This window comes from Lycorma delicatula, chromosome 3 (assembly GCF_047948215.1).
Source record: "Lycorma delicatula isolate Av1 chromosome 3, ASM4794821v1, whole genome shotgun sequence".
NCBI lineage: Eukaryota > Metazoa > Arthropoda > Insecta > Hemiptera > Fulgoridae > Lycorma > Lycorma delicatula.
In genome coordinates this window covers 185,236,457-185,524,814 of record NC_134457.1, presented here as the reverse complement: position 1 = coordinate 185,524,814, position 288,358 = coordinate 185,236,457, and the positions used below count along the sequence as shown (strand labels likewise).

Here is a 288,358-nt window from a genome sequence, read left to right as displayed (position 1 = left end):
TGAAGGGATTTATATTTTGTTATTATGACTAGACTAATCAGGTATCTGTCTAATTATAAAATATCAATAAAATTTTATCTATTCTTGTAAATTAAGTTGTAGTGCAAACTAAGTATTACGGGGTCGTGGGTTCAATGTATTGATTTCATATCTTGAACATTTTATCATTAACATATACTGAAAATTAAGGTCTGGCAAATAGTTGATCATACTATAAGTATGAGTAACCTAAAATTTATAAATTACTAAATTTTTTCTGGTTCTAAATGACTAAGGGAAAAATATTAATCCAAAATTATGGAATCCATCTTTGTAGTCATGGGTGAGTATATCAATTACCTCTGATTTGCAGAAAGATTCTTCCACGATGATTTTGCATTTTTGAATGTATTGAAAAGCTTTAGCTGTTGGGTTACTGTGCAGAGTTCTTGGGTCTCTCTACAGGTAGGGGTCCCATCAGAATTAATTCTAATTAGTAAAATTTATTAATTGCAATAAGATTATATTGGCTTTGTAGGTTCCAGTGTATTCAGTGTGAACCTAGCTAATTCAAACACAGAACCAAGAAAACAAAAAAGGGATGGTGATGAAAAAGAACTATCTCTCTTGAAGTATTAACAGGATTGCAAGACAAATAATCCCAACAAGAAGAAACCTCAGACCTCTAGAATGTACACAAATCTTCCACTCACAAAAATTGTTTTGCTTCACATAACTACTGCTACTATATTAATAACTAATCTACTACTACTGAAAGATAGGTTCAGAACTCTTAAAGAAACAACCTCAACCATTTAGAACTTTTGTGGCATGTAAATGCATCAAACTGAACTACAAACTTTTCAGCCAGATTTCCAAATGGAGATATTATGTGACATGTATGATCAAATTTGAGACAACTTACCTTACATTTATCATGTTAAGAGCTTAAACTTTTAAAACATTTAAGCTTCTTTTCTTTCTGGCTTTCTTGAACTGCCTTGACAGTCAATTTAAATGTACAAGCTTGCAAAGGTGGATGAGTCATTCATCTTCATAAATGTTCTCTTTAGGTGTCTACATGTCATTCTACCGATATTTTCTCACATGAAAAAATAACAAGGTCATCACTGGATATTCTATAAGTATAGTAGTGCAGCCTTGTGAGTGCTAAGAATTTTAATTTTAGTGTTCTCGTCTTTTCGTATGATGATAATATAATTTACTATACAATAAAGACACTGCAAACACAACTAAAAAAACTGTATTTCAAATTTGTTTATTATCTAATGTATGCTACAAAAGATATTTTAATTGGAAAATTCTTCCAATAGCTCATATTATTTAAATTTTGAATTAAAAATGGAAATTTAAATACCTCTCTTAAAATACCATCTTTTTTTGAGAATTTTGAGAAAACAGAGCTGAAATTCATTAAGAATATGACATTAGGAGCAGTATATTAAGGAGTATTATATTAATGTTAACTTTTCTTAATATGTGACTATAAAATATCAGTTCATATTAGAAAGAAAATATGAAAAGATGAATGCCTTCCCTTTTTATGTTTTATGAAAATATAATATCCAATGACAAATGATTTATTTGTCATTGGATATTATATTTTCATTATTTGTTATATTCTGATTATTGAATTTATTAATTGCTTTTTTTTTATCCTTTTTTAACCACACTAGGGCAACCGGTAACCGCCTGTAAGACGTTGCATCGGTTGACCTAATGTGACGCGGCGATGTCTAACCATCCCCCATCAGCAGTGTCCTCCTAGTGGACAAGCACCCATCGGGGTCCCTTCTGGTTTATCGAGACATTGCGACCTCTGCTTCTGGATGCCGCAATGCCCCTCCCCAGAAGAACTACCCTTCCCGTCCCTACCTCTAGTCGAGGTACAAGTATGCCGTCACGCATACCCCCCCGACCATCGCGCGCCCACCCCTCATACCTCGAGGGTCTTTCATGCTTCATCAGTGTGCTCTGACCTGTCCACTCTTGCGTGTGTCCAGGCCAGAGCAACCTCTGCAAGAAAGCTGCCTCCCTGGCCCTGCACGGTTCTGCGCTTCGTCCCCTCTGACTACACTAACTTTTTTTAGCCAGCTTCCCTTTTTTTTTTCCGGATCGCAAGCGCCAACATATATTCATAATAAGTTATTCAAATTAACACACACAATATTGAGTAATGACTCAACAAGACATAATAAATGTACCATGGTACGTCAGCAGCACGTTAACTTTTATCGCAGAAACATGGTCTGTCTTGTCCCCTGCCAGTATGTCATGCAGAGATGCACTACCGTCGCCATGTTTCCACCGCCAATCCTTTTACCCATTGAAGTCCCTTGTATAGGAACATACATAAGACATGTAACACTCATAAAGTACAACGAGGTATAAACATCAAAATTACAAGTTTACATTATAATTACAATAAAATAGATACATCAAGAAATACAATAATTACATGAGAAAAATATTCATCAAGAACGGGTAGACACTGTAGTGAAATGCGACCCTAGTATACCGTGGCCACATTCCAAGATCAGCCAGTCCCATCCCGTGTTCGCCATTCACTGGGTACAAGTTCAAGAATATAAAACATTACAAAGCAAAACAATAATTATGAAAGATTACCAACTACCCTTAGGGTCCTAAACCTAACTGCGCTTGCGTCCGGTCTCCAAGGGGTTTCAGCTCTCCCTGTTATAACATAAATACATTAACATAGCATAGAAATTATTCACTAATAATGAGTCCTTTTAGGTATTAATTGTTTACACTCTCTTAACATCACTTTCTAAGTTATATTTCACATCGAATGATTTAAGCATCATAATAATTCATCTGATTGTACAAATTAATGAGTAGTTTGTATGGGTTTGTTTTGGCTGCTTTCATGAGAAAGTACAAGTTAGTATTTGTTAAGACTCATTTTTCTTTTTCTTCTTATTCATTTGTAAAAGTAAATAAATACAGAAATTGTTTGTTTCTTTTTACTCGTTTATAAAAGTAAATTTATTTATATACAGCTGGCCTATGTTACCAGCTGATATCTAATTGCTTCTTTTTATTTGATATAATGTATCTAGTTTATTGTATTGTTCAGTCTTCATCTGTATTTCATACTGTCATCATGTATATACTCATCGCATAGCATATTTTTTTGTTTTCAGTCATTTGACTGGTTTGATGTAGCTCTTCAAGATTTCCTATCTAGTGTGTTATTTCATTTCAGTACACCCCTACATTCTACATCCCTAATAATTTGTTTTACATATTCCAAATGTTGCCTGCCTGCACAATTTTTCCCATCTGCCTGTCCTTCTAATATCATAGTGACTACTCCAGGGTGCCTTAATATGTGGCCTATAAGTTTGTCTCTTCTTTTAACTATGTTTTCCAAATGCTTCTTTCTTCATCGATTTGCCGCAACACCTCTTCATTTGTCACTTTATCCACCCATCTGATTTTAACATTTTTTTTATAGCGCTACATTTCAAAAGCTTATAATCTTTTCTTCTGGGTACTCCGATCATCCAAGTTTCACTTCCATATAAACCTATGCTCCAAACATAGGGAGCATATTCAACAATGTAATATTGTATAGTGTAAAATTAAAGATTATATTAAATTTTATTTATCATGGCAGAACAATGACTATTATTTATTTTAATTATGAACCAGCGAAATTAGAATATAGAATTAGTACACCTAACTGAGGTATTAAACCAAGGCAGTTATTGATTTGAACACTATCATAAGAAAAAAAAATCCTTATCTCATAATTTTTTATATACAAAAATGTATCATTTTTATTAATCAATGGCTTTTATAAAGTAAAAGAAGAGAAATTTGAAATTGAGGAAGCATTTATTAAAAGTTTTTCCTGTAGTACTTTTATTTAAGAGTTAAAGACATGTACTCTTACAAAAGCGGGAAGAAAGAAGTTTGAGGCTTTTGAGATAGGATGATGGTGAAGAATTCTCAAGATATCTTAGACGGAGTGAAGAATTAAGAAATGCTTAGTAGAGTAGTGAAAAGGAATGTTTTTTGAGCAGAAATGATAAAGTAGAGTGATGTGACTCATCATCTGTTAACAACATTCAAGTCCATGCACCTTTTTGTTGGAGAAGATGGTGGATGGAAACTGTGCATAAAAATACAAAGATAGGAGTTTATGGATGACATCAAAGGAGGTAGAAATGCAGTACGAGCAAAAGATTAATTTTTAGACAAAAGAATCTGAAAGGTCTTTGATATGAGGATGTACTCTTTGAAAGTTAGCATTTTAATTATTGTCTTAAATGTCAAACATTTAGGCTGGAAAAAGTGTCAGGGATTAAATATGCAAAAATGAATAAAATTATTAAAATGTTAGAAAAATCCAATAAAGAAGTTTATATTTCTGTAATATATATTTATCTATAATTATGATTTAATTTTATAGGGAAATTGTAATTTATGTGACTATGTGTATACACAAATTATTACTGTCTCTCTCTCTCTCTCACACGTACACACACCATGTTCATGAACATGTACTCCAATATCATATTATTGCTTTTTATTTTTAATAGGTTTATTTTATTTTTACTTTTTAAAAATGTATGTAGTTGAAGAACATATTTTAAATTATAAATTTCTTTATTCTGTCTTGTGAATCTATTGGTTTGTTTTGCAACAATCTTATTTTATTTTTTTAGTGACATTTTATTTAAAATATTATGTTCATTATTTTAAATAAATTTGGGCCGTATCTCTTATTTTTATGTGTTATTTAAGAAAGCCGTAACCAATTTTTATTTATCTTAATAAGATTTTATTTATGTAAAAAAGAATAAGGTTTCTTTTGGGTAACATTGAAATTAAAACTCCCACAAGAGTGGGCCAAAGATAATAAAGTAGCATTCCAGAGGCGCCTCGGTTCGCCTCGTTGCTTCTAATTAGGGGTAAAGATTTCTACGGGTAATTTACCCCCTCCTGTATCTTATACAGAGGGTAAACCACTGAAGATTGCTCCCCTCAAGTTTCCATAGCAACCCCCCTCCTCCATCCCCCTCTACAGGAATCCATTTTCTCCCTTGGAATTCTCTCCCCGGCCATTTTGTTCATGTATTTTGTCTCTCTCTCTCTCTCTCTCTCTCTCTTACTCTTTCTCACTGCCTCTCTTTCTCTCTTTTCACTACCCCACGTCCTCTACCATGGTCGTGGTTTCCATGAGTCGTGAATTTATAATCGCGTACACATCTGGTCCTTGAAAAAGTTTCCTTAACCTGAGATCTAAAACTTTTCTAGTAAGAAAACAATAAATTTGTTTTTATTTCCATCTTCACTTCGATTATTCTATATAAAAAAAAATTATTTTGTTTTATTAAGCAAGTCTATTATTTTATATATGCTCATAATAAATTGATAATTATTGATGGATCAAATTACAAAAGTTGTAGAATTTAATTATATACTCGTATTCCTACATCTACTAATCGTGCTCGTACATAGACTCACATGGCCACAGGCGCACATAACATATTTATGCTTATACAAATATATCAAGTAGGTATATGAATTTATTATTATATACTTTTTCATCTCTTAAATTAAATTAAATAGCCTAAGTAATATAAAACTTCAATTTAAACATTATTAGAGATGTTATATTTTTACGCAAAAATAATAAGTTAAAAAAAATTATTAACGTGAACGAATCTAAGAGCAATTTCACTGTTATTAATTTAAAATTATCTCGATTTACTGTTAAAGTATTTATTCATTTTGTAACCTAACTTTTTGGGATATAAACGCTTATCATCGAGAACATGCACTTTTTATTCTAGGAAGTTGAAAACGAACCGTTCAATTACGAAAGTTAAGTTAAGTCGTTGCTAATTAGGTCGTTGCTAATTATAATTGTTACTTTGGTATAAATATCAAAATGTTATCAGTCCGCCCTGATTTTTAACTGTATTAGTGGCAACATATGTTATACAACGCCTAAGTATTATAAATGATTTAGTTCACTCTTTAGGGAACGGGTTAGTCCTTTTTCCTCATAAAACAGAAATGACATGATACCAGGTAATCACCCGATGTCAAACAAAAGTGTGTAATGGATATTAACATATACCGCTGACATGTTCTAAATAATCATTACTTATCGACTACGGAATGTATCTTCATTTAATTTGATAAACTTTAAACGGTTTGAAAACTGAAAAAAAATTTGTTGATAATATTAAACAAATAACTTATCTTTGATCGTCTAATTAATACTCAAATTTAGATTTTCATCCTGTTAATATTGAATTTTCAGCTTTTTCTTCCAGTAAGAATGGTTTTATTTAATTTTAACGCTCTTATAGAAACACAATACCAGTATGCTAATTTACCAACTGATTAAAATCGCTAATTTTACATAAAAAATTGAGAATCTAACCTAGGTGGTTTCATAATTATATTTTGTAAATGAATTATATATAGTCGAGATAACACTAATCGTAAGTGGCGCCTGAGGATTTGAAGAGATAAAACAGTTCTTTTTTGTAAACCTGCATATTGCTTTTATTATTTTTCACGGTTGTACATGAATTGGACACAAAAATATAAAAAGGATGAAGTTATCTATTTTTAATTGTACAGAACTATTGTGAAAAGGATTTACTCTCATTCGGATAATTTAAATTTTATTAAAGGTTTGAGTTATTAATTCTAAATTAAACAAATTATTTTATAATACTTTACATTTGAACTGAAATTTTTTAGCAGATTTCAAGGTTTAAAAGAAAACTTAAACGGTTTCGATAGTTTTTGGTAACGTGCTAAATGTCTTCGATGTATCCTTTGTAGAGTGCAAGAATTCATATTGAGATGGAAACCTGAAAATTTGTGTTTTGATATGATAATCTCTGTTATGAAAAATATAATTATAAAATGGAATACATTGCATTCTTCGCAGTAAGAAATAATCTAATGTAAACTATGAAATAAAATGCTTTAGTTTTGCGTGTAAAACAAAAGAATCAGAAAAATATAAATAGTATTACAGTTTTTCTTAATTTATATTTCATTCTTTTGTCTTGGATAGCGTCACTTAAAGCAGTCGATTCATCTGGTTACCATTTATACTGTTTTTTTTTAATTTTGTAAAGAAGTCAAGAAAGAAAAAACAAAGTAGCCTGTTTTTACATTTCTTTCATTCGTAGTTTTTCTATCTTTCTCGGTAAACATTTCATTCCTTAGTTTCCTTAGTAAGTCAGGTACGGAATGTTTTTATTCTTGGAAATTGCTCCATTTTTAAAATAGACTTCGTCTTGTATCACTTAGTCTACAACTATTACTTGTTTCTCAGGAATTTTTAAAAATTTAGGCATGGAATTTTTAGCTCCAATTGATAAAAGGTAACTGCAACCAAATTATACACAGAGTGCAGAGGATATCCACATAATTCATCTATAAATTTTAACAAATCTCATATCTAAGATAAACTGTAACTTTTGCACTATTCTTACACAAAAAGCAAAAACAATGAGCGTGAACACCATCATTACGTAGGCAGTTCTTTCATTATGAAATCGTGTTGTTTGACTGATTATCTACACAGCTGGTAAAAAATAGTAAAAAATTTATGAGCAGAGAAATTAGATCTTGTTTCACCAGTTTCCATTAAATATAAAAATGTAACTTGCGTGTTTACGACCTTTATTTTATGTTTTTGTAATAAAAAACTTTTTTTGTGAATATTTCATAATCTTAGTCCCTTTAATTTAATTTATACCGGATTGTTTATGAATTGGATATTTTCTACAGTTCTTACTTTTCTCTTAATTTGAAATATTGTTTCTAGCTCGGGGTGCTTTTTGGTGATCAGAAGTAAGTATGTTGCCACAGCCAACAGAAATTGATGGTCTTGTATATATACATCTTATAAAGGACTGACTACTTTTTATCGTATTTAGTTTATTTTATTATAGTCATCGTGTGTTTACATTTAGAATTTAAAGCTTTGATCTTACTATTTGATTTTAATAATACAATAAGAAATAAATATTATAAACTGAAAAACACGACTGCCAAGAAAAACCATTGCTCTTTAATATAGGATAACTACTAATACAGGATAATTAAAGAATGTGCGGGTGAAAATTTTGTATATAGTATAATTTTTTCAAAAATTCTTTAAATTAAAATTTAAATATATATATATATATAATATATATATATATACACACATATTTATATAGCCTATGAGACTCCTGGTAACATAGGGATTCCAACTCAATTTAAGGTTTACATAAATATTTATTAACGAAAAAGTAATAATAATAATAAGCCTGTCATAAAATTCTTATTTAAAAGTTTAGAGGAGGAAATTCAAAATACTAAATAAAATAATTACGCACAAAACTTTCAGAAACATAAGCGATCTTATAATCTAGTTTTCTGTAAAGTTTTGCGATTTTATCAACTATTTTAATAGTACTTTCAAACTTAAATTTCTTTCTTGCATTTTTATTTTAACTTTTAATTAAATTTGTTTTTACGTAATTCTTCTTCAAAGAAAAGAAGGGTAAACCGTTCTAATTTGTAATAAACATAAACTCATATAGACTTTAAAAAAATTAAAGTTAGATCATAACAAATTGTAATTATTTATGTATAATTTACTTGTTTTATACTACATTTTAAAACGTATTGATGCAATTTAAAAAAAAATTATGTAACTTTAAACAGATTAAAAAAAATAAGTAATTTTACAATATGTAGTTAGATGAAAGGAAGGTTTATTTTCAAGAGCCGATAGTGCCCTGTTCAAAATGCAAAGCCGGGCTACTTTGCTAAAAAGCTTTCCAGCGTCTTGAGAGCTCCATGTAGGCGCTCACCCGGTCCAGGGTTAATTATGTGAACAGCCCTCATCCATTCAGTTCATATTAGCCTTCTCTTTCATTGAATACTGTACTATAGCAACTCTTGTTCTACACTCTACACATGCTATCCTTGCCTTACCCCTCTTTACCAGACTACTATACATACATACATACACCTAACATTTCATGCTTCTTACTTTAATTGCTGTTAATAATCTCCGTTGAGAATAAATTAAATCCTATAAATTGATTAATATTTGATCACATATAAACACATTTATATAAGAAAAGTAATTATAAATAAAAAATAAAAATTTTGTTTGTGCATCTTATTTATTTATAATAAATTTGCATTTATTTATTCTATTAGTTTATGTGACGCCCAAATGTAAAGTTTTTATAAACCAGTAGAAAGGAAATGATTGATAATTTAAAAAATACGATCTAATTATATAACTTAGTAAAGGAAAATTAATAGATACGGAACATATGAATTAATATGGAAAGTTGCCATTTCCGAGATTTTCAGGTAGAAGAGTTTGACCTTTACGAGCTCTGATAATTTATTAGGAATAATAAATAATGTAACATTTATTAGGTACAGATTACGCCGTATTCTATTTATATATAAAGTAGCATAATTTTCCGGATGATAGTGAAATAAATTGTATTTTCGATTGCTTAAAAGTCAAATAATAACTTCTATTAACAGAAATTTATAAAAGAAAATGCATCAAGGTAAACTTGTTCCGGTCGAAATTTAGCGTCTTCTACTCCGTATATAGAAAATGAAAGATATTATATTTAGAATGAAGCGGCTTTAGTTGTAACCAAAATTAAGGTATTAAAAAAAATATGTGTAAGAGAAGCGTTACTTTCATTAGTATATTTAAAGAAAAGAAGTCGTGCAATCAAGATCGTGTGTCAGATCTACCGAACAGCAGAGGTACAAACTAAAAAAGTATCAAAGAAATTAACAAACAACAATTTATAAATCTCGATGTAGTTCAAAAATCAAATAAAAGTACCCGTGCACCGAATAACTTGAAACAAACAACTATTTCCGAACAAAATACTTTTTTTTTGTGAGGAAAAATATAATTATAAAATATTTTCTATTCTTATCTTCTCTAGCAAAAGAACTGTATGATAAAATATACTGTGTTCTTCTCTAATAGCATTTGTCACTGGTGTTCAAAATAGTTTACACTTTTATATTAATTTTTAAACTGTTAAAGTAAAGTACAATTATTTCTTTATTATGATTTTCTGCAAAATAAAAATAAAGAAATTTATATAAAGTATTTTTCCAACGCTTGAAGCATGATGCCAGGTTGGAAGCCGCAATTTATGAAAGCCGATTACCGAGCTGTAGCAATAAAAAATCGATAAAGGAAGTATCACCGAAAGGACAGGTTTCTGAATGTAATCTTCATTTTATGCAAGTCCATGCGTAAGGTTGGTCTACAAGACCGGCTTACCAAGATCACTTACACGAAGAAACAATGAGTAATGTTAGAATGTCTGAAGCATTTTCTTACTTCTCTTACAAGCTAACTGAAAAAGAATAGTTTAATAAAGTTATAGTGCTTTATGTTCCGTAAAATGAAAATTTAAGTAAATTTTAATTATTTATTTCAATGAGTAAATAAGAAATATTATTGCACTACTACAAAAAAATGTTGTGAGCAACATAAAACCGAACCCATAACGTAACCGCTGCAGAATCGGTAGGTTATGTTGGAATGGAATTTTATAAATGATGTGAATAAATTAAATAAGAAAAACATAAAACGTAATTTAAACGTTGTATTTATTTACCTTATTGTTACAAAAGATGTTCAAATTGACCACCCTTGGCGTCGATGCACTTTTGTGCTCGACTGATCTTATTGAGAGTCTTCTGACGCAAAACGTTGTTGTCAATTGCGTTGTTTTCTCTTGGAATGTTCACCTTAGTTCATGTTCTGCGAATTAACATGGCCGCATAAATGAAACCATTCCTCGTCTGACATGAAATACGACATCGGGTCTATCTGTCCACCAACAATGTTTTCGAGAAGCCAGTTGCAATAATCAAGTCATTTCGGTTTGTTTGTTTCCTTCAGTTGTTGCACAATTGTTACGCGGTACGGTTTCAATTTTAATTCATGAAGAATTTTACGATAAAATATGTATTTAACACCAGATTGTTGGGATAACTTGAGTAGTTTTTTTTTTGGACTGGCAGATTCTTTCAATATCTGATGAACTGACATTCTCCTTTCAATATCGGCAATGGCATGTGGAGTCCTAACGGAAGGTTGTCTATTTCATTTTACATTTGTAATGGAACCTGTTGTACGCCATGTTTTAACTAAATCGTATATGCTACTCTTCGCTGGGATACAGGCATTCGGAAATTTTTCTACCAATCCTTGACGTGATTCTTCAAACGATCCAGGACGAATATAGGCCTCACTATAGCATCCTCTCCTGGATTGAATAAGGCATTTTACCCAAACACAACTGCACTCACAATACTGCACTGCAACAAAACATATATTGCACTGACACATAACCACTTGACAAACGACAGCAACAATCAGTAGTAACATATACACCCACTAGTTACGTTATTTGTGGGAGAGTCTTTCATGTAGTGTTGGGTAGTGGTTTCATTATGGATTCGGTTTTATGTTGCTTACCTTGTATTGCATGTCTGAGAGATACGAAGTTCGAAAGTAAGTAATACGGAGAAGATAAAAAAAACAGCAGAAAGGAGGGATGGGTTTTTATTACCCATTGAAAAATGAACATAGCGTCGATATCAAAAACAGAAATTCATTGAGTCCGTCGCTTAATCGGCGGACTTTTGCGGTACCGTGACTTATTTTTCATTCGAGAGGTTCTAGGTAGGATTTCTGGTTAGGTTTTATAATTTTCACACGATAAAAATTTAATCTAACATCTTAGGGAAATTACAATTAGATTTAAGTAACTCAGTTAAACGTAAGTGAATAAATAAATAGAATTAACCGTTATTGTAGTTTTTTTTTTTCAATCTAGTATATCAGTCTTATTAAGTATATCAAGTATATCAATCTTATTAAGAAAAATACCGTCTTTAATTTTTTTTTTTGAGGTTACGGTCTGAAATTATTTACAACCGAAAATACGGAAAGGCAGGCCAAAAATAAAAGAGGAAATAAGAAGGGACTACTTCCGACGATATTGAACCCGATGCAAGACGAAGAAGATGGCGAGAGTGAAGAAGAGTCTACGAAACCTTACTCACCAATCCTCCTTCTTTCTTTCAACTTATAATTATGACCTATCGTTAGCATACGTGACTTCTTCCGGCGAAGGTAGTTCATTGCTTCCTTCAATAACTGGGGGTCCCAGCAGGCGCATTCCTGCTAGACCGAAAGGCACTAACACCGACAGCCCTTTAGTGGGATTTGCACCGGAAGAAAGACGTAAATCCATTGCTAGTCTCCCAAGTATAACCCAAGTAATGATATTTCAAATTGATCTGTAGGAATCGGAACGCAATCCACAATTCCGTCCATGAAGAAAACAAATGTATAACCGCCATTTAATAAACAAATATGCGTCCGATAATAAGAAAGACCCAGCAGCAAGGAACTATTGAACAGGTTCTGCGATGAATAGAGGAATATATATATATTCCTGCGTTATCCTTGCATTCCGTTCCGTTCCGTATCCTTCATCAACCACTGATGAAGCTGAAAATTGGTTTTGGCCCTACGATCTTCTTTATGTAAAGAAAAATGTTTTAAAAACTTTGCAATTAAATGTAAATATGGGACTATTTTTAGTTCTGGATGTGAAATTAATTTCAATTTTGGACGGGAACAAGTAAATATTGTAAATATAAAATAAAATTCAGTTTTTAAAGACGGTGTACAGAACAAAACAATTTAAAAAGAAAATTAATAGCATATTTTCATTGATATTTAAGATAAAAACGTGTCCGAATATAACTTTAATTTAATCCAACTTTTTCATCTTATAAACTTCACAATATTCTTTAAAACGATATATGTTTTTACAAATATTCTATAGTCTCTGGTATGGGCCAAAATAGCACAGTAACAGATTTATTGATTGTAGGTTAAACAGTTATTTACTTGTAAAGAGTATTAGATATCACATCCGTACTTAAATCACATTATATATGGTACATTAAAATATATATATATAATACTTTATGGCTCCAGGGAATTTGAAAAGTCAAGTAATTTCAAAGACAGGGATGAGCAGGTGATTTTCACCCTTTTTTAAATATTTAACATCCAGTAAATTAAAAAAAAGTATTTTTTATTTCAATAAAGTTCTTGAAAACAGGTCATGACATTTAGCTGAAAGAAATACTGTAAGGTGTTGATAAGAGTTTGCTCTTAATGAACGGTAGGTTATTATTTTGGCTAAGCTGGTAATTTTCATTAGAATAGAGTAATTTGTAAGCGGTAAAAAATTATTATAACGTGAAAAAAAAACTTAAAAGAAAAGAACCGAAAAAATCTATCGCTTAAAAGAAAAACGAAATAGATTATTTTATTTTTTCTTCTTAAATAATAGTGTTTTATTAGGTAATAAAAAAATTAGCTTTTCAGGGTAGCATTTTTGATAAACGTTTGCATAAAATATTACTTAAATTATATGAAATTCTGTTTTTTTTTTAATTTTATTTTTATTAAATCTTGAATGACTTTTAAAGTTTAAGCCGATTAAAAAATAATGTTTTAAATTATTTATTTTTTTATTGCTAACCATTTTTGATTATTTATATACTTTGGAAAAATAGTTATCTCAAAATTACTTGATTCTCATGTATCAACTTTATCTGCAAAATCTTTTGTTTCAGTGAACTAAAAATAATATTAAATATTAAAAATAATAATTTAAGTAATTAAATAAATAAAAATTATCGAAGTAATTCGCAAGTACAATAAATTGTTTACTTGCATTCGTAAGTAAACATTTCTCAAATTCGTTTAAGAATGTTATAGGGACTTATCGTGGGAACTCCTCAAATTTTTTAAGTAGTTATTATTTTTTATAACCTTAATTTACTGTCATATTAATTGTGACGTTTTATTTTTTACAACTTTCAAGCATTTTTATTAAAAATTACGTAGTGTATGAAAAATGACAATCATAAATATGTTTATGATTACCAGCTTTTAGCGCATAGTTTAGTATTTAATTACTCCAATAAATGTATTATTATTTTTTTTAATTTTAAAATAATGAAATTTATGATATAATTTAAATAAATAGAGAACTCTAAAAACTCTAAATTTATTTTATTATGTTGTTATTACAATATTTTGTGTCTACTAACAACATTTTATTTTGACTAATGTTCAAGGATGTTATGAGGTATTGTTCAACTATTTAAAAAAAAATAAAGTTGCAGATTTCAAAATTTTACTTAAAATAAGTCTGCGTAAAACGTTATGCAGTACTTACTGGATTTTTTCAAAAAATACTTCGGCTGTAGCCATTGATTACCTCGTACAGGCCGGTATTTTTCAGTCTGAAATCTGTTACTTTAGATAATAAGATTAATTTGGCTTGTATTTTAATCAAGAGATAATCGGATTACTGAATTAATAGCTAAACTTAGTTATTGTACGGTTTGCGCATTTCTTTCTTAGTAAGTAGCATATAATGAAAATATACGATAAAAGGTTGTTGTATAATGCGGACGTAAAATCTGTGAGAAATATTTAAAAATTTGTAACTTACTTATTTACTAAAGAATAAAATGAAAAGCATTTTTATTTATTTTTAAAGAAAGATCCCCAATTTGAATTTTCTGCGTTTGTACTTCATTACAAAAGACTTATTCAGTATTTCGCATTAAACCTCAATTTCTGGGGGTAAATCCTGCTCCGCATACATTTGCAAGTTTATTGAGATAAAAAGCTGCCCCCGTGCGGGAGAAGTCGCAATAGTAAAATGTGATATTCCATTGTTATGCCCGGGCGGGGTGACAGCGCCACAGTCTCCCTTTGGGTTTACGACCGACCCGGAACTAGCTCTTATTTTATGCTATGTGTTGAAACGAGCTTGCTTAAGCTCTAGGGTAGGGTTGTAAAAATCTCATTTTATTTTATATTATTATCGCCTCATCCCGTTGTCATTCTTTCTATTCGTGGCTTTCCACAATTCTTTTCTGTTTAAAACGAATTTCTCGAGGAAATCTATTAGTTAAATATAGATTCGGGTTTTTAGACGTCTCTGCTACCACAAAACATAAAAATAAAATATCGAATAAAAAAAACACGGGAAGATGTAAAAATATTAACAATCTATTTGTATTTGACAAATAATGTCGTTTGCTAAATTCAACTTATAATTTATATAAGAATTAATTTATGTTTTGTGGACCAATTAAGAAATTTATATATTTTTCAAAGATTAAAAAACGTCATAAATTTACAATTAATGTAGCTTATAAATAAGCTATATTTAATTTATATTTTAATTAAAATTACTACGGAAAACTATAATTTATTAATTCGTAAGATTACAGTATGAAAATGTATGAATTTTTCTTGGAAATTTCAACAGTAGAAGTCAATATTTACCACTGAAATTAAGAAGCTATGGTTTATTATTATGAAATTATTCTTTAGGACGGTTTAAAAATCACGGTAATCTCACGATTTTGTTTGATTCTATAGTAACCGAGAAAAAAATTATTGATGTGTGTGTATTGACAGATTATTTACTTTTACAAAACTGCTGTAATAGTCTACAAGTAAATTAAAAAAAAATTTACATTACTGTTATAATTAGAAAAAAATCTTGTTATATTTACAGCCACTGTAACATTTTTAATGGGATTTTGAAAATGTAAAATTGTATTTGTCATTTTATTGTAATAGGAGTAATATATTTTGTAACGTTTACACTGTAAGCCAATTACGTTTGGGCCGTTTGTTATATTAGATTATTTCTAATAAATTATTTGTTTTAAAAATTCCACAATCTTAATAAAGCTAGTATATTTTTAGTAGAGACTAATCAAATATTTTGGTACTGCAAATTCTTTTCATATTTAGCTTTATTTTCTGACATTTTTTGATCGTTTAAATTTATTAAATTAGTTCTAGATTTATAACTAATTAAATTAGTTTTAGATTTATTTAAATTAGTTCTTTTTTATTGATTTTCGTTTAATTGAATATGTGTCATACCCGATCTATTCTATTTGGGCAAATAAAAATGAACTGTAAAATATTACAATCCTTTACCGGAGTTTTCATTTAAACCCCCTTATTCTTAACAGTTTCCACCAGAGGTGGAAAAAATTGAAAAACGTTCTGGCGGAAGTTGTAAAGTTTCAGGTAATAAAGTGAAGTAACCTTTTACGTCTCCAGAAAGTAAGGTTTTCAATATTAGATTTGATTTGAATGAGTGAATAAAAAAAAAAATTCTAGTTTTTGTACATAGTTAACCTGAAACTTTTAAATGCTCATTCTAGATAGAATTATTTAACAAATATGTCTTAAATATGTAGAAATAATATAGGATACTTTTTTAAAAATATAAATAAGTGGTTATCTGTCAGAATTAAATTTTAATGAGTAGAAGATAAATTAGATTTTAAATAATGCTCTTATTTGAAACAGATTGACCTGCTTTCGCTAATTTTGTTTTTCTGTAAGCCCACCACTATATATGTATTTGTAAAAATTTCAAAAACATATTTTTTATTCATCAGCTATAAATGAAATATTTTCGTAAAAGTTTCATACGAATAGATCAAACGAACATGGATTTGATTTCTAGATCGTGGATACCGGTGTTCTTTGGTGGTTGGGCTTCAATTAATCACACATCTCAGGAATGGTCGAACTGAGAATGTACAAGACTACACTTCATTTACACTCATACATATCATCCTCATTCATCCTCTGAAGAATTATCTAAACGGTAGTTACCGGAGGCTAAACAGGAAAAAGAAAGATCAAACTAACACGCGTAATTATGAAACTGATGTAATTTATGCATTTTCATAGATGAAATTTAGCGAATATTTTATTAATTATTACTACCATAACAATAAATATGTTGTATTTTAATGAAATAATTGAAAATTCGCAGGCTTTTAAAATATATTTCGTTGAGATATTTATCCTGTTTACACCCAAAGACGTAATAGATATCTTAATTTGCTTTATTATTATTATTATTATTATTATTGTTATTGTTATTATTATTATTATTACGTGCTTTTCTTTAACTTACTATCGTTCAATCGTGTTCTCAAATATTACGACCTTAATTAAACTCATTTCCCGACGTCTTACAATGGTGAAACTTTATATAGTGACCTAAGTTGGGTGACAATACACTGTTCCATTGTTAATTTCATGTACTTCTGTATTTAATATATATAATATTTATTTTAAAGTTGTCGGAAATACAAGGGAAAGATACTGAAGAAGGGATCTGAATCGATAGCTGTCAATCCGATTGATTTTCACTGTCGATTCAATATGAGTAAATCAGGTGGCTGTTGAAGAGGATTTTAACATAAATAGTATAAATTTATATTCTAAAACTTATGTACGCTAATCATATATGATTTAATTATAAATAACTGGCATCATTTATATATAGTTTACTTAGCAAAGGAAAGGATTGCTGAGGGGATCTAGACCCCTGCTTGGATTTCTCTTGCATTCTGTTTATGTTGATGTTTTGTTTTATAAATTATGTTTTTATTGTCTTTTGGTTTGTTTATTTTTTTCAGTGTTACTCTGTTGTTATAATTCCGTGTAATATTTTTATGTTTCGTGTTGTGTGTTGAACTCACTTTTACCTTCTACGGGTAGGTAGTTCAAATCCTTTGTTTAGTTAGGTCCTTTCAACCCACCGGGTTGGTCTAGTGGTGAACGCGTCTTCGCAAATCAGCTGATTTGGAAGTCGAGAGTTCCAGCGTTCAAGTCCTAGTAAAGTCAGTTATTTTTACACGGATTTGAATACTAGATCGTGAATACCGGTGTTCTTTGGTGGTTGGGTTTTCAATTAACCACACATCTCAGGAATGGTCGAACTGAGAATGTACAAGACTACACTTCATTTACACTCATACATATCATCCTCATTCATCCTCTGAAGTATTATCTAAACGGTAGTTACCGGAGGCTAAACAGGAAAAAGAAAGAAAGTTAGGTCCTTTCAGTCTTACTTAAGACTCGTTGAGAAGTGTTTTGTTTATAGTTCATTAAATTGTAGTACACCGATGGGAATGTCACTCGTGGCTTTCGCATCGGTGGCATCCTGGCCAAGGTAGACTGGAATATGTCAAAAGCCGAGGTTTTGAAGATGATCTCTGGTAAAGCCCATAAGGCCTCAGAACGGAGGAGGTGGCGAAGGGTGTCTTACACTACGAGGGTCAGGATGGCATCATTTATATAGTAATGGAAACTAATTCTCCAGGTTTTAATATGGAATAAAACTGCATATAGATATTTTTTGTTTGCTAAAGAATTAAAACAACCAAAAATGTTTAAACCTAGTCAGTTTAAATACTTATACAATTAAAGGCAAAATTTACGAAGAGATTTTGTAACTTAAGAGAATTTATTAGATTTGTTTGAAATATGATTTCTAAAAAGTAGAAAATAAAAAAAAATATTTTTTAAAACATGCTTTTTTCTTCAAAAAATAAAATATAAATAAATAAAAAACAAAAATGAACAGTTCGTACTAAAAAATAAAAATTAATGTTTTTTTTAAGGAAATTACTTTAAAAAGAGTTTTTTATAATACATGACTAAAAAGAAAGGCGTGGGTTGGGCGTTCTCATATACGATTTTATAATTAGACAACGTCCGATGCTTTTCTTTTTTGTCATGCATAAAGATAAATTTTTAAAGTAATTTTCTTGAAGGTAATTTAAAAAAAAGTAATTTCCTTGAAAACAAAATTACCTTTTACTTTTTATTACGAATCGTTTTTTTTGTGTTTATTTTTGTGTACGGTATTTCAAAATGTGCGGTGTTTATTGGCTTGTTTCGGAAAGCGGCACCTATTTATTTTTTGTATTTTTCTAGATCTTACGTAAAAATATTCTTGAGGTTAATTCAATATTTTCTATTTTGAGAATTAAAAAAAAAATACTTTAGCTAGAGTTAAGGAATACCCAAAAATTTTTCTTCATAATTAATATGTAACAATTAAGACTTACTTTTTTTTCCTGTTTAGCCTCCGGGAAACACCGTCAGGTATTACTTCAGAGGATGAATGAGGACGATATGTATGAGTGTAGTCAGGTCGACTATTTCTGATATGTGTGGTTAATTGAAACCCAACCACCAAAGAACACCGGTATCCACGATCTATTCAAATCCGTATAAAAGTAACTGCCTTTATTAGGATTCGAAAATTGGAACTCTCGACTTCAAAATAAGCTGATTTGCGAAGACGCGTTCACCACTAGACCAACCAGTGGATTTAAAGAAGGTTTAAAGAATTAAGACTACGTATAAATTACATTACGTATTTTTATTTTTGCTTAAATCCAGTTTAATTCTGTTTTATAATTGTCAAAAACCCATTTAATATCGACGAAAAATGACGCACAAAAAATTTTCACAGTTACATAAGTTAATTTTGGTCGATTATATATTCTACATCAGACTAACTATAGGCTGATCAAAGGCAATTTGGTATGGATTGGTGTGGTTGTGTTTTACATAGATATTTTTGATCTTAGACATTAAACAATTGTTTGTTTTCTTGAAAAGCGATTAGGAATTAAATAGCCTATTGAAAAATCTTTCTTATTTCTAAAGTAATCATAATTCTGTTCTTAGTTTCTAAATAAAAACTTTTTGTTTAATTGAAGTTCTGATGATGCTAAGGCTCATATTTTTTAGTTTACATGAGTTTTTGGTTATATTATGAATTTAATATTCTAAAATGAAATTAAATTTATTTGCGTAACCCAATTCGTATTCGGATTGTGTTTCTGAAACTTACAGATAAATGCTCGGTTAAATAATGTGATAATAAAGCAGTATTATTACGTTAATAGTTGAATTGAAATAATGATATCTTTAAATATCTAAGAACATCTTCAAATCTCTAGATTTAAAATACAATTGGATCGTGCAACTTTACTTTTTAAATGGATCTAACACTCTATTAAAGCCTTTTTCCCGCTCAGTCTATATATCCAGTACTAAAGGTTGTATTAGAAGTAGTGCCAGTATATTCTCTAGTAATCTTCTCTAGTTATATGATAACATCTTTTGGGGTTCTACGTTCTGCTTCCAGTATTTTCTTGAGAAAGGTTAAAAAAGTAAAAAAAAAGAAACGGTAATTTTATTACATCCTTCCATTTTTTAACCTATATTCTTTTCTTTAAACAAACCGTCTCTATTGCAGGTATAAAAAATATTTCATCGTCTTATTTTTATTTATGCTGTGAAATTTACGGATAGAGTAAATATTTTTCTATAAACTATTTTGGACAATGCAGTTAAGAAAGAATATCAGAGCTTAAAATAATTTTATATTAAAATAATATTATGTATGTTTTTAGGATAGGTTTGAGCTAAGGAAATTATTAATAAGAGCCAGATTGTTTTTTCTTCATTCGCTGTTATAAAAAAACACACACGGTTGAGGTTGATACCTTGAAACGAATAAAAAACAATTTAAAGATAAACTGCATAAAATTGGATTGTACTTTTTTTTTATTGAAAACACTTTTTTTATACATTCTAGAGCAGCGGTTTTCAAATTGTGATACCTGTACCCTACGGTAGAATTTATAATATGTTTTTTTATGCTAGTAGTACACCAGAGGAAGAAAAAAAAACAACAATTAATTAAAGATAATGGTTTTAAAATTAAGATAGATTTAGTCGGACAATTTGAAAGTATGGATGTAATTAGGCAGAAATCAAAACAGGCTCAACGAAGAATAGCTTTTATGCAAAAGAGAAGTAGAAAATGCGATTCTAAGATTTAGAAAAAGTTCTTAGGAATATTTGTGTGAAAGGTAGTATTACTTTATAGTAGCAAAACAGACAGTTTTTTTACGCTTATTTATCGTAAAGAAAAAGAACGAGATATTTGAAGTATGGTGTTACAGAAGGGCTTTGAAATATGGTGTTAAAATTGCAGAGAAGGAAATCTTATAGCAGAATCTTGCAAAGAGAAGAACTACATCGGAAAGCCCTTAATTGAGGCTCAATTAGTTCGGTAAAAGAGGTGTGTAGATAGTAAAAATTACAAACAAAGGTTGGTTAATATAAATAAAAAAAAATATGACGTACACATAGAATGTTGGATTTTATATAAAAGTTAAAAGATTAGTACAAAACTGAAAACGATGAAAAGTAGCATTAAACCGATTAAAGAAAGAAGAGTTTTAAACAATTAAAAGGTTTCATAAAATTCTATTGATTACTTACTCCAACTAAAAGGAAAACAGGTTAAAATATTGTTAAATATTTTAGAAAGAGTGTAAATGTATTTGGAGATCTAAATACTGCAGGGAAATTAGCTTTAGAGATTAGGCGTATTGGAAAACTTTTGACTGTAGAGATGGAAACACTTCTTGTAAAATCACCGCCCAGTAGTTTAATTATAACTAAACAAAAAGAGATTGTTGATTTATCATGAAGTTGAAATGAAAATTAAGTTCATACACTTCAATTCGGCTGAATTTTGACCAGGATATCTTCAGAACACCGGGTGTTACATAATACACTTTAAAATTCCTGCTGCCCTCACAATATTATTTTGTGAGAGTATATATTTTTAGTGAAATTAATAATTAAATATATTCTTAGAAATAAAATGCCTTCAGAACCAAATCTTCGACTTAATACTAAGTCGTAACGTAACAGATTAAGAAAAATATGAAAATGTATTCAAGAACTATCTTCTCGATTAATTAAATTCTTGATAAATTAAAGGGATAGGAAAAATTTTTAATCAAATATTTCTAAATATTAGTATTTTAAATTAATTAAGTAGATTTATTTTTCTTTACAATGGTTAATTTAATTATAAATACAGGCCCTGATAAACAGTAGTGTATATGAACACAAATATATTTCTACACGTAAATATTCCACTGATAGATAAAATAATGTTTTCAGATATAAGGCGTTTACTCTAAGCTTTGTGATACGGATTTACTCGCTATTTTTCCTCTTATAAACGAAAAAAAAGTTATCGCTTTAATTAGGTAACTAATATTTATTATTATTCCTGTTGATTGTAAGCAAAGGAAAAATAGCCTATATTTGGGTGGTAGGTCGGTGTAATTCCACCGGACAACCATAATTCACCTGTTATATGTTATACAAATGAACAGGTAGAGGCTTATATAATTAAGTAACACGTATTTTATAATTATAGATGCACGTAATGAATTATTCAATATGTATTTGTTTCATGATTATTATGTTTTCGAATAAAGCCTAGTTTAATTAACGATAGGGATATTAATCCGTGTTCCTAATAATATAGCGTCCAATAATTACAAATTCAAAGCGATGTCATTGAGTCAGTTTTAATTAAACTTTAGTTTATATTTTAATATTAAGTTTCAAAGTATGAATATTTTCAGTTAATTACTGTATTATATTAAAAAGAAGTTAATAATCAAGAACTACTACTACTTTGTTATACGTTAAATCGGATAGATTTCATAATATGGATTTATATGTTTATTGTTTTTACTTCCTTGTACGAAGTAAAGGAAGTACTGTGATCGGGAAAAATTTCGGTTTTCAGATTTCAACGGAAATATCCATTTTGGTCATCTCTGAATCCATTTTTACTAGTTTCGGCATGACATCTGTACGTACTTATGTATGTATGTGCGTTTGTATCTCGCATAACTTAAATCGAAACGAAATAACTTAAAAAACGATCAGCCGTAATATGTTTAAATTTTAGATTTAGAACTATTGTAACATCTAGTTGTGCATCTCCCCTTTTGATTGCAATCGACTGAACCAAAAGTGTCCAAAAACACCAAAAGCCAAAAATCCAAAACAGTTTGGATTTTGGACTTTTTGTTAACTGCAGTAATAAGCCCTCATTGAGAGCTTTTAAACGAAATAATATTAGTGGTACTTATTTTTATTGGTTCCACAGTTATAGCTAAATAAAATCTTAATTAAAAAAAAAAAAATTTGCATGTTACAAGGGAAGCACATCAGTTCGAATCAGACTTCATCTCCTTTTCTTTTTTTTAAATTTTTTTTACCTTTTTTAAAAAGATTTGTTAATAATAATTATTGTAATAATTATTGTATTGCCCGTGATTGTAAAAAAAAGTTTTACAATAAATAATTGTGCAATAATAACAATAAAAAAAAAATTGAAAAAAATCAGAAGTTATTAGTGAAATAAAATATTATATACTTTTAAAAATGTATATATGTAATTTAATAGGCATTATTACATATGTATCTATATAATAGATTTGGTGACACATCTGATAATTTAATATTAATTGAAAATTATAATTTATAATCGAATTATTTTTGGATTTTCTAGTTTAATTTCTGTTTAATTTTACCTAGATTAAAATTAACTATAGAGTGACTGAAAAATAGACCCTCACAAGAACAACATATAGACCGAGGTATACATGTCTGATCTTTGATAAATTGCAAAAAATTCTTATCTTTTAGTTCATTGCTTCTCTTATATTGTCGGACAGTATTCTCCCTAAGTCGGAGTTGATACTCATTTCATTTGTTTTTTGTTGCCCATCATTTAATCGCTCCTTGGTTTGATATAATTCTTCCCGTCTTAATTTGTATATACGTTCTCTTTGTTTTCAAGTTTTCTCTTTTTTTATATTCATCATCCTCTCTTAATCGTTTTATTCTTTCCTTGGTTTTACGGTTTCTTCCTCTTTATATTTATCATCTTCTCTTAATCTTTTTATTCTCTCTTTGCAACATTTTTTCCCTTTTTTCATTTACCTTTTTTTAATTTAAATACATTGATTAATAATCATTAACCTTAGACTGTAAAAAAAAACTTTTACGATGAATAATAATTGAATAATAACAAAAAAAGAAAAAATATCAGAAGTTTTTAATGAAATAAAATTTTATGTACTTTTCATTTTAAAAAAATGTGTAAATGTAATTTAATAGGCGTACAAGGAAGTCATCTGTTGTCCATATCAGATTTTTTGATATTAATTTAAATTTAAAATTTCTATGTATGGTAAGTAAACAAATTATTGTAACACCGTGAGATAATTTTAATTGATATAAGATCAGATTCAAAATTTGGTTGAATTTTAAATTATGGAAGTATTTTAATGGATATAAAATTGAATATTGATTGGTTCATTTTTGAGATGCTGATCTCGTTTCCACGGTACTCATTATTGCATGAAACTTTTTGTATTTTATTAAACTCGTTGTAAACTAAAACGCCGTAGAATTTAGCTGATATCACTCAAATGATATTAGATATATGCATGAAGAAATTCTTGTTAGAAATATTTAACGTGTTCACGATTCTTATAATGAGTTAAAGCAATAGGTATTTGTCGATAGAAAAGGTACATTAATTTTATTCTTTTATCATATCTTTACCGGAACTTCGTATGACTGTAAAATATGTAAGCCACCTCGATGACAATTGTTTTATCTGACATGTTCGGTCCCTTCGATGAACGGACTGGAAGTGTTAATTGTAAAGTTAAACACGTATTGTGATTCGATGGGGTTAGTTCGCCAATTTTATGGAATGAAAAAACCGACACGATACCATTTCATTTCTGATTTTTCTTGTTGAGAACGATTATATGGATTTTAGGAGTGATTTATATCACATGATAATTCGCCTACAATTTTTCTGGTAATGACATCTAACATATCTTTGAAAAAATTCGACGATTTCGGCCATAATAAAGTTTACCCTTACTTGATATATTGTTTTAAATAACGATTTAACGTTTTTCTGGAACATACTTGAAACTGAAAAACAGATTCGTCTAGCTGAATTACGTTTAATTTGTACTCTTAACTTTTATTGTCATACACTTTTTAAAAAATATTTATTTCTGATATAAACTAAGACCGTACAATTTTTTTTGATGTTATATTCTAGAAAAATCTTTACAATTAGCTGACCCTCAAATATCGTCTAAGAAATCAATCCATAAAAATTCTCACTGTTATGAATTTTCCAAAATATTTTTAATGCATTTAATCAAATGTACTTTGGAGTCACGAATTTACAAATAAATTAATTACTTCCGTAAATATCTTTAAATTTAACATCAGAATCTCAAAAAAATTAACTATCAATTCGTTATCATAAAATAATTAATTTGATTAGTATACATTTACTTCAATTTCTGCTAACTTAGAAAAAAAATGGTAGACATTCGTATTATTCTGCTGTTTTTCAGTATATATTAACTTAAATAAAATTTAGATCATTAAGAAAAAATAAACTCAGAAAATTCATTCTTTAAAGTGAAATATTTATATAACTCAGAACTCTGATAATGATCAAAATAAAATTTTAAATAAATAGTTTGATATTTAACGAAAGCTAACATTTAATGATACATAATTAATGACATTTTCTGGTAAGAATTCGTTTAAAAACGGATTCTTTCATTACAAAAAAATAAAATTGATTTTATTTAGTAAATCATGTTTAGTAATTAAAAAAAAGATTGTTCTTAATAATTTAAAACGAAGTCGCTTTAAATATTTAAAGCCACTCGTGAAACCTTCCTATCCGGTTTTTGTATAAATAAATATAACATTTTTAATTATAGCAATCTGTCAAAAAAGTTGTAATTGCAAGAAACGGTTGATTAAAAGTAAAAACAATTGTGGAATGTTGTGTTTACATGGTACAATAAGTTGCTAGGTCTCTGACTGTGAGTTGAATCCGAGGGGAATTGCAAAAGTTAGTTCTGTTGAGTACTCACTCCCCTTCTGCGAAAAGCCACTGCCTTCGTGATTTATACGAAAGATTCTGAACGTAGTAGAGTTCAAGTAGCAAAAACATCTTCTTCATGCCCCATAAATATCGTCTCTCCCCCACCGGTCTACACTCACCCCCGCTCTTGTTATTTCTGAGGGAATTATGGGGTATTAGAAGGAAAAATCGGCCCACCATTTTCTTTTCTCTTTACATAGAAATGAAAACTGCCCTCCGAGCATTACAGTTCTTTAATTCATCTTCTTTCAGTTCTGTTGTTTTTTTTTCTCCTTAATAGTTGCTTAAAAGTAAAATTCCAAGGAAGATTTTATTTTCTTTTAAAACTTTCAAACACTTAAGTAAATATTAATTTAATTTAAATTTACATCATACTATTTTTAATTGACTTCTTAAAACATTTATTTAAATTTATTAACCTAATATACTCTAATTTAGTTTTTTATTTTTCTATATATTAATAATAAAAACCTAATCATTAAAAAACATACTATATCAAAATAGTTTGGTAATCACTTCAAGATATTTACTTTATCACCATTAAACCAAGGATTATCCATTCATGAATTATGTATTATTATTACTATATTAAGATAAATTATATTAACTTACTTCTTAAAAAATCTGATATAGACCCCATTTCTTCCTTTTATGCCCATTAAATTATATACACATATTTTTTTCCTTAATGAAAAGTACATAATATTTTTTCTGATTCAAAGCGATGTGCTCTGATCTTCAAAGGAGAAGTCCTTTGAAGATCGAAATGTTTCATTAATGAAAATTTTATTTGGTTATAACTCTGGAACCGATGAAAATAAATACCACTTATGATATATCGTTGAAAACTTCTCGATGAAGGCTTATAACTGCAGTTAAGAAAAAGTAAAAAATCCAAATTGTTTGAGCTTTTTTGGACATTTAGGGTCCAGTAGATTGCAATAAAAAAGGGAGGTGCACAACTAGATGTTACAACAGTTCTAAATCCAAAATTTCAACATCATATAGCTAATCGTTTTTGAGTTATGCGATATACATACATTCGTCACGCCGAAACTAGTCAAAATGGATTCAGGAATGGTCGAAATGAATATTTCCATTGAAATATGGAAACCGAAATTTTTCGCGATTACAATACTTCCTTGTCCTCGTACAAGGAGGTAAAATAGAAACAAACATTGAGGAAAATATTTTAAGCAAAGTTAGTTGACTGGAAAATCTGTTAGTTAAATATCGCTATGTAACACGTGTTCTTACATTTTTACTCAATTAGAATACTTAAGAATAAGATTAAAAATAATTTTTTAACAGTTTTAAAAACAAGGAGGAGGTTCTTGATCCATATTTATGATTTTTTAAATATATGTTCAAATCTTATCCTTCATTAAATGGACCGGCTTGATCATTCGTTTGATCCGTTGAGAGGAAACTCCTCTGTTGATTTAATCGAAAGTTATTTCTAAATAATTTGAATGACATTATTTGACTTACCTATTTGACTTATCTTTTTTACTTATCTATGTAGATGATTTGTAGATATTTTAATTATTGCTTCATAATAATTAAGTTGTTATAGTGTAATGATACATTGCGTCGTATCGTTCTGATATTCTAGATAGGTTCACATGAAAATTCAAGAAAATTAATGGAAAAACGTAGGATGAAACACTAATACATACATAACGTTCTGGGTTACCTAAGTTCATACTCGGTAGTAGTCTTTTTATGACGTTTTACCCATTTCTTTTCTTATTTTCATCGAGGTCTACCCAGAAATACCAAAATAGCTTAGGTTTCTCGACTTTTAGTTTCCTGCAAACTCCTTTTTTACATAGGGTACTTTCTTTTTTCAGCCTTTAGACGATTTCTTTTTAATTTAGACGATGATAAATAGAATGTAAATAAAAATAATCTTAAAAAAAAACTGGGAAAAACACGTTATGAATTATAAGAATGACGCTTCAATTTTTTACAAAACTTTTAAAAATTAAATTTGCAACTTTTTTTAAAAACCGTTAAAAATACCAATAGTTTTAGTTCGTAAATAAATAAACTCGTACTTCGTATGACTAATTACATTACAACATTATCAATCCGGCTATGCAATTTGTCTTTGATTGGAATTCAGTCTCTAGTAGCGAATTTAAATAAATAAAATAATATTACTAATCAATTTTATTATCTACAGTAGGGGAAAACCCTGCAAAAAGATTTACTTTAAAAATTAAAAAAAAGTGTATTTGAGTTAATTTCCTTTCTTGGGATTTTATTTTGAACCGAATTCTGAGCTAATTAGTAACAAAATGTTGGATAATATTTCACTTAACATCCACTTTTCAGATTTTGGAACTGCGCTTCTTTTAACATTATTTATAAATGTTATTTTCTTTTTAAGTGTGAGTTTTCCCAAAACTTTTAAGTCTTTAATGTATTTTATGTAAGCCATCGCTCGTACCGGAAATTATGTAGAACTTTTGAATCTTTCATCTGACATCCGATTAAAAAATCAAAGTTACTGTAATGGCTATAGAATTGTGCACAGTTTTGGTTAATAGTTTCGAATTTAACAACAGGTAGAATATTTATGAGCGGATAATGTATAATAATAAGATTGATATTATTATAAACAGAATATTATCATAACACGTAAAATTGAAATGACAGGAAGTAACAACTAATATCATTCGGGTTGCAGATTACAAATTTACAAAAATATATAGAACCATATTATGGTTGTATACAACAGAACATGATAAATAATATAGTGTAAGAATCTGATTTGAAAGAAACTCGCCAAATAAAACGTATCTATTTGTCTATACATCTCTTTAGTGGTCTCAAAGCTTTACATACCGTTTTATAATTCTATTCGAGATATCAAATCGACTTTTTTTTTTGTCTTCAGTCATTTGACTGGTTTGATGCAGCTCTCCAAGATTCCCTATCTAGTGCTAGTCGTTTCATTTCAGTATACCCTCTACATCCTACATTCCTAACAATTTGTTTTACATATTCCAAACGTGGCCTGCCTACACAATTTTTTCCTTCTACCTGTCCTTCCAATATTAAAGCGACTATTCCAGAATGCCTTAGTATGTGGGCTATAAGTCTGTCTCTTCTTTTAACTATATTTTTCCAAATGCTTCTTTCTTCATCTATTTGCCACAATACCTCTTCATTTGTCACTTTATCCACCCATCTGATTTTTAACATTCTCCTATAGCACCGCATTTCAGAAGCTTCTAATCTTTTCTTCTCAGATACTCCGATCGTCCAAGTTTCACTTCCATATAAAGCGACACTCCAAACATACACTTTCAAAAATCTTTTCCTGACATTTAAATTAATTTTTGATGTAAACAAATTATATTTCTTACTGAAGGCTCGTTTAGCTTGTGCTATTCGGCCTTTTATATCGCTCCTGCTTCGTCCACCTTTAGTAATTCTTCCTCCCAAATAACAAAATTCTTCTACCTCCATAATCTTTTCTCCTCCTATTATCACATTCAGTGGTTCATCTTTGTTATTTCTACTACATTTCATTACTTTTGTTTTGTTCTTGTTTATTTTCATGCGATAGTTCTTGCGTAGGACTTCATCTATGCCGTTCATTGTTTCTTCTAAATCCTTTTTACTCTCGGCTAGAATTACTATATCATCAGCAAATTGTAGCATCTTTATCTTTTCACCTTGTACTGTTACTCCAAATCTAAATTGTTCTTTAACATCATTAACTGTTAGTTCCAAGTAAAGATTAAAAAGTAACGGAGGTAGGGAACATCCTTGTCGGACTCCCTTTCTTATTACGGCTTCTTTCTTATGTTCTTCAATTGTTACTGTTGCTGTTTGGTTCGTGTACATGTTAGCAATTGTTCTTCTATCTCTGTATCAAATCGATTATCAGAATTAATAATTGTAAATATTAGCTTAATGAAAATATAATCCACTTAAGTATTATTATTAATTTTTTTGTTGTTGACTATATTACTTGTTTTATATTTCTTTCTACAGAACTCTAAATAGTTCAAATTGTGGTTGCAAATCAATCCTCAAAGGTTTTAAAAATTAACTGATCAAAAGTAAGAAGATTATTTCATTTTTTTGATAAATATGAAATCGAGAAGTCCGTCATAAATTGTTCTTTAACAGAAAGGAAACGAAAGAAACCTCTGTCATAAAGTAAAAAATTTCTTCAGTTTAAAATCTGGTTAAATAAAATTCATTGTTTAAAAAAAAAATTTTAAGTAGAATTTTCAGTATTTAAGTAAAATTTAATTCTAAATTCAGGAAGTAATTTTTTAGTGAATTGTCAATTTGAGGTACTTGAATCATTATTCAAGTACCTCAAATTATATATACTTATATATAGTCGGTATTACTTATATATGGTCTGAATAATATAATTATAGTGTTATGTTAAAACGAAAGTTTTGGCTCTAAAAAGTATAATTTTTAAACAAGGACTTTGTTTATGGAAGATAATTCTGCATATTTTTTGAGTAGTTCAATTTCATTTACATGCATCTTAAACAACTATTAAAAAATGATTGAAATAGAATTTTTTGGTGAAGTTGATTTCGACCGTTTGACCATTTTACTCTTGAAACTAAATTATCTCTTTTTAATTAAAAATTCTAAAAAAACGGGTGATAAAAAGAGTTTAACCTTTTCAGTTTTATAACTTTTTAATAAAAAGTCTGATGTGGACACCACATTACTTCCTTGTACGGCTATTAAATTACATTACACATTTTTTTAAGATGAAAAGTACATAAAATTTTTATTTCACTAATAACGTCTGATTTTTTTAATATATATACTTTTTGTTATTGAATTATTATTTTTTGTAATTTTTTTTACTATCAGAGGTTAATAATTATTAATAAATCAAATTTATTTAAATTAAAAAAAAAAGTTAAAAAAAGTAAATATAGTCGGATTCGAACCGAAGTGTCTTCCCCTTGTAAGATCCAAATATTTTATTAATTAAATTTTTGTTTGGCTATAACTCTGAAACCAATGAAAATAAGCACCACTTCTGATATATAGTTGAAAAGCTCTCAATTAGGGCTTATTACTGCAGTTAAGAAAAAATCCAAAATTCAAATTTTTGGATTTCGTTTTTGAGTTATGAATCGTTTTTGAGGTAAGCGAGATATATACGTACGTACAGATGTGACGCCGAAAATAGTCAGGAAAATGTATTCAGGGATGGTCAAAATGGATATTTCCGTTGTAATTTGGAAACCGACATTTTTTCGCGATTAGAATACTTCCTTTACTTTGTACAAGAAAGTAAAAAGACGTTTGTTACCCGTAAAAATCTCTTTTTATTTTTATATTTTTTAAAATTGAAATTTATCATAATAATTATTTGTTAATAACTAGAAAAAAATTGTTATCGTTCAATTTTATATGAAACTATTAAAACGCGAAAAAGAATTAATTTACATTAGATCAAAGCTTAATTTGAAAAAGATAAATATTTTTATTAAGATTTTAAGAAAACATTATTTTATGGATACAACTAAGTTTTAAAAGATTTCGGTACAACAGATTGTTTAATGTAACAATTTTGATAACAGTTTAGTATAATTAAATAGACCAGTAAAACGTTCACTGTACTGATGTCTCAGTTTTTGTATGACACATGTTCATAAGTACGATAGTCCGAGTGATGTGTTCCGTACACGGGCAAGGTTAGAGTAACTGACGGTATGCCTATTTAGAGACGTCGAAACAAACCGAATATTGGCGAAGAATTCCGATTACATCCATTACACTTCTAGTGACAGCAACGTACTTTTTAAATAGTTGTTTGTGTGTGTACCATGTTAAACATACAGATGTTAGTTATGAAACGTTTCAGCAACGATTAGCTTTGTAATAAGTAAGTATACTTCAATAATTTTTGTTCGAGTAGAATAATAATATTTATTTGTTATTTATAATAATTAATTACTATAAAAATAACATTTATGTATTATGCTTTTAAATTCTATTATAATAGAAATATATTTAAAGATACCAGAAATAATGAATATTTTTTATAGAATTATCAGATTTAATATAAAGCAAATAATTATACGGGACAAAATTTTCATTGATTGTTCAACTTACTTGCTGTGTAAAAAATGAAGTAAGGTTATTTCAAGAAAGTCAGGTATAAGCTACAGTGTAATCTCCAGTGGCAAACAAAATGCTACTGTAGGAAGTAAAATGTAATTAATTGTTAAATATCTTCTGAAAGTATAACTTCAAAGCAATTTGAAAGCTAGTTAGTTGCTAACAATTGCTATTATTTTAAAAAAGGTTTATCATCCCTACTCATAACGAGTTATGTAAAAGTAAACTGCTTGTTATTTATCTGTTGTTATGTTTGTACGTTCGTTGTCATAAAGAACATAATCCTTGTCTGTGATGCTTCTCTGAATAGTTTTTGTCAGATAATACAAACATTATTTTTAAATATATTGATTCTCCTGTAACTATTTTAAAGAGGTATTGGAATGGGAATTAATCTCTTTTATACAAAAATAACGTATTTTTGGATTTTTGTTAGGTTTCCTTAATGTTTTTTGAGGGAGTAATGATTTTGATTATGAATATAATCAGTTAATTAACTGATTTTGTTCATTTAGAACATACTCAGTTCTTAATGTTACCGTCTTCTTTTCATTCTTTGTTTTTTGATTAGGCGTACTGTAAAAGATGCCTCCTGTGAAAATATTCTCTCTTTACTCTTTACTTTTTGTTATTTATTCGTATTGCAAATGCTCTAAATTTTAATTTTAAAGAATTACAAAAATGTACAAGAATTTTTTCGTAATATTTATGGTTTTAATTTCGTCCATTAAATTCGCCAGTTCTACAGTTGTGTATTGAAAATTATGTTTTTGTTTATTTAAATGTTTAATTTCAATAGATTATAAAATTCGAATGGAATTCATTAGAGTACACTACTGAACTCTATTAGATGGTTTCTAAAGAGAAACCATCTAATAGCCTTTCTCTTGATAATTACTTTTAATTACTTAAAAACTTTTCTTATTTATTTAATATAATAAAAAAATCAGTCTTTTATTTTGATTAGGTACATTTCATAAGAAAGCTACCTATTGTAATGGGTACCATGATTCGACTTCTAGAAAATTTCGTCATATCTTTGCGTTTTACATCCTCCAGACCCCAAAACCATCGTCAGTTCAAAAGTTTATATATATGTATTTCACTTTTTGTGGGCACGATAACTGTCGTAATTTTGCGCCAATCACTTTCAGATTGATATAGAAAATATAACGGCCAAAAATCTCGGTAGCGTTCGTTAATGGGCAAAATCAGACCATGGGGATGGAAATGGGGTGGCTTTTTCGAAAAAACAAAATATTACTATAACTTTCTTATTAAGTAAAATATCGAATTGGTTTAAATTTCCTACTATTCTTTGGGTAAGAGCCTAAAACTTATCTAAGTAAAATTTTTGATATCACCAACTATTGGCCCAGGGAGTGGAAAAATGGGATTTCCACTCCTGGAATTTTAAGAAGATGGGGCTTGTCGTATGCTAAACATGTGAAAATTTTTTCACGTGCAACCATTGTCATGTTGAGTAAATTTGAAGTGTTTCTAACTTTAAGGTAAAAATCTTTTTTATCCCCTACTTAGCACCGGTGAAATCTACCGGTCATATTTTAAAAATATAAATCTTTTGAATTTAAAAAATTTTTTTTTTGTTTATCTAATCTTTTAATATTATTAAAAGTTTTTAATAATAAAGAAATTTTTTTTAGTCTCTACCATTTAACATAAGATAAGATTTTTTGATTGTCAAAAAAAAACTTTCTTGAAAGGTGATTTTGGAAGTGGGAGCAGAAAAAAATACTGATTTCTTGAAAATTTTGTATCTTTTTTTTAGTTTATTTAGATAGGCTGGTGTAATGATAATTTTAAAATAAAACTTTATCATAAATTACCCCCACTCTAAAAAAAAATCTTAGATAAGGTTTTTCATGTTTCATTATTTTTCCAGTATATAAAAATAAATAACCAATGGTGGGAAAGTATTACAACTTTATTGTAAGCTTTTTTCAATGGTTAGTTGAAAGTTAAAATCTCTTAATTTTTATAAAGAAAGAATTTTTTGATTCAATTTTTGTTTTTATTCCATTCATTTGATCCTGTTTTTTTATACGAACTGTTGAAGCCCCCAATTCGAAAATTTTAAAACGGAACTGCAGTGCTTACATATTTTTTTATTTTTGTATTACTCACTTACTTATCTTTATTTATTTTATTTATTTTTATGTTGTTTCATTCCTATTATTACGAAGAAAAAAAACAATCTTATTTTAGCGAAATAATCTTTTTTTATAATTTTTTCTGTTTCAAAATATAAATTTTTGTAGAGCTGTAGATAAACATGAGGCTCGAGTATAATTGATAAGTACATTAGAAAAAAGTTAATTGCAAGTGGAAACAGCGTTTTTATTCATAATTTCTAGATTGTAATTTTTATATTTGCTGTGCTTTTCTTCAGGTAGATAAAAAGTATAGTCTTAAAGGTAAGACCTAAATGCAAGTTTAATGTTTTTTCGTTATTTTACGAAAGAAATGATATTTCTCATATTACCTAATTTTTCTATTTTACATTTGCCCCAAATAATTTTTTAATATGTGTTGTGTGATCACAAATTGGAAACTTGTTCCGTATTTATTAGTTTCAAATGCTTTTGTATTTACATATTTTGTTTTATAAAACATTTATATAATTTTAACACAAGTAGTCGTCACTGTATTCTGTATTTCAGACAAACAAGTTTTTAACACGCTGAAAAGTAAATTAAAAAAAAAACATATATTTATTTGAACTTACATATTTTTAAATTTATATGCAAGTATTACCATTTACCAGATGAACAGTTTCCTATAATAATTCTTTTATCTTATACAGTAAGTTTTCCTGTTATTTCAGTAAAATTTTTACCAGCAATAATGTAAATGTTTTTTGAAACAATAAATACAGCGACCCTGTACGATGTATAAAAAATTTCAAGATTTTTTCATTTTCGACATCATTATTTAATATTAGTTTATGACTGGATAATAATAATTATAAAAACAGCCTAAAGTGTTTTCTGATATTCCACGTATTTTAACGCTAATCTTCAAGAGAATATGTTAGAAAATAAAAAGTAAAAAATTAATATATATTTGTCAATTTTAGATGGTCTTAACTTCGTTCATTAATATTACTTAATAACATTTCTCATCATACATTTACTTATTATTAAGACGTTAGTTTCACGAAATTTGTGAGCTGAATTTTTCAGAAGGATTTCGTCGTTTCTTTGCAGATTTACCAGTATTTAAAAAAAATAAAAATAAAACTAATAGTTTAAATTAAATAGAATAATGAAAATATTAAAATTATAAAGGTTTTCATCTAAAACACATAAAAAAAATTTTTTTCAGCAATCTAAATAATTATAGTTCTATATGAGTATATATAAAATCCTCATGATATTTCGTAAAAAAAATTTTATACCTTTTTCTGGTTAAATTTTAAGTGAAGTCAAAATTTGTTTGAACTATTATTACCAATTCTATAGCGATAAGTTCTCCAAGATTTTATTTTTTAATCTTGTAAGATCAACATTACTTTCATTGATGAAAAAATACGATTTATTATTTTTTTATTCTATTTATTTTTTAAAAAATAGTTTAAAAGCAATAATAATTTCTGAGCAAGTATGACTTTATAGACCGCCCTACTTTGCGGATTAAAATTGCATTCGATAATTTGCCTACTACATAAAGTTTCTTTTTCCTTTCAGTATAAGACATTTTTATTAATTCTACATGAAACTCTATGGACAATTCCATCTACAACTCTATACAAAAAATGAAATCAAAACATATCCGTCAAGTATTTTTTCTTGAATTATTTAATAATGTTTATAATGAACACTGTTTACGAATAGAATCACGATTTTTCAAAACAGAATTTTGTCTCCGAATTTATTTTCAAAATTATTGATCATTTCTTTTTTTTTACAAAAAAGAATATTTTTTTTTTATTTATTAATAAATTTATTAATTTTTATGTATTTTTGCTCAAAAATAACCGAGTTGAAGAGGCTGCTGTTTTTTAATTGATTTTCTTGAATTTTGTTCTGAAATCATTATGAATATCTTATGACTTCAAACTATCTATCATTACGCTATAAAAATCTAATTCTAAGGAATTTTACAAAAAAAAAAAAAATAAATAAATAAAAATATTCAAATGCTTTACATAGAGTGCAGTTTTTCATTTAAAAAAATTTCTTCTTTAAAAAAAGTTATCCGGAGAAACTTACAGCCAGGCAAACAAAGGAACTTTCTGTCAAAATAAATAAATAATAAACGAAATAGGTATGTTTGGAGAAAAATAAGGCTTCTTATACATAAAAAAACATTACAAGATTAATGAACAAAAATATGTTAAACAAAAATGAATGAAGAAAAATGAAGATAAATATTAAAAAAAACCGACTGCCAAAAACATTGCTCTTTAATATAGGATAATTACAATTTTTTAAGGTAACAATTTTGTGTATAGTATAATTTTTTTTTTTAACTTTTAAAATTTACTTTTATATATATATATATATATATATATATATATATACATATATATATATGTATATGCATAGTATCTGTATTCTTGTATAATATATAAAGCTTATGAAATTCTCGGTAACGTAAGGATTCTAACGCGGAGTCATATATCTAAGTCGGTTCAGCCGTTGAACTGCTACGGTGGAACAAAAATACATACATATACTCGTACATTACACTCTATTTTGGGGAGTTGTGTAAAAATAACTTACAAATCGAACTGAGTTTTCCTCCTTTCGTGTAAAGGAAAAAATTTTCCTACCTTAGTTTAAATAAGTAAAAAGTAAAAGTTTTCTTATAATTTCTTGTTACAGCATATATTCTTTGCTTTTAATGACAGGATGTTTCAAAGAAGGGTTTAAGGTATAAAACTTCAACTATCTATTATATACACATATTGTGATTTGTTGTTTGTTTTTAAATTATGATTTTATTATTTTTCTTATAAAAAATAAAAGACAGTATTCTTGTAAAAGGAACCTGAACAAAGTAATGCAAGAAGAGTCAATAAACCTAGTAAACTTTGCTATGTTGTAGCTTTTAAATTGCGTAATGATCATAGCAGAAGTGTGAAAAAACAAATATTTGCTCTAAATTTGGAAGAAATTTCAGGAATATAAGTTTTGTGAGTTCTTATTTTGAGTGTATCACGTGTTATTCAAAAGTAAAAGTACATAAAAAATTATATTTACTGTTCTACTTCATAATAAACCGAAAAAAGTTTTACTACAAAAAGTATCATAAACTAATTTATGATTTAAGTACGTTAAACTTTAGATATTTTTAAATCTATTATTTTTTGTGATCTCCAACATCTGTTGTAATAACTATGCTTATTTGAAATGTAACATATTAGACATATTAAATTATTGTTTAATTGAATAGATTCATTTTAAAAATAGATCATTAAAATGGTTTTATATAAAAATACGAATATTAAAATCAGGATTTAAAGTCCAGAGTAGCTGGACTAACTCAGATTACTGGCTTTAAAATTACCGATCAGTGTAGACAAGTTCACGAGAAATCATCTACTAGGTTAGAAAATTTGATCAGTCCGAGCCAGATTAAAAAAAAATTGGAAATCCTATATTTTAAGAAATTTGTTATAGTCTAAAATTAAAAAAATTAGTGTTCCTTCTCACACGTCCTACCACATACGTTAGCGTGGAGACGTTTGCAAAAAGATTCGTGCATAATAATTTAATTTCATTATCATAATAATTATTTATTTATTACAAAAGTTAAATACGTAAAACTTTAAAAAATGGCTTTACAGAAATCTCCTTTTTGTACATTAAGTCACAATAGATAAATGTCCAGAAGCACTCATTAAGAAATACCATTGAGAAAACTCATGCATAATAATTTAGATTCAGTATTTATGCTTAATTTTCGCGGGTAAAAAATAAAAAAATTAAATTGGAGAAAGAAAATTAGTTTAAATACTATTGAACTTTGAACTGGGATTTTAAATTCTAGAGACTATGGTGTTAAAGTAGTTTAATTAATTGTTTCGGGTCAAATCTTCCATTCCATTTTAATAAATGGATTAACCAAATTGTACATGACTTTTAAAATTTTTATTTTATTTATTTACTTTTTTATCAGTTTGTAAAAATATTTTGACCAAATGATTATTATATTTATCAAACAATTTAAAAATATAAAATCGCCATTAATGAATTTTCTTTATATTTTAAATGAATAGTGTTATATTTGGTACAGCAATACCCATGTCAATTTTACGGAAATCTGGAATTGCTTTTATCTGTACTTGAATACCTATTAATATTACTTTTTGATTGTAGGGGTTTAATTTATACAATTGTGTAAAGAATAATTCGGTTTAAGTTTGTTTATAACCACATATGTCATCGTTCAGACATCGGCCTGCTGTTATAAAATTTCAATTTTGCCTTTTACATTGCGCTTTATCGTAGTTCTCTTTTTTCTTAAATGGAATTAAATAAAAAATTAATTTTTTTTTTAAGTTGTAATTGGCGTGACAATGGTCTCTGTTGAAACTTAAGTTATAAATCTATTTTTGTAGCACGGTGACGTGGCCCAATGTTCAATTATTAAAACCTTCAATCAACGGCACAGCTTCATATTCGAATCTGTTTATTAAAAATTTAGCATTTTCTTTTTTGATAAACGCATAGCTTAAATTTTACCTTATAAGTAAACTTTTATGCAGAAAAATGAAGCTGTAGCTTAATTTTAGACTTTTAAGGGCACAAGTGTATTTTTTAAGACTATTTATATACAAATTCAATTATGTAATATAAATTAAATTTGGTTTAGTGTAATGAACAGTAAATGTAATGTGTTTACTGTAAATTAATGTGTACATTGTAATAAATATATATGAAGTGTAAAACTCGATCCAAATATGGTATACAATATTGGTGTGTGTGTGTGTGTGTGTGTGTGTGTGTGTGTGTGTGTGTGTAAGAAATCTAAAAAACAAATTAAATAAATAAAATCCAACATATAATTATTAAAAATCTTTTCGTTTGAATAATACCATTAAAAGTAAATGCTGCTTTTGTCTTCATAACTAAAAAAAACCTAATCAGAAAATATTTTGTTTCTTTTGTTTTTTCATAGCAAGAAAAAGAAACAAATATTTTACAAATATTTGTTGCTCTTGCAAAATAAGGTTATTTATTCTTTGTTATTTTATTAAAGAAAACTAATGTTATTTTACTGTTTAGTTAAGTACGAGTGTTTGGTTATACCAAAGATCTAAATTTTATGTTTTATGTATGAAACAGAATAACAACTGCAGTCGGTGGTTTAAGGTGAAATTTTAACATAAATTAAGTTGTATTTCACTTTTGATGTTTATTTTATGCAAATTTAAATCCTATACATAAATGGTCTATAGTCTTACGTTGAAGACAACATTTACATTTTCTCTTTGTTTAACTTATTTACTGTAAGCTTGGAATTCATACATATATATGAAAACTTGTATTCTTAGTACGAAGGATTATTATTTCCAGACTAAATAAATTATGTAATTATACAAAATATTATTAAATATAAAACAACATTTTTGCGTATAGCCTATATATATACTCCTGCTCGTCTTTAAATTATAATTACTTTTATAAAATAAATAATATCATACTACAATCTGGTTAATGAATGATGACATATGAGTTGTCATTACTATCTTATAACCAAGATTGTGGCTTCGAACTCCAGACATATTTTTATATAGACCTTTAGTTATTGGATAGTTAATAAAGATTAATTTAAAAAAAAAAAATATATATATATATATACGAGGTGTGTGAGAAAAGTAATGAGACTGACTTTTTACCTACCAAAGTTTTTATTTTTTTCAAACAACAATATTATCCCCTTCAAAGTAGTTCCCCTGGGCAGCTATACACCGGTGAAGTCGTTGTTCCACTCCTGGTAGCAGCGCTGGAAGGCTTCAAATGGTAGGGCTTTTAACCGGTCGGTCACAGTCTTTTGAATGTTCTCCAGAGTTCCAAAATTACGTCCTTTTAAGACACGTTTCTATTTCGGGAAAAGGAAAAAGTCACAAGGATTCAAATCAGGTGAATAGGGGGGTTGAGAAACCGTAGGAATGCGATTTCAGGTAAAAAATTCCCTTATGGAAATGACCGTGTGACACGGGGCATTATCACGATGAAGGATCCACTTGTCTGCAATGTCTGGTCTCACGCGAATCACTTTTTTCCTGAGCCTTTCAAGTACACCTTTGTAAAACACTTGGTTGACAGTCTGTCCTGCAGGAACAAATTCTTTCTGCACGATACCCCTACTGTCAAAAAAGCAAATCAGTATGGTTTTGATCTTTGTTTGTTCATTTGACATTTTTTTGGCCGAGGAGATGACAGAGTGTGCCACTCTTCGCTTTGCCGCTTTGTTTCAGGATCGTACTCAAATATCCAAAATTCATCACCTGTGATCACACAATTGAAGAATTCTTGGTCATTATCAATCCGTTCAAGAAGATCAACGCACACATTTCTTCGATTGTCCTTCTGTTCCGTTGTGAGGTTTTCCGGCACCGATTTCGCACAAACCTTTCGCATGTCCAAATCGTCTGTCAAAATTTGAGCACGGTGAAAGTGTTTAAATTTAACTGTTCATTCATCATCCTTATTATTAAACGACTGTCTGATCTCACAAGAACCCTCACACGCTCAACGTTTTCGTCAGATTTTGAAGTTGAAGGTCTTCCTGAGCGAGGTTGATCTTCAACGTGTTCTCGGCCTTCCAAAAATGATTTGTGCCAGCGGAAACTTGTGCTTTTGATAAGCAATGTTCCCCGTAGGCCTGTTTCAACTTTTCAAAGGTCACACTCGCGGATTCCACAAGTTTAACACAAAACTTGATCGCACAACGTTGCTATAAATTCCGATGCTCCATTTTCGTAACACACAACAAAAATACAACTTCATTGATGGCGCTGTCAAAAATAATGTGTTGGCTGAACGGAGTTGAAACTCGTATAGCACGTGGAAGGGATGAACAAACCGGTCTAGCGCAAACCGGTAGACACAGCGTTGCCAGATCGCTCGCAGTGTTACCAATCTCATTTCTTTTCTCACACACCTCGTGTATATATATATATATATATATATATACCAGGTATATATATAAAATATCTTGCGAAGTTCTGCTTAAGAAGACTGACTTTTCGTAAATTAATTGGTTTTAAGATTTTAATATTTCTTTAATTTGGTTTAATATTGCTAACAATAGATACCGGAGATAAATAAACGTTAACGTTTCAACTTTCAGAATCATAACGAGTCACGCTTCTAACTTGCCCCCTTAAATCTTTTCGAACTTAAATTGAATGTAACTCAAGAAACTCAACGAATCTTCATCAAATTTTTACATGCACAAATTCAGATACACCACTACAGTATATCTAAATTTCACAGCGTAATAAAAAAATAATTAATTAAATTAATTAATATATTATATTATTTAAGTAATTAATTCATTTAATAAATTTTATTAATTAATTTCACACCATAATTAATTATAAGTTACTAGCTGTACCCCCCACGCTTCGCTGTGGCACATTATGGTTGCATGGATGAGAAATGAGAAACAAAACAACGCATACGTTCTATAGAAGTTTAATTTTGCAATACTTGTGTATATACAATATTTTTTTGTTTTTCCACTGTCTGCGTAGATATAAAGGCTATCTGGTTTGCCGACTCGGGAACACGCACATACAGTTGTCCATGTGAGAAGCAATCCGCATCTAAATCTAAACCACACAATTCTAAAGATTGACCTTGAGCTTTATTGATTGTGATTGCAAATGCCAATCGAATTGGGAATTGCAATCTTTTAAATTGAAATGGTGTATCGGTCGGGATCATGGGTATTCGAGGAATGAGGACATCTTCACCTTTGAAAGGCCCCGTTAAAATCTTTTTCTTCCACTACGTTATTCATCAATTTCTTAACTGCAAATCGCGTGCCGTTGCAGAGTTTTGGCTGATTAATATTCCGCAACAGGATAATTGGCACACCTATTTTCAATTTTAATATGTGTGGTGGCATCCCTGGCAGATCAAGTGAGTCTAAAAATTCTGTTGGATAATTAACTACTTCATCTGTTTCCACAACGGTGTCTATCGACTTATATGTAATTTCCTCACTTTGAATGCTGGATTGAATAATATTATTAAGTTGATAGACATTTTTATTCTTTGCGGGAAGGATAGCTCGTTCACTGAGCCAATCGTGATTTCTATGCTTAATTTGAATATCAGGAAATACTTTTTCGATCAGTTCTTCTTTCGATGCTACTAAATTACAAAAATTATCAGGAAATGATATTCGTCTAGACGTCTCATCGACTGGCAGCTGTCCGTTTCCAATGTCCTGTAACTGTCGTGAGAATACCTCAGCTGATGGATCATTCTGCAACTGGACACGCATATTCGTAGTCAACTGCAATGTACGTACGTGTCGCCACAGTGTTGAATATTTCAGGCAAGAATTTATTTCGTCTGCTGGTGTCGATCGAGAAATTACAGGCAATGCTTGCCTAAAATCTCCCGCGAGCAATATCAAAGCATTCCCGAATGGTTTAACGTTTCCACGCAAATCTAGTAACGATCGATCAAGACCTTTAAGCGATTTTTTATGAAGCAAGAGCTAAGGCTATGTCATTTTTTGATCGAACCGTTGCTAGAATCAATCTAATTAGGAATATTTTCCCAGTTCCTCCTGGTGCATCCAAGAAGAAGGTTCCCACAACTCCGTCATTTATCATTTGCATTATGCGATCATAAATGCTTTTCTGTTCACGCGTTAATTTGGGAATGGTTGATTGGACATATGACTCAAGATCACCAATGTTGTAACTCTGTTCACGGCGTAAATCCACACCAAATGAAGCAATCGCAGCTCGGATGGGTGCTGGCATTCCCAATTGACTAAGAACTTTATTTGCATTAGCTAAGCACTTGTCTTCAATATTTATCAATGCTTCGTAGTAAATGCCTTCTGTAAATTCAGACAAAAGTGAATATTTAACCTAACAAAGGATTTTTTGGTCATTCTGTAGGGATATTATTTTCTGTGTATTTGGTTATTTCGACTTTTTTTGTTTGCGTAGTCTTAAATCTATCTGGGCTATAAGAAAGTTGGGTGTTTTAATTTATTTACTGTAAGTCATCCTTCTTGGTGGCTTTTCTTTTTGTTTTTGTGTTTTTTTTGTTTTTTTTTTAATAAAAGACAGATGTTTTAGCTGTTAAATATAGTTCAAAGAAATTTGTTACTTAATCAGTTGTGATTTTGTTTACATTGGCAACGGCCATACGGGCACTTTATGATTGGTCGTTGTGTTTGACAGCGGCCATCTTGCATTGATCTGATTGGTTTTCCTTTGTTTACATTCCCATCTGATTTATTAGCCTCTTATTTATTAAAAAACTGTACAAATTAAAAATAGATAGATAGATTTATTAAAAATAGATGAAAAAAAATCTTTAATGCGGGTTATATATCGTGCTAAAAATTTTTTTTATCCTGTTTTAAAAAAAAATAAAATACAGATGTTTTAGCTGTTAAATATAATTCAAAGAAATTTGGTCGTTGTGTTTGACAGCGGCCATCTTGCATTGATCTGATTGGCTTTCCTTTGTTTACATTTCCAAATTAAAAATGTACAAATTAAAAATAGATAGATAGATTTATTAAAAATAGATGAAAACAATATTTGATGCGGGTTATATATCGTGCTAAAATTTGAGCTCAATCGGTGCAGAACATTTTGAGTTTTTGAAGCGTACACAAACGAACTTAACATTTTGATATATGTAGATATCCTACTCTACTAAATGGCATGTGTGTGTGTGTGTGTGTCCTGCTTAGCTTAGCACCGGAATGTACCGATCATTAGCGGAAAATCCCGATTCCTTAGTATATATGTCTCGTGGTGGTCAGATGTATAGTTGTTAAATAATAAATAAGATCGGTCAAGTATGGTCAAAGTCCTGTATGTGTTCGATTGAAAATAAATCGATTAACGAAGTGAGTTACTTGGTCGATTCCTTTTTGCTATGGGGATCCCATTTTAATACGACATATAGTGATTTTAGCCTACAACGAATTCTACAGGATGAATTTAGAGATACGAAACATTATTAAAAATTCTATATAAAAATAAATTGTGATATATTTTATCACATCTCTTTCGTTGATATCTAATATATAAAATATTTGCAAAAAACATTAGTCAACATGAATATGTTAAGACATACAGCATTTTGTAGAAAATGTCTTATATTGAAATATAAAAGAAATTTCATGTAGAAGGAAAATGATCGAACGAAGATTTAAGCTTTTCATAATGTGTTTTGATTTTATGCTTTACATAGAGTTGAGTATAGAATTGTCCATGTTTTAAGTTCCACGTAGATAAAGTCATAGTTGCTCTTAAACAATCTGTTTTGTAAAAAAGAATGATCACTAATTTATGTACGTGTATAATAAATTTGATATGGGCACCACATGACTTCCTTGTACGCCCATTAAATTACATCTAAACATTTTTTGCTGCATTTCATTTAAACTTATTCCGTTTGAAAGTGAGACAAGATCCTCCAAATCTTTAATAAAGTGGACAGTTACACAATTGCTGAAACTAGAGAACGTGTATGTAAATTAGATCAAAAGAATTAAATGAAACCAAATAGTGATCAAATGATTGGGAACAAAAAAAAAACAAATAAATGAAATGATGATCAACTTCGACTTAGGGAAAATATTGCCCGACAATAACAGAGGAGTAATGAACTAGAAGATTAGAATTTTTTTGCAATTTATTAAAGATCGGGCATGTAAGCCTCAGTGTACATGTTGTTGTGAGGATCTATTTTTCAGTCACTTTGTAGTTAACTCTTTAATGTAGATAAAATTAAACAGAAATTCCAGAATAATTAAATAAAATTAAACTAGAAAATAAAAAAACAATACAATTCTAAATTATAATTTTCAATTAATATTAAATAATCAGACGTCACCAAATCTGTTTCAGATACACATGTGTAATAGTGTCTGTTAAATTACATATACACATTTTTATAAGTACATAAAATTTTATTTCACTAATAACTCTTGATTTTTTTCATATTTTTTTATTTTTATTGTTATTACTGAATTATTAGTTCTTGTAATTTTTTTTATAATCACGGGTTAAAAATTATGAATAAATCAATATATTTAAGTAAAAAAAAAAGTAAAAAATAAATTAAAAAAAGGAGGAAGTCTGATTCGAACCGATGTGCCTTTCCCTTGTAGAAGAAGCAAATATTTAATGTATTAAAATTTTATTTGGCTATACGTTTGGAACTAATGAAAATACGTACTACTTATGATATATCGTTGAAAACCTCTCAATGAGGGTTTATTACCGCATTTAAGAAAAAGCGCAAAATCTTTTTTTTTTTTTGATTTTGGGTCTTTTTTGGACACTTTTGGTTCAGTCGATTGTAATCCAAAGGGGAGGTGCACAACTAGAAGAACAACAGTTCTAAATCCAAAATTTCAACTACGTAGGCTAATCGTTTTTGAGTTATGCGAGATACGTACATATGTACAGACGTCACAAAACTAGTCAAAATGGATTCAGGGTGGTTCAAATGGATACTTCCGCTGAAATTTGAAAACCGAAATTTTTCGCAATCACAATACTCCTTTACTTCGTACAAGGAAGTAAAAAGGAGTCGATTTCTTTCAAGTGCAAGATTTACGACCCTATAGGTATACAAAAAAATCTAATTCGGCAAAACGTTTCCATTTATTGCAAGGGTGGTATTTATGTTTTTCTTTTATACTATTGATTGTCTCTGGTTGTACAGTTTTTCGGACATTGTCTTATTCCGAAATTCAGTTATATCTACGAGACGACATGACCAATTTAAAAAATTCAAACAGCGTATTTTTTACTATGTTGAATGCTAACGTTTGCATTAAAAAGATGTACGCTGGATCTTTTGGTTATCTGGTTATTCGGTTATTCGTTATTTTTCCGAAATTTACTTATATCTCCGGAATGGTCCACTAATTTTATAAATCCAAACAGAGTATTTGTTAGCAGTATAAGAGCTAAAGTTTTATACAAAATATGTACTCTCGATGGTCCGATTGTCCGGTCATTCTCTTATTCCGAAATTCAAATATATTCCGGAACGATACGACCAATTTTAAGAATTCAAATAGCGTATTTGATAGTAGTACAAGGGATAAAGTTAAAATTATGAAATATAAATAAGAGATCGAAATGAGTAATTAAAATACCGGATAAACAAATGTAAAAATCTTTTAATTACAGTAATTTTTCGTAGTTTGCAGTTCATGTGAGGCGCGCTAAAATGAATCGTATCGTAAAAAATTTTCAAGATTATAAAAAAAATACACATTTGGCTGTACCTCATGGTTGTGTGGAAAACATTTACAATTATTTTGTAAAATTTTAGTGAGTTTTATAAGTAAAGTTAAAGTTATGTATATTTACACAATTACGATAAATAGATATGTTTTCAAAAACTGAATTTCCTTTTACGCCCCAAAGAATAGAACGAAGCGATGCTCGGCTGAACAGATATATATATATATATATATAAATTAGCATCCCCGACGTGGCTTCGCCCGCGTTATATAATTACTTGCGCTAACAATCGGGATGGTTGCTCGCTTCGCTTGTCTTTCTCGTTTAGCCAGGAGGCTTTGCTCCCTGGACCCCTTTAAACTCATGCTTGTGAAAAAAAAAAAGATAAATAAAAATTAGAGCCCGTTCAACTGATAAAAGTTCTCGGTGTATTTTAGTAACGTAATTCCGTCAAAACAATAGTTTGGTCAGTACAGGACCCATTAATTGGTTTTTAGATTTCCCGCGGCTTCGCTCACAAAATACATGGTAATAAGGAATGATCCAATAGCGGTAGCAGAAAATGTAAAATCAATTTTATTTTTTCACTCCTTATAACATTAAAATTCAAAAAACCTGAAAATTGTTTTTAAATATTTATCTGAAGAGTATTTGCAAGTCCAAGTCGAGTGTTTCCCCAGAAATGGGGAAAATTGCAATCGTAATTCGAAATGTTTTTACCTTTCTTCATCCCTTTCAAAGCCAGATTTCAAAAATCTAGGAATTGAGTTTTAGATATTTATATGAACATTACACACCCCCAAAAATCAAGTTGATATCTTCATTTTTTACAAAGAAATTAAACAAAAAATAAAATTTATTGTTACTCATTTTAACTCTTTAAATTCATAATTTCTAAAAATCTAGAAATTCATTTTTAGATATTCACATGAAGATTGAACGAATAATAATTCGTTCAAAATAACTTTTTATTTTCTTATAATGCTTATATTGCTAATAGAATTTTTTTACAGTTTTGACTTCTTTAATCTATTTTTTCTGTCTTATAAATATACTCGTACAAGATAAGGTTAAAAATGTATTTTGCCCGGTTCTTAGCGTTACCCGACAAACACCACTAAGAGGTGACCGTACTTCGTTTCTTATTTTTAAATAAATCTTTTAATTACTTTTATTGTATGTTTTTTAATCAAGTTACCGGAGGCAGGTGCAGCCAGTTGCGTCGTATATACAGAAACAATGACAGTATTGGTTGAGCCGCCGTGCCGTACACTTAAAGAATAGAAATTCAAAAAACCTGAAAATGGTTTTTAGATATTTAACTGTAGAATATTTGCAAGTCTCAATCTAGTGAATATCTCGTTTAGTAGAGTTGGAAATAGGGAAAATTTTCAATCATTATTCAAATTTCTTTTTACCATTCTTCACCCCTTTCAAGATCGAATTTCAAAAAACCTACAAATTAATTTTTAGATATTCACATGAAGATTACACATCCAAAAACCAAGTTGAAATCTTCATTTAAAATCGAAATTCCAAAAAATCATTTCTTAGTGTGCACTACACCGTAAAAAGAATACGTATAAAAATGTTCATCAATTTATCTTTAGTACTTTTTGCTGAGCGTTGATGAATCAGTCAGTCAGTCAGAACAAGTTGCTTTAAAGGTACAGATATACATATATTTATATATAAGGATACCTATATAAGGTAACCTTATATAAGGAAAACCATTTAAGTGAATGGTATTTTCGTTTCATGAGACCGAAAGTAAACCGTACGACATTACTACGTAAAGTCGGTGAAAAACCTACTCTTTTCTATCGTTTAAAGAGCAAGAAATATCGTTTAAATCTATCGTTTAAATTTATAGAAAAACGAGAGGAATGTTTTTTACGCCCCTTTCTTGTGCATGCAATATGATTCGTTTATCTTATACGTATACACTATGATACAAATTTTTTTTTGTTTACCGTATTAATATTTTAGGTAGTTCCGATGATTATTTGGGCCATAGTGGTCCTTAAAAAGATGTAACTTCCATATTTATTTATAATACTGAAATGATTTTTTTTTACAGTGGTAAACAGTTAAACATTTTTTTAAATTTGTTAAAATTAAAAAAAGTAAAACTGGAAATCTAGAAAATTTTAAAAGGATTTTAAAAATTGTTCATATAATTTTGAAAAGATCTTTTCATGAGAAAAATAAAGTACTCTTCGCGCTGCCCGTTATTAAAAACAGTCTTAAGACAATATCTTTAGAAACAATAAATACTTTTCTTCTACAATTGCATTAGCTTATTATTTCATTATTAGGTAGCCCAATGTCGAAAATTAAAACTTACATTTTTAAGTGAAATATAATTTTACTTTTTTAAAAACTGAGTCCGTAATAATAATAATACAGTAGAACTAATATAATTTATTATAAATTTATGTAAATATTAGTATAATGATTGGTTCAAAATATCTTTTTATTTTCTTATAATACTTATATTGCTAATAGAAATTTTTTACAATTTTTACTTCTTTAATTCATTTTTTCTGAAATTCAGAACCGAACAATGAAAAGTTTACAGGAACTACTGAATTCATAATTAAAAAACTATAACAATTAATAATAAATTATTATCTCTTTTTATTTCAGTTAATTTTTATTTCGCTACTGTATGAAGTAGTGTAAAATTATAGAAGATAATTAAATCGATTAAATATTTTACGGATATTAAATTTTTAATTATTTTTATACAAATCCATTATCTTAATAAAATATATGTGAAAAGTTGTGCTAAACAGAAATGGTAAGAGCCAAGCAAAATAGAATTTTACATTCTTTGCACGAGAGAGCGGAAGCCGGAAATAAAATTATTAGACTCGTATAAGATAAAGAGCAGTTAATTTATTTTTATATTAATTTAATTATACACTTTTGTATATTTATTTTATTCCATTTATTATAAACGACTCTTTAATAATAAGAATTCTCGTTAGTTTAGTCAGGTTTCTTGCAGCAAATAATAAAATAGAAGGGGTTTGTTTTAATGTTTAAAGAGATCGTTTCATTCCTTTTTTCTTTTTCTTTTCTAAAAAATTAATACTGGCCTGGAAAGAGCGAGAGTAACTCGGTGAGGGGTGGGGAGGGGAACGTGTATATAAAGGAGTTCAAGGGCCTGACAGGGGATTCTGGGGTAAGTCAGTTTAAGTCCCTGGCTTTACCGCTCCAGTCATTTGATCCGTTTAAGAAAATTTGCGCTCACACAAAAGGATTGGAGAGGGATTTTAAGGGTTAAGTGCCCGTCTTATGGGGCGGTTATATAAGGCGGGATGTTTAAGTTTGGAAAACCGTGAAGAGAGAAAGGAAAAGCAGTTCCTTTTCCGGAGTGTCGTGTGCAAATAACCTGGATTATTTCAAATCGATTGTATTTTCAGTTATTATCTACATCACAGTTATCGTATAACCCTATTATTTTACATTTCGTTTAATATTTTTTAAACAAATTTTCTTTAAGTTTCTGAAAGACCGTACGCTCTAAACAATGACAATTTTATAATTCATGTTTATTAATTGTTTAGCATAATTATCTAATTTAAAAAAAAAATTAATTAAAAACACTTCCTTTATTTTACAGGTACTTTATAGACTATTTCTTTTTTTAACTATTACTATTACTAATACAATTCCAACAATAAAATCTAGGATTTAATTGTAAGTTTTAGAAAATTATGTGGTTATAAAATTTAGAAAAAAAATCTACTGAAGGGTAAGAGTTTTTGTGTATACAGTGATTAAGATTTGTTGTTATTGTCTTTCTACTCAGACATTATTTCATAAGATATTCTTCTAAGAGTAAGCCTTTTGAAGAAGAGGTCAATAAGATACTATTTGAATCGGATTTGAAATATGTGTGTAGGTGTATACCTATGGTTTTGTAACAATTTCTTTAAAATAAGGAAATAAATACGGTTTAGAGATTAGGTTGTCAGAGCTTATTTTGTAAGAATAAACAGCATGATAATACATATATATAAATTTAATGAATTTTAACAATGAAGCGTATAGAAACTTTGTTATTCTTATTTTTTATAATAAGTAGTAAATTTAGTAGAGACCCTTTGTCGGATATTTTTCACGTACAAGTGGTCAATTAAAAAAAAATGATTAAAATCAAATTTTAAAATGTAACTTTGTTTTTGTTTGACAATTTTAGTACTTTACGTAAAAGTTATAGATCTTTTGTTGACTTAAAAGATCCAGTAATTTATATTATATAAATTCATTAAATTAAATAAGTACATTAAAACATTATTACTATTTATTTGTTATCAGTTCTCGTACTTTTAATTTTTATTATAAATTTGTGATCTAAAAATAACTTCTAAAAGAGAAGAAATTAATAAAAAAAAAACAAAATGAAATATTTTATTAAAAGATAAAATTTCTTTTAAAATTATTTAAAATTAACATAGGTTAGATTGCATCAAACACGCCTTTTCTTTTAACCAGGGTGCTGCAACCATTAACTTCGCAAAGATCAAAAGAAGAGTATAGGGCTGTACAACATAAAATAAACAAACTCAGTCTTCCAATCATGTGTTAAACCAATATTCATTATTTTCAGTTACCTTGTAGTCCAGGCGATATCTCTTTTAAAATGGGCATATTTGGATTTTTTATACATGATCGTTAATTTTCACTTTAATGTCTCCGGAATATCATCGGAAATGATTATTTCGTTATGCGCTAACTGAAAAAAAGTGTGCTTAAATTTTTATAAAACAAAACGTAAAAAATCGCAAAAATATCCATTTTTCCTATTTCCCTAGATAATTCGATAACTGTTCATTTTAGTGAAAAGATTGAAAGAGAGAAAAGTTTTGTAATAAAATTTTACATACAATATCATCGATTGCAAATCCAAAAATATATTATTACTGATGCAAAAATAGCAATTACTGTCAAAAAAAGAAAAAGATGATTTTATGGGAATTTTTTTCGAGTATGATATTATATATAGGACCTTCAGATTTTGCCTCAACAAACTTTCTGATATGATAAAGCAACACGCTAAATTTCAACAAAATCGGTCAGACAGTTTTTGCGCAATAATCTTGCAATCCAAATTTTAAAAAAAATGCGATTTTTTTAAATTGTGTAGTGTGAAATAAAGTCTTTAGATACTTGAAAATTTAGTCACATATAAAAAGCACTCAAACTTTCAATTGTACTTTTTAAAGGCTTAAATCGTTAAAATTAAATTTTTTTAGTTTATTGTATTGCTATAAAAATATAAACATACTCTATGTGTATATAAACTTGTGTAAATGAATAGTTTAGTTGATAATGTAATTAATAATTATCAGCCATTTATTTTTTGTCTTTATAGTCATTTTATCAGTTTATACAACTAGTAAACTATTTTATTAGGTATGTATAGTTTGTAAAAAAAAAAAAAACTGTTATAATGAATTAGTAATATCAGTCTTTGGTTTTAATTACGAATTATTACGTATTAGTAATATTATAATTAAGTAATTTAATTAATCATTTATATTACATCGTGTAAATATAAAATGATCACTTAACGATTCGTTCGTTAAGATTTTAAATAAATTGTGTAGCGTATTTTAAAATGTAAAATCCTCTGAGTAATTTTAAAATTGGTTCATTTATATGCAATATTATTTGGAAGCAAACAGAAGTACCAGTAGGCGACCGTGTTGATTTGTTGTCAGAAACGGAATTATAGAAAAGGGTTCGATTGAATTTTAATTGCTTGAATACAAGCGGAACGCCGATTTGATTGGTTTCCAATAAAGCGAATGACTACTGAAAGGGACCTTTTTTATTTTTTTAGCAACAGGTATTCAGGCAATCTGATATTATTCTAGACCGATGACATTATGGGAATGTAAAAAAGTAATTTGTTTTTATAAGAGATTAAAAAAAAAAACAATAACCATTAATCCACGTATACGATTTCAATTACATCTTGGGTGGAAAGTAAATTTTTTATATCAATTAAGTAATCTCTTTCTACTTGAGTCTATTACCATTAATTTGAAAAAAAATCAGTAAAAATTAATATTTATTATTCTCTTAGTAACATTGTTGTGCATGTACAGTAAATGTTTATCGGTTAGATTCCTTATTTTTATATAAGCCTCCTTCATCTTTCTAATTATATAATGGAATGAATCTGGATTAAGTAATAGCTATCAAGATTATTTTATTACATTTTATTCTTTATTTTAGTTTTATTTCTGATGATTTTATTTCGCCTTTATATTCTGATGAGTTTGATGAACAAATATATATATCGAGTCCAGCGGATTTTTTATTTTGTTTATATGAATATAACTACCGAAAAATGTTTCATTTAAATAAAATCAATTCCCTTGAAGTAAATTTTGGCAGAATAGGCGTACGCCAAAATTAAAGGTTACTACTACTGCTACAACACTGATCACGAAAACATTTTATCAGTAAGAAGATATCTTATGAAGTGCATGATTAAAAAAATTGAGTTTTATATCTTGATAAGATTTGTTATTTTCTTCAAAATTCTAGTATATGTAATTTATTAATTTATTAATTATTATTAATAATAATATAATATATTATATTATATATCAATATTATATATTATTATTAATATATTATTTTATTATTTATTAATTTATATATGTAATTTATTTGTTAAAGAAAATCTCTATAACTTATGGAAAAAAACGTGTCCAGAGTTTTTTTCCTATTTTTACCATTAATTAATTTTCAGCGTCCCATAATTTCGTTTACAAATAATAAAAAACAATTTTTTTTTCAAAAACATGCTTTTCAATATCTAAATATCATACTAAAAAGTAAAAAATAATATTTTTAAAAGTAAAGGACTACTGAAAAATTACGTTTAGTGTATGAAATAATTCAATTCAGTTCGATAAAAAGAAGGATCGAATCAATGGATTACCCAGTTAATATAAATAGAAGATAATTTTGTTTTCAACAAAGTAATATATGTAAAGTAGTCGTCTATTTTCGCAAGAACACAATGAAAACCACGAGACGCGACCTCAGTTCTATTTTGTACCTTAACTTTAGTTCATCTAAAGAGATTTACTAGATATTGTATATCGAAGCTATAATTTCCATTTTGCATAAAAATATCATATTTAAAGAATTTACGTAGATATTGAATAGGAAAGCGCGCCCAATGCTTTTCATTAGTGGTAATCCATTGTTTGGATCGTTTTTTTCCTCGAATTGAATTGAATTATTTCATATCCTAAACATAATTTTTCAGTAGTTCTTTAGTTTTGAAAATATAACTTTTTACTTTTTAGTACAATGTTTAGATATAGGAAAGCATGTTTTTGAAAACTTTTTTTAATTTTTTTTTTATTCACAGTTAATTTCAATTACATACTTAAATACCAACTAATTAATCACATTGTGCTAACAACTGCTCTCTAAAATTGACACTGGTCTTATGAATATATAAATGTAAAATGCATAGGTATTATATACATAAATGCATTATGGTTGCATAAAACTGCGATTGTCACTGGCGTTTGGTTTTTTTTTTAAAAAAAACATGTTTTAACAATTTTATTTTAATTTTTAATTAATTAAATTTAAATCTTACATATTAAATAATTATAATGTTTTTAGTATAATTTAGTATAACTGTTATAGACTCTATTTAAACTGAATATAAATAACTGTTATATAATCTATGAAAAAAAAGTTAATATTATTAATATACCGAAATATACCGAAACCGCGGATCGAAGGTGAGTTAAAGAAAAGCATGTAATTAATGTTCTTAAATCTGTGTTCTATAAGTAATTTGAAACATTTTCGGGGAAACAGATTTAATATGTATAAGTCAATTTTTTTTCCATCAAGTAGTTCATATAATTTAACTTAAAACAGAAGGTTTATTTTTATGATGTACACTTTTTTTTTATATCGGACATGTTTATTCAATAAATGTAACAATAAGTCTGAAACTAATCGAAATAAAAAAATTATTTAGTGTGTCCTGTGCATTTAACTGAGACCCTTATAATATCAAGGTTATATCTATTCATTCACCACATATAACTCTATAAGCTTTATGCGCCATACTTGATTGTGTATGAAAAAAAAGCAATCTGAGATTGAAATTTGAACCAAAAAGCTTTGGGATTAAAGGATGAAATGATATCATTCCATAAAAGTTAACAAAAGTTCAATTGAGTAGTACAGAAATAATTTTTTTGCTTTATTTATTTAATAAAGTTGCGAATAGATTTTTATTTATAGATTTACTCGACAATAACATAACGTTGACAGACAGTCTAGTTAATTTTCTTTTCATTTCTCTATATTTATATTTTTCTCAGAATATATTAAAAGAAAATAATATTCTTTTATTCTAGTCCACTTTAAATTACATTAATATTGACTGAAATCTAGGTTGAAGTAACCGCAACACATATTCATGTACAAGCGAATTATAGTGATATCTATTGTTTAAATTACATGAATTAATTGGTAACGAAGGTACTATTATATTAAGGATTTTAAGTCGTTGATACTAGTCCATTTGCTTCATTGAACTGACCGACTGCTGTATGATTTCCCATTAAATGAATTTCAAATTCAAATCTCTGGAGACTTGCTCCGAGCGGACCTTTGTTTCAAAGGACTCACAGGACAGTAAAGCATTACACTAATTGCTGTCTATTATACGTTCAAAATTATTACCGATATTCAAATTAAAATCCTCTCCAAATGAACTGTTAAAATATTTTTTAAAAAATGTTAATTTATTTGTACGAATATTTTTATACGTTTTAAATAAAATCTTTGTAGACTTATAATTCTCACAGACTGAGAAATTAAGCTCGGGTTAAGCTGTAATCTTAGCGTAATTGATGTCCATAACAATAATTTATTTTGTATAAATAACTGTTATCGCGGAAATACTTAAACTATTATTTTCCTAACGTGTATATTGCAATCTACTCAAATAATGAACAATAACTAACCCCTCCGGCCCAATGAGATGAGGAGGATATGTATGACATGTAACTGAGACGTAGTCTTATCCAGACTCAGGCCGACCATTCCTGAGACTTGTGGTTAATTGAACCCCAACCATTAAATTACACAGGTATCCACTCACCGTCTAGTATTCAAATCCGTAAAAAAGTGACTAGCTTTTATTAGTATTTGAACCTCAGAACTTTCGACTTCGAAAATCAGCTGTTTAAAATTGATCTGCGACGACGAGTTAATCACTAGACTAGCGTGGGGAGTTATTTAAACTAAAATATTTTAAAAAGTTTAATATATATATATATATGTAATAGCAATATATATATATCTAGTGATATATATATATATATATATATATATATATACATACGTAAACAAGACATTGCAAAAGTAGAAAAAAGGAGTAAGAAAAAATAGGGTGACTTAATCCGGAAAAGTAGATTATAGTTTTATGGACATTTGTGCAGAATGAACAACCAAAGATTGACAAAATAAATATTTAATTTCTACGTAAACAGAGCCATAAAGACGAACTGGTTTAAAGAAAGAGAAACACATCTAAAACCATTAAACATTTTTTAATGATCTGTCTTAGACAGAGATAAATAATTTAGGAAAATGATTCAAGAACCTAAGTTTGCAGAAAGGAAGAAAAAGAAGGATATAAACCTGAATAGATGGACGGAAGAAAGGCGACGACAACAACAGAACAAAAGAATGAAAACCTTTTGGGAAAAGAAAAAGAAGTCAAAACTACGTAAACTTAATCCGTAGTGGTCGAAACGAAACGAAAAGATGATATACTTTATAGAATTCTCAAAAAGTTAGCTCTAAAAATGATGTGATAAATTTAATTTGTGAAAGTACAGATAACTTACCTGGTGTAACTAACCTATAAAATAGTGCTCATACCGATGAGCATAAATAATAATGAATACATAGTAAATTCGCTTCGAGTAAATTCTTAGGTTATTTTAAGTTTGAATCAATTATTTTATGAATATATCAAAGTTTAATAATTAATTTTCATTCGTAAAATTCATTAATTAAAAAAAGTATATTAATAAATTCTATTATTATTTTTTCTAATTAGATGAACAACAATAATTGTGGAGATCATATACTCATTTAACAAAATTTAAAACCGTGAAAAGGTAAATTTATTTATCTGTTTATTTATTCTTTCAATTATTTAAGGGTGTATGTTCCGAGGGGGTTGTTGGTATAGGATGAAGGGACTAATGAAGGGTCTGGACGTACTCCCTAATCCCCCAAACAGATGAGTGTCTTATTTTGCGCCGCCGCATCGTTACAGACATTCATTACCTCTACTCTACTCTCTCGTCATTTATGCCAACTAATGTCCCTCCACATAGACATACAATTATTTTAATTGCTCTACTGGCATTAACCCAAAATATTTATAACCTTTTTTTCTTTTCTTATGATCTGTAACGACCATAAAATTTATTGGCACCATTACTTTTTTATTTGAACCGCTTTTTGAGGAAATAAAATACACAACATAATACTTGTCAGTTATTTGTTTTCTTTATTATAGTTATAGAACGTATTATCAAAAATAAAGAGTAATTAAACGTTATAAAATTTGTACTGTAAAATAATGCTTTGATAAATTTTCCAGTTCTTGATGATCGATGTTTTATACTTTGACTAACATTACGATTTATCTCTGCAACGACGTGATCCATCACGGACAAAGATTTAATAATTATAATAAAGAACTATGCCCAGGGGTTATCGAAATAAATTCTAAATAAGAAATCGCTTAAACATTTTTACAAATATTTCTCTTTAGATCTTTAAGTAATTTCCTTTTCTTTTTGGAAACGGTTTTTGTGTTTTTTAAAACGCTTTCTTGTTTTACAATTTAACGATGTAGTAGCATAACTATATTAATTTTTATTTTATATACTTGTAAAATGCGTAATATCTTAACATCTTGCAGAGTTCATGCTGATATTATAAATGTAATTATTTCCCAGATTAGTTGCATAGCCTTTTATTATTCGTTGTAAATTTTGGATGTTTTAGCATAAATCAATGTTAGCCTGTACCACTATACGATAGTATGAATTTTTTGATTTTAAAAATATAAAAATAAACAATAGACAATATCCTACTTGCATTTTCATTTTATATTTTCATTGGTTATTTCGCATAATTTTATTTAGTTGAGTTTTACTCCAGAACTCTTAAATCTTTTATGTTAGTAAAGTTGGTAATAGAAATTAATTAAAAGTAAGCGTTTTTCTATTATAAACAAAAAAAACAATAAATTTCTAAAGGTAACTACAGTTTCACGTTGTCTTCTCATATATTCATTATATATATATATTATATATTCTATTATATATCTAGACAAAGAGAGTTTTTGTTTGTTCGGGATAAACAGCAAAACTACTCGATCAATCGCAACCAAATTTTTATTCATCTTTCTCAACATAACTGAAAAGGATTTTAGATATGTTTCTTCTCGAAAATAAATATATATATAGTATAAACTTATATATGTAGTGGTGGAGATTTGCTCGTTGAAGCAGAAACTTTAATGTATTGAATTAGTGAACTGTGAATCTCTATTACTGTGTGTGTGTGTGTGAGAGAGTGCGTGTGTGCGTGTGTGTGTGTGTGTGTGTGTGTGAGAGAGAGAGAGGTAGATAGAGAGAGTGAGTGCGCGCGCGCGCGCGCGTGTTTGTGTGTTGGGTTTGAACTGAATGATTTGAATGGATAACATTTCAAACATTACAAAAATAATAGAATTAAATTTACGTTAAATAGATTCTACATCTATCGTATAAATAAGAAGAGAGTTTTTGTTTGTTCGGGATAAACAATAAAACTACTCGATCAATTGTAACCAAATTTTTTTTACCCGTGTTTCTTGGCATAACTGAGAAGAGTTTTAGATATATTTCATCTCCAAAAAAATCTCAAAAGAACCAATTGATCGACTGCTTTCAAATTTTTAGGATACATTTTTATTATACCATGGAAGATTTTAAGCTACAGACCGAGATCCTAGCTCCCTTGAAAATTAAAATATGAAAAATATTCATTATTACTTCACCTCCAAGAAGGGTGAAGTTGTTAGGGTGAAGATATTCATTAAGGAAAAAAAGATTAATCCTTTCACTTCATTATTATATTTCTACTTCCATAGCAAAGAAATAAGTTATACATTTTTCGTCATCAAAGGTGTGTTTACTTTAGTTACTACTATTATTCTGTATTTAATAATTCAATTTCTTTTTCAGGTTTCTATAAAACCTGAATATTTTAATTGTTATTTATCAGTATTGTTCTCACAGTCATGAGGATAACGAACAGTGTGGGGTTAAGGAAGCGGAGCTCTCTGAGTAGACTGGAATGGCGACCGAAGCGAGCTCTACGGGTGTCCAAGGGGCTGTCCCCCTGCAACATGGGAATGGCAAAGGAAGCGAGCTCCGCGGCCCCGATGAGCTCTTGAGTAGGCTTCAGGGTTCGCCTGGACCGATCTGGGCCCTCAGGGTTCCCAGCTTCTGGCTAGACGGGCCAGCTAGTATGTATATATATATATATATATATATAAAACTTTTTTTTATCACAGTTATTTTATTTTCTTAATGTGCAAAATAAAATAAAAACATATTTTGTGTAATCTATTTAGGACTTTGCCACTGTTGGAGCGCCGGAAAAGCCAAATTACGAGGTATCCAGGAATTTTGGGGAAAAGTTTCAGTGAATATGTAATCTTGACTGAGAACGAGAGTTCCTTTTAAGAAAATTTTTATGTAGGTTTTTTCGTGAAGGAAGTAGTTTTAAACGCTTCTTTTAAAAATCGATAATTATAACAAATTAGATTATATAACAACAAATTAAGTTATTTTTTTAAATGGGTAATAAATGAAAATAATGATTTATAAAGCAGATATTTAAAAAAGTAAATTTAATTATAAATAATTTATCGTTAGATTCAATAATTTTAATATTTAAAACTTACCTCATTAATTATTCATCCATCGATTCAATAATAATTATAAAAAATGACAGCCAATTAAAGCAAGACGTCTGTATACAATTTGTGATATATTACTATGATTACCCTGAAAAATATTAATGAGGATATTAAAAAGATATAAAAATACTTTAAAATTAAAAATAAAAATTTTTTTAAAGAAAACATTTCCTGGAAAACATCTCTCAAACTGAACCTTATAACTGAAGATACAAACTCATATTTTGGGAACCATTCTTGCAAATTTTGTTCTTCTATATTCCGTTTGCATTTGAATAATAATGAAACCGTTTTATGAATGGAATGAAAAATGTAAATATATTTCTTATGTATGACCAAATCTTGTCCTTTTTCTACCAGACCGAATTCTATCATTCCTTTTTTTTTTAGTAGTAATTTTTTTGTTGTGGGTTTTTTCTAGGAATCCAGAGATCTTTTAATCAAAATTATTATTATAAAAGATTTGAACATATTTTTGCCATGATTATGGGAATGGCAAAGGAAGCGAGCTCCGCGGCCCCGATGAGCTCTTGAGTAGGCTTCAGGGTTCGCCTGGGCCGATCTGGGCCCTCAGGGTTCCCAGCTTCTGGCTAGACTTCTGGCTTGAACTGTTAAAAGTAATGAAATTCAGCTTTATGTCATTTGATAATCCACCTCTCTTACCAAAACATTCAAGGAAAGTAGTTGGACATTTCATGGCGAATAAATGATATATTCTTGCATTCCAACGGAGCATTGACTCCAAAGTAATTTTGTTACTCGTTTTAATTATAATTATTTATGTATTAAATATATTTGATTTTGAACATAAATTATGTTTCTTACATAAGTTAAATAAATTTCTTACATAAGTTAATATATATATATAAATTTTTTTTTTTGTTAAATTTTATTAATCTATTATTTAAAGTAATCTCGTTTGCATTAAAATAGATAAATTTAGTTAGAACTTCATTGTAAAAATAACACAATATTCAATTTTGTACTGATTGTATGTACAAACCTTTCTTGTTCTAATGATATAAGAGAAATGGAAATTAGAGCATGTTAAATTACGTTTTGCTTTCAAACATAGCCGTTGTTTAGGCATTTGCCGTTTCTCAACTCATTAAGTACAAACGACACAAGATATCTCTGAACAGGCTGTCGGACGGTCTCGAGATCGTATAAAATATGTTTATTAATTTTATAATTCACTTAAAACACTTAATAATATGTAGAAAATATTTGTTTATTCGGTTTGAATCTAATTTCAAATTTCATTTATCGGTTTAAAAGCATACATTTTTTATTTATTCAAAAATTATATTTAGTAGTTTTTATCTCTTGTAAACAGAAGAGGAGACTGGTTAGCAAATATTATTTATAATGATTATTATCTTGTACATTAATCTGAACCGGAGAAACATACTTTTGCATTTAAATATAAGTCAATTGATTTTCATTTTCATATTGTACGTCCTTTCGTTGGAATGAATTCAAATTTTATGAAAAAGTTTTACATTCTTAACGCTCGAAAAAATGAAAATTTTGAATTTTTTTGGTATCCTAATAAAAATCTCGTAGGAAATGAAATTTTAACATTTTTACTTTTATTTGAATTTTAAGATTTTATTCAGTCCTTAGGAATTCATAGTTTGAATATCGATTTTTTTTCAATTAACCACACATCTCAGGAATGGTCGACCTCTCTCTTTTTTTCTGTTTAGCCTCCGGAACCACCATAAGGTATTACTTTAGAGGATGAATGAGGATGATATGTATGAATGTAAATGAAGTGTAGTCTTGTTCAGTCTCAGGTCGACCATTCCTGAGATGTGCGGCTAATTGTGTGTGGTTAAACCCTTTCACCAAAGAACTCTCCACGATCTAGTATTCAGATCCGTATAAAAGTAACTGTTTTTACTAGGATTTGAACCTTAGCACTCTCAACTTCAAAATCAACTGATTTGCGATGATGAGTTAACCATTAGACCAACCTGTTGGGTTAGGAACAGTTGTCCTGAGGCTGTAAAAGATTACTCCTCATTTACACTCATACATATCATCCTCTGAAGTAATACCTTTTGGTGGTTCCGGAAGCTAAACAAAAAAAGAAAAAATTGAATATCGAGTTTCATTTCATATTTCTTTTTTGCTTAATGAATTAATTCATCACAGAAGCTGACAGAAAAGCTCGTACGTGGGATCACGGAAATAGAATTTTTTAGTATATGAAAGGTAAAATGCCACACATGACCGGAAATCGAACCCGGGTCCGTGGATTGATAGGCCGAGACGCTACCAGTCCACCACAGAGAACGGATTTATTTGAATCTAATTGTCTGATTCTAATTTATTTCAAAAATATTTTTAAAATCTTTATAAAACTTTTACGATACAATAAAGAAAGTGAAACGTTTTTTCTTGCTTTTTTTTTTTTCATTACTCACTTAAGGGTGAGAAAATGTCATTATATTATCGTTATACATTAAATCAGAACCGATTACAAAATATGCGGATGATGGATAAAGCTTAATTATTCGATCAATAAGTTTATTTTATTATTTAAGCGAGACTAAATGAAAAATCAATTTTTGTCTCTATATAATGCCAACTAGTAACAAATTCAGCTGAAGAAATAGCTGAGATTGCTGCGATTTCAGTAAGGTAAATTACTACTTCAAATTAAAATAGATTTGTTCTTAACATTTTCATATTGTCATTCACGTGTAATTCTGTACACTGAAAACGAACGTATCGAGATAATTGGCTTATATTGAAATTAAAAGATCTAATGTGGACACCACATTACTTCTTCGTAGGCCTATTAAATTACATATATACATTTTTGCTGCACTTCATTTGAAATTGAGATACGATCCACCAATTCTTTAATAAAGTGGACAGTTACACAATTGCATTGTGGTGGACACCACATTGCATCACATTTTTTGTGGTGTCCGTACCAGCATTTCATATTAGTTTATATATTAATTTTGTTCCATTTCGCTGAAGTAATTATGTGGTATAAGTGAGAACGTTTTAGGTCTGTAACCATGCACGCATCGGTTCGAATCTGACTTCATATACATATATTTTTTTTAGCTTTTTTAATTTAAATATATTGATTTATTAATAATTATTAACCACTGTAAAAAATGTTGAATTAAAATGAAAGGTACTTACTTACTAACCAACGCCCACTCTTGGCTGTTAAGCCATTTTGTGACGCGCTGACCAGTGTAGACGGGCTTCTGTGTAAACGGGACCTTCATCATCCCTCTGCGAGTGATCCAAAGCTCGTCAGGTCCCCAGATGGTCTGCGTCCATAGTTTTGTGGCCGCAGAGTTGGCATGCTGGAGAGTTCAGAACCCGTATCCGATGTAGGTGCGAGGCCAGATATTAATGTCAGGGTTTTAATCTAAATGGATCAACGCTGACTGCTCGAGGGAGGCTATAACTTATAGGGCCATGTATGACAAGGTTCTCCAATTTCTTGCCTGATGGTGTTTCTTTACGGTTTTCGCCAATCCATTTATTGACTACAGAGTTTATTTGCGCTTTGGCTGAGTCAAAAGAAGGAGTATTGGGATAGCTGAGACAAAGATGTTCCCAGCTTTGCCATTTATCAGCCACTTCATTACCATATATGTTAAAATGGCTGGGAACCTTGGAATTTTAACTGCCAGCCTTGATATCCCAGTTCGTTCCTGCGCTCCAAAGTTCTTGTGCAGTCAGTTATAGTGTTACATGACGTTCCGGATGGCTGCTTGCGAATCGACATAGAAGCATTTCGTGTGGAAAGGATTTCAAGTTAGGCTGCTTGAATCGCGGTGATCTCTCCGTCATAATTGCGCTCTGTGGAGTGGCGACTTCAAGATGCCCCTGGAAATGGTGGCAGTAGTACGCAGCTCCTTTTATCCTGTTCCCGGTATTGATGATCCGTCTGTATAAATGTGTAAGCATTCCTATTCCGCATAATCTTCATGAATGGTTTAGAGCGCAGCCTGTTTTAATTTCACATCATAAGAGGCGTGTTTTGGCAATAGATGATTTAGATGATTAGATTAGATCATAACTTAAAATATTTTAAGTTATATATGGCTTGAGGCAAGTGGTCAAAAGAATCTTAATAGGTTTCAAGTGATGTTACGTCTACAGGTGTCAGGATGTACTTTTTATATAGGTTCTTATATGCAGTGAATGGTGCAATTTGGGTTTGGAGTTTGCTTGTTGCTTGCTGGTAACTGTCCCACTGTTGCTTATACTCTCTTCTTGAACGTTCCCCGAAGTGCAATGCACTTCTTTCACGGTGGACATGGAGAGACTTCATTTGTGTCTGAGCCTCCATAGTTGCCACCGGGGTTGATTTAGCATCACCGGTTATTAGTCTCAGAACAGTGCTCTGGACAAGGTTCATCTTATATGCAGTTGTAGAGCCGGCAGTGACTGTCACCTCACTTCCGTATTCCAGAACTGGTCTAATATATGTTTTATACGTTGTCATTAACACTTCGTGGTTAGCTCCCCATTTCGCGGCAGTGAGTTTTTTCAGTAGACGAGTCCTTTTCACTGCTCTTCCCACGCATTGTTCGACATGTGGTTTCCAGGTGAGTCGTCGGTGCAGGATAACTCCCTAGTATTTAGAAATGTTGCTGTCTTTTAGTGCTTGATTATATGACAGAGTTATTGCCGGTACTTTTGTGAAAATCGTGAACAGTTGGAATGTAGTTTTTATGATATTAACAGTCATAGCGTTACGTGTTGACCAGATTTCAAGATTCAGCAATGCCTTATTGAGGCATTCTTCCAATGCATTTACGTTACTACTAGTTGTGCAGATGAGGAGATCATCTGCGTACAGGAGGGCTTCGACTTCCTTCTTGTAGTTCTCTGAATGCGTCTATGATGTCATAGATCATAATGTTGAATAGTGTATAACTCAGAACAGCACCCTGTGCTAGGCCTTCCTTTTGAGTGCGAAATTTGGAAGTACTGTGGTTGTGGCGCACTCAGATTAATTTTTGGCAAAGAAAAGACTTGATCCATTTGAATATGCGTTCAGAAATATTGCACATGGCCAGATTGTGAATGAGTATGCGTTTCCAGACGGTATTATTTGCTGCTTTTAGGTTGACTAAAACTGCTAGTGTAGACATCTTTCTGTGGTATCCATCTTGTTGTGTGTAGTAAACAACATGGTCCATAGGGCTTCGATTTCTGCGGAAGCCAGCTTGAGTATTGTGTACGATTCCATATGTTTCGATAAACTGGTTTAGACGGTTGACAACCATCTTCTCTGCCACTGCAAAACAAGAGCTTGTTAGGGATGTAGGCCTGTAGCTTTCAGCTAGACTGGCGTCTTTACCAGCTTTTAATACGGGGATAATTCCTGCCTTTCGCCAATGCTGCGGAACATGACTCTGCTATGTTAAGTTTATAGTGCCGAGTAGGGTTTCCTTAGCTTTTCCTCAAAATGGGTCAATAGTTCTGGAAATATTCTTTCAGATCCCGCTGTTTTGTTTGGCTTGGTTAGGGACAAAGCATTGTCCAATTCCTGGATGGTAATATCAGCTTCAAAAGGTTTCATGGCTTTCCTATCGTGACATAAACTCTTTGGATGCTTCAGAAGTGTTTTTGCCACAAATCTGTCTCCTTTTACATGGCTAATATTGGTGTAATGCTTACATAAAGCATTAGCAACACCTCTGGGATCACTGTAGGATTTCATGCCACTTTGTAATGGTTTTTGTACTTTCAGAATACTACATTATTTAGACGTGATATTTATCGATGCGCTTTTATTCCGTCTTTTCGATAGTCTAGCGTGAATAAGAAGCTCCTAAAAGCAGAACGCTTGGCACTTATTATTACTTTCTGTAGTCTCGATTGGTCTCTTCTAAGGGTTATAAGTTCCTCTCTGGTCTTGGTTCTTTCCGCTTTACGGCGGCTTTTGTCTCGTGTTTTCTTAAGATCAGTAAACCTGGAAGTCCAAAAAGGATTGAATTTCTTTGACCCCGGTCAAAAAGTTTGACCCCGGGGAATACACCCACCAGCACATCAGAGGATGGCTGAGTTTAAAGCCACAATGGTTATTTCAGCAGAGGCTGCGATCGCAGAGTCCTGAAGCACAGAGTCTGTAAGCTTTATATATTTATTCTAGTGTGCTTTTTAAAGTTCCAATGTGGGGCTCGATTTTCAATGTATGGCACTTTTATCGTGGAAATCGTGACTAGAAGCGCTCTGTGACCACATCCATCAGCATTGTCGAGCAACAGGGCCTTGGTTTTTTCAGACAAGCGTAGATGATAACAATCAAATCAGGTCGTGGTAGTTGTCCTGAATATGAGAGGACGGTAGGTAGTCTATCCACAACATCCAGAAGGTCATCTCTTCATGGCACTTTTCGGATGGCATCAGTGTTGAGTAAACCCATCTTGGAAAAGAGCCGTTGAACTCTCCAACAAAATGTAAAGTACATAAAATTTTATTTCACAAATAATTTCTGATTTTTTTTCAATCAGAGGTTAATAATTATTAATAAATCAATGTATTTAAATAAAAAAAAAAAAAAAAAAATGATGGTCGCATTTGAACCGATGTGCCTTCCCCTTGTAAGATTTAAATATTTCATTAATTAAAATTTTATTTGTCTATAACTCTGGAACCAATGAAAATAAGTACCACTTATGTTATATCGTTGAAAAGCTCTCAATGAGGGCTTATTACTGTAGTTAAGAAAAAGTCCAAAATCCAATTTTTTCTGGATTTTGACTTTTTTGGACACTTTTGGTCTAGTCGATTGCAATCAAAAGGGAAGGTGAATAACTAGATGTTACAACAGTCCTAAATCAAAAATTCAATATTCTGCGGCTAATCGTTTTTGAGTAATTCGAGCCGAGATGCATACGTGCAAACGAACAGACTTTACGCCGAAACTAATCAAATTGGATTTGACATTCAGGGATGGTAAAAACGGATATTTCCGTTGAAATCTGGAAAACTAAATTTTTCGCGATAACAATATTTTCTTTACTTCGTACAAGGTAGTAAAACATACTTAAGAAAATAGTTCTTTCATTAATTTAATATATAACCTAAATAAAATATGAATCTAAAATCTTTTTTAGCAATTATTTACAATCGGAAATTTATTTTTATAGCTATCTATTGCTGTGCATATAATAGCTTTATATATACCTAACTACAGTTAGGTTTGGTTAGGAAAAATTACGTTAATAGAAACAGCCAACCGTAAGTATGAATTCATAGGTAAACCACCTTCATTAATCAAAGAGTTGAATATTTCTGATCAATTGTATTAAACAAATTTCGAAATGTTATAATAATTAATTTTTTAACCAATTCACTTTACTAGTTGGAATTCAGAAAATTTATATCAATCATAATACGAAGTTAAGATGGAATATCGTACTATGGAACAGTGATGATATCATATTCCAACAGTTTAGTAGAACGCGCAGTATTGAATGGTATTACCGTAATATCCCAACCAGTAAAGATAAAGATGACCTCCGATTGATATAAAAGACCTAGCCTTTTTTTTTATTTCTAACAAGGAAATCTACATGTAGGGATTTAGAAAACCAACTTATTTTCACCAAGTACAATACGGTATTACTTTTACATCTACTTAAACAGTATCTCGAAAAGGATGAATATAATTTTACAAACTTTATTACGCTTGTAAATAAAAAATTCTAAATTTTTACATTGCCGTTCACCAGTTTAATTTTAGTTTCTATCATGAGAAAAAGTAACGAAGTGGATTTATATTTTTCTAAGATATAAACCATCAGATGATATTTCCAAAAGCTTTAAATTTAATATAATTACTGTTTATAATATTCTAAGTATACACTTATCAGAAATTTAGTTATTAAAACGGGTTTTATTTTTCCCTTTTTCATTTTCCCCACTTTTTCACTTTCCACTTTTTCTATTTGGCCTCTGGCAAATCTTTTAAATCGAGGACCGTCGCTAGCGCTCCCTCTGGCAAGTACGACAACTAATAGAAAGGCGGCGACGCCTTTTCTATAATCTTTAAAGTACCGTCTAGCGTCTTTCGACACCTTCGGATCCATTTTATTAAATAAATAAGAATGATTTTGGATATATGATTTGTGTTTAAGAATTCTGAATAAAAATGTAATTCAGAATTACATTTATGCGCAAAACGGTTTATGCGCAGAACGGTTTTTCGATTAAAATTCTTGCTTTTTTTAATTGAAGTGCATCAAATCCCACAGTAAGTATGAAAATATTCAAACTTCATGGATACCGGTGTTCTTTGGTGTTTGGGTTTCAATTAACCAAACACATCAAGGAAATTGTCGACCTGATACTGTCCAAGGCTACACTTCATTTCCATTTATACATATCATCCTCATTTATCCTCTGAAGTAATACCTTACGGTGGTTTCAGGGGCTAAACAGAAAAAGAGAGAGACTTCAGAAGTAGTCCAATCGAAATCAACTGGTTCTGATCGGTGAAGAACGACTCAACCAATTTTCATCAAATTTTAACATGCATATCTAAATTTCAATGAAACTGATGTAGTAGTTTGGAGATCTTTGAGCCTCAAAATTTTATATGTAAACATATACATATATATATATATGTGTGTGTGTGTATATAAAAACACATCCCGGCAACTATTTCTCATGATTTATATCGAACACTATTCACGCATTGATTCTATTTTCCACGATAGTAGATTCCATTTTTGGAACCTGGAAACATTTATAACAATCTACAAGGGTTATTTTTTTTTCAAGGTTCGATCGTAAGCGAGGTGGATTTAGTAAGAGTTTTGAACTAGAAAGTTTATTAAATATTGTGTACTCGTTGCAGAAACAGCCAACGTTTTAAGTATTTACTTTTTATGTATTGACGGGGATAATATACACAGTTTGAATAGCTAATCGGGCGTACTTTGCATGTAATAAATTAATATGCAAGTATTAATAGTATTAATGGTATTTTTTCGTCTAAAGAATATTTGCATGTTTTTTTCTGTTGTAGTTTATCCAGCACGACTTTAATTACATACTTGAACGAGATTTCATGAGTTAGTTTAACTGAATGAAACTTATACGAGTTGAAAAGTTAAAACATTAATATTACTATTTATTTGTTACAAACATTATATGATACTGCGTATCGATTTTAAGTTAATTATTAATGAATTTTGTTGTTGCATTCTATTATAATTTAAAAATTCAGTTTATAGTTTATTCAGTGTAACCCCGCTATAACGCGGTTATCGGCGGACATACGTGACACCCGCTTTATTGGTTAACCGCGTTATTTCCAGAAGTAAATTTTAAAACACAAGGGGATCAATTAAAAAAATAGACAAAAAACCAAGCAATAATGGTTTAATAGAAAAAGCTAATACAATGTAATGTGTACTTACATAGAAACAAGTTAAATGCGGAAGATACGATATTTTCTCGAGGACAGGTTATAATCCGCGTTATACCCGTGTCCGCGGTATATCGAGTCACGTTATAGCGGGGTTGTATTGTATTAAGTATCAAGATCTACTTATTTTCACTAAATTATTTTATCTCTAGTCGACGAAACGTTCCATTTATGAAATCGACGAGGAGAGATTTCCATTTATGAATGTTTCGGATTAGGACAACGTCAAATTTTAGTTCCCGTTACAAAGTTTACTTCCGGAATGTATTAACAAATCTTTACTTTGTTTTAAAATGATTTTCAGTTTATTAAAATCTATATAAAAAATTCTTCTTCTGTTACAATAAATAATGCGAAATTCATTTTTTTTCTAATGTTTTCATTTTTGTTATTCGTCTGATCATAAAGAAACTTCTTGATGCTTTAAACCAGAGTTGTGTACGGGGTATAAGGTTTTTGTTCAAATTTTATCCATATTATTATTTTATTAAATATAAATGAGAATAAATGCCTAAAATGTATTTCTTGTCAAAATGGGTGGCCAACTGTTAATAATTTCAAGAGATATAGCTGATTTTATTGAGATTCGAATCATGTGAATTGATACATCGAGTACGTATACTCTTAATATTATAATAAAATGAGTTACATCGATGACAAGAAATCCTGTAAAAAATTAAAACTCCAAATCCAGACAAGCTAGAATTGAAGTGAATAAAGGAATTGAAGATCCAAAAGCCTTCTTTGCATTAGATTTGTGTAGAAGCTAAAGATTATTTGAAGTAAAATTCAATGTTAATAAGTACTTACGATAATATTTTTTTTTTTGTATATACAGAATGTAGATAGCTACTACAAAAAAGTTTTTTTGTTCTCGCTACGAAAGACTAAGTAGCGCTCATCTTACTACAAACCATATATAGTGAAAATTACACTGATTAATGATTTTAAACTAGGATAAATACTTATGATTAATAATAAACCACGTTCATTAGACCAATAAAATTACTAAATACAGAGAATGTTCAACTAAAAGAGGTCACATCACTCAGTAGTTTATACTAAATGCATATTTTGTTACAAATGCATATATTGGGGTTAGGTGGGTAAAATAATGTTGAAATAAGACTGAAGGTGTTGATACGACTGGAACTAGAGTGAAGAAGTCTCTTTAATGCCTGCACGTTTGAGTATTGCCTTCTGTTCGAGCATTGGCCATTTGAACAAGGTTGCGTAATCGTGTGTTGTCGTTTGTTGAAATGCAGTTAACTGTTGAAGAACGTATATTCATGATTGAAACTTATTTAGAGACGAGATTTCATGTTGTCGGTGAAAGTTTAGGGAGAAAATTGAAAAGGAAGCGCCAATGAAAAGTGTTATTCAAAAGTTAACTGAAAACTTTCGTAAAACAGGTTTGGTGTTACACCAGAATTGTGCCCGACACAGGCCAGTTTTAACGAAACAGGTCTTACAGGACATTAAAGCGGCAGTTAAAAATCTCCTCATAAATCTTAGAAACTAAGCCGGAAAAAAAAACATTTCACTAGGTTCAGCCCACACTGCAGTGAGGTGAATGCTTAAATGTTATCCTTATCGAATGTAGGTTTTCCATGAGCTAACTAATGGTGATTATGCTAAAAGAGTTTACTGCTGTCAATGGTTCAGGAACTTCATTAGAGGCAACATTGGCCTTACTGCAAGAGGATGAGCGAGACTGCTGGTTGCAACAGAACAGCGCCACTTGTCATATAGCTCGCTTTACTGTGAGGATACCACAGGATTTTTTTGGTAGAAGAATCATTTCTTAAGTATTGTGACCACCAAAATCTCCTGATCTGACTAGTTTATATTTCTTTCTGTAGGGTTACTTAAAAGAAATTGTTTATACAGAAGCAGTCCACATATCCTGTAAGAATTAAAGACAAACATTATCAATGCAATCCAGGGAATAGACAGGGTACAGCTAATAAAAAGAGCCAGGAACATAGTCAAACGTTTTGACAAATGCATAAAAGTGAATGGGTATAATTTTCTCCGCCTTCTGTAAATTATTATGTAAGTGTTTGCCAATAAACTAATATTTATAGATAAAACCAAGTGATGGGACCTCTTTTAGGTTAAACACTCTGTATTTCTGACCAATTAGAATTACCAAAATTCCAATCAATCCCAATACCGAATTACTAATCCCACAAAATAATACATTGAACAAATCGCAGTACATTAAAATTAGATCAATAATAATACATAAATGTGTTGGCGAATTACAAAATTGGACGGTGTTGATACAAAATCCCAACCAATCACAAAAAGTTTTATTGTAATCATAACAAAGCATAGATACAGCCATTAAAAATAAAGAAAATTTTCACCAATGGCAATGTGGAATTTTTTTTTATCTTCACTAAAATATTTCTTTGATTGGTTGAATATAATTTTGAAAATTTCAGAGATTTGAAACCTCTTGCTTTTTCTTTTGCCCAGTATAATATACATTTAAACCAGGTGATAAGTTAAAGAGAAAGTTTATTGGTAATAAACCAGAAGATGATTCTCTGTGATAAATCTAAAGTTAAAAAAGTTAAAATTTGATTTCTTTAGAGGATACGTTAGTTATAGAGTAAGAGAAACCTGTTTTAAAGTATACAATTTTTTATCCGGACTACGATTTCCACTATTTTTCTTTAGTTTTCCATAACCGTTAACGATTATTTAAAAAAATGTTGTGTACTTTCTATATGAATATTTCCTACAACACATATTTGCCACATTCTGTTTCTCCTCAATAATTTATCTCCATACGACTTATAAATCTTTATCGCTTATTCGAAACTGAAATTGATTGCTCTGCTAGGTCATAAGGGTAAAAGAAATTGTAACGTCTCTATTATTCTCATCTTGATGAATTCGTTTTTCCGTTCTTATAGTTAAGTCAGGCCTATAATTGCAAGAAATTAATGAGAATTTTTACTTAATACCTTTTCAACAGAGCACAAAAACTAAACTCCTTGTTTTGTTAAACAAGTAAAAAACTAAGTGTATCAAAATTTTCGTGAATCATCCTTAAGACGGGTGATTCACTCGGTATCTGATATAAAACTCGCGCGCGCGCCCACACACACACACACACACACACACACCCCTTGAGATTTGTTAAAAAGGATAATGCTCTTGAGAGATTATTTAACATTCATGAACAATCATAACAAATTTCCTACGGAACCTCAACTTGCATAGTATGTCCCTTCAGTCAATGTACATTACACTTGTAAAGCTTAAAAAAATTGTTTAGCTTTTCTATTGTGTTTTACTTCCTTGTACAAAGTAAAGGAAGTATTGTGATCGCGAAAAATTTCTGTTTCCAGATTTCAACGGAAATATCCATTTTGACCATCTCTGAACTTATTTTTACTAGTTCGGCGTGACATTTGTACGTACGTACGTATGTGCGTATGTATCTCGCATAACTTTAAAACGATAAACCGTAGAATGTGAAGATTTTGGATTTAGAACTGTTGTAACATGTAGTTGTGAATCGACTTTTGATTGAAATCGACTGAACCAAAAGTCTCCAAAAAAGCCCAAATTCCAAAAGAAATTGGATTTTGGACTTTTTCTTAACTAGAGTAATAAGCCATCACTGAGTGCTTTTCAACGATGTACCATAAGTGGTATTTATTTTCATTCGTTCCAGAATTATAGCCAAATGAAATTTTAATTAATGAAATATTTGGATCTTATAAGGGGAAGGCACATCGGTCGAATCAAACTTCATTTCCCTTTTTTACGTTTTTTTTTAATTTAAATATATTGATTTATTAACAATTATTAACCTCTGATTGTAAAAAAAAATTTACGATAAATAATAATTCAATAATAACGATAAAAAGATGTGAAAAAATATCAGAAGTTGTATATGTAAATTTAATAGGCGTTCAAGAAAATAATGTGGTGTCCACATTACATTTTTATTAAATAAATCAAACAACGTGAAATTATTTTTACTGGGTAATTAATTAATGTTTAATATTTATACTACCTTCGAAGTGTTTCTAATTTAATGAAGCATTAAAAATAGGTTTATACAAATCTTCTCCTGTAACTTGCTAGTTAGTAACTGCTTCTCATTCAAGAAGCAGTATTATTAAACGTATTTTCGTTACCTACATTTATAAAATTATGCTGAATTAAATATATAAATAATAAATCAAATAAAGAATTACTATAGCAGAAATAATTATTAAAGCTCTAAAAATAAATAATAATTTTACAGTTTCAAGAACTGATCGTTTTCAATTTTTTTTTTTTTTTTTTTTTAATAAAAGAACGAACATTATTATTGAAGGAAATGGAAGTGAGGTTTGAAAAATGTCATTACTTTAATTCAGCCAATTTGAGCTTTGTTTAAAAAAGGAATGGAATAGAATTTATGAAGTAACGCTGAGTGGTAGGTAAGCCTTTTTAAACTTTGTTACCATAGAAACGTAGAGGCGGAATGCACTCGTTTTATCACCTTTCAAAATCATGTTCTTCTCTACCTGAAATAAAAAAAATAAAATATATCATTATGTTGGAGAGTCCATTAAGGTTTTTTTTTTAATTCTTGGGTATACTTCTTTTATCTGTTCGTTCCTTTAAAAATTTTCTTTCTTTCTGTTAATATTGGACTTGTTATTCAGCATAGCTGAAATACTATATTTGGTAAAACGAAATAAGAAATTTGATTTTAGAAACACTTACTTGGTGTATGTTTCTGGTAGACATTAAAAACATTTTAAAATGTCAAGTATTAAATTTTTATTTTTATTTTAGTTCTCTTACCACGTTTTAAAACATTTATTTGCATATATCGTTAATTTACTGTCCAAATTTCACATCAGCGATTTTTTGACCCTTAGCAGATGACACAGTTTTGAACGTAGAAAAATTCCAATTTGGATGAAAATATTCCTGTTGGAATATAAATATTCCTATTTGGAACATATTTTGTAAAGTTGTTTGTTAGATCAATTTCAACTTTCTTTGTGCAAGGATCTTGAATGATTTGAACAAGATTTTTGCCTTTGTTTCTAAGATCGATAAAAATAAAAAGGAAATAAAAAATAATCTAAAAGAAACTTTAGTATAAGAGAAATTTTTCTGTAGTTGTGTGAAAGAAACAGAAAAATAAAGAGTACGTTTTAAGCATGGATTTACTAAAATTGTAACTTACTATGTAGTCTGTAATACACAGAATATTGGCGGTTAATTGTAATTATTACCAGATCATAGGTATCTAGTCCGTTTCGCTAATACATCAATCTTTCTATTTTAAAGCAAAAGTTTTAAGTCTCTGATAAATTCCATTTCCTATTAATCATCTATAATTATAATTCTCTTCTTTTGTCTCATTTTATCATCTTCTAATGATCCTTCTACCACTGTTTTAATTATCTCTCATGATGTGTCAAAATCAAATCTGTTTTCCCATGTTTATTTACTCTTATTAAACTTCTATTACTCATTACGTTTCTCACTAATGTTCAATCCTTTAGGCTGTGTGTTCCAGTAATTTCCTCTAATCTCCTCGTAAGTCTTAATTTCAAATGCTTCCAGCCTTTGTTTGTCTTTTTTCCTTGATCTGCGTACTTCTTATCAGTATAGATGAACATTCTAATCTTCACTGTCGTCTTATAAGATGTTTCTACTAAATGTAGAAACTTAGCATTCCTATTTTTACTTCTCTTTCAAATCCAATTTTAACCTGGTATCTGTTTGACTTGTTCACAATTTGTTCTGTTGTTCTAGACATTCATTGGCTTCTTCGCTCCTATTCACATTACTTCTGTTTTCTTAACATTCATCTTTGTACTGTGTTCTGTTATTCAATTTATTTTAATTTCGAAAATATCTGTCCAATGTCCTGTCCTTCATCTCCTAAAAGGAGATGAAAAAAAAGAATAAAATGAAGATTAGATTGGAAATAGGCAACACTTCGCCTTCTCCTTCTAGGTTAAATTACTAATTATGTGCTTCCTATACTTTTATAGCTGTTCTCTGATTTAGATATAATCTATTAGATAATCTATATTTTCGTTTTAATTTTTAATATTTTTATAGCTTATTCCATTTGATACTGTCAAATGCTTTTTCTATTTTTATAACATGTATACTTTTTCCTTCATCTCTTTCTATACATATATCTCTTACAACTAATTTTTATCAGCCGATTTCACCCTTTTGTGAATCAATATTGTTCTTCAAAACCCACCGGCTTAGTTTAGATTGGTTGAACTCATTGTCGCAAAATCAGCTGATTTTCAAATTCAAGAGTTCTAACGTTCAAATCCTTGTACAGGCAGTCTCTTTTATATGGATTGAATGGTAAACTGTGGAAACTGGTGTTCTTTGGTGGTTAGGATTCAATTAACCACACATCTCAGAAATAGCGACCTGAGTCTGCGCAAGACTACATACACTTCATTTAAATTTAATACATATCATCCTTTTCTCATTGGGGTGGAGGGGGTTGCTTATTGTTCACTATTTGAACAGATTGCAACATGCACATTAGGAAAAATATATATATATTGTTCGGCTATGATTTCCTTAATATTCTTTTTACCTACTATTCTGGTTAGAATTCACAAAAAAAATCTTAAAATAAAAAATTAAATTTATCCTGCGATTTTGTCAGTACTGTGTCATGCTGTTTCAGGTTTAGAATCATGATCACCTTAAGAAAATCTTTCTAGCCTCATCACGCTATATTATTAGCTTATCTTATCACACAGCTTTTCCATTTTTTCATATTTTTCATTGCTTATATAACTTCTGATTTTAAAATTGCTGGTGTTATTAACCGTCTTCCCTGTTATTGTGATCTTCTACAGAGAGATCACGTTACTAGCAATAACACTGGTATTGTTCTTCCATCTTTTAATATCTCCTTCTTGTGTAATACTTTATTATCTTTACTGTAATATCTAGAATATCTGTACTCTTATACCACTTATTCCATGTGACTGATTTTATTTATTTTTTTAATATTATAGTTCAGGCCATTCATTTTTTGTAAATCTTTTATGTTTGAGTGTTTTTGTTTTTAAGTTACCTCTCCTTTGCTTTTCATATTACTCTTCTTAATTTATCTTTTTCTGTAGAGTCTTCTACCTTCTTTATCCTTCCTGTTCTTATATTTTTCTGTCTTTAAGTTTATCAGTCATCATTATGTAATCTAAGTTTCTTTATTATTCTATCCTTAATGAAGCCAACTGCTTTTTCTGTTGCATCTTCCATCTTCACCCAAATTTTATTTGCAGTATTGCTGATGTATTTCTTTCCTTCATTACTTGAAGTAATTTTCCCTTGCTATCTTTTTCACAATGTTTTTTTTATTCATATGTCTTCTAAATCATATTTCTAATTAATTGTGTATTGCAGAATTAATTATGAAATATTATTCCTATAATAGTTCAGATATACGGACAACTCTTTCTATCTTTTGTTAATTTTCACATATGGTCTTCTTCTATGATTCTTTTTTGGGATGAATGTTTTACTTTCCTTACAAGATTGAATGAGCCTTTTTCCCTAACTCATTACTATTTATTATTTCATTTCCCCTGCTTATTTGATTTTGTATATAAATCATATTGATTTATAACAAAAAAGGATATGTTAATTTATTGCTTTTTATTATTTATAACAGCCTAATGTCTCTATCACATTCAAAAAATATATAAAAGATACTGTGGCTGATTTCTCTAAAAATAATTAATTAGGTTCACTGTAAATCCCTATGGTGAATAGTATAATTGCTCTTTAAAGATTGAATATCTTTGATTCTGTGAGATAGGCATGCTGATATGCAAAATTATAATTGGATCAGCGAAGAATGCAATAAAAAACTACTTCAATGCTCACTTTCCCTAATAAGGCTGATATGAGGCCTCGTTACTCTTGAAAATATTATCTCAGTTTGAGCATAACTTATGATATTTATAATGCCATCTGTAAGCGTTATGTTGGTGGCACTTCACATGCATACAGGTATTACAAAATAATTTTAGACATAGAATTTGTCATCTTACTTTTAGTTTATTTTATAACGGGGACTTTACACTATTTTAATACTATTTACATTATTTTAATCGATTAAACCAGTAAACATTAATATGAAATTAAATTAATTAAATGTAACAGTTTCTGTTTTACTTCAATATAAATGGTCTTACATTGTTACATTTATTGCTATCCGTTACTTTTTTAATTTTACTTTTTCATTTATCTAGTTCTGTTTTACACTTGTTATTTCAAAATATTCTCTACCGCCTACATTCTGATTCCCCCATTTATGTTTATCCACAATTGTGTATTCTAATCTTTGTATGCGGTTACAAATTTAGTCAATACTTCCTTCTGAACCTAAATTAACTGAACTTGGTTGTGTCATATCTGGTTCTGATACCTAGTATTGCTTTACAAAATTCTGCCTCAACTTGTCTTTTTTCAATTTGTTTTGAAAATTAATTAAATAGTGTAGTTTGTTATATTTTTTTCTAAACTAGATAATTAAAAATAATTTATTAAAAAGATTTGTATTATCTGTTGTTTTTACATCATTCATGTTTCATGGACGTAAAATATTACACTCCTTACATTGAATTTAGTTTATTTTTCCTCTTTCTTTAATTTAAAGATGTTTTATGGAGGGTTTACTGATTCAAAACTTAAATAAATGGAGTGAGGAATTTATGATCACTGATGATTTACTTATATTTTTACTAAATTAACATTTTTAATTTAAATTCATACATGTGACACCCTTAATTTAATATTCTTCATTGCTTGTGTTAAAAAAAAATTCAGTTTCTTTATTGATAGCAACTTGATTCTATCAGTTCTTGAATCTGAAACTGATAGAGTCAAGTTTCTATTAATTCAATTCAAGTGAAATGGGATGATTTATATAATAGGATGAATTGTTTGTAAATGACCAAAGAGTAATCTTTTCAAAATTTATCCAGGATTCTTGGGAATTTGTGTTTTGAGAATCAGTTAATAGAATATTATACTATTAAAAAAAAAAACAAAAAACTTTCAAAACATTTCTCATTTAAATGTTTTTCAATGTGAAGTGTTTTTAATTTTTTTGTTTTAATTTCTGTGAACTGGATAAGTGAAGTTTTCTGTTATATTCTGGACTTAAAATAATCAATTTTGGTGATGATCAATAGACTAATGTGAGTTGTGTGAACCTGTAATGCATGAATAGCCACGATTTAGAGGGACTAACTCATAAGTCTCACCTGTTAGAGAGTTGTTGACATAAACATCCTGTTGGTTTAAAGGCACTATCTAGGTAGTATTCGTACTGAACTGAGTTAACCACATATCTGAAAATCTGTTTAAGAATAGCTAGGAATTAACTAGAGTGATATTCTATTTGAACATCATTTTCAACTTTTGTATTGTTTGGCTATTTATATTTTGTTTACTCTTGAGGTACATAGATCTGATTCTTAAAATACAACTCGGTTATCAATGTAATAAATTCTTTATCTGAAAACTAAATTTGAATGAATGAAAATTTTAAAACCTTATACTTTTTTCAATTTTATTTTGAGAGTAAAATGAGAATTTATTTTTTTTCGAAATGCTATTTATCTGTAATAATAACTGGTAGGATCTTTTCCTTTGTTGTGTTTATCATTGACTGAACTTTCTGTTAACAAGCTGAAAAATATTTTGAGATAATGAAAAAGAATTTACTTAGTTATATCAAATAAATACTACATGGAGTTACTCTAGTTAATTCTTACAGAATTAATTTAGATTAAAATTATCATTATTAGATATTGTACCTTCCAATTAATTAAAATAAACATAACTTAAACTTAAAAATTAATAAAAAATAATTGAATTCGTAATAGCTAATAAATTTATTACAAAAATTTTCGGTACTTACGTATTAACGCCACCGCAGCTACAGCTTTATTTAAAAACAAAGTAGCCAATCGAATTTCGGTGGAAAATGAAGTCTCTTTATTAATTTTAATAAATGGTTATTTATATTTATTTATTTTATAAATATAATTTAACCAAACTTAACCTACGCTCGCTTTGCTCGCTAACTTTGGTGACTAATTAACACCGTAATTTTTTGAGTATTTATTTAATAAATCAGTAATTATTGCAATTATTTATTATTTAAATAATCAAAACACTCCTGTTAATTAGTCAAGGTTAGCGAGCGAAGCGAGCGTAGGTTAAGTTTGGTTAATTATATATATAAAATAAATAAATATAAATAACCATTTATTAAAATTAATAAAGAGACTGTTTTGAATCTATGTTAAACTCTATATCGGCCCATTTTCCACCGAAATCCGATTGACTACTTTGTTTTTAAATAAAGCTGTAGCTGCGGTGGCGTTAATACGTAAGTACCAAATTTTCATAGATTAACATTTAGCTGTTTGAATTGTAAGTAAATTCAAACAGCTACTAAGTAAATTTAATATTTACTGAGTAACCTAACCGATTCATATTTTAATTCAAACAGCTGGAATACAGATCGTAATTGAATAATACTAGAATGATATCCTGAACATACGTAATTTCATACGAATTATTTTAGTTCAATAAAAAAAAGAAAGTTGCACTCATCTTGAAAGGACCTAGACTTTTTTAGTATGAAGATAAGTTAATTTTAAGCCAAAAATTAATAAACATGTTTATATTAATTGTTTGCGTTAATAAGAGCTTTTGAAGACTTTATTAACTGTGAAAATTTTATTATTTAAGAATTTTATAAACAATTATAATTCGAACATAACAAAACTGTAACCCCCGTTTATAGTTACTTAATTTTTGGTTAAGCATTTATGTAAAAATGCTGATTTAATCACACCGAAATTTTCTTTTAAAATGGATACGTAATTCCATGAAAAATTAAGTTTGCATATTTTAGTTTACCTTAGTCTTAATGTCGACAGCGTCACTGAACATTCCTTATAATAATTGATCGGCGATTATATTTACGAATTTATTCATTTGTTTGGTTGAATAATTTTTATCGACTTTCCGAAGAAAAGTATGGTATTACTTTCGGTCGCACTGTGGGTTTGGAGATGAAAATGATTTTCTTTACGTTTTGAAATATAAGGATTACGAAAATACCATTCATATATAAAATTTTTTTGGTCGAAAATCTCTATAATACCATTCATATATAAATTTTGTGGCTCAAAAATCTCTAAAACTGCTGGATCAAAATTTCATTGGAATGCGCATGAAAATTTGATGAATATTGGCTGAATCATTCTTGAGTTATGCTCAATTGGTTAAATATTTTTTAATTTTGTGGTTAAAAAATCTCCAAAACTACTATATCGATTTCATTTGATATGCTGTAGTAGTGTAACTGAAGCTGTGCATTTGAAATTTGATGAAGATGATCGAGTCGTTCTTGAGTGACGTTCAGTTTAAGGTTGACGACAGAAAATAAAACTTCAATTTGAGGTTACGTTGACATTGTAGTGGTGTTTTTTCATACGCACTTATGTAGCGAGTTAGTTACAGCGGTGAGCGAGTTGAAACTTAATACTTGTATGTAAGGTCTACTCGTTAATCAAACGTATGTTGTGCGTTGAACCCGCACTGCTTACGTTAAAATACTCTACAATGACATCGGTATGAACTAATGAGGAATTTAACTGCAACTCGCGTTGCAAATTTACTACATTTAGTCTGGGCTTTGCCTTCTCTGTCAGCAGCTAACCGAGAATCACGCACTTTAGCTGTTTCAGAGGAAAGAGATACTTTCATTCTTTTAGCAGACTTTTAATAATGAAAAAAATCGGCTAAAATCAAATCTTTCATGAATGTGAAAATTTGGTGAAGATTGTTTGTGTCGTTTATGAAAATCAGTGCGTTTCTCAGTGCGACATATTGAGGGCGTCGGAAAATGCGCATTACTACACAAGAATTTTTGTTTTATTTTAGTCTAAGAAATAACTTTTAATCAGCTATTATTAAATGGTCTGAATTTTTAATTTTGAGCACGAAATTAATGAAAACTTGAGCCCTCAGTAAAACAGCTATATTTATTCCAGAGATAAGACGTCTATATTTCTTGTATCATATTTATTAATATTAACATAATGTGTTTACAAAAGGATAACAAAAAAAAATCGGATCTGTAACTGTTGACATACTCATATTACAAAACTGTGAGTACACTAGCATAACGTTTTGAATTATTACCAAAAATAGTAAAATAGAATATTTACAGGACAACTTCATTGTTTATAATTTTTCTTAATCCAGCGAGTTAGATTAAACCTTTAATCTAAAAAAAAAATTAAGGGATCAACTCTTTGATTTGTAAAGGATAGCTTTGTTAATTTGAATACATATGTGTTTTATATATGTCGATTGCAAAACTAGATTAGCAAAACTTTTCAAAACAATTTTTTCAACTAATACTTACATCTCTGCTTGTTACATCTTAGATGTAACTTCATTTATACCCATTTTTAAATGTTTTTATGCTTTAATTTAAAAATATATTTACAGTCGCCTCCACTTTTTACCAACATTTTTGTTTAAAAACGTACATGTTTATTTTAATTCAAACAATTTACAAATTACTTTCTTATTTTTAAAGACTATTTTTTTTTTTATTCTCTGAACAATTTTATTAATTTTTAATTACATATATGTTTATAATAAAATAACTAGGGTCGTCTCTGCGCGTGCGTCACGCGAAAACTACTGGATAAATTTAATAAAAGTTTGCTGATTTATACATAAGTGTCTTGGTCATTGTCTCCAATTAGAATTATTACGATATTCCTAGTGGTGGTTGATATCAAAGATATTGATTAAAAAAAGTTTAGATCTATATAGCTTTAAATATTTAAATATTTTATCATATGATTATTCGTACTTTTTTAAATATATACTTTTATGATTATATACTTTTAAATATTTTGATTGTTTTCTTTTGTTTATTTTGGCTTTCGATACTGGATTGTTAAAAATTAAAAAAATATACCTTCAAGAAAGAGAAGTAACTTTTTTCTAAAAAGAATAATTTTTTTCCTAAAGTCTGCTAAACGAATTAAAGTATCTCGGTCCTTTGAAACAGCGAAAGTGCATGATTCTCGGTTAGTTGCTGTCAGTAAAAGCTACTCCCAGACTCGAGATGCAGTAAGTTTGCTACGCGAGTCGCAGTTAAATTCCTCACGAGTTAATACTGATGTCATTGTAGATCTACCGTGGTCACGTAATAATAGAAGTGGTTTTAGCTGTAATGTACAGATTAAGTACGCCGATCATGGACATATTGGCGCCATTATAAAAGTGAGCTCATATTGTCATGTTCAGAAATGGAAAGGAAACCAAAAGGGATATGTCGTGCGTCAGGAAATGTTCGTATACCTCCAATTCAAGAACCACCGAAGCACTGCTGAATGGAGACCATCCTAAATCCAGAGATTTTCTAAATAATATGAGACCCAAAAACAGCACCTTTCAAATGACTTCGTTTGGAGATTTTATCTGTATTATTCTCACAACTATGAGGATAACAAACACAGCGGGGGTCAGCCGGTTTGGGGGCACAGCACTGACTGGCTAGTGAATAAATATTTTAACGTAATCAATCAAATTCATAAAACAATTAATATATTTTTCTTAGAAAGAAAGTATTCTACAAAACAGGTGATTTAATTCAGAATTTCATTACTTCGGAAAGGTTTTCCTTTTCAGCATCTGTTAATAAACAAGATTTTATATAATAATACGATATATATATAATATTATTATTATTTACTAAGTTATTTTTGGTTTAAATAAAATATTTTTAATGTTATCATAAAATTTTATGCGTAAATTATTACTAATATGCTTTAAATTTAAGTTAGATAATGCAATGTTGAATAAAAATAATGTAAGTTTTAGTTGTCTGAATAAAAATATGAATTGAATTTAGGAATATTGATGAAATGAGAATATTCGAAACCGGGGTAAAAGAAGATATTACGGTATAATAAATAATAATACAGTATAGTAAAATGTTCACCAGTAACTGGTTGTATCCCGTTGCGTAATGGGATTGCAAATCGAGGAAGAATTCGATATAAAGTCCCTCCTCAGATATGGGTTCTCTGTTATTTATGTTGAAAAAAGAACAGAAGAGTGAGACGTCTTGAAGAACATTAGCGGAGAAGGAGAGATCAGCATAACGCATTACAGATCTAGAGAATCTGGATTCACTCGAGAGGCGATCCGTTTCCATTATGATAATAGGTTTTACCCTGCTCGTCCATTCCCCTTTCATAGCGCACCTGACTGTCCGATACTATATTTCAAATCTTATATTCGTAGAAAATTTTAATACTACAAACTTTAAAAATGTAATGTTTGTTTAATAACTTGCTGTTATACATAGGAATTTTTAAAGACAATCTTATCAGATATTTTATCAGGGCTATTCTATCTACTTATTTACATTCTCAATATTTTTTTAGTAGTTATATGTAAAGACTATTTTTTTAAATATTGCAAAGAAAGACTACAGTATTTTAAACGACACTACAATTTTGTCAAACATTTAAAAAAAATTATTATTCTAAATATTTTCTCTAACGCGTGAAAGAAATGTACACTGTATTATTTTTCAACAAAAGCGGATAGGTATCTTTATGCTTTATATCTAATCTGTACTAGTCTTTTTCATGGTCTACGTAAAGCAACACAGGTGCATTCACGTTACTTCCTCTTCAAGAATCCTTCCCTTCCTTTTCCCTTCCTCTTCGTAACACTGAATCCCATAAGTAGTCCTTGTGGTAAACAGAATGTCATCACTTATAAGACTGAATGATACTCGCATTTTGATGGCAAAAAGAAACCATTTCGCTTTTTATTTTTATTTTAGCTAAGCATAATATAATTTTTATTCATGAGGAAGACAGTTCCTTTCTAGGGACTAATTTAGTCTTATTTCATTTTACTTATTAGGCTGTACCTAACATATAACCTAACTATTTAGTAATATTTCCTATATTTAACATTTTTACCATCTTTATTTTTTTTAAATCTACTGATTTCATTATTATTGCGTATAATTATTAAAGATATATAGATTACTGAGATAATTTAAAGTATTTAAAGGGTAAAATACAATTGTATTATCGCGTTTAGCGGTTCGACCAGGATATTGAGAGATTCACAAGGGTAAATTTTCTTACAAATACTATTGATTACTCTAAAGACAAACAAAATAAACAATAAAATTTTAACAACAACAATGATAATAGGTATATATAACATACACAGTAGTAAAATAAGAAAGAACAAGATTTGTTTAATGATATTTTAATTATAAAAACCAGAATACAGTCTAAATTACTAAAAACGTTATAATGACCACTAGAATCTGATATTACATTAACAAGATAACGCTAGAACAGTCTAAAGTTCATACGATTCACTTTCTGCAAGGATTATTACTTTTACTGTTTACAGAACTATCTTACACTTTATGAACGAGTAAATACTGTCATTTTTACTACTGTTTACCAATTACTCACAAACAATTTTCTGTATTTACCCACTGTTCACGATGGAATATTCGTAACGTACTCTTCACTCGTTACCATACGCTTATTGTTATCGCTGTCACTGCTCCGGTTTGCGAAACTTTTCTGTTATCACGACTACGCCAAACACGCAGAACAACTGACTCTCTCCGCTGGTTTCTGGTAGTATTTATATCCCTGGCCTGCAGAACCAGTACCCGTCTCATCCCTTTAATTGTTGAAGCGTAATAATTTTCATCGTTCACGCTCTTACACGTTTTTCTATAAATTATTATTCCGGCCCGGTAACCCTTCTGGTCGAACAAAAGCTTTTGGAGGAGCCATTGCCTGTATTACGAAGAACAAATTGTTAAACGGCCTGTTACTTCGAGAAAAGAATCCCTTTTAGTTCCTTCTGGATTCTTCTTTTCATTATTATTTTCTCTTCTTTCTTCTTAATTGGAAGAAATCCTCAACCCTAATCGATTATACTGTTCCTTTAAAATATCATACTAGTTTTATTTTCTTAACTAATATTCTAAATCAGTTTTATGAAATCTGATTTTCAATAATAAAATTATACCGTTCTACAGAAAAAGAGGACGAAAACATTAATAAAATAAATTTACATCAAGTTTGTATTAATCTGAAGAAAAAAATCTAGCAGATTATAAATTACAGCTTGAAATATGACATTTTTTAATATCGTTTACCTATAGGGTTGCCCAAAGCATTGGGCAATGCAAAGCACGATGCCCTACCAAATCGAAAAAATACTCGAGGTAGAATACTTTACTTCTATTATAAAACTACTTACTTTACTAATTACTTTACTTCTTTTCCATATTTATTATAAATTTAATACATACTTTAGGACGGAATAATGTGTCTATTTAAATAGTTTTGCGTTTTGTTTTACCGAATTAAAAGCTGTACTCCAGTAGCAATAACTCATTTTATTCTCTTAAATTAATCATGAAATTTTTCTTTACATACAACTTACAAATTATTATATCGACAGTAGTTTCTGAAAACGCCGTTTTGGATCGATACTTTTAATATTTTTGACTGTTGGTGAATAACCTTCGCATAAACGAGATATTAGGTAAAAATTACCATGGTAAGTCAATCGTAATCAGACAATACTAATACGTCATGGATATCTTGAGATTTTTTTGCAAAATCAGTGCCAGCTGGTTACTTGAAAATAAATTTCCTCCAATAAAAAAACAGCATAAAATTAATCTGACTGTATATATTAGGCGATTGATTACTTTTTATAATATTCATAAAAAATTTTACGCTTAAGGATATAATTTTATCATTCAACTCAATTTATATGTAAATAGGATAATATTAAAAAACCTATTTTGAGTTAGATTTTATTAGTTTTTGAAGTTAGAAGTCTTAGTCTTTGAAGAATAAATATTTCAGGTTTGACAATGTTTTTTAGAAATTTAAAACCACATCATTACATTTTTATTTTATTTTATTTTATAATTTTTTTTAGTTTAAATCCTAATTTTATAAACATCAAAAATTTAATTATCATTTTAAAAGTTTTCTTAACTCGATTAAGAATACAACGTATATCATATTTTTACTATGTACCTTACATAATGTGCCTTTTATCTTGAAGAATCTAATCCTTGTCACAAAAATCTAATTAAGAATGTAATTTTAAACAGATCAGTTTAAAGATGTTAAGTGAAAATTTACATTCATGCATGATTTTATGTATGAAAGCTTTAGAGATGGACGATGATCTACCTCCAGTGAAGAATATATTTCTGGAGTCTTAGCTCACCTCTCTTAAAACAGCAAAGACTCAGTTTCTTTTTTTCTCAATAAAGTAATTTCACTGATACAGGAAATCATTATAATCGATTCAGTTGTCTTTTTTTTAATATCTTCGTTTGTTAAATATAATTCGAAAGTTGACAGTTCCAAATAAACTTGTTAACTAGAAAGTTGGCTTCTCGACAACTTCGGTTATTTATTAATGGAAGCTTCGTGTTGACGGAGATGGAATAGAGTTTGATTAAAGTAAAAAATAATGGAGTTGAACACGCTTTGCATTGTTAATTGCAATCTATCTATAACTCATCGTCGGTTGTTATAATACCTGTAGGACGTACCAGATTTTACTAAGTTACTTAACGTTAAAGAGGTTAAGTTTACTTAAAAAAAAGTTTTCGTAATAGATAAATTATTTTTCTAATATATCTTAAGAAGTTATTTCTAAGATATCAGGGTATTGATCTATGGTGAATAAAACGTTGAGTTTTTAAATACATTTTAGCAGTCTGAATTTTTGTTCAATACACTGCGTAAAGAAATCACTTCCGCTGCATCAGGAAACTCTTCTTAATTAAAATAGGTGATTCGATTTTTTTTTAGTTTTCAAATTACCACAAAACAATTGCTGTTTTTATACAACGAGTATTTTTTTATGTTCATATTAACTACTTTCTGTCGATTTTAAAAAGCAAGAATTTAATATTGAAGGCTTTCTTACCTTTTCCAATCCTTTTAATTCAATTATCTGATTTCCTGAACTGTGAATCGGATTATTTTATGAAGCATAAAGTTATTTTTCAAATTATCAAACTGTTTGTTTTTTTTTTTTGTTTTGTCGTCCTCTTTTTTCCGTGATCTACTTTGAGTAATCAAAAAATTTACGAATGTACTATTTCTGTAAAGGACATACTCACTGGACATACATATTCACTGGAAACTTTTCCATTATCAATTACAGATATATTTCACAATTTTAACACCTAATCCCTAATAAAGTTGTTTATTGGTTAAACATTAACTAGTAAGTGATATAATTTTGAAATTTATGAATAAATCATTACGTTAACTTCACTGGATCATTATTAATACGAACAGAATATGTTTACAATATGAAATGTATACAATATAAATATTTAAAATATGTTTTTTTTAATTTTGTTATTTATTTTTTAATGTAGAATTTTTTTCTGATTTAATATATTCTATAACTTCAGCTAAATTTTATTTATTATATTAGTATTTATAAATACATAATGATCCCTGAGACTGTAGTTACCTTTAAGTGTAATTATGGGATTAGAAAAAATAACATTTCTACAGAGAGTAACGAGCCTGATAGCTTGGCTGCGTAGCTATACAGAATGTTTTAAAACTAGAAAATTTGACTTTCAAGAAGGCAAACGCGATTACAATAGTTGGGTGAACTATTGTGTACATTTTCCACTATTTGTTGAAGCTTTACACTCAGTAATAACACTCTTAACTACCCTTCTCCATGACCAAAATTTGAAACTAGTGTTGTTAGCTATTCCGCTTGCTTCTCGCCTAATAATTGATTGTTCGTCAGCTGTACCGCGCCCACAAGTTGATTGTTTTCTGGGTTGATGCCACTTTAATTTTTGAGCCTAGCGATACTGATAATGTAAGATCAAATAGTGATTTTATCGATCAATTAAGTTTATTTCGTCAATTGACAATAAAACATCCTGTTCTGAGAGATTTAAGTGCAATTTGACAACAATAGAAAGCATCTACAGGTAGATTTATTGATCTAGATAAGGAGTAACTGTTGCTGAAGTCATTCATTAAAACTGATGTTGACTGTCGAACTGACTTTCATTTAGAAGTTCCAGTTTTAATTTTTTTTTACCATCTCATATTTCTTCCGATGAATAAAAAAAATGCTGATATAAAATTTAAACAACTGATTTTGAATGAGTACGATGTTCAGGCAAAGAAAATGAATCAGAATTTAATAATTTTGACGCTTTGAATACAAAATGGGAATTCAAATGAGTAATTTAAAGTAAAAAAGATGTAGAAGGAAATCTATGAATTCCAAAATGATAATTTTGAAAATTATTACAGAAATAAGGAACTATAATCGAATGTTTTTGAAAAAAAAAATTAAATTTTACCAGGAGCTATCTGACTTTACTTTAGGTGGAATGAACGGTCAGTGTTATGTTAGTAACGCAGTGAAATTTATTAATAATGGATGTAGTCTTGCTGACCAAACTACCATACTAGTTAAAGAAAAATAGAAATGAATTAATTAACTGTAAGCAATTGTGTCTTTAACGTCAAAAAATTAAATTATTAAACAATAACACTTTCTTTTCACTGCAAAAAATAACACAAAATAGTCTATTACTGCCGTAAATGAAGTAAAGTTATTTATATTAAACCACGTAGAAAATTCTTGGTGCAGGATGAACTAGGATAGGTTACCATTTAAATGTAAGTTCATAGAAAATTAAATACAATTTTATTTAAGGTTGAGAATTTTGCGGTTCGATCACTGTTATTTGAGTTTATTATGGTAATTTCTTGCCAATATTGTGGATTAGGTTATAAACTAATTTTTGTGGGAAAAACTCCTGGTGCGCAATAACATCTTATACTAAAAAAAGCTTTTAGAATCAATTTAAGAGTAATTTAGTCATAAGAAATTTTTAGATATTTGTTAGGTTTAAAAATTAATATATGTACTTATAAAATCTTCAATGTTAAAACTTTCAAAGGGAAATAAAAAAAAGCTGGCTGTGATTTGTCTTTATAAATCTAACGAGTTTTTAATCGGTTTCACTGGGGGTCATCCATGAACCCGAGTTAATTTAATTTTACGGTTTTTTTTATACTCAAATAAATCATATTTTGCAAATTACTGTACTGGATTGTATAGTAATTTACAATTTACTGATTGTATTTAACCATTATTAAAAAATCATTAAATAGAAAAATTCTTTTATTCTATTAATAAAAGAATTTAATTAATTTCTCTTATCATTTAATTATTATAAGACTTATAATTTGTAAATATCCTCTGTTATGTGAAAAATAGAAATCAAGAATAGTTACTATTATCGGTCCGATTTTATTAAACAACGAAATCGGGCCGGGAAGAGTTTTGTAAAAATCTTTCTATTTTTTGCTTATTATATCGAACGCTTAAACGTTGTTTATTATCTATTATTGTATATCTATTTTCTATAACATACATTTAACATGTATTTATTTTTAAACAAAATTCTAAATTAAAAACATATTTTGATAATAGAAATGTAGTGTCTTACCTTTTTTGATATCAATATCATTCTGATAAAAACAATTTTATTTATATTACAGAAATTTTTGTTTTTGTAGGAGACGAAATGATATCTGCAAGACTCTTACCGTACGGTTTACAATTTCCTTGTATAATTTTTTTTTTATGTCATTGTGTTTTGTTAGATTATTCTTTTATTTTTTTTATGAATTATTGATTGTTATCTTATGGATTTATTATTAAAATATATTGCCTTTCTAGAACAAACAAATGTATATTTTTTTAATTTCTCGGCAAATTTTTTTTTTTTTTTGTTGATATTCATATCATTCACTTCATACCATATTTTTAATTTTTTAATAAAACTAGTATGATGACCTTCTCGAATAGAAGATCCATGAGTGTATTGCATTTATTACATTGTGAGTGTAACCCTCGATTTTTATCATATCCGTGGACACACTTTTTATATTATTATTAAATGAACTTTTTTTTTATTTCTCCATCTATTAGTTCAAATCGTTCTAATGGTAGAATAAAAATTTTACCAATAGAATTTATTTCCGTTTTATGTGACAAATCTTTGTTACCATATTTTAAAACACTTTCCTACTGTTCGTGTTTTTTGTGTTTTATTAGCAGCTACAATCTCTTGTAAACTAATAATTTTATTTTTATTTTTTTAATGAAGTAATGGAAATTCAAAAAAATTGTTTCATCTTCAGTACTTTCATTTATAAGAGCATTACTATTAAAACAAGCTGTAATATATCTTCTTTAAATTTTATTATTTCAAGTGCATTATCAAGTTTTTGTACGCTACCTAGCAGTATAAAGTACTGGTACCTAGCGGCGCGATTAGTAAACCAACCTTTTTGAGGAAAAAGTGACATTCCATTCGCGCGGTTCATCAAATGGAAGAAAAAAACGTTGTCTAACAAAATTCGAGGTATTTTTTGAAAGTATTTTTTATTATAAAACTAATTCAACTGGAATATAATGTTTTCATGATTATTTTTTCCCATTTTCATTTTACTTTTAGGTTAGGTCATGTTTAGAACAGTAAATATAGTTCGTTGACTTCGCTGTGCCGTCCAATTCTGCGGACTCTTACGGCGAAGTTCTTACGAACTCATTAATTTATAATAACAATTGAAAAAAAATCTGCGTCTGGTGTGATGTTCTAAATAGAATTGTAAGCAGAAATTTATAGTAATACGCGTACATATCATATATATTTATATATTCAATATATGCTGAGCGGATATAACAGTTCTTTTATGAGTTTTTGAAAAATAATATTTTCAAATCGTGTATATATTCACTTATTAGTAATTGAATTAAAAATAGCTAATAATCTCTATTGTCGTAGAAGAGGCACAAAATTGTCAGACCGCATTATTTTTGCGATACCCAACAATTTTAATTACATTTCAGCTGTTTATTAACCGATTTAAGTGAAGTATCATTATTTTTGTTCACAATACAGTTGAATCAAAGTTTAAGAAAATATTTACTAAAACTAATTCAATAAAATTAATATTTACGGAGAAATTAATGGTTAAACATTTTTAATGGACACTATTTTGTAATTTTCAAACTTATTTCTTTTATAGAAGATGAAAAAAATCCGAAACTGAGTTTTAGATTTACCTGAAAAGTATTTGCAAGCCCAAATCGAGTGAATATCTCGTTGAGTGTAGGCGAAAAATTGGGAAAATTTACAATCATTGTTCGAAATCTTTTTACCTTTCTTTACCCCTTTCAAGGTCGAGTTTAAAACACTTGGAAATTGGTTTTTAGTTATTCACATGAAGATTACATACGAAAAAAATAAAAATAATATATCATTTTTTACCAAAAAATTAAAAAATATACCGGGTTTAAAAAAAATTTCAAAAATCTAATTTAACCCTTTAAACTCGAGATTTCAAAAAGTCTTTTCTTGGCGTGTACTTACACCGTAAGAAAAACATGTATACAAATTTCCATTAATTTATCTTTAGTCCTAGTTGGGAGTTGATTACGAATCACTCACGACATGTTCCTTTATATATATATATATATATATATATATATATACATAAAGACTGTACTACGTTAATCGTCATAAATTTTTTATATCATCATTTCCATTACACGGTCAGGTCGTAGACCTGTCCCGGCATTTCAGCGTTTTCTCGGTTCTCCTTTCTCTCTTCTACTTAACGTAACTTAAGAGTCTGTTTGGGAATTCTTGATTCCACCATCCTTCCTACATGTCCCTTCTATCGATCTCAACAATTTATTATTACATCAATTATGGAAGAAATATTGAAGTCTCTTCAAACATCCTTACAAGGTATTCTATTCTTTCTTACGCCTTTAAGGCTCCTTAAGAAATTCATTTCGGTGGCCTGTGTAGAGCTTAATTTATTTATCTGAGACATCCAAGTCTCAGAGCCGTATAAGAGAACAGGTACAGCGAGGTCTTATATAACTTTAACGTAGTTTCTTTTAGCATTTTTCTTTAAATGTTTGTTTAAAATTTCACGAATATTTTTAAGTTTATTAGTTTATTGTTAGTGTCTTCATCCTTAACAAAGGAGAGAATACATCCCAAATAGTTAAAAGAATTTATCTATTTAAGAGGTCAGTGTTATTAAACATAATCTTCGATCTTACTGGTCAGCTCCTTTGAACATCATAGTTTTTGTCTTCTCAAAAGAGATTTTAAAGCGATAATCATCAGGAAACTTGGATAATTTAAAGTGCTATACTTCAATTAACCTTCGTTTTCACTTAGGATGACCATTTGTTTCAGCAAATAATAAATGATTTAAATAATAGTTATTAGCAAATTTTATACCGAATAGTACTTGTCATTTCTTTACAATAATTAAATGTTTCAAATATAAATTAAATAAAAAGCATGTGAACACTCTTGTCTTAAACTTAAATTAGTATGTAAAAATTTCATATATCATATATATATATATATATATGTGTGTGTGTGTGTGTGTGTGTGTGTGTGTGTGTGTGTGTTGTGTCGAAAGGTTTTAGTTGATTTATTTTTATTAAGTTACCGTTGCAGTCTGGTTGACCAGAGGTTCTACACTTTTCACATGTATTTATATTTAGTATTATTTACGTTTTTTTGCAAAAAATTATTTGATCATATGCAGGAATAATTCAGTAAATATATGCACGTTTAGGAATTAGCATCAATATATTTTATATGAGCTTATACCTTTATTTAATTAAATAACACGTATTATAAACATACATGATGGAACAATATTATAACCAAAATAAAAGTTATAGCTTACGTATTTCGATTTTTCATGCCCATTAACAAAAACGAAAATAACATGACCAAAATACTAACAAATAATTAATTTATAATTAAGCTAAATTTAACTTTTATCAAATATTTATTACTAATCCGGTATATTTTCATTAAATCTCGATATCAATCAAATAATGACAGATTACGGAAGGATATTACGTGTATTAAATGAAAAATAAAACGAAGAATATGCGGGATAACGTATTAATCTGATTGAATATTCACTAACAGTAGTGGGGAGGGGATTTGTTTGTTTTGTGAGTAGTAACAGTGAACTGTTATTTTTAATCAGTGTCTGCTGTAAATAATAATTATTCGGATCATTATGCTATGTAATCCCGTAACGTTACATACATATATACGTTCAGCGTAATAATGAAGTCGCTCACTGTATTTATTTGAAGCCAATTTAACACCCTGTTATAGGTATGTGACGTCATCGCAATGCTTTTGTCATGTAAAGCCAGCCGCTAGCCAACTTTGGAGATTATATTAGGGTGACCGCGGCCCTGTACAGTCATCTACATTTACTGTAGACCTAACTTGTACAATTATTATCCTGTTTATCGTGTTAAGTAATAAATTACACTTAAAATACGATAATTTCTGTCTTTAATTTCATTATCGTGAAACGATAAAAAATATTAAGTAAATTAATAAAATTAAGACGTTGAAAATTTACGGTAAAATTTTCGTAGAAAAAACCAATGAACTTATTTCTCTTTTTAATTTATATTTCGTACTTCTGTTTACCAAAAATTGTAGTTACAGACTTTAAAAATTATTAAAATAAAGAAAAAACTTCAAGATATTTAACATACAAGCGGTTGGAATTTTTTCATTGCATTAATCCTCAGTTCCTAAACTAGAATGTACTTGGTTTTATGTACTATTAAACAGTATATAACGGTAATTATTTTTAGAATATTGTAAGAGAGTAAATGTACATTTATTCCTTTGTACTGTAATATTAACATTTGAAGGTAACTACAATAGAATCTTTTGAATATTGTTCTTGAGGTTAATAAAAAATCTGTTAAAAATTAAAAAAACACGACTGCCAAAAAAAAAAACTAAAAAAAGTAGTGTCCGGCCAGTGCAGATCATTACACGACAGTTTAATGTAGAAGTGCGAGGTTCCTAAATTTCGGGCCATTGCCATTAGTGAGGCCTTTATGCCAATATGACTTACTTGATCGAACATACTGCCCGTCAAAAAATAATATGATTTTTTAAACATATATACATATTTGTACAGTTATGATACTCCCGGTAACGTAAGGATTTCAACGTGGGATCATACATCTAAATCGGTTCAGCCGTTGATCTGCTACGGTGGAACAAACATACATAAATACACTCTAAATACATTACACTCCTTTGTTGGGAAGTCGTGTAAAAATTAAAATTTAGACAAATCTATAGAATAAATATTTTTGTCGATCTATAGAAATCAATGTACTTCATTATTAAAGGGAAATTATTTTACTGGACCATTTTAATCCAGATCTGATAAACGATTTCAGACATGAAAATATTTATGTGAACAAAAAAGGTTTTATAGAATATAATAAAAAAAATAATCACATCAGCTCATTAAGTCTTTCATAAATGTAATCTACTTATCTCTTTTATGGGTTAAATTTCTAATGAGGGCAAAAATGAAATAAACGGTTACTTTGCCGTTTATTTAATTCCATTGGCCTATTTAATGATCCTTTTTTGTATGCCTTATGAGAGCGGAATAAATTAAACGAAATTATTTTACTGATTTAACACTTTTCCACCTATAAACCAAAAAAGTTAAGTATGTGATACGCGTATAAATTTTTTGTGAAGAAGATTCTATTCTCTACAATCAACTCTTCATATTTCGTACAAGTTTTGTAAAAGTTTGAGCAAAACTGTTTAAAAAGTGAAATTTTATTCATTATCATTTAATTCGCTAAATAAAATAAATATTATTAATTTACATCATTTTATGGAAATATTCTTTTACTTTCTAAAATTTATTTTTATAAAACAAAATAATCTACGGAGAGTTTCTGGAAGTTTCTATTATAAAAAAATAATGGTTTTATGTGCAATCTTACATATTAAATGAAAAGAACAATTAATTATGGAACTATATTAGTAATACTTTCTTACAAAATCCTTGTAATGTCAAAAAATTTGAATCCGAAAACGCTTTTTTTAAGTTGAAAATAGAACAAAAAAAATTCTAAAAATCTTAGAATACGAATGATTCTTTACGTTCATATGGAGTAAGTATATATGTGTGGCCTCTATTTTGCTTATTCTCAGAAAAAATTGTAAAGACTTGAAATTTTAGGATGACTCGTGTGTGTAGAACATTGGTGTCATTAAATTATTAAAAAAAAATGATCTGTAGGGTCGGGTGATACGAATATAAGAATTGAAATGAAACCTAATTTTTTTTTATTATATTTTAGTTTAATAATTAATTTATTAATGTAGGTTGTATGAATGGTAAAGTGATGTTTTAATAAATACTGTATTTTAAAAAGTGTATTGCGGGTAACGGATTTTAGTCACGAATAACGTTTCCATAAAAATTTGGTAAAATGACTTCCATTTATGAGACACTGAAAACATTAAATTTTAAGAGTATCTTTTCATACATATTTATCCCCTCTTCAGTAAACGTAATAATTGAAGAAAAAAAGTAATTCTTCTCTAAAATTTCAAATGTTACATGAATTTAAACCAATGTTAATTTTAATTAATTCTATTCCGATTTAATAATTAATCATTAACGTACAATACATTTAGACAAATCTGGGAGATTTTTGCCAATCGCTGTCGTTTTTTTTAACAGTATTTTTCAATTTTCCATGTAATATTCCATGTAAAACTACTATTAATTTGCGTAATAATGTCTGTAGAGTTTTAATATAGAGTTATTTGACATATAGAGCAAAGGTATGGGTGAAATATTTTAATATCCGTAACTAGAAAACAAAGCATTTGTAGACTTACGCGTACATGAAATTTAGTTTCATTATTTTAATGAAAGGAATACGCCTATAAAATTTGGCTAAACCTTCTGAAACATTCAGAATATATAAATGTGTATAAAATAAATTTTTCACTTAATATTTTATTTTTTCTCCACATTTATTGCTTTCTCAAAAGTCTTTGCTTCATCAGACGTGTATGTGGAATTTTAGGTAAAAAAAACACTGTTTAAAAAAAAAAGTAAATATGGTATGTGTAAATGTAATAGGTATGTGTAAAATATGTATATGTTACGGTAAATTTGATTAATCTGGTGCATAATCACTGGTTAATATGTATAATCGCCTTCAACGTTGGAGAATTTTATAAATATATAATAATTTATTAAATGCATCGGTCATTTTACATATTCTTCATTTTAACATATTTTACATATTAAAATAACTCGACTATAAGCAGTAATTATGGAATCTATTATTTAAATAAAAATTACTGTTAATTAGTTGAGGTTAGCAAGCGAAGCGAGCGTAGATTAGGTTGATTCCGTATACTGTGAATCGTACGTATATCCTAGCTTTTTTTTTGTTGTAATTATGGATTATATCCAGATTAATAAAATTTACCGTAACATATACACCAGTTACTGATATATAAAATAAAATATTCTTCTGATATTACAATCTAAAGCAGATAATAGAACTATTCGATATGGTATTATAATTTGAACGTATATTTTTAAATCTAAATTTGAATAATTTAAACTAAATGTACTAATCCCTAAAATAATCATTATTTTGAAATTTTACTTGTTTATCAGTAGATATGTTCTGATAAAGTAGAGATTGCTGCAAAAAAGCTAATCAAAGAGGAAAAAAAAAAAAAAGTAATCGGTGGAAAACAATTTTTTATAAATTGTATTCTTCTACTGGATAAAAATTGCTGGACAGTTTGTATAATTAATTTAATAAAATAATTTTATTATTTTTATAAAACACTGTTTCCTGCAACATGAAAATAATATAAAAGTAATAAATATATATGTTTATTACTTACTGCAAAGTTCTTTTTGGCAAAGTGGTAGCGTGTCTGTCATTTATCTAGAAGTTTCTGGGGTCGAATCCCAGCAGTGCACTTTCTCACACGTTAAAAATGTTCATTCTTCATTCCTGTAGTAGGTCGTTGTCAGGGAGGGGATCCAGCCGTAAAAACAACCCTTGATAAAAATTGGGAAAAATGGACTTTGGAAAAAAAGAAAATTATTCTTTACCCAGATTTAACTATGGACTTTCTTAGCACTTTCGATGACGTTCAGATGATCTTAATGAAGTATAATATTTTTATTAAATTTAATATGATTTGCATTTATCCAAAAGATTTAATTTTATCTGATATGTTTTAAGTTTGAAGATGACTATGATGATTAGCCATCGAAAGAGTTAAGCAGTTTCATAAATAAATCTGCTTAAATAACGGATAAATTTTTAATTTAATACAATTAGATTTATTGAATTATATTTCAGTAACAGAACGAGATTACCATATTAAATAATTTTCTTATTTTTTATGAACTTTATTATCCTCATGTGAAGTGCTTTGACAATGACTGTTGTTTCAACAGGCTAAAAAAATCAAAAGTTTCAAATAATCAGTGATAATGAGCAAAGTTTCATAGTTTATTTTTGAGATCTTTTCTTTTTTTATACTTAACTATAGTCAGCTAATAAAAGAATGATTTTATGGGATATCTTAGTGGAAAGGGGATGGATATACTATCACCACTGAATATTAGGGTTATATCAGTAGTGTTGGTAAAAGGGAGGAGACACACACACCATAAATCTAGTTCTCGGTTGAACATGCTGATACAATAACTAAACTGAACCCCTTAGTACTCTTTATGATTCTAACCAAATGAAACATATTGCGGTAGGAGATGTGGGAATATGAATAAATGAATTTATTTATTACTTTTGTTAGTTATTGCTTTGATAAGCTTTCAATATTAGGGTATGATATGATATTAACATCTAAACTACAAAGACAGAAAAATGAATTTTTACCAAACATATTTTTGTGTTTAGTAAACACAAAAACATTATTGATGTATTTATATGTTTTACGCTCTTTCTCATATGCCAGAGAGAATATTGTTCCCTTAAATATTTGTTGCTATTTAATTTAATTTGTATTTATATGCTGTAACTTCAGTAGGAACTGATTTATTTTTCAAACAAGTTAAAAAACATTTAAATATCTTAATTAAATTGTTAGCGCTGGACCATGCAATGGATCTTTTGCAGGCGTACTATTTTGGTCACCAATCTATCTTTTATTCTTTTAGGATGTTTTAAAAAGTAGATGAAAAAATTAAATAATTTGACTTATTTCTTTACCAAAATATTTCAGTTTAGATAACAAACTCTCTTCTGACGACTCTAGAAATTCCCTTTTTTGGAATCGTAAGAGTTTTTATCAATAAAAAGGTTTACGTACCTTTGAGAATCTATGGTTATCTACGAAGATATAAGAAAAGGAACGAGTAAATGAGATAGAGCAGTTTTTTCAGTGTTTTTTAATGCATTAACTGGTTGTGTTATGTGAATTAAATAACAGAAACATCAATGCATACTAGACCTCAAGTCCTGTTCCGTTTAAACAGTAAAACATTACAGTAATATTATTCAAGGAAATATACCTCCATTAATCTTCTCTTTTAATTGATAATCATGACGTATACTTTTAATATCGATAATAATTACGTAACTAGACTTTTACAAAGCATTTTTTAACAACAATGGGTATCCTGTATCTTCGATTTTTTTCCTATTGAATTCTCCACTTTGTATTTAAAGTATTGTACTCGGTACAATACTCAATTGGTACTCGGTAACAATTTCATCGGTAGATTATTAGTTTTGTAAGTTACGAGTGATAACTTATAATGAAATATCTCATAAAGAAGTGATATCTATTCTTGAGATATCATTTGCAAAAACAGTCTTGGAACTTCAATGTATTTCCATTGTAAAATTGAATTTTTTGAGTAAATAGAATTGCCACGCGAGTAAACGTTGTTTATAACATACAAACAGAATTATTGGAGGGGGGTTCAATATCGAGAAACCAATATTGTTTTTCCTAATCAAAACTATTAAACCTCCTCCTGTATGATGAGGCATGCGTTATCTTCTGCGTCACTCTGATACAATTCAACAAAGGTAAAGCCGGACAAAATATCCGGAGTCTTCTATAATATCATACAAATCATTCACTCTATATTAATTTACATTTCTTTTGTACAAAGTTGTAATTTTTGTAAGTATTTTTGATTATTTTTAGTCTAATTGAGGTTAAAGAGTTTTATCCTTTTCAATTGAAAAACCCCTTAACTCAGATCGAGCAGAACATAGTTTGTTTCATTAATTTTGTAAATGATTTTATTCGATTTGGATTTTTTACTTCAGTTTAAGCCATAATTTTTTTTCTTGTTTTTAAAAAAACATGATTGCATTCTAGAAACGGTTATGTTTAGCCATTTAGACGTTTTATATATATTTCCAAATACTTCATTATTCTGTTTACTTCCTTATACGAAGTAAAGGAGGTATTGTGCTCGTGAAAAATTTCAGTTTCCAGATTTCAACAGAAATATCCATTCTGACCATCCCTGAATCCATTTTGAATAGTTTCGGCGTGATGTTTGTAAGTATGTATCTCGCATAACTCAATAACGATTAGCCGTAGGATGTTGAAATTTTGGATTTCGGGCTGTTGTAACATCTAGTTGTGCACCTTCCCTTTTGATTGCAATCGACTGGACCAAAAGTGTCCAAAAATCCAAAAAAGTTTGGATTCTGGAAGTTTTCTTAACTGCAGTAATAAGCCCTCATTGAGAGCTTTTGAACAATATGTCATAAATGGTACTTATTTTCACTGGTTCCAGAGTTATAACCAAATAAAATTTTAATTAATGAAATATTTGGATCTTAGGGAAAGGCACACCGGTTCGAATCAGACTTCATTTCCTTCTTTTTTTTTTTGTTTAACTTTTTTTTAGTTTAAATATATAGATTTATTAGTAATTATTAACCTTTCATTGTGAACAAATTTTTACGATGAATAATAATTCAATAATAACAATAACAAAAAAAAAGAAAAAAAATCAGAAGTTTTTAATGAGATTAATTTTATGTAATTTTCATTTTAAAAAAAGTGAAAATGTTACTGCGTACAAGAAACTCATGTTGTGTCCACATCAGATTCTTCTTGTGATAATATGCTTACTTACAATAATAATAATAATAATAGTAATAATAATAATACACTGTTTTTTATAATGAATCAGATGAGTTAGATAGATTTTAATCGTAAAAAAAAATTTCAAGCCTGACCAGGATTTGAATGCAGATCTTTACTGTTGAAGATACTACTCTGTCGTGAAAATATGAAGTTATCCAAAGTTAATTATTTGTTTTAACGCCTAGAAAAGTTTAGTTAGCAGTTCTAAAGATTATTCAATTTATTGATTATAATTATTGAATATGAAAAATTCGTTGGTTTGCGCTTCTCAGATGCTTCCATCTGAGAAGTGCAGACCAACGATTTCGACTGAAATATAAAATTCCTATTCTGTGGACAATATCTACATTTATATTTAATAATAAATATTCTGTCATTCATACTGTGAAATTTCTAGCTGTTTTTTTTTTCAATGACAAATTCTAATGGAAAGATCAAATTGGTTACGTTCGCAACAAAATCAAATCAAAATGTTTTGCTTTGAAGCGTCTTCATAAAATATTAATTTGCCATATTTAGTAAATATATTATGCCTACTCATGTTTCCATTTTAAATATACTATTATCTCTCGTACTCCCTCAAAAATTTGGAACAAGTTTTGAGATATACAAATAGGCTGCACAGAAAATTTGATTTCTATTAATATGAAACGTTTCCGAAAATTAAAAAAAAAAAAAGTTATTCTAATTAAATTTTTTATGCTGCTATTTTACTTAACAAAAGTATTTACCATTCAAAGAAAATAAAATAATTCACTTCTCTCAAATGGGGAAAACTTTTTGTGTAACTCAGCACAATACTTTAGCGTAAAAGAAAGGACCTTATTATTCCTTCATTGTAATATTTAAACAAATTTGCAACCTATTTAAAGGACTTCTCCGAAATTTATTAAATAATTTCTTTTACAGAAACTTTATTACTCTGTCGAATAATTTACCGCCTTGGTTCAATACTTCGGTTAGGTTTAATTATTCTAAATAGTTTATTATTCGCTAGTTCATTTAAATAAATAAATATTTTTATTTCGTTTCTAATATAAATTATTTTTACTATAATCTTTGAACTTGTAATTCATATGTATGACATTTTTATATCAATTAATTACACAATCGTAACAAACACAAATTGTCTCTTTGGAGGATGGAACTAGACTAAAATATTCTAGTGCGAAGCCAGCTTTTATAGTGTGGATGGAGCCGAGTGAGCCGCCAGAGCTGTGTGACTCGTACTGAGGTGAATGCAGCTGTCCGAAGGACTTTTTAAAAATGAAAAGTTCTTCTTTAAATAATATTTAAATTTCTTCATCTAAAAAGGAGTCCCAAAAAAAGGAACATTTATAAAGCGTATTTAGAAATTTAAATAACTCAAATAAATAACCTCTCTTTTTCTGTTTAGCTTCCGGAACCACCGTCAGGTATTACTTCAGAGGATGAATGAGGATATATGAATGTAATCTTGTACAGTCTCAGGTCGACCATTCCTGATATGTGTGGTTAATTAAAACTCAACCACCAAAGAACACCGGAATCCACGATCTAGTATTCAAATCCATATAAAAACCTTTACTAGGATTTAAACCTTAGAACTCACGACTTCGAAATCAGCTGATTTGGGAAGACGCGTTAACCACTAGACCAACTCGGTGGATTCCATCAAGTATGGCTAGAAGGATTTAACTATACTTTAACACGGCTCAGGTTAATTTCAGATTTTACTCGTTTTGTATGAGATCTGGAAAAAATATTCTTCAGAAGGGCCTTCCACGTCTTCTTTAGCACACATTGATTTTGCTGTATAAAAATTTTTAAATTGCGAAAATGTAAAATTTTTCGTGATGTACAGGCTGAAATAGAGGGAGGAAATAAATATATATACGTATACATAAGTAAATCATAAACACGAAAGTTTTGCATAATATTTTTTTGAAAATTTCTCATACATAATTTTTCTGACTATTACCTTTTGTTTCACTTTATAATAATGTTCAATTCTTAGTTTTTATAAAATTATATTTTATTAAGAACTAAAGGAAATTCAGGAAAAGTTAAAAAAATTAAAATAATTAATTACACAATTACTAAACAATAAAGAAATCACTTTTAAACATAATTTATTGAAATCAATAAATACAATATTCAGTCATTTCAATTTACATATTTATTTACATATTAAAAAAGTTTATAACGTAAATACAATAATTCTTTGTCCTTTTAAAATTTTATTTGAAATTTTTTTAAAAATATTAAAATCGATCAAAATATAAATTTATTTTATAAATTTTAATTAGTCTCCTTTAAAAGTTCATTACTTTTTAAAAATAGTTTTTCTTTTTACGTAACTGAAAAAAAAAGTATAATTCTACAAAATCATATTAATTTACATTAAACGTCATTATTATCCATATAATTTTTATGGTACAAATATAAAAACTACTTTTTTACAACACCCCCACCGTTTTTTTTTAGATTTGAATCATTATTTAATTACCATTAATTATTTAATAGATAAATTATTAATAATTATTTATTTTAAATTACAAGATAATTACGAGTATAATTTAATTTCTTTAGCTTCAACATATTTAGAGTAGTAATCTCACGAAAAAAATTAAATTCTTTTTGCTGACTACGACATTTTTGTTTGTTACTCATTTATGTAAATTATTCGTACATTTATGTATATAAATGCTTGTACAGTATCAAACAACGGTAAATATTAAAAAATTCTTAATGAAATTTTCCATTAATAGTGAAGTTTATATTCATGCTATCTTCTGAAATATTTAAACTCTTATTAGAATCAACATTTTTTTATCAAAACGCTTAGATAAAATAGTAGTTAAATTTATTCCCCTAATACAGGCAATCATTACTATTATATTAAATTAATATAATTTCTTCTATATTTATTTCATAAATTAATGTTTTTTAAGCAGCCAGTCTGAGGTTAATTCAATTCCTTTATTTTAATTTAAAATTCTTTAGCCAAAGAATATTAATTGTAATTAAAAATAAATTTACTGTTAGGATTTTGATTTGTCGAAATCTGGAACAAACAGAATACGTCATCTTAAATACCTTAGAGGTAGGCTGCTTACTTTGTAATGTTTGCACTACCATTATTTAATATTTTATTAGTTTAAAAATTACTTATCTTATGAAATAAAAAAAGATATATATATTTTTTCTATATAACGAAAAACTTTTATATTATTTTAATTTACCTAATTAAAAACATAATTTTCCCTCTCTTATCTGTTTGCATTTTCTTTTACTCTAGTTAAACAATTGGCGGTTTTATAATTATTTTATGATTTGATGTCGTTTCCGAAATGATAATAATTTTTATGACATAACTATTTTTATAGTTATGTCATAACTAAGTTATATATAGACAAAGTTGTAGTCCAATATATTTTTGTAAATTAACTTTATTAATTGTTAATCAGATATATTTGTCAGTTTGATTTTATTATAGGTTATTTGTAATTATTATCCACCAATAAACAGATACACCTTTCCTTCTGTTTACGTGTGTAGTGAAATGAAATTAACTATCATTAGTACTTCGCTAGTCTTTTACTCTGCTAATAATTACATCAGTTAACGATGCAATGTTACAACGTTCCATTGTACTCGATTGTACCAAATTTAAAAAAAAAACAATACGAATTCTTTACTGCTTCATTGTGATATATATATGGAAAAAATATCCCTTAGAATTGACAATAAAATAATTTTCGGGTGCGAAATATAAGTAGAGGCATGGGACACTCGTGTTTATACTTAGGCTTACATTTATAATTATGTTTAATCTATTTTAAAAGAATCGTTGTGGGTAAATTCATAAAATTTACTTATTATTTTATTGTTTTCCAGCAAAAAATCTAACAGCAAGTCATTTCATTCTTTGTAGAAGTCTCAGTTTTTTTTTTTTCATTTTTGTTATATTTACGCCCATCACTAAATGTTTCACACTTCTCATTCAAATAGGCATCTCATTCATCATAAAATAAAAGTATTTCAAGAAAAAGATCAGCATATATTAATAAAAACAGTCTGTCAGTGACTACGAATAACTCATTCATATTTTTTCACTTCGGTAATTACAAACCTGTATATGTAATAATTGAACTTTTGATTTATCTATTTGTTTTTAATTTCTTCCAAGTTTTTTTGTGATTATAATATTGGATACTGTGATGTAGTATGACTGTTAGGTAAGTAATTAAAAAGGTAGATTACAAAATTTGATTTAAATAATAAACGAGTTCAAAAATTAAACTTTTCTTGATGAACATTTATGAAATTTTAGATTTTTGTTTGAATATATTAGCGTAATATGTTTGCTGATGATTTTGAAAGTTAATAATTCTTTTCATCATAAGGTAAAGAACGAAGTATGGAATATTATTTTATTCTTCGATCAATTTTGGTTTAATCTTTGATATTTAATTTCATTACTGAAAATGTTATTAAAAAATACCGAAGAAAACCTAAAGAAAAGTAAAATTTTTTTGATTACTTTTAACCTAACAAGAACTTTCAATCTTGTAAAAACGTCAAAAACTTAGAAAACCTGTCCTTAACTATTCAGTAATCTTTCCATATTGTCCTCGGTAAACTTGAAAGTTTCTGGAAGAATGGTTTTTTTGTTTATACACCAACATTAACTAAGAAGAACGGTTATTAAAAATAATAGCTAAAAACGTTGATTGATTGTTTTGATTAACTGATTAAGAAAATGGGTTTATTAGCGATAAACAGTCATCATTTTATCATGGATGAAGTGATACTTGAAACTAAAAATGAGATTAAATATTATTTCTCAGTCCAGGCGATTTCATTAATGTCACTCTAGGCGAGTTCACTAATTACTCCATGAAAATAATTCTTCGAGATTTTGACTTTTAAGCAAGTCGGCAACTAATAACTGCAATATGGAAAAAATACTGTGCTAATACTTGTAAAATCAGATGAAAGAACTATTTTTGCGTTACAAAGCGTATTAATGCGGCGTACATCAAAGGACCTGTTTATAATGCTTTCTCTGCCGGTTTGGTAAAATATCAAACTGCCTTAAAGATCTCCGATTACTTTATTTGGATTTATAAGGTTCCTTTTACGAATGAAACATTAATTTTTTAAAGAATTTCTAATTATTAATATTTATCAGATAAGCCTAACCTTTATGCATACTTTTTCATCGTGTACCTAAGCATCGTTTACTAATAATTATTAGTTTAAATCAGCTAAATTATAATTACACTGAATTAAATAAAACTTTTACGTCCTTGAAGTTTTCGATTAACGTATTGAAAACTGTTTATTTTCAACACAGATTTCATTTTTTTTTTTTTTAATAATTAATTCACCATATAAGCTTAAAGCTTGTGCATAGAAATATGAAATGGAAATTATGTACAGTATGAAAATGCTATATCTGACCGGGATTCGAACCCGAGAACCCCGGATGAAAGGCCGAGACGCTACCACTCCGCCACAGAGATCTACATTTGCATATTAGCTTCAAAGATTGACTGTTATTATTAAATATTACTACTTTACGCATTAATACGAATTATAAGCTCTCTTTTTATAATCTGATTTTCTTAAATTTTTTCACTTTTGTCTAGTCTTTCAACAAATGCTGGAACAATTATGTTTTTTTTTAATCTTGGAATGTCCACCTACTATTATTTAATCTTTATAATATATCGATACATTGTGATTTGAATAAAATACTTATTTATGACTTGTTATAGTACTTTACTCTCAGCTGTACTTAATATTGAACTTATTTTAAAATAATGTTTTTTTCAATTATCACTTAGATCTGATCATAACAATTGTTATTTTTTTATCATTATACACATTTTCTTATTCATCCTATTAGAATGAATAAATTGGTTATTTTTATTGTTTAATAACCTGTTATTATTGAAATAAATTATTAAAGTGTAAAATAACCTAAACTGGGCAAGAAAAATCGTTTTTAGACGTTAAAAGAAGGCATGCTTTTTCAATTTTTTTTTAACGTTTTACATGGACTTAAGTTAAAAGATAGTAAAAAATCAGTTACTTTTATTTAATTCTTTCAGTCTTTTGAAGAAAAAGTTTAGTTATTAAATGAAAACATATCAGATTATAGAAAAGTAATCAGCAAAAATGTAAGAATAATCTGGTGTGTTACTTTAATATGAACCAAATTATTAACCTTTAAATTCATTGGCTAAGATATATATAATAAGTTTAAAGTATTTCTTTCCTCGAACAAAGATGGTAATAATTGCTGAGCAATGAGCAATGAGTTATTCTTTGTAAGGTTGTTGATATAGTGTATATGTTTAATAGCCAAACATTTTATTAAACTACAATATTATTTAACTTTGTTCTGGGAAATTGAACTACCTGTATGATATTTTTACTTCTGCATAAAAATATTTTTCTTAATCGTATTTATTCATATTCTTATAAAGTTTTCTTTTGTGCTGTAAAGCTACTAGTGATTATGTATCCCGAATTTTATTTCAACATTTCGACCGATATTGTCGAAAGATAAAAAGTATTACTTTTGACAAACCTTTTATCTACTTTTTTAGAAGACAACCCCTATTGAAGCGATCAGGGTTTTTTCTGGTATTAAACACTTAAATAGTAGAATTTGAAATATTTTTTTAGAGTACGGTAATCGTCTCTTCTCTTATTATAATTACGAATCGTTAGGCAATTAAAAAAGAAAATTCCCGATATATTTTTTTTTCATACAGACATGCTAACCGTTAAAATATTTAAAAATATTAAATAAATAAATAAACTGAAGAGTTGTGTAAAAATTTAAATAAAATATTTTTGAATATTGTTCTTTTTTTATTTTAATTTTGAAGGACATTTATTAAAAAAAAAATTATCAAAAGCACTAGTAAACACAACACCATATTTAATTTTATATTACAATTTTCTGTTTTTTACAACAATAAATTAATTAAAGACAATTAATTACAGTCATATAATAATAATAATAACCTTATTATTTGAAATTCAATGTACATTACTGTTACACACTAATTAAAATGTTTAAATTACTAAATATTATAATTATATTACATACCACAGTAGGATTGCAAATGTGTAAACGATGAAGTATTATCACAAAGGTGAATTTTTAATTTAATTAAGGAACACGTATAAATTATTTTAATATTAATTCGTTCATTTAAAAGAACATAATACAATAAATTATTATTACAGTTCTTTATTGTTTCTTTTTTTCAGGAATTCTTACAGAGTACATCTCAGGTACTTAAAAATATTGCTCATTTACATAAATATTTCGTAACTAATATATTTACAGAATGTCTTTTCAAATAACTAAATCACTTTTCACTTTCTCTATTTATAAGTCTCTTCATTGTCATAACTTATACCGATTCATTTAGCCAGTAATCTATTAGACTATTTCATCGTGTATGTATTAGTTTTATTCAATTTAAGTATTAATAATATTTTCACTTAAACCTTTAATTATTTCTTTTTAAACGGTTTGATAAAAACAGTAGTGTTTCATTTGTTAATTACAGATCCATGTAGTTCCCCAGACATTTTCTAACTAAATTAAAAATTGATTTATGCAATGAAATAACTATTAATAACTACAACAATAATAATAATAGAATCATAGAATAATACAAATTAATAATGACAAAAGTATTTTCTATTAATAAATAAATAAATTTGTATGATTCCAGATATTATTAATTCATCGTGTTTGTTTAATATATTACTAGTCTTCATTAATTTGTAGAAAAAAATTGTACAAATGAAATTAAAATAGTTTATTTTATAATTTATTGTCTTATATCTCTAGTATTACACGAGATATTAAAATTAAAAAAATAATAATTTAATTACGATTTCGTTTTTATGTGTTATATAAGTCATGAATTATTCTATATATATATATTTTAATATATGGTAGTTTTAACTAAATTTCTTTCATAGCGTTAAAGAAAATATTTTTTTAAAGAAAAAACTATCAATCATTAAAGAAAATTCTATTTTAAGTTGAAAATATAAAAAAACTGATTTCTTTGTTTGTCTTAAATTCTTTCTTTGCTTTATTTTTATTTTTTTGTGCTTCTGATAAATCAATACCAAACATTACAAGTTTTTTAATCTCATTCCGTCATTATCTTTTGATGTAGGGAATAAATTTAATATTTTTTAATGATTTAAGACGATAAAATTAATTTAATTTATAAATATAATATTATTTTAAATGAAATTATTTGTATTTTAAAATTCTAAAATGTTTTGAAATTATTGGCTCTTGAAGTTATTTAGATTAACTCCGCTGTTTCATATTCAAAGTAAACTGAAATTAATAGCTTTATTTTAAAGATATTCATGAATTTTGGTGTTTCCACTTCTCATAATAATTTAATTTAAAAAAATGTATATCATCAATTGGTCCAAACTAGCCTACCGGGCTGATGTAGTGGTTAACTCGTCGTCGCAAAGCAGTTGTTTAACAACTGATTTTTGAAGACGAAAGTTCAGAGGTTCAAATCCTTGTAAAATTTAGTTTCGTTTTACGGATTTCAGTACAAGACAGTGTATATCGGTGTTTCAGGAATGGTCGGTCTGAGTTTATACAAGACTACACCTCATTTACATGTGATATATATGTCATTCTCATCTCATCATCTCATTGGGTCACGGTGGGGGGGGGGGGTTGCTTATTGTTCACTAGTTGAACAGATTGCAACATACGCGTACACATTAGAAAAGAATTTGCTCTAAACCATAAATAAAATTATTGTTTAAAACCATCGCTTTGATTCATTATTTATTTATAGTTTTAAAAAAGGATCGTGCTTTCCAAATTACTCAAAGTAATTTTAGTTTTTCTCTTTAGGACGTGATCCGATTAAAGTTTTGCTGGGAGAAATGAAACGAAGTATTTTTAACAACATTGCCCGTAATATTGTTCTTAGAAAGGAAAGGCTGTATTCAAAACTTGATAACTTTTAAAAACTTTTCATCCTTAATCATGAGAAAAAAATATTTACAATGAAAGAAAGGATTGTAATTTGATTGTTGCACGTATTTATTTAAATTTTGATCTGACGTTTTTGAGATATCATTTAAATATTAGCTTCTAATATTAAACCTTTGGCTGTAAAATTTCGGTTAAAATTTAAATACCTTTGAAGAAAAATAAAAGTCTTAATAAAAAAAAAGTTAAGTTAAATAAAAGTTTTAAGAAAATAAGATTAAGTATTAACTTCGGTTAAGAAAATTTAATATTGTTTATTGAGGACTTGTTCTCGTGCAGTTTGATCGACAGAACATTTACTGATTCAAGAAAGAAATCCTGACGCAGTAACATTAGGGCGACACCTGGTATAGCCGTTGGCATTTTATTTATATTTGTATGCAGAGATTTTGATTTTAGTAGGAAAATTAGTTTTTTATTTAAAAGAAAAAAAAATTCTATATACTATTTATTATCTACAGAAAAAAAAAAAATGAAAATGAGTTTTTGTAAATTAAAATTAAAAATATTTTTAAATATCCCATAATATAAATTATCAAGGCTTTCTACCGGAAAGATTTTGGTACTTATGGATAAATTATAATCTCTGAACTGCTTTAATTTTTTTCCGTTTTTGTTCATTATTACGAACTACATCTTAGCTATTTATAATTAAAAATTTAATCAATTTATAACAAAAGTTTATTTTTTTATTTAATAAAATGATTTTTCTTAATCTAAGCTGTTATTTTATAGACAAGCAGCAATTTGTTCTTCTACGGAATAGATTATTGGGGAAAATATTTGATTTCCAACTGTTAGTGAACAAAATTATTCATTTGTCATTGGTAAATTAATATAAAAACGGACGATCCGTGTTAGAGCTAATGGAGTACTTTCAAAGGTCTTCAAAATTTAAAACGGAGTCCCACAGGGATCTGTCCTAAGTGTAATACTCTTCTTGGTGGCTATTATTGGGGTGGCTGATGTGTTCACTCTGCTAGTTAAGAAATGCATCTTCGCCGATGGTATCACTATCAACTGCAGAGGTAAGGAAATTGGAACTACTAGGGAAATAATGCAGAATTCCTTGAACTCTGTGCACAGATGAGCACAATGTACTGATTTCAAAGTGTCGGTAACCACATGTAAATTTATTGTTTTCTCTAGACAACGAGTCGGATTCAAAGACATGGTGAGATTGCATTTAGGTGACGACGAGATAAAGGGAACAAAAGAGATTAGGCTTCTTGGTGTAACTTTTGATGAGAAACTGACCTTTTTGAGCCACATTAAGTACACCAAGGCTGAATGTCTAAGGAGAATGAATGTTCTTAAACTCATTTCATCTTGCAACTGGAATGCGGATAAATCCATCATCCTGAACACGTACGGAGCATTGTTCAAGCTAGAATACGGGTTTGTTTTATATGACTGCAAAAGAGATAACTAAGGGCATACTTCCCTTGCATAGCACTTACATTTTCGCCGCATTTCAGTAGGGGCGTTCGCCACTTCGCCTACACCAAGCTTTCCGGTGGAAGCCGATGAACTCCCATTCCATTACAGGAGGAAATACCAGACTATCAAACATGACCAGGCACACTCGCACTTCACTACTTGAAGGAAGGACGTTCTTACCGCAGTCTTTCAGCCTCCGGCTGCTTCGCTACCTCCAAGAACTAGATCTCCCTGCCCCAAAGATCCTTGGAAAAGAAATAGGATGCGGTACCCCTTGGTTACGCGCCAATAGTATACTTACAATCTGGAAGTCGTAAACGGGATCCACATTTCCAGTCTGCTAGATACCAATTTAACAAAATAGCTAAATACAATGGGTACACTCTCATCTATACAGACGAACTCAATCTCGGCCGATAGATGTAGCTGTTCTATTGTACTCCCTGACACCGAGATATTATATAAGCTTAATACCTGTTCTTCTGCGTTCTTTTGCGAGGCTTATGCAATTTACTCCGCCTTAAAAGTTATCGAACCCATAGCGATGACAGCTTTCTAGTATTACCGACTCTAGGAGTGTACTTGAAAGCATGAGCTGCAAGCGTTCTGAATCCATCGTCCACATTATTCATGATATCCTTTCATGGATGAATAAGACTGTGGTATTGGTATGGGTCTCTGGTCATTGCGGCATCCTCGGGAACGAACGGGCTGATGAGGCTGCCAAGAGAGCGGCAATAAATGGCCTCCGAGTACAATTGACATGTGAGAGAGACTTCATGAGATCTGTTCGTGTAAAATTGCGAGCTTACTGGAATAAGTTCTGGGTGCTGAGTCCTCCCACGTATTATATAACATCTGAGAGAACGTTCTCGAGAAACCTCTTTCCCCAAGCAACAGAAGAGACGGAGGCATCTTAACTCGGCTAAGGATTGGATATACCAGGCTTACTCACGGCTCTCTACTTGGTTCTCCTCAGCAGATCTGTGAGGCGTGCAAGGACAAACGGTCCGTGTACCATCTGCTCTTTGATTGTCCGATCTTTGGAACCATCCGACAAAACTTAGACCTGGATTCAGATATGAAATCTCTACTAAACCGGAAAGAAGGTATAAAACGTCTGTTGCGGTTCCTCTCCTACAATGGAATGAAGAATATAATTTAATGGTTTTTGTCTGATTTACGTATTTTAGTTTGTGTTTGTTGTTACTTGTTTTTGTTTATTCTTTATTGTTTACTTTTATTATTTATGATCATATAGTGATCTTTTGATCGCTAATGACTGTAATTGTTGATGCGACTGTAAATAAAAGCATTTAAAAAAAGGTAATATTCATAAGACTATTCGTAGTTTTGATTGAGTAAAAAAATCAATCTTTCCTCAATAATTTATATTTCATTATTCGTTTTTCATTTATATCTAAACATTAACTAAACAAATAAAATAATATTAAAATAATTTTTTTATTTTGTATGAAATGAACTTGTAAAATCGTATTTAAAACATCATATATTATTCTAAACAATCCTTTCTTTCTTACTTCTTTAAGGACAGCAACATAAACTAATCAAGTTAGATTCGTGCCTTAGAAATATGATAATAATAGGAAATTTCGTAGGCCTACGTATATTATATGTGTACTCATTTAGGGTAAATATATATTCGTACTGGTACTTGTTGCATCTGCATTACGGAATTTATTTGCTGATACAAACAACGATAGGATTATTTTATAAAAAATATTACTACACGTTTAGCTTATCAGTAAACGGTGCGAACCGTACCAATATTTGTAACATGTTGGTGTATACAACACCAACGTAATTCATATGCAATAACGGATGCAACTTACAGGAGTTCTATTTAATAAATTTTCCTAATAGTTTTTTATAAATTGATGAACAAGTAAATACACAAAACGTCCAATAATGAGGTTCTTGTAGTGAATATTTTAACAGTGGCTAACAATAATATGAAGAAATCAATGGTTTAAAAAGTATTTAGAATTATTTTTAGAAGATACATTCATTAACTTTCTCTTAAGCATTTGATTCTTTAAATATAATTCTCAATTCATGTTTAAACCTTTTAAAAATTTGATGCTTTTTAAAAATGTTAATACTTCATTTAATACAATATATCTTTAGATAAAAAGCTCAGACCGTTTTTTAGAAATAAAAACTGTAGGTATTCATTTTTAACGGGTTTGGGGAGGCGTTTTTCTTTGAAGTATATTGTTTGATTGCTTTCGTAAGTTGAATGTGTAATTGCTGATTTTATGACATTTACGTCAGCTATTAATTGATTATATGATTGATTGATTGATGGTGGCAAGCTGTTTATGATAATACATAGGATCTTAATGAAAGGTCTTTCGCACCAACGTGTCTCAACTTACTTTGGCGCTTTTCTTTCAATTTTCACTTTCTCGAAATCATTTCATATTTTGCTAATGTGCATTGTCCTTTAGATCAAAAACATTATTATGTCTGTTATTAATTTTTTGAAATTTTGTAACTAGCTGTTTCGAAATCAGCGGTACCATACACTCGCCACTAATCGAAAAGAACGGCAGATCTTTCCTTAATGTTGTTTTTGATGGCATCTGATACTGTTACAGGAATTTATCGGTAATAATTTTCTAGAAAAACAGTTTTTTCTGTTTATAAAATTCTATCTAATATTTGTTGTTATGAAAGTAATACTTAATAAACATGATTTCGCCAACTTCCATTATAAAAAAAATTGTCATTATTTTTTTTTAGAAAGCTATTGCAGTTATGGATGTCTTATATAGTTATTCGAACCGGTTTTTATACGATTGATCAACCAATATCATGAAAACAACTGGGATTATTTGGACACAAATAACTTATGCAAGCGCAATCATACAATATTCTTTGAGGAAAATAGAGCAACCACTCGTTAATATTTAAGAACAAAAATTTAAAATTCATAAATATTAAGAAAAATAAAAAATTATACAAAAACAGTATAAATTTTTTAATTCGTAAAATTTATAAGGGTTGTTTTATTTAATTTTTTAGTATGTTTTAGGAACAATATTAAGATACATTAAACACACATTAATTTTCTTTTCTTTATTTTTATGTTTTTTTTTAATACTCGTTCTATGTAGAGAAAATGTGTCACGCCTCTTAAATCAGCTTCCGTGTTCGATTTAAACTAATTTAATTTATATCATTGCACTAATTTTAACAATATAATTAATTAATTTGTTTTATTATTTCTGATCTCTGACTAAGTAGTGATTTAAGGAAATAAAACTTTTTTATCTCCCGTATCTTTTCAATTTAGTTTATTTTTAACTTGTATTAAATAACTGATCGGATATTTTTGACGTAATCCCTTAGGAGGGACGGATTCGTAGAACTTATCGATAACATTAAGAATTTAGTTACAAGATTAATTACTCGTATTCATTTACTATATCGATCACTGAATCAAGAAGTTTTGTCCGTAACATATTTCACTGTTTATGTCTCAGAATTCTTGGCTATCGAGACACTTTACTTCCATCTTAACATCTTCGCCGATATTTCTATCTTCTTCATCTTCCGTCTTGATGGCCTGCTGTAGTCTCTTATCGTTCTCTTCCTTGAAATCTATTAAATCTTCGACGGTGTACCTGCCACCGCCAATTCTCTCGTCGCGTCAGATCGCCCCTCGGTCGCTTCCACCGCCTCCACCACCGGCAGTCGCATATTGACAAGCCGATAGACCCGATGAGGTAGCGGATCGACTGGAGGTGGTGACAGGGGAATACGAAAATCCGGATGAATGTTGTTTAGCCTTTAGTCTTAAGCTAGCGATGCTGGAGGTCATCACGTTACAAGGTTCTGTTGCGCTGCGATGATGGTACATCGAATACGGCGTCGTCGGTGGAGCGTAAGGACAGGCTGCGGGTGCGGTCGGGGCGGTGGTCGCTCCTGGTAACATAGTACCTGCTCCCGTCGTCATAGAGGCTGCTACCGAGGTAGCGGAGGCGTTGAAACAATTCACTGAACTTTGGTGATGATTTACCGTGCTCAAAGGGTTTACAGACCAAGGAAACGTTTTGCTACTTAAAGGGCTTGGAACTTTAGACGCCCAGTTATTGTACGATGAATAGGCCGAACTGTATAAGGAATCGGTATCCGTGAAAGGTTGCATTAATCCGTTGAATTGAGTGCTGAATCCGTTTTTAAAATCAGCTGCGGCTGCCGCTGCTGCATTCATGGCATTTCTTTCACGTTTTCTCCATTTGGCTCTTCTATTCTTGAACCAGACCTAAGAAAAGACGTAAAATTACAATAAAACATTGCACTAACAAAATGATATTACATTAAAAAATAATAAATTGCAAACAATTAATAAAAAATAGACAATATTAAATAATATTCCAAATTTTTGCAAGTAATCCGTTTTATCATTTATATATTTGTTTTTAATAATAACTGAAAGAGAAAGGGAAAAGAGGTATGAAATTTTTTAGATAGTAAAGGAAGGAAAAATCTAGTTGACTCGTGCACTGAGACAAAGTAAATCTAAAAAAATTTCTTTTGGCTTCCCGGATGGCGGAGGTATATTTCATCGGGGCAAAATAGGGGTAGGCGAACTCGGATTGTACGAGCTTGTATCAAACATTTCTTTCTATGTTTTACGGACACTACGTTTTCTCATTAGACTACAAGCTATTGCTAAATTTATTAAGATTTCCTTATGATTTTTCCTGAACTGCTTGACTGCTTATTTGAGGATTAGTGGGAGATTCTAGGTTTGTCTCTTTGTATTGATAAAAAAAGACAATGTTTTCAGAATTTTTTATTTAAAAACAGGTATAAATGTAGTAACAACTTAATGTTGAGATGACTTTTCACGTTCGCGTTGAATTACATTTATATATATATATATATATATATATATATATATATATATATATATATGTAAATATAAACTTTTCAACTGACGGTGATTTTTGGGATAGTCTTAAGAAATAATTTTTTGCAGATTCCAACCTCCAATGGGATAATTTTCACTTCCTTGTACGAAGTAAAGAAAGTATTTTGGTCGCGAAAGTTTGGTTTTCAGATTTCCCCGGAAATATCCATTTTGACAAACCCTGAATCCATTTTAACTAGTTTCGGCGTGACGTCTATACGTCTATACTCAAAAATGATTAACCGTAGGATGTTGAAATTTCTGATTTAGGACTGTTGTAACATCTAGTTGTGCACCTTCCCTTTTGATTGCAATCGACTGAACCAAAAGTATCCAAAAAAACCCAAAATCCAAAACAATCTGGATTTTGGACTTTTTCTTAACTGCAATGATAAACCTTCACTGAGAGCTTTTCAACGATTTATCATAAGTGGTAATTATTTTCATTGGTTCCAGAGTTATAGCCAAATGAAATTTTAATTAATGAAATACTTGGAACTTACAAAGGGAAGGCACATCATCATCATCAAGGAGAATCAAACTTCATCTTTTTTTTCACTTTTTTTTGTAATTTAAATATAAATACTTATTAATAATTATTAACCTCTGATTGAAAAAAAATAATTTTTATGATAAATAATAATTCATAACAACAATAAAAAAAATATATGAAAAAAAATCAGAAATTATTAATGAAATAAAATTTTATGTACTTTTCATTAAAAAAAAAAAAAAAATGTGTAAATGCAATAAGATAGGCGTACAAGGAAGTCAAGTGGTGCTCACATCAGATTTTTTTTAAAATGAAATTAGGGTTTGAAATTATCAATTTCTTTTTAGCCTAACAATCAAAGATGGATGCAAAATTATGTAATTATTATTAACTAGTTAATAGTAGTAAGTACTAGTCCATGTTATAACTACTAGTAAACTAGTACTAATAACTTATTAACTATATACTTATGTAATAAGGACTAGTCCTTATTACATATTACTACTATCAATGATGCCACTACAACGCTATTAACCAACAGTATTAAACACCGAATTCCCGAAACTTAAACTAAAAAGTTGATTTTAGTGTTTTATTTTTATTTCTTTATTTTTTTATAAGATTACATGCATCGAATGCTATGGTCATTTAACTCTAATGGAAATTTGTAGCATATGAAAATGCCATTCCTGACCGGGATTCGTACCCGGGACCTCAGAATAAAAGGCCGAGACGCTACTACTCCGCCGCGGGGATCGGCTAGTTTTTTATTAATCTAAAAATTGTTATGATAGTTTTGTAAAGTATTAATGCAGGACTTTTCCGTAATGGGGTTTTCTCGGTGTGATTGTAAATGTTTTACCATTATTAATTCCGTAGTTTGAGTAATATCAGATGTGTGAATTAATGTTTTGAAATCCAGGAGTATTTTATCCCTAAATAAAATCAAAAGAAAAAAAAAATCGCATAGTACTTTTATTCATGAAATCAATTGTTTCGATGCGACAACTTAACATAGTAGACAAACAATATTATCTAATACGGAGCGAAAGTTCCTGAACTGTAGAGCTGACGTTGATTCAAGTCTTTTTTATATGTCTGTAAGCGCCGTATATTTTCCAGACTAGTCTTTAAACCTGTTCGATGTTCAGTCGGAATGGAGTAAGTGTGCGTGAATGGTACCATGATGGAGCGAGTGGTAGCAAAGAAGAGTCGGTAGATTGATTGGTGGTGCACAGTAGTAGGACACTTCTGCGCACCATTACCTGCGCAACTCTCTCGTTCTCTCTAACTCTCTCACAAGTGCTTTGTTTTCTCCTCTTTATCATCCCAGTTCTATTCTCCTATCCGTTTGATCACCCCCACTTATCATCGTTCAAATCTTCTGAAATACTGTACTACTAACAAAGAAATCACTTTTTGCAATTTAAAGATTTCTTTTTTTTAAAGTCGTTTAAACCGATTACTTCAAATTAAACACAATAAATTATATCTTAATTTAAAAATAACAGAGGCTTCACTAATAAACTAGGGTTTTCCATCCATTATTTATATAAAATTCTAGTGGTATCTGTGAGTCTGTTACTTTTTTACGCAAAAATTACTCGATCGATTGAGCTGAAATTTAGCAAGATCTTAGTTTTTGTGTGTAGAAAGAACATAGAACTATTGTTACGAAATGTTTTACCGTTTCTAGATGGTGGCCATTTTATTGGCTTGCGGTAACAACCGGATTATATTCCTTGTCATTGTTCAATTTTGCTATGACCAAACCGTTGGTCAAATCAAATTCAGAGACCGATTGCAGTATTTAAAATTAATTTTTTATAAAAAAGACTATTTGATATATTCAATACCTCTTTCGTTTATCGAGAAAGTAGCTTTAATTATTATTTATCAAAAGTATTATCACATGCAAGTTCTGACCAGCTAGTTAATTATAAGGAAATTTTGTTCTTCGATTCTGTCCATGTTTAAGAATTATAGTTTCTGATTAAATATTGTGGTTTTGTTGCTTTATCGGAAAATTTAATTTTATTCTTTGTCAGTTACTAAAAAAACAAATAGAATTTTGCTAATTCTCGGCAAAAACCAAAGTATAAAGCTTATTGTAATTTTCAAACCGGAATACGATAAGGGTTTTTGGATACATCCAATCGTTAACAACGTTTTCATTAATTATTTTTCATTCCGTATTCACATTCACGTAGGATTAGTTAACGTTTTAATTTTTAAGTGAAAATAATATGTTGATCTGCATGATGATGCGTGATAATACTTTTTTTAAATATTAACAACTTGTTTATACAGAAATTGTACTTCCTTTGTATTATTTTCCACTAAAAGGGAGTAAGTTAGTTCCTAGTAGAAGTAACTTCCAGGTAATTTTGAAAGCTATTTATTTGTTTTAATTTGATAATAAATGTTTTATGTTTCCTACAACCATTTACTGTATTATTATATAGTTCTTTAAGAGGTAATAATTTTTTAACCAAAATTATAGTTTTAACAGGTAAAATATACAGGATTAAAAATAATTTATCATTAAATTATATACAAAATTTATCTACTAAATGATTATCTGATTTTCCATTTTTCCAATTCCTTAAACGTGAGGATGTACTCTATTGAATCCCGTCACTTATGATAATATACATTCTCATCACAGAGTATTATTTCAGTTAGAATATATTATTATTCCATTTTTAGTTGGTTTTATCCAAAGTTTTGTCAACATGTTAATGGTGGTTTTAGATATACTTCGACATTATACCTGCCCTTGAATTTGAAACTGAGTACAACAGCAAATAGTTGTTGTACTATGCTGCTGGTGAATTATTAACCTATAAATTATTAAAATTACATAAAAGATTCTTGTTGTGTAAGCTTTTTATTTTTTTAAATTAACAAAATACGATTTTTCTTTTTCGTTTATTTAACTTTTGTTAGTAATTTCTTTTTTTTTTGAATGAACCTTAAATTTTATGTAATCATTATATTTTTTTCTTACTATTAATATTTATTTTTTGACCATTATGCTATTAAAATAATGTTTCCACTTATTTACAAAAATGTGAAAATTGTGCTAATTATACTAATTTGTTGCAAAAGGAATTAAAATATTGTGTTAACAATAATATGAAAAATAAGATAAAATGACTCATAATCAACAACCCTTAAAATAAAATGATAATTTTTTTCATCAGTACTCTTAATTGTTATCTAAAATACGTAGGATATGTTTTGAACTAAAAGCAATATATGTCTTAAGTTCAATATTTTATTTAGAATAAAAATTATATTTATTTAGGCTAATATTACTAGTCATAGTGGATGTACATACTGCGATTGACCGGGTTAAATTTTAATACTTTTACATAGTGATAGATATGATGAAACTGATAAGAATATTTTTACGGATTTACTTGTATAAAAAATAATCTTTTATTAAATATGTTTCACTTCATTTATATGTCATACATATCATCCTCAACTCATTAAGCCGGTGGAGCGGGGTGGCTTATTTTTTACTAGTTGAACAAATCACGATATACTCATTAGGGAAAAATTGTGTTTGTAGAAAAATACTAAAATTAACTAACTAAAAACTAATAAAGTTTTCGGGTAAAAATATGACGAAAATTAAAAGTATCCTATTTATTACATTTCAATTCTTCTAATAATTTTGGTAATCTATCTTTAAGGTAATCCAGAATATAAAACTCTTGAAGACTAACACGGTAACAGTGATGTAAGTTTTCAAGTTATTTCTTTCCCGGGTATGCAGCTACACAATATTATTTATAAGGAAAAGTATACTAATCGGGTCGCATTTTCAAGAGATATTGAAAAGAGATTTTCAAGAGATATTGAAGTTTTACAAATCTTGATATTAGTGACTTTATCCAAAAAAAAAAAAATTAGCATTACAAATTTCGAAAGAATGTATATATTACCGTGAAAGACCGATATCTGGAAAATTTCGATATTCTCCGGTGAATGTCGACACATACCAAATAAATCTGTGAATGACCGGAATATTTGCTTATTCAGACTTTCACCGGTATATGTCGACAAATACAGATAAGTTCTGGTGGAGGTCGAAACGTTATCTAGAAATTAAAAAAAAAAAAAAAAAATCACCCAGTGCCAATCTCTAAGGTAAGTAGATAACAAGAAACCCTGGTAAAAAAAAGGAAGTTTAAATTTAAGCCAAACATAACCTACGCTCGCTTCACTAATATTGTCTAATTAAGTTAAATATACACCATTGGGAGCGATTATTCAAATTCACCGGAATCATAAAAAATTTAATCAAATTTTCAAAATTTTATAATTTTAAAATGTCATTCAGGATATACAGAATAAGTTGTTAACTGCACGGATGAACTATAACGATACAAATGAATAGACACATGGTTTACCCTTGTTCAATATTTTTATAAAAATATTTTTATCCAACTTTCACCATCAGTGCATGCTGAATTCGGTGAATTTGATTAATCGCCTCCAATGTTTGAAAATAACATGAATAATTAGTATATTTAATGTTAATTAGACGAGGTTAGCGAGGGAAGCGAGAATAGATTATTTTTGGCTTAAATTTAAACTTTATTTTTTTTACGAAGGTTTTTCGTAATCTATTTATCTTAGAGATTAGTATTGGGTTTTTTTTTAGATTTCTAGTTATCGTTTCGACACCCACCAGAGCTTATCTGTGTTTTTTGACATAAGAGTATACCGGCAAAGGTCCGAATAAGAAATTATTTCGATATTTCACTAACGTATTTGGTTTGTGTCGACATTGATCGGAGAATATTGACATTCTCTAATTTCGGTCTTTAACGGTGACATACGCGTACGTATATACATTCTATTTGATACATCCAGTATTATATTATATATCCATATTACATGAACTGATATGATACAATGATTTCTGTTTATGAAACTCTAATGCTGTTTAATTTTTGTCACAGTTGATCAAAATTCAAGGGGAAATGAACCTTATGGGTCACGTGTATCAAAATATTCTGAAAGTATAGTTAAATTTATTCACACAATTTATTGCATCCAAACTTCATAAAGGGATAAGGGGAAAATAATCATCTTTTCTTATTTGTCGTTGCTGGACTCAAGGTCACAATCTTGTATTAATTATATAATTCCATTAATTTAATATGTAAATTTGGTGATATATTTGGAATCGATTATCTTATTTTAATGAAATTTTGTTTGATATTTCTGAATTTGCTCATTGCTGTCATTTAATTTTGGTTAAAATTGGTTTTGTGCTTGGGGAGGAGTTGTGATACGGCGATCATGGGTCTTGTATCTCATAATTTTATTCAAAAAATGATTTTTTTTTTACATAATTCTTTACTTGGATGGTTTTATACTTTAATGATGACTCAATTTTCCTTCTAGTAGTATATCGAGGACAATCCTTGGCTAGCTAGCACTGCAATTTTCTTTGAAATTACTATAGAAAGTCTTAAGATATTTCTGGGCACATACTTAGATAACTTGCATTAGTGTGAACTGAAATATACAAGTGCTTAACACAAAAACAATCATGAAATCAGACTTTGAAGTTCTCTGTTTATTCTATCGTTATGTGCCTATTTGGTAATTAAAAAATTGTGATTTGTCGGTTCAGAAGGGAAATGGGATAATGAGTCTTAGAAGATTTTTTTTGTAGGTTTCGAATACAATAACCGTTGAGGTTTTCCAGAATTAAAGTGTGCTTTGTTGAAAAAGTAGAAATTCACAGATTTCAAATTTAACAGTTCACGAACAACTCTGTTTATATTATAGCCAGATTGGTTCTTTTAGAGTTAGGAAAATTAAAAAAATATTTTTTAAGATCTGTTGATTTTTGTTTGGATATTTATTACACTTTGTATTCTTAACAACAAATCGTGCAGTAAAAAACTCATTTTTAAAACTTTTGATATCATCTTTCATTTCTCACCCGTTTAGTTATGTGAATCTTGTGAATGATTGCTATTCTACTAGGGTGTGACGTGGTGTGTGCGGTGAACGTAATAGTCAGTAGCTGGTTGATAGGGGAATGGGCAACGATGCGTTTAATTGCCGGAGATGAAGACAGACGACCTTCCCTTCTAATGTACATCTTCCCCTAGTACAACAACATTCACACACGCGCAAGCGTCACTATCTGTATTTTCACGCTGAATTTCTTTTTAAGTAGACTATACACACAGTCATTAAGTTCTCTACTTCATAAATATAAACTTGACATTTAATGTTTATTTTATTTAACTTCATTTGTTTATCGGATTACTCGTGTTTCTTTTATTAACGCTTTTTAAACAAACAAATTTTACGATACGCAAAGTATAAATCAGTATTCAATTCCTTTCATAAAACCTTTTAAACAAATTGGATTTTTAAAATTGATAACTAAACTTCTGAAAATAGATTAAAAAACTAGTCTTTATAACACATTAGATACCTACTAATCTCTTTTTATTTGCTTTATATCAGTTAATATTATTTATGAGGCTGTGTATTAATACGATCGTATTATGAGCGGTGGTTCAGCAGTAATTCTGTCACTATCCAATCTCGTAAGTTACATTTTGCTTTGCTAAAAATTCTGTTAAGAATAGAAAAGTTCCAAAGGTAGCTAAAATATTTATTTTTTTTTTAGAACTGCTCGTTATATATTTAAAATTAACTTGTTTGAGTAGCTATTATTAAATGTAATATTATAAATAATTGGTCTAACTTGTATGTAGACAATTAAATAATTTTCATTGTAACAGTAATTATGTTATATATTCCTAGAATTGTTATATTCAGTAACATAAGGGTTACTTTCCAGTTAGTTTTAATTTCGCTAATAATTATTGAAAAAAATATTTGTAAAATTGATTTTGGTTCTTAAGAAACGCTGTATCTTAATAAAACAAGATTAAAAAATACATGTTTTCTAAATGCGTGTTGCATATGACCTAGTTATAAATTATGTCCCGAGTGGTGGAGGTCCCGGGTTCGAATCCCGGTCAGGCATGGCATTTTCACACACGCTAAAAATCATTCATCTCATCCACTGAAGCAATGTGTAATGGTGGTTCCGGAAGTTAAACAAAAAAAAAATGTATTAAGTAATAAGTAATTTGACTTATTATAATGCCTTATTTTATACTATAATTCATAATTACGAACATTACACTACTATATCTGCCTCATGTTGAGAATTTTGAAGACTCAAAACTACGAATTATTTCATTTTATCGGTATGATATGAGCTGGGTAAGGATAAAAATTATTATTGTTCATTTTGTAGGAGTTTTTGCACATCATTAAATTTTATTCCAGGGTTTTTAAATTTGTTTAGTGGTAGTATTCGTGGTAATTAATTTAACCATTATCAACGATTAAATTCAAATTTTTTTGTGCCAGGGTTTCTCCTTGTTAAAAAAATCTGATGTTCACAGCATGACTTCCATGTACGCCTATTAAATTTCATTTACACATTTTTTTTTTTTAATGAAAAATACATAAAGTTTTATTTCATTAAAAACTTATCATATTTTTTTCTTTTTTTTTGTTATTATTGAATTATTATTCATCGTAAAATTTTACTTTTTAATACTTATTAATAAAGTAATATATTTAAATTAAAAAAAAAGTTAAAAAAAGGAGAAGTCTGATTCGAATCGATGTGCCTTCACCTAAGATCCAAATATTTCATTAAGTAGAATTTTATTTGGCTGTAACTCTGGAACCAATGAAAATAATTAACATTTATGATATATCATTGAAAAGCTTTCAATGAAAGCTTATTATTGCAATTAAGAAAAAGCTGGGGATTTTGGGCTTTTTTGGGCACTTTTGGTTCATTCAATTGCAATCAAAAGAGGAGGTGCACAACTAGATGTTACAACAGTCTTAAATCCAAAATTTCAACATCCTACGGTTAATCGTTTTTGAGTTATGCATGACGTCTGTACATACATACATATGTATGTACAGACGTCATGCCGAAACTAGTCAAAATGTATGCAGGGATGGTCAAAATGGATATTTCCGTTGAGATCTGGAAACCGAAATTTTTCGCGATTAAAATACCTCCTTTACTTCGTACAAGAAAGAAAGAAAAATGCCTGATGTTGATTTTATGTAGATAATTAATGAAGGAGTTGTAATGACAGCATGTTTAAGTTAAGCTGGGGTTCAATCAAACCATTTTTTTAAAGTAGTTAGTAAATAATAAAATACAAAAATAATTTACAGGAATAATTAATAAAACTAAACAGCCTGTGAAGACGCAGCGGGTTGAAAGTTATCAAAAGAAAATAAAGAACACCATTGGAAAGGAAATTCCATAAAATACTGTTGTGGTTTAAAAGAAAACTTATTTTAAGAAAAAGGCCTAATTCAAAGAAGCCGGTGTACCAAACACTTATTATAATAATATATCAAAGAGAAACTGTCAAAAATATTTACAAATAGTTAAACTGGGTGCGCATTACGATTGATAAATTGTTCTCATCAAATTTATTTCTTTAATAATGATTGAGATTGTTTAATATTCGAAATGCGTATCTAATCACCAAGTTTTATAAGCCGTGCTTGAGCGTTTCTATTTGCTGTTTTATTAAATTCATATATATTGTAAACTTTTCTTCTTCTAGTACTTGAAATTTTTACTACATTACTGGAAATAATTCTGTAACTCTTACTCGTTTATATAATATTATAGCTTGTTATGTATTATAGTTTTTTTTTATATTTTCTTTTTGGATTAAAATTTACTGTCTGGTTGATTCGTGTGATATTACGGAAATCTCAGACACCTAGTACAGCTTTGTTATTTCGAGACCTTTAGAGAGATGGACCCCTTTTACGTGAAATGAATGTACCTACAATTCGTTATATCTCTTGATACACTGATAAGGTCGTGTTGGTTATTAGGTTGTAACGTACAATTGCTAACCGGGAGACCGGATGTAGGAACTGTTAGCTTTAAAATAAAGCTGGTTCGACCAGACCTCAAAATTTGTAGCATTTACTGAAAATTACTAATTATTATTCGAGATAGATTTAAAATTTGTCATCCATCGCAATGTATCAAAATGAAAATGTCTTATTTAGTTGATCTCAGTTGAACTTTTGGCTCTGGGTTAATAAGTTAAGCTAAGTAAACTTACTTACGGGTCTATTCTTAAGTGTGCTTTGCGAGTTTATATCAGTGATTCCAATCAGTTCATAAAAGTTCAAACGCTACTACTAGAATCCTTTTTTTATCCTTAAAACTAATTTAATGAAGAAAATTGAAGTAGGTATTCCTGCTACTAAATCTAGCAAAAAAGTCCCATTAATGGTATTTTTTTTTTCAAAATTGTATTATTTATAATAGAAAGGATAAGGAAGTATGCATATATTTCATAATAAAAAAATACAAAAGAGAATAAACCTCCAGTGGTTTTATTAATATTAATAAAATATTAAATATTAATATTAATTTTTTAATTATTAATAAATATTGTCGTGTTCCAAAATTCGAACGTAAATAAGACATTTTAAACCAGTTTGAAATCCAAATAACGAAATCTTTTCTAATTTTTATGATTAATTGGAAAGACAAAATGTTTTAATAAAAATCATTATAATAAAAACAGATTAATATTTTCATGCAGCGTTATTAAACCTAACATCTATAACATCTATCCTATAACATCTTTTTGATTAACTCTACTAATTCAAAATTTTCCGAAAAATGATCTTCATGATTAAAATAGAAAGAAATAACTACACTACATTATTACTAAAAAAAAAAAAAATCCAAGAGTAAAAGTAAAAGAAAAAAGTTATAAAAAAACGTAAATCTATAATTAGATGTACATTTAATCTTTACGTAATCATCATTTGTAAATATACCTTTTTTGTACGTAGAAAACCATCATCATCATCTTTCACTAAAGGCTATCTATACCTTGTCGATTTAGCCACTCGCTTCGCTTCTCTCTTCAAGTCATTATATGAACCAAGGCCCATCTCTTCTTTAAATTATTGATGATGGTTGCTCTAGGTCTACCTCTAGATTTTTTACCCAAAACCTTGCCCTCAAATATATTCATCAAGAACTAGTCATATCGTAGTACATGTCCTATTAATTTCGCTCTTCTTCTTAGTATAACATTTAGCAAGTACCTCCTCTCACTCACTTCTGCTAACACTTTATCATTTCTTTTCCTATTCACCCAGCTTGTTCTTGTTATTCTCTTCCAAATTCACATTTCCATTATTTCCATTCTTCTTCTTTCTGCTTCCCCAAGCATCCATGTTTCACATCCATAAGTTAGAACACTCCAGACACAAGTTTAAGCGAACTGTTTCCTTATTTGCGTACTCAAATGATTAGATATACCTATAAAGGAATTAATTAAAATATATTTATAATAAAAAAATTAAACAGAAAAAATATAAAGAAAGAGCTACCCTTTACAGGTTCGAAATAAATTTGAAAACAAAAAATATTGAAAATAATTTGAGTAACAAATTATAATAGAAAACTATAGTTTTTTAATAATTTTCCCTGTTACTTGTGTGCTTGAAATGTTTATTTCTTTTGATGAGAATTGGATTTAGAAAAAAATAAAAATATTACTCTTCCACAATTTTTCTGTTATAAACAAATTAAATTAAAAATATAACTAACAGTAGGGAGTTACTCCTTACCACTGGACAGTATGCAATATTTAATAACAATTTAGGTATTTTTCAATATACCGGCCCCCATAGAGCGACTGGTAGCATCTCTGCCTTTCATTCGGAGGTCCCGGGTTGAATACCGGTCAGGCATGGCATTTTCACAGGCTACAAAATTGCCATTTCATCTCATCCTCTGAATCAATACCTAACAATTGTCCCGGAGGTTAAATAAGATTTAAGTAGGTTAAGTAAGATTTATTTTCAATAAAAAAATACGTGGGCTGTATTTGATTGTACGTAAATTTAATTTAAAAAAATTAAAAAAATACTTGTTACGCACAAAGTTTAATTAGATATTATAGAATAAGTTATATGTTTTTCATCACTATTATATTCTTAAAATAATTTGTGAATTTGTTTTGTTATTAGCAACGTAAGTACTACATACAATTCAATTTACTAGCTGTTGAATAGAAGTTAGCGACAGATAATTTTAATATTAATAAGTTTTACATTTAAATCTCTGAAATTAGACCGAATATAATAAATACTGGATTTATTTACGAGTTAGGATTTAGTGTTGTAATGTTATCAATTCAGAGTTTAGTATTCCTTATTTAACAAATAAGTGTTTCATTTGAATAAGCTCTTTCTGTTCACCTTTTTGTATCAGTTGTCCATTTATTATAATTACTACTCTTCTCTTATTAATTCAGAATTTAATTTTCAATTATTTAAAAACATACACAATGGAATATTTTTTCAAGTACAACAGGAGTCGATTGTGTTTCGATTAACCTAATTCTGATTAAACTATACTTTACGGCATGTTTTTTTTTTTAATAACTTAAAATTTCGGTCCATTTTCCATTTTATCGTAAATATGTGGGATATGAAAATAATATTGAAAACGAAATGGATAAAGATAGAATGAAATGAACCAACTTTTAAAATATGTGATGAAATTGTTAAAATCGTTGCAATAAAAGGTAACGTGAAAGCCTCCGAAGTGATGAAGATGAAATAACAAATTAAAACGATAAGCTATGATGAAGGGATTGCTCTACTGACTACCCGAGTGAACAATATTGTTTGGTTTAATCAAAATCAACCAATTATTGAAAATAAATTAAATGAATAAATATTTCAATATAAATAAACTAAATTCTTTATTTTAATGTAATGGTAGAAGTAGAATGCTAAAGCCGTATCCAGTGATTTTATAAAATATGAAAAATTCAGTTCAAATAACACAGTAAAAAATATTTTTTATGTTAACATTTTTATAATACTACTGTTGTAGAAGTTTAGATGAATTCTTTTGTAAATTCCGTTATAAGAAAGGTTTATAATATGGTTATAACTTAAGACCAAGGCCTGACTTAAGATCATTTACTCCTTCCATTATCTGAGCTAATAATAATATTCTCAATTAAATTGTTTTAAACCGAAATATGCGGTGTAGATTTCTTTTGAACCTTGTTAAAGTCAAAAATGAAGGTAACCTAAAAGAGGATGACATCCGTTTCCAAATGGGTGTCATCGTCTTTGGCTTAAAAAGATTTTATAATTTAAAATTGCTCTGCATGTATATAATATAATTGTAGAGATACTTTTAATTCGTTTTCTATTTCCATTTTTTTTAAATAATAAAAAATAATTTTCATATTATAGTTTATTATCTAACTTGAAACTTACTTAATATCCGTATGTTCAAAACCGAAATAAGTAAGTACATTCTATATGCATTTAATCCTTATTATTTATATTAATTAAAACTACGATTAAAGTAAATAACAATTAAATTTTACAAAATGTATTTATTATAAATATATAAAATTTGATATTATGCCTCTATACACCGCTACCTAAAACAATATCATTTCTTATAATTCTTTCAAAATATTGAACGAGTTTTAAGACAAAAATTCTGTTATATCATTCTTTGGCAAAAGTTAATATGAATCATATTTACAAATCTGCTTTCCTTAAAAGAAATGAAAAAGTAGTTTATTATTAAAAGATAATTTCTACAATAATAATTAATAAAAAATTTCCTTGAATGTGATGATATTATTTTTGTCTCGGTCTTTAATATTTATTTAGTATCTTCAAATTTTTGCTTTAATATGATTTCGTATATTCATTATTTTTAATTATTAAAGTGGACTTTAAACTTTTTTTTGAAGCTAATAAACTGTCACATATCAACATTTCAGGCTCAATGAAAAGAGAATATTTATCGGCTCTATATGGGCCGCCTCAGTCTTGTTTTCTGCAGGCGCTGTCTGTATAATGAGCATCATTACTCTCAAAGAGAGTAACTTTGAACAGTGTTGTCTGTATCTTAGACGATTCACGTACAATGTAGTCATAAGAAAATAGTCTGAGACAAATAGTGTAAAGAAAAAAATTAAACTGTCAAAAAATTTTGCTCTGTTTTATTTTACTGTATTGCTTTTGAAATATAACCGTTTATATAGATCTGTATGACTGATAACTTGAAACTGATTGGTACGAGGAGAAAAAATCTGTTAGAATTGTCCAAAAAATGTTGTTATTAATTTAAATAAATGTAATGTATGTGTAAATTTATAAGTAAATACTTAAAGAGTAATTAACACAATTACTTTTAGTAATATTTACACAATGAAACGTAATTTAAATTTGTATTAAACATATACACTCACGCCTAAGTACATATACATAACAAACACAGAAATTGTAATGTAACTGATCGCACAGTTATGGTTTATTCATTAGTGGATATCTGTTGTTGGACTAGTGCAGCAGTATATACCAACGTGTATATCAAAAAGCAAATCAGAGAATGGCATGAGATGTCAGCATCGGTAGGAAGGGTCATCTATCTCCCACTGCGGCGGTCTGCTTCATAATATCAACTAACCTCCAGCTTCCCCCATACTACACCGTTAAAATCCCCACACACACACACCCTTCACTCACCACCCTATGTAATCCTATTGACTTGTCCAGACTCTTATTGCTCCCTTTATGCATTCAAGATTATCTTTACCCTCAAAGCAGATAACGTCACATTTAATCATAATATCTGCTTGTTTTTCTGTTAATTTCCTTTTGAAACATTATAATAATATAATTATTACAAATATTAAGCATTAAGGCTGTTAAATTATTCAGTTTGTATATATTAATTTATTTATGTACGCTAACACAAAGATTAAAAAAAAGGGTAACTAAATAAAAATAAAAAATTGTGATTTTAAAAATTTATTATATGAATCTGATAAATATATTTACAAATGGTATTTGAAAGGTTTTATTAACTGTGATAAAATAGATATCGGCTGAATTACTGTTAAATATAGATTGTATACTAATTTATTTACCCGTACCAAAAGTTTCCGTTCTGTAGAAAAAAAAAAAATTGGATTTTATAGTAAAACTATTTTAACTTAACATTGTATGTCAGGTTGATGTAGATGATTATTCGCTAAATTTCTGATACAGGAGTAGTTAAAAGACTAGCAAATCAATTACATTTTAACTCTTAACTGCTCTTCGGCATCGTCTTAGATTACTATTCCTTTTTTGGATATAATTAAAAGTACATCCTGATCTGGAAATTTGTTGATGTAACAAGTTCATTTATTACACGATCAATGACTGTAGTTCTCTGTAAGTAACAGACTAAGAAAACTGCATCAGATATCTGAAGACTTCCAGAATATAATTTTAAATAATCAGTCAATCATTCGTAAGACTGAATTTATAACTATATTATTACGCATTTTTATTATACTGTTTAAAAATGTTTAATTCTAATATATTCATTATTTTTTAAGTTTCTGGTTTTGACAATTAAGGATTTCAATTCTACTTTTTAAAATTATTTATTTTTTTCTTATAAAAATCCTAAATTTCCTTTCATTTTGTAACTAGCAGATCCAGTAATGCTTCGCTATTGCTAAATTTGAGTATGTATTAAATGAACACAATTGAAAGTTTGATAAAACATTAAAAAACTTTTAAAGAACATTACGAAACTTCACAAAATTTAATCTTTTACTTTATAAAAGTCAGAATGTAAATAAATCTGTCAAAATAGCACTACCTGTCGGATTTAATTCAAACTACTCTCTAAACACAGTAGTTGGTTCAAAATACCCCACACTTTCTTTTTACTGGTCAGATCGAGAATTTTAGTAGCTTTAAACCTTCTCCGGACAACGCGGACCATTTTTAAAAAATCCGCGCGTAAATCGGTCCAGTTGTACACACATACGAATATTGCCTTTTTTTATATATAAATAGAAGAAAGTTTGCTTGTATATCTGTATGTTTCGTAAATATCTCGATACCGGCGCTACCTACCAGGTATAGTTTTTGCAATTTTTTTTTCTTTTCACGCAATTAATATATATTCTGAATATGAACCAAATCGGTCCATAAATACAATTTTTCTAAATATCTCACTCAACCCCAGACCAACCTATCGGGTCCATTTTTCGTAAAATATTTATTTTCACGTAACTAATATATATATTGAATATGAGCCAAATTGGACCATAAATGCAATTTTTCCATATATCTCAACTCCAGCACCTTCTAGCGGTCCATTTTTTGCTGATATATTTCCTTCCATGTAAGTAACACATATTCTGAATATGAACCAAATCGGGCCATAAATACAATTTTCCGAAATATCTCGACCCATGCGTCACCTAGCGGGTCCATTTTTTTGCAATAATTTTTTTTTTTCACGTAACTAATATATATTCTGATAATGAGCCAAATTTGATCATAAATACGATAGTTTCGAAGTCCCTCGAGTCCAGCGCTACCTAGCGGCTCCAAACTAATTCTGAAATGTAATACAGGTAATGTAAAATGACCTGTATATTCACTAGATATTATATAAATTTATTTATTATTTTTTTTCAGTTACACAAACTAACCGAATAAACCATCTAAATATTAGAAAGAAATAACAAATTACAAAAAAAAAAATACATTTTAAGTAAGATTAAGTATAATTTGATCTTTATCAAAGAAGTATTCTGTAGAAGCAAGTTGTCTGGAGCCTATATCGAATAAAGTATGTGAATGAACAATTTTCTAAGAAAATTATAGAGCGATGATATAAGGTACTGTCATCTGATTCTTCTCTGTTAACATGATCATGAATTTGCTACCCAAGATGCCCCTCCAGCTGGATGCCTCTACTCTCACTGTAAGTTTAGTTGGATATCACACAAATCTTAGATGAACGAAATTTTTCATTAACGGAACGTTAACCTCGTCATTGGTGACCTTTAAATCTGCAGTAAAAGAAATTTTCTCATATAAATTTAAGTTAGGTTATGCAAAATCGTTTATCAGTTCTGAGGTAAAGATGTCTTCTGAGGGCTGTAAGAGAGAAGGATGCCCAATTTCTAAAGAGTGCCTGAAATACTCATTTGGGTGGGGTTATTTGTTTTGCTTTTCGTTCATTCTTTGAGTGAATTGTCCCTTTATCACCATTCACGCTTTCCCCTGATACTTTTTTCATCAATGGTTTACCGCTGTATTTTGTAAGGTATACGTTATATCTGTATGATGTGGGAACATCTTTGAGTTTGAGTTATTGTTTCCTGAATACATGTCGGGTTTAATGGAGGTGGCTCTACTGTAAAAAAATTCCAACTTGAAACTCAAGTGCTTATCTTGTAAACTCGGAACTTCTAATATAGTGTTTCCTAATTCAGTACAATACCTTTTGATATAAGTTTTGTTTTTTTAGCTGGTTTTTCTATTAAATCTGTTTAATTACTCTAGATTTTGGATTAAAAAGATAAAAACAATAGAAAACCTAGTATTTAATTTTAAATACTAAAAATGAGAATCGAACCTTTGGTTTTTTCTGTCTATTATGATTATAATTTATTTTTAAATTGATATATAAATTGAAAACCCCTTATCTATGTAAATAAAAAAGTAATATTAGGCGGATGCATTTACCAATAATAAACCTAAAATTATAAAATAAAATAAAAATAATTTCGATTCGTAAAGATACAGTTTAAATCGTTATATATAATTTATGATAAATTAAAAATGGAATATTCGTAAATTATGCTGGTTGAATAATACTGAGAAAAGTTATTTTCCTGGGATAAAAATATTACATGTAACAAAAGTGCGAAGGATTAAATAAATTGAAATTGAGTAGAAAAAGCGTTGTCAGTGAGTATCATATTTTTGTAATTGATATAAAAATAATATAAAATCAGAAAAGAATCCCTCTGAAAACAAAAATCTCGCTAAGCTAAAATAAAAATGTGGTTTGCCAGCGATAGCAGTATACAGTTATAGCTGTTCCCAGTAACGTTTATGTTTATATGAATATAAAATATGCGGTAACCTTTATTTTAGAGTCGGATACAACAGAAAATATTCATTCGTTGGTTTGTTCATTTCATTCAATCAATCATAGAGACATTAGATTTAAAACCGAGAACACATGAAATGATAAATTGACGATGTATAATCCCAGCCATTGATTGGTTAGGTAGGATAGCAAAATCGTGTTAATCCTTCAACCCGTAATGCCATACATAATTACACATGCAAAACTGGACTTTTTCTGTTTAAATAATCAACATATCCTAGGTTAAGCCCGCAGGCCGCCGTGACTGTCAGTTGTAATATTACCCGTACGCTACTGGAATTATTAATACAAGTGGAATTCACATTAGTTTCGCCATGTCCGTGCCATGTTGTAATTAGGTACATAATCTCTCTTTCCAGCACATCTTTGTGCGGGTGAGAGAGTAAACATATATCAGCCTGTCATGAAATTTGTTGATAAACACTAATATTATTATACTTTTTATTATAGCTTAAGTATAATGTAACTACAATTTTATCATAAAACTATATAAAAATATATCTGTACATTATTAGAACGCTACACGTACTTGCATATTGTAATATTTATTTATTAATAAATAAATAAATAAATTTATATATATATAGTTACGAAAGTACTCACTTTCGTAGAATTCTGAAATTTGGCAGACCATGGCTCAAATACATGGTACGACAAAAATAAATATTATATTTTTTATAACTTTTGGTGGCATGAAATTAAGTATTTACAAAAATCCAAAATTATTTAAAGTTGACGAAACTTCTATAAAATTATATCTTGTTTTTCTTTCTTTTTCTTTTACCCTTTTCTTGCATACTAGCCTACAAAAATGATATTTCTAGAATGCTACCTTTTCTTTAATTTCTTTTTATAAAAAAAGAAGAAAATTATCGCATTCATATAAAAGTACACTCAAGAGGGTAAAAAAAAAGTTACCTGAAATGATAACATTATGATAACATCCGAGATCAACGTTGGGTATTGCTTCAGAGAATGAGGTGAAGTAGCAATTTTGTAACGCTTGAGAAAAGCCATATCTGACTTGGATTCGAACCCGAGACCCTTAGGATAAAAGCTCGAGACGCTATCACTCGCGCCACGGAGGCCGGCTAACTTTATATTACTACACCTGCTTCTTTCTGTTAAACGCTTCCTCAACTATTACTATTATTCTTGTTTTAATTTAATTTTCTCTCTTTTGTCGTTTACTATCTTTACTTTTTTTAACATCTTTATTTTTTCCTTATTTTGTACAAACATACATGGGCTTATCGTCTCCTACCATTCTTTCTTCTAACATTTATTTTCACTTCATATTCTGAATAAATAATCATAAAATACCTTATCTATTAAACAGCTATTACCGTCATATTGAATTGAGGAATTCTAGCCTACATATGCATATTGTATGAAAGATAAAGGAAAATTAAAATTATCTTTCAAGTGAGGATCCAATACTTTCTTATGGCTGTCATCCTTGCATCTGAAGATAAATTGTACTGTTAGAATTACGTTCTCTGAAATTAATGATGTTCACTGTATAAACAGTTTCTGTATAGTGGAAGTGTATACTGCAGGCCTAAATATCACCTAATTTAATAATATAGGCTTTAATACCTGCATTTTGATAAGTTTGATACGTTGATGCGTAACATCATGTTTAATACAATAAAGAAGATAACGAACGTGAAATTACTTTAATTCATACTTTGCCTAATTGACAGTGAAGAGGCTCCAGGACAGCGAAGAGGAGGGTACTGTCCAGTGTATACTCTTCAGTAGTGCTCTATGGGTGTCTGTTTGGGTTGGTGTTCTTAATAGCGCACGCAACAGAAGGAGGTTTTTGAGCCAACAACGACGGCTCAATCTGTGTGTTATCGCAGGGTACCGCACGATAGGTACTTAAACGGCGTCAGTCATAGTTGATGTGCCACGGATTGATCTGCAGGCCAGGATGAAACATTCTATTGCTTCGGGGAGTGTGTGTCTGTCGATGAGATGTTCAGAGCTTGAAAGGACTGGTGGAATGCGGAGGAGACTGGACGGTGGACACACCGGCTCATCAGTGACGTCAGAAGCTGGGTAAAGCGGAAGTACAGTGATACTAATTACCGAGCTCACCCAGTTTCTATCAGGGCACGGATGCTTTCAAGATTACCTGTACCGAATGAGTAGGAGTACCACGAGCTGCTGCTATGATTGTGGGGAGCAGGATTTGGCAGAATACGTAGTGTTTTCATGCACGAGGTGGAGAGATTTGAGGGCTGCCATGATGAGCCACGGCGCAGATAATGTGGATAATGTCATAAGTGTGATGTTGGGTGACAAAGGCGCTTGGACGAGAGTAACGACTGCGGTGTCAGCCATAATTAGAAACAAGGCAGCAGAGGAGAGGGCAGACTGGAAGTCTGCAGTTGATCTGAGGCGGAGAGACCGATGCCGGACGGCTATGGGCGGTCAGCTTTAGGGGGTGGACGGCGAGGGCTCCTCGGAGTGGTCGTTCGCCGATGATCCCCTGGGGACGTTGCTCTGGCTATTCTAATTCGGTGACAAGTGTGCCCGGGTGATTGCGCAGGGACTGTGTACATACCATGTGGATTAGATCTGTCCTCTGCGTGACTAGAAGGGAAGGTTTTTAGCGGGTGAGTGCCCCGCACTTGCCGTCAGAGCGGGCCTGGCGGCAGCTGGCAGAGCCTTTTCCTCCTCCTATGGAAAAAAAAACTTCGCCTAATAAGTTTGTCTAAATTTTCTTCTTCAGAAAAGTTAAGTCGTTTTGATAGCGACTTGTGGCTCACATCAGATTTTTTACAGTATTTATGGCTATGGTTCCTGAAATAATTACATTTTTTTGTAAAAATTGATTTTCTGACTTTCTTTTTCATTTCTTATCATTTTTTCGTTTTTTTTAAATTCTTTTCCCGCTTGTTTTTAATGAGAAAAAGAAAAGGTTTTTATAATGAGTACATATGAGATTACTTTTGAAATTTTCCTCATTAAAGTCATAATTTCTTTTTATAGCCTTCTGTTTCCGATGAAAAAGAACATGAGATATTTTCCTTTAATTGACTGTAGAAAAAAAGACTCAATTATGCCTACCAGTTTGCTCTTTTTATCACTATTTAGAATTATGTTTGATCGCAAGTGATGTAAAAAAAAACTTCTTAATCTCTCATCTTTTACATTATAAAATAGTAAAGTAATTTTTTTAATCTATCCGGATTTATCTCGGTAAGACAGATAATATGCTGTTTATTGTTTTTTCCTTCAATTAATTATAAGATGTTTAACTGATACTAAGAAGAATAGAACTCAATAGCAAATAAAGGATTTATTTCTATGGGATGTAGTACACACACTGCAAAATCAGGAGAAATATTTTGAATTAAAAATAAACTTATTAAAAAAACATTTTCTTATCTTTTTCTTCCAGTTATTAATTAGAATTGCAACATTTTATCAGCGAAAAAATAAAGCAATGGAAAATTTAAAAAAAGATAACATTTCGTATAACGTAAACAAAACCCCCTCTCCGTTTTAGAGAAAAGATAAAGTAAAACACTCTTATATATAAATAAATATCATTTATTTTAAAGATATTATAAATTAGTTCCTTTTTTGATATGGTTAAGTAGACAAAACAATTAGAAAAGCACAGGATCAGAAAGCAATTAATTTAATTGCATTTTGTTTAACGAGTACAATTGCACTTCAGGCATTTTTATACCTAAATGTAAATGAAAATTTGAATAAATTTAGAATTAAATTCAAAAAAAGAACAATCGGTGAAGTCTTAATAAATAAAATTAAAAAATTTATTTAGCAGTTAATAACGATGTTTATTTCTACGATCTCTGTTTATTTCTACGATTTCTAAGTTGTTTATAATTTATTAAATTACTACATATTAATCTATTTGAATATATTTTTTATAAAATTATTTATTTCTAAACAGAGAGTATTTTTTATGAGAACTTATTTCTATAGATACGCATAAACAATAAAATTTTTGACCTCAGTTAACCTACACTTAGTTCTCCTTGAATAACGACCCAAAAAAGATTTAATCACCTTCAGATGGAGTTTTACGTAGGTTATATTGATAGATTCTCTTTTTATCTGTATTCGCTGTTTTTCCTTATTTCCCTTTTATTTCTTTCCTTTTCAGGTTGGGGTTTATAAATAAATAAATAATCTGAGAACCAAACTGAGAATTTGTTTTTAAATGGCTGCTGATAAAAAGCTCAACTTGAGATTTAAATGTTTACTGTGTAAAATCGGATGTCATAATTCCTCTCGTTTTATACATATTTTGATCATAGTTTGATAGATATTCTCAAATAGTATGTTCCTGATCCCAAATTCAAATTATAGGTATATTATCGTTTAAAATATTTCAATAATACAGATGCAGGAGATAATAAATTTAATTTTTTTGCTCTTGTGCTCGAACTTTATTCTTAGAAGTCCAGTTAAATCACTAGACTTCTAAGAATAAAGTTCGAACACTTAAGTATAAACTCTGAACTTAATTAATATATTAATTCACTGTAATAAAATGTATTAAATACAGATGTCTAATATGTTAAAAGAATTGGGCAGAAACCTAATTCCAGTTCATGTGGGCGTTCTACTGGAAAGATCGGGTTAATGGTTTTTTTTTTTTTTTTATTCTCGAAATGTCCCACAAATACGTCATGAAACGTTATCGGACCTCAAAAATATCCTCATTTATACCTTAATTAAGGAACTCTTTGAGGTTATTACTCACAGAAAAATTACTTTGAAATTCCGTCGATGCTTGATAACATACCCACCAGCAATTCCGAGCAGAATAAAAAAAAAAATCAGCCCGATCTGTCCCGTAGAACTTCTGGACAGACTGGAAATAAGTTTTGAGCACCAAGTTTTTTGTACTGGAAATAAGTTTTTAGTATAGCACTGGAAATCATTTTTTAGTATATTGGTTGAAATATATAATATTACTTTTTAATAATAACGCTGTAGAGAAGTTAAGGCCTCAAGTAAATTTTATAAAATAAATTTGTCTTTTTAAACGCGTATTATTTCCGTTACTCTTATTTATTTATTTTATTTTAGCAGTTAAGTTTCAAGTAAAAGATTAATCGTTTAACTTATAAAAAATGCCAATCCTGATCCCAAAACCTTTCGCACCTAAGGCAGAGATGATATCACGTCTCTAAACTTGCGTAATTATAGAATGAGTAGAGCAGTTGATTAAATATAATATTAATAAATCAAAATTTTCTATTGATCTTTTGAGCAAACTGAACTAAATTTTGGAATGAAGTATATTTTTCTAGTAATATAAGTTGTATAATCTTATTTGATGAAAATGATGAATTACAAAAAAAATAAATACAATTAGTCTTTAAAACAATAATGTTTAACAAATTAAAACAATAACAATATTTTAGCTTTTTTTCCATTAGAATATTTTGATTATTAGCAGATTTTTTGGACCATGTCCTTTTACGTCTCCTCTATTCTCAGCTAAACTTTTAAGAATCTTTCTTTTTCTGCTTAGCTTCCGGAGCACCGAAAGGTATTACTTCAGAGGATGAATGAGGGTGATATGTATGAATCTAAATGAAGTGTAGTCTTGTACAGCTTCAGGTCGACCATTCCTGAGATGTGTGGTTAATTGAAACCCAACCACCAAAGAACACCGGTATCCACGATCTAGCATTCAAATCCGTATATAAGTATACCAGTTCATGTAGAGGATTACTTTTATGAGGATTACTTTATGAGGATTACTTTTAAGAACCTGATAGCACCCATTTCCTTTTAGATCGTCTATAATTTTTACTCGGTACTATTTAATCAATCCTTCTCTCAGAAAGGTTCCAGCCACTTAGGTTTTTCATTTCAAATTGTTTCGATTAATCGTCAATCGTGTTAACTCTTATTATTTCTTCATTTCTCATTTTGTCTATTTAATCTTCTCCGATCACTTCCATACTCATATTTTAAATTCTTCCAACCTCTTTTTCTCTTTATATCTTTAATCTAGATTGAAGTAAACCGTGTATTTATTTATTTTATTTTTAGGCATTTTATAGTTAAAAATAGGCTACATCAACTGCAGATAAGACTGATAAGTCTTATTACTCCTTAAATAGTACCAGTGTAATTGAATTTCTGCTACCAGGTGTACTTCCTTAACAACGGTGACTTTGTCCACTTTTTATCAGTAATTCACTATGTAATAAGGTATTTTATTCAAATTAATCAAAATATCCAATTATAATGAAGCCGAATAAAAGGGGTAATAGGAATATAAAATAGTAAAAAAAACTTCATATACGTTTCGAGTTATTCTTCGGTTAGTTATGGTGTTGAGTAATTATACGTCGTGAAATTTCCAGCAGAATTTATTAAAAAGTAACCACAAATTGTACATTCGTTTCGCTTTAGAACTTGGTACAGACCTTATCAGTAAAAAAAATTCCATTGTTAATATTGTGAATTGATCGCAATCTTTTTTAAGATTCAGTTGTGATTAGTAGCTGTTATAACGAAAATTCTTCTTATAAAAGTCACGAACAATTTTCATTAATTTTTAATTATAATTATAAAACTATGTACTGTCTTTACAGGATTTTCTGTGACAAAAAATTTCTACATTTTTTGAGAACCTTATTACAAATAAAAATAGAATGGCTTCCATATAAAACTGTCTTTGGAAATTAATAAAAAAAAAGCACTAAGTGACGAATAAAAATTTTACATACATTTTTAAATTAATTTTATGGTAATGTTTTATTGAAATTATCGGATGATAAGATTATACTTTTAGGAAAACAAACAAACAATGGAATGATGTTAATGGATAATTTTTCATATTCCTCCTATAAAATTTATTTTCATAATTGATATTCGTAATGATTGGCGGCAAAAAAAAATTAATACAGTATAAAAATCAATCGAGTTTCATGAGATAAAGGCAACCTTTTTCCTTCGTGACGAATATTAAAATATTCCTATTTTAGCATAGAATACTAAAACACTAATGTTTAGGCCTAATCCAGTTTTAAATTTGTTTTTTTGACATATATCAAGTAATCTTAATATTTTTGCACCCAAAGATTATATATCTGCTTGCCGCAAAGACCAAACTTCTTTGAGGTTAGGAAACAATATCCTATGTTTTATGATTTATAATAAAGACATTTTTGAAGAAGCACAAGTATTATTAATTTTATTAAACAGATCTATTTCAAAAATTCATTCATATTATTTACAAATGTTTATGATTACACTAAATAAATAATTATGTAAATAAATAAATTTTTATGTATCATGCTACCAAAATCATGTATTTGTACTTAGTTAAATATTGTATTTTTACTTAGTTCTTTTATTAATCATCCTATTAAAATGATATGAACTCGCGAGTAGCGCTCAAGGTTTCTTTTGCTATCTTTTCTTTTTTCTATTTAGTTTCCGGTATTTACCTTTCAGATAATACTTCAGAGGATGAATGAGGATGTTATGTATAAGTGTAAATGAAGTACAGTCAGTCTCAGTTCGACCATTCCTGAAATATATGGTTAATTGAAACCCAACCACCAAAGAATACCGCTATCCACGATTTAGTATTCAAATCCGTGTAAAAATAACTGAGTTTACTAGAACTTGAACACTGGAACTCTCGACTTCCAAATTATCTGATTTGGGAAGACGCGTTCACCACTAGACCAACCCGGTGGGTTTTCTTTTGCTATCTGCGTCAAGGATAAATATGTTGAATAAAATTTTATATGTAATTTTCAATTGACAATAAATAAATATTATTATTAATTATTGGGTTTACTTTAGCAATCGATTAATAATCATTGTAACTTTGGCACAATTTGCTTAACGTTTAAGTAATTTTTGTAAATTTAGAAGCTGTAAGATTTCTTTCTTTTTATATAATTTTTTTAAAGTTTGAGGTTAGTACTGTGTAATTAAATTAGTACAGGTTTTTATTTATTAATTTTTAACCAAAAATTGCAGATTTAGTAAAATGCGTCGCTAAAATGCGGATGATTCTTAAAAATTCTCTTAGTGCGGATAGAAAATTCTCGTTTGTGCGCGCTCGTATATACGTGTATAGATATACAAGCGCGCACACCTGTACATATATATATATTAATATAGAATTTGAATCCTTTAAACAAACGAGAAAGACATTTAAGAATTTATAGGACATGATTCTTTTGAGAATGAAATGAAGATAAATAGATTCATGACGTAATGGAGAATAACTGTGTATGTATAGTTTTAAACGTGAAACACGCGCGAACGAATAACTGTATAACGACATAAGAGTATGCACAAGCGTGTATGATATATACACGTTATTCGCTATACTACACATGAGATTGTGGGAACTATAGAAAGGATGGAATAACCAATATACGCAATTTGATAAAGAGAGGAAGAGTATGAAGACTGAGTATATGAGTGCGTGTGTTCGTGTGAGACAACAGTGTATGTGTATTTATATGTATGTGCCTGTATTTTTGTTTGTGTGTGTTTGATTTGGGGTGAACCTGGACTGTATGCAACGCAACAGATCAATAGCGGCACTGTACAGTCTCTCCACCGGATATCGAGTGCAACTGACGGTTTCCTGTCCAACACCTGATACTAAAATATTTCTTAAATCTTCCCTTTCTAAGAGTAATTCATTATAAAAAAAAATTCAATGAAATTGTAAACTGTACGGTAAAAGTCTCGCAGATATCATTTTTACCGCTCAAAAAACAAAAATTTCTGTAATATAAATAAAACTGTTTAAACGATACTGATATAAAAAAAAGTAAGACACTACATTTCTATTATCAAAATTTGTTATTAATTTAGAATTTTCTTAAAAAAATATATATATGTTAAATATATGTAATAGATAATAAACAATGTTTAAACATTCCATATAATAAGCAAAAAATAAATAAAAATTTGTTACAAAACTCTTACCGGCTCGATTTCATTTATTAAACAACGAATAATCGTAAGAATTTTATTATTATTTCTGTAAATGTGATAAGTATTACTTATAAATGAAATCGAGCCGGTAAGAGTTTTGTAACAAATTTTTCTTTTTTTACTTATATGGAACGTTTAAACTTGTTTATTATCTGTTATATATATTTAACAAATATTTATTTTTTAAAAAAATTCTAAATTAATAACAGATTTTGATAACAGAAATGTAGTGCCTTACTTTTTTTGATAACAGTATCGTTTTGTTAAAAAGTTTTATTTATATTACAGAAATTTTTGTTTTTTGAGCGGGATAAATGATATCTGCGAGACTCTTACCGTTCGGTTTCCAATTTCATTGTAATTTTCTTGGATATCACTGCGTTTTGTTAGATTATTTTTTTTATGAATTACTGATTGTTATCTTATGGTTTTTATTATTAAAATTCACTGCCATATTTTTCCTTTCATAATAAAACTAGTATTATGACCTTTACGAATCGAAAATCCACGATGTAATATTGCACTTGTTACTTTGTAAGTATAACCCTCGATTTTTATCGTTAAATTCGATTTTACCAATTGATGTTTTATTTATTCCTTTTTTAATAAAACTAGAATAATCTCTTGTAAACTAATACTTCCATTTGTTTTTAAAGAAGTGATGGAAATTAAAAAAATTGTTTCATCTTCAGTACTTTCATTTGCATAACAGCATTTACTACTAAAACAAACTGTAGTATATATATTTTTTTAATTTTATTATTTTTAGTACAAGTTTTCGACGTATTTTTTGAGAGTATTCTTTATTATAAATCCAACTGAACTGAAAAATAATGTTTTCACGCTTATGTTCTTTTAGATAATTTTTCAAGAGAGAAATAATTTTCACCTTTTAATCTAATATTTAACGGGAAGTAAATGACGTATTTCTTATGTAGCGAATTAAGAGGTGAAATTTATTAAATAATATTACATGTACATAATTTTTTAACAGAAATTATTAAAAGTAGACCATTGTTTCTGAATTATTTTTTAACAGCCATGAAAAAAGGAAGAAGTTTTCAGTTCAGCCCATACCACGTTTTTTTTTTTTTTTTTTTTTTTAATATATGTTCAAGCTTCCCTTTTACCAATAGAGTAATTTTGATTCAACTTTTATCTGTTGTTGTTTTTTTTTTAGAGGAATTTTAAGTGCTAATTTGTTGTAAGTTATTTGAAGTTAACTGAAAGTTTTACGAAACAAAAATTTAATTTCTTACATAGAAAAATAGAGAATATTTTTAATCCCTTGTCTTCATCATTGTTTACAATTATATTGGTTATATGGTTTGATGTCATTCCAATATCCAGAGTACTTTCATACGATAATTCGAAAAAAGCTTAAAACCTGATAAAAAAAAATAATACGTATTCCGCTGTTGCAAATAAACTGCAACAGGCATTTTTTTAACTTCGTTTTTTTTATAATTTACGTTTTATTGTTATTATTTCATTTTTCTGCATTTACTTTTTATTTTTAATTGGACTAAGATTTTCATGAATGGTGTTTCTTCAAGCGCATTTTTAAAGCACTACTAAATATTTAAAATAAAATTTTAAAAGCGTTGAAGTAGTATAAAAAAATAAATAAATAAAATTAACTTCAAGAAGTAAAAAATATTCAATTTTTTAAATTACGAGTTTTTTAAGGGTAGAAAAATAAGGGTTAGTTGGCTGTTGGTTTCTTTTAATATCAATTCAATTTTATAAAGTAAAAATTTAATAAAGAACAGGAAAGTATTTTTATTTTTCATGACCTTTATTGGTTTTCACTTTCTTGTACGAAGTAAAGGAAGTATTGAAATCGCGAAAAATGTTGGTTTTCAGATTTTAACGGAAATATCCATTTTGACTAGTTTCGGCGTGACGTCTCTTCGTACGTATGTACCTCATATAACTCAAAAACGATTAGCCGTAGAATGTTGAAACTTTGGATTTAGGACTGTTGTAACATCTAATTGTGCCCTCCCCTTTTGATTGCAATCCACTGGACCAAATATCCAAAAAAAACCAAAATCCAAATTTTTTGGATAATGGACATTTTCTTAACTGCGGTAATGAGCCCTCATTTAGAGCTTTTCGAGGATGTATCATAAGCGACACTTATTTTCATTGATTCCAGAGTTACAGCCAAATAAAATTTTTGTTTATGAAATATTTGGATCTTATAAAGGGAAGGCACATCGGTTTAAATCTGACGTCATCTCCTTTTTTTATTTAACATTTTTTTTTTAAATTTAAAATATTGATTTATTCATAATTATTAACCTCTAATTATAAAAATAAATTACCATAAATAATAATTCAATAATAACAATAAAAGAAACAAAATAAAAAATATCAGAAGTTCTTAAAGAAATAAAATTTTATGTACTTTTCATTAAAAAAAATAATAAACGTGTATATATTATTAATAGGCGTACAAAGAAGTCATGTAGTGTCCACTTCAGATTTTTTAAATTGCTTATTAAGTTACAGTTCAACTTACTCTTTCATATAATTTTTGTAGTATAATTATTAATTGTATAATTTAAAAAAATCTACTTTTATAATTACGTTTGTAAATATTCCGGTTAAGGTAATATATACATTATTCTTGACGAACTACTAAAAGGTTAATATCCTGATGCTATCCTTTATGCGAATCAGTATCTGTTACGTAATAGAATTTTAAATATTGGTTTAATAAAATTAGCAATTATTTTTCAGGATGATTTCTGTTATTTACTAATTGTTTTATAAAAATAAAAATTCTGTTAACGAAATGACTTTTTAATATTAATCTCTGCTTTTTATAGTTCGATTGAATACAGGCGTATTTTTAATATCGATATTTTTTGTATATTCTAAGAATTAAGCGGAATTAATTATTTTATCGATGTAATGTATATGTGTTTTTACTGGATATAAAGGATGATAAAGTAGCCGCGTAATATTATTAAAAGACCGAGCGGTAACGTTGTTTCTGTTCGGAACGGAAAGCAGGTATATGCTAATTAACTTGGATTTCTACGGGAATGGATATTCCAATTTCGAACTGCAATTGGCCGGCTTGATGAATAGCTGAAGCGATGAGCCCGTGTGCGTGCTATCAACTCTGGATTGCACAAAGGACGCTAATCTAGCCGGCGTCAAAACATTAATTCCCACAGTGACAATGAAAAAACTTGATTTAATGCTCTTGATTAAACGGCGACCTACGGACAAAGGGATTGAATTGTATCGGGATATTATACCGGGCTTAAGCTGTAATTAAACAAAACCGCAATATTGGAAATATCGGTAGCCCTCGAGGGTCCCGCTTTACAACGTGACAATTGCCAGTTTTTCATCCCGAATTTTCCATAATCGTTAGTTGTCATCGGTCTCTATTGTTTATTAACGCCAAGAGATTATCTGCTTTTATTATTTTGATTTGAGGTTTGAGTTTTTTTTATTTTTCTCCCACCTGTAATCCTTATTTAATCCCTATTCGTTTGTCATATTTTTTTTTTAAATCGAGTGATACATTTACTTTAGATTCGTTTCAAAATATTTTACATTTGAAAAAAGTTTCTCGTTGTTTCAACGAACTGTAATCCAAAATTATGAATTGAAAAAATTCACATATCAAGCAGTTTACAAAAGTTGATTTCATCAAAATATATATTACTCGTTATTTTGTTGATATGGATGTTGTTCGTTGTTTATTTTTATTTCATGTTCATTTCTTCTTATCAGAGCGACGAATCGTATAAATTTATTTTTAAACGTATAAATATTTTTTTTATGGTTACGTGGAAAACCTCGTTTAAATATTTAATACCTTTGTTTTTTCTCTTTGAAAAAAACGTAGTGAGAAATAACGTTTATTTTACGCATGTATTTTCTTTTTAAGACCGATTAAATAACAATAAATTCGTTTTTATTTTATTCTTGATTTACGTCAATATATATTTTAAAAACTACTTTTGACATAATTGATTTTTTATTTTGAAAATAATTTCTGATAATATTAATGTCCACCATAGATGTAAATACTTATGTTCATCTCTTTTATTTAAATATTAAAAATTTAGAACTTTTTCTCAAAATCTATTGCGGTTTATTTATTTAATTTACGAGGTAAGATTTTAAACAACTTCTTTTACAAAAGTTAATATTTCTCTAGTCGCCATGAAAAATATAGGTAAAATGTTTTAAATAATACTTTCCGCGTATATAATATATTAGACTTTAAATTTGTTTTTTATAAACAGTATTTTTTAAGGGTTCTAAAGAAAACAAAATAATATTAACAAAGTGAATTATCAGGGAAATATTTTATTTTTACTTCGTTGTACGAAGTAAAGGAAATATTGTGATCGCGAAAAATTTCGGTTTTCAGATTTCAACGGAATTATCCATTTTGTCCATCCCTGAATGTATTTTGACTAGTTTCAGTGTGACGTCTGTACTTAAGTATGTGCGTATGTATCTCGCGTAACTCAAAAACGATTAGACGTAGGATGTTGAAATTTTTGATATAGGTGTTGTAACATCTAGTTGTGCACCTCCCTGATTGCAATCGACTGAACCGAAAGTTTCCAAAAAAAGCCCAAAATCCAAAAAAATTTGGACATTTTCTTAACTGCAGTAATAAGCCCTAATCGTGAAATTTTCAATGACAAATCATAAGTGGTATTTATTTTCGTTGGTTCCAGAGTTATAACCAAATAAAATTTTAATTAATGAAATATTTGGATCTTACAAGGGGAAAACACATTGGTGTATGTACGTACCAAAGTGTATTAACATAGAAATATTTTGTTTTTTTAATCAAATATATCCAATCTCTTGCTCTTTATAAAAAATTCTTTCATTTTTTCCAAATGAAAAAAATGAAAAAATTTCAGCTTTACTTATTGTATAACAAAAATATGACACATTTGATGTGAAATTTTATAAAATAAATACTGATGATGATCGAAATTTATATAATTTTAAAACTAAATTTTAATTCAATTTAAAAAAAAATATTATTGTTTTATCAAAAAATTAGAAATTATTAATTTTCTATTAGTATTAAGTGTTTTAAGAGTCGTAAATAACAGGTAATCAGTTGTATAATTATCACAAAATTACATTAATTGGTATTGAAAAAAAATTTTTTTGCGTGGGTACCCACCACAAGCTGGATAGAAAAATTCAGGCGGCGTAGATGAGGTTTTTACCTAGTGTATTTGGTTGCAGACGGAAGGATAGGATCAGGAATGAAAATACGATGTGATATAAGGGGATACGAAGATAGCTTTCAATACAACATTTATACTACAAAATAAAACAAACTAGGCAAAAGTGGTGCAACCGTTTGAGGAGTATAATGCGAGAGAGAATACCAGCAGCTACCTTAGCTTATTAACCTGTGGAAAGAAGAGATGTTGGGAGACCGAAGAAACGATGGGTACCGAAACAGGTGTAGAAACCTAATCTCTGTAATGTAGCGGAAGAAGAAGGAGAAGAAGAAAAATATTGTTACCTTCTGAATAATAAATTTAAATTTCTATTATAGTCATTGTATCTTTTCCAACTAGTTTTTATTTGTTTATCTTTCTCATAAATACAGATTATTAAATATGTTTTGTCAAGAAAGTCAACAGTTTGTAACGATAGGGATTTCGATTTTTGTTGAACTACTCAATAAATAACTGTTTAATATCCTGCATATTCATGGTGTTATTTGACATTGAACTTATCATGAGATTGGATAAATTTGTTTTATATTTTACAAATCGCACAGTACACATATTATTTTCACCATTCGTCCTATCATAGCTTGTAATATATTCTCACAAATAATATGTAAGAATATGTGATGTTACATAACACAATTAATGAAGTTTTGTGGCATTATTCACTATTTAAGACTATATAGAATATTTATATAATAAAAGTTTTTATAAATTTAATGTACATACATTAATTATAATCTGAAGTAATATTTTACGAATTAAAACACGGGATAATATGTAGACGATCTACATATCTATCTTGGGGTAGACGATCTCATTTGCCCTTGACGAATAAATTGCTGTATAAGGTTTTCCTGAAACTAGTTTGTAGATACGGTATACAAGTATCGGAGATTACTTGTAATAGTTACGTTGAAAGCATCAAAAGGTTTCAAAACAAGGTACTCAGGATTGTATCAGGGGCTCCATGGTTCGCTGGAAACGATGAGTTGTACGGGTATCTTGGGTGCCACGTGTTCGTGAGGAGATATGGAGAACCAGTAGGGACTAAATATCAAAGTTGGACAAGCATGTGAATCATCAGGCGCTGAATTTACTTGACATTGTTGAGAAAGTAAGACGATTGAGTGGGCTAAATATACTACTGGACCTCGCTGATTTTTGAGGGCATGGATGGTCTCTGAAGTGCGTGACTCGTGATTATGCAGTGATTATCATGTTAAAGATAGTTTAAAATTTAAGTTTCTATACTAATTTTATCTGTCTTTATCTGATTTTAATATTTGTGACTTTACTTGGATGACTTTAATGTTTTGTGACTCTATTATTATCTTCTTTTATGTGCCTTTATTCTTTATTATCGTTTATCTTTGTTTTTGCTGACTAATTGCTTCGTTTGTGACATGAGAGAGATACATATTATAAATATTGTATTTGAGATGGGCTAGATTTCGATGGTCCCCTGACAGATTATTCTTATCCAAAAATTTTACTTAAGGTCGCAATCCTTTTGGCGACCGATTGTAAAAAAATAAATTGCTCAAAAAAAAAAATATATATTTAAAAAAATTTTTAATTTATATATATCGTTATATTTCTCTACATCTAAACATCTAATTATATTTCTCTAACTAAACCTACATCTTTCATATAACTTAACATTTATTGTATAACCGATTTAATCGTAATTTAACGTCTATCTTTTAATAGGTCACAAGTATAATAACGTAGAATTACGAGGAAAAGAGTTGTTTTAATATCTCTGTTTCATTCGTAGCTTGTAACGGTAGTTTTAAAAATAAAATTTTCAGATATTACAGTGTATAAAATTAAAATCTAGTTAACCCTCAGCTCAGTGTTTTAGTTCATAAAAAGTTATTTCGGATTAATATTGGAATATTCGAATAAAATTCATTAATAAAACAGTATAATAATATATTTAATGCTTCTGTTACTACTGGATAGTTAGATAATTTTAGTGCGAAATAGAAGCTTATTATATTTCATGATTTACTGGATAATCAGTTTAAAATAATAAACAAACTGTAGTACGCTATTTCTAATTTTGTTACTGAAGAAATTGGTATGTCATAATTTTGTTTAACGTAATTCCATATTATAGACTTTATAATTGCTAAATTATTTTTATTGTAATTATGATAAGTAAAGTGTTAAGAAAATAATTTAACACAACATAATTCAATAATGTAATTTAAGAAAATTAATATTTAGTGTTAATCGGTTTTTTATTAATCATTTAAATATTGATAATCTATTAATAGTTAAGACGACATAATAAGCGGTCAAGATTGTAAAATGTAATGATAAAAGAATAGTAGTAACAGTACGGATACGATGTAGATATTTCGCTCTTTTTCCGACCGAAGTGTCTTGGGCGGATTGCACTTGAAGTGAGTTATGATGAGTTTTTAGAAAGGAGGGAACGGTGTACTGAGGAGTGAGGTGTCTGCTATTTATTTCGGCACAGCTGCTCTTCCTAATCCACACCCGACACTGTAGATTTATGCAACAGCACGCTAGGCAGCAGCATCTCTCTCGTCTCTTCATCTTCTGTCTTTTAGTGTTTTCCTGCCTGCACATCTTCACACGATCCCTTCGTCTACGTCAACTTACTCCATATGAAATTTTAGTCTAAGAACAATGAATTCAGTTTTTTTTCTTTATTTTCAGTTAGTCTTACTTCAACAACAAAATCCAAGTTTTTTTTTTAATACAGTATGTAAATTTCATTACAAACAAATTACCGTATGTAATCGCACAACTTTATTCATAGCGTCTTTACCGTTCATAATTATAAACCTATAAGTGTAAATAAATACGCTGCATTATTGTTTAACAAATATAAAATTACATAGAATCGAAAGTTAAAATACAAAACATGTTTAAGAAAAAGGTGTAGTGAATAATTTTTATAATACTAAAAAATTGATGGCTAACAGAGAACGAATTAACTTACATTGAATCGATCCTCGCTATTTTAAAATATTCATGGTGAAATTGAAAAACATTCATTCATTTTTCACCACTAATCGCTTTTAAAAAAATACTGCGAAACGATTAATTTTTGAAATTTTTCGAAAAAATTATAGTTGCTCATAAGATCTTATTTTCTCATTTTTTCGCTTTTATTTACCTACATATTTAAAAAAAATCTACTTTACAGTATTCTCAGATAGAATTAATATTTCGTTTTATTCTACGTTTTTAAATTAACGTTAATACCGTTAAGTACTCAAAAGTAAGATTAAATCAGATTTTTTGTTTGCATGATTATTTATAAAAATGTATAATTCATACCTCTAAATGGTTTAAATATTTTTATGTATATCATTTAATGCATTTAAAAAAAAAAATTAAGTTCCTAATCTTTTATATTGTGTTAACGAATATATAATTTTTTTGACGATTACTTCACCACATAAGCTCGAAGCTTATTCGTGGTGATATGAAATCGAAATTTTATAGCGTATGAAAAATGCTATGTCTAATCGGAATTATAAACCAGAACCTTCTCAGTTGAAAAGTTGAGATGACATCACTCCGTCCTGAAGACCGACAATTTAAATTAATCTTCTTGTAATTGTTATTTATGTATATATATACTAGCAGACCCGGCAATGCTTCGCTATTGCTAGATTTGAGTATATATATATAGATTAAATGAACACAATTGAAAGGTAGATAAAACATTAACAAAATGAACATTACAGAACTTCAAATAATTAACGTTTCCCTTTTTCCCTTTTACCCTTTCTCCCTTTTTCCTATTTTCATTTTTATCATATTACCTTTCTCCCATTTTCCTCTCCCTTTTCCTTTCCTTTCCCCTTATTTTATTTTCCCCCTTCCTCTTTCCCCCATTTCCCCTTTGATTGTTTCTCTTTACCCTTTCAATTTCTTTTCCCGTTTTTCCTTTTTTCCCTTTTTCTTTTTTCCATTTTCCGCTTCTTCCCTTTTTCCCCGCGAGTAAATTGGTCCAGTAGTTTTTTAGCCTGTAAGGGACACACATACCGAAAATATTGAAATGGAATCGTAAAATATTTATATAGCGTGTGTTGCTTTTACGTTCAACAGATAGCGCTGTTTTTTTTTTAAAAAAAGCATGATTTACCTATCACAGATGGAACATTTACGTAGATTAATAGTAAGTATATAAATACACGCGCGTATTCGAATGCAATGTGTCAAAATTTCAAAGCAATCGGGGAAGAACTTTTGGAGGTTTAAAATTTTGAACAAACGAACATTTACATTTATATATGTAATATGCATGTTTTTATACATGTAATATAGATGTATTTACGGGTTTACAGCAGAGACACTACGTCTGAATTGTTTTAGAAAATGATTTAAAGTACATTTTAAATTAAAAACATCTTTCAATACAACCTTTCTGATTTTTTATTTTAGAGATATAATTTCGTTTTATTTTCTAACTTAGAATTCACAGTTAACTTTAACTAGACTAACTCGCTATAAAATATAACATTTTAAACACAAAATTTTAATTAAAAAATATGATAATAAAAAATATTCTTCAATCGTAATTTTTATAAAATTTATGCTTGAAATTAGTATTACTCTTTTAGTTATTTAGCTTTTAAGTCAAATTTTACACAGTTACTTTTGCTTATTTTCAGTTTAATTTATTAAATAAAAGATATATATATATATATATATATATATATATATATATATGAAATTAAAAATACAACAAATTAAAAATATATAAATATATTATTAGGAATTTTATTTGTTAACAAATTAAAATATTTATATGTTATATGAAGTGATTTAACACATGCGATAACAGATGTTTAGCTCTTGATGGGTACGGTCGGGTTTTTCTTGCCCCGTGTATTTGCTGTTGTTTTGCGTTTCTTCTTTACAATTTTGTAGTCTTTTCGTTTTGTTGTGTTCTTTTTAATTGTTTTATTCCGTTTTACTGAGTTTTTTGTTTTGTTACAGTTTGTTTTGTTTACGTTAACCTATATTTGGTTACGCGTAATTTACTCGTTTTTCGTATTTTTTAGTTACGTCTAGTTTTGTTATATTACATTAATTAACGTTTACGCTGTAAACTTTCTGTTTTGTCGTTTGTTTTAAATTAAATAACGTGTTTTAAATTTTTCTTTTGTGTTTGGCCGACGGTTGCCAAGGTCTGTTTCGTTACCATAGCCACCGTCGGATCTTTTTGTTTGTATCGACTTAGGAATTTTTTTGGTGTTTGGAATAAAGAAATTTTTTTTGAATTTTTTCTCGTCATATTTCGCATACTGGGGGGAGGGGTCAAAGGATTCGGATACGTCTCCCAGTGATGATGGGCGTCCCTCCCGTGATGGTTTTCCATCCGGAGTTCGTTCGTCCTTGGGGACGAGGGGCCGTCATAAGACGGAAACTGTGATAGTGCAGGAGGCTCCCCCTGGTAGCAGCGGGACTGAAGAATATCAGCGTATGGAGGCGTCCCGTTTGGAGTCTAGTCGTAGGGAGAGGAAGATAAGATTAGATGATGAAATGGGAGGTGAACCATCGGAGAAGCGGAGGCTGCGGCTTTCCCCATTTGTGCTGAAGAGAAGAAAAAGCCGAAGGCTAGTTGTAGGAGCTTCTTGTCCTACGGGGAAGAAGTTTCTGATCAAAAGAGACGCGGTTTGTCAGAGGTAGCGTCCAAAATGGAAGAAGGAGAGGCAGAGAAATTGAGGGAAACTGATAACGAAGAAAGAAGCTTTCAACGACGAGCGAGATGAATAGCTTTAATACAAAAGTTCTACTTAAATACGTGAGGGAGATGAGTACGCTTATCAGACAGAATGAGAACATAAACACGGAGATCAAAGAGTGTTCCCTGTGAATAAACGGGCTCGCTCGAATGGTTGAAATGTTTAAGGACGTTTGAGATGAGATTGGTACAGAGCCTCAGGCGAAGCAGCCCAATCGGCCAGAAATGATGTAGGAAGCTGCACAGTCGCGAGTGAGATCTGAGCGGGCTATGCTGCGTCTATAGGTGGCCACTCAGATTCCGGGTGGGAGTCTGACTCAGATGCCTAATGGAGAACGTGATCAGAGCGACTTACTTTAGGCCATTGGGGAAGGGGTCTCTAATGAGACTTTTTTGACTAGTTTAACGGAATTGGCCGAAAAAGGAATTTTTTACCTCTACTCTGGTGACAGATCCTGGGGAAATTGGTGAGGCCTGTCAGGCGTGGCTACTGGACTTAGTGGTGGGTGTTAGCTACTCTCAACATTCTCCAACCGTTCTTCGGGCACCTTGGGATGGGAAAATGGTTGGTGAAGGTGGTCTACAGGAACAAGTGCTTGTCGATAAGTGAAGCACTACTGTTTTATGAAATGATGCGGTTGAAGTTGGGCGGACTACTTACGTTATTGTCGTTGACTCTGCCAAGAGGGAAGACAGGATAGTTCACTGCCTTATGAAAGCCATTCCTGATGTGGTGATGATGAGGTGAGTTTTTGCGGACCTGCTGTACGGGTCGACAGCTACTTCTGCCGGTTGGTGCAATATTTTGGCAGAAGGAGTGGCTGTAAATTCCAGGTGTTCCTTGACGACAGGGCATCGGGTGAGCAGCTACTTAAGAGTACGAAGCTGGTGTAGCCGAATGGTGTAAGGCGACAGTGGGCCACGTGGAGGTGCTTAAGGGTCGTCTTCCACCGAAGATGCCGGTGAGGCCGCCTACAGTGACCGTTGTCGTGAAAGCAGGAGGTCCGCATAGGACCTCCTGCAAACAGTGAAGGACAACGTATCGCCGGGTAAGTTTGGTATCCTCGGTCCGTCAGGGTTAGGAGGAAGACCTCTCCTTCGAGTTCGGGCCGAGGGGGACGATGCTGAGCAGCTCTGAAGGGAGATTGCGGAGAAAGTAGATGTTACAACGGTTTCGGGAAGTAGACGGATCCATGTACTTCTTAAGGATGTGGATGCCTTAACTACAGAAGAAGAATTCATGAGAGAGCTTCGTAGTGTTGCCAGTGACTCCGTTACAGATTGATGTGCTTTCGATGAGACTTTCCTTCGGGGCCATTCAGGTGGTGACGCTAGCTTTGCCACCCATCCTGGCGGATAGATTGCTACACGACGGCCGGGTGCGAGTTGGGTGGGCTACAGAGTAATGCGCCGGTCACTGGAAGAACGGTGCTTCTGTTTTTGGGATACGGGGCACCGGGCGAAGTAGTGTGGTGGCCCTGACAGGACTGACCAATGTTTAAACTGCGGGGAGGTTGGCCATGTCAAGATGAGTATCACGAAGGAAACCCGCTGCACTTGCTGCAAAACCTCTGGCCATGCTTTGGGGGGGCCGAGTTTGCAGAGATGTACACTGGAAGTAAAGTGTTCTGGCCGTGGAGCATAGAATTTTAGTGGCTCCGGCGCGGGATAACTTCATCCAGGAGGGGTGGGATGCTCCGGCGTCTCTTCACCAATGAGTGGACGGGGAATCCTGGCGGAGCCGTGGGGAGTAATAAGACCGCAGTCCCGGTAAGGGATCCCTCTGGGGGTTCCTCACTAGAAGTCCCGTCGGGATTCCCAGATTTGAGGCTTGGTGATTAATCGAAAGACTAGGTACCGGCTACCTGGGTGGGACCTTGAGTTCTGCCAACGTAGTTTGAGGCGATGGCACCCCTGGAGCTGTATTTATGCTTAATTGCAGGTTCAGCTCTGGGGAGTGGGGTAAAAAGAAAAAAAATCTCTGCAATATTCTAAACTGTTATTTATTTTTCAAAAACAATAATAATTATATCTTATATACAAAGCCGAAAGTCAGTCTGACTGTCTGTCTGTCTGTTTCTATGTTCTCGCATCACACGAGAATCAACTTAACGATGCTTTAAAATTTACAGGATACGTTCGTGTTATGCCAGCATAGCTTTCAAGCCACAGATTGAGGTCCTAGCCCTTTTGGGGTTGAGGTTTTCAATTAAAGATATTCATTAAAAAAAAGAAGTTATCTTTTTACTTCACTGTTATATTTATGTCTCTACGGCAACATAAATGTTGTGAAGTTTTCCTTGTCAAAGATGTGTACTTTAGTTACCATAGTTATTACTATTCTGTCTTTGGTAATTTAGTTTCTTTTTCAGGTTTATATAAAACCTGAACCTATAACCTAATTGTATTTTAGAGCCTGAATAATTTAATTGTTATTTAATATTTTAATTGTATTTATTTGTGTGCGTATGCGTGTGTTTCACGCACGCGTTTGCACGCGCGCACATAATCTAAAATATACCGGTGTGAAACTTAAAAAGAAATAATAAAATTAATATGAATTAAAGTTAAGAAAACAAAGAAGGTTGTACCATGTTTTTTTTGTATTTTTCTGTTTAGCCTCCGGAACACCATCAGGTATTGCTTCAGAGAATGAATGAGAATGATATGTACGAGTGTAGTCTTGTACAGTCTCAGGTCGACCTTCTACGAGGTGTGTGGTTAATTGGAACCCGACCACCAAAGACCACTGGTATCCACCATCTAGTATTCAAATCCGTAGAAAAGCCTTTACTAGGATTTGAACCTTAGAACCTCGACTTCGAAATCAGTGATTTGCAAAGACCCGTTCACCACTAGACCAACCAGGTAAGTTAGGGATATACCTTGGATAGATAAAAATAAGCATACTAAGGTGAAGTAATAATGATTTCAAATATTTTTTCTTGGAAAAATTCGTTGTTACTGGTGTCGAATTTCAAACTAAAAACTGTAAGGTATGTGCATCTTTTAGCCCCGTGATATATTTAATATACTAATTTATCAATCGTATTAATCTGTTATTAATAAGACCCACGGCTTTCCTGACGTTAAGCAGGCTATAAACAATTTTTTAATTTCTAAAATTTTAAATGGAAATATTGATATGTATTAAGTAAAAATAATTAATACCTTACACAGTATGTCTTTATGAAGATATTTTATTATTATTCTTACGCATTATAGAAGTACTAAGAAAAATTTGGAAACAATTCATCAAATCTAATAACCTTTTAAGAAACCGTTATAATTTTTAATGATTATAAATTTCTTCAAGCCTTCTAAACAAAATTTCTTTTAGTTAAATTTATTGAATTATTACAGAGTAAAGAGTTGTTTATTTTCACATTAATAATTGTCAAAAGAACTTACATGTTATTTGAAATAACTTGACTTAATACATTATGCAATTATCAACTCATTTGTGATGTATTTCTGTTTGACCAATTATTAATGAGTTTTTGTGACGGATAAAAAAAGCATAAATTCACAGGATAAGTTTATACACACTAGTAGATTATTACTGGTGATTTGTGATTGACAGATTATCCCCAAGAAGAACGTGGAGATCAGTCAATGAAAGTTTAAATTTATTAATGGTCAGATCGGTAACGACCTCTTTTTATGTAATAGATAACTAAGAAAGTAGTTTAGACGTTCATTCCTCGGGGTATTTGTGTTTGTGAAGACATTTTATTATTATTGTTACGCAGGTAAAAAAAATTTGGAAACAATTCGTCAAATGTTATAAAGCTTAATCTCATAATGCTTGTATGAGATAAGATTTTTTTATGGTTTTTACTTCCTTGTACGAAGTAAAGGAAGTATTGTGATCGCGAAAAATTTCATTTTCCAGATTTCAACGGAAATATCCATTTTTATCATCCCTGAATCCATTTTGACCAGTTTTGGCGTGACGTCTGTACATACGTATGTATGTAGGTACATACATTTTTCGGTTTTGATTTATGTGAGATACGTAGTGATGTATCTCACATAAATCAAAAACGATTAGCTGTAGGATGTTGAGATTTTGGATTTAGGACTGTCGTAACATCCAGTTGTGCACCTCCCCTTTTGATTACAATTGACTGAACCAAAAGACTCCAAAAACGTCCAAAATTAAAAAAAAAAATGGAGTTTGGACATTTTCTTAACTGCAGTTTTATAAGCTCTCATTTTCAACGATATATCATAAGTAGTACTTATTTTTATTAGTTGTAGAGTAATAGATAAATAAAATTTTAATTAATGAAATATTTGGTCTTACAATGGGAAGGCATATTGGTTCGAATCGGTCTTCATCTCCTTTTTTATTTTTTAACTTTTTTTTTAATTTAAATATATTGCTTTATTAATAATTATTGACCTCTCATTGTAAAAAATTTACGATAAATAATAATTCAATTAAAAAAAAAATAGAAAAAATATCAGAAGTTTTTAATGAAATAAAATATTATGTACTTTTAATTTTTAAAATATGTGTAAATGTAATTTAATAGGCGTACAAGGAAGTTATGTTATCCACAACAGATTTTTTTGAAATTATTTATACTCCAAACGGTTAAAAACATGCGAATTTCATGCTTCATTATTTCAATAAAATTTTTCCCCTAAACAAATGGAATTTAGTTACGTCATAACATAAAATTTATCATCTTCCTCGTCAAATTTCAGATTATTTTTTATTATACATTTAATAATTCTTATAAATTTAATGTTTCATAATATCGTTATACTGTAACAGGGTAACGTTTAAAAGCATCGTATTACGCAAGTATCACATCGAACGTTTTATTACAATTTTATAACAGAAATGAAATGAAAAATATTACTATCTATTAATTTGCGCTTGATTGAAAATTAAAGTGTCCGTAACCAAACTATTAAATTTATTAATGAAAATTTCTGAAAAAGAAATTTATTTAAAATATTCGTTTTAATGGCTGTCAGTAACACAAAATTAGTGTACTCAAGTAAAGTCATTGTTTAATGAAAAAAATATTAGATTTTGTTTTTAAAGTTTACTTTTTGAAAGGATTTTTATCATTATTTGTGTGTTGTTCGGTGTGTACTTCCTTCTTCCTTCCACATAAACAAACTTCAAAATTTGGACAATATTTTTAAATTTTCTCTATTTCTTCAAAAATTGATTTTAATTTTAAGGATGTTTTACCTTAGAATTTTTTTATTGCAAATATTTAAAAAAAAAACTGTTTCGCCATATTTGGGACTTGAAATCAAATTTTATATAAATGTCTACCATTGTTGAAATCAGGAATGAAATGATTTGAAATTTGATGAAGCTAAGATTTTATAACTTATTGTACGTGGGCTATATATTTTTTGGTAATGTATTATCGAATTTTGTTACACTTTAAAAGATTCATATACAAAAAAAATTAGCGTAAAAATGTTTTGTGCGTTTTGTACCTTGCTCCCGAAAGCGGACAAGAGAAGAGAGAGGGTATATTTTCATAAGAATCTTATTAAATTTGTGAATCAATTTCTTGATTTTTAATTAAATCAAGAGGATTTTGGGTAAATTGAATTGTACGACAAAATTTTCGTTTTAGCAATCAACATTTTTTTTTTGTTGGTATGAGGTTTGGTGTTTAAAGATTCGATAAAATAATGATCTGAGTGCATAGTCCAATTGAAGTTAGATACAGGAAGAGTTTTTGTGTGAGAGGAAGGCACAGAAATCGCGATTCCGCAAATCGGTTAATTTGGTAGTTGAGAGTTGTAAATTAAGATAGGTGGTAGTGGTTGGAAGAGGCCAAACGAAGGCGATTGTGTAAATACACTGATGGAAATATCTGCCGAGGCATTTGCATCGGTGGTATCCTCACAGAGGTCAAACTGATGACTGTATTGTGTTATCAAATTTAGAGGGTCACAAGACGACCTCCGGTAAAGCCTATCAGGGTTAGGAATGCAAAGTTGACGGGAGTTTATTTCTCCCTACTTATCGCAGAACCTGGACAGAGTCCCTTGCTGCTGGATCATTCTAATCGGGCTTGAGTTAGGAATGGAGGAGGTGAAGTGGCAACTGGGAACGTCACAAGGCGGGTGTTTTGCCCTACGGGGATCAGGATGCGTTTAATTAAAAATGTAGAAAAAACGTTTCATGTCTTTTTCTTCTATGTGCTCTTAATAAAATAACTTACAAAAAACCGGATTTTAATTTATTCCTAAGTATATAGTTTAAATTGTATAAAAAGTTGTTTTTTTTTTCTTTTCTTTTAATTATAGTTTCTAAAATCAAATGTTTTCTTTAGCTGAAATTTAATTGATGCCTTTACCTCCTGTAATTTATTCAATTAAAAACCGAAGTAACACGGAATAGTTATTGATGTCAAGAGCTATTTTAAAAACACAAAAACAAAAAAAAATTAAGGAATTTGTTTATTTTTTATTATATAATTTAGCGTAATATGAATAATACTTTATTGGTTTAAATATTACATTAAATTTGTTTCGATGAATAGTTTTATCGTAATGTTTTAGTTTGCTAAAATTTGTATAACACTTTTACTCAAATTTTTAGTTTTATTTTAAATCATCTTCATCGATGTAGTCAACGTAACATACTCAAAAAAAAAAAAACAAGGAGGTAATGATACACTACTTACAAAAAAATCTGTAAAATAAGATCACACTGCTTGGCATTATAAAAATAATACGAGTTTTGAATTAGGTAGTCTATCCTTTTAGTGCTAGAAATATGTTTTAATTATCGTACATAAAATAAAAATGTAGATTCCATTTCATTGTTACCTAGATATGAATACATTTTTATGAATTGTTTTTACCGGTAAACAATATAACTACTTATCGTATTTTTCCTGTTTATTTTCTCTTTCGGTTTGAAGTGTTGTTTCTATCTCGGTTTTTTCTGACATATTTATTTTGTATAGTTGAACAAGGAACAAGAAGTCTTGTACATTTTTACAATTCAAGAGGTACAAGTGTATACATATATATTTAGTAGTTTACAAGCAAACGTCCGTTATCGCAGTGTCAACGAGCTGTTTGAGTCAATAAGGGCCGCTATCAGCTCAGTCACAAAACATGATAACACAACATAGGTGTGACAATCATTTTGTTAGTTGACTGACTGAGAACTGTACACTTTATATATAGGCCCTGTTAAAATAACGTTTCAAAAATAATGCGTTAAAACTCTTTCAGAACTTTAGAAAATACAGTACTATTTAATTAATTAATTTATTTTTTTTTTTAGAGGTAAGGGAATATTTAACTTTATAGTTAATTTTATTATATCCCTCTTCTCGTGCGCATTGTTATCGGACATTGCAAATATTTTGTACATTTTAATTTAGTGGCTCAAACGCGAAATAATCGTTTGGCTAAATAATTCATTTTATATATGCATATATCAAATTTCGAAGTTCACATATCACATTAGGATAATCTTATCCTAATTTTTGTATTACGCACCTGACTATAGTAAAGATAGATCATTCTACTAATTTTTTTTTTTAAGGTATATAGCAACTTTTTTCAGTAACCAAAAATCACAAAAGTTAATTTTTAAAAATATTAAATCTTGTAATGAGAACAAATCTCTACTTGACATATTCAAATCAGAAACTATGAAAAGATAAAATAAATTTAACATGATCCGGTTGTCCGAATTCAATATCTTATAAAATTTAGTTTATAACTGTTCAAAAAAAAAACTCAAAATTGTTGTCCTTTTATTTTTTACATTGGAATACGGTATTATCATTATTATCTGGTGTTCTGCCTGGCGGCAGGTCTCTTACACCATCGCTTTCTGCATCTATTTCTGTTCCAACGGTTCTTCCTCGATCTCTCATAGTTTCCAATATTCACTTCATCTATTAACATCCTTTTTTCTCGTTTCCCTTCTACTTCTTCTGACCCTTCCAATATAGTTGTGAAGATTTCACTTCTCGTAACCACATGTCCTAACCAGGTTCCTATTCTTGTTTAAACTTCCCGCATAATTGCTCTTTTCTTCTTTAATTCTGTTACTTTCTCATTCTTCACTTTATCCGTCCATTTTATTTTCTCCATCCTTTTTCATATTCACCTCTCAAAAGTTTCAATCCAGTTCCATACTTTTTCCTTTCGTCCGTGCTTCACTTTCATACAATAGGATACTTCATACATATCATTTGGCTAACCTCTTCCTTAACTCTAACTCAATACAGACTTTTACTACGTAGTAATTTCTTCTTATTATTAAAGAAGGCTTCCTTTAACATCGCTATTCTTCCTTTTATTTCCATTGCGTTTTTTCAGTCCTCTGCTATCATAGTCCCATAATTATGCTATTTTTTTATTTTTTTTGTATTCCTCCTTCACTTGTCCTTACCATTAAATTCTTTTCTTTTTTTTTCCATTACTTTTTTCTGTTTTTCCTGTATTTATTTTCATTCCAGACTCTTTCGTTCCTAAATGAAATGTTGTTAACAACCTCTGAAGTGTGTGTGTGTGTGTACTATCAGCTAGACTTAACATATCATCAGCAAACCATATGGGTCTTATTTTTCATCCTCTTACATTTACTTCTTCTTCTCTTTCTTATAATTTATTCCTTATCATATCTTCAATGTAAATGTTGAACAATGTTAGTGAGAGGCATAATCTTCGTCGAATACATCGACCATGATCCACCCAGATGGAATTATATTTGGTAAACATTAGAACCGATCAGAAAGCTTAAGCGTTTTTTAATTATTCCAAAATATTTCCATGTAATAGTATTTTTATTCTAATAAAGAACCTTAACTGAAAATGTTGTGATTCTTCGGAAAATGGAAAGTTAATATTTTAATAACAATGAAAATTATTTTTCAACAACTTCAAGGTAATCATATCACAAACGTCTCCGATTCACATAAAAGATTGTATTATTACTCTTGCATAATTATATCTTTTATTTTACTCAAAGGAATTTTCTACCACACCTTGAATAGAATACCCAAACTATATAAATTTTTAATGTAAAGATGTCGTCCAAATTAACATACCAACATTAAAATAACTATAAATTCTAAACTGTTCCTTATTCGGCAATGAAATCCCAGAATAATTTTGTAAAGTATAATCTACGTACCTAAATATGTGATGTAAAAAGTTCAATGATGATGTACGGTTCAATCAATTGAACCGTACTTATCATACTAAACGTTATTTACATTTATAAAATCTATTCAAGTAAAAATCTATGGTTTTTTGTCTACATATATCAACTATTCGTACTTTGGTAACACAGCACGCAGGTTATACCTTCTAAAATGTGGTCTCCAGGATGACACGTAAAAAATGAAAACCGCTATTACGGTTAGATGATTTAAGTAAACAACATTTTCCAGATACTTGTTCCAAAAAGTACGAAATTGTGGTATGTTATATTATTTCTGTAGTGTATAAATTAGACGAAATTTTAAGAATTCCATCGCAGGAAGAAGACCGTCGTCTAGATCCGTGCAACTTTTTCTAAATCAACTTTCCATATGGTTGTTCAATTTCTTCATTTATAGTAATAGTACTAATAATGCATATTTAACTTTGTCTAATTATAGGTTATTTGAATACATTATGATTCATACCGGTTAAAATAATAAATCGATGAAAATTATTATTGATTAATAAATACTTTCTTATATTATAATTTTAAGGTGTTATTTAATTTTATAACTTATACATTTATTGCATTCTTTTGTAAAGGGTTCCTCGTTTAGCCTATACTCTAAATTGCTTAAAAAAAGGTTTAATTATTAACCCTGATGTTATATTAATTTATTATAAAAATCACATGAACTATTCAAATTCATATTTTTTTTCTTTTGTTTAGTATATATATTTTTTTTTGATAAGTAACGAATACATAAAAAAATGTTTGAAATATTTTTACGAGTATTATTTGTAACTTACCTTACTAAAAAATACTGAATTAAACTTTATATAAATAAATAAAATAAAATTTTAATTTTGTTAAGTTATAAAGGGAAACTTATACTATGCTTACCCTAACTCTTGCTTCCGTGAGATTGGTCCACATCGCTATCTCTTCTCGAGTACTCATATCAGGATATCTATTCCTCGCAAACGTTGCTTCTAATTCTTGCAGCTGCTGCGACGTAAAATGCGTCCTTTGACGTCTTTGTCTCTTATTATTTTTATTATTTTTTTCTTTATTTATCCCTGTACCGTTATCTTCACCTTCTACTCCTTCGCTTTTTATTCCTCCGATCGGTTCCACTGCCAGAACTCTTCCTGAAACATAATGTTTGTTTTACAGGTAATTGTATCGTTTAGTAAAAAAAAATGTAAGCGGATCTCAGCGCTAACATTAAAAATTAAAACAATTTTTTTTATTAATTATATATTCTTGTACATCAGGTCATATAAATATAAATGATAAGTTACTTTAAAAGTAACACGTTTATTTTTTTACGATAAGGATCGGTTATATGTCGAATAAATACATACATTACTTTAAGAGGAAAGTTAATTGCGATTGATACCTAAGGTTTTATATACGAGTCATAAATTACAAGTAAGACTGATAGTTAATGGAAAGCGACAAATTAATGTGAAATAATGTATTATTACCTATTTATTAGGGGACGGGAAGAGAACTATTAGCAACATGTTTTTTTGAAGAAAGTTATTTCTAAACATTCATGTTCTTGGTATGTTTTTATAAACATAGAAAATAATGGATAATTTACCTATAGATATATGTATGCTGCTATAAAGGTTTTTTCTGCTTTCTTCGGAGTTCGGAGAGCAGTTCACTCCGATTGGCGGCTTAATTTCAGAACCATGCATATTCTGCGTAACGGTGTATGCGAAGCTATAATGCTGTATGCTGCTTCTGTCTGGGCTCATCGAATGAGATACAAATGTTATAAGAATACTTTGTTGAAAGCTCAGCGTCTCCTATTTTTGTCTGTGATTGGTACCTTTAGGACTGTTTCTCGAGAGGTGGTTCTTGTATATCTGCTATTAAGCCTATTGTAACTGGGCGCCAATTATACTGTGTTGTTAAGAAGGTAACTTACGTACAGGCGCATAAAAGAAACAGACGATCAAGGTTTCTATTCATGGCAGATTAGGTGGACTGAATCGTCTGACGGCCGTTACACGCGTGGTAGTTTTCCTATGTGAGAAGTATGGAGTAGTCAGGTGGATTTCCTCCAGTCGGTATATTACACCGTTTCTTTCTGGACATAATGTTTTTCGAGATAGGTTGGCCAGATCTAGAACTTTATTAATTCAGGTTTGTGTTCGGAGTGTAGGGCCATTGATGATTTGCGCAATGTCTTATATATATATATATATATATATATATATCTGCCTCAGCAATGAAGCTACGAAGTTGAACGTACCAAAGTAGGTAATATCGAGCCCCGGTTAGCTGAGATATTCGCTGCTAGGATGAGAATGGATGTAAGGAGAACTCTGTGGTGGGAACTGCGGTGCGGGAAGGTATAGACATTGACCTCGCTCCCGAAAGCGGAACAGAGCAGAGAGAAATATGTTTTTATTAGAGGCTTATTTAATTTGTGAATATGTTTCTTGATTTTTAAATATATCAAGAGGGGTTTGAGTAAATTGAATTGTAGGACAAAATTTTAGTTTTTACAAACATTACTTGTTAAGTTGGTATGAGGCTAGTGTTTTTGGTGTTTAGATTCGATAAAATAATGATCTGAGTGCACAGTCCAATTAAAGTTAGATAGAAGAGTTTTTGTGTGAAACCTTCGGTGTTAGAGGAAGGCGCGGGGATCGTGGTTCCACGAATCGGTTAATTTTATAGGTGAGAGTTGTAAGTTATGTTAGGTAGGTGGTCAGTTGGAACAGACCATACGAAGGCGATAGATAGTAAGGTGTATAAATACACTGATGGAAATTTCTGCCGAGGCGTTTGCATCGGTGGCATCTTACCAGAGGCCAGACTGATGATTGTGTTGTGATGTCAGTTTAGATAATCTACAAGACGACTTCTGTTAAGGCCATCAATGCTAGGAACGGACGGGGTGGTGTGGCTACCGTGATCATCACAAGGGTAGGGTGTCTTCCTCTAAAGGGTTCAGGATGTAGAAATCGTCCTGGGAGCATTTCTTTTTTTTTGAAAAATGATTTTAACCCTTTTTTGATTTTACTCGGTTTTATCTAAATGTAAGTAAAAAATTATTTATAGAAAGTTAAAAAAAAAAACCTATGATAGTAATTTCATAAATGTTTTTGATAAAAGATATCGAAACATTGATCAGCTTTTGATATTAATTATTAATTTATTTTTTTAGTTTTCTTTTTTTCCTGTGATCTCATTTAAAATAATTTAAAATAAATGAAACTATGTGCCAATATGCAACAATATAAAGGAATCTATTTATATTTAATTTTATTAAATTTATCTACTGAAACAAAGACTGCACTTCATAATGAAATACCGATGTAAGACCGGCAGAATAACTCGTTTTACACCCAGTAGAACAGAGGTTGGTTAGACTGTGTTTTATTAATTCTTTAAATATTAAACAAATTCGATTGTATTTAGTGTAAATAATTATAACTAAATTTTATATCTAATATAATTCTTATGTAAAAATTTTATGACCTTCAGTATTCGATGTATAATATAAGTAAACCGGGCATGTTTAATAAAATTCTACTTTGTATTAATTATGAATTTAATACGTCAGCCTATCTAAAATTTTAAGTATTGATTTGTTTGCCACGGTTTCATAAAATCAATAATGTGCCAATTAAATTTACCCTGGAAATATACATCCCTATTTACATAGAAATATCACTTTAATATAAATAATTGTGAGGTCAAAAATAAATTATAATTAAATTGTGTATTTGTTTATTCAGAATTACATTGAAAAACATTATTCATACAAAAAAGTAAAAACTTTTTTCTAGTTTAATAGAATTTTCAACCTTAATCAATAGGTTGAAATAAATTACAATTGAATCATACATCTTTCAAATTTTTATATACCTTATTGTTTATTTTTGTTTAGGAATGTAATTTGTGAATTAAATTTTTTATATGAAAAGTGAAACGGAATGAAAAGAAGAGGATCAAAAATACAATCATCTTTTGGGGTATGGTGAAATAACAATGTATACTCTGACTATGAAAAACGTGCACAAAATCGCTTTGCGTTTCCGTGCTTATCCGCTGTTTCTTTTTTTAAAGGAAAACTAAAAAAAAAAAAATAAAAACAATATGCCAGGATGCACTTAAGAAAAAGGGAGCATGTTTGATTCTCATCTCTCAGATTGAGAATATAAAACAAGGATTTTCTTTTCCCTCTTATTCTTCAATTACAAAATTTCAGGCTTCTTATTTCTCTTCAAATATAAGTTTTAAGTAACTCCGCTTCTATAGAATATTTTTATTTTGTATAGTCACGTGTAAAAGAAGTGGATTAAATAAATATATTTTATAAAACCTTTTGAAGATTATACTACTGTATTGGAAAAATATATCAATATTTTTTTTTCTTTCATAATAGTCCAATCATTGTGATAAATTTATTATGTAAGACAAAATAATGTAAAATATCTGCATATGTAGTTCACTGTAAGTAAAGTATTGCTTAGAAAAATAATACCACGAAGAAATTATGTATTAGAATATATAACCAAACAAAGAAACTAAATATTTTCGAATGAACTAAAAAAAATAAAAATATATTAACTATAAGCATTGGTAAAACAAACAAAATATATGTAATAAAAAAAAAGTGAATTAAATGTAAGAAAAGAGTATGTTATTACTTCGCTATAAAAAAAAAAAATAGTAAATGGTGTCTCGGCGATTCATCCGGGGGTCCCAAGTTCGTATTCCCCAAAGCAAGGCATTTTTCATACGCTACAGCATTCCATTTCCATATTCCCACGTACAAGCTCTTTTGTAAAATTCTATGATAAATTCATCAAGCAAAGAAAAAACTAATTTTAATTTGCTATGGTTTTTTTGCTATGGTTTAACTTGTCAATATCATTAAATGATTTCTTTGAAATATTTGAATTAAAAATTCCTTAATCCCCGTATCAAGCATAGTTACATAATAAAACAAAGCAAGTCAAGGTCAACGTAATGGTTACGTTAATTTGAGAACCAACCAAAGTTTTTCAACGAATTTGTAATATAGATATTTTTTATTTAGTGCTCTAAGTAAATTTGTCTCATCTTGTTTGACTAATTTGTCAATTCAAGAAATACAATTAAAATTTTAGTATTTTACGATTTAAATATTTACGTTGAATAAACATAAAAATTTACGTTCATTAAATTTCCAAATTAAGCCTAAAAATTTGATTTTTTAGGCAAAACGTATTTTCTAATACTAAACATTTTAGCGGAAAATAAGGGAAAATAATCCCTTATTTTCTTTAGAGAAGGTAGAATGTTACTAATAAAATGCTTGTTCAGAATTTTTTTTTTAAATTAACAGTAAACTTTTGGCTGTTTATAATTTGATATTTTTTACTCTTTAAATTGCCAAGAATGTTTTGTGCTAGTAATATCAAATGATCCATAATTTAAAAAAAATTTAAACCGTGTTAAGAGAAAAATTGGCAAAAATTTAGTTAAGAAGAAATTCGTTAGAAATTAACTTTTCATTTTACTCTAAATGATAAAAATTACAATAGCCAATTAATTCCTACAATATAAAAACTCGGGTATATTATTACAGCTCCATTACCTCTATAGTTATAAAGTAATTCACGAAGAATACAACTTTCAAAACATGTTCTACTGCAAAAAATAAAGAAAGCTCGTGTAAACTTTGGAGCGGAAATGCTTCGTTAGCAAACGTCGTCTGGCGAAAGATTTCGCTCTGACTTCTGCGTTTTGTGTAAAATTAAGCAGACTATAATTCTTGAGATCCAAGTTAAGGGATAATTTAATGGTTTTATATGAAATGTGACCTGAACAAAACTATATTTTTAGTAGTTTTCGAGAAATCTAGGGTGAAAGACAAAAGACTGGGGTCGAAAAACACGCTATTTTACGTGTGGCGTAAAATAGTTTTCTTAAATGGGTAAAAAGCAAATAAAACTTTTTAGAGAATTTGATTCTGAGTAAAATCGTATAAATAAAATCCACAGAAACAAAATTCAAAGAAACTAAATACGTAAGAATGTCGAAGTTTTATATGAAATATTTCATGCGAATTTATAAAAAAAATAATTTTTAATTAGCTTTAAAGATATCTAATTATTTGTTTTAAGTTTTATGGTTTATTTTTCTAAAATATATAATTATTTTATTTTGTTATATTGAACATTTGTTTAATAGTTAGTTAAAATTTTGTTACGTTTTGTTTTTAATAAACTTCAAAATTCTAAGTTTGTATTTAGTTTCAGTGGTCTGTATTTATACCATTTCAAGAATTTTTTTCAATTTCTCAGGTCAGATTTCATATTGTACATTTAAATTTACTCCTTATTTTGGATCCCAAGAGTTACGGTCTGGCTTAATTTTACTGAAGGTGCAGAAATCAGGGCGAAATCTGTCGCTATCTGATACTAGTTAATGAAGCTTTTATGAACTATATTATTTATTTTCATCAAAAGAACATGTCTGATAGTTTGTTACATTATTCATGAATCACTTGTATATATTTATTTATTTTTGTAAGTTATGATGTAAGTTACAATTTATCAATTAAATTATTTTGTGTATTTATTCATGTAATATTTTATTATCAAATACATTAAAAATCATGGAAATTGCAATTTTTTTCAGTCTTTCCTACTAACTATACTTTTGAACGTCGTTATTTTTTAAGGAATTTTCATAGATAAATTAATATATGTTTTCACATATTTTAAATATATATATTATTTATAATCACATCAACAATTAAAGTTATTAGCGACTCATCAATATCTGTGTGAATGTATCGGTATAAGTGTATTCTTGAATAGACTCAGGCTGACCATTCCTGAGACGTGTGGTTAATTGAAACCCAACCACCAAAGAATCCGAAATCCACGATCTATTATTCAAATCCGAATAAAAGCAACTACCTTTACTAGGATTCGAACGTTAAAACTCTCGATTTCAAAAATCTGTTGATTTACGATAAAATGTTTTACCACTAGACCAGACCAACCCACCGGGTCTTTAAATATTTGGTTTATTTTTTTATACGAGGCTCGACTGATATATTTTCCACACTAGCATGCTACATGGAGACAAAAGGTACTATCAAGTTGGGCGTGGCAGCACATGGTAGCTAAAATTCCCCTCTACAAACCTGCGATAATGCGTTGAAATCCGTTTACCAGTTTGTTTCCAGTAGCAGTTAAAATGGAGTCGAGAACGGAGAATATGTAAACACGATTAAAACAACGCGCACTGAACGAATTTTTAACAGCAGAAAATGTGAAGCCTACGAATATTTTTCATCGTTTAAAAGCGGTTTAGGGTAGTGAATTGGTTTTTTTTTGCATTTCTCCCGCCACCACCCCATTCGGTCGCCCTAAAGCATAATACCGAATGTCTATGCCACATACAGCTACTAAGCCACAAAACAGTTTAGCGACCAGTGTCATAAATAGCTCCTAGAGCTTACCTAACAGCGTGAGCGGACTAAGCGCGGTGCCATCCACCACCGGCTTATGTGTCCCAACCACTCACTTGTCATATATTTACTAAAATGTGTAGGCACACCCCGTCAACCACTAAAAATATATATGACATCCATAATAAAATTATTTCGTCTAAGCAGCAATTCGATGCCACGCCTAGGTCACTGAATGCCAGCAAGTACCTTTCTACCATATTAAAGTGCTTGGAGCCTTAATTGGCTTGTGGTCAGCCATATATCTCTAGATATGCTATGCTTCCCACAGCAGTGCGGTAGGAGTCTTTGTCTTAAGTAAACTACTGATGTCGGTTGAACATAGCAACCGCATCATGGAACTCCCACACGTCCAACAATGCGGCTCTCGTCGCATTGACTTGCTTGTGAGTGACCAATTTTCCCATTGACCTCTAAGTTCCAGGGCGGCCAGGTCTCTGGCTCCCCCAAGAGCAGGGCAGTCAAACATCAGCTGTTCATTTGACTGGACCTCCACACAGACGCACAGCTCATCACCTGCCAGGCGGAACCGAAACATATATTGTTTCAAATTAACATGGCTGGTGACCACTTGGGCATTGCCGTTGCCCTTAAAAACGAACTCGAGGCATACCATCCACCCAGATCCCGTAAAAACTTGTACAGGGATCTTCCCTTAGTCGTGGTGTTCCATTCCAGCGGCCATACTTCCATTGCGAGGCTCTGCAGTCTCTTCCGCAGGAGGGATATGGGCAACTAAACGAAATTTAGATTCGGTGCATTGTGATCACCATTCCGTTCCGGTACTGGCCCAGCCCGAAACCGAATCCCAAATACCTCGGCCTCCTGGCCTCTTTGCAAATCCCAACATGGCTGCCCGAACTTTCACCACTAAATCGATTGGGAGAGCCTTTCCTAATATTACGGTAATGAAACTGTTGACAGGAGTATTGTGAACAGGTGGGCATTGAAATTTCGCTAATGTGAAGATAGCAAAGTGACAATTGAAAACGCACATCGCAGCGGACGACAAGTTTCTGTGACTGACGAGAATCATCGAAAGGAGGCGGACGATTTGTTTCAAAGTGGCCGGCGAATCACCCAACAACGCATCGCTATTCGGTTAGGCATATCTAAAGAACTAGTAGGCCATATTATTGAGCAATTGGGTTACCGTAAAATCTGTGCATGATGGGTACTGCGCAAATTCTCTGATGGCTCTCCGCAAGCAAGTTTGAGCCTATTCTGCATCCATTTGGCTTCGTGCTACTTCCATTTCTTCTCTCATTTCAAGAGGGATTTCAAAGGTAATCGTTGCATTACCGACGATGAGGTGAAGGAAGCTGTTGCCACTTGGATCCGAATAAAACCGCCAGAAGTTTTCACTGATGGAACGCAAAATGTTTCACAGGTTGGGGAAAGTATATCAGAGTAAACGGGGATTATATTGAAAAATAAATACTACATTTTGTAGCTAACGTATTGTATTTTATTTACTTTTTATTTCATTCCCATATCTCTATTCATTCCCGTGCTACGCATATATGTACAAAATTTATCAGCCGAGCCTCATATATGAAAACCGCTATTATTGTCGATCGAATTAATAAACTTCGGAGATCTTTACGTTAACATGATAAAATTGACTTTTGTAAAAACTACTTTCAATTGAAAACATTTAATAAACTTTCTCATTGAATTGTAACAATTTACGTTGGATTGTTATCTTTTTATAAACTAATAATTTAAAATACTTCATATCAACGTAAGTTTTAAAAATATATACCTTTTTTCTAAAAAGATTTAACGAATTATTTAATAATTAAATTCTTCTTTGATTTACCCATTTATTAAAGCAATTTAATTAAGAATTTTTCCGCGAAACCAGGAAAAGAGGATCGAAGAGAAAAATGTACATATATTTACAGTCAATTAAATAATAAAAGATTAAACAATGAAGGAAAACTGATCATCTTTCTATACTAGAGATTAAGTGATAATAAAAAGTGAGCAATCTTTTATAGGATACTCCTCCTTAACTGACAATTTAATTTCGTTTAGCTTACAAAATTTGTTATTTATTCACTTGTTTACTTAGTGTTTTTTTTTAATAAAATTTTTATCTGTTTTCGTATTAATAAACTTAATTAACAAACAAACATTTTATCATATTCTAATATAAAAAATATTTGCATATAAATTAATTGATTACAATATTGATATGAATCATCATTTATAATTAATCAAATATTGATACATCTAATCAAGTTTTCCAATGAAAAATCTCAATCATTTATTTTAATCTATAATATATTTCATTTAATGAGGTTATTCGATAGCAAAATGAATAACATATAGTTTTTGCTAAAAATAGTTTTTGTATAAAACTATTGTAGTTTTTTGTTAAAAATAAATATTTATTTTCCTTGTAATTTAATAATTGAACAACATATGCATGTATTATGTGTGAATTAAATAATTTATGGTATAAGTTTTGGGTACCACCCAAAAGTAAAATTTATTAAAATAAATATAAATTATATTAATAGAATAATTTTCAAATTCTTATGCCTAACCAGATCAAAAATGTCTGTAATTAATTTTTGGTATTGTATCTCAAATATTTTGCTTAGCTCTTTCCTTATCTTTTAAAGTATTAAATATTATTGAAAATGAATATAATTCCTTTTCATTAATTAAACCTACTCGGATATTTCTTTTTCAATTTACAAAATATTTTTATCTCATTTATCGCCCCAATAAACGACGATTTATTACGATAAATGAATAACTATTTAATTGTTACTCGCATCTACTAATAATTGTGGACGAGTGATTATTCATAAACTTTTGATGAATTGCAGTTAATTGGGGATTCAATATTTAGTGTAAAAAAAGAATTTCTTAGGATTTTCGATAACTTTTACTGATTATAGGGAATTAACAAACAAGATCACTCTCACTCTCTCTCTCTCTCTCTTTCTGTTTAGCCTCCGGAACCACAGTAAGGTATTACTTCAGAGGATGAATGAGGATGATATGTATGAATGTAATGAAGTGTAGTCATGAACAGTCTCAGGTTTTCTTTTTTTATATAGAGGTAGAGGAACCGCATTTACGGGAGCCTTGTAAGTTTCGGGCTAGCTAACAGGTCCGCTTATGCAAATCGCTTATGTTGTTAGTTTCAGGTTGACCATTCATGAAATGTGTGTTTAATTGAAATCCAACCACCAAAGAACACCGGTATCCGCTATCTAGTATTCAAATTTGTGTAAAAGTAATTGCCTTTACTAGGATTTGAACCTTAGAACTCTTGACTTCGAAATCAGCTGATTTGCGATAACGAGTTCACACTAGACTAACCCAGTGGGTTAACAAACAAGACCTGGCTTATTTTAAGAGAAACATATATTAATGCAGGTCTAACATTAATAGAATTTTATATTACTATGAACTATTACACAATAATCGTATAGCGATTAAAATACTGTTTACCGTAATACATTATTTTAATATATTCTACTTCGAATTTAATTTTTGCACAAAATAATGAGATGTTTTCAAAAATATTTTTTAAGATATTCATTTGGGGGGGGGGGCAGGACGATTTTTTTTATCTTACTTATTGCATCTCTTCTATAAATGAACACATTTATTAAATTATCCTTTCCTCTTTCCTCCCTCTCAACTCTCTCTCTCTCTCACTCTCTCTTTATCTACATATCTATCTGTCTTCATCTAAAAGTACAAATATATCCACAAAACACGATCGGTTAGATACATTCTCACATCCAGATGTTCTTGGATTCTTAATAGACAGTAGACTCAGTAGAGTATCGATAAGAGAGGTAACTACAGATATGTCAGATTAAAATGTCAGAAGGTAGTTTAAAAAGAGTATAATTGAAGAGGCATGATAGAATGTTTTATGATGTTCCGACATTTAACTGATCGATCATTGTCATGACAGTGGTCTTCGATTCATTGTCGGTTCCTTTGCAGATAAACCGGAACTTCACACGTATAATTAAATGTTGACACGTTTACTCAAGCGGTTTTAAACATAGATAAAAACTCATCAATGTCTATACGTTGCTTTTATAAAAATAAAATATATTTTTTTATTCACAGGTAATAATTTCATTTATTGTTCTACATACGTAATTGGCTTATTTTTGAAGTACTGTTTTATTATCGCGATAACTATTATCTTCTTTTTTTAACTAAATGTGAATTGGATTATTGTGAAATAATTGAAAAATTATTGCTTTACCATGATGTACTTAATTATATTATGTGATAACAAATCACAGTTATACTCGTATGAAGGCTTATTATTCTATCAAATCGCATTCCTTAATTAAATGTGACCTCCTTCAGTTAACTTAATTAACTTCAATTTTATTATTTGGATTTTTTTTTATAAAAAAACATTTTGTCATTATCGACTTTTAACACAAAACTTGAAAAAATAAAAAACTTTGCAAAAAACAATAAAAGTAATAAGAGATATTCATTTTTAAACATTAATTAAAAAAAATTAGTAAACCACATATATATTTTTTTAATATACCAGTGATTAATATGAAAGAAAATTGTAACTGTACTAGTAGTAGTAGTGAACTAATACTTAATTTTGGGGAAAATATAACCGGTTAGTTTACATAAAATTAACCCACCAGGTTGGTCTAGTGGTGAACGCGTCTTCGCAAATCAGCTGATTTGAAAGTCGAGAGTTCCAGCGTTCAAGTCCTAGTAAAGGCCTTTACTACTCTTATACAGATTTGAATACTAGATCGTGGATACCGGTATTCTTTGGTGGTTGGGTTTCAATTAACCACTTATCTCAGAAATGGTCGACCTGAGACTGTACAATACTTACACTTACTCATACATATTACTTACTCATACAAATCATCCTCAATTATCCTCTGAAGTAAAACCTGACTGTAATTCCCGGAGGGTAAACAGGAAAAAATTACGTTTACATAAAATTAAACTGAAACAAAAATTGTGAAAAAAGTAACAAATGATTGTTTTAATTTCAAGGATCTTATTGTAATTTTTGATGAGTCGATTAGGTGTACAAAATTGAAAAAAAATTGCGTTTATGCTTAAATCATAAATTTTACCTTAAGTATAAAATATATCACTTAAATTTTGTGCCATAAATCAAAAGAATATAAAAATTATTTATACGTTTTCTTTAGCTACTTTTTCAACTTTTTTTTATTGTTTGTTTTTATTGTTTGCATCAACAATAAGAATCATTAGCGACTTAAATAAAACTAAGTGTTCATACGTAATTAGCCAATAAATACCAAAAACTCGTTATCAAATATCGAAACAGGAACATGACTACTAAACTATTTTCATTATGCACACAGAACTCCGTAAGGGTTTCACATAAGGAAAACCGCTAAATTGAGTTTTTCATCCCACTATCAAAGTGAAACCGCAACAGTCTTTTGACACATTTCTTTCGGTTGAACAAACTCTTCACATGTGAACGCAGGTTTAATTGACGACGAATACTCTCGAACGTTGAGCAATCTAAGAGTAAGTGATTCACGAACCGTTTAACATGCCACGCTTCACAGTTTTATTGAAAATAGCCAAACAGATGGACGTTTAGCTTTGCCTGTCTAATCCTCAGCCGCGTTAGGATGACTTGGTTTCTTCGTTGTTTGGTGAAAGCTTTCTCAAAACATTCTCCCGGATGCCACGTAAGGTCGTGAAAGAACTCAGTAGCCCGAACTTAATCCATTGAGTAGTTTGACACGGACTGCTTTCATGAAGTCGTTATCGCACGTCAATTCCAATCGGAGGAGATTTATTGCCGCTTTCTTGGCTGCCTCATAAGCTTGTTCGTTCCGGAGGATGCCGCAACGACGCGGGATCCATACGAATACCATCTTCTTTATGACACCCTTTCTTTATGACACTCTTAGTACCTTTTCTGACACCCATATTGAAACAGAAACATGACCACTAGATAACCCTATGATCCACTAGACCCACAAGACCCACTAGATGATCCTATGACTCTTTATGGAACCCTTTATGATAAATTTCATGAATTTATGATAAATTTGAACGATAAGCTCAGTTCGTCTGCCTTTAAGCAGTTTCAGATTTTGTTTGTTGAAATTTTCAAAGTTGAAGCTTATGATTCTCTGTGGTTGGTGAGGGATGTGTAAAAAATAATAGAAATTTTGGGAGAAGATAAAATTCTCCCTTTCACAAAACTAACTCAATTTGCAATGTTAAATGACAGACACAGTAGAAATATCTTCGTTAATTTTTTACAAACTATTTTTTATGAATAAATTAAGGCATTGAGAAAAAGCCTGTAAAATGAGAATTTCTTATTATGGTTGAAACTTTCTAAAACGTTAAACTAAATCGATACGTCTTATTTTTTATACATTGTACTCAACTGAGACGGTTGTTAATTATGCTGGGAATGAGTAATACTGGAAAAACTAATTTAAGAAAAAAAAACATATTTTTTTAAAAATTTCTGGAAGCATTTGTTTAGAAACTGAAGAGATTTTTTAATTGAAATAGTAAAATTTATAAAACTGATAGACTATTTATTAATATCGCACACAGAAGGAATATTTTCTCATATTATCTGATAAAGTATAATTTGCTTATAACTTTAATCAAGATTACTATCTCTAATCCTTATAAACATATATTTTATTTTTACTTATTTGGATCTGATTTACTTATTTATACCCTGTCCCTATAGACAGGGTATAAATAAGTCGATTAGATCTGACCATGAAATTGAGTCAACTAACTCGGTAAAGTTTTTTATTTCGTATTCTCAGAATTCAAAACAAATAAAATTAAATATACCTTTGACAGAAATTTTTTTAAATTTCCAAAGGCAATTCCTTATTTCATCTTGCGGGGATAATTTTTTTTTATAGCTTGTGCTTTATGGATGCATATAAATAAAACATTTCACGGGTTAAGGATTATATATAATAAAATTTGAAACAACTTTTTATAAAATTTTTTTTTTAATTTAAATTGTATTTTATTTAACTAAGCCTTCCGTTTTTGGATAACTGATAAGATATAGAGTTCCATCAGCAACACCTGATAATTCTGATTGTTACAAATAGGAAAGAATATTCACATGGATATTCACAAACAAGCAATCACAAACAATGCAGATATGAAAGAAGAATGGATGTTTGTGGCATTTAATATTAGTATCTGATGAATAATTATAATATTTTCTAATTTAATAAATGCATTAATCAATTCTTATAAATACAGACAATTTCTATTATATAAAGCTACTTTTAAGATAGGTTATTTTAAAGTTAATATGCTTTAATACGTAGAGCACACGTTACTTTAATATTATCTTGTCCTTCACGTAAAATCCACAATAAAATTATCTCAAAATATTAAAGTATTTAATTGTATTATTATAAATTAGCCTATTTATAACAAGTAATGAATTAAATTGCTTTATTTTCGATTTAAATTTATTTATTTTATTCCCATAACCAAAATTAATTCAGAAAATATAATAAATACAGTGTCTTTATTTAACCGTTCATTAATAAGACCAGTTAATTATATATTTTTTTTAACTAATCACTTTATAACGTTAAGTTATATAACTATGTTATAACCAAATAACAGTAATTCATGGAATGTGGCCCCGTATTAAAAGACTTACTATAAGCATTCTTAAATATTGATATTTGTTATTAATAAAAGTCTACGGGCCACGCAATTTGTGTTTGTTTTTCTTAATATGTGATTATGTATTTAGCCATCCTTCTGTTGTTTAAATATAATGACACGTGTATGGATAGATTATTTAATAACTATTACTTTTCTTCACAACTGTTATACAGGTCGAAGGCTACAAACACGTTTGATATTTTACATATTTTATGTACCACATCTTAACTTTGATGTTTTAGTACGTAATTAAAATTGTTTATTAGTGAAGTTATTTTGAATGTAAGATGTGTCTTTTTATTTTTTACTATTATTTCATTTTATTAAGTAATGTGGTAAAATGAAAATATTAAAATAAGTAAGTGAATTATAACAAATATCATTGTGGATTCAACATATTTTCTCGGTCAGTAATTATTTTCCTAAAAATTATAATTGGGTAATATAATTTTATTCTAATAAAGTGAAAAAAAAAGGACCAAAGATAAATAGTATTTCTTACAACGCTATTCTGATTTAACTATCGAAATTAATTCTTTTTTATTTAAAATTAGGCAAACAAAAAATATAATTTTTATTTTTTAAAGAAATCTCTATAACCTATTTTAAATGAATTTGAACATAATAAATAACATGATAACTATGTTGTGCGTTATTTATTCATAATTTAATTACACTTGCATTCTAATTAATATATAAGCTAGACAGTAAAACTTTAAAGGATAAGAATCCTGCTTTATTGGTTTGAATTTTTACTATAGATATTTTACGTTTTTGATTTGAAGGTGGAAAATTATGTTTATCACGTAAAGCGTATACATCTACCGTATCAAATTTTATTATAACATTATTATTATTATTATTTTTTTTTTTATGAAAGAGAGGGCATCAACAGCTAGGGTTATTAGCCCGGAGGAAATTGTAGATATGAAAAGATGCCATACCTGATCGGGATTCGAACGCGGGACCTCCGCACGAAATGTCGATACGCTACCTATTCAGTCACGGAGGTTGGCATTATTATTATTATTACTATTATTGTTGTTATTAGGTACAAAAAGGGTAGATTATAAAATCTAAAAATTAGCAAATGTTTAAAATATTTGATGTTCTCTTATATAAAGAATTTTGATAAAAATATATTATTCATAATTTAAATTACAAATATTTGAACTATTATTACTCTTGTTATTTATTTAATTAGATAAAACGATTCGATTAATTAATTTCTTTTCGATATAGTGAAAGTGTAATAAGTTGTAATCTAGTAAATACATGAGCTATGCTTTTGATCATAGAAAAGTAAAGTTTAGTTTTAAACGCCTTATTTGTATTTTAATTAAGTTGAGGTATTAAAGGAATTGAAAGTAAACAATCTTTTATAGCTAAATGTGGATAAATTATATAAACTAAACATTTTTCCCAAATTGTTTTTCTTGCATTTATAGTACGGGAAATTTTCTAAAACTGTTACTTAAAAATATTTCTCCTGAGTAAATACAGGCACATAGCTAGGATGTTTTTTCGGAGGGGGGTAAGGGGATTAATGATGATGATGATGATGATGGTGATTAAATAATAATAATAATAATGAAAATCATATTGAAACGGTTTTTTTTCATTATTGCACTTGAAAAATACAAAACATATGCTTACATTTAATACATTATTTACTACGCAAATAAGAATCATAATGTTAGTATATATATATATACGAGGTGTGATCAAAAAATACGGTGAATGAATTTTTATACCGGCAACTGCCGGCGCTGCATCCATATGCTGTAATTTGTCCAATAGCGTGATCAACTGAGACAGGTAGGGACAAGTTGTAACACGTTCGAGCTTGCCAGTCAGCTGCCAGAGCCGTTAGAGTGAGGTTGTGTTTATCGTGTCTGTCGCGCAACATGGTTTTTGAACAACGCATTAACATTAAGTTTTGTTTTAAGTTGCAAAAGAGTGCCAAAGAAGCTCATGAAATGTTAGAATCGGTGTACAGCGATAATGTGGTAACTTTGAAGACTGTGTACAAGTGGTATGACCGATTTAAAAACGGAAATGAGTCTGTTGAAGACGAGCAGCGTGCGGGACGTCCAGTAACCTCAAAAACAGTTGAAAACGTGCAAAAAGTGGAAACAATGGTTCGTTCAAACAGGCGAATGACTATTCGAGAGCTATCGGAAGATCTTAACATGTCGTACGGATCCGTTCAAAGCATTTTAACTAACGAATTGCAAATGAGACGAGTGAGTGCAAAATTTGTTCCCAGACTTTTGAGTGATGAACAGAAGGGAAATCGTGTGCCAGTTTGCACGGAGTTGAAGGGTCGTCTTCATGCAGATCCGAAATTCATGGCCAAAATTGTAACTGGAGATGAAAGTCGGGTCTATGGCTATGACCGTGAGACCAAAATGCAGAGTTCCCAATGGAAAACCTGTTCATCTCCTCGCCCTAAAAAGGCACGTCAGTCAAAATCCAACATCAAGTTCATGCTCGTTGTTTTTTTCGATAGTGAGGAGATAGTGCGATCAGAGTTCGTTCCAAGGGGAACAACTGTAAACTCTGAATTTCATAAGGGTGTACTGCAACGTTTGCGAAACGAAGTACGAAGAAAGCGACCAGAAAAATGGACCAATGGCTTCCTTCTTCACCACGACAACGCGCCGTGTCACACCTCGCTTCTCATTCGCGTGTTTTTGGCCGAAAAAAGTGTTTCTGTCTGTCCACATCCGCCATACTCAACGGATTTAGCACCATGCGACTTTTGGCTCTTCGCAAAAATTAAAACTGTGCTTAAAGGAAAACGTTTTGACACCATTGCTGACATTGAGAGGGCCACGACCGAGCAGCTGAAAGCCCTTCCGAAAGACGCCTTCCAGAAATGCCTCCAGTCATGGAGTCAACGTTGGGATAAGTGCATTGCTAGCCAAGGACAGTACTTTAAAGGAGATTAAATCGATTTCTATGAAACCTTATTACTTTTTTTTAATAAAAAATTATACACCGTATTTTTTGATCACACCTCGTATATATATATATATTTTTTCATAATCCACACTTATACTTCACACTCATACATTTACATTCCAACAAAAGTTATGAATTATTGGAAAGCTAGTCATCGATTTTTCTTTCTCGCCGTAGTATCTAAAACTTCATCAAGAATAAGAGTAATATCTCTGTGCACTGGCAAAGAAACTAACGTACTTTACCTTCCATCCCCCGACTTGTTACACGCAATCGTTTTGAGACTCTTCATTGTGAAGAATAAGCGTTCATTAGTACATGTTTTTACCGGAAGAGTCACTAAAATTTGCAAGAGATAATGGATATTCAGCAAATATTCTTTATTGCAGTGATTCAATACTTCAATCACATTTAGATCGCATTTTAAATTTGATAACTTTATCTCCTCGCACCAAATAAAATGCTTAGCTTGGAAGACAGATTCAGATCATTTATTATCATCATACAAGTAATACATAGCTAAAATATTTCGTTCATCCACTTTTCCAAGATAGTTGAACCTGGCAAAAGAAATTGAAAACTTTTTGGAGATTCTTGGAATGCCGTCTAGCTACCTATGCATGTGTTTGAAACGCGATAAGCAAGTGTTGTATTTCTGGTTTGCGGGAAATCCTCAGTAATAAATTATTTTTATTATTATTGCGTCAGAGAGAGCGCGGAACTCACACCACGTCGAGTAACGGCGTTCTCTTGCAGGGCCGAGTAACGGCGGTTTAAGGAATATCGGAGGGGATTAATAAGCAGGGAAATGATTATATACCGATTTATCTCAAATTTTGTGAAATAATTTTGAGGTAGGAGCTGAAGCCCTCATCGCCCGACAATTTCGGCGGAGTATAGTCGCCTGGGCCACATATTCACTACGTACGTGAAATACTTAAGTAAATTCATACATTTCCAATATTATAAAATTTATAGCTATTTCCAATTTCATTAAATTTGTTAATATTTCTTTTCTAACCTAATTAATATTGCTATTTTCAAGACTACTAATTTTTATAATTCTGATTACTCCTAATCCTATTTATATTGAAATATTACCGTAATTATTTGATAGAACTTCGTTAACTAAGGTGTAACCAATTTTACATCGGTAATCAGCAGTCGTGCGTTAAACAGCTTTGAAACTGTCTGGAACGGCACCGTAACTTTTATTAACTTAAATATTTTTCTGATATTGTATTAAAAGTTCTTACTTCTAGCTCGGATTATAATTAAAATTATTTTCACATCCGCATCGAAAAGATGCAAAAAGATGAATTGCAAATTTAAATAACGATAAGACTTTTAAAGGGAAGATTTTTAACAATAACTCAATACCACAACTTATAATAAGTATTTATTCTTTAAATTACGAATGAATTAAGAATAAACAAAAGATGAATGCGACATAAATTATAGTTTACAAACTAAAACAAAGTACGGAAATTAATTTATACAGGAAACTAAATCTTTTTAATACACGCATAGAAGTCAGAATGTCTCTTTGTAAAAATTTGTACAAAATGAATTTAAAAATAAGATGAATGAAGCGGTATTCATAATAAAATTAGAAATATAATTCAATAATATTTTCAGGAGATGTTATAACAACAAAAATTACAGAATTCAACGTAAATACTTATTTACTTAATAAAAAATAACATGGTAATAAATAAATAATTACATATTCCATACTCTAGTCGGCACAAAATAATATTGTAACAAGACCGGTATAACAGACCTGAGTAACGGATATCTGGCAATTAAGAAGAAAGTAGTAGAAATTATAATAATGGGAGGGATTCAGAATGGGGCTAAAAGAGACCCCTTTAGTAAAGGTAACATGTCCGTTTTACAATCGTCATTAGTAATACTGCCCACTGACACATCTAAACAAATGTTGTTTCATGAGAAGAGTAGATCCAGGTTAGAAATGCATAGGAATGAAAGGGCTCGGTCGATTGTTCTCACGCTCAACTGGGTCCTGAAAATAAAGAAGATTCCCGGGAGTATAAATATTCCGGAGAAGACCAGTTGACAATCGTCTGCGAGATGTGAGTCTGCAAGCAGAGTTCTGACAGATGTTAATCTAAGCGAGACGTTATAATCGCCTGTGGAGAGGCTGCAGAACCTCACGATGGAAGTATGACAGCTGGAATGGGACACCACGGCTAAGGAAAGAGCCCTGTACAAGTTTATACGGGATCTGGAGGGATGGTATGCCTAGACTTCGTTTTAAGGGCAACGGGTGCCCAGGTGCTCCCTGGGAAAATTGGCCACTCACATGTGGCGAGAACCGCACTGTCGGACCGTGTGGGAGTTCCTAGTTGCGGTTGCTTTGTTCAACCGGTATCCACAGTTTGCTTAAGAGAAATACTCTTACTGCATTGCCATGGAAAGCTAACCCTGAATATGGCTGATCACCAGTCAATTATTATAGCTCCAAGCGCTATAAAATGAGGTACTTGCTGGCATTCAGCAACCTAGGCGTGGCATCGAATTGCTGCTTAGACGAAATAATTTTATTATGATGTAATTTATATTTTTAGTAGTTAACGGGTTGCGCCTGCCCATTTTAGCAAATATATGACAAGTGAGCGATTGGGAAACGTAAGCCAATGGTGTATGGCACGGCGCTTAGTCCGCTCACGCTGTTAGTTAAGCTCTATGAGCTATGTTAGGATACTGGTCTCTAAACTGTTCGAGGCTCAGTTGCCGTTTGTGGCACAGACATTCAGTCTTATGCTTTAGGGCGACCGAAGGGGTGGTGGCGGGAGAATTGCCAAACAAAAAGAAATAAAAAAGAGAGACGTTATGAAGTCAGTCTGCAGACTGCGGCGAGGAGAGTCTGCGAGAGAGTACTACGATATAGGAGTTATTTTGCGAATAGGTCAGTGAAGAAGCTAAATCCTAGTGAATTAAGTTCAACGCGAATACAAGTAATTCCAGTACATAAAAACAAGAAATGGTTCGGTGAGTTACTGTTATACTATAAGTGGAAGAAGTAATGTACTAAATTTCATTCATAAATTATTAGGGTACTTTTATTTGTGAAAAGCAATGAAAGAACTATTTGCAGTGAAAGAAATTGATATTTGTCTTATCTATTGTATTATTGTTGTAAATACAAGACTAGCGGTCATGCTAATGCCTTTTGTCAGTGGGACCGAATTGTATTTAACTACCTGTAAATAAATCCTGACGATTACTTCAAATTATGTTTTGTATGTAATCGCTGTTATTATTATTCACATTTATTATTATATTATTTTGTTTATTATATTATTTATTATTGTGGTTGTGATTTCTATTTTTTATTATTTGTTTTATTACCGTCTTTTACTATTATTGTTGTTGTTATTCTTGATTTGTCTTGTTTTACTTGTTTTTAAACCAATAAATTGTAAATATATAAATATTTTCAATTGTTAAACTCTCAATATCCTGATCGAGCCACGAACACGCACAATATATTACGGCAAGAATGGTTATTATATTATGCTACGCTATCTTATAGTATGACACGTTTTTCACCAAAGGTATGTTTAATTATCATACATTAATGCAATGAATTTATGCATCAATAGAAGTGTATGTTTAATACAGATGTATTAGTATAGTTAGTATAGTATTAGTATATAATGGTACAGTCGTCACGGTTTAAATAAAGGAACTGCTCTGCAACTTGCGTACATAGGTGAGGGAACCGTAGTAATAAGAAAAAATGAAAGAAAACTTGTTAATGATAAAATTAACTTAAAAGATTTGTTAATAATAATAAATAAAATAATTAACAAAATAAATAAGAATTCCAGAAGCGTTAATAAAAATTATTTGAGTATATAAATAAAAACACAGAATACTCTCTTATTTTAATACGCGTTCATTTATCTTGCTCTGTGCACTGTGTCAAAAGGCGGGATGGTCAGAACTGAAGCAGTGGTTCCGGCGGCTAAACAGAAAAAGAAAAAAGAAGGAAGAGTGCCAGTCAGCAGTGCAAGAAAATTAACAGCCAATGTGAAGATTAGTTATATGTGGACATCTGTCAACTAGTGTCCGTGAATCACTGCTCTTAGATTTATGCAAATATGTGTTGAGTCGGCGTGACCGGACAGAACAACTTGACAAAACAGAACACTGAAAAAAACAGAGAAGTAAAGAAACGGAACTATTAAAAAATAGAACAAGGAAAAAATAGAACATACCATATTTGTATTTTTCTAATTTCAATTGATTAAAGAAAATACAGTATTTATTTTTTGACTATTAAAGGGAATAATTAGAGAAATAATACTTATTCTTATAATATAATTATAATTAAATTCTATAATGAAATTTATTTAGGATTCCTGACACAAAATATGCGTTTAAATAAAGTAAAGAACATATAAGTAATATTGTATTATGTATTTATCATTAAAGTAAAGAAACTTATTTATTAATTTTGTATTTAATAATTAATATTTATCCCTTAATGGCAGAATAGGGAAGAAGAAATATCCATTATTATTTTTATTTTGTCATTTTAGTTCGTTTATGTATAAATACCAAATTAATGGTCCGATGTCTTAAAATATAATCAGTAGTATCATTTCACTGAATCTGATAAAGTTATTCTATAAAAAACAATATTTCCATTAACTATATAATTTAACTTTCTACTGAATCAAAAAATAAAATATCGAACAGTGACTTTCATAATTTTTACTAAGGATTTAATAAATGAACGATTATTATTATAAATTTATTATTATTTTTTTGATAAACCAATGTTATATTTACTGAACATTTTTGCTACTTACTGGACCTATTTGCTGAATTTTTTCTGATAATTCCTGACCTCTTGATGGTTATTTTTCATTTGTGTTTTTATAATAACGCGAAGGTTTAACCTAAATTATACAAATCTGAAGATTTTCTTAACAAAGTCGTGAAACTTCATTAAATAACATAAATAAATAAACGTGAGTTTTAATTATACAGAATTGTTAATAGAATTCGTCAGTATAAAAATTGTAAAATACCGTAAGTAGATTTTTGTTGGCCAGACTTATTGCTGAAAACTTTCGATGTTACTACACCTTTATTCGGATATTACTTAATCACTTTGTTCATATTACTTAATCACTTTGTTCATTATCAACCGATTTGAATAAATATGGGTTTTAATTATGCAGAATTGTTGATAGAATACGATGGTACAAAAATTGTGAAAATTCCATAAGTAGATTTTCTTTGGCTGGACTTATTGCTGACAGTTTTCTATGTTACGAAGACGAAATGAAAAATTAAAAATCCAAATTGAGAATCTGTGATGTGATTACGTGTAGTTTTTTCATTTCTTGGAAAAGCACATTAAAATCCGTGTAATGACTTCGTGGAATTATTAATCGGTAATCTTTGTAATAGGATTTTAAGAAAGTTACCTGTATTTTATTGTATTATTTTTTTCAAAAAAACCAATCAAATATTTTAAAGTGGGCTTTAGTGCTTAATAGTGTTTAATTTTTTTTAATTTTACTTACAATAAGTTTTTTCAACCTATAACATTCTATAACAATTTTTTTTATGATTGTAGGTAAAAGTGTTTAAATTTCTAAATTGATTTTAAATTCATAATATAGTGTTTTTGGAATTATAAGCAAACATTCTATTTGTATTTATACTGAAACCAAAGTGTTTTATCCTCCCATTACTTAAACAGTAGGTATGATTAAACAATGAAATTAATAATAAACATTTTGTTTCTTCCCCTATTCTGCGATTATGGCATAAAAATAAATGACTAAATACAAATTAATTAAATAAAATACTTTATTTTTTATTATTTTCATTCGTTATTTTATTTAAATACATGCTTTATGTCAGGAATTCTAAACAACTTTCATTGCAAAATTTAATTATAATTATATTACATGAATAAGTATTTCTCTAATTATTCCCATCAACAGTAAAAAAACAAATACTGTATTTTCTTTAATTAATTGAAATTAAACGAATGTAAATATGATTTGTTCTGTTTTTCCTTGTTCCATTATTTCATAATTCTGTTTCTTTACTGTTTTGTTCTTTCATTGTTCTTTTTTTCAGTTTTCTGTTTTGTCAAGTTCTGATCTGTCATAGAACCGTTGAATTGGTTATTCAATTTGCGGCATCATTATATTTCAGAAGAAAACCATCTTTTATTTTTTTCTGTTTAGCCTCCAGAACCACCGTAAGATAAATGAGAATGAATGAGGATGATATGTATGAATGTAAATGAAGTGTAGTCTTGAACAATCTCAGGTCCATCATTCCTGAGATGTGTGGTTAATTGAAACCCACCCACCAAAGAACACCGGTATCCACGATCTAGTATTCAAATCCGTACAAAAGTAACTAACTGCCTTTACCAGGATTTGAACCTTAGAACTCTCGACATCGAGGTCAGCTGATTTGCGATGACGAGTTCACCGCTAGATCAGCTTGGTGGGCTAGAAGAACTCCATCTATGATTGTATACAATTGTGTGGAATTACGTAATCATTTATTAAATGTTTAAAAATGATAAATTAACATATTTCCCTGGGATTCTGTCCGAGAAGTTTCATAATAATATAATGTCTAATTGTGACGGTATTTTTTTTTTAGTTTAACTCTTGATTTAATTAGAAAGTTAAATTATTTTTCTTTTTTTAGTTCATCTTTAAATATATTTGTGTTGGATAATTTTTTGAAAACAATTTATACTTCAATAATTACCAAACAGTGAAATTTCGGTACTTTTTTACTTTTGTACAAAGTAAAGGAAGTATTGTGATCGCGAAAAATTTCGGTTTCCAGATTTCAACGGAAATATCCATTTTGACCATCCCTGAATCCATTTTGACTAGTTTCAGCGTGACATCTGTACGTACGTGTGTACGTACGTATGTATCTCGCATAACTCAAAAATGATTAGCCGTAGGATGTTGAAATTTTGGATTTAGGACTGTTGTAACATCTAGTTGTACACCTCCCCTTTTGATTGCAATGACATGAACCAAAAGTGTCTAAAAAAGCCCAAAATTCAAAAGAATTTGGATTTTTTACTTTCTCTTAATTGTAGTAATAAGCTCATCGAGAACTTTTCGACGATATATCATAAGGGATACTTATTATCATTGGTTTCAGAGAGTTATAGCCAAATGAAATTTTAATTAATGAAATATTTGGATCTTATAAGGGGAAGGCACATCGGTTCGAATCAGACTCATCTTTTTTTTTAACTTTTTTTTAAATTTAAATGCATTGATTTATTAATAATTAATTATTAACCTCTGACTGTAAAAAAAAAATTACCATAAATAATTATTCAATAATAACAATAAAAAAATTAAAAAACGAAGTTATCAATGAAATAGAATTTTATGTACTTTTCATAAAAAAAAAAATAAAATAAAAAAAAAATGTGTATATGTAATTTAATAGGCGTACAAGGAAGCCTAGAATAGTGTCCACTCAGATAATTTTGTACGCTGTGGTGTTGTATCAAGTTATTCAGCTCGGTCATCGGCTCCGTTGTCTGGTTCTATAGATTTTTTGGTTATTTTCTCAAGAATAAATTTTTACTTATGCTTAAAAAAATTAACAACTAAAGGTTGGTGATTAGTAAACGATTAGTTATTATTATAATCACTGGTTCTCAAAATTGCGTAAATATTTTTATAGAAAATTAAAAAATTATTAAATTCCTAAGTTTAGAAAATAAAATATCTTATTGTCTATAATATTTATTAAGTAGGTTAAAAATATAAATAACGTACAATTGTAAATACAACATTTTTAAAACTTAAAATGAGATTTTATTTTTACATTTTAACATATTTTTTAATAATGTTTAATCTTTAAACATCTATTGAAAGCCTGTGTGAATAAAATATTAATTGTAAATAATATAACTTCATTCAAAACCTGTAACTGTATTTACATTAACAATATGCGCAAAAACGTAAGTAGCAGTCAAATAGAAGTAAATAATAGAGAATACTGTTTTTCTCCGACTAATTTTGTGTACGAACATTGTGTAGTCGTTATGTTGTACATTTGTATGTTTATTATCGTACAATTTATCTGGAGGGTTCGCTTGTTGACAAGAAGGGGAATAAGACGAGATTGGTTATCTAATCGGTAGTGTGAGTGTTAAAACGTCTCCCAGACAGAATTTACAAGAACGTTGAAACGAGTGCACCATAATGATATTTATTTTTGAAATAGTAAATCTGATACTTTATGGTCTGAGTTAATTTCGTTTCTGAAAAAATTAAATAGAAAAAATAAAATAAAATTTTAATTCACAGTGCCGACTATTGATTTCGAAACCGCTGGAACCTGTTACTTCCATTTAATCATCAATAAATATCGCACTAATTCAATAACATGGAAATTGTAATACATATTTTTTTTTAAACTCTTTCTTTAGGCAGCTCTCGAAAATCCTGGAGGAAAAGCGATTTGTTGTATCCTCCATATTTGAACTAGTCGATTCAAAATCGTTAGTCATTAATGTACTTATCCCATTCTGAATACGGATAACTCGATGTCCTTAATAATTTGGGACGTTATGGATCAGTGTTAGAAATGTTGTCCTTTATTACGGCTTAAATACTTATTGCTTTATATTTAATATTTAGTGCTTTAATACTGTTTTTATTAAAATTTGTTGCGTCCTTGAAATTTGTGTGTTTTGACCTACTCAGGGGATTTAGTTCGTATCCTATTGGACTATATAAGATCAACCTACCAACACATTTTAAGTAAATAATACACATATAAAAGGGGGCGTTTCTGTGAAGCATAATCTCATTGAATAACTTTAAATACTATTTTTACACTACGTACATATAAATAAAAAAAAAAAATTTACATGCTTTTCTTCGGAAAAAGTGAAAACAAAAAAATTCGTACTAAAAAGTATATTCACTCAAAAAAAAATTTAAAACAATTTAAATTAAACACTAAATTTGGTACTTTTCGTTCCTCCCCCTTAAAAGGTTTGCAAGTTTTTCACATGGAAATAACTCAAAATATCAGGAAATATTGTATTAATAATAACCAGATAGGATAAATAACCCGATAACTCACTAACATGTTTTATACCGATCATTTTAAACATTCTCCATATTAGCATAATTTGTTAATATGGAGAATATTGTGGACACAACATGACTTCTTTTTTTATTGATTCTGTAATAGTTCTGGTATTAGGTAATGCTTTTGATAAATTTGTTTTTAAGAAAAGTACTTTAAAAAAAGAATTTCAATTTATGCATGACTAAAAAGAAAAGCGTGGGGAACGCTCTCACATACAATTTAAAATTAGACTTTATTATTAGAGCGTGCCTCACGCTTTTCTTTTTAGTCATCTATTGAAAGCTTTAAACTTTTTAAAAGATTTTATTTAACTTCTTTAGGAATAATCAAATCTTGTAACTGCTATATCTTTTGATCTATCGTATGAAAATCAATGAAATTTGGTACACGTATTTAACTTTGATGTGTAAAAATAAATATTTTTACTTTTTTTTAGTCTTAAAAAAATACAAAAAAAATTACAAAAATATGTTTGATTACATATAAAAATTATTTAAAAAAAAATTTTTATTTAACTAATATTAATATTAACATTATTAAAAAAGGAAACAAATCAGAAAAACGCTCTAAAAAGTAAAAAATAATAATTAAATAAAATTGAGAATTTTAAACAAAAAAAATATAATATATTAACAAATATAAAAAATGTACTGAAAAGTAAAAAAAATATATATAAATATCTAATAAAAAATAAATAAATGTAATAATTATTAAATTTTAAAATTAAAAGTAATGAAAATATTTAGTTAAATAAAAGCGTGGCACAGTTTTTATAACAATGTTTTCGAATAAGTGTTTATAGACATTTGCTTTATTTTAAAATATATTTTTTGTTTAATGAGGTTATTTAGTATATGTATATGCTTTATTTATCTGTAATAAAATAACTCAAGTTTTTATTCTTTGATGGTTCAAATTTGCATCAAGATGACCTTTAAGGGTAAATAAGATTAAAAATAAAAATTAAATTTAGAAATCTTGCACAACGTTATTACTTTTTGACGGTAATCTGAAAAATTATTAATTATTATCATAATAATTGTTATCATAATAATTGTTATCGTAATTATGAATTCATTAAATGAAAATTCATAATTAATTAAAATGAAACATTTACCGGAAAGAGTGCGTTCAATTTGGCTTAGATTACAAGCAGAATTCGAAGAAGAACTTCATCTATGTGAGAACACGAACAAAGAAACCGAGAGGGTGCATTTTCCCAGATTATTACTTGTAGTTAGTCAGTCTCAACTGGAGAGGTTCCAGCAGACCTTTCCTCCTCCTCGCGTCGTTATTGAAAATGAAAATAAAGATTAATTGTAAAAATAAATGTTGTGTTGTTTTAAATAAATTATAAAAACTGCACCACGCTTTTATTTAACTAAATATTTTCATTACTTTTAATTTTAAAATTTAATCATTATTACGTTTATTTATTTTTTATTTATTGGTAATTTATTAGATATTTATATAATTTATTTTTTACTTTTCAATGCATTTTTATATTTGTTAATATATTATATATATTTTTAAATTCTCAATTTGATTCAATTCTTATTTTTTACTTTTTAGAGGGGTTTTCTAATTTGTTTCTTTTTTTTATTAATGTTAATATTAATATTAGTTAAATAAAAGCTTTTTTAGAAAATAATTTTTTATATGTAATCAAATATATTTTTGAATTTTTTTTTGTTTTTTTTTGTATATTTTTTTAAAGTAATTTTCTTGAAAACAAAATTATTTTTTACTTTTTAGTACGAATTGTTTTTTTCTTTTGATTGTTTCTGTTATTCATTCATTTACTTTTTTTGAAGGAAAGAATGTTTAAAAAAAAGTTTTGTAGATTTTTTCCTATTTTCTACTTTTTATTCATAATTAAATGAAATTATTACCAAATTTTGCAAGTAGTATATTTTCCATTTTTTATTCCTCCAAAGAACTAAGTTGTTTGAAGTTATATTTGGACAGATTAAATTATCTTCATAAAGTGTTTATTTTACCACTATATATATATATATTTTTTTATTTTTATTTAATTGTATATGTATTTAAACTGACTAGTAGTTTTGCCTTGGTTATTTTAATCCTTTGGTAAAAAAGAAATAGTTATATGCAATTTTGTTCTACATTAAATCCTAGAAAATTAGTTTATTATTATAAGTGATACCATTCCAACCCCGTAGGGGGGAAGATACCCGCCTTGTGACGCTTCCGGTTGCCATACCAAACCCCTGTTCCTAGCCCTGATGGGCTTTAACGGGAGTATATCAGTTATTTATAACTAAATCAGAGGATTACCATACATAAATTCTATAAAGTAAATTCAAACTAGTTATATTCACTTCAACAGCCATCTGATCTACTGATACTGAATCGACAGTCAAAATTAATCCGATCGATAGTTGCAACTTTATCGATTAAGCTACCTTCCTCAAGATGTACCCCTTTTTCTCCTACCACTTAAATATAAATGTTCTATTCATAAAACACAGAAAAATATGAAATTAGCAATGAAATGTTGTATTGTCACCCCTTTTATATCGCTGTGTAAAATTTCACCACGAAATGAATTTAATTACGGTTGCAAGATTTGAAGACACGGTTGAACCATTGTAAGTTAAAGAAAAGAATGTAAAAATTATATAAATAATAATATTTTTAAATTTATCGATTTTATCAAGTGTCAGATTTTTCTCTATTGTCACAACCTGCATAGAATTAGGTACGTAACTTTTTACAACATGGGAAGATCAAATATCTTAAAATATAAGCAATGCAAATAAAAAATAAATAAAAAAAACTACGCTTCAGTTTATAGTATTACTATATTTTACGTTAGTATGTATTTTAGTGAAAAGTGAAAATTTAATCTACCTCAAATTTAAATAAAACATAATTTTCTGAGTAAAATTATTTCGAAATTCACAATTGTTTCATAACAACAAAATGAATCATTTAGTTTTATGAAGTCATGTTAATTTAAACAATTACATATCATTTAATTTTACTACTTACCACAATTACTGGTATAAACTAGTTAACCGATACACTTAATATTATTGTAATGAAAATAAACTTTTTTTCAACTTCGATTGCCTTAAAGTATATTTAAAAGAAATATGCTCATTAAAAAGTATCACAAACGGAACGAAATAATAATATTTCATAAAAATTATATTAGCTCGTTTTCACAAATTTGATCGTCAACTGTTTATTAGTCAGAATGTATGTTATTTGGTCCGGAATAGAGTCTCGGAGACGTTTATAGGCAATAAGATTAGAGTGCACATTGAAGTAAGCTAATGAGGGAATATGATTGCGAGTGTTTGGTGGTTGGTGATGCCGTAATCCACGGCTTTGCGGGACTTAGTCGGGCTTACTCGCTCGCCTCTCCAACCTAAATATCCTCACCTGCCTAGTTTCCTCTCCACTCCTATTCATCTTTCTCTGAGTTATCCCTCAACGTACTTCACTACCTTTCTACACATCATTCACTTCATTATATCTGTAAATTTATCGTTTTATTTTCTTTTATGTTTTATATTACAAGAATGCGATCATTTTATTCAGATTAGATCGATTCCTAAATTTATAAAGCGGTAAGAACTGCAGTTTACTTAAATTCTGAATTTAAGATACATACACTTATATGAAGAGATACATAATTAATACTGTTAAGGAAGCCTTATCTGTAGCATAAGTGTTTACCGTGAATATGTTTAATGCTATATAAACAGTAAGATGATTTAGATACATATCATGATTTTTGTATTATATATTTCTAGAACTATATATTCCACCCCGTTCATGATCAAGAAGTCTATCTATTTATCGTATTTATTTTTAAAATTTCAGAAAAAATTTTCAATTTTCCAGTGTAATTCTCAAAAAAAAACAATTTTTACGATTTTTTACGCATACCTACAACCGAAATTAAAACGGTTTTTCTATTCTTAAATCCTTCAACGCGCATTTATCTTGTACTGGACCATTCATAAGGGGATGGTTTTATCAGTCATTAGGAGAGGTATGCTATTCTCCACCCCCTTAATCTCTATTACCATTTGAACTAAACCTGGATGGAAGTGAATACAAAGAATGAACATTTTTACTAAAAATAGTTATTCTTAAAATAACCGTATAAGTGATTTACATTATTTAATCTAAGTTTTCACTTTCTATTTCTATAACAAGGTAGAAATACTTTTTTTTTTGTAATTTCTGTATTTGTAGTTAATAAAAAAATTTTATTGTTTTAACTATTATATATTTTGATTTGGCTTCATGTTATCACCATATATGCTTGAAGCTTGGGCGTGGGTCATAGAAATGGAATTTTTGCAGCGTGTGAAATATGTCATGCCTGACCGGGTTCCGAATCCGGTCAGGCACATCCGGGATCTCCGGATGAAAGACGCTACCACTCGGCCACGGAGATTGGTGAAGTGACGGATATATTATATTAGTTATTATTATTAGGGTGATTCAAAGAAACGGGAAATTTAAAAAATTAAATAACGTTAACGATTTTTTTTTAGAAAATTAATTTTATTTCATGTAATCGTACAAATGTTGCCATTTTAGGATACATACATTTTAGTTTATTTTTTAAAGATGACATCTTGCAGGTGACCTCCAGGTCACCGTTTCGTGAAATGACACGTTGTCCAAACAATCGGCGTACAGCTGCCATCGATATTCGTGCAGTATGTGACGTTGCTCCATCTTGTTGAAACCAGACTGTGTTAAGAATTGGTGGAAATCTCTTTTGTTGTTTCACAACAAAGGTTTCAAGCACGGCTAAGTAACGAGCCGACGTCACTGTAATCGCATGACCGTTGTCATCCTCAAAAAAATTAGAGCCTATAATACCGTAAGATGACATAGCACACCACACGGTCACTTTCTGGCTGTGCAACGGACGCTGGTGTAGCTGGGTAGGATTTTCTTGTGCCCAGTATCTGAAATTTTGCTTGTTAACAAATCCACTGAGCTGGAAATGCGCTTCGTCTGACATCCACAGTTCGTGAACAAACTCTTCGTTATCATTTATCTTCTGAAACATTACATTACAGAATTGTGCTCGCACAACTGCATCGTTCGGTTTCAGTTCCTGGACGATCTGCAGCTTGTATGGATGGAATTGCAAATCCTTCACTAACATTCTTCGAACACTTGAACTATGCAATCGTAAAGATGCTGAGAGACGACGGATTGACCGATGTGGACTTCGTGTGGCAGCATCTTGTAAAGCTTGAATATTCTGTGGTGTACGGACGGTTCGCTCACGGCCTAGAAGTTTCTTTTTCATTGGCGAACCAGTTTCCTCAAAATTAGATATCCATGTTTTAATTGCATGTGCTGATGGAACATGGTCGTGCCGTCCCAGATTAAAATGACGGCGAAATTCTCTACGCGCTTCCTCCACACTGTCATTGTTTTTGTAAAACGCTTTGATAGCAAATGCACGTTGCGCACCACTCCAAGGATCCATGACAACTAAATGGCAGGTTAGGTTAGAGAGGCTGGCTCCACTTATCAAGTGGTACCAATCGCCCACGGCTACCAACACAACTTTCAAAATTTCCCATTTCTTTGAATCACTCTGTGTATATAATTATAATTAATTATATATATTATTACATATATATATTATAAATAATACATAAATATATAGCAATTATTACCACCAATTATTAAAATTTATATATATTTATAATAAATAAGTGGATTTTGTAAACCTATTACTCTTTCATGCAAAAACTACTGGATCGATTGTGCTAAAATTTTGTATGAACATAGTTTTTATACCTGGAAATAAAATATGACTATTGCCGTTACGAAATATTTCCCGTTTCAAAAAGGTGGCCGTTTTAATTACCTGCGGAAATAACCAGATTATGTTCCTTGTCGACATTTAACCTAATTATGGCTAAACCATTAATTAAATCGAATTTAGAAACCACTTGTAGTATTTAAAATTAAATTTTCTAAAAAACTACTCTTTAACTTTTTTAATATCTCTTTTAGTTATCGAGAAAAGTAGATTTAAATCTGCGACAGTATACGGCATGCATTCCTTTAGATTTGTCCTCCACTTTCAAGGGTTTGCAGTTTCCACTTAAAGTTGTTTTTCAATGACAATAAATAAATCACCAAAGGAGACGCTTCAAGTGGTTTCCACTTGGAGTCAACGTTTTTCGTTTAGGCAACTGTATATGGCTTGCACTAGAATTTTATTAGGAACAATTTATATGTGTAGACTTCAAAGAGAAAAGCTGCAAACATTGTTACAAGTCCTTTCTTTAAATTGCTTTATTCACAAAGTGTTAAAAAAACACAAAGAGCATAAAAAACAAAAAAAATTAGAAACGAAGCACAATTCCTCCTCGTGGTGTTTGTCGGGTACCACTAAGAACCACACAAAATACTTTTCTACCCATCCTTCATGCAGGTAACCAGCTATAATTATAATTTTTAGATGGAGGTCGACTTTTCTGAAACCCTCATGCTTCAGAATGTTTGGAGTCCTGTGCTGGACAAGCTGTTGTTATGAAGAAATTACAATACACTGATAGTTTTATAAATTGAATAGGCTTAAATTGTTATTTATCAGTATTATTTTCACAAGCATGAGGATAATGAACACAGTTGAGGTTCAATGGGCAGAAACCCTCGCTAGACGGGAAGGGCAAGTGAAGCGAGCTCTGACATTCAAATATAAATATAAAGGGGTGTCAGAGTTTTTAATGATTCACGAGTGTTTTCTCTTTTCAGTTTTATTTAACCCAATCTAGCTAGTTGTTTTAAAAAATTTCATTCTTTTACTACTCATCTAAAACATTTTTGTATGTAAAATAATTTTTGATATTACCTTACCAAAAAACTTAATTTTCATCTTTTTTTTAACATCACATACCAGAAACACCAATTTTTTCGTTTTTTTCCTCTTTTTTTTATTATTATTCATACTTCGTTTCCATAAAGCAATACATTCTTACAAAAATAATGTTTTAAAATTTTTAATGCATACTTATTCACCGCATGAAAGTTCCATGTGCCGATCTATAATTTTATTTCCTAAATAACAGAACTTCGTTACTTCTGGTGTATGATATTCCATATCTTAACTTTTAATTCTCCATTGTCTTATGTCGTATGACGTGGACGTCAAATCTATTAGGTAGATTTCATAAGAAAGCTACCTATTGTAATGGGTACCATGATTCGACTTCCGCAAAATTTCGATATATCTTCGCGTTTCACATTCCCCAGACCCCAAATCATACCTCTCTTAATAGGCACAGTATCGAATCGGTTTAAAGTGGTAGTTAGTCCTCTAAAGATTACCTATAACTGTCTGAAACAATTTTTGATACGAGCAACTCTTACGACAAGGGATGACCAAAATGTTGCTGAAATTGTAAGAAGACTGGGCTTGTATGCTGAACATGTGAAACTTTTTTCACATGCAACCATTGTCGTATTGAGTTAATTTGAAGTTTTTCTTAACTTTAAGGTTGAAATCTTTTTTATCCCCTCCTTAGCACTGGTGAAATCTAACTCCGCCTTCCAGCGTACCGAAAGTTATTTTTTTACTTGTAGTTTTACATTTTACATGCTAATTATGAGCACTGAATACATAGAAAATAGCCATTCAGTTTTATTGGCTAAAAATGAATTCTCTGCTTTAGATAATGCATTTTAATTTTCAAGGCCTTTAATATATTAAAGGAGGGTATAGCCGGCCTCCGTGGCACAAGTGGTAGAGTCTCGACCTATCATCCAGAGGTCCCGGATTTGAATCCCGTTCAGGCGTGGAATTTTTCACACGTTTCAAGACTGCCATTTCATCTCATCCTCTGAAACAATACCTAACGGTGATACAGGGAGGTAAAAAAAAAAAAATGACTTTTATTATATTTTATAATTAATTCATAAGAGTTGTATAACAAAAATATTGGTTTAAAACAACACGGTTCTGTGTTAGCAAATCAGAACAGGTTATTAATTATAATTTAAAAAATCTGTTATGAAATACACTCCGTTATGAAAAGATGTATTTGGGTTTGTTAGTCAATGCATACCACAGACACAGATCGGTACCGAGTAAGCATTACAATTTTGATTTTAATTTTGAAATACATTTTTGATAAAAAATGAAATTAAACGTGTTTGTGGAACGATTACTATATTTAGAAAAATTTTATAAATTCAGCTTAATAATAGTACATGGTAAACTACTAGATTATAGTTTCATATGATGTTAATTTTTATTACTTAAGTAAAGAACTGGCTAGTAAGTAGTAAGCTATATATAGTTCTTCTATATATTTCCACTGCTACCTAATATTGTTTAACAAATGGTAGCATTATCGAGGTTAAACTAGTTTTTTAACTTAAGCGTCACAGTAATGGAGTTTAAGAAAGATTTTATAAGAAAAATTTGGTCAATTTTTTAAAACGTTTCTCTCATTATGCTTTAATAAAAATTATTATTTTGCTCAGGCTTAGGCTGAATATACCTGAACTTCAAACAGAAGCGTTATTTTGATCCAACAACCGAAACACGTTTGTTTTCTTCATCGTTGGATAGACATGTTGGTTATGTACTAGTATGTATTTATAGCTTTTGCTGTTAAAACTAACACAACAAAAATACAATATGGAAACTTGTGAATTCTGATTAGTAGGACTATTCCTTATCGTCTCGTCCAAAGTAAATCCAACAGTACACATTTAGGACAAATTGCTTGTTCGGCAATTAAAAAAGAAAATTACTATGTTTATTCAGATTAATTGGTTAATTTCTATTAAATCTAAATTTCATATACTATGCTTAGTTTATGAATTTAATTTATAAATAACTTGCATATTCTGACGATCTTTTTTGAGAAATGTTTTGTTAAATAAAATAATGGAAAAAATAATTAGTTATCTCGTAACTCGTTCTTTTATTAAATATTAAATGGTTGGTGATGTGATTTATTTTAGAAAAGTAATTGACCTTGTATAGCTATTTAATCTTTAAATTATTTCATCCAGAACTGCTCATTTCAAAACAAATTGCAAAATTAGAAATCCCTAATTTTTTATTTATATATAAGTAATTTACTGTAAAAAAAAAAAAATAATTCATGGTTGGGAATTATTTGTATTTGTATATCTATACTTCTTAGATAATATTTTCTAAGACATATATACACAGCACAGTAATACTTGCTGAATTTAGCTACATTTTTGAGCGGTTTTTATTGTTTTTTTTTTTTTGTAAATAAAAAAAACTCTAATATCAAGTAACCTAAAGGTTTTTTAAACAGTTATCTAAATTTTAAAACTTTAAAAAGTGTACGGCTCAAAGATCTGCATTTTTTAGATTTTATAACGAGAGAAGTCAGAATACAAAAAAAAAAGAACTGATATCTTTTAAGTCGAAATTTTTATTGAGAATTGAGAAATAAGTGATTACAACAATTTATGAAACATTTTATCATAATATATATATATAATTTTCTTTTTTTAATAATGGTATTCCGTTGAATTATTTTACAACTGGATAATAAAGTGTTTTTTAAAAGAATGATTTTTATAAATTTTTTTTATGTGGGGACTAACCTTTGCGGTCGCGGTTCCTGTTTCTGACAGAAGGGAAGCCAAGCTGTGTGTGCTCTGTGGACATGGAATGATGAGTGTTGTCTCTGAAGTCCCCAGTCTCTGCCCACACTGAAAACAACCCCACCACCTTGTATGTAGCACATTTTATTAAAAAAAGAATTAATTTAAAACACACTAACCAATGAATTTTTATAACGAGTATAATTTATTCAAAAGAAAATACACATTTTAATAATAACTTATATATATTAGCTTAGCAATGAAGCATGCACTAACATTATAATCATAGCAGGAATATTTTAAAAAAAAATTAATTTATGGATTAATTTCTTTATGAAGAATTACACAACTTTGACTGTATTACAAAATATGAAGCATCATTATTCATTTGGAATACACAATGTTTAATTTATTAAATATTTATTCTACGTATGTTGAAAATGTTCGATAATTATTAAGTTGAATTTTTTAGGGCAATTTTAATTTCCTTTTAGGGATTACAAGATGATCTCTTGAGCAATTCTGGATAAAAGAATTAAAATTAAACGTTTATTATTAAAAGATAAAAATGATTGAGCTGTTCACTTTAAAATCAAGAAACTATGGAAGTGTTTAGCCGTCGTCGTATACCTTAACCCTTTATAAGTCTTTGGTAAGCATATTTACCATTGACACTAAGGTCGATTTTTGCCGGCCGAGTCAATTTTCTACAACGATGTTGGCACGTTCACCGTTATGAACGTTCTCTGAGCAGTATAGTTACCACTTTTTGAATTTAGCGGTCGGCGGCCATTTTCATCTTATGTTGAAATTGATGTGGTAGGTAATTTATTCGTGTTTGTTCTTGCCTCTGTTTTGCACGTGTTTACTGTATTGCTTCAGAAAATCAAAACTTTTACAAAAATTATTATCATTGATGTTGTTTCAAATTAAAGGTAAGAAATTTTATGAATTTTTTATTATGTATGTATATTATAGCTGTATTGACTGTACTTTTTCACTATCTAAATTGTAAATTTCGTTTGTTTGTTTTCGAGGTTATAAAACCCGCATAGTTTTGCACATTTTTGTTTCTATTGAAAAACTATTTTTATCAATCATTTGAATTATATTAGGTGTACCTGATCAATTTAAATATATACTTTTTTAGAATATCTCACTTTTCAATTTAAAATTTTCGGCAAAATGTTGTATAGAGTAATAATGCACTGTTGTATTTGAGGTTATGCATGTTTTATGAACAGAATACTTTCTCATAAAATTCATGTTTTATATTAAAAACTGTATACTCTTTAATATTACTTTTTTAATTTCTTATAAAAGCAAGACCTTTGAGATAGAATTTACATAATACTGTAAGTAAGTGTTACTTCATTTTATTTTTATTTTACATATTTTGTGACAGTCTCTAATTAAATATTGACATGTTTGTCTGTTGTAGAATGAGTTGTTTTATGTCAGATGATATTGCTGCAGAACTGGAGACAATTACCAATGAAATGGCAGAAGAATCAGATCTGGAAGGGAATGAAGATGCCGATGATGAACTTTAAATTAACTTTTCAGAGATTTCCACACATGAAGAAGAAGGAAATACACCAAAAGAATTTCAGGATGTAACAGAGGCAAATGTATACAGGTACAAGTATCTGAAATCCTTTGTAATGATTAAAGTTTTAATAAGGTGAGTGAGGATATAATTTATCAGATAGTTGTAATTATTCATGGACCAAACAAGGACCAATTCCAATACAGTTTGCAAATACCAACTTTTTACTGAAATTTTGGTCTGCCAAGTAATGTACAAGTTGACATAAATAGTCCAATGCAGGTTCTTCATTAATTTTGTTTTCTTTTTTTGATCATCTGTTGGTGCAATCAAACTTGTATGCACAGTAAAATCATGTTGTGTTAGATTTGACAACTAATAATCTAAAAGTATTTTTTGGAATGTTATTCATAGCGGGTTTCAACTCTTTGCTTAGTATGAGGCTATATTGGAGCCAAGATAAAAATTTTTATGAAGAAAGAATTGCTAGGGTAATGTCTTTGAAATGATTTCAAAAAATACTGAGGTGTTTACATCTAAATGACAATACTCAGATGCCTAAAAAGGGCCAGCCAAATTTTGATAGTTTGTACAAATTAAGACCTCTGTTGGATCATACCTATAAAGTTTTCAAGCAAACGGTTCATCCTTCTCCATATTTGTCTGTCAATCAGTCAATGGTCAGCTTCAAAGGAACAAGTTCACTGAAACAGTTTATGCCCATGAAACCAATAAAAATAGGTTTTAAGGTAAGGTTAATTGCATACGCAGTAACACGGTTTTGTTTGGGTTTGTCTGTTTATGAAGGTGAAAGTACAGTGAAGTCATTAGGTGAATGTGTTGTTGAAAAACTAACCGTTGCATTTCAAGGGCTGGGGTACTGTTTATTTTTTTATGTATTTTTTTGTCAAACATTGCAGTGATGAACAGACTACTAAAAAAGAATTTATTTGTTTGTGCTACTGTCGGACGGTGTAGAAAATATTTTTCAAACAAATTAGTAGCTGACTAGGACTTAAGAATTGGCAAGAGTGATGCATTTATGGCAGGTTATGTAGGATTGCCAAGTGGAAAGACAGAGGTAAAAAATGCCTTTCTGTAATTAGCTCAATGCCCAATATCCTAGATAAAACTACAATTTTAAGAACTAATAAACAGGGAAAAGGGGAGCTAGTAACTTGCCCAACATTTGTGAAAGATTATAATAATTACGTGATTGGAGTTGATAGATTTGATCAACTTCACTCACAATACAACACCGCTTAGAAATCAAAAAGTTGGTGGTGGCTGACAGTTTTTTTACTATTGTATTGATTCCGTTATTGTAAATAGTCATATAGTTTATTAACATATACTAAAAACTTTACATCCACATACAAAACCTGTAAGGGGGTAATAAGTAAATGTTGGTTGTGATCAACCTAGTGCTATTTCGAGCGGTCCTCAAAAGTGGAGCTGTAGTGGGAGACTAGAGGTTATACTCAGCTCCTGACAGACCAGACCTGAGGTCCTCTGGGACTTAGTTTATGCTGGCTGCACTCCAATCGCTTAAATTAACGATATTCGTTTGCGGGTGACTGAATTTTGCAGATTGATATGCTGTTGTGGCATACTTGATGCATCTACGCACTAGGGTGTAGTTTAGGGCTTAATGGTGACAGGCGCAGGGTCTTCGATCTTCCGCAAGTAGGCTTTTAGCTTAGTTCCTGAGAGCAACGTGGTAGCTTTAGTTGTCAGATGTTTTCTTCAGAAGGCAGAACTCAAATACTATCTCTCGGGGTGAATTTACTGATGTAGGTGTCCCTTGAGGCATCTTAACGTGGCCCGGGTGAACACTGTGGAATGTGATCAGTTTGAGGGCAAGAAGATGTCCTCCGTTAAAGCCATTGTTGTCAAGGAACGGAGGGGGTGGTGTAGCGACCTGACATGTTAAGAGGCAGGATCTTCTCCCCTCGGGGGGGTGGGGGGGAATTGAGATACAAAACCTTTGCCCTAACTAAAATTCAGATCCATTTTCGTATCAGAAATGAATGTTTCCTACTGTGGTAAAATAAGAAAGGTCCAGCAACACATGCTGGCAAAGCCAAAAAAACAAAATCGTCCATATTGGCGATGCACAATGGAAAATGCTTCTCATCTGGCAAATATGAGGATCATCTTCCTGCCAAAGGACCAACTTTTAGGAGATGTGCTAACTACAGTAGTATCAAACATAAAAAACGTTCAACTATATCTATTCAGTGTGATGTTACTTGTTGTATTGAACACTTTATGCCATTCTACAGAACAAAATTAAAGCTAAAACATTTTATTACAATCCGATCTTTAGTTTTATTTCAGTATTATTTTATTATGTAATTTTTTTTAATAGCTTTATGAAAAAGAGACTGTATCAACTCGTGTTTTTAGAATCATAGTTTTTTGTATGGATGGTTTTTTCAGTTTAGTTTACAGATCCTTTGAACTGAGTTTTGAAAGATAAAATGTGTTTTGTTGTATTTGTATCTTTTAGCATGTAGTTTTTTAGTACGTTACAAGATATTGTATTGAAATTTATCTGTATTGATAAATTAATTGTATTCATATGTATTTGTTATTATACCTAAAATTATTGTAAATAATTTCTAAGTGTGATTTTGCATTTTATATTGAACATTTTATTCCACTTTACAGAAGAACCTGAAGGATACATATTTCATTACAGTGTTGGCAATGTGATTTTATATTAATTTTTTATTTTAATTTAGTTTAAAAATTAATTTAGTTTATTTAAAAAAAGGGGCATCTGAACAAATTTTTTCAGGAAAATAATATTTTTGTAAGTATACTGTTTCAGTTGAAAAAAAATAACAATTTCATATCTGTAACCAATTTTTAAACTGTAAAATTTATTTTTCTTTTATTAAATATTTTTTACATAGTGATGTTATTATCTTGATGTATGGTGCACTTTTAAAATTATCTTTTTGATTTATCTTTTTTTATTATGCCTACATTTATTTACAATAATTATAAATTGATTATCTAATAAGGTTTACCGTAACTATACTGTAGATGAATATTATTTCTTTAAATACTATAACCACTTATTTTTGTGCCTATTAAAGTTCTGGAAATGCATTAAGAACATCATTTAAGTAACCGATAGTTTATATTGTTTAAAAAAAGTAGTAAGTATCTTTACCAGTGGCCAATATATGATTTTCATTACTATTAATGTTCTTTGCTAAATATACTTATGAGGGCCTAAATTAAAAACCAACAAAATATTTTTAAATTGCTCAGGAACATTCGTCAAATCCTGGGAATAATAAGGAGGTTTTCGACCGAGTCTTTTTATATCTTAGAGTATTGGTATTTACATACCTTTTAATAGTGGTATTTTTTTTTTTTTTTTTTTTTTTTTTTTTTTTTTTTTTTACTGTTATGTGTTTGATTTTAAATTATATTTTCTTGTGTTATCCGAGAAGGAGCCTTTTACAGTCCTCTCAGATTCGTTTAAATTTATTTCAATTTTATTTTGTTTTTATATATATAAAAATTACAAAAAAAAAAAATATATATATATATATATATATATATATATAGGGTGATTTTTTTTAGTCCTGTTACCCAATTGTTAATGTCTGGTAATTTTTCTAAGAGAGGGAAATTTTGTTTTGTGACACGAAGTTGGTAGCGCTAGTCAACCGGTATAGATACAGCAGTGTGAGTTGATTCTTGAGCTGTGTAAACCTTTGTACAGTTTCCGGTCGTGTTACGAACAGAATGTCTTTTACCATAGAACAACGAGTTTTCATTCTTGAACAACTGCTACGAAATCGTACGCGAGTGTAAAAGAATCATTTCAAATTAAATTTGTTGGTGTTCCTCCGGCAGAAAAAATGTCAATTTCTAGGCTAGGAAACCGATTTCGAGAGACAGGTAGTGTTTGCAACAGAAAACGTAGTAGTCGCCCAACTCGCTTGACAGATGACGTTTTAGAGAATGTGAAAACAAGATTGCTCAATTCTCCACGGAAAAGTTTACGAAAATTTTCCACACAAGTCGGTTTGTCATATTCGAGTGTTCAGAAAGCCGCTAAAAAATTGAAACTGTATCCGTATCGCGTACGAATAGTCCAAGAGCTTCAGCCTCCATATTTAAACAAGCGATTGCAATATTGCCGTTGGATTAGGTCTCTCGTAAACGTTACCGGAATCGAATTTTTAAACACAGTGTTCTTTAGTGATGGAGCTTGGATCCATCTCGATGGTTATGTGAACAGTCAAAACAGTCGAATTTGGGCGGTTGAAATTCCTAACGCTTTACAAGACTAATTTTTGCATCCTGAAAAAATTGGTGTGTGGTGTGCGATATCTCGTCATCGTATAGTCGGACCCATATTCTTCGAACAGACAGTAAATGGTGAAATATACAGCAATATTATGCGCCAATTTGTGTCCCTCCTGGAACCTCAAGAACGGTATTTCTGGTTTCAGCAAGACGGCGCTACATGCCACACGTCTCGGGAAACCTTGGATTTTCTGCAAGAGTTTTTTGATGATCGAATAATAAGCAAGGGCTTATGGCCTCCAAGGTCCCCATACCTCACATCTCCTGACTACTTTTTGTGGGGCTGTATTAAGTCCGAGGCCTTTAAAAACAATCCTCACACTATTGATGAACTTAAAGTCAATATTACAGACTTAATCACGAATATTTCCAATGCATCTCTTAAAAAGGTTTCTGCTAATATGTTGAAAAGAGTCCGTGCTTGTATAACCGAAAGGGGTGGGCATTTGAGCATATTCTTGAACAATTATATAAGTAATAGCTTTTTATTAAATCTCTTTTGTAAGTAACAAATACATTTTTTTATTCCACCTAAATTTCCCTTTCTTAAGTTACATTTAAAATTAGGTAACAGGGCTAAAAACTCACTCTGTATAATGGTTTTTATTTTTTTTTTTAGTTTTCTATCTGTTATAGTGGTATTAGTTTTAAGCTTATTAGTTTTTTTTAATGATATTTTATCTGTTATTAAGTTAAGTTTTAGCCTTTTAATATTTTACGTTTTTAACCTAGGTTTAGTTTGTTTTTTTATATTTTCATTTTTTCGTCTTCCGTTATCCAAGTTGCTCGGGGGGAGGGGGGTTGAGGGGACCCTTTAGACCCTTATTGGACTTCGTTAAATTATTTTTAGTTTTAGTTTGATTTTACATTTTTAATTTTACGCTTATTTCTAATTTTAGTTTTAAGTCTGTGATATTAGTTGTAAGTTTTTGTCTAATTTTGAAGGTTTTAGTTTTTAGCTATTTATTTATTTTTTCTTCAATAAAATCTTATATCTGGGCGATAATGGCAAGGCGTTTTTCGCCCACAAAAAAAAAAATTGATGAAAAAGTGCTTAACCAGGAAAGTTTATCACGAAATTCTTCCGGGATTTACAAAACCTATTTTACTTGTGAAAATAATGGAATGGAAAAAGTTCATATAAACATAGTTCTAAAATGCTTTTTTGTTTGCGAGTTACAGCTAGCGAAAGATTTCGTTCGGATTTCAGCTACCTCGGTAAAATGAGGTCGTACTGAAATTTTTAGGACATAATTTAAGGAACAGTAATTTCGTATTGTTTTTGACCTGAAAAATCCAATAAATTAGGTTCCAAAATCGTTACTGCAGTAGTTTTGAAAAATTTGAGGTGAAAACCAATAAATTAAGACTAAAAAATACTTTTTTTTTATGTTTGACGTACAATAATTTTGTTAAACGGGTAACAAACACATAAAGAACTTATCTTTTTTTAAAGATAAGTTCACTATCATAAAGAAAATTTAGAAAAATTCGAATTTTATTTAGAAACAGTGCACTGTTACATTTCTTAGAAAAGTACTTGTAAACAAAAACCAAATTTTTTTTGGGGACGCGAAAAATTGGTAAAAACAAAATTTACCGTTAAAAATTGCAGTAAAAAATTTTTAAAAAACTTGAAATTACACAATTGTAAAATAAAAATTGTTTATTAATTATTAATTTTTTTTATTAATGACAGAAATGCAATAAATTATTTGAAAAATTATTATTTCAAAGTTACCAATAAAATAACAGCTGATCAACAGTGTGCAATACTATATTAGTATTTACATCATTCTATAAACTACATAAGTATACCGGATACTTTGTACTGTATTGTCATTACCAAAGGTTTTTGTGAATTTTAGTTTGAACGTGATCGGTTTGCCATTGAAGTAATACCGTACTTATCTACAAAAGAGGAATATGCTGATGTGGTATTCATTTTGAGTGTGTATAATGGTAATATACAGTTGCTGTAGCAGAATATGAAATAAGTTTTCCGAATCGCATGATTCTACATCCCAAAAAAATTAGCGCAACTTTTCACTTCGCTTGGAGTTCTGCAACAGGTGGAATACAAATCGACAACTTTACAAGTTTGTTTTTTTTTACCGACAAGGCAAATTTCACTCGAGATGGCGTCAACAGCTTACGCAATGATTGTACATGGGCAGAAGTAAATCCTCATGAAACGGTGGAGACAATTTTCAACACCGATTTAGCGTCAATGTATGGTGCGACCTTCTCAGTAATCAGCTTTTTGAACCGTTCATATTACCTGGCCAGTTAAATGGTGAAGAGGCCTGGTTGCAGTTTCTTCAAGATGAATATATTTCTCTAGCACTGAGACGCCAAGTTTTTATTTCCAACATGATGGCGCGCCTCCCAACTTCTCTTTTGCCGTTTCCACTCGCTTAAACAATTTCCCTGAGAAATGGATCGTGGAGGTCTACATCCTTGGCTCCAAGATCGTCTGATCTAACACCTTTAGATTTTTGCATCTGGGGATGGTGAAAATAATTTTATACAAAACAAAAATACATTTTCGTGAGGAATTAATTGTCCGCATTATGGAAACGCCTGAGCAACTTAAGGACAGCTGTGAAAAACTAAAAACAGTACAAACAAAAGCAGTACAGAAGTGTCCAAGAAATGTGTTGAAACTAGCGGGTTTATGTTTTAACATTTATTATAAACTGGTACGTGTATTAAATGCACTTTGGTCTAGTGTACTCTTTGTAAATAAAATTAAATTTTTTTCTGAATTTTCTTCGTTTTATTCAACTTATCTTACACGATTTTGTCCAAAATTAAATTTCCAACAAGTTTTGTTTAAAAGTTTTACGTGTTTATTACCCATCAAACATAAAAAACAGGATTTTTTACTCGTTTACGATTCTGGAACTTATTTTATTAAATTTTTCAAGTCAAAAAACATAAAATATTACTAATTCTGCTCCTTAAATTACGTCCTAAAAATTTCAGTTCGTATTCATTTCACCAGAGTAGCATCCTAGCGAAATTTTTCACTAACCGTAACTTGCAAACAAGCATTTTAGGACTTGTGTTTATATGGATTTTTCACACTATTTTTACGAGTAGAATAGGTTCTAAACTTCCCGAAAGAATTTCGTGATGTACTGTGTATACAGTTTGAAAATTATGTACACAGTGTACACGATACCATATTACCATACATATACGAGGGTAAGTCAATTATTATCCGCAATTAGTTATATTTTTGTTTATGTTGGTAGTGTGGTGTTGCGTAGATGACGCATGCATTGCTGGTTTAATTGCTGTTACGTCTGTGCAGGTTTGATGCTCCTAGGTTAGTTCCATTATCGCTGCCCTCCCGTTAACCATGGTTGCTCCGCTTTCTGTTTGCACCAAAGAGGAGCAACGTTCAGCGATCCGTTTTTTGTGGTTGGAAGGTGTATCAGGGGCCGAAATTCATCGATGACTTTCAGTATAGTACAGGAACAGTGTGTTGCCGCAACGGAGTGTTTACGAAGGGATTGAAAAATTCAAAAATGGTCGTACAAGTGTTACGCATGACGAAGCAGCCGGATGACTGTTACCGCCACAATTGAGGAAAACATTAAGCGTGCATGTGACATGGTTTTCTTAGACCGACGAGAACTATCGATGAAGTGGCACATCGTCTGCAAATTAGTCACGGTTCTGACTACGAAATCATCCACAACAGACTTGGGTTTCATAGTCGCATAAACAAACGCGCTTGGACATCTGCCAGAAACCTTTGGATCGCTATGGTAACGAACAGGACATCTTCTTAGACATAATCATCACTGGTGACGAAACACGGATCCGTCATTACGAGCCGGAGAGTAAACGAAAGAGTATGGAATGGAAACATTAAAATTCGCCCTGAAAAAAAATGTTCAAGGCCCAACCGTCCGCAGGAAAACTGAGGCTTACGGCTTTTTGGGACTCACAAGGCTCGGTACTGGAACATTATGAGGAAAGGGGCACGTCAATAAAAGTACGCGTTACAGTGAGATGCTTACTGCCAAGCTGAAGCCTGCGATTTGAAGCAAACGCCGAGGACTGCTGTCGAAAGTTGTTGTGTTGTTGCACGACAATGCCCGTCCACATACTGCTGCCCGCACTGCTGAAACGCTCCAGAAACTCAACTTTGAAGTACCGGCTCGTCCTCCGTATAGTCCTGATCTTGTTGCTTCTGACTACCACTTTTTGGTCCACTCAAAGAGGCATTAAGGGGCCGTCGATTTACCTCGGACAAAACAGTGTAAGAAGCGGTGCATTCCTGGCTCGCAGCTCAACTGAAAACCTTCTTTTATGAGGGCATCAGGAAGCTTGTGCAACGATGGGTCAAGTGCGTTGAAATGCAAGGGGACTATGTTAAAAAATGATGTACATGTTTCCTATTTGTATTGCGATAAAATTTATAACTACATTGCGGATAATTATTGACTTACCCCTCGTACATATGTATGTAAATACCGTACATATATCATATTAAATTAATATAAAAGAATGATATACTGTCTGTTCTAAATTTGGTAGATTCATGCTAGAAAGTTTTGCATAAATCGTTGAAATTTTAGTGGCTTTAAATTTTACATTTAAGAATGCTATTTGTTTTTACATGTTGTGCTTCAATGAATGTTCTAACGTGTTAGTCAATCCTTGAATTAAAATAAGTCCATCCTGTGCATACTTTTACAATCTATTATACTTTTTTTGAGCCGAATCTGATCCGGGAAAACCCAGATGACGGGTCAAAATTGAAAAAAAGTCAAAAAAAATTTTCATAAGATAAAAAATGTGTAAACTTTTTCAACTTTTAGATGCTGTGTATTTTTTTAAATTTGATTGTAAATAAATAAAACAATTATTATTTCTGTGTATTTTATTGGCACAAATAAATAAAAATATAAATAATAATTTAATAATCTTAAGAATGTAAGGTATGAAAATTATATTTCAAGTGACGAGTTTGTTTTCTAAACAATTGTTCTGGTGTTAAAATATGTTAAGTCTGTCTAAACAGAAAACTATGATTATTTCGTTTGAAATTTTCAATTATATTAATATAAAATTTTCGGAATTCATTTTTTTTTTAACACAAAATAATAAATACGATTTTAACATCTTACACGTTTATATTCATTTATGATAGTTTTTATTTTCTAGATGTAATACAAAAGAATTCAAAAATCTTTGACCGAATTTAACGTTACACTTAGTATTTATTCTAACCATCATCCGTTAAATAGTTAACAAACAAATGAACTGATAATATGTATCAGTTAAAAATAAAAAATTTAACCATGATTTAAAAAAAAAAAAGTTAAACGCTAGTTTTAAACATTAATCCTTCTTTAATACGTGATATAAAAGCTACTTGCACAAATATTATGAGAATTTTGACTGTAAATACCTTATAATCTCTTTTTAACGTTAATTTATGATTGTGTATTTTAAAGTAAAACAAAACTATGTTAATACTGAACAAACATTTATAAATTTTGTTTTATGTATTATCACAACTATAATTTATACCTAGTTTAAGTTTATTTAAAATAACGGTATAAGAAGATTAGTTACTGTATTATTTCATATTAGCCGTTACGTTAATACGAGCATTATTACTCTGTTTCATACAGACACTTCAATCATATTTACTGTTAAAACAAATTTTTGGGTCTACCTTTAAGAAAGTATTTCCAAAGAAGTGAGAAATAGAACTCGGCTCAGAAAAGCATTAAACATTTCATTTTTTAAAATCTTTTTTAACTGCATTAATTTATGTTTATTTAATAGTTTTGCTATTAAAAAAGGTTACTATTAATTACAAGTTTTCCTGGTTATTAGGAAGAAGGTCCGTGTACAAGGCGTTTTTAAAGCTAATATGGGCATACGGAATACAAGTTTGGGATTCGGCAAGCAATAGTAATATCGACGTCATCCAAAGGTTCCAGAACAAAGTACTGAGGAACATTGCCGAGGCATCAAGGTTTGCAAAAACCAAGGAGATTCACGATTGCCTACGGATGCCATCTATTCGTGCAGAAATCCAGCTAATTTCAAAATACGTCCTTAGCTTAACGCGCGCGAAAACAATCTGGCTGTTAACCTTTTAGATAGTAGTGAAGATGTGAGATGACAAAACCGGCTGCATGTATTAAATCTAGAGGTTGTTGTTCGTTGAATATCATCTTTTTGATATTAAATTATTTATATGTGACCAGTGTTAATTTGTTATATGTTTTCTTTTTTTCTCACGTATGACTTCTGACAATTTTTTTATATTCAATTGCTTGTTCTGTTTTGTTATTTTATTCGTTACATTTACGAGTGTTATTGTACTATACTGTGTTTATTGCCTTGGAAGTATCACTGGATATCTCCCTTTCACGTCATTATTACACTATACAATTTACTTATAGTTTCATTGTTCAGGAAACTAATTGTAAATGAATCGATACACAAAAAAAAAGAATTTTATTTGTTTGGTCTACGTGTATCAAATAATTATCCGAAGATAAAAGATTGAATTTAAAACAAATTAAATCGAGATACCGTTTTCCTTTTCATTTTTTACACACAACTATTATTTATTAAGTAGCAAGAGAATTTATATGTAACAGCATGCAGTATCGGAGGCGTGTAACTGAGTTGCCGCATGCCAACTAGGTCAGTAAGATAGATTTTGTCAACTAGATGTTAGGTATAGAAACTAGATCAATAAATATTGATAAAATAAATTATATATGTTGCATTAGGTATGGTGTATTGTAAAACCTAACGAAAGCTACAATTACTAATATTCTGTAATTAGTTTCAACCATTTTCAGATAATTATTTCACGATCCAATTATACCAGTTACTGTTAGATGTTTGTAAAGTGTACTGTTTATAAGTGTGTAAATTGCCAAATATGTATGCGAAGTAGATCAACCACTGTACCGATTTTGAATTATATTTTTTCTTTCAAAAGTCCCTTAATCCCGAAATGATTTCTCGTGCCTACATTAGAAACTCTGAATTAAGTCTACATTTAAATATTTTGCGTTTTCTTCCTTCATACGAATCCACCTTAAAGTGGCACTTAAAATTAAAAAATTAACTTTAAATTAAATTTAAGTTAAAATTAACTTAAATCCATTTATTCTTGCAAAACCTTTTTATGAAACTTTTTAAAATTTCCTTAGGATGCTCCGGTTTTTTTTATGTTTGAAAATTCTTCATTTTTAAATTTAATAGTGGATGTGAATGAGGCTAAATTAATTAATGATGATAGAAAAAACTTTTTAACGAATGTCTAATTCAGCTTTACCATACACTGATTTTCTATTTTGTAAGTTATTAGTCTTATCTGCTTTATTTTTTGTTCCTTTTTGTATTATATTTAATTACAAATTTACAAACCAGTTTTATTTTTTATTATACATTTTTTCTTCGATATTCTATAATTTTATTATCTTTTAAGTAAAAATGTCTAATTAGAAAAACATTTATTAAAAACTGAATTGAGATTCTGTTTTATTCTTTATTTTTTAATATAAGTAATCTTAATAAGTTAGTCAGAAAATGTGTGTAAAATAGTTAGCAGTGGTCTGAGAATCCTGTAGGTTTGCTAATACAGACCAATAAATATCTATAAGATTAATCATATATGTTGTAGTCAACATAGCAATATTGTAAAACCTAGCGAAAGCCCGATCAGTTATATTCTATAATTTTCCATTAATTATCAGAGCAGTGCCATTAATTATCCCAGTAACTGGAATAAATTAGTGAATCGGACATTCACGTTAAGCTAAAATTTTATGAAAATTTAAATTTCAGTTTTGTCGAAAGGTTTTATTTATCAGATCACTTTAAATGTAATTATTTTTCTGACTTTAAATAATTAGTAATAGTTAATGTAGGGCTTATATAATGAAACATTTCGAATAATAATAGCTGAATTTGTAACTCACCATTTTGGTCTAATGATGAATGGTTAATATTTTCAACATTTTATAAGGTTTTTTTTAGATTAAGCAACTTCATTTTTATTTCAACCCAAATTATGTAAATTACAGTAATCACTTGTAATGACTATTTTATATATGGACTTAGAATATGAATATGAACCATAATATTTTTTAGACAGATTAGAAAATTCTAGAAACTTTTTTTTATGAAATCGTTCATTTATTATTACGCTACGAAGAATATAATGTTACGCTAATTATTCTATATAATTTTAAAATTTTAGGGATCAGCCGACCTTGTGTTTCACGTCCTTGCAGGAGAGGAAGTCATATTCTGTCTTTCTTGTCTTATCTACTCCTTTTTTCACCTGTTATCTATAATAGTGGAACGTAACTGAAAAACATTGTTATTTTAGGTATCTTTTCTCGGGAGACATAAAAGGAAAAGAGGATTTTGTTTAATTGATAGAGCCTTCCAATATAGAAAAAAATGTTTAAGAAGCATGGAGAGTACAATAAAATTAGAGTTGCGAAGAAAACACAACGAATGTGCCGTTGACTTGCGTTAGGATAGAAAACAGAAGGAACATTTATGTTGTTAAATATTAATAATATCTCACTGATCTCCGTGGCGGAGTGGTAGCGTCTCGGCCTTTCATTCGGTGGTCCGGGATTTGAATCTCGGTCAGGCATGGCATTTTTCACACGCTACAAAATTCATTTATTATCTAGTTGCTGTAAGAGGGCGTATAACGTCACAAGGTGGGTGTCTTCCCCCTACGGGGTTGGGATGTAAGAGGTCGTAAGCCTGTTGTTACTTTGTAAATAAATAAATAAATATCTTATTAATAAATAGAAATAACGAATGATTACTTTTATTTATAAATGTTCTGAACTAATTACAACAAAATGGTTCCAAAATATTTTTAGAATGTTTCAAGGCGTACCAGGCTGGAAGCATAAGGAAATAAAATAAGAATTAAATTTCAGTAAATAAAATCACATTTAAAAAATCGATTTCATTAAATTATCTTAGTTAAACATAATTTCAATCCTGTTTTTTTTTTTTTTTTTTTTAGTAATTATATATATATTCTAGCAGTAGATGCCTCATTATAAATATTCCTTATATTAAATAATAATTAACATTAAATAATTATTATTTTAAACTATTCTATTATTTTTCTTAAGTTTTTTCCATTTAGCCAAGTCATTCCGTATGCTTTAGCTTATCTACGAATAGAAAGCAGAGTATTTTCTCAACAATGGCAACTTTCCAAAAGTTAGTCAGATGTAGCCTGTATTAGCTTTATATTCATCCCTCTTAAGCATTGTAAGTAAAAAGTTATTTTAAATTAGAAAATTATTTGAAGATATTAATTAAATGTCATGTTTTATAATAATTGCCATTAAACAAAAATTTCTGTACCAGGAAAATGTAGCATAGTAAGTTAGACATAACTGCCTCGTTTTATAGCCCACACTAAGTATGAGGCATATGTGGGAGACTGTCATAGTAACTTTTAATTCTCCCAACAGGAAAAACCATTATTTATTTCTTCGTAAGATATTTTTGAGGGCAACCAAATCTGTAACCTTTGAATTAAAAAGCCTACTCCCAATAATTACACCACACACTCTTAAATGATACATCATTATATGGTGTTTCAGTTTTTTGACATATTTTTACGAAAATCGTAAGTTTTTTTTTAACCATGTTAGATTTGGAAAATTTATATATAGCTGGCTTTTAAGTTAACTGGTCGGGATCAGTTCCCGGTAAGGGTTTGGAATTTTTCATCTCTCATTTCACCCACTCATCCTTCTCGTTAAAATAAGTATATAACCAATGTGAATTCCTTATATTAAAATAGAATTATATTTCAGTTTCACAACCTATTGGGAAGAAATGCCAAGGGATATGCGTATGATTTCCAATAATTTGTATAATAATTGAAATTTGTGACTAAGTAATATGTTTGTATTCTGTTTCTAGCTGAGACGAATATAGGATATTTCTTGCGTGAGAACGCTTTTACTGGTTTTAAATACCGATTTTGAAGTTGAGAGTGATACGGTTCAAATCCTAGTAAAGGCATTTACTTTTATACGGATTTGAATACTGGACTGTGGATACTGGTGTTCTTGGTGATTGTTTTTCAATTAAGCACACATCTTAGGAATGGTCGACCTAAGACTGTACGAGACTACACTTCATTTACATTCATACTTATCCTTATTCATCCTTTGAAGTAATGCCTTACGGTGGTAAAAATACTTAGGTGAAATAAAATAAAAATACTAAGGTGTTATTATTATTAATATTATTAAATAACATATTATATGTGTAGGAGTAATATATATATATATATATATATATACAGCAATTTCTTGATTATTTCGAGTTAAAGGAAGTATGATACGTTGCAGCATATTTAGTAAGAAGAAAATTAGAATGAAATGTGATCTGGTTTGTTTTCAAGTGCGCTTAATGTATTTGCGTAAAAATTTGAATAATTATCTAAGCACGTCTAAGTATGTCTTTAAATGTTTTTGCTTTTTTGTAATAATTTTTAATTATGCATCCCCTTCCCTTGAATTAGATAATGTTCTTGCATATCCGAATGAAAATTTTCGGAAAAAGCTAATAATGAGGCGATTCTCGTTAAGATTAAAATTTTACAACTAAGAAGCCGTAGAAAGTTTGTCATTATTTTTAAAATTTGTTAACTGTTAACTATTTAAGAAGAATAGTTTTAAAATATTTTGGAAATTTAAATGTTTTTGGATTAAAAATACGATATTAATCTTTAAGGATATTTGGTAAATTTTACATTTTTTCCGTTACTTTTAGATTTCTTCCCCATGTCATAACCCATTATTCCCGGTAATCGAAGTGGCCTAATTTGTATTATTCCTCATGACAAAAAAATCATGAATAAAAAACGTAAAATTAAATAATTGTGAAAAAACTAGATTTTTTCTTCAGCTGAAACAAAAACTAGACTATAAACCAATTAAATTGGTTTATAGTCATTATAAGCAAGTCATTTCCGCTGGTTTTGTTTGATTTATTTTGGAGCTTATGTTTGTTTTTGTTGGAGCTTATTTAAAAAGGCAGCCGAACAAAACGTTATAGCAGTACTTTTTGGAAGAAAAGAATATATATAAACGCATATTGACGATAATTCTGATTTAAAGACGGTTTCAAGAAGGATAAACATCTAGCCGTAGAATTCCTGTCATATCTTTTCTTAAAAAAGTTTAAAAAATATATGAAAAATTATTTCAAAAAACAAAGTAAATCCTCCTAAAGAGAGACAATTGGGTATAATATCAAAAAGGGGTTGAAAAACTGAAGTTGATGATTTGGGGCATAGAAAAATAATTTAAAACAGTTTCTTGAAATGTAACAAGCATATTTTTTTTTTAATTATATTTTTATTGTAGTTATTAGAAATATCTACAGATATGGTGTTATCATTGTATTATAAAGAACAGTACTGAATCTTTGTTCGATTCAGTACTGTTCTTTATAATTAATAATGAAAGATTTTTCTTTAAATTAATAAAAGCGTTTTTTTTAGAATATAAAATTGAATATAACAAAAAAAAACATTTCATTATCGTTTGTGATAAATAATTTTTATAACGGTTGCATGACAAAAATTAAAAAGAATACAATAAAAAAATAAATTGCGCCAATTATATAATGTTATCATATTATTTTATACTACAAGAAGAAATCATAGAAGCAAATGAACACACTGAATACACGTGGATGACATAAACTTGTTAGCAAGCGAAGTTCAAATATTAACACAGGCTTATCAGAATTAAACAAAGGCAGGTGAAAATTTTATATAATTGTTTTACTGCTGTCGCAGTTGTTCAAACCGTCTGTCCCACGGTACTAATGTATCTAACTCGCTACTGAGATGTCACGGACGTAAATTAATACACTATATCTCATATTTTATGAATTAAATTAGGTGTACCATGACTTTTTTTAAATAATACATCAATTTTTGTTTCCATAACAAGTGTTATTTTTTTTTGCAAAAAAAAAAAAATTAATTACCTACACAAATTTCTTTTAAAGCTTTTTAAATTAATAATAATTATTTTGTATTTTTCCGTGTATCTAGACAGCAATAGTTCACACATGACAATCATGGTCTGTTATCATTCAAAAGATTTAGTTATATTTATTTTATTTAATTATGAATTTCTTTTATCAATAAATATATATAAATAAATAATAATGTATTAAATAATCATTATTATGCATAGAATATTTTCATGAGTAATTAAGTATCATCCATCATTAAGTAACAGTATTTAGGTGTCGACCTGTACTTATTTACTACAGGAAATAAAATTGTTATGAAAATAAATAACAATATAATGTTTTTTATTATTTTCTTAAGCAGTTAAATCTTGAGAAATTTAATATAGAATTATGTAATTAAATTATAATATTATTTCTTTATCAGTTACAAATACATTATGAGTAATATAATTTTAATTCCTTAATCTAAAAATATTTGTCCTGAAAAAACCTTTTTTTATCCTTCCCAAAAAAATCTTGAAATATTTTGGAGAGTGTTGTAAATTTATATCTTAGCAATTGTTATTTCCAGATTTTTGTTTGTTATAAATCGTTCGAGAACAAACGGAGATATTAGGAATTTAATAATTTACTGTACTATATAAACAAAACTTTTAGTTTTGAGACGGGTTAGTTGTGACTTATGAATAATTTCATTCAGAACCTGAATTCGAACCTAATAAAAAATTAGAGAGTAAAAAATTGTAGCCTAATTTTTCATGGAAATTTTCATTCGATACCAAGACTTCGTAAATTTAATTTGTCTATTCTTTCAGTCGTTCTTCTCTGTTTGCTACCCCTTATAGGACATTTTTCCCAAAAGTTATGCGGTAGGTTGTCAGTTTCTTTTCAATTCAGAAATTTTATTACTAGTAACTAAGTATTCCTGGGTTCACACTGTTTTCTAATAGTTACATATTTTTTTACATAAATCTTAACAGTCCTAGAAAGTTATACTTCATCAAGAATTATGGGATGCGGTCATTTCCTTTTTCATAATGGTAATTATATGATTAATTACAAAATCTACATAATATTCTGACTATATATAAGAAAAAATTAAATAATTTGTATTATTGACTTTAAATAACTTATAAAATGAAATAAATTATAAAATGACGTTTAGGAAAATTCCCAGTTTTAATAAAATTGATTATAAATTTTTTTTTTATAAAATTTTTTTTTTTTTTTGGCTTCAGTCATTTGACTGGTTTGATGCAGCTCTCCAAGATTCCCTATCTAGTGCTAGTCATAAAAATTTTTATGAAACGATTTATAAAAAAAATTTTTTTTATAAAAATTTATAAAATGAAAATTTAAATTTTCCGGATGTTAATGTTCTTATGTGTGTTCGGTGTTTGCCTCTAAATCACCTTACATCTCCAGAACCACTAGATCGATTTTGACCAAACTTGGTCAGATTATTTCCAGTCCTATAAATGGAGCATTGATGCCATTAAATATTATACTAAAAAGGTCAAGGAGGTGAGGTGTAGAGCAAGGTTATCCTCAGTATCTCGAGATTTCGTCAAATTAAGATCATATTTTTTTAGGCACATTTGTTAACAATTAAAAAATAACAATATTTGCAGAAAAAGTTTTGCAAAATCGCATCCCCTCCCCAAAAAATGTTCCAGCTACTGCTATGTTGTGACGTCACAGGTGAGAAGTAGAATTAAATTTATGAACAATATTTAAAGTGTAAAAAGTAACACAGGACTGGTTAGGTCTTGAACTCGATCGGCCGGTCTACTTGGTACCGTGCGTTAAGCCTCGCGGCTACACAAATCCGCCGACCGTACAAGAGAAATCTGTTCTTTGTAAGTTGTGAAATTACTTTAGTTTAGTTAGTGCTGACCATCGCCATTAAATACGGTATGCGCGCGCTTTAGTTAGAATCATTGAATTAAATAAACAAAAAATAGTATTTATTTAAGTAAAATAATAAATATTTTAAATTAAGTTCTCTTTGTAAACCCTGCATCAGAAACAGCCCACAGTTGTAGGACTTTGTTGTAGTTTCTTAATAGTAAATCAAATTTTCTATTTAATAAAAATTTGTTTTTTAGAGTTTTTTAAAATTTGTTTTTGAGTTAATAAAAAGAAAACAAATTTTACAGGTTTTTATAACAAAAATATGTTTTTATTATTAAATGAATTAATTAAATAGTATGTTGATCTACCCTAAATATTTAGGATGGTAGTTTACAAATTAGTTTAAATCCTATATTTTAGTAATAATTTTCATTACATATCCGTTTTCCCTTAATTAAAGGTGCTTTTTCTCTATGTATGGAAGGAATGACAAACGCAAAACTAATGAGAGATGTCACATTAATTAATAAAATAATAAATTTGATAACGTTAACTATATCAGTAAAATTAATAATAATAAATGTAAATTGATCTGTTCTTTTTAAAAATAAAAATAATAATTCGTCTCTTTATTAAAAAAAAAAAAGAAAGAAAAAATTCTAATTAAATTATCATGTTGAGCAATGTTTACAATCCAGTTTTACGATCTGACTATTTAATAAATTATTGAGTTTACTATCTTATCAATATGAACGATAAATGAAATACAGTTACCTTAAAAACATAATTTAATTTTTAATTATGAAATGTTTGTACATGAATTTTAATAAAAACAGCGTAGGCAACAAAATGTTACTAGTATTTCAATACTTGTACAAATATGTCATAAAGTTTATGTCGGATAATTTATTATATTTTTAATTACAAAAATTAATGTTAAATTTATTTATAGAATTGTCGTGTAAATGTTAATACGATATTAAATACAAAAACGTAATAATTTTTTTTTTTTAAATAGTAAAATGGTTTCCATGTCAGTATGTACCACTGTACACTTAATGAGAAACATTTTATTTCATGGTAAAAGTAAAAATTAGATTTTCGTAATGAAAATCATAAAAAATATGTATGCAAGCACATTTTAAGAAATTCTTTAAAACACGTCTTAATAAACTAGTATTAAAAAGCGCACTAAAAACATAAGTACCTTTTCAATCTTCAGTTGTAACTTTCTTTTCATTCTTGTTCGAATTTTTTCTACTCGACTTTAAATTAAGGTTTGGAAAATCGTTACTACTATATGTCTTTTGCGCTAACTGTATAAATGTAAAATTAAAAAAAAATTGAAAACATTTTTTCCACTTTTTAATCTTTTTTTTTATTTTTAAATACCCGTATTTTGAACAATAACGTACCCTTATAAAAAACCATTTACGATAGACTAAAATGCCGATAAACGTGCCAGTAGTTAAAAATACTGGAAAAATTATAGAGGAATAACGCAAAGCGACAACTATCGAGCGCGTTCTAAGGTTAACTGGAATGCGGGACATTTCTTTACTTTTGCCTTCAATTTATACTTGTAAAATGTAAAGTTTTTGATCGATTTAAAATCTATATGTTATAATTAGAAAGCCTATTTTCTTTAAGCTGGCGTAAAAATATTTAAAAAATAAGTCATCGGTTTATAAAGTTTACCAATTTAATTATCTGGAAAAAAGGGTTTTCCTCTACAAAATAAAAATAATGTATCACAAACACTATTTATATATTCTCCTAACTGGAAATGATTTTCTTTTTTGAAAAAAAAAATGTTTTTTAAGATAAATTTTTACCTAAATTAATAAAGATAAATTTTATTTGTAAGTAATCTATAAAGACGCAGTTAAGAATATTTTTTGTCGTTTGGGTCTAGGATTAGTTTTATCCTTTGCCATTCTGGAGAAATTTTGATAATTTCTACTTACGTAAAAATATGTTGTAGTAATCTACTTATTAAAGTAAAATTAATTTTAAAAAAATATAAATTTTCTACATAACTTCAAGTAATACTTACTGTTTATATTTTACATAATTAATTGCCGGTAGGGAAATACGAATATAAAATAAATCAACAAAAGATTTTTTATACAATATTTTTACAGATTTACATAGTTTATCAAAATATAATTCCTTCAAAATTTACAAAGCTAAATTAATAAAATAAATACACTGTTTTCCAATTACAATGTAAAATATAGCTTCCAATTAAAATGAAAGGTATATATTATGAATGTAACTTTCCATATTTCAATTTCCAAATTTCTCTTTCAGTTGTCGTAATTTACTTTCCATTAAAATGAAAACCTAACTTAAATTCAAAATTATGTATAATGTTTAGCGTATTGTAATCTTTCTTTTACAATAACAGCTATAAAAATAAAATTTCAGACAAATAATCTTAAGTTTTATTTGTTCTGATTAATACTGTTTAAAAGTTTAAGTTAAATAAAATTGGAAATTGAAATTAAAATTTATGATCCATTGACGTAATCTGTTACTTAAAAAAGTCATAAAACTACTAATCATTATTAGTTCTTATCATTAACCGATTAAGTACTTTCTATTAATAAAAAAAGTCAATGTATACAGTCATGTATAAAGTCAATGTGCATATATATATATATATATGTATACACACAGGTGTATTACGAAGTTCTCCCGGGACTTTCATAACCTATTCTACTCGTGAAAATAATGGAAAAAGTTCATATAAACATAAGTCCTAAAATGATTCGTTTGTGAGTTACTGCTAGTGAAATATTACGCTCAGATTTCGGCTACCCCAGTGAAATGAGGTCGTACTGAAATTTTTAGGACATTAATTAAGGAGAAAAATTAGTGATTTCTTATGGTCTTTGTTCTAAAAAAAATCCAATAAACTAGGCCCCAGAACCGTATCTGCAGTAAGTTTTGGAAAATCTTGGGCGAAAACCAATAAATTGGAGTAAAAAATCCCGATTTTTATGTTTGACGTAAAATAACTTTGTTAAACGGGTAATAAACACTTAAAACCTTTAAACAAAACTTGTTGAAAATTTAATTTTGAACAAACTGGTGTAAGATAATTTGAATAAAATAAAAAAAATCTAAAAACTTGAATTTTATTTAAAAACGGTTTATTCGTACCAGTTTATAACAAAAAAAGGTCGTACTGAAATTTTTAGGACGTTAATTAAGGAATAGAATTCGTGATCTCTTGTGATTTTTGGCTTGAAAAATCTAATAAATCATATATCGTATAAACGGAATACGTATAAATGGTGAGAGAGCTTACGCTATCAACAAGCCTAGCTTAGTAAAACATTCTTTCCTTAATATTTCCGCTTGGCTGTGTTTTTCTACTGCGAATTTGTTAAAAAAAAAGTTTATTACTGAATATTCTTGTAAATTTGGTCTTGTAAATAAAAAAATATTTTTACAATATTAAATTTATTGCCATTGGAAACTGAAAACTGATGCATATGGTTCGATAATGTGTGTGTGTGTGTGTGTGTGTGTGTGTGTGTGTGTGTGTGCATGCGTGTGTTTGTGCAAATAAGAAAAAAACGTATTGCAAGCGACCAAATTTTTATTAATATTATTATATGACTACAACTTTATAAACTGTAAATTAATACTGATTATTACTAACGACCACAGTTGTTAATTAAACCCTAGTGATCAAAAAATAGTTTTAATATGTGCAATAAAAGCAGTTTAAGAGTAATTAAATCTAAAAATATAAAAAAAAAAATGGAAATTTATGTTAGAGAGCCGCTTTAAAATAGCAGCTATTGGGAACGACGCTAATTTCTCGCCCAACTATACTCGTAAAGGCAGAAGCTTTTTTTCAGTAACTTTTTTTATAATAAAACACCCTAGCAATAGAATAACATTCCTACATTTATAGTTTTTAATTTTAGTTTTGTAATTTTTAATTTCTGATGAAGTAGAGATCGCTATGGAAGCGCTCATGATTGTATATGAATGAATTATAAAACAGAAAGAAAAGTTTTTATTAAAACAATAATTTCATATTTTGTATGTGTGTATTTAAATATTTTTATTTACAGAGAGAGGTAGGCGTATTCTAATTGTCAATCATTTTTATTTTATGTATTTTTGTTCGAATATGAGTTATTTATATTTAAATTTTCAGCATTATTTAAATCATTAATCGTATATTTTATTTTTATATCACAATTTGTCATCCACAATATCTCTTTCAAGACAAATTTAATTTGATATGCATCCTAATAGACTTTCAACTAATACTGTTTGTACAGCTTGTAGAAAACCAGTCTAATTTTTTTTTTTACTCAGACAAGTGACTAATTTACGTGATTGTAACTGATTGTTTAATAACTATTTCTTTTTGTTTTACTTTCCTAACGTGTACTTCGTAATCTGTTCAACTAGTGAACAATTAGCAATCCCCACCACGACCCAATGAGATTAGGATGATACGAGTATATACGACTTGTAAATGAGGTGTAATCTTGCAGGGACTCAGGTCGACCATTCCTGAGATGTGTAGTTAATTAAACCCCAACCACAGCAGACACCGGTGTCTGCTGTCTAGTATTTAAATCCGTATAAAAGCAAAACAGTTTTACTAGGATTTGAACCTAACAACATTCGATTTCGAAATCAACTGTTAAACAACTGATTTGCGATGAGTTACAATTAGTCCAGCCTGATGGGCAATATATGGTAACTATTTTTTTAAAAATAAATTGATACAGCTGTTTTGGATTTACAGTGATATAAATACTCAAAAACGAACGCAAAAATTATTACAAACAAGTTTACTCGATTTAGAATTCTTATCTTGGAGTTTTCTCATCATTGAGTACCTTTCAGTTTTAATCATCAGTTTGCAACTTTACTAAATATTGAAATTTTACTCGTAGAAATTTAATGAATAAGAGTAATTGTTCCAAGACATATGAGACCATAAAAAAAAGGTGGCATAAAAATCAGTTAAACGTGAACGAATGAAAATAGGTATTTTTGGAGAGAAAGAATAGAAATGGGGTTGTCTCTCTCTAGCTAAATATTATGATCGTATTTGCATTGAAACTTAATTATTACGCTGTCAGAAATTCCTTTATAACTATTTTCACCACTGAAAGAAATGATAAAATTTACGACTTTAAATGTGATATACCTCTCAAAAAAAAATGTATTTTTTCTATGAGAACAATCATTAAGGACTTCCGGAATAACTTCCTATAAAAGTTTGAAGAAAATCACGTAGGGTCGAAAGAATGTTTGTGTGAATAGAAGAAAATATATCAATGAACGGGAGGAACATTCGAAACTGTAGGTCAGACTAGTGGGTAACAGGTGTCCACAGATTCTGTACCATAACCATAAATTATTAACATTCTCAGTTAAATTACTACAAACCATGTGGTATGACATCCTGCATATGGTCATTTCTCATGTATAAACACACTCAAACTATGCGATAAATTATAAAGGATTTACAATAAATAATTTCAATTACTTTTTGTTAATTGAAAACTCTTTATAATTTAAGTATAATCGTTTATTTAAGATCGTATTTCTTAACTATTACAAGTGACAGAATACATATCATTAAAAAGTTATAAAGTATATGGATTATAACGAATACAATTATTTTTAAATTAATAAATTGGTAAAATTATTATGTTTTTGATATCCTTCGAAGATATTTGTACATCAGGAGGTCATTAAAAAATTTTAAATAGCCGTGCAAGCCTTCGCTTACATATAAATAGAATACCCATAAACTATTAAAAAAATAAATAAATAAAATAATCTTTGTACCGATTACATTATTAGCTAATGACAAATATGTAATAAAAAGTTTATATTTTTGTTATAGTTAAATTCTCATTTTAGATAAAAATTTATTTATAGTAGTTTATTAATAATCTGCTTCAAACTTCTGAGCTGTTTATTGTAACCGCAGACGAAAGAATTACTGTATCTACACTACATCAGATGATTACACTACATCAGTATTTAAAAGGATTTGAAAATTCTACGATAGCAGTTCAAAAATTATTTACTAGATGGATCGTATCCATCTAATTAGGTAGATTTCATAAGAAAGCTGCCGATTTTAATGAGTACCATGATTCAACTTCTGTAAAATTTCGACATATCTTCGCGTTTCACATCCCCCAGACCCCAAAACCACCTTCAGTTCAAAACTTTATATATATATATATATATCTATTTCACTTTCTTGTGGACATGATAACTGCCGTAATTTTGCGCCAGTCACTTTCAAATTTATACATAAAATATAACAACCCACAATCTCAGCCGATTTCGATAACGGCGAAAATCGGACCATGGAGGTGGAAATGGGGTGGCTTTATAAAAAAAAAAAAAATATCGCTATAATTTTCTTATTAAATAAAATATTGAATTCATTTAAAGTTCCTACTATTCCTTGGATAAAGGCCTAAAACTTATCTACGTAAAGTTTTTTGATATCACCAACCATTGGACCAGAGGGTGGAAAAAATTGGGGCTTGTCGTATGCTAAACACGTGAAATCTTTTTCACATGCAACCATTGCCGTATTGAGTAAATTTGAAGTTTTTCTTAGCCTTACTTAGCACCGGTGAAATCTACTTCCGCCTTCTGGCGTGCCGAAGGGATTTTTTTTTAAATATGGACAAAACCGTTCCCATTGTGCCACGTCAATAGAATTCCCATTAATAATAACAATAGTATTTCTGTTACCCTTAAAGTGAAATTTTTGAGTTTTTTATTAGATGAAAAAAGTTCTTGTTGGATGAACAATTTGTTTTTGTTTTCTACAAAATCAAACTGTATCACTGTTAAACTGTCATCACTGTTAAATATTATTATCCTCCGTATTAAAGTATTATTTTATCTCTTGGGATCCCTTAAAAAGTAGGAACATGTTTTTAAGGTACAAAAATGGGCTGTCAAATCATTGAATGGCAATTATAATTATGAATCGCGTAAACCGACATTTAGAAAGCTAGATATCATAACTTATCCTTGCATTTATATTTGTGTTCAGTTATGTTAGACTCGATTGCGTCTGAGAGGCAACAGCATTATGTAGCTAAGAAGTCAGGTGAATTGACTTCGGAGAAAATAAAGGGATGACACAGAGTGTGGGCGTTATACGCATGATCTTTTCACTAATTTTGTTGATTTGCGGGACACCTCTTGGGTATACCCGAACAAGTATGTGACGTAATTTCTTTCTGGGTATGGCGCTTTTCGACACAGGCTTCAGAAATTCGGCCTGGTGGACTCTGATATAGTGTCCGCAATGAGCATTGTTGAACGATGCTTATCGTGTGATATATGAGTGTTCTAGGTATGACTTAATGCGCACGGGGACCATTTGTTGTCTTGATATTATCGGGTCGACACTTTATCTCCGTGTTAATTGGAAAACCCGGGCCGAATGATTGATCGTCGAAAATTTTATTACATATTTAGAGATAGAAAGGATCGCTGAAGGGGTGTGATGTTTCGCTTGGACATTCCTTCTTGTATTTATGATTGGTTTTATTCTTCCTTTTTTATGGTTTAATAATATGTTGCGGTTTTTATTCCTGTTTGATTGTAAATTGGTTTGTTTTTCGCAAGTTATGTTTCATGTTATTGATGTGTTACGTTATTTCTCTTTATCGTTATGTTCTGTTAGAGTTTTCGTGTTGCATTTTATGATTCGTTGTGTGTCGAACTCATTTTTGTCTTTCGGGTTATTAGAGTTGAGTTTCTTAATTCTTAAGAAGTTATTCAGTCTTGTTTGAGACTTGACTAGATGTGTTTTGTTTGGAGTTTGTATTAAAATGACACCGATGGGAATATCGCTTCTGGAATTCGCATCGGTGTCATCCTGGCTGAGGCTTGACTGAGAGATGTCATTGCTGAGGTACTGATGATGACCTCCGGTAAACCCAATAAGGGCTAGGTAAGAGGGGGTGGCGTAGCGACCGAAACCGTCACATGGAGGGTGTCTTCCCCTATAGAGTCAGAATGCTGAAAAGAATAGTTGCGTATTCCTTAAAAAATAACAACGGAACTTTTTCCGTACAACTCAACACAGTAGTACTTCTTCGGCTTATGAGAAAGGGGCTTATTATGCTTCCGTTGCCATTTTTTTAGGTTATGCATGGAGAGGTTTTGACGGATTTGTTCCTTATACAATCAGGGGTACCTCAAGGAAGCGTTCTTGGACCCATCTTTTATGTTCTGTTTATGGCTGATTTGTCAATTACGACAAATTACAACGAAGAATTACGACAGTTGCAATGTTTGCTGACGACAATGCAATTCTTGCTGTCCACGAGGATCCGGCTACTCCGTCTCGTTTTATTCAAGATTATATCACTCTCCTCGAATCGTGGCTTACATGTTGGAAAATAAAAATAAATGAAACAAAATCAAAGCACGTCACGATCACCCTTCGTAAAGAACACTGTCCTCCTGTTTCTTCTTCGTTGTTCCGATTCCGAGATCTCAGGACTGTAAATATTTGGGTTTTCATCTTGACCGACGACTTACTTGGGCGAAACATATCAAATCTAAGCGGAAACAATTGAATTTCAAGTTTAAAAGCAAGTATTGGCTGATAGGACATAGCTTTCAGTAGAAAGTAAATTATTGATTTATAAATCAGTTTTGAAGCCTGTTTGTACTTACGGGCTTGAATTGTGGGGTACAGCGTGCAACTCTAGTATTGACGTACTTGAACGCTACCAGACAAAACCATTGAAAAAAATGCTAAACATACCCTGGTACATAAGCAACAGCCACATATATAATGATCTTAAGTTGCGAACTGTTCGTCAGGAAATCTCTCTAGTCAGCCTACGATACCAAAATCTTTTGGATCGGCACCCCAATTATATTTGGCGGTCAATTTATTGGATAACCCGATCAGTGATTTTTCAAGATTGCTAAGGAACGATATTCTTGGTTTGCCTTACCGTTTCAATTAGGTGACTTTATGGTCTGGCTGTACGGAGTGTTCTTATTTCATTTCGTTGTTATCGTTAAGACACTAGCCGCTAGGTCTATGAACTACTTACTGTTAGTTCAAATATAGATCTTATTTACTTATTGTTCAATTATCTTGCTAACATATTGTAAAAATGCTGGGGCGTTATAATAAAAAAAAAATTAATACCTAATGTAATATAAATAAATTACGACTGATTATATTTAATTCATCGGTTTAATTTTTATTAATTTTGTGTATTCCACGATAAATTTAAATGGATATACAATTTTATTGAAAGTTTACCATATAGTTCCCAGAGTTTCAAAAGGTTAAAGCAACATAAATTCCGCCATCAGATTACGGGAGAATTGATTTTCACAGACTTAAGACAAGTTTTCAATGATTTAAAAAAAAAATCTTTTTTTTCAAAACTTTGTTTTACATCCTATTAAGTGATCCAATCTAATTAATCAAAAAAACAAAACAATTATATTTGAAAAATTTTAATTTAATGTTGTGTGTACGCCTTTCTTAAAATAAAATTGTAAAATTGTAACTTTTTTCCAATACTTAATAAAACTTTGGTATTCCTGAATCGTTTTTTATACCATTATACTGAAGATACAAACAGAAATGTTTAATATACTATTTAAATAAAAATTGCTTAATTATCTTTATTATTTTTTTGTTTTTTATAAATAAATAAAATTTACACTCAGTTTACAAGCGAATTCAAATATATAATAATTAACTCAAAAGAACACAATAATTACTTATATTTCTTCAATATATGACTTAATAAGATGTTATTAATTAATTTTACACTATTATTAGCATGCATTTAATCTACGTATGAAAAAAAGTTGACAACAAATTTATACTTCCCTATTGTTGGTTATTTATTCTTATGTAGTGGAAAATTAATGATGCGTGAAAAAAATTATTTTAAAGATCGATATTCTTTTACTTTTTTCAGAAAAAAGTAAAAAAAATAAATTAAAAAAAGTAATTTTGGGGTATGAGGGATCTGCTCCCTCACCCCTAAAATCAACCCCTTAGAAGTTTTTTTTATTTGTCTATATAAACTATGTTAAATAGAAAAAAGGAAAAATGATTCCACTGAAAAATGCACAACCAATAAAAATATTAGATAAGATTTTTTTGGGGTGATAGTGAATTATGATGAAATTTAATTATTAAAAGTTTAAATAAAATAAAGAGTTTGATTGGCTCCCGTACTCCCAATATTGCCCCCAAAGTACTTTCTTCGGTAGTTTGCACTACTATTATGCGTAGTCATAAAAAAATTTAGTTATAAAAAAATAACTTTGTTCGATTTTGGATAGAATTTGGGGTGCAGTTTACAACAAAAAAAAAAAAAAAAAAAATGGTAAGATAAGCATGCATGAATGTAATAAGCGTTAAGTGAGATTATGTTTGCAAAATTTGAGAAAATTGACCTCTGAGAAAATACCCAACCCACCCCTTGGAGATATTGATTTAAATTTTTACCAAAAAATTGCCTCCTCATATACACGAATTTTCGACCAAATCTCATCCAAATCGGTTTGTCAGTCAAAAACTATTAAGCTTCAAACACGCCAACACATGTACACACCTAAACAAATATTACATCCACCCCCCAATTTGGAGTTCATAGGTCATGAAACGTCGAGAAATCCCTTCCCCATTTTTTGACTGATTATCATACTTCCTTTCTTGCAGCATAGTTGTAGAACTATGATGCCACGAAAATTTTTAATTAGCGATTTTCTTTACTATTAAAAATACTATTAAATCGTCAACATTTAATAAATAATCCTCATAAAATTGGTAATAAAAAAAAATGGCAAAAAAATCTAAAATTTAATTTTATATTTTGTGGTTGAAATATGAACCTTTCACTTCAGCTATTATTCTGTATGGAATATACCCATATCATATAACTGTTAAATAACTTGAAGTAGGGTTGAATATTATGAGGGACCTATATGTCGATTATACGACAACGTAATTACATATAGTTGGGGATTCCTACACTGAATAAGACGAAACGATAAGCGGTTTATATATAAAGAAGGCAGTGGTCTGTGTTATGAGAATTACCTCTGCTTCACTGGTACGGGCGAATAAAGATATCACCCTTCCCTTTATTGTTATTGTTGTTTTTTTACGAGCCTGTCTGAAATCATTAGAGGTTTCATTGTTCACTGCTGCACTTTGCCTCTCAATATCTATTTTCTTTACCCTTACTATTATATCAATGGCACGTGTTAAAATTTCCACGCCGTGTTGCTCTTGTATATCCTAAATTATGCGAATAATTTTTTTTTTTACATAATCTATAAATTTAAACATAAAAATTATAAACTGCAGTTTTAAACTTGTGGTACGTATTGTGCAGTAAGAAACTTTAAAAATAACCTTTAAAATTATAAAATATTTAAATTTAATTTTTTATAAATTTTAATGTCGGCTAGCAAAAACCTTTATATTATTCATATTTTGGAGATTTCACAAGAACTTGGTTCAATCTACCAACGGACAATTTACGAATATTTATATGCGGCCTTATTTTACAAACAATTTCGTTAATTTATGTCCATTTCAGAAAAACTTTGTTAAAAAAATTGGGAATACTAGAATACAGTACTATTTTTTTGCTACTTTTTTACCATAGTCGGCTTTACATGTTGCAGCGGAACAAAAAAATGATAAAATTATGCCTTAAAAACTTTGTAATAACTCATTTTTTCTCCATTCGATCAATTTGGGCGATATTAAAGCAACAATTTACAAGTTATGGGTGAAACCGAATAGCGTGTCAAAATAAACGTTTTTCTCACGTTTAAATAAATTAAAATGGCATTTCTTTTTGCTTTTTATTTCAGTTGTCAATAGCTGAAAAATCGTTTGTCGTTAAAAGCCCAACTTGGGCGAAGAAGTTGGGAAAAGATTATTGATTATGCCGTTGATTATCTGTAGTTTTAGATTAAATTAACCGTTTCAAACTTTTGGAAAGTTAGATTAGTTTTTCTACAGTTTTTTGAAGAAAAATTAAAATAATAAAATGAAAATCATTACCAAAATCAAATTAAAAATTAATTGAAAATTGATTAAGGAATAAAATTACACTATTATTGATCCACTATTGTTAATTGGAAGCAAATTTTTAAGTTTAAAACGCTTAGAGAAAGACAAAACGCACCTAATATAAATTAAATGTTAATAGAAAAACTAATTTTATCTTTTATTTTTCAAAATGTATTTTTAAAAGTAATTTTTTATTTATTTATATATTTATTAAAATATCATCAAAAATAAAAAAAATGAAAATATACACGACATAATTTCTTCACAACAAAAGCAAATATATAATTTATATTAAACAAATTTATCCAAAATACATTAGATATTATATACTGGAAGATATTTTATAAGAAAAAAACCAGAATTTAAAATTTTTTAACAACTTTCAAAAATCTTATGTGGATACTGTATGACTTTCCTTGTACGCTTATTAAATTACACATAACTCAATTTTTTCTGCTTTCATTTAAACTTATTTCATTTGAAAGTGAGATAGGATCATCCAATTCTTTAATAAAGTGGGCAGTTAATCAGTTGCATTGTGGTGGACACCATATTGCATCACATTTTTTTGTGGTGTCCGTATCAACATTTTATGTTAGTTTACATATTAATTTTGTTTTACGTCGCTGAAGTAATTATGTGGTGTAAGTGAGAACGTTTTGAATCTGTAACCATGCACATATCGGTTCGAATCCGACTTCATATACATATATTTGTTTATTTTATTTTATTTTTTTAATTTAACTAAATTGATTTATTAATAATTATTAACCTCTGTAAACATCTTTGAATCAAAGTGAAAAGTACATAAAATTTTATTTCACTAATAACTTCTGATTGTTTTTCTTTTTTTATTGTTATTATTCAATTATTATTTATTTTAAAACTTTTTTTACAATCATAGGTTAATAATTAATTATTACTAAATCAATATATTTAAATTTTAAAAAAAATGTATATGAAATCGGATTCGAACTAATGTGCCTTCTGTTTGTAAGATCCAAATATTTCATTAATTAAAGTTTTATTTGGCTATAACTCTGGAACCAATGAAATTAAGTACCACTTATGGTATATCGTTGAAAAGCTCTCGATGAGGACTTATTACTACAGTTGAGAAAAAGCCTAAAATCTAAAATATTTACCTTTTTTGGACACTTTTGGTCCAGTCGATTGCAAACAAAAGGTGAACAACTAGATGTTAACAACAATACTAAATCCAAAATTTCAACATTCATGGCTAATCGTTTTTGAGTTATGCGAGATACATAAGTTCATACATAGCACGTACATAGTCAAAATGGATTCAGGGATAGTCAAAATAGATATTTCCGTTGAAATCTGGTTACCGAGATTTTTTGAGTTCACAAATTTTTTTCTGCGAGATTTTTTTTCCTTTACTTAGTACAAGGAAGTAAAACGATAGATATTCTCTTATCAACCAGTACAAATTTTTGTGTTATAACTCTTCACCAAATGCTCAAGTTACCATGATTATTTTCTTTAAGCTTGTTTAGGAAATGTTTTTCATTATCCTGTAATAATTTCCTTCATGATAATACTACAAAAGATTAAAAAAAAAATTATGTAGCTAAATGATTTAAAGAAACTTTATGTTTGACGTCATTATTATTCAGTATTAGACTGTAGTAAATTTATTGTATCTTGAATTTATTCTCCTGCTCAAACTACGTTTAAGTGAAACTTTAAAAGAAGTGTTCAGAAGCTTTTGATAGAAAAGAAAAAAAATCATGTTTCCATAACCTAGTGGGCCTTAATATACGTTCTGTACTAACTACTTAAAGCCCTTTCTCTACATATTTTTTTCTCGTTTTATCATTAAGATAAAGGTTTCTCGCTTTTTGTGTTCCTTGGGATTGTCTTTTTCATTCGGCTATCATTTTTATAAGCCTTTTCATATTCTAAATAAATAAAAATGTAACAAAATAAAATAAAAAAATTAAAAAAACAATTCGTATAAAAAGTAAAAAATAATTTTGTTTTCAAGAAAATTACTTTAAAAAAAAATTAGAGCACGCTGTTGGGAACCGTTCGGTAGAAAATTTCTCTGGTCGGCGTACTTTACCAAAATCGTTTGGATCGGCTGCCGAATTATTTGGTGGTCAATTTACTGGATAGAACAGTCAGTGATTTTTCAATATTGCTGTGGAACAATATTCTTGGTTTGCCTTATCGTTTCAATTAGTTGACTTTATGGTTTGTCTTACGGAGTGCTCTTCTATTTCGTTTCGTTGTTATCGGTAACTTATCAGCCGCTGGTTCTGTGACTACTAATGTTAGTTCAAATAGATCTTATTTACTTATTGTTCATTATCGTGCTGAACAGATTGTAAAGTTACTTTGTCGTTATAATAAAAAAAACCTTTTAGTTGGAATTGTTTTTTTTTGCTTTGTTTTTGGTTTTTTTTTCTTTAAAATAAAAGCACCTTTTTAAAAATTTGTTTTTTATTATGATTAATAAGTTTGAGCACATGTTTGAATTATTATTAAAGAATAACATTTAAAAAAAAAACATAAAATATTAATAAAAAAATGTACTATACAGTTCTTTTTTTAATGGTTTTTCATTTTTTATTTAATCCAGTGTAAAATTAATTTGTAATTGGTCAAATGAAGTTTTTTATATTTAATTGTTTTAAATTTTGTGCTGCTTCTAAAAAATGAAGTTTAAAGAAAGGTTATTTTTTAATCGTTGGTGCGTTTTTAAAGTCGTTTGTGTTTATTTTTAAGCTTTTTTATGAAAAATATTTTATAAGATCAAATTTATATTTTCTATTTTTTTAAGAAGCAGATAGTTAATTCCTTTTTTAATTTATAAGCACAGTATTATTGCTTACGCTAATGTTAATCTTGTGTAATTTACTTTACTGTATTTAGATAGACCTATTATCATTTTAAACTAACTTATTTGCTATGGACCAAAACAGAGAATTTGAAAAAAATTATTAGCATAAAAACGTCTTAAAACTGCTTACAAACACTTGCATCTCTTAGTTTCTCTAATAATAATTATAAGAATGTTATTTATATCTAATTAATTCCCCTTCTAGCATAAATTAGAACAGAGATTAAAGTAATTAAATATGCTTTTTTAAATTAATATAACATGTTATTTATTTATTTGTTTAATTTAATATTTAAAACAAAAATAACTTTATTCACATCTTTATAATATCTTCATTTGTTAATTACCATACTTTGAAATGCAGCAGATAAGCAGGTATAAAAAAACCAATGAAAGTATGAAGGTATACCCATTATCAAAATATAAATAATAACTTTTGTTACATTGTATTCCATTATACTGTACCAAACACCGTGTGAATCCACAGCAGTCAGGATAAATAAATATGTCTAAGTTAATTCTTGATAAATATAATGAATTTATACGGTTAACCAGTTTATTAACATCTAAAAAGAAAAAGAAAAATAAATAAAAATACTCTGCAATCTATTTCTATGTTCAAATATATTCATTATAGCATAGTTTATTAGCTTGCACAGAGCTTTTATTTACTCGATAAATGGATTAATCCACCCTTAATCATCCCTCCTCGCTTCTCTTGTTTTATTTTACAGAATGAATTTGTTTTCCCTCGTATCAAATTGTATGATCGCTTAGAACAATTTCAGTTGTTTAATTGATCAGAAAAAAGTTGTAACTACCATCTAATAAAAGGATTATTGTTTTGGTGGTTTATTTCTATCCTTTGAAGGTAGAATAAAACGTCGTACTTATTATTACCCGATAAGTAATAATTAAACGTTTGGAATAATTATTCGTACTCCAGTTTTTACCAAGAATAATTCTTAAATTTTTATTTGATGTAATTTCCGTGTATTAAGGATAATAATATTTCTTTTGTAAAGAATCCGCAAAACTTCTTATTGGTTACCAAACAAATCCGTTCAGATATACTAAAAAACTTTGATAAATTTAAATCGCTGGATTCGTACAAGTTCGTAAGGTAATGTTATAAATAGATGGTTAATAATATAAATGAAAAGGAAAGAAAAATGCTTTTTTTTTGTTGTAAAAAATTTATATCTATACGAATTAGTATTCCCAGGAAAAATGTTACTCAAATATGTTTCAAACTCAAGGCTTTTCCAATCTGTACACAGATATTTAACATCTCAAAAATATCTATTAAAAAGTGATCGCCTTTTTATTATAATTATCTAGATTTATTTTTTTCATATATATTTACTACTTCCTTGTAGGAAGTAAAGGAACTACTGTGATTGCGAAAAATTGCAGTTTTCAAATTTCAACGGAACTATCCATTTTGACCATCCCTGAATCCATTTTGACTAGTTTCGATGTGACGTCTGTACGTACGTATGTGCGTATGTATCCCGCGTAACCTAAAAACGATTATTCGTAGGATGTTAAAATTTTTGATTTAGAACTGTTGTAACATCTGGTTGTACACCTTCCATTTTGATTGCAATCGACTGGACGCAAAAGTGCTAAAAAAAAACCCAAAGTACAAAAATTTTGATTTTGGGCATTTTCTAACTGCAGTAAAAGCCCTCATTTTCAGAGATATATCAAGTACTTATTTTCATTGGTTTCAGAGTTATAGACAAATAAAGGTTTAATTAATGAAATATTTGGATCTTACAAGAGGAAGGTACATTGGTTCAAATCCGACTTCATCTACTTTTTTTTAACTAAGTTTTTAATTTAAATGTAATGATTTATTAAAAATTATTAACCTTCGATTGTAAAAAAAAAAATTGAGATAAATAATAATTTAATAATAACAATAAAAAAAAAAATATCAGAAGTTATGAATGAAATAAAATTTTATGTACTTTTCATTTAAAAAAAAAAATGTGTATATGTAATTTAATAGGCATATAAGGAAATGATGTGGTGCCCACATAATTTTTTTGTATGTATTTTTTTAGAAATTGATTAGTGTTTATAATAATCAACAGTTAAATGAATTATATATAAAAAAATCCGGCATTATTTAGTTGCAGAAGGATTAATTTCCGAATGGTAGTGTCTCTTAGACCTTTAAACTAGATAGGATTAGCCAGTAACTATAATTTTTTCATCTTTAATGTTATTGGATTCAATTTCCTTATAAAATACCGGCATAAAATCACATGTTATATTATAAAAATTTCATTTTTTTTTTTGTTAAAAATTTCTCTTAGATTTTCAATGTTTTATACAGAATCAAAATGTAAACAAATTGGATTTAGTATTCTGTTAATACTGAAATAAACTAATAAACTGTTTCCGAACAGGAAATTCATAAACAATCCTCCAGTGATTATACTATTAATCGGTAAAACCTGTTTACACAACAAGTAATCTGGAAATAATTTTCAGTGACAATTCATCACGACATTAAATTAGTAGGTTGCATTAACGATTTTTTCCCTATATTCACTTTTTTTCAAGACTATATATAAAAGTAATCGCATTCAACATGATTGAATAAGAGTTAGTAAAAAGTATTTTAATAACACATTTTCAAACTGTAAAATCCAATTAGTTTTTTTTTTAAATCATTTGTTAAGAATATTTAATAATCTGTCATAATCTTATATTCAAATAAACACAGTTGGTATTTGAAATCTAATAATACGTAAATTTTTATTTTTGTTATTAATGGAGTTTTATACAAACAAATGTCATGAAGCCTTCTGAACCTCTGAGGTTAATTTTTAATACCTCATTTTAATCTCTGTTAATACTACTAGTTTAAATTTATAAAAAACCGTATTTATTCATTAAAAATTGTTTGGCTTTTCTGATATATTTCATAATCACTAATTTAATAGAAGTATAAGTACAATTTCATTGAATGGTAGACGCACATACATACGCAAAATAGATTTGTAAATAATACTGAATCCGACTTTTTCACAACTTATTTCATACAGTTCTTAAAGTTGAAATAATTAATAATTTATACATATTAATTATATATATATCAATAGATTTAATGAGAAATCGTTAATCGATACTTAAAATACTCATCATGGTTTATAAGACGAATTACGGAAAAAAAATCGGTTCACGTTCACCCATCAGAAATTTCTCATTGTTAACAAATTACTTGTATCATTAATAATCCAAATGTTTTCTTAAATATTTGTAGACAGTAAAGTTGTGATACAAAATAAGAATTTTTATGCCTTGGAAAAGTAGGATTGATACAGTCATATTAATGAACAAGATTTATATAAGATTACTGAGATTTTTTACATAAATGTTTTATTGTACAAAAAAGGTATTAACAAATGAACTACCACGATGTAGTCTTGATATCTGATGTTTCTAAATTATGAGTTAGAATAATTCATAAATTAACAAAAGAAGTGTATCAGATAGAAGACCATCCTGATCCCGTAGGCGAAGACACCCTCCGCCACCTACTCCGTTGTTAGCCATTACTGGCTTTACCGGAGGTCATCTTCGAAACCTCTGTTTTTGACATATTCCAGTCCGCTTCCGCCAGGATGACCCCGATGCGAATGCCACGAGTGATATTCCCATCGGTGTACTACTAATTAATCATCTCAAAACAAAACACTTCTCACCGTATCTTAAGTAAGACTGAAACGACTTAACTAAACAAAGGAAGTTCTACCTATCCGTAGAAGGTAAAAGTGAGTTCAATACACAACACGAAACATAAAAATATTACGCGGAACAATAACAACACAGTAACATTGAAACAAAACGAATGACAAAAACAATAAAAACATAATTTATAAAACAAAAACAGAATACAAGAGAAATCCAAGCAGAGCTCTAGATCCCCTCAGTAATCCTTTCCTTTGTTAAGTAAACTGCAAAACTCTCCACTATTGCCCATTCGACCTGACTCCTCCAGTTTACATGGAGATCCATTGCCAACCCGACAGATGGTCTCCGCGGATATTAACTCGTACTTCAAGAACATGGTAGGTGTCATCCAGTTGTCCACAGTGAGAACACATCGCAGAATCTACCAGGCCGAATTTCTGTAATCTGTCCCTAAAAGCATCATGGCCGGAAAGAAATTGCGGTACATATTTATTAGGGTATATCCAAAAGGCGTCAGAACACCAATTTGGATTCAGAAAAAGTATGGAAACATGAAAAGCATTAATCGTCAGATTAATTTCAAAAAACTGTTTGAAGAAAAACGAAGTCATGTGTATGACATTTGAGACAAAGAAATTTTTAATTTTCAGAGCAATTTTAAAAAATTTTAGAAAAATAAGTCTGAAGTAGAAGAAGACCGAAATAGTAGAGACTAATAGAGACAGAAGAATTATTGATAATTTGTGAAATTGTTAGGTAGGCATTAATAACAGTATATAATGACAAAGGAAGTAGAAAATAATGTTGACTCTCTTATTTTTAATTTGTATGTAGAAGAAGCAATAAACGAACTGAAACAGAAATAACAGTCAAAGAACAAACATTATAATTATTATAAAATGCTGATGATATTATTTTGATTAAAACAGAGGATGCGTAACGAATAAAGAGTTTATAGTTCATGCTGGTGGAGAAATTTAGTTTGAAAGTAAACAAATACAAAATAAAAACAGAAACTCTTTTTATACAAATGAACAAATTTGAAATTCATAAAAATTTCAATTCATCTATTTTCATTAAATTTGAAATATAATCGGGGAGAAAAAAGATGAAATAAGGTTTACCTGGATTGTAATATCGCTATGTATTAAAAAAATCTCTTCATTGAGAATATTTAATCACCTCAAATTTACATTATATTATCTTCTGCATATTTTTAACAATAAAACTCTGGTGATAAAGATTCAAATATAATTTTATTTATAGTAATGTGAAGTTTATTTGAATTTAAGAGTTAAATTACAATAAAAACTGAGAATAATTATTTGTAGTTATTAGTTTTTATATAATTCACGTTTTCATTTAATGTTCTTCCTATTTTTAAAAAAAAATTTAGAAATACGAAAGGGAGTTATATGTAGAAGGGGATCTAGAGCTTTGCTTGGATTTCTCTTGTATTCTGTTTTTGTTTTATAAATTATGTTTTTATTGTTTTTGTCATTCGTTTTGTTTCAATGTTACTGTGTTGTTATTGTTCCTTGTAATATTTTTATGTTTCGTGTTGTGTATTGAACTCACTTTTACCTTCTACTGATAGGTAGTTCAGTTCCTTTGTTTAATTGTAGATGCTGAAAAAAATTTGAAATCGGAAAACATTATTATTAAAAAGTCTTTCCGTTGAATAATAAGTAATATATAAACCGATTCCCTATTCTGAGTTTTTATCAAATGAGCAGTTTATAAATTTCAACTGCTTTATTCACCTCTCTTTTTCCACGTTTTTAATTTTTCACTTAAGAAATTTTTCAGCAGGTGCCAATACACACACTTTTTTAGTAGGTGCCAATACTCATACTTTATTGTTTTTGTTTTTTCATCCACTTCATTACATTCTTTTATGCTGGACTTTACTGAAGGAGAAACAGTATTTCTACTGGACTTTTCGGAGGTCTCTTTGTATGATCTCAGATTGAAAAAATAATTCTACTGGTCTCCCAAATTTTATACACTTATTCCTATTTTACATTAAAAAAAAGTAATTTTTTCTAGACTTTCAAATTTCCCTAAACAAATTTAGAATACCAATTGTTTTAATATTCATTGCTTGACATTACACATTAAAATCTAATACAGTTAATTTAATTTCTTTTTTAATTCTGATTGTGGGGTCTTCCGTCAGCGAAAGATGGTTCAGGTTTCAACCAAGTATTATTTTATCCGGCTTATTAAGGCTTTTTACCAATAATAATAAATCTGAATTATCTGCCTTATTTTATCTATATGATTTCATGTGGCTTAGTAAAGAGAGAAAGTGATAATTGTTTTTTTTTTCTAAACATATAAATAAAAAACTTGATAGCGTACAAAAAATAAAATGTATACTAAAAATTTTGAAACAGGTGTTATACAAGTCAATCAAATGGATTCGCTGAAAAATATAAAATTAATAAATAAATAAAAAAAGTCAATTCAACTCGCTCAAAACGAAACGTCACAAACAGTAAAACAATTTAATTTCTAACAGGAGTTGAATAAACTACACGGGCAAAGTACATTTTATATACTTTTCCTTACCACAGAGATCACATTTCTATAATTCAAGGAATGCTCATATAAGTAACTCCTCTCTGTTGTGTCTTATATGCTGAATTTTCAGATCCCAATATGATTTCTATTAACGCGCCCCCAAAATTTAATCAAAATGGAAAATAATATTTCATGTACAGTTTCAGAGTTAAAATTTTATGATTATTGACTATATTTTTACGAAGCTTTTAAAAATCTAGTCTTGTATCTTTAACTGATACCCTCGAAACGATGACAACGAGGCAAGCTTTTTTCAAATATATTTTTTTCAATATTCACTAAGTTTAACTGAAACTTAATGCATTAAATTTTATGCTAATTTAAAATATATTACAGACTTAAGACAGCTTCGTAAAAACTTTCTTTTTTTTTTCATTTTTATTCTGAGAATTTTTAACAAAATCTATATTTGAATATTTAAAATTAAAAAAAATACTTCAAACTCTATGGTTACTTTTGAAGGTTAGTTGTCTTTTTTAATATTACTTAAAGGTGTTTTAATGACTGTCAAAAACCCGTTACTTTTAATTAATCGTGAATTAATTTATCATAAACTGCTAAAAAGGTAAGGTACACTCGATATGCTTTTGATACCTACGAAATGAAAAGACTACACGTGCACACATGAAAATATGTTGTTGATAATTATCAATAACGTATATTAATGATATATATAAATTATTAATGCAATAATATCATTATCAATGTCTAGTCAACAAATTTAAATTCTTTTTAAATAATTACTGAAAATAGTTGTATTTAGTATTTTGTGGCCCTAATTTCGAAAATTATATGCAAAATTATGTAATACATATAGTTTTTTGTTACAGGAGTTGGAAGGTTGATTAAAAAGATGACATATTTACGATGTAATTTAAATTGAAAAAAAAAAATTATTTACATCTGAAACATGTTAAATCTAATTAAAGACGTTTTACTAAGGACCATACGCAATAAAAAGTATAAAATATTATAAGGTACCATTAAAATAAAAATATTATAAGGTACCATTCGGTGACAAAATATTTCACTTTTTTCTCTTTTGTTCAGTAAAATCTTATCTTCATTCGTCTTCTGCAGACGATCCTTCTTCCATTTTATAAAAACATGAAAATGTTTTATTCCGTTTTTGGTAATATGGAACACTTGTGTTTTTATTTAACAGGTTCCACTGTTAAAGTCTGGAACCAAGATGTTCAGCTTTTCTTTTTGACAAATCTAGGTCACATACCAAATTATTTATTCGTTTTGGGTTATTAAATAAGGTTCAGTGGTGATTTGTGAAAACATATCACCAGTATCAGTGGTCTCGGGAAGTTGTAAATCAAATTCTGATGAAGAATAAGAATCATCGGGAAACCTAACTCCAAATTTAAAGGCGCAATCGTCACCGGTAATTCCTGGCTGTGAGAAATGATATTTAGTGTTGAAGACAAATCTTGATACTCAATTTTGTCTTTTGCTTTTTTAAATAGCCCCCTTTGTTTTAGTAATACAAAAGTATCAATGACTTACACAGTCGGAAGATTCTCTCTACACCATAGAAACAGCAATCGTCGTAGAATTTCTCTTGCCACCCATCTACTAAACCAAATTTACGTGACAATTCGCATAACAAACATGAGAAGCCCACAATTTATCTTGTACTCCAATTTAGAATTTAAAATATAAAAAGTAGGCTTTTTTGACTTCCTGAGATATAGATCTAGTCTGTGACTTTAAAGTAAATCTTCCACATATATAACAAAACTTATCCGCTGGATTTTTTGCAACATCAACGGTCAGTACTTCCTATTTTATAAAAAATATAACAAAAGACACTTGACTGTACACAAGATAGAATCAAACGAAATTTTAAAGGCTCGTAGAATGCAGTACGAATACCCAGTAAAGCCAGTTGTACGCACTTGCAGATAATTCAGAACAGTTTCCCAGGTAGAAAGGTTAACAGGTACTCAGAAATGGGACACGGTATGCATTTCTATCATACATAATATGGCATATCAGATTCTGTGTTGCCATTAGACTCTTCATGGAGAAAAACTCATCGTGAGGAAGTGGTCCTCTGTCGATTGCGGTTAGGACATACCAGAGTCACACACGAGTACCTCATGTCAGCAAAACACGCACCACTATGCGTACGATGCAACTACCGCTTGACTGTGCACCACATACTTGTGAATCGCATATGTTACGCGGCGTTGCGTCGTAAATTTAAATTACAGAGAAACATTCGTCAAATTCTGGGCAATGATAAGGAAGTTTTAGACCCAGTGTTGCTATTTTTACGAAGTGTTAATATTTTACATAAAATTTAAAATTCTAATATATTTTTTTGTACTAGTTTGAAGAATTATTTTAATGTATTTGTTTTTCTTTTCATTTAATTGTTTTGATTTTTTTTATTCGGTATCCAAGAAGGGACATTTTAAACCCCTCTCGGACTTTATTGATGTTTTATTTAAATATTTTATTTTCATTTTATTTATTTATTTTTATTAAATTTTTTATTTTATCTTGTTAAGTTTCCCACTGTGATATTAGTTTTAAGCTTTTAGTGATATTTTATCTGTGTTATTAGTTGGAAGTTTTAGTTTTTATACTTCAATTTTTAACCTAGTTTTAGTTTTTATGTTAGTTATAGATTTTATGTTAATTTTTTAGTCTTTCCGTTATTCGAGAAGGGGCCCTTTACACCCCTCTTGGATTTTATTAATTTCTGTTTTATTTCTAGTTAAATTTTTATTACTTCATTTTATTTTATCTTTACCCTTATTTTTAATTCAAACTTTGCGGCTGTGATTAGTTTTTAAGAGAAATTTTAGCTGTGATATTAGTTGTTATTGTTTATTTTTTTAGTTTTTAAGCTTGTTATTTTCTTTTATTTTTTAAAATTTTATCCTGGACGATGATAATGCCAAAGCGTTTTATAAAAAAAAAAATAAATAAATAAATAAATAATATCGTATGTTATTTCTGTCTTTTATTTTAATAACTAGAAAATGAACAACAAAAAAAGCGTTTTCATTAATGATACAAAAATCATGTCAATCACCGAATAATCAATGGTTAGTAAATGCTTAGCATGAAAAAGGGCGAAGTTCGATCATTCATAATGTATAAAAAATTGAGCCAATTATTCACAGTAGCTTTATGAAATTATAAATCGATCAATTCAGAAAAGGATACTTGAAAACTAAGTACTCGTAATAAAATACATAATATTTTCAGTAACTGTAAATACAGATCTAAATGAAAAATCAAAGTGATGTAATTATTTATTTCAAGAGAATATAGCATCAGTTTATAAAAGTTTTGTTTAAGTCTACCAAGTTATCCAGACTATTTATCTATTTAGAACTAATTAAAAATAAGTTTAGAATGAAATTGAATGAAAGATTTCTAGCACATTAAGTTTGAAAGGATATTATAAAAAAAGTAAAGTAATCGAGTTTGCAAACCAAAGTGGTGTAGTCATCTAGTACGTCCAATGAGTACTGTCATAACAAAAATTGATGAAGGCCAAACTAGAAATAATGTAGGATAAACTGCGCATGAAATGATAGTAGTTTTGAAAATAACTAAAATGTATAGGAATAAGCAAGCGTAAGATAAGAAAGATTCCAATAATATTACAGGAAAATAAGAAACCTCCTATCGTTAATATTCTTTCCCATTTTCCAGACAGATGGCTGGAAAACGAGAAAAAGTTTAAAGAAAAACGAGAACCAGTCTTTTTATTGCGCACAGGAATAAAGTTTAAAAATATAGTAGTTATTATTTTCATTCTCCCAGCTTTCTATAAAAATTTTCATTATAAATCATAACAATATTACTAATTAGACTTTCCATAATGTTATAAAAAGTAAATTGATTTCTTTTCACAAGTCTTGGAGATGTATATCAATCAAATAGTTTGAGGCAGAACAAATATAATGGATGTTTATTCGTGTTTCCTTACCATTAAGAACAGTCGGATAGATTTCTTTACCGATTAATTCACTGAAATATAAATTAAATGTGGAGAACATAGAAGTATGATTTGAGCTAATCTTAAATCTGGTTGTTAATAAAGATTTTAATTAAGGTTGTACAAACCTAGCGGCTAAATCTATCCTGGTAAGTCCGGGAGGTGTTTTATGATTATTTATTCTTTCTAATCAGTTTTATCAATTTTTGACGTACCTTATTATTTACAATTATCATCATTTTATTCATTATGAGCTTATGATACGTGTGGAGTTTTTCAGTTGATCTCCCGTCGGCCGCCTCCCTAGGTGACGGATAAGGAGATTTTCTCCAGGTATGGAGGGTACTTAGGAAACAAAATATTCAACGTGGACCAAAATCAACAGCAGCTGTAATACAGATAGTAGTTAGCTCTCCAAAGAATAGAGAAAGAAAACATCGACAACAAATCACCAGGTCCTCCAAGTAGCAAAGGTTGATCTATGGGCCAACAACCCATAACTAGAAAAGAAAATCTCATTAAAAGTATTACAAGATTAGCCTCGGAATTCGACCAAAATCGATTTAAGACTTTTTTTTTTTTTAAAAACCTCTAGAACATTTCATTTCTTTTTATTAAACTCGCAGAAAATTTGATTTACTATTTAAAAAAGCTGATAACACAATTGTATCTGGTGCACGGCCTACATACTCACACAACTTAATTAAAAATATTTATTATATTACTTAAATATAATATTTTTTCGTTTATTTATTTCAATGATTTTAACTAAAGGCGCGCGTATTTAATTCGTGCGGGTATGGCGGTGCTAGCGGCGATGGTCGGCAGACTGGTATGCCCGCGTGGCTCAACACATCAGGTATCGAGTCAAACGGGTGATCGAGTTCAAGACCCCACCAGACGAGTTACTTTTTTATACTTTAAATATTATTCATTTATCTAATTCTACCGTCCACTTGTTACCTCATTACATACCAGACTACAACTTTTTTTGGGGTGGCAATGTGATTTTGCAAATTTTTTTGTAAATGTTATTTTTTAATCGGTAACAAATGCACCCAAGAAAAATTTGACCTTAATTAAGCGAAATATCCAGATACTGAGGGTGAACTTGCTCTACAACCTCACCCCCTTGATCTTTTAAGTTGAAAATTCAATGGCATCAGTGCCCGTTATATAAAAGTAATCTGACCAAGTTTGGTCAAAATCAGTCCGTTATTTCTGGAGATATAAGGTGATTTAGATATCGAACACACATATGTACATACATTAACATTAACAAAAGGAAAATTTCCACCCGGTTTTTTGGGTTCCTACCTAAGCTAGGTTTCGACACCTAGTTAAAACGTCAAGATTCGGCGAAAATTACATATTCCAAATTGGACCGATTAAAATACTTTCTCTTCTATAGCTATAGCTTTGCTATGGCGCTGTATGGACGGGAAAGTAAATATTGAAATGAAATAAAAGGATTAGATTGCTATTGATTGTGCAGCTAATAAAAACTTACACTTTGTCTTGTTTTTTTTTATGGTTAAATTATTAATATATCTCTACGTGTGAACAATAAATTCAGATCTACATTTTGTGAAGAAATAATAGTGAAATATCTATAAAAAACGTTTTTAAAAGCATATTGAAATGTTTGAAATTTTATTGAAATAATATTTCCTATTCTTAAAATATTTCCACGATATTAAAAATTTGTTAAATGATTTGTAAAAGAAAAGAAAATTCTTAGAATATTATAATAAAAATAAAAATCTAATATACACTTTTCTTTTCTTTTTTTTAATAAGGAAAGGTATTAGTGAAGAAAGCTAGGGTAGAGTAACAAACGCGGACAATGTTGTATATTTTACTAAGACAAGGACCATCACCCCCTAACATATAATCCAGAGTAAGTTATCGAGTGTCCACAGAAGCCATCAATTCAGCCTTAGCCAAGGGGTAGAGGTAATTAAGGGGTGAATCTTGAGGGAGTCATTTGCGCACCCACCACATGGGGTTCAAAGGGTAATTTGTTTTTCGGCATCAAGGCTTAGTGAGCCCCATATGGGACGGGTTGAATCACTGAAGACTCCTATTTTCTCTCCCTACATTTTGTTATTTATACCAAAACCAAGATAAATTTTATGCACCAACTTTTACTAATCTAATCTACGTTATCCATAAATTTTATGTACTGTTTTAACAAAACAATAACAAATAGATTGCTGTTTTCGGTTAAGATGTAATTATTTATTCTAATAGTTCTGTTAAGCGATTAAATTTGACTATATATTTTTATTTTAAGGCATTTAAACTACAAAAACTCTTTAAATAATATGCTACATTTTTACTTATTTATTCTCATTATTCATTTATCTAGTGACCAATTTATTGTGAAGAGATTCTTTCCTTTTTATAAAAACTCAGTTCGATTTTTTAAATTAATTACATTATTAGTAATATAGTATTTTTATTACAGCCTATTCGAAAAAAAAATACGGTATTACTTTCGGTTACATGGTAAGAGTAGGAAGTAAAAATGAATTTTCTTTACGTTTTGAGTTATGAGGAGTACGAAAATACTATTCAGTTAATATTGGGGTTTCCGTATATGGTTATATATATATGTTTATAGTTTCATTATATAGGTCTATGCATATAATATTGTGGTTCGAAAATTTCCAAAACCTACTGGATCAGTGTCATTGAAATTCTGATATGCTGTAGTATTGTATCTGAGGTTGGGCGTGTGAAAATTTAATGAATATTGGTTGAGTCGTTCTTGAGTTACGCTTAAGTTAAGGTTGAAAAAATTTGAGCGTGGCAAATTGGAGAGGTGGCTCGTTTTGATGCCGCAAGTTAGAACGTTGATGTTTCCTTATCTGCGAATCTGTTGTTAGTAATATTAAACCAAATTAAAAAATTATTAAAATATTGAAACGAAATTAAATTTACGAAAGGTTGGTCTTCTTGCGGAGAAAATGCTGCAAGATTTTTATTATTTTTTACAAAGCATTTTTCCACTAAATAAAAGTGATATATAAAATGTATTGTTTTAAGACAAACAAGATATATTAATTACTTTACATCATCTATTCTAGCCTTCGTTGGGGCTGTGGCGAATGAGGTACAAAAGGGATCAGTAAAGATTGGCTTTCTCATAGAGTAATGATGTTTACTGTTTAGTCAATCACTATGGTTAAAATAACGAAAAAATCAATCTTACAGCTTAGCATCACCTGATTTTGGTGGATTTCACATACTAATAACTGTATACAATAACTGTATTTCCGCTCATTAAAGAAGGCAACGGAAAACTACTTCATGTCTTACTTTATGGTTGTTATTTTAGAATGTTTAGAATCTTTTAAAATATTGAACAGATTAGATTTTGTTTTTTGGTTTGATGGATTCATTCAAAAAGGCGGCTTTACCTACATTCTTTTTTGATGTGTTATTCAAGCGATTTTTAATCTTTAATTCATTTATTTATTCTTTGCTAAGTTCGATCTTCTAAATTTACTCCTTTTTATTTTTTTATATAAATACAGTATGCGATAATCAATATCCTTTTAAAAAGATTGCTAATTTTATAATTGGTTGCTTTGACACTAGCATTTGAGCGCTGCTTAGGCAGCCGCTAATAAATTAAAATACAATTTGCTTACATTTTAACGGTTTTTAGTAGTAGGATTGAGATAGATCTTGAATGAAAGAATATTCCGTAATCTCTATAAGGAAGCTCTTTTTTATCATATACAAGTTTTGCGGCCATTCTAGGGTTTGTATGTGGGTGTACATTATGTATATAGTGTGCTCGTACGCTAGAGTCGCGTAACTCTGTGCCAGAAATGGAGGATAGCTATAATTGAGATCTATATTCGTTCTTTATTGTTAGGAAATCACATCAAGTATTCGTAGAAAGATTTCCAAATACCTATATCCCATGAAAGAGTAGCAAACACGATTTAGTTAAAAAATGGCGTACAACAGGTTCGGTTAGAAATGCAAAACGAATTTGGCAACTTTCCGTTAGGACAATACAGGCCATTACCGATATTGCAAGCAGAATTACTGCCAGTCCAAAGAAATCACTCTGTAAGTTATCCCAATAATGTGGTCTTAAATACACATCTTGTAAAATTCTTCATAAATTAAAATTAAAACCATTCCGTGTTATAACCGAGCAATAACTGAAGGAAACAGAGAAACCGAAACGACTTGATTATTGCAACTGGCTTTTCGAAAACATTGTTGGTGGGCAGACAGACACGATGTCGTATTTCATATCAGATGAGGCATGGTTTCATTTATCCGGCCATGTTAATTCGCAGAAGATGAAGGTGAACATTCAACAAGAAATTGACAATAACGTCTTGTGCCAGACGGCTCTCAATATGATCAGTTGAACACAAAAGTGCATCAACACCCAGAGTGATCATTTTGAGCATCTTTTGTAACAATAAGTAAATAAATGCAACATTTAAATTACGTTATATGTTTTTCTTATTTAATTTATCCGTATCATTCTTTCTTTCTTTTTCTGATCAGCCTTCTGAACCACCATAAGGTATTACTTCAGAGGACGAATGAGGATGTTGAATTGATTATTCAAATGAAGTGCAATCTTGTACAGTCTCAGGTCGATCGTGCCTGAGATTTATGGTTAATTGAAACCCAACCATCAAATAACACCGTTATCCATGCGATCTAGTATTCAAATCCTTATAAAAGTAAATGCCTTTACTAGGAACTGAACGCTGGAACTCTAGACATCCAAATCAGCTGATTTGGGAAGACGCGTTTACCACTAGACCAACTTGGTGGGTTTATCGGTATCATTCATAAAACTTCATTCCAACGTAACATACCGATTCTGCAGCGGTTACGTTATGGGTTCCGATTTATGTTACTCACTCTCTGTTATGAAGCAAATCTTTACATATATGCATATGTATACTTGTTGTTTTATTATTTTTATTTATTTATATTTTGTATGACCAAAAGTTTCAAAGATGTTGTTACATAATCTTCGAAACTGAGCCAAATATCATACTGTATGAAAATCCTTCATCAGACTCAAAAAATATTTTCATAGGTTAGTTTGTTTACAGGTTTATAGGTTATAGGTTAATTTCAATCTCATACTTTAATAATGTTTATAAATGCAATTTAAAAAAAAACCGTTTAGTACTTGTAATAATACAGCGTGTACAAAAAAAAATCAACTGATTTCAAAATAATATACCTGTGCAGCCGAGCATGAGCAATGAATGAAATTTGCATCATTTCAAATGTGCATCCTAGAGTTTTAAATACCGGACGCCAGATTACAATACGAGGACAGCAACATACGCTAATCCCAGTCGTAAACAACTTGGCGTTTATCCAACAGAAGGCCGTTTTGTGTAGTCTAAAATTTAGAAAGACAGAGTTCATGATAACTGTTTAGCGTGCGTTTTGACAGCGTTTCAGAATCGACCACCGTAGGCTAAGAAAATAAAATTTGAAGAATCAGTGTTTATGTAAGCGGAGAGTCCCTGGCGATCACGCACTTCAAAGGAAAACGTACAACGAATTAAAGAAGCTATTTAGCAAAGCTCGAAAAGTCCATTCATTTCGCTTGCCGAGAACTTGCAATCCCACATATAACTTCGGCGCGTGTTAAGATGACGCATATCATTTCAGGCCATATAGATTAAAATCGGTATTATTTCTTAGTGTAAGAGACAAAAGAAAAAGTAGAGACTTCTGTGATAAGCTCTTAGTTGATATTAGGATTTTTAGGATCTCAGCACAACCCATCGGGTTGGCCAATTGGTGAACGCGTCTTCCCAAATCAGCTGATTTGGAAGTCGAGAGCTCCAGCGTTCAAATCCTAGAAAAGTCAGTTAATTTTACACAGATTTGAATACTAGATCCTGGATACCGGTGTTCTTTAGTGGTTGGGTTTCAATTAACCACACATCTCAGGAGTGGTCGAACTGAGACACTTAATTTACACTCATTTACACTTATTACACTTCATTTACACTCATACATGTCATCGTCATTCATCCTCAGAAGTTTTATCTGAAAGGTAATTACCGGAGGCTAAACAGGAAAAAGAAAGAAAGGATCTTAGCACGGTTAATTTTTAGTTAATTTCATTTAAGCGGTAAAGTTTCACGTCACAATTTTCCCATATAGGGACTAAAAAATCCGCATGAGTTTGTACAGCAGCGAGCTTATCCAAAAGTTAATGTTTTTTGTGCGATTTCGTTTAAAAAAGTTGTGGCTCTTTCTTTTTTGAAAGAAACACAGTAACAGGGTATTCTTATCTTAAGATACTGCAGAACTGGTATTTTCCACAACTAAATTAAGACTGAAGAATTCATTTTTCGGAAAAATGGGGCCCTGCCACATTGGCATAGCCGACATCGTCGGTTTCTAAATGAAACATTCCCTCAATGCTGAGTAAGGCGTACGGGTCCCATGACTTGACACTACAGTCTTGGCCCCAAAGATCCCCAGCATTACATCTTGTGGTGATATATGTGAAACAAAGTGTTTATGTTCCATTACCTGCTGATTTTGATCAACTGAAAACCAGAATCAGAGGTGAAGCACGTCTGTTACAGAAGAGTGTCTGCAACGAGTTACGAAAAAATTCATTTATCATCTTGATGCTATCCGAGCATCAGAAGGAGAGAATATAGAACATACAGACACACTTATAGAACATATAGAACTTAGTAAGTGAAATTTTAAATATTTTTGAATAATATGTAATTTTTCTTTTAACACATTTTTATTATGAAATATATATATTTGAAATCGGCTCATTCATTTAGATACAATTCTAATATTATAATTATTTAAAAATAGATTTTTAATTTCGATAATTAATAAATTTTGTATAATAATTTTGCGTAATATTAGGAAATATAAAAACCAAATACTAATTTTTCAAGATATTTCTTCCTGGAATAGTTTTTTTCTTATATTTATATATATATATATTTTTTTTTTTTTCAATCACTTAATAGTTCGATAAGAGTTAAATTTAAAAACAGTTTCTCATTTCGTTGAAAAAATATTTACAGTAAGAGTTGCTGAGTTCGCTTTATTAAACCCTTTAGACAGATTCCATTTCTGTTTAATTTGTTGCTGTCTGGAGTCACCATACCTCTTTAAATATAAGCTAAGATATTCTTGAACATATTAATCTTGACATTTTCTCTTTAACTTTTAGTTTATTTCTATTATTTTTTTATTTTTATTTCAAAGCCACGCGTGTAAATGTGTTTTCTCAATTTAAATTCGATTAACAAATCTGTTTTTTATATTGTTTTGTTTTAAATAAATTTCTTTAAGTGGTAAAAATGTAAATAAAAATATATTTTTTAACTAAAATTAAATTAGCAATATTATTAAATAAAAATTTTTTAAATTAAAATCCCATTTATTATTATGAGTATGTTTTATTTAAAATCTATTTTTAAATTATTATACTACGGATAGGTAATACTTTATTACAATGTTGTAGAAGTAACAATCATTTGATAGACGTTGCTTGTATAAGTGATGACGTAGTAAATAACTCATATGTTTCTTTTATTTTATTTAGTTTATTTTAAAATTTATTAAAATGACACTAATAATTTCCCATTAGTAATGAGGTACTCCGGAAGTTCTAACATAAACTTAGCCTTACTATCTACTTAATATATTTATTTAGTTTTTTGGAAAAAGCTTTTAATGAATTTTCGCTGAAAATAACAGGTAAAATATAACATCCATATGTTGAAATTCAACATAAAATTAATCTGCAGATTTTTCGGTAAATTATTTATTAACAACAAATCGTTTAGTCTATATTTTTATATTTGCCGACCGGATAGGGATTAAAAGACAACGTTTTAACTGGAGAAACCTTATTGATGATGACAATAGCATCTAAGCTTTAAAAGGGTGTGAAACCGGGTGTGAGTCAGGAAGCGGTTGCGATTTTGTCTCCTAGACCAGCTGCCCAGGGGTCCAGACTATTAGTTTTGGGGTCGGCTACCCCATTCCCATATTAATCTCTTGTTTAATTTTGACTGCTATGCGGTCGACTATTTCCTATTAAAATGGATTTTTCTATTTAAACGTGAAATTATACTGTATCATTATCATCGTAATGTAATCTAGAAAAATATGGAAAATATTAGCTTAAGTTAAACATCGGTCAATATATCTTGCTTCTATAAGATAAATAATGTATGATAAGAAATAAATAAGTAATTTACGATAGAGGAAAAATATATCTATTAACACTGATCTTAAATCGTAGAAATTAGAAATAGCGCTAGTTATGAACTTATTTTCATTTACTGAGTTAGTGATATCCTATTTAAAAATGGAAAGGAGGAAAAGTATTTTTTTTTTTTAGGTTTATTCTATTTTTCCTAATATTTTTTGCGGCTGTGGTATAAGCAAATCATTTTATAAGAATTCCTGTCAATGAAATTAATGGTGTTCATTGCAAAGTCAGGCGTGTAAGTGAACTCTAGAGATCTTAGTTTTAGACCTAAATAATAACTAATTTCAGTAGATTTCTTAGCAGTATATCTCGGTGAAGAAAGGAACGATAAAACAATTCGCTCCTCAATTTGACTAATTCATCTGGACGCTTTGCATTCTTGAAAAAAGCTATGCCACTTACAGGAGTAAAATAAACTGATTAATTTGGTCATACTTTTAAAAATCTGATGTACCAATTATATTACATATCATATTTGTTTTAAAATGAAAAGTTCATAAAATTTTATTTCATTAATAATTTCTGATATTTTTTCATATTTTATTTATTTTTTTATTGTTATTATTGATTTATTATTTATAATAAAAATTGTTTTAATTTATAATAAATATATTTATTAATAAATCGATATATTTAAATTAAAAAAAAGTTAAAAAAGGAGATGAAATCGGATTTGAACCGATGTGCCCTCTCCTGGTAAGATCGAAATATTTCATTAATTAAAATTTTTTTGGCTGTAACTCTGGAACCAAAGAAAATAAATACCACTTATGATATATCGAAAAGGTCTCAATGAGGGCTTATTACTGTAGTTAAGACAAAAGTTCAAAATCCAGATTTTTTGTTTTTGGGCTTTTTTGGAAACTTTTGGTCCAGTAATTGCAATCAAAAGGGGAGCTGTTAAGTAGCTGTTATAGCAGTCCTAAATCCAAAGTGTCAATATCCTACGGCTAATCGTTTTTGAGTTATGCGTGATACATACGTACGTACGTACAGACAACACGCCGAAACTAGTCAAAATGGATTCAGGATGTTCAAAATGAATATTTCCATTGAAATCTGAAAACTGAAATTTTTCGCGATCACAATATTCCCTTTACTTCGTACAAGGAAATAAAAATTAACCAATATAAAAAATGATTTTATTGTTCGTAATTTAACAGGTTCTTTATAAAAATTATTAGTTCATCTCATTAAAATAAATAATGTTGTGTTTATATTAATGTTAATTATTTTAAAATTATTCCTGTATTTAGAATACGGAAATTTTAGTATTATTAATTCCCGTATCATTTCTTATAAATTACTAACATGTAACATATTGAAACGTCAGCATATATTGAAAAGAAGCCAAAAAAAAGAAATTCATACACAGTAGAAACTGTAAAAGAAAAATTATATCTGGTGGAAAGGGATTTATGAAAGATTATAAATCTTTTTTTTTATTAACCGGTATACCTTAGCATAACTGGAATATTCCTACGGCATACGAATACGATTGATATAGTGCCGAACTGTTTTCATTTGCTATTTAGCAGTATTTCTAAATTTATTCCGCTCATACAACTGAAATAAGTTTAGTAATAATTTCTAAATCACCAGAGAAAAAATCAAAAATCTATATATATGGCCAAAATAATTCTACTAATTGATGTATTTTTTAAGGTATTAATGTATTTCTTAATAAATATTATTAAATATTTAACAATAATGATACTGAATTTAAGATATAAAATAAAAAAAAACCTTTGTTAATTTTAAACAGAAAAAATGTATGTGTCACATATATGAGTATAATGAACCTTTATTTCTTCAATGTGCCCGCGACCCATTTTCCAGATGATTTGTGAACTTATATTTACCGCATCATTGATGATAACACCTCTAATCTATCGATTTCCTACCGATATCTCCTCTAATATCCTTAAGTTAATAAGGGAATAAATGTGAATTTTACCCATAACCGTTTTACTTACAGATTGGTCATCCCTAGTTAAACATTTATCCAACTTCGTAACTGATTTAGATATCTGTCAATTGGTTTTTTAATTTTTTTGTTTTATAAAGATTTTTCTTATGCTTTAATATACAAAGATACAGTGGATTAAATTTCCATTAGATACATTATGTTTATCAAACATTTTTAATTTTAAATATTAATTGTCTGGTTTAAAAACGATGATTGCAAGATATATGCACGTAAATAAAACTCACAACATTGTAGATTAATTAATAACCGTCAACGTAATAATGATAAGACTTTGTCTACACTCCACTTAATGAAATAATTCCTTACAAAACAATTAAGGGCTGTAATAGTACGAAAATTCTCTGGATTTTTATAGTTTTGCGTTTTAAAATAGAGTAATTCCACAAAAATATGTGCGTGTGAGAATGAGTACGTTTCTTCTAGGTCAAAAAATATTTGTCCATAATAATTTGAAAACTAACAGAGTTTTTTCGAACGAAATATTAAATTGTTATTTTTTACAAAAAAAAAAAAAAAAAAATGAATTAGTTTTTTTACCCAAGTTATCTATTAGTATACAGCTTATTATGAGAACTGAAAAAATTAGCAATAAAAAAATGTCAGTATTAAAAATATAAAAATAAATAAAATTCAAATATTCAGTAAAAATGAAATCATTGTTTACCGTTTATAAAACTTAATCTATAGTTTAGGAAAAACATTTTTTGTAATACTCGTAGAATTAAAAATTATTTTTTATTAAAATTGAAAGTTTTTTCTAAATATACTCAACCATTTCAACGTCTGTCAAAAACCCTTCAGCTTTTATGACAAATTTTCGTGTAAGATTCGCAGTTTTATAGGTATAAAAAACCTGGAGAAAATGGAACTGAAGTCATTTAGTATTGATTATGTTAGTCAGATGTGCAGATATTTTTTAATTAAGAAATTTAGAAATATAATAATTTTTTGCCGAAAATTTATATGAACAGAAAATAATTTTTCTTTCAAGATAAAAATTCCTTGAAAATGTATGTTGTAGTTTAATTTTTTGTAGGATGATTAACAGCCACTGTTTGTAATATTTTGCGTAAGAATTTTTTAATATAAAATAAATCTTCATATTTTTTCGATAATTTTATAAAATCTATTTTTATCTTTTTTTTTTATATTTATTTTTATTGGTAATGTTAAAAAGAAACTTGAGTTAACTGTGGAAAAATACGGAGTCTATATGTATTTATACAAATATCATGTTCACCTTATTTATGTGGTACAAAGAAATTATGTTTGTAGCGGCTGTTCACACATTGTTAGTAATAAAAAAAAAAAAAAAAAAAAAGAAAAAAAAAATAGAAAATGAAGAAGAAGTATAAGAAGAAGAAATAAGCGCGAGGGAAGTCATTTATAACAAGCTTAAATGTTGTCATTCTCGTGACATCCCTCTCAACCTATTCCGCCTCACTCTTCACACTTCATCTGAACTCCCTTCCAATTTTAACATTCTAAATGTTTGGCTAAGTTTAGGACACTATATAATATGTTACAACTAACTAGCCTACTAATTGCCGGCAGTAAATCATTTAATTTACAATCAGACGAGGAAGCTGTTCTTGTATGGAATACTTCATTATATAAAACATAAAAATCTCAGTTAGTTTAAAAGTTTAAAGTCTCTGTTAGCTATAAAATTTAAGATATTGTTTATTTCTCTTAATTTTACAAAAGTTTTATTTAAAAATAATTTGTTTTTTACATATAACTGGATGTGTTATATATCTCACTAACCATTATCCAAATTCTTATTTACTAATGATTTTTATTTTACTATACACTCATTTCAAATAATAATATATGTTCGCCTATTTAAAAATAATAAAATTCCTACTATGTTATTGTATTTCTTAATTTCATTATTAAGTACTTCTTTTATGTATGTAACAGTTTATTCGGAAATATATGTACTTGTATAATTAATATTATCTTTTATGATCGCATACGATCATTAGTCAGTCCGTTATGATGGACCTCTCAAATGATCCTCTTTGATGGGACTATTTGGGCCTTGCGATCCTCCCAGCACTTTTCTGATCACGTTCTCATCTTTGTGCCCTTTATAGTGTTGAAAATGTTCTTGTAGTGGGTTTTTTCTTGTGAGTGTGAAGAGACTGCTTTTATTCTTGATTTTCTTCTTTAATTTTATCTTATCTGCGGTGTCTTCTGGCGTAAGGTCAATTTCCTTCAGATCCTCTCTTATTTCCCTGATCCATCTGCATCCTGTCTTAATGTTTTTCGAGTCGAGATTATGCTGTACTTGCTGTTTAACAAGTCTTGAATCTTGCATCCTCATGATATGTCACCAAAGAATCCTAGTCTCCTCTTAAGCACGATATCAGTGATGGGTTGTAACTCTTTGTACACGACTTTTTCGGGCACAGTCCACCACTACCCAACTTTCTGGTACGTTTTATTGATGTAGGTTCTTCTAATTCTTCTTTCAATTTTCTGGAGTCCGTCTTTGAATGTTCGTTCAGATGGAAGAGAGTTCTGCTGCATAAGTGGCTTCTGGTTTTACAACTGTGTTGTAGTGTCTTATTTTTCCGTTTATTGATAAACGTTTTTATCGTTAAGTGTATCAGCTTAATTTTTGAACTTTAGAAAATTTGTTTCTTTTTATCTGGATCGCGGTTTTTTCGTTAAAGTTGATTTTTATTATTTCTCGGAAGTATATAGATTGGGTTACTATTTTGATTTTATTACCGTTTATATTTACTTCTTTCAATCGTGTTGGTTTTTGACGCATAATCTCTGTTTTTCGAATTATATTTTGAGGCTAATTATAACAAATAAATATAACACATATAACAAATCCTGTATAATACACGTATAACTTAAAAATTTTTAAAACAATAGTTTTTTTGTTAGTCTATTTTTTAACGCAAGAATTTTCCCTTTATGATGTATGGTATTCATCAATTTTTTATTTCCTATTAATTCGTTTTGTAAGCGTTGGCTTTTGAACAATGTTGCGTAATCCTGTGTTGTTTTTAAAATACGTTTAACTATATTTTTAAGAAAAGAAATTCTTTCAATCGGTGACTCGTTATGTGAATAACTTACTTAAAGAGTATTTATAATGACTTTTTACTAATAAAAAAAAATAAATATAAAATAAAAAAAAGTTTGATTAAAAAATTTTTCTTAAATATGAAAATATTACAATAAATTACTTTCCTTATTAAAATTTAATATCTTAGATTACCTCTATATATATATATATATATATATATATATATATATATATATATATATATATATATATAATCCCTAATGATATTAAAATATTTTTTCAATACAGGTTAACTAAATTAAGTTATTTCAAAGAGGGCGTTATGAACCTTCAAAGTATCCTCGGCATATTACTTTGTCGCTAATCCCTTTAACCAATATTTGGGAACTTCCTTCAATTCTTCATTGACCATAATTAGCTTAACATCCAAACATATTTCATCGATTGAAAATCTTTCTGAATTAAATCTAGAATCTATGTTCAAAATATCCCATCCGTATGAAAAAATCTCAACCCGAAAATTCATATTTGTTTGTTCTTGAATTCTGTTAAATGTAAATTTATCGATATATACGCTAAAATTTTATCTCGGCGTTAATCACAGTTGAAGATTTTAAAAAGAAATATCCAACAAACTGAGTTCTAAATTTCAGTTGGACGATTTTATCAACAATTTTTATCAAGTTGTTGATAACCGTGGGTCACCCTGAAAGTTCTTTGTCATACTCGTTCGAAAACATTTCACAATGTTTTCCTACATTTATTTCATTCACTCAAATTAAAACCGTTCGCAGCAAGCACTGATGAATTTCAATGATACACGCTTTGAAAATTTAATTAATTTATTTCGTTGTAGGGTCAAATATCGATTTATCTTATTCATTTAAATATTTACAACCCGCATTTAAATGCCATAGGGAGATGTTGAAAGTAGCAATAAATGTCATCGAATTGATCAATTATAAGTTTTCAGGTGTACCACCTTAGGAAAGAAAAATTATTTATACTTTCAATAAGCTCTTCAGACTATTTACCAAAAGATTTTAATCTGACAACCGTCTTTTTCCCAAGTATACAAAATGATATACGAGTATATTGAAGTGTACGTTGAAAAATACTCGAATTAAAAGTCTGCAGGGAATATTTTTTAAAAAATAGAAAATTACGGTAAATATTTTAAGTTTTTAAGTCATCTTATACACAGTGCTAAACGTAAAGAGTCTTCATCACTCAGTAGTTTATACTAAATTCATATTTTGGTTAAAATGCATATATGGGTGTGAGATGGGTAAAATAATATGGAAGATGTTGGTATGATTGGAGCTGCAACGGAAAGGACTGTTTATTGTCTGCACAATTGAGTATTACCGGTCTGTGTCGAGCGTTGGCTTTTGAACAAGGTAGCGTAATCGTGAATTGTTGTTTGCTAAAATGCGGTTAACTATTGAAAAACATGTATTCGTGATGGAAACTTACGAAATAGCCTATTGTGTGTCGGTGAAAGTTCAAGAAGTACTTTAAAAAGGAAGTTAGTTAAAAAGATTTTGAAACAGGTTCGGTGTTCGACCAGAAACGTGCACGACACAGGCCAGTAAGCAGGTCTTACAGGACATTAAAACGACAATTGCAAAATCTCTTCATAAATCTTTGCAGAGACTGAGCCGGAAAAAGATTATTTTACTAGGTTCAGTCCACAGTGCAGTAAGAAGGATGCAGAAATGGTATCCGAATCGAATGCCGGTTTTCCATGAGCTAACTAATGTTGATTATGCCACTATGTTGATTATGTTCACTACTGCCAGTAGTTCAAGAAATTTGTTAGAGAAAACATTGGCATTATAGATCAAGTGTTTTTCACAGATAAATAATGGTTTCACGTTGGCGAGTATGTAGTTAAAACTACCGGACATGGGGTGCTGAACACCGCACAGTTTCTTTGAATCTCCCCTGTTCCCCCAAAAATTGGTGTATGGTGCGGTTTCAAGGCGACGAATAAGGGACTCTTGTTTCTTGAAAAAATGCGGATGCTGCTGTTTACCAAGAAATTAACCAGCAGTTCATAGCCTTACCGCAAGAGGATAAGCGTAACTGCTGACTGTAATAGAACAGCATCACTTGCCATGTAGCTTGCTGTACTATTGAGATGCTACAGGAGTGTTTCGGTGACCCACCGGGTTGGTCTAGAGGTGAACGCGTCTTCCCAAATCAGCTGATTTGGAAGCCGAGAGTTCCAGCGTTCAAGTCCTAGTAAAGCCAATTATTTTTACATGGATTTGAATGCTAGATCGTGGATACCGGTGTTCTTTAGTGGTTGGGTTTCAATTAACCCCACATCTCCGGAATGGTCGAACTGAGAATGTACAAGACTACACTTCATTTACACTCATACATATCATCCTCATTCATCCTCTGAAGTATTATCTAAACGGTAGTTACCGGAGGCTAAACAGGAAAAAGAAAGGAGTGTTTCGGTGGAAGAATCATTCCTAAAGGACTGATTCCCAACAAGGTTCCCAAGGTACCAAGGTGGATATGACTAGTCCAGACTTCTTTCTTTAAAGTTACTTAAAAGAAATTTTTTATATGAGCAATCCATACTTCCTGCAGGAATTGAAGACAACCATCCAGTAAATAGACAGGGAACACCTAAAAAAGTCACCAGGAACTTGTTGACAATTGCATAGAAATGGGTGGCCATCATTTTCAACACCTTCTGTGTTTGCCATTAAACTATTATTTATAGACTAAACTAAGTGATGGGGTCTCTTTTAAGTTGAACTTTCTGTATTATCTAAATTAAATATTTTCCAAAATTTATTTTAACATATATTCTTATTTTTATATTAAAAGAAAGACCTTTTATAATTCGAAATAATTATATAAACCGTTACATTTAAAAAATTTCATTGTTGGTTTCTTTTTTAAAAATTCACTAGTTTTTGTTATTTCAAATATTTGAAACAAGAATATTTAAGGACATGAAATTTCTTTGAATTTCTGTTTGCGTCGTTTTTTTTAATGAGAATCGAGGACAGACAAAAGTAGAAAACTCAGCTTTTATATGCTGTGATTTTATATAGTAAATGAAATCGTTTTATTTAAACAAGAAGTTATGATTTTTTCCCTTCTTTTTGAATTATGTTTATTAAATTATTATTATATGGAACTCGTAATTATTAATTCAATAAAAAAGCTCTGTGTTAGACTTCATATCTTATTTTCTATCTAATTAATTTTTAATATTAAAACATAAAGATTATGAAATTTAAAATAACAGCGATTTTAATATGCTTATTGTAATGAACCGTTTCTGTAGAATATCAATAATTAAATAATAATATCATTAATTTTATTTATGGTGCTCTATTCATATAAATAAGTTAACATGTTTATAAATAATATTTGAAACTTTTTAATTTCAAAATAAGTTATCGCTGGATACTTTAATGTTAATTCTAAAATCTTGCTGCTTGCCCATTTTTAATTATATATTTGTGTTTATTAACGGCTAAAATACCGTTTCATATTTCAGAAAAATATTACACTTCTATAATATTAAACGTCATGGAAAGAAACAATAGTTCGTATAATAGATCCCCAATTTTTGAAGTCGATAACGTTTTACGCTCGAAATATATCTTAATCATAAATAAAAGGAATCTAACATTTTATACACGCTTAATAAACTAATTTTAAATTAGTTGTACAAAGCTGATTCAGCTGATTTATAAGCTTATTCAGCTGATTTGCGATGACGAGTTCACCACTAGACCAACCCAGTGAGTCTCAATGAAAATATTTAGTTAGCATTATCTATTTTGTTTATTTTTTTATTTTTATTTTTTTTATTTTTTGTTTAATTCTTTTTTGTAAACGAGTTATTTTAACTTCAGAAAAACAAGAAGCCTGTCCACAGGGTTGGGTTTAGATAAATTTAAATAACAGCGCAAATTCGGAGACGATGTAATTATTTCTTTGTTTTAATGCTGTCTCATCACTCACCTTCTCTCTCACTCTCTCTCTCTCTCTCTCTCTCTCTCTCTCTCTCTCTCTCTCTCTCTCTCTCTCTCACTCTCTCTCTCTCTCTCACTCTCTCTCTCTCTCGTGATGTTATGCTAACTTAATGATGAAATCTCAGATATTGCTTAATCATACATCTCTTTGTAATATTCAATGAAAACATTTCTTTCTTTTCTGTTTAGCCTCCGGAAATAGTATTATTTAGAGGATAAATATCTTCTAAAGTATTATTTAGAGGATATTATGTATGAATGTAAACAATGAAGTGAAGTCTTGCACAGTCTCAGGTCGACCATTCCTGAGATATGTGGTTAATTGAAATCCAACGAACAAAAGAACACTGGAATCCACGATCTAGTACTCAAATCCGTATAAAAGTATCTGCCTTTACTTGGATTTGAGCCTTAGAACTCTCAATTTTGAAATCAGCTGATTTGCGATGACGAGTTCACCACTAGACCAACCCAGTGAGTCTCAATGAAAATATTTAGTTAGAATTATCTATTTTGTTTATTTTTTTATGGTTGTAGAACTATTTAAGAGGTTACAGTGAGCTTGAAAATATTATTAAAATTTAATTTCATTAATAACTTGGCAAATAAATAACGTTAACATATATTCAAACTAAAAGAAAGTATCGAAAGATCTTCGAGTTTATCATATTTTATTGATTTTTAGTATAAGTATTTTAGATTACCAATTATCTAAATTTTAAAAATAAATTTATTTTATTAATAAAATCTGTAGTAGACGTACGAGTTCAGTTTCTTATTGACCCATTTTTCCAACGCACAGAATTATATAAAATCATTTTATGACACTACAGGTTGTAGATTTGTATAAATTTTGAATTAAAGATTATTAACCTACCCGTTTTGGTATGTCATTTAAAAAGTAGATCTAAGATACAAGGTGTTTAAAGAAAAATAATGTGCTATATTGAATGCTATTAATTATAAATATTATTCGTGAAAAATAATATCGAGATCAAATTTTTTTATAACAAACGTTGAAAGTGTTCAAAATTTTCATCATTGCAAGTGTACATTGATAAAAATGGATTTAACCTATCCATGGTAATGGATTTACCCAATCCATAGCAATGGATTTACCCTCTTTTTCGTATTCCGTGCAACCTTTCGAAGTGTACCTTATCCACTTTCTCGTAATTCTTGAGTTATGTTGGCTTTCAGTTCTTCAGTGGCGTGTGGATTATTTTTGAATACACAACCTTTTTAGATATACCCAGAAAAAAAAGTCTGCAGGAGAAAGATCAGGTGACCTAGCTGGCCATAGGCCAATCGAATTACTCTTTCACTAAAGAAATTTCCCAAAAGTTCTATTGTTGTTCTTGCCGTGTGACACGTGGCCCCATGTTGTTTAAAGTACGAATCTCTCTCATTTAATTCTAAATTTGCAATAAATTGTGTTACAGTTTCTTGGTAGCGGTTTGCATTAAGAGTGTTTTCAAAGAATGTGGGGACAATCATTCTTCACCTGAAAATTGCAAACTAAATACCAATTTTCTGTAAGTGTAGATGTCATAAACAGATGATGTGAGGATTGTTGGAGCTTCAGTAATAATCACTTCATTAACGTAACTAATCGAATGAAACTAAGTCTCATCTGTAAAAAAAGACATTATTAAATACTTTTATGCTTTCTCGAACGAACCGATAAAACCATTAACAGTAGTGGAGTCTAGCAGCTTAATCAACTGGATGTAATTCATGTGATACATTAATTTGGTATGGCTTTAAATAAGTAGCGGGTAGCTTAACATGCACTACTCAGAGATATTCCTTTTTGTTGCGCAAAGTTTCGTAATGTGTTTTAAAGGTTAAGGTGATTTTAAAAACCATACCCTAACATTTTTCAATGTTTCTTCATTAAGCACTGAACATGTCCGGCTATGTGTCTTCAAAAAGAATCAGTCCTTCTATACTTCTTTATCAAACGATGAACTGAAGATTAATTTGGTACATTTTTAACCGGGAACTGTTTTTTAGGTACAAAAAAGCTTCTTGGCACAAAACAAATGATTTAGTTATTAAATAGTTTTCCACAATAAAAATCCTTCCTTCCGTGTTCAAAACCATTTCTTCTTAATAAAAAAAAAACTTACTATTCACAAAAAATAAATAGAAAATTATATCAGCTGATTATAAAACAGTAGGCAATGCTGCCAACCTCTTCATCCGAAATTATTATATTAACTTTTCTAAAAAGTATTTTGCTTGTGTTGAGTTTTAAAACAAACAGCCAGTGTAAGGTGTATAAGTACATATTATTTATAAATTGTTATGTTTCTATATTTATTTTATCTATTGATTCTTTTCTATTTACGTTTTATTTGCTATTATAATAAATTTAATTTCTTTGTAATTTTAGTTAACTATTCCTGTACATCTTCCGTGTATTAATTGTTATTTCTTTAACTTCAGTATATAGATTAAATTTCTGTTTTGTTCGTATGTGTAAATAATTATTATAATCAGTTTAGATTAATTATATCAGTTGAAATTAAACTTAACATTATATTTGATTAGCTTCTTTTTTTTTTATTGAAGTATGTGGTAGAAATAACTAGGAGGTTACTACTTGCTTCCTAACGCCACCTCCATGAGGCAACTTATTCAATCTAATTTAATTTCCCAACTAATTTCACTTTTTTTTTACAGTCAAAGAGCATAATCATAGAGATACAACCCACATAATATTTCCGCGCGCGCACACAAAACATACACCCAGACAAACACGTATACACACAGACATACAAGAAACCCAAGGTTTGGTCTAATGGTGAACGCGTCTTCCCAAATCAGGTGAATTGGAAGTCGAGAGTTCCAGCGTCAAGTCCTAGTAAAGGCAGTTATGTTTACACGGATTTGAATGCTAGATCGTGGATACCGGTGTTCTTTGGTGGTTGGGTTTCAATTAACCACACATCTCAGGAACGGTCGAACTGAGATTGCAGAAGACTACACTTCATTTACACTTATATATATATCATCCTCTAAGTATTATATGAACGGTAATTACCGGAGGCTAAACAGTAAAAAAAAAGAAAGAAAGAGATACACGTATACTGTGTATTCAGTAGTAATTAGTATAAATTAATGTTTCCACTTACCAACAGTTTTTAATGTGTGTCCTAGTGCTTTTGGAGTCACCTCCATCATCAGGGATTTTACTGAAGTACTTAATTTAATATTATGTGTATAAATTTTCTATGTATAATTATAATTTACTTTAAATTAAAATTGTTATGTTCATAATATTAGGTCGTCAAATAATAAAATAATTTGTACCTCAATAAGATTGTAACGTCATGTCCGTAAGATGTTTACGTTATATTCTTATTGACGTATAAATTATCTTATTATTTGACGATCGACTATTATGAACATAACAATTTTAACTTAAATTATAATTATACATAGAGAATTTATACAGACAAACATTAAATTAACACGTTCAATAAAATCCATGATGATGGAAAAGTGACTGCGAAAGCGCTAGAACACATATATTGAAAATTGTTGGTAGGTGAAAACAATTATTTATACTAATTGTATTAATACCAACGGTGCTAAAATGCTTAGAAAAGTAGACAATTAGCTTACTCTATCACCCTTTTTAAGATTTCAAAACGAAAGAGGGATCTAAATTCTATTCTAATGTGGATTCAATTTTACTCTTTTTCACGATTAATGTATTGATTTCTTTTCATTTTTTTTTTTTATAGTGTAAGTTTCCTACTCATTTCTTTCAGATTATATCAGCGGAAGATTTTTTAAACAAAATGTTACACGATTTACATACGTATTTTAATTATTTGTGCATAATTTTTTAGAATCAAATTATTGATATATTATTAAAAAAAGATGAGAGAGAGAGGAATATGTTTAATTCGATTTCAGACAAGACAACCGAAACTCACGGTAGTACGTAACTTAACGTTATTTCTTGCATTTATTTTTCTTATTTTTATCAAGAGGCATATCTCTTTTTCGTTATTTTCTAACAATATTTCTTTTAACTGGCGTTTAATTTTTTTATAAAAAAAACGGCTTTAAAAGCACATAAAAATCTATTGAGATAAATAATAGATTCGGTTGAGGTCTCATTTCATAGAAAAACACATCAAGTTTTATCGCCCAACATTCACACTGGTTCAATATTGCTTCCATTTGTAATGCGACATACATCCCAACTGAAGTCGATTTCATTCCAGACTGTAGCCAACATATCGGGCGTTACCTTTGCAGCTGCGGCATTAATTCGAAGTTTTAGCTCAACAGGATCAGCAGGCAAAGGTGGTACATAAACCCGATCTGTAATGAAACCCCAGAAGAAAAATTCTAGCGGGATCAAATCTGGGGAGCAAAGGGACATGCATTTGGACTTCTACAATCGATCCACCGACGATACATTGATGGGGATCGAGTATTAAGAAAATCTCGGACTTCTAGGCGGTAGTGAGGTGGTACCCCGTCTTACTGATAGTAATGGCATTCATCAAAGTCATCATCGTCTAACTGAGAAATTTGAAAATTTTAAAGCATTTCCAGATAAACGATACCATTTACGGTTGTCTCCTGGAAGAAGAACGGTCCGTTTCAGCCGTTAGAAGAACGGGTCGCTCTTTTGTTTTTTGTGTAGGCACAAAAACATTGACCTTCGGGTTACTAGGAATGTGCTGCAAAGTTTCATGAGGGTTTTCGCTTCTCCATATTCAGTAGTTATTGGTGTTGACCTCGCAACTGATTTTGACTCATCACTAAAAATTACATTGTCTAAGAACGTATCATTGTCTGCAGTTCTATCCGTCATTTCCACACAAAATATGCAGCCGAACAACTTTGTCGTAATCTGTAAATTGAACCACTGTTAATTTAATTTGTACGGCTTCTAGCGCAATCGTTTACGTAATACGTGCCAAACAGTCGTTTTTGGATTGCCTGTCTCACGTGACGCACGTCGAAGTTGATTTCTTCGGACTATGTGCAAAGCTTTATCTAAGTTTTTCCATAGCAGCATGTATGTTTAACAGAACAGCCTGTCTCAACGAAGGTTTAGTGACAAGAATAAATTGTATGCCTATTAGGAGGCTCCCTACCGTACTCTCTACGAAAATTACTTTGAATTGCAATTGCTGATTGCAAATCGTGAGACCAAAAAACAAAGCGAGCACCAGTAAATTATCCATTTTTAATAATACTGGTGGTCAAATTCGGTTCTAATGAATTACGCGAGTCAAAACGAGATGCATTTTCTTATGAAATAAGATCTCTAAGTTATCTAAATAAATCTTTATATGTTTTTAACGTTGTGAAATCCTTTTTGAATCACCCGTTATTTTACATAAGAATAAAATTATATAGATTAAAATATAATCTACTAAAGAAATAATAAAATTTATTTCATGAATATTAAAAAGTAATACGATATATTATTTAATCTGTTTTTTCTTTTCTTTTTTTGACTGTTTGTAATTCTTTAATATACTTTTATAATTCAAATTAAATTAAAGGTTAGGTATTCGATTTTTATTTTCCGCCAATTTCAAAATCGTTTAAATAAAAAAATTGCTAAATAACGTTTTTTTACTTTTATACGTGTATTTTTAAATTCTATGTTTAAGAATTTTTATTTTGTTTCAATGGTTTTTTTGTACCGGTATTTCATCCAAGAAATTAAAATGGTTAACTAGTATACTACTTACTGCACAACTGTAATTTTAATGTTAATTTTTTTTTTCATTTTGCGTGTAAAAAAAATATAATATTCTATTTAAAATTCAAATATTAACTTTAACTTCTTGAGTTGTGTGAATACTTCCTGTGTTTTAAAAACTTTAATTTTTTAGAGTTTGTATGGAAAAATTCGTTAAGAAATATATATTTGTCAGTATAGAATGAAAATTTATAGTAAAAATATTAGGTAATCATTACAGAATAAGCTGGTAACTTATTTTAATAGGACTTATTTATAAATTATTTAAATAATAATTCACTTAATAATAAAAAGATGTGAAATATTTATAATATACATGTACAGTATATAGAGCGATGAAAGGGTGAACAAAATAAAAGAGCCACCCTGAATCCTTAGTCTTTGTCTGTCCGAAAGGCGGTGGCAATGTAGCAACAAAAACTCCCCTGAAATAAGTGCTTTTAGTCTCTACCATACATAAACATACTTGACCACAACGAGCTGCTTATGTTCAGTCAAGAGTATATATTTCAAAGAAGAATCCCGCTACTATGTAAACTTTATCTTTCAGTTTTTTTTTTTTATACAAAAACTATTATGAAAAGAAACAGTTATCCTTTAAAAGAAAAATTATACTTGGGGGTTAAATAAATATCTTGAGAGAATTTTTATCAAGAATAAAAATTTATTGTATCGTATTTCTAAATAATTAAACAATGTTAATTTATTATAATAAAAAATACAACGTAAAACGTTTTTGTTTATTATTAATCGTTTTTGTTCATCTAAAAAGTACTTTCTTAATTTATCGAAGCAACTTGCAGTGAATTATTGAAACAAAACAATATATGTGTAACAAACTTTATTTAAAAAATCTGGTCTGAACACTACATGACTTTCTTGTACGCCTATTAAATTACATATACACATTTTTTTTAAAAAAGAAAGTACATAAAATTTTATTCATTAATAACTTATGATATTTTTTCTTTTTTTTTTAATTGTTATTATTGAATTATTATTTATTGTAATACTTTTTTACAATCAGAGAATAATATTTATTAATAAATCAATATATTTAAATTTAAAAAAAAATGTATATGAAATCGGATTCGAACTAATGTACCTTTCTCTTGTAAGATCCAAATATTTAATTAATTAAGGTTTTATTTAGCTATAACTCTGGAATCAATGAAAATAAGTACCACTTATGATATATTGTTGAAAAACTCTCAATGAGGGCTTATTACTGCACTTAAGAAAAAGTAAAAAATCCAATTTTTTGGGGTTTTGGACTCTTTTGGACACTTTTGGTCCAGTCGATTGCAATCAAAAAGAGAGGTGCACAACTAGATGTTACCACAGTTCTAGTCCAAAATTTCAATATTCGTACAAGGAATTAAAAATGTATAAAAGACCACTCCCAGTGTACAGTTGAGTGGTTTATTGTATTTAATGTAACTTTTCGTTTTTAATAGGATTGTACAACTAACCTTATTTATGTACTTGTTTCGTCAGCAGTTACTATTGTTTTTTTTTTTTTACAAGAGTAATATTATTATATGTTTTGTGAGAATTTTATTTCTAATTTTCTATATTTACTTTCACCAATTGTTCTGTATGTACTGTTGATTATTTTCAGAAATCAAAATCCGTAATATAATTTTAGATCTGTACTTTTGTAAACTGTTCTTGAACGTCTTTGTTTTTTTAATGCTAATTTAGCGTATCTCATTCTTTGCATTTAAAAGATGTTTTGATCAATAACTGGAATTTACTTTCAACATTTTCTAAGCAGGTATATTGTTTTAATTTACCTTGGATTATAATTATTTTCGAATACAGAAAGTAGTTTTCGATATTTCTTAAAACAAAGTGAAACGGCAATCATTCTGCGTTTGATTAAAGACCTTATAATTCTATGATAACAAATTTATATAGCTCAACACAACGGTTGTGAGCGTTAGCTTAGTCAAATAAAATTGTTCTTCAGTTCTATTTTATCCGTTCTATTTTAAGGGAAATTAGTTTTTAGGTTCGTAGATGATGTCCCTGTATGGTTGAAACAACCAATACTTAACGTGGAACATAATAAACGTCTTCACTATTACCATAAAAAAAATATTTCAGATTTATCCGTATCTATTATTGTAGATACACAGTCTATTGTTCAGTTAAAAAAATAAAAGTATACCAAACTTTATTTAAAAGGGAAAAATTATATTTTGTTTCTCAAAAAATACTTTTAAATCTTTAAATTTGAAACTACATACGCGTTTCGTTCATTAAACAATTATCATCAATTAATAATAAGAAAATTTGTAAAAGGCCAAACAAAATGGAAAGAACGCTTTTGCTTATGTTCGATCTTTACTCAGGAACAAATAAATGTGTCGATTTCGATAGGGTTTTCTTGAAGAGAAATTTCTTGTGGTGGTCATTCAGTAATTTTCTTCAAAATAATATCGCTTGAAAATATTTTAAAAGGAAAATAACACGGTCACATGATCGATTTGAAGATAGTTTTATTTGTTTGTGATGATTATTGATATAGTATAGTTATAAATAGTTTGATATCATATTAATGTACAAAGAATTTCCACAAGAAAAAGAAACTTGAAATAATATCTACTGTCCAGAAAATTTTAAGTAACAAACAGAAGTCATTTCTTAAATGTCTCTTTTGTACCTTTTTCTTCTTTTTAATCAAGTTTCAGGATTCTCGCTTTTTATGGTTTTTATTCAGTCTTTCTTTATAAGCTAATCCAAATTTTAAATAAAAAATCTAAAATAGATTTTTAATCTAATAAAAACATACTTCCAATACATAAATCTAGTACAGAAATCTACTTAAAAAAGATTACTTTTTTTGGGTAATTTTTTAATTCTGCTTAAACTTCGACTTTTTTTAAAAAGTAATCTTTTAATTTTACTTTTTCAATTTGACACCAAATTAAGGGTTAGTAAAATGTAAACATCTTCTTTTTTTAAATTAGTACAGGCTTCAAGTAATTAAAATTTAAGGAAAAATGGAATGAAGACTATAGTTTTTTACTTATTAATTTTTTTTTAGAATAGGATTTATTACTTTTTAATGTTTATTTATTTTAAACCAAAACCATTTTATTCATAATAAGCTGATTTGTTTTTATTTTCAGTTTTTTAACAGATTTTATTGCAATTTCGTCAATGTAAAATTAAATTAAAAATGTAATGTAATTACATTTGAAAATGTAATGTAATTATTAAATTAAAAATATATTCATATAAATTAAAAATTAGAATACATTGATAAAAATTTACTGCAGTTTTACTGCAACGGATGAAAAGACTGATTTATAAGCACAGTGTACCCTGCTGATGAAGCCAAACAAGCAAAATAGGGGTGGGTATGTTATTTAAACACCCTCGATGCGGCGTTTTTCCACGCCTAATCGAGTTCCAATACAGGGATGGGAACGTGTGTTATTGTGTGTGTTTGTTAATATATATATATATGTACATATGTATCTGAATATGTATATGTATACCGCATCATCACTTACAGTTGGAAATGAATTTATTTATCTACTGACTGTTACGTTGACGCGTTTGGTTTTTTTTTTACCAAATGAATGTTTCAAATTGATGGTTGAGTTTTTTTTTATAAATTCGTGTAAACCCGAGGGTGGTGATCGATCGAAAATTCTTTGTAATAACAATGGAACGTTAGCGGCCGTCATGATAAAAAATAAAGAAACTAAATGTTCAATTCTAAATATATATATATATATATATATATATATATATTATTACATACATTAAATGGATTTTCTCATTTAACATGTAAATTTATATTACGATATAAAATGAGTTAAATAAACTTTACATTTAAGTGACATATTATTAAAATATTTTTACGCCGTGATTTTTAAGCTGAAATAAACATCTGATTATAATTCGTGTTATAATTTTATTTATTATATTTTTTTTTTTAAATTGTTGTCATTGAAATAGTTCTATTTAAAAATATTTTAGAAAGTAATAAAATAAAAATCCCTGTTGGATTAGACGTGTCACGTTAAAAATGAGTTAAAAATGTAATTGTACATCTTTTATTGTTTGAAAGTAATTTTTTTTTAAGAAAAAACTATAAAATTTTATTTAATGGTTTATTTATAGAAGAATATTTTTATTGAAATATAAAAATAACAATATAAAATAATTTAAAATGTTTTATAGTTAAGTAGAATACGATTTAGTAAAGCTTTAAATCTCTAAAAAGTACTTTATTTCTAAATGAATGTTTTGGTTGAAATGATGTTTGGAGTTATTTCTAGTTGTTTATGCCGGAACTTTCTGATAATTTTCAGGTAAAAAGGTTATACCTACGTTGTTTCTGATAATTCAATCTCATTAAGAAAATTGTAAAATAAATATTACTCGTATAACTTAAAGCTTAACAACATGAAAATATTTTATAAACGTTTTAAGCAAAATAAATTAAAAAAAAAATTTTATTTAACTTCATTTCTACAAATTAAATGTCATTATAGAAAAGAAAGATTTTTTTTTATTGTTTTAAAATGCAAATTAAAATACAACCAAATAAAATTGAAAAATATATTATGAGTAGGTAAAATTTCTTACATGACATCAAATTTATTCTAAATTTTTTATAGCGTAGTTCAGGAAACAGTCAAAGAGCCTTTAGAAAGAAATTTTTAGAAAGAGCCTTTAGAAAGAAAGATTTTAGATTTTTAAAAACTTGATAAATTTTGAATTACTCTGGTATTTCATTACACTTATCGAAAGATAAATTTCTACAATATGATATTCCAATTAATGCCAGTCCGTTGTATCTTCGGAGTATCTAATTAAGATTCTGATTACTTAGTTATTTTGGTAAAATAACAAAGAATTAACAATTTTGGTTAAGAATATCAATAAATATCAAATAAATAACAGAATAGATGCTGTAAACAATACGGTGTATTGTAAAGCGTTTTGAATAAGCTAACGTGAACTTTGTACCTATTGTACTTAGATTCGGTTAAAAAAATTATGTTCTTAACAGAAAGTTGCTTTGTTTTTTTACTTCCTTGTACGAAGTAAAAGTATTGTGATCGCAAAAAATTTTGGTTTTCAGATTTCAACGGAAATATCCATTTTGACCATTCCTGAATTCATTTTGACTAGTTTCGGCGTGACGTACCTACGTATGTATCTCGCATAACTCAAAAACGATTAGCTGTAGGATGTTGAAATTTTGAATTTGGGACTGTTGTAATATCTAGTTGTGCACCTCCCTTTTTATTTCGATCGACTGAACTAAAAGCATACAAATTAAAAAAAAACCCAAAAAATGGATTTTGGACTTTTTTTTAATTGCAATATTAACCTGTAATTGAGACCTTTTCAACGATATACATAAGTGGTACTTATTTTCATTGCTTCCAGAGTTATCGCCAAATGAAATTTTAATTAATGAAATATTTGGATCTAGATGGGGAAGACATATCGATTCGAATCGGACTTCCTCTCTTTTTTTTAATTTAAATATATTGATTTATTTATAATTATTAACCTCTGATTGTAAATCGTGTTTACGTTAAATAATAAAAACAAATAAAAATAATAATAATAACAATAAATAAAAATATGAAAAAATATCAGAAGTTATTAATTAAATAAAATTTTATGTAAGTTTCATTTTAAAAAAGTATGTATATGTAATTTAATAGGCGTACAAGGAAAGTCATATGGTGTCCGCATCAGATTTTTTTTGTAAATAAATTGTTGTAAATATAAATTGTATAAACAATAATAAATAATTGCATTGTAAATAAATTGTACATAGAAAAAAATCAGTATTTATATGTATACGAAAAAAACATGGTACTCCTCCTTTCTTTGGATTGTGATTGTTTTCGGTTGAATAAATTCCAAAGGCCTATGCAACAATTCTTTTATACCAACAGATATCGGAATTTTATATTTCTGGAAGTTCACCAACCGTTCAGTTTTATTATTTGGTTCAAGATTAAATTATTATAAAAAAATATTCTGTACAAACTTTGTAAAAGTTCGCTTCCTCATATAAGTGAAAGAAAAACGTTCCAGAGATCTTTAGTAGTGAGAACGAATATTGTAATCGTCTGCAACCGTAACGGTAATCGTCTTTCTTCCGAAGAATATCTTGTTTCATTTCACTCAAGGCCAAGTAGTTCCGCTTTAGATAAATCCCTCAACCTCGCTGTTTATTTTTTGTTTTAATTTGTAAGAGAGATTTTTCATACTTAAAACAATAGGTATTCAGTGGCCACCATTTCATAAGGTTTCCCAGTGATAATCTGTAGGTCAAATATGAGAGCAGTTCTAAATGTAAGGTAGATCGAAATAAACAGATAATTTTTTTTCCAATTACTTGTGACAAATACAAACCATAATGAATTTTATTTTTAATATTTTTCAACATAACCCTCAACCCGGCTTAAATTATTAATCCTACACTCAAAATACTATGTAAATTAACGTCTTCTTTCATATTTGTCAGCCAGTTTATGGTATAAGTTTTCACTTTCTCATGAATCAAAATTTGTTGTAATATACTTATTTCAGCTTTCAGTATTGAAATCGAAGAACTCAAAGCAAATCGTTGCCATGCGAATTAATGCACGGCGGTCTCCTTGGGAATTACTAATAAAATATTGATAATATGTTTTTTTTTCAATTCCATTATCGTCATTTGTTTATAGTAAATCGTTTATTCTTTATGAATCTCTTTATTATTCGAACCGTTAAACTTCGTATATTATAAATTGAACCTTTTAAATTTATACGACAACAAAAATTCAATTAAAAAATGTTTAATAATTTGTTGTCATAACCTTTAACGCAAACAATAACAATGAACTTTACTATTTAAATACTAATATTTTAAAATGAAACTTGTTGATTATAATTTGCGCTTGTGTCCATGTAACAGGATTAATATACTTTACTTTTAAAACCAACTTCATAAAATAATAAAAAATAATATGAGTAAAAGTAACTGTTTTAAAATATCAGGAAATAACATCTATCAGAACACTAAAACTTTGGTATTTCAGTTTTTATTTGGCAAATGAGAAAATTTGTTATATTTATCGACTTCTTTCAGAGATGTTTTTTATCACAAACACTTTTTTGGCATTTTTTTGGGTAAAAAACACAAAATATGTAAGCATATTTTTTTTGTTATTATATGAACGAGACTACCCTTATTTTTCAAATGTTTTTTATTCAATATTTTTAATTATAAAATAATAAGTTATCGATTGTTTTACTTTATCAAGAATACAATAAATAATTTCATACAATCATAAAATTTATCTTAAATATTTTTTCTTTTACAATACTACATTGAGAGGCAGTTTATTATATGTTAAGAAAACGATAAGAAAAATACAAGAGACAGAGTGCGCTGTAAAAAGAGCCGCGTTAATTTATGGCATGATACAATACTATCTTTTATTGCGCCCTTTTGCACACGTTTCTGACATTTATCTACTCTTTAAAAATTGAAATTTTCAGTCTTATTTGTTTGTTTGTTATTTGGTTTTTTTTATTTGTAACTTGTTTTGTAAAACTTTAAAAAATATTTTATTGTATTTACTATTCTTTTATTAAAATTTGCAATTCATTAAGAGTAAAATAAATAGACTTTTATTAAATAAAATATTCGTGGCGTTTCATGGAAGTAACGATTTTTGTTTTATAATAGATAAAACTATGAATAAACTGAAAAAGGGTATTTTTGTTTTGTTTTCAAATAAAAGACAATAAGACAAACTAAAATTATTATAATTATAAATACTGGAATTAAAATTTGACTTAGTTTATTGAAATATTATTTAGTATATATGAGTTAGAGTAAAATTACTATTCCTTAATCTTGAGATAAATATTTACGATTTATTAAGATAAACTAACTGATCGTTTGAAAATAAAATTGAAAAAATAAATAAATTTAATGATTCCTAAATCTCTCTTCTTGTTGCTATGAAAGAAAAATAACTTTATACACATGCAACTTAAGAATTGTACTATGGAATGCGGAATCTAAATCGAGTACACAAATAAATTTACGTAATTTACATAAGTACATAATATAAATTTACATAAGTACATTACATAAATTTACATTAGCTAATTCATTATAATTAATTTTCCTTATTAAGATTTTATAAAATAGGCTGTCCATGAATCAATACTGGGTTTGATTTTAAAATATTTATGTTTGCTTTCACTCGTGTAATTATTCATTTTATATTTTTCAATATTATTATATTTCGTTTTTAAAGAATTTTAATTGGATAGAAAATTTTTAAAAAGAAAAATTTTCCTATTTATAATTAAATTCAAGTATTAGTTTTTTGACATTTCTTAGTAAAAATAATTTATAAAAACAAAATATGAATAGTAAGAAAAGTATAATTTTCAACTATTAGTGAATATTTTCAGACAAAACAGACTCGAATACTTCAAGTTAACTTATTAATGAGTAAACTTTTTTAGTTATAATTGTAAAAAGTGTTTAAATATATTTAATATTATTAAATATTTGAAATTCAGAAGAAATAAATTCTTTTTATAAAAAAGGAAAGTACAACACTATTTTGTGCAATATTAAAAAAAATTAAATATTAAAATTTTTGTTTAATACTTTTATTTACAGTTGCATCAACAATTAAAATAATTAGCGACTTAGTAGTGTAATGACTGTAATCATAAATGTGTAGTCTTGAACTTAGGCCGATTATTCCTGAGATGGTTAATTGGAACCCAACCATCAAAAAAGCCCACCGGGTTGGTCTAGTGGTGAACGCATCTTCCCAAATCAGCTGATTTGGTAGTCGAGAGTTCCAGCGTTCAAGTCCTAGTAAAAGTCAGTTATTTTTACACGGATTTAAATATTAGATCGTGGATACTGGTGTTCTTTGATGGTTGGGTTTCAATTAACCACATGTCTCAGGAATGGTCGTACTGAGACTGTACAAGACTACACTTCATTGACACTCATACATATCATTATCATTTATCCTCTAAATCCTCTGAAGTATTATCTGAAAGGTAATTTACCGGAGGCTAAACAGGAAAAACAAAAGAAAAAACCATCTAAGGACACCAGTATCCACGATCTAGTATTCTAATCCGAATAAAAGCTTTCTATTATTATTAGAATTTGAACGTGAGAACTTCGACTTGGAAATCAGCTGATTTTCGACGACGACTTTACCACTAAACCAACCCGGTAGGTTATTTTTAATTGTCTTTTTTTAATAAGTATAATAAATTATTATGTATTATTATTATTATTATTTTTTTTTTTTTTTGGTTATCCATTCCGTTAAAGCAAAACTGTTTTAATGATCACTAATAATCAATTTTAAAATTTCAGGTAAAAGTAGAAATTTAGTAGACTTCCTTTACTCTGATTTAAATATTAGATCGTGGATACTGGTGTTCTTTGTTGGTTGGGTTTCAATTAACCACACATATCAGGAATGATCAACTTGAGACTGTACAAGACTACATTTCATTTACATTCATACATATCATCCTAGTTCATCTTCTGATGTAATACTTTACGGTGGTTCCGGAGGCTAAACAGAAAAAAAGACAGTTCCTTTACTGAGGAAAATTATGAGACACAGTTTTGCTTAGTGTTCCTTACAATTATGAAGAGAAAAACATTTTTTCTTTTTTCTGAATCTCTTTTAATTTTTATATGGTAAGTAGAGTGGTGAAACATATTACATTTAACTGTAGGCGCTTAGAATATTTAGGGTAAGTCTCTTTCAGTTCTCCATTTACACTAATTTGGTATAAAAAAAGATAAACAATTAGACGTCGAAGCAAATATTTCTTTAAAGAACATATTTACGTATTTTTATTTAATTGTCTACTCGTTTTCAATCATCTCAAAACTTGAAATAGCAATTACCTAAACTAGAAATTACATATTTTTTCTATTAAACAAGGCCTATTAAACTATAAAATACTGAAAATTATTGAAAATATATTTTAATTAAATATATTACAAGATTACTGCTATAACATGTGAATTTTTGCTGATAAATTTTGCATCCTATTTCTAGGTTTTAGGACACATGCATTAATAAGAAACGGTTGTGTAGTCATCGAACTTTTAAGTATGATTTTTTAAAATATCTGTTAAATACGCTCATAAATTTGTTTAAACGTTTTAATACAGGTCAATATTAGAGCCTATGATTTATAACTTCGCTTTAAAGACCAATATTAAAAAAATTAAGTTGTTCTTTTACCAGTTGGTTGTTTGATTCAAAAAGCTTGCAAAAAATTGGAATTAATAAATAAAAACTCTTATTTAACTGCATTATTTGTATAAATTAAAATTCATTTAATATTTTAATGGGTATGTAACATTTTATTTAAAGACTAGACAAAATAAAATATTTTTTTTAAATTTTTTTGTTAATATAAGGTGTGATTTATTTTGTTATTTTTTATTGAAACTTCATAGCAACTTTACAATCTGTTCAAGAAGAGAATTGAATAATAATTAAATAAGATGTATTTGAATCAACATTAAGTAGCCACAGACCCAGTGGTTTGTGATCTAATAATAATAACGAAATAAAAGACATGAAATAGAATGCCGGACTGTAAAGTCACCTAAGTGAAACGATAAATCAAATCAAGAATATTGTTTCTCAGCAATCTTGAAAAATCACTGATCGTGTTATCCAATAAATTGACTACCATAAAGTTTGGGTTCCGATCCAAAAGATCTTGGTATCGTAGGCTTGACAGAGGGATTTTCTGTCGAACGGTTTGCAATTTAAAATCATTATATATGAGGTTATTGCTTATGTTTAGCATTTTTCACAGTGTTTTTGTCTAGTAGCGTTCAAATATGTCAATATTAGAATTGCTTGCTGTACCCCACAATTCAAGCCCGTAAGTCCAAGTAGGCTTCAAAATGGTGTAATTAATAAATTACAGTTTTTCGAAAATAGTTACAATGACTTTGCTGATTTTGTTTTTTTTTTTTTATAATTCTAAGATATTAAACAATTGTTTTTCTAATAAATATTTTATTACACGGAATTTTTATAATATGATACTTTCCATTACTGTTTCTCCATAAAAAATAAAATCATATTTTATTTTTTAATTATGATGTAATGTCGTGTTAAGTTGTGTCATTTTAATAAGTTCACATGTTATTTATTATAGAACTACTTCAGTTTTATTGGTGTTATAAATTTATATTACAAAATAAGTTACTAAAAATCGTTTATGTTATCTTTCGTAAGTGAAAAAAATAACAGTAAAATTATTGATGAAAAGCAGGAAAAAATGGAGGAGAGTAAATTAATTTAACCCGCTGGCAATAATAATTAATGAAAAATTAATTTTTATGAGTTTACCATTATTAATGTACTATTATAATACAGATTATTGCTGTTATAAGAGAGTAGAATGTATAATTTAATATTTTTAAAAAAACCTTCAAATATTTGTACATTCTGTGTAAAAATAAGTCCATTTTAAATCTAGACTTTGGGAGATAAAAGAAAAATTATATTTGTTCATTCCGTTGGAAAATGGTGGATCAGATCATTTTCTCTTTTTAACTGTTTCAATTATTTATATTTCTTTCCGCTTTATTTTCAATTTTCAGTAGATATATTCCATCATAACACAACATTTTTTTTTTTCGCAAACATTTTATAAGCGTTTCAAAATTAATGTTAATTAAGTATTTTCACAGAAGATAAGTCGTTAATAAATCCGTTTTAATTATCAAATACTAAAAAAATCCTTAGGAAAGGCAATGAATAATAGTAAATAATATCTTATGTCAAATACAGATAAAAAAGTAACTATAAATAAAAATATGAAGTAAATTAAATGTAAACGGTAAATTTTAGTACATAATTTGTACTAAAATTAATTTTGACAATGATAATAAATTTATAAAATTCAAAGCATAGAATTAACTAAATAAAAGAATAACTATAGGAAAATTTACGTAAATTTTGTACGCTGTATTCTTATACATCATATAACATCATTAAAGTAATGTTAAACTTCTGAGCGAGCGATAGTTATCGGTCTCATTGAAAAGATTAATGTGAAAAATTGTTATGTAAATAATAAAATTGTCATCAGATAAGAATAATTACCTTGCGGGAAGAAATAATAAAGAAATAATAATTATAATAAATGGAAAAGATATGGTAAATTAAGATGAAAAAGCTAAGTAGCTATGATACTCTGAAATAATGAGCCAAATTAAAGTAATTATTAAAGGAAAATCGTTTAGAAAGAAGAGAAATGGGCTGGACATGGAAAAAGTGGTTAGGTGATAACAGGTATCTAAAGGAAACGGATATGAGGGACTGAAAGAAAATTATTTACGGCAAGGTTTAAAAAAGGATTTTTAAGGAGATAAAAGAATAGCGAAACCTTTCGTAAATCGTAAAATTAAAATTAATTTTCAAATCATTAATTAAATCATAATTAAAAGAATTAGTATAAATGTGTAATTATTTCAATTAAATTTTTACTAATCACGGGAATGTTTAGGGAAATTACAGAAATAAATAAAATAAAGTGAAAACAAGATATAAATACTAAAAATTAAAACACAACTTCCGAAAAAAACATAGCTGATCTTATTGTTCTTTTTGTTCTGGTTTGGTTCCGTCGCATTTTGTATTATACTAGCAAATACCTCGTTTGAATTTTTAAAATCGGAAGATTGGTTGCAGGGATATTATAAGAGCACCCCATTGCACCTCCCAAAACAGCGTCCCAGGAACACCCCGTTTTTTACCAGTTGATGGTGATGATTAATCTAGCCTCTCACGAGATGCTCGCATCGCCTCACACGCAGTCCCCACGGGAAGCCATTATTATTGAACAGAAATTTTGTTAATTTATTAAATATTATTTAACATGAATTTAATTCTATTATTTTTTTTTTGGTAATATTATTTATTCAATTGATTTGAATCATTCAGTTCAAACCCAGCGAACACAATGATAGAGGCTCACAGTTCACAAATCATTAATTCAGTTCATTAAGGGTTGTGTTTCAACCGGCAAACCTCCACTACTATATACATATGGTAGTAGTTATATAAATATATACATATTTGTATAGCCTATGAGACTACCGGTAACGTAAGGATTCAACGCGGGGCCATACATTTAAATCGGTTAAACCATTGAGCTGCTACGGTGGAACATACATACACCCTAACTGCATTACACTCTTTTTTTGTCAGTCGTGTAAAAAGACCGCGTATTATAAATAAAATTAATAAATTTGTTTCAATGTTTCGATTTTATGTCATTGTAGAATGTTGATTTTAATGAATAAAATAACAAATTTTTCATGTTTTGAATGAGTAATACTCGGTAAAATACAGTAAAAAATTTCACTTTTTTATGTAATTGTAATGCGTATCATTGTATACATACGTCATTTTTCGCCATCAGAAATCATACAATTTTCTACATGCTTTTCTTTCATTATAAAATAGGTAATTATTTATTTTTTCAGCAGATTTATTAAAATAATCTAATAAAATTTTTAAAAGACTAGCTTTTAAAAATGAAAAAAGTACAATTATTTTTTATTTTGTTGAAATAAAAAATAATTGTACTTTTTTAGGCGTCGACTTCAAAAATTGATACAAAAAAATAATTTTACATTTTTCTTTTTAGCACGTTTTCTTATCTAGTTTTACATAATTTTGAATCTTATTTTTGTTAAAAATAATTATTGACCTACAAAAACTCTAAACGTATGAAAAATCTACTATCATAAAAAGCAAAAGGTAAAAAAAAATGCATTGCGATAAATTTTTTTTTTAAATAAAGAAAAATAATTTTCACATGACATTCGCGATGAGATGTGACTGCCCAGGAATTCATTTAGATGGAGGTTACATCCCGCGATCTAAAAGGGTACGGTATTTAGGTATTCACGTAGTTCGTTGTCTAACACGGAAGGTTCACATTAAGGAAAAAAGGAAACCGCTAGATATCAAATTTAAGGAGCTATACTGATTATTAGGCAGCAAATCGCAACTATTCCTCCCTAACAATCTATTTTTGTACAAAATTGTTCTAAAACCGGTTTGTACATATGGAATCCAGCTCTTGGATATGAAAAGTACCAGCAGTATAGAAATTATTTAGCGTTTCCAGAATAGGTATGCCAGATGCATTACACAGGCACCATGGTTTATACGAAACAACCAAATTCACGTTTACCGAGTTAGTATTCGAGAGGAAGTCGATCAATTTACAATCTAAGAACAAAATAAACCTTAAAAACCACGTAAACTATCTAGCTATTAAACTTTTAGACAATGGGAAAAATGTAAGGCGATTAAATTACATGTATTGGACCAGGAACCTAATATTGATATCAGAAAGAGACCTCTCTTTTTAAGTTGTGCATCATCAAAGTATTTATGTTTATGTTTATGACCTCTTATTTTTCTAATGTTATTTGTTCCGATGTTACTATTTTTTTCTTTCTATATTGTGGTTTTATTCGTAGTACTAGACATTATTATGATTTCTAGTTCATTACTGGCTGGATTTTATCAATGCTTATGCTGTTTTGATGAATTGTTGATGTCTAGAATGATTTAATTATGATGTTTCAAGAGAAACTCCTTCACAATTTGATTGTCATGAAATTTACTTACGGTTTCTAATCTAAAAAACCGATTGTAAATATAATTTGAGATACAAAAAAGTTATCCTAAGTAATTACTAAAAAAAAGAAAATGTTCTAAGGCTGTCTCGAATATAAAAATGTACATTATTATTTTTTTACTTCAAGTCTTTTAACTGATTTTCTTGAAGTTTTGCGTAAAAATACTTTGAATATCAACATCACATTTGGCTGAATATCATTTACCGTATAAGAATCCATCACTAAGCACCGATAAGAAAAAATAAGTAATAAATACCTCCAAAAATCATTTGTATAAACTATGTAATTCTTAAAAGTCTTCTGGTAAACTATTTGGAAGAAACTTAAACAGAACCACGAGAAAAGGATATTCCACGAAAAATTAGAAAATAATCTTAGAAATACACCGATTTCGTTCATGAGTAATGAGCCGGTCGCACATAAAAAAAACCATATGGATTAAATTGAGAATCTTTGATAAAGTTTTTCTGTAATACGTTTTTAATACGGTAAGACTTCTCGTTAATTTTTTCTAATACCATTTTATTTCTTTACTAATTTTCAACGAAATAAACTTGTTAACAGATAGAGTACACTCACTACCTGTGTACCCGATGTTATAGTCAAATGCAATGGCGCTTGCCTGCTTCCCGGAAGATGTTTCTGGATTCGATTCACGGCTATGATCTGGAAAATTGATTACTAATAAAAAAAAATTGACCCCAATGTAATAGCTAATGGCCTTAGTAAATTTGTGAAATAAAAACTAAAAACTTTTCAATAATTTAAGATAGAAAAAGGAGCTGTTGTGTAACAAGTTTTTAAAATAATATAGTTCTGAAATAATTTCACCAATTTATATCCCAAATTCCATGGAATTTGATCGGTGATTATTGAATATAAATTGTTTTCACTGCTTAAGTTTCGCTCAAAATTTGGGATAATTGGTGAAATAAATTATTACGAAAAAAATTTATTCACAGTTTTTCAAGAGTAGTTTAACGACTGTACTGTTGTAGCAGTTCACTTAATATAGAATAATCGGTGAATTATAAAATACAAATATTATTATCGAATTATATGGTAAGAAGTTTCTTCCTAATAAAAGTTTTACAAAATATTTTTATTGTGGGATCTGAAGACATCTTCATAAAATAAGTAGAATGATATGAAAGCTTATGTGATTATTTTTTAATGTTAAGAAAACATAAAAAAATGTGGTAACTTTAAGAAATTTTTCCTGAAAGTTATCATTTAGGAAATATTGTCTCTTATTATGATTCCTCCATTTTTAACTAATTGTTTTGAGAATTAAGGTATTCTTTCGGAGGAAAATGATACAAAGTTTTTTCAATCTGATGATGATAATTTGAATCAATCTGATTGAATTTTTCCGTTGATAAAATTTCAATCGGTTGGGATGTTTTTTAACGGAAAATTAAACTATACATAAAATCTTCAAAAACTTTCTTTCTCTTTTTTTTTAACATCAGCCTGTCAATTTTATCAAAAGATGACTAACGATTATAAGAAGACCTGTAACTTATTTATTTTGTATATCTCGTAGGAATGAGAACGGCCTAAAACTTTTGTTAGCAAACATATTATTGAATGTTTTGGTTCTATGTATTTTACATCCATACTTACCTCATAATTTACTAAATATTGTAATAGCTTAAAGAAAATTTACCGAGTTTTGAACACACACACACACACACACACACACACACACACACATATATATATATATATATATATATATATATATATATATAATATATACACACTTTCAATATTAAATAATGAATTGTTGTTAAATAATAAATTGAATTGTTAGAAGAGCATTCTGTTAAAATATCCGTTTTTAATTGATGTTTATTATTGTAAGTGTTTGGGAATGAATCAAGAAGTAAATAATTTTCTTTATTATATAGTTACAATAAAAAAGTAGGCAACATTTAAAAAAAAAACGAGACTATCTTACAACTTGTATGTTTTTAAATATAAATTAAAATGCTGAAAATTGTTAAATAAGATAATTCATTTCATTAACGAATGACCCTTTACAGCTTGGATGTTATTGTAATAATGATGTCTCTCCTTCCGACGGTCAAAATTGTGATTACAGAATTTTTGAAGTCAGATTTTAGGTTTTCACTAGGAACTTGTAATACTTAGCGAGATAAATTATCAGAAGTGAAATTAATCGGGATCTAATTTGAATGAGAAAATTATTGTCTAGGAAAATAGGTATGCTGTAAAATTATACATTTACTTACAAATAGTTAAAATATTTTTTTTCTGATTTAATATTATGTGCTACACAATTAATATTTATCCGTGTTTAAGCATAATTTAAAATTATTTATAAACTGTATAAAATTCAAAAAATATTAAAAAAAAAAAATAAAATCATTGTTTTTTAATTTTTTTGTTACGTATTTTCTAACTTTTACTGACTGTAAATTACACTTCCTGGAGATTGCATCAAATGATCCTTTTTTATTTCAGAAATTTTATTTTTAAGATATCAGATTATCCGTTATTTCCTAGTAAATAAGATAAGTGAATAAAAATGAAAGTATTGATTTCGTTTTAATTTTTGTGCGTTTTCATTGTACGATAAATAATAATTTGAATCAAAAATTACACTGGCGTATATTGGGAAAAAATATATTTTATGACAATACATGAATAAAAAACATATTAAAAAGAAAAGTGTTAAAAGGAAACCAAATTCATTATATTACTAAATTTTATAAAATATCTAAATACGTTTTAAAGATTATTGTTGTTTTTTAATTTAATTTTTATTATAGTTACTCGAATATTTATAGAAACAAACAAAAATAAAAAAATTTATCATTCACTATTTTTTGTACGTTTTCCTTAGGAAAAATTAGGAGAACGGGCATTAATCTGAACTGTAACGCAAGATTTAATTTATTTGATTATTACAAGTAATCAGTTCCAAGATTTTGTTCCAACAAATTTTTAATTAAGGATCTGGTTTTTTTTACTTTAAAAAAGTTTTGTTATTAATTTTTTCCGTAAAATTTCTTTAAATTACATCTAAATAAAAAACGTTTGTATTTTAATTTACCTTTTAACTTTTTAATTAATTTTGCTTAATAGTTGTAAGTTTTTTATCTCTTTATAACAGTGTGACATATTTTATTATCTCTGAAATACTTTATAAATAATATGATATGATTAAAAGCTCACTATTTTATTATTATATTGAAAAAATGAAATAGAACGACCAATTAATCGAATCTAATATTGAATTTTTCCCTTTTTAGAAATATGAAAATTGATTTAATTTAAGAAATAAGCACGAATACTTTTTTTTTAGATAACAAGACTACATAATTTTGCTAATTTATTACAAAATGATACAAAAAATGCATGTAAAAAATATTTCTGATAGATCGAAATTTTATTGGAGATTTTTGAAATCAGGTGATTAAACCCATTTGGAGTTTTTTGCGGCAAAAACATAACATTCAAAAATTTTAATATTTTTGTAATTATAAAATTTGTTATAAACTCTTATAACAAATATTTCAATCTAAAAAAAAAAAGTCCAGTTCTTAATTGAATCTACTTTTACGTATACATCGCATTGATAACATTAACATTAAAATTATTCAGTATAATATAAACGATAGATGAAATAATATTTTCATTCTTTTGCGTAGTTTTAAAATTCAATTTTAAAATAATACACCCGTCATACGTCCAGTTTACCGGGATAAAGACTGTTCATAACACTACCAGTAGCGGCGTTTGATTACTACATCAACTGTCCTTGATGAAAAGGAATCTAATACCTGCTCGAAATGAAAATTCAGAATTTCGTGTAACAAACAACAAAAAAAGAGGTGATAACAAAATATTGCTTTCATTAAGCTTTATTTTTTAAATCCTACGAAAGTTTTTGTAAATGATTAATATTATTTAATCTTAATAGAGTAATATTTTAATATATTGTATTTTTAATAAGTTACAAAATTCATTTAGCTGTTTTTTTATAATTTTTCTTTCAGCTCTTTTCACGCAAATTATTATTTTTCATTTTTTTCTTTAGAATTTGGCAAGTGGGATTTGGTGGGAATTTTACGGTCTTATAGCCCATTTACTGTCTATTACGGAATTTTGTATAGAAATTTTTTTGTAAAAAATTACTACTGAATTGATCAACCAAGATTTGCGATCCGAAACTTTCACATGAATGAAATATTTCCGTTAAAGAAATGGTGTTTTAGAGTAGTTACATTAATAAACACGCATTTTTTTATTTGGAAAAGATTAAAAAAATTCGAAATCGTATAAATATTAAATTAAAATTAAATAAATCTCATCGAATCAGAATCAATTTATCTTTTAATTACGACCTTAATACACAGGTAATTTATGGTATCTAGTAACGAATTAGATGAGGCTTAGGAGTCTTAGCAATAGGAATTAAAGAGATTAAAACTCACGTGTGGCTGATGAAGAGTGTGTAAAATATATTATTTAATACAAACACAGAAATTACTTATTTACGGTAATTTTTAAGAATCGATTCCAAATATTCAATAGTTAAAGAGTTTTTTAAGATAAAACAATTTTTTTAATTCCCATCACTTCATTAAAAAAAAAAAAAGTATTAGTTTACAAGAAATTATAGATGCTAATAAAACACAAAAAATACGAACACTAGGATTTGTTACATAAAACAGAAATAAAATCGATCGGTAAAATTTTTATTCTGCAATTAGAACTATTTTAACTAATCGATGGAAACATAAAAAAAGTTCATTAATAATAATAATATAAAAAGTGTGTCCATGGTACGATAAAAATCGAGGGTTACACTTACAAAGTAATAAGTGCAGTATTACATCACGAATCTTTGATTCGTGAAAGTCATACTAGTTTTATTAAAAAAGTAAAAATATGGTATGAAGTGAGTGATATGACTATCAACAAAAAAAAATTGGCGGAAAGAATGTATATTGTTTCTTCTAGAAAGGCAAAAACTTTTAATAATAAATTCATAAGATAACGATCAGTAATACATAAAAAAATAAAAATAAAAGAATAATCTAACAAAACGCAATGATACCCAAAAAAAATTACAAACAAATTGTAAACCGTACGGTAAGTTTCGCAGATATCATTTCTTCCGTTCAAAAAACAAAATCTCTCTAAATAAAACTGTTTTTAAAAAACTATACTGATATCAAAAAAAGGTAAGACACTACATTTCTATTATTAAAATCTGTTATTAATTTAGAATTTTTTAAAAAAAAATAATAAATCTTAAATATATGTAATAGACAATAAATATACAATAATAGATAATAAACAATGTTAAAGCGTTCTATATAATAAGCAAAAAATAGAAAAAATTGCTACAGAACTCTTACCGGCCCGATTTCATTTATTAAACAACGAATAATCATAAAAATGTTATTATTTCTGTAAATGTGATATGTATTACATATAAATGAAATCGGGCCGGTAAGAGTTTTGTAACAAATTTTTTTTTTGTTTTTTTCTTATTATATGGAACGCTTAAACATTGTTTATTATCTATTACTGTATATCTATCGTCTATTATTTAACATGTTTTTTTTTAACAAAATTGAAAATTAATATAAGTAAACGATAAAAATTTTTTCGTCACTACATTAACTCGTTTATACTATTTCAGAATTTTACTTTTTTCTGGGTTTATTAAATTGCTAATTTTTCTGTGTTTCAAGAATAAAATTTTACTAACAGCGGGAAAGGTTTACGATTAAGTAATCTACTCTACGGTATAAAATTTACATTTAAAATACCAAAATATATAAAAATAATATATTAACTGACCTCTTTTGAGCTTTTCCAAAGGTTCAGGGTGTAATACCGTCGGCGGACAAGGTACGGGATGATGATGCGGCGGTTCATGGTGATGTATGTGGTGATGATGACCCAGCATAGCTCCTCCCAAACCGGTCGGTGCGACAGCATCGTGAAGTCCATGTAAACCATGACTGTCTGTTGCCGAAGATGATACTAAATCTTGAAGACAAAGCCCCGAATCAGATAAACCTTCCATTTTATCGTAATTATTATTTTTATTTCGGTCGATTTAAATAAAATTTTATTTTATTCACTTTATTTTCATTGTTTTTCCGTTAATAATATCTATTAAAAATATTTTTCGTTTTGTAACATCATCATTATTTTCATTAAAATTTAAATAATTATTTTAAAAATTACACTCGTTTTATGCAGTGTCAACGACGGTGTTAAACTTTACGGATTACTTAGAATAATCC

General features: G+C 29.2%; 1 protein-coding gene and 1 long non-coding RNA gene across 2 annotated transcripts; one reads left to right on the top strand and one right to left on the bottom strand.

Moving 5' to 3' along the window:
- Window positions 1–114,320: 114,320 nt before the first annotated feature.
- Ptx1 (pituitary homeobox homolog Ptx1) lies at window positions 114,321–288,135 on the bottom strand. Its single transcript, XM_075359257.1, has 4 exons — window positions 287,907–288,135; window positions 199,234–199,341; window positions 163,209–163,456; window positions 114,321–114,935 (listed from the first exon to the last, which is right to left on the bottom strand). The coding sequence occupies exons 1-4, from the start codon at window positions 288,133–288,135 to the stop codon at window positions 114,321–114,323; spliced, it is 1,200 nt and encodes a 399-aa protein (XP_075215372.1).
- LOC142322276 (uncharacterized) lies at window positions 200,092–211,553 on the top strand. The gene is made up of 3 exons (XR_012755814.1): window positions 200,092–200,168; window positions 200,675–200,872; window positions 210,983–211,553. It is a non-coding gene; the product is annotated as an uncharacterized LOC142322276 (long non-coding RNA).
- Window positions 288,136–288,358: the final 223 nt, after the last annotated feature.

Bases quoted from the DNA above. Each gene is read 5' to 3' on its own strand.
- Ptx1 (XM_075359257.1), bottom strand. From the start codon at position 288,135: ATGGAAGGTTTATCTGATTCGGGGCTTTGTCTTCAAGATTTAGTATCA. The intron at 199,342-287,906 runs GTCAGTTAATAT...GGTTGTTTTCAG, and splicing joins TTTGGAAAAGCTCAAAAGAG to TGTGGGCAGAGACTGGGGAC. The intron at 163,457-199,233 runs GTTAGTCCCCAC...ATTATGTTTCAG, and splicing joins CAGGAACCGCGACCGCAAAG to GAAGAGTTCTGGCAGTGGAA.